Source organism: Malus sylvestris, chromosome 4 (assembly GCF_916048215.2).
Source record: "Malus sylvestris chromosome 4, drMalSylv7.2, whole genome shotgun sequence".
Lineage (NCBI taxonomy): Eukaryota > Viridiplantae > Streptophyta > Magnoliopsida > Rosales > Rosaceae > Malus > Malus sylvestris.
Window position 1 is genome coordinate 393,921 of NC_062263.1, and position 222,627 is coordinate 616,547.

The window sequence follows — 222,627 nt, forward strand, 5'->3', positions numbered from 1 at the left end:
TACTAATAAAGAGATTGGAAACTAATGTAATAAACTTTCATCTTCTATAGGAAAATACAAACAAGTTAAGCATGACCAATTAAGAAAACACCATTTGCAAATACATAAAATTTGTCAATCAGCTCTCAACGAGTAAGAATGTCGATAGACAAATGAACACCTAATGCCTCCTAAAAAAGGCTGTTTTAATCCTCTCACACGCAAGTGTTGTTTCACTATTGCATGAAAACAACCAACACAATATATAATTAAAACCGCGTAGTGCCGGTAATTAAAAAAATGCCTCTTGCGTGACCATGATAAAGGAGACCATGATTTAGTAATGGCACCATCACATTACAAGTAGACTTTATGTTTTTGTATGTACATATTGTGCATCGTTTTGTTTTGAATCAATGTATCAAAACATTCCATCATTTGATCATGATATATAGCTTGAAAAATGTGACATACGCCATACAATTAAACATTAATGCCATTTTAGTTTACATAGTTATCAAACAAATTTCTTGCGCCCTTAAAGATGTCGTGCGTTAGTTGTTTTCAATTTGTTTAGTGAGCCATTTTGACAATTACAATGAAAAAAACTAATGCAAGACATATATAGGGGCGCGTAGTGCACGTGATTGAAAAAAGGTCTCTCGCAAGTGCGTGCGGATAGGATAATCTATATATAAATATATAGTTTTGTGAGATATTAAATTCTTCTTATCTCATTTTTAAATTTCTTAGATATTTTTTTAAAATATAATTTTGTTAGATTAATATTTTCTGCGAAAATGGAAGAGGAGTGGGGTTGGTCACGTCTTTTTTTCTTCTTCATTTTTTCAATAAAAACAATTTTAAGTTTCTGTTTTTTGTTACAATACTATGACTGCGTTTTATTTTGTATTTTCTTATTTTTATTTCTGTGAGATATTAAACGCTCTCACTCTCCTAAAATGGAGGAAGAGTGGCGTTGGTTGATTGGGTTAAATTCTTTTTATCTCATTTTTGTTATAAGAAAATAAATCAGGGATTTCTGCACGTCCCCTTTTTTATCTCTTTATTTTTCGTAATAAAACGAATTATAAATTTTTTCTTTCTGATAAAATTACACTCCTTTTTGAAAACTCACGGCAACCTCTACCCGTTTCTTTCTCCCACGTTGGTTTCATATATATCTATATATAAATATAAAATTTTGTGAGATATCAAATTCTTTTTATCTCATTTTTAAATTTCTTAGATATTTTTTAGATATAATTTTGGTAGATTAATATTTTCTCAGAAAATCGAAGAGGAGTGGAGTTGGTCACGTCTTTTTTTTTTCATTTTTCAATAAAACGAATTATAAATTTTTGTTTTTTTAACAATATTTCTATGAGATATTAGTCCCTCTCTCTCTCTCTCCGAAATTGGAGGAGGAGTGGAGTTGGTCACGTCTTTTCTTTTTCTTTTTTTTCATTTTTTCAATAAAAAACAATTTTAAGTTTCTGTTTTTTCTTACAATACTATTGTAGACATCGAAATTTCGGTAAATAAATGTTGACCGATAAATCAAAGTGTCAACGCTCATGTATTGCATAAATTTTACACGTAGCATGTGACTCAACGAAAATTGAAATGAGTTGGAAAAGTCATCAAATAAGACACGTGTCAACACCTGGCAGAAACGACTTATTTCATCTGGGATATTATATTCAAAATTAGGTCTTGGAAAATTCTATAAATACAAGCCCATTTCATTCATTTGGGAGGAAGTCATATTACACCTTGAAGCTCTGAAGCTCTGAAACTCCGAAGCTCTCAAGCATCCAGCCCCAACAACCTTTGAAGAAAGCACCATCGTTCATCATCCGTTCATCCAAGATCAAGCCCCAACGGCCCTTTGGATCAACAATCATCCACCTTCAAGATCAAGCCCCGACGGCCCTTGAAGAAAGTGGTCTTCGTTCATCGTTCTTCCAAGATCAAGCCCCAACGGCCCTTTGGATAAAAAAACGTCGACAAATCCACACATCCAACCGTTCTTCAAGATTAAGCCCAAAAGCCCCTTGAAGATCTGTTCATCAACCATTCTTCAAGATCAAGCCCAAAAGCCCTTGAAGATCCGCCCAAATCCACCTTCAAAGATCAAGCCCACGGCCCTTTGAAGAAAGTTCCAACTGTTCATCCAAGATCAAGCCTCGACGGCCCTTGGATCAACGAAACACCCACAAATACACACCTTACGGAGATCGAATCAGATGATCAAATTAGAGAGAGATTGTAACCCAAAACTATCAAATACAAATATTTGTTTGTGCACGTTTGTTCTTGTCTCTTTCGTTTCAGGAATTTTCCGTGTTCACAAATTGGCACGCCCAGTGGGACCATCTCTGCCTCTCATCTCTTTCTCCGAAATTCAAGCGCACTTCCAAAATTAATGGCATCAAGGAAGGCTCAAACTGTTCCCGCAACCGGCACAAAGAACGAAAGCGTCCTCGTCGCAACTGGTGTCACTTTGGGCATCAAGACTCGAAGCATGGCAAGAGCTACTTCTGCCGCCTCTTTCACCTCTGCATCAACTCTGCCAAGGGAACAAAAGCACCCAAGGCACGAGCCTTTGATCACCTTAGCCTCACTAAGGGCATCAAGGGGGGAAAGCCCAAGGAAATACTCTGAATCCATGCTCTCTGATGCCGATTCAAGCGACAGTTCAGCCATGCAAGTCATGACCATTGGAGCAACTTCAATCGATGAGCAGCTGGCTCAAATGAATGAAGCAATCGCAAGGCTAACCCGAACTGTGGAAGAAAAAGACTTGCAAATTGCAGCACTAGTCAACCGACTTGAGGCGCAGGACGGCGATAAACCCGACCCAGAGGATGATCCACTAAAGGGAGGAGCTGGCGGAGACGAAGAACCCCCAGTGAAGAAAATCGATGGGAAGCCGGAGCCAGACCAAGCAGCGGCACTCATGGGATCTCTTTCTATCCAGCAGCTGCAGGAGATGATCACCAACACCATCAAGGCACAGTACGAAGGGAGCTCACATACCTCCTTGTTCTACTCAAAGCCCTATTCCAAGAAGATTGATGCCCTAAGGATGCCAAGGGGTTATCAACCACCAAAGTTCATGCAGTTTGATGGAAAAGGAAACCCAAAGCAGCACGTTGCACATTTCGTCGAAACTTGCAACAACGCGGGGACGGAGGGAGACTACCTCGCCAAGCAGTTTGTGCGCTCGCTGAAAGGAAATGCCTTTGAGTGGTACACGGACCTAGAGCCTGAGTCCATCAACAGCTGGGAGCAATTAGAGCGGGAATTCCTCAACCGCTTCTACAGCACCCGCCGCACTGTGAGCATGCTAGAGCTAACGAGCACAAAGCAGTGGAAGGATGAGCCAGTCATTGACTACATCAACAGATGGCGCACTCTAAGCCTCGATTGTAAAGACAGGCTATCGGAAACCTCTTCAATCGAGATGTGCGTCCAAGGCATGCAATGGGGTTTGCAATACATCCTTCAAGGCATTAAACCACGGACCTTTGAGGAATTGGCCACTCGCGCCCATGACATGGAGTTGAGCATCGCCCATCATGGGAAGAAGGAACCGATCGCCAACTACAAAAACGACAAAGCTCTTGAGACAAAGGTGGAAAAGGCTGCATGGAAACCCACCAAGGAAGCGATGACGGTCAACACAGCTCCCGTCAAAATCTCCACACGAGGCAAGGCGATTCAAACCGAAGCTTTTCGTGATCAAGAGATGCGTAGACGCACTTTGAAGGAGCTTGAGGAGAAGATTTATCCATTCCCCGACTCTGATGTGGTTGCCATGTTAGATGACCTGTTGGACAAGAAGGTGATCAGTTTGCCTGAGTGCAGACGGCCGGAAGAGATGAATCGTACTGACAGTCCAAGATACTGTAAATTCCACCGCTTCATCAGTCATCCGACAGAAAAGTGCTTCGTGCTGAAAGATCTCATCATGAAGCTGGCTCAGAAAGGAATCATCGAGCTAGATCTTGACGATGTGGTGAAGTCAAACTATACCACCTTCACTTCTGGCTCTTCCGACTCAAAGTTTTCACCTCAACCGCTGGGGGCATCGTCCAAGACAAGCAAAGTTGAAGGATGGACTCAAGTCACTCCTAAGAAATTGCACAAGAAGCATACGTCTCCTCCACATGTCCGCCAATCGGAAAGGGGGCAAAGCAGCTCTTGTCAACCTTCAAAGCAACATGAACGTGTTGAAGATGATGAAATTTCGACACATAGATCGTCCATCCCCATCACGATGCGTGATTTCTTTCCTGAAGACTTCTTCAATCACTCAGTCAAGGCTCCTTGCTATGAAGATTGCGAGGAACGACTCTCTCAGATCGCTTGACGAACCAATTCTCCTTGCCCGCACAAGTCTAAACTGCATGGCACAAAGCTCCTGGTCTGCAAGAGCCTAAACTGCAAGACACAAAGCTCATCGCCTGCACGAGCCTAAACTGCATGGCACAATGCTTCTGGTCTGCACGAGCATAAAAGGCAACACCAACGCTCCTAGTCTGCACGAGCATAAAAGGCGACAACCCAAAGCTCCTTGCCTGCACGAGCTGAAACTGCACTAAACGCTCCTTGCTTGCACGAGCTGAAACTGCAAACGGCACAAAAAAAAAGAAAATACCAAAAAAAAATAAATGTATGTATTTGAACTACGTTACGACTTGATCTCTTCTTTGGAGGGGTACGTAGGCAGCTCGAATATTCAAAATTTGAGTTCAGTCACACCAAAATAAGGAATAAGGATTTTATTAAAAGTTTTAATGCTATTACAATTTCTTTGTACAAAAAAAAAAGAAAAAAAAGGAAGATACATGTTTTATGTATTTACAAAAAAAAAAAAATATATATATATATATACATATGTTTTATGTATTAAAAAAAAAGAGAAAAAAGGAACATATTCATACATATATATATATATATATATATATATATGGGTATGTATGTCCTCTATCTAGCAGCAATAAGCCCATCAAAAGGAGGTTGTCCAAGCCCAAACCTATTATCTAAATCCAGCTCCAAGAAGAAGAAACCAAAATCCCAGTCCCAGTGCATAAGCAAGCTGCTTGCTCTTCGGCAGATGGTAGGCAACTCCTAGAATCATCAAAAACAGCTTTAGATAAGGGAAAACTTGAAGATGCAGTTGCATTTGACACTAAGGCGCTTGCAAAGCTGGTAGCAGTTTGTGGTCCATACCATCGAATGATAGCCGGAGCTTACAGCCTCCTTGCTGTAGTTTTATATCACACTGGAGACTTTAATCAGGCTACAATTTATCAGCAAAAGGCCTTGGATATCAACGAGAGGGAATTAGGGCTTGACCATCCAGACACCATGAAGAGTTATGGGGATCTTGCTGTGTTCTATTACAGACTTCAACATACGGAGCTGGCTCTCAAGTATGTAAAGAGTGATTTGTATCTTTTGCATCTCACATGTGGACCATCTCAGCCAAACACTGCTGCAACATATATCAATGTGGCTGTGATGGAGGAAGGCCTGGGAAATGTGCATGTTGCCCTCAGATATCTACACAAAGCTTTGAAGTGTAATCAAAGGTTACTTGGCCCAGACCATATTCAGACAGTAGCCAGTTACCACGCTATTGCAATTGCTCTCTCTTTGATGGAAGCTTACCCTTTAAGTGTTCAGCATGAGCAGACAACTTTGCAAATTCTGCGAGCAAAGCTTGGCCCAGATGACTTACGAACACAAGATGCTGCTGCTTGGCTTGAGTACTTTGAGTCCAAGGCTTGCGAACAGCAAGAAGCTGCAAGAAATGGGACTCGAAAGCCTGATGCATCTATTGCCAGCAAGGGCCACTTAAGTGTATCAGATTTGCTTGACTACATTAGTCCCACCAAAGGGAGAGAGGTTGCAGGAAAGAGGAAAAGCTACTTAACAAAGTTGAAGGAAAAATCCACCCAAACTGTCAGCTCAGCTAGTTCCGACGAGTCCGGCGAGGGTCCTCAAAGTCGACACGTCAAGGTCCCAAAAGCTGCTATCTCCAAGCTGCTCCTCTCTCCATCTCTCCAACCTACACCCGCAGCAACATGAACAGCCTCCCTCGCCTGCACAACAACCAGCTCTGCTACGTCGGCGGTGAGACCAAGATTTTCTCCGTCGATCGCAACATCAAGTTCGCCGCCATCATTTCCAAGCTCTCATCCCTCTCCGAGTACAGCGTGGCGTTCAAGTACCAACTCCCCGACGAAGACCTCGACGCCTTGATATCCGTTACCAACGACGACGACTTAGAGCACATGATGCACGAGTACGATCGCCTCTACCAAGCTTCCGCTAGACCCGCCCGCATGAGATTGTTCCTCTTTAATGCGAGCCCCAACGGTGAATTCGGGTCGGATGATGGAAGGTCCAATAAGGATCGGTTCGTCGAGGCTCTTAATTCGGGTCCAACCCAGGCGCCCTACCTGAATTCCAAGCCTCTGGTCCTGGCTGACTCACAAGAAACCGGTGAACTCGCCAAAGCCCAACGCCGTATTCTCTCTCCTCCTCAAGTCGCCGACTTCAACTGAAACTCAAGCCGAGCTTGTGCAAGTGGTGCGAGTAATAGCGGCAGCAGCTAGTGCAACATAAGCGTGAAGTGCAGGTGCAGGCGCCTGATGCCGTCGGGGTTGGCTTTCTTCTTGGGGTGCTTTGTGTTGCTCGAATCAGTCGCCACGGCTTACGTCTGTGTCGACCCGCGACTTTTCCTTCGCACTGATGATCTGAAGAATGACGCCAGCTCTACTCCTCTCGAAGCAGCAGCAAGACGACAGCGCATCGTTCGTGAAGAAAGTCCAGACCCGAACCCGTTCTGGGCACGGATCCTGCCTCTGACGCAGATCAACCAACGTTCCGATGCGTGTCAACCTTTACACAACCACCACAAAAAAAAAAATATAGTACTGCAGAATATGCAAAATCAGAACATGAATTTGGTTTTGTCCACCGACGCGAAGCCACGGCTAAAGTGGACTCCAGAAGCTTCATCAGCGGTTCGTCGAGGCTGTCAACCAGCTCGGAGGGGCAGACAAGGCCACACCAAAGAGTTTGATGAGGATGATGGGAATTCATGGACTCACTTTGTACCACCTAAAGAGCCACCGCCAACCCGACTAACTCCTCATTTTCCAAAGCCTCGGCAGCCTCAGGTTCGACAGCAGCAGCGGCAGATCAAACCTCCGTCACTCACCCATCGACCTCGGACCGACGGGAAGAGGGGGTTCATCGAGGGCACCACCTCCAGGCTCAACTCCAGCTCTCCCAAGTCCTCACCGTCTTCAAGCAACAAGGACGACAGTAGCAGCAGTTCGGCTTCTTCCCCAACGAGCAGCTCCAAGCTCCTCAGCCCTCGCCTTCCTGCTTCTTCCTCCTCCAAGCTGCTCATCTCATTCTGCCCATCTGTCAAGCATCGGCATCAGCAACTTCTTCTAGCACCAGGACCTCCATCGCTGTCATTGCCCCTCAATGGAAGCTCGGGCAGCCCCTCCTCCTTCGTCATCTCTCGAGCTCGGACTGGGTTTTCACCCACAAACCCAGGCTTGCATAGCACCGTATATAAAGAAAAAAAAAAAAAAAAAAATTTATATATATCATGGTGCGGTGTGAGTCTGAGGGTCATCATTTCATTAGTGATGGTGGGTGTAAGCACCACGAAAGGAAAAGAAAGAAAAGGGAAAAGCAAAGGTGGTGCTTCAGGTACCATGTGCAAAGAAAATCAAAAAAAAAAAAAATTATATATATATATATAAAGAAGTAAGTGGATCCTTGGTGGCTAGCACCATGCAAAAAAAAAGGGGGAAAAGGTTTTGGAATGATGAATCAGTCCAGGTGAAAAAATTAATATGTATGCATGTGTGTGTGTGCATAATATATATGTTTACAGCAAAAAAAAAAAAAAAAAAAAAAAAAAAAAGACAAACAAACAAATGCATCGAGAGAAATAAAGTCCGTTTTTATTTATTTTTTCTGAAAATTTTACATAAATTTGCATTATACATACTTAAAAAAAAAAAAAAAAAAATCAAATTAAATTTACAAGAGGGTATCTTCAAGGACGATCAGGTGCCGCCTCACCACTCGGCAGAGCTCCAGAAATGAGAGGCACCGGAGGTTGACTGTTTGAAGCCACACCACTCGGCGAAACTCCAGGAAGAAGAGGAGCCAAAGGTTGATCATTTGGAGCTTCATTACGCGGTACAGCCCCAGAAGACGAAGGCAAATGCTGCTGGAACAAACCCACAAACCGATGATGATCGAGTAAAATCTGACCATCAGATTCCTGCATCTGGTCAATCTTCCTCTTCATGTTTGTCGCATAGCTGTGTGCGAGCTTATGCAACTGTTTATTCTCCTGCTTGAGCCCTCTAATCTCCTGTTTGAGACTCATCACTTCTGCCGCCAACGATTCAACTTGACGGGTTCGAGCAAATAGGCGTTGGGCCATATTAGACACAGAACCTGCACACTGCACACTGAGAGCCAGAGAATCCTTAACAGCCAACTCATCAGACCGTTTGGAAAGTAGTCTGTTATCTCTGGGAGTGACAAGGTTTCGGGCCACCACCGCAGCGGTCATATCATTCTTCACCACCGAATCCCCAACGGTAAGAGGACCAGTAGGGGATATGAAGGATGGGCGCCATATGTTGTCTGGAGAAGGCGGGACTGCCTCTTCACCAAGATTCAAGTCAAAACGACGGTCGGAGGATCCAGACATTTTCAAAGTATTGAAGAAAGAAGAGATCGGACAAATCAAGATCTTAGAAGTGCAAGAAGGGAGTTTTCACAAGCGAAAATTCAAGTGTGCTTTGAAACGAACAGCGTGCCTCTATAAAAAATCAGCACTCGATGGGATTTCAGAGATCGAAGAGGCGAGCTCAGAATTCGAAGAGGCAAGCTCAGAAATCGGAGAAGCATCTTGCTTTTCCAGACGCGTCATCACCCATTACACGCAAACTCAGCTTTGCGGAAATCACGGGTAATTTGTCGAAGCGCCAATCCCAGATATCGAAGAGGCGCCAGTCTTTTTCAGCCGCGTCATCACCTGTCATATGCACACTCAACTTTGCGCAAATCATGGGCAATTTGTCGAAGATTTTTGGTGAAGGAGAAAGCACGTGAAGCCATGCTGATCAATCACGCATTGGTTACTGACACGAGTGAAAGAGCAGTACCTCTACAGGTATTAAGGAACTCCCTATAACTGTCCACCTTCACCCTTCATAGCAAGGGAGACATACAGAACCTTTCTTCATCTCCGAGAATGCCTTCCCAACGAAGCCTCTCGAGTCACTCAGTGTTCCTTATTCCTTGGGGTACCTCAGCAAACAAATGACACCAAAGCAAAAGTATCTCATATCACCAGGGTAGAAAGCAAGAGTATCTCATATCATGCGTTCTCCCTGTCCTTTTCTTTGTCCTTGTTCCTACCTACAAAGACAAGGATAAAGAAAACAATATGCCGGAACTTCCACTCAAACTCGGGTAAGGAACCGACTGCTTGGAACCCTTCCCTGATTGCCTACCTAGGACTGCTCTCGAGTACTCGTTTCCTACTGCTGCTGTACTTCCAAAGAGGCTACCACATCTGCCTGAAGAATAGATAAGGCAAGTGAAAATGATACCTTGCAGCATGTGGAGACAACGTGCAGAAGGAACAAGCAGAGAAGAATGCGGTCTGCACAGTCAACTCAGCAGAAGGAGCCCGAACTGAGGAACTCGAGAAGCTGCCACATCTGCCTGAAGAAACAAGCAGAGAAGAATGCAGCATGCACAGTCAACTCAGCAGAAGGAGTATGAGATGAAGAACTCGAGAAGATGCCGCATCCGCCTGAGGAACAGTTAAAGGAAATGAAAATGATACATTGAAGCATGTGGAAACAAGTGCAACAAAGCACGTGTTGAGTTATCCGCTACTTCTTCAAAATCAAAAGTATCTCATATCATCAGGGTTGCAATCACTCTGGACGGTGAACTCGTTTTGACCCTCAAATTCTTGGGTCGACTTACTAGGCGTTGTGGGCTGTACGTGCTGATTCACCACCCTTGAATCAAATCCTTAAAGATCAAGTCACCAACTGGAAGAAGAGCCCATCAATCCTGAAGATCATACCGTTGACCAAACTGCTCAGGTGTGAATTAGAAAGATTGAACAAAGCAACAAGTCGTCACCTTCACCTCGTGCCTGCTTGCAATATGTTCGAGTCAATTCAAGATCAAGCCTCAACGGCCCTTGAAGAAGTTTCCAGCTAAATTCAAGATCAAGCCTTGACGGCCCTTGAAGAAATCACAAGTCCGATTCAAGATCAAGTGTCTACCACCCTTGAATCAAAACCTAGTTCAAGAATAAGCTGTGGAAAATCAACAATTGGAGGAATCCAGAAAATCCTCCAACCCAGTTCAAGATCAAAGCTGTGGAAAGTCAACAAGCGCAACAAAATACGTGCCGATTCATCCATTACCAAAGCCAAAGATCATCTACCACATGAAGCTCCTTGTGGCCCAATTTCAACTTTCAAGATCAAGCCTCGACGGCCCTCGAAGAAATTTCAAACAAAAGTTCAAGAACAAGCCTCAACGGCCCTTGAAGAAATCTCAAGCCCAATTCAAGATCAAGCCTCAACGGCCCTTGAAGAAATCTCCAGCCCAATTCAAGATCAAGCCTCGACGGCCCTTGGATCGACATCTACAGTAAGGGACTTCAAAACGCATCTCCTACACGTGACAATCACATGTATACGACGTGCTTTGAAGTGGGGGCATTTGTAGACATCGAAATTTCGGTAAATAAATGTTGACCGATAAATCAAAGTGTCAACGCTCATGTATTGCATAAATTTTACACGTAGCATGTGACTCAACGAAAATTGAAATGAGTTGGAAAAGTCATCAAATAAGACACGTGTCAACACCTGGCAGAAACGACTTATTTCATCTGGGATATTATATTCAAAATTAGGTCTTGGAAAATTCTATAAATACAAGCCCATTTCATTCATTTGGGAGGAAGTCATATTACACCTTGAAGCTCTGAAGCTCTGAAACTCCGAAGCTCTCAAGCATCCAGGTTCCCGAAGAATCAAGAAAGCTCTCTTCGTTCTTCGTTCTTCGCCCATCGCTCTTTCAAGATCAAGCCCCAACAACCTTTGAAGAAAGCACCATCGTTCATCATCCGTTCATCCAAGATCAAGCCCCAACGGCCCTTTGGATCAACAATCATCCACCTTCAAGATCAAGCCCCGACGGCCCTTGAAGAAAGTGGTCTTCGTTCATCGTTCTTCCAAGATCAAGCCCCAACGGCCCTTTGGATAAAAAAACGTCGACAAATCCACACATCCAACCGTTCTTCAAGATTAAGCCCAAAAGCCCCTTGAAGATCTGTTCATCAACCATTCTTCAAGATCAAGCCCAAAAGCCCTTGAAGATCCGCCCAAATCCACCTTCAAAGATCAAGCCCACGGCCCTTTGAAGAAAGTTCCAACTGTTCATCCAAGATCAAGCCTCGACGGCCCTTGGATCAACGAAACACCCACAAATACACACCTTACGGAGATCGAATCAGAGGATCAAATTAGAGAGAGATTGTAACCCAAAACTATCAAATACAAATATTTGTTTGTGCACGTTTGTTCTTGTCTCTTTCGTTTCAGGAATTTTCCTTGTTCACAACTATGATTGCGTTTTATTTTGTATTTTCTTATTTTTATTTCTGTGAGATATTAAACACTCTCGCTCTCCTAAAATGGAGGAGGAGTGGTGTTGGTTGGTTGGGTTAAATTCTTTTTATCTCATTTTTTTTATAAGAAAATAAATCAGGGATTTCAGCACATCCCCTTTTTTATCTCTTTTTTTTCCTAATAAAACGAATTATAATTTTTTTTCTTTCTAACAAAATTACCCTTTGGTTTTTATATTTATTTTTTCTGTCTGTTTTTAAAAAAAAATTTGTTTGAGGGGCTTTATAGTCTAATTATTTTTGGTGAAGCCTCAAGACACTAAACTTTCCTTCTGACTCTCTAATAGTAAAGATTAAAGATATTGTTTCTACATAATAAATGTTGTCTCTCTTTTCTAGTCACTTATTGAAATTAATTAAAAACGGAGTCATTTATGCCTGGTTTGATAATTATTTTGGATTTAGTTTTCAGATTTTATTTTTTGTACTTGAGATATGAGAAATGAAAGGTAAAGTGACAGAGAAAAGAAGAAATAAGAAATACTTCGTCCCTTGTATTTTTTCTTTATCATTAAACAACATAAGTAAAACTAAAATAACAAAACGAATTGTAGATATGAATTGAAGTCTTAGTTTTGCAAAACTAACTGTATGTTCAAACATGGAAGAGAAGAGTAGCTAAGCGATTATAAATTTATAATACTTGATCAGGTGAAGCATGGAAGAGTAGCTCCAATATATTTATTAATTTATCCTTACATGCATGGTTCCCTTCGCTGTGTCTTCAATTCATAAATATCATCTATTTGTACTATCTCTCTAATAAAAATAGGATCCACCAACATATATGGATTCCATCTCTATTAATAAAACGATACAAATAAATGATGAAAATAACATTTTTGCAGCAAATATTACTCCAAAGTTTCCCCAAGTCAAAGTAAAAAATCCAAAAACCCAAAGAAATAACCACAAGATATACCGGTGGAAAATTTAGTACAAATACAAAGCAGATAGATAAATAGTTATTGAAACTTCAACTTCAAGCCGTTAAACCCACGCTGTGAAGCACGACGGTCTCCACCGTGAGGCCGGGCCCAAATCCGAAAAGCACACCCCACTCCAGTCCCTCCCCGGTCGTTTTGAGTCCTTTCTCGGCGGACTTCCTCCTGACCTCGTCCAAAATAAAAAGCACACAAGCACTCGACATGTTACCGTAATCCGACAACACTTGCCTTGTTGCTTCTAGTTTCTCCGGCTTCAATGCCAACTTGGCCTCTACTTGGTCCAGAATAGCAGGGCCACCTGGGTGTGCAATCCAGAAGAGTGAGTTCCAGTCCGAAATCCCAATAGGCTTGAAAGCCTCATTAAGGCTCTTTTCGATGTTCTTCGAAATAAGCCCGGGAACATCCTTGAGAAGGTGAAATGTAAGCCCTACTTCACGGAGATGTCCGTCGATAGCCCCATCACTGTCGGGGAGAATGGTTTGTGCCGCCGACACCAATTCAAACAAGGGCTTCTCGACTTCGGGCACTGGATCCGCACCAATGATTACGGCCGCTGCACCGTCGCCAAACAAAGCTTGGCCCACAAGACTATCAAGGTGGGTGTCACTAGGCCCACGGAAGGTAACCGCGGTGATCTCAGAGCACACAACAAGAACACGTGCACCCTTGTTGTTTTCGGCCAAGTCCTTGGCCAAACGGAGGACCGTCCCACCGGCGAAGCACCCTTGCTGGTACATCATGAGGCGCTTGACGGAGGGGCGGAGGCCCAAGAGCTTGGTGAGTTGGTAGTCGGCGCCAGGCATGTCGACACCGCTGGTGGTGCAAAAGACCAAGTGGGTGATTTTGGACTTGGGCTGTCCCCATTCCTTGATGGCTTTGGTGGCAGCCTCTTTGCCAAGTTTTGGGACTTCCACAACCACCATGTCCTGCCTTGCATCAATTGAAGGAGCCATGTACTCGCACACACTTGGGTTCTCTTTTAAAATTTCTTCAGTCAAGTACATATAACGTTTCTTGATCATAGATTTGTCGCCTGAAAATATTTGCATGTATATACAAAATTAATTATGCAACAAATTATAGATCCACAGCTGATGAACTATAAACAAATTGCTATATATATATATATATATTTATTAAAGAAGCCAAAACGCAAGATTAGTAAAATAAGAAAAACGGAGAAGTTAAGGAGTACATACACATGCGCTGGAATTTTTCTTTGAGCTCAACCTTGTGCTCGCTGTTGGTGATACGAAAGTAGTAGTCGGGGTAGGTAGCCTGATCCACACAGTTGGAAGGAGTTGCTGTCCCGATGGCCATGACTGTGGCTGGACCCTCCGCCCGTTGAGCCTTGCGAACTTCCTCGACTGTAACCATTTTTTCTGTATATCCGATCGTCGAGAAAGATCAAAGAGGCTAGTTACAGTTGCAATGGTAAGGTAGAAGTTGAGGGTGTGACAAAATGTTAAGGGAAGCGGTTGTATTTATATGAAAATGGTGAAAGAGGGTAGCTGGGCATCACGTGCCTGACGAATTGTGTTGTTAGAATAGAAAGCCTCACCCTCAACCCACCTACGAGATACAACTGCGAGCGACCAGAGAGGCTCGGCTGCTTCGAGTAGTATTTGTATTAGTATAACGGCGCAGGTGGTAGGTACAGGATCGCAGTTCCTGTGTTCAACTACCAACTTATAGGGCTGCAGAGATATTTTGGTCAATAAATGGGTTTTTTTTAGTCAAAATGGTCTCTGAAATTTATGTAACTTCTCATTTTAGTCCCTAAGATTTGAAATCAATAGAATTGATTCTTAAGTTTGTCCACAATCAATCATTTTAGTCCTTAGGTGAAAAATTATGTTAAATAAGTATCAAAATGACAAAATTAACCTCAATTTAATAAACAATATGCCAAAATGATTTGACAAAATTGAGGATATTTTTGTCATTTTACCCTTATTTTATGGAGATTTTTCATAGAATGACCAAAATAATTGATTGTGGACAAACTCAGGGACCAATTCTATTGATTTCAAATATCAAGGACCAAAGTGAGGAGTTATATGCAAATCTTAAGGATCATTTTGGCTAAAAAGGCCAATAAATGTTAGCAAATTTTGATTTTGTTGCATGTGTTCCAATATTTTACTGAATAAAATATTAGGTTTCTACTCATGCATCGTGGGTTTAAGAACTCTTAACTCCCCAAAATTATTCCCGTAATAGTTTAGGGTTTTTTTTTCGGTTGGTTAAAGAAATAAATGTTAGCAATATTAATATCTCAAAGGTCCAAGAGTGAAAAACATGCCACGCACCAAAGTCGAACACCTATAACACAAAGAAAGTCCGCCCTTTTTTTTTAAATCACAATTAGGACATAAATTCATGTCTATAGGCTAGGGATGGGCAAAAGCTGGTATGATTCGGCATAAACCTCAAGTTGCACATCATGTCAAACCAACGTAACATTTTTTTTTAACGCACCAAACGTAACAATGTAACATAATTGAGCCAATTTAACTCGTTTACAAATTTGTTTTGGTCATTTTTCTTGATGAGCAATTAAACAAATATTCCAAAATATCTTACATGTATGAGAGGAAACTTCATTCTGTAAAATTGAAGATTTGTTGAGGAAATTTTGAAAGATGACATAATTCAAATAATGGTTTAGGATTTTAGCTTTGATTTTTTTTTAATAAAACGATATATATTTACATTAAAGGGTAGAAGAATTTAAACTAAGTTACATATTGGGCTAGCCAAATAAGTTGATTTGAACTTGCCTTCGACGAGAGTTGAGGTGGAGCAAGTGTATTTGAACTTGCCAAATAAGTTGGTTTGAACTTACAAGTAAAGAAGATTTTAGTTTTGATATTAAATAGTTGATAGCAATGTGTGTAGTGGTGGAGCAAGAATTGTAAGGTTCGTTGGGGCCGAAATTTAAATTATTTCTTTAGGTTTTTTATTTTTTATAAATTATTTTTTAAGGTTAAGAGCAATATAATCCTTTGTAATTAGGAATATATCACAATCAATTTTGGTTTGGGTCAATAAGCTTTATTTATTTATTAGCTTTAGGTCAATTAGGCAAACGCATAATTTTTACATGTAGTTTAATATCTTAGTATATAGAGTATTAGGTTTTTACTCATGCGTTCTGGGTTCAAAACTTTTTATCTCCTAAATTATCGTAATAATTTCGAACTCTCCTCCTCCCCTAATAATAGTATATTAAAAATAAAGGCAAACCCATGAATTGATTTCCACACCCTTGTAATTGAGTAAGAAACTTACACTTGTAGATTTATAACTTGTTTACGCAATTGTAATCGGAATCAACATATGAAATTGAATTCCAATTATAAGATACAATAGTGTTCACCAAATTTAGGGAATCCAAAGGTTGGTGGGGCCCACACGAATGTTGGAAGCCAACTCCAAAATGTGGAGGATTTGAACACCTTACATTTAGGTGGTAATCTTGATTCCAGGAGAATCCACTTTTTGTACATATTATACCCTCACATAACCCAACAACAATCTGCACGTTCTTTCTTCTCTGTGCTATTCACACAACTACCGCCTCCACCACTAGCAACCCCCGCTTTCCGCTGTGCCTTCCCCCACCACCTGCTATTAACCCCCGTCGTACCTTCCCCCACACCAACAACCTTCACTTCCCATGCAATTAGTTGTACAAGAAAGTAATGCAGAGAGAGAAAGGACCCTATTCTATGGCTTCCAATCAAAGAAATAATTTGAGATCTCGAGAGAGAGTGTTGCAGTGGGATATGTAGGTTATTTTCTAGTTGTATTCTTCTTTACTTGTAAGTGAATGGTTTTAATTTGATTCTCGCTAAACGCGAATTTGAACCATATTATTACTAGCTTATTGTGAGGTTTAGCTCACTCCACTCACCCATTGATATAGCTAATATCGTTTGCTAATAAAATTATAAACTAATTTATTACAATAGTGACAGTTTAACTCTTCACTTTAACAAACAAATAAAAATAACTATTTAAAATGTTATTAAAAATAAATATAGGAATGAAATAAAACAAAAACAAGGAGATTTTAGTAATCATATTAATTTCTATTTCGATTCAGGTGAATTAGTAAACAATCCACATGAACTCAACTTTATTCTCATTCGGATTCCAAAACATTTAAATAAACAATTTCAACATGAATCCGATTCAGACCTCTCATTATTCCAACTCTTTCTATTGTGATTACGGCTACGTAAATAAGCCATTAATGATCTAAAAGACTAAGTTGCGTGTCATTGAAGCTCAAAATTTACATTGCATTCGTTCTACGAATTCAAATTCAGTATTTGCAATTTCTATTTCATAATATCTAAATTAGTTACAATTAATATTGGTTTGATTAATAAATAGGGAAACTAATGAAAATAAATTTAATACTTTCAATTTTAATAAAAAAAAATATGTAATAATTTTATTTAATGATTAGGACAAAACTCAACATCAAACCAGTTCAATAAAATTGACCCAAACAAATAATTTATCAACCTTCCAGTTTTACCCCAAACGTCTCTTGTCCCGTTTATGTGCACCTGGGTAAGTGAGTTGGTGACGAACTTGTGCCGCCCAACCGGCAAGATTCTATACGGGGTACCTTATCGAACATTGCCAACCCTCATCTAATCGCAATCTTTTACATCACTAAAATGCTTTGTGGGAAACCGCCGGTCCCACCTCATGGCAGACTGTCTCTGCATGCCTCAATTTACGACTTGAAGGGATATGCAGACCCACTGAACATCATTTGATGGGCATATTACAATTATATATATGGAAATCATTTTCTTGATAATCTTCTAATCATAATCGTTCATCGTACATTATACAGTTATAAATTATTTTAAATTTTAAAATTTTAAAATAAATATAAATAGTACCTAACAAAAATTGATCCCACGATGTACGCTGAACGGTTATGATTACGAGATCCCCAGAACCCAAAAAAAAAAAATCCAGCTGTTCACTCCCTAAATCCGCCATGGGGCCTTGCGTGCATGCCGGGGATTTACTTCACATACGAGATTGGTGGGTGCGGGCGTGCCACTACTAGATGCCGCTAGTAGACGGGATTTGAATGATTAAGGTTGCGCATTTTGACTTCAAATCAAGAGATTGTGCCATTTGAGTGGGAGTTGCTCAAATTAAGGTTCTTTGTTTGCTTTAAAAATAAGGACTTTACTTATATGGAGAGATAGAACAATATGTAAATGACAAGGTCGCTTGGAAATATAAATGACAGAGGAAAGTGACTAATATTGTAGATTGCTTGTAATTTATATGACTGAAAATGAGTACATAAAAGCTACAAATTAGATCGATACTACAAGTGAGTAGCAGAGCTAATAAACAAGAAAAGCAAAGGATGCTTGGCTAAAAATAAATGTCTACAAGGAAGCTGATGAGCTAATTTGAGTAGAGTTTTGATTGGTTGTTTTGAGTGTGTCTAATCCTTGTGTTTGTGCTCCTTTATATAGAGGTTTGGAGGAAACCCCCTGTTGAAGACATTGCACCTGCCCAAAAGAAACTTGGGCAGTTTGTATTCAATTGCTTGGGCAGCTTGTATTTCACTTGACAACTTGCATGGAGAAATAATATTAAAAGGGGAACTTGCATTTCCACCACATGTTTTCATCACATGTTTTCCCACTTGTAATAAACTAACAATTAAAAGAAACAAGTTTGCTTCTTTCACATATTCTTGCCCGAAAGCATGCATGGTGACTTTCCATCCACTTGCATGAAAAAGCATGCACTTATCTTGATTAAACAATTCTCTTGGCAAACCTCCACCACCCAAACAAATGGGAGAAACAATATTATAATGTCAAATCCCTCCACTTGCATCTAAATATCTTTCCAAGTTAGTTTTCTTGCATATTAATCCTCCAAATACCATATATATATATATATATATGCCCATTGCTAAGTGATTTATGTCGAGATTCACCTGGGTAGGTTTAGGGTACAAAAATCATTTTATCATCTATATTTGTCCCTTTTTGTGCGGTGGCCATGTTTTTGATAACAGTGATCAGAGAATCAAAGAAAACCAGAAAAACTTAGAGATAGAGAGAAAGAGAATTGTAGATAGAGAGAGAGATCAAAAGATATGAGTTTCGGTGTATTGCATTGAATGAATACCGTTTACAAGATTCTTACACCCTTATTTATCCAAGTACTACCTTATCTCCTAAGCTTTTTTTAATCCAACCAATCTAACTAACTAACTGTCTTTTATAACAGTTTTACACATCAGCACCATTTTAAACATTTTGACCATACTACCCTTCTTATGCTAGTCAATATCCCCCCTCAATCTTAACTTGGGTTACCAAGTTTAAGATTGTAACAATGCTTGACGAATAACGGACCATGCAACCCCTTAGTTAGAATATCGGCAGATTGATCTTCAGTGGGAATGTAGGAGACTGCTAAATCACCTTGTTGCACCTTCTCTCTTACAAAATGGTAATTCGTATCCAAATGCTTAATTCGGGAATGAAACACTGGATTTGCACTTAATGCAATCGCAGACAGATTATCACAGTGTATAACTGGTGGTGATGGCATAAACAACGCCAAATCCTTCAAAACCGCCCTTATCCAAGCTAGATCAGCTGCAGTGTGAGCCAAGGCTTTGTATTCCGCTTCAGTAGAGCTTCGAGAGACAGAACTTTGCTTCTTCGACTGCCAGGAAATAGGATTATTACCAAGGAAAACAAGATAACCGGTCACAGACCTTCGAGTGTTTAAATCTGCAGCCCAATCCGAGTCTGAAAAAGCATTGAGAATCGGGTTTGTAGCTGCTAAATACACAATACCATACTGCGTTGTACCTTTAAGATACCTCAAGATTCTTTTCACAACACCAAGATGAACATCAGTTGGTGCTTTCATAAATTGGCACACAGAATTAACCGCAAAGGCAATATCCGGCCTAGTAAATGTCAGGTATTGGAGAGAACCTACAATACTTCTGTAAAATGTAGGATCAGGCAATGACATGCCTTCAGTGACAAGTAATGAATTGTGTGGCTTACATGGTGTTGTGGCCGGCTTACAAGAGTCCATTCCAGCTTTATGTATCAAATCTGTGATGTATTTCGACTGGTTTACAAATATATCACCATTGGAGTGATATGATATCTGTAGGCCCAAGAAATAGCTGAGTCTTCCCAAATCTTTTAACTCAAACACCTCTGATAATTCATGAATGACTTGTTGAACTTGGACAGACTTAGAACCTGTCAAAATTATATCATCCACATAGAGAAGCAGGATGATGATATCAGCACCATTGTGTTTTACAAACAAACTGGTGTCAGACAATGAAGCATGAAATCCCATAGCACCCAGATAGCTGGTAAACTTAGAGTTCCAGGCTCATGGTGCTTGTTTAAGGCCGTACAATGATTTAACCAGTTTACATACATGAGTAGGATAGGTAGGATCAAAAAAACCCTGAGGTTGTTGCATATAAACCTCCTATTGTAAATCCCCATGTAAGAATGCATTTTTAATGTCTAACTGTTTCATCTCCCAGTGATGCATTGCAGCCATAGCAAGAATGATTCTTACGGTTGTGTGTCTAACAACGGGACTAAACGTCTCTGAATAATCAATTCCATGCTCCTGCGAGAATCCTTGAGCCACCAACCGAGCTTTGTATCTTGATATACTGCCATCAGAGTTCTTTTTTACCTTGTAAACCCATTTACTACCAACCACAGATCGGTTACTAGGATATGGAACTAGCTGCTAGGTACCTTGAGCCCTAAGAGAGTCATATTCTTCCTGCATTGCTTTCTGCCAATGTGGAATACTTGCAGCTTTTCGAAAATTAGAAGGTTCTTTAGTATCAGTTATCTCTGTCACAAATGAATAACCACCAGAAAACACCTCATCTTCTGTAATTTGTAATGTTTTTAATTCTGGAAAAGATGTCAAGTATGCAGCATAATCCTGTCTTTGTATAGTCCCACTCTTCAATCTTGTAACCATGGGATGAGTAGATAATGCATCTGGGGATATGGAATGATTTTCAGAATGTTCACTTAGGTGTGGAGAAATAAGAAGTAATACCTCTAGTTGGGAACTGTGATGGACAGGCAACAAGGGTGATTCTTGACTTCTGAAGTGGAGTGATGATGATGGGAAGTTGATGTTGGAGATGTGCTTGAACTAGATGGATCAGATGCTGCCATATCAGTACTTGGCTGCACACTTGAAACTTGCTGCTGAGAAACAGTATCTGGAACTGAATCTGCTTGTAACTCATAAATAGACACACCACTTGATACTGGTACTGAACTATTAACTGCAGGAATAGGCATTTGAACCATAACCACATCTCCTGTTATCTGCTTAGGCTTTTCAGAATGAATACATCCTCGAGATGGTTCTGTTTTATATGGAAACACTGCTTCATTGTATATGACATGTCGTGACAAAATCAATTTTCTATTGGTCAGATCATAGCATATTGCTCATTTGTATCCCAAAGCATAGCCAAGAAAAACACATAATGAAGATCGAGCTTGAAACTTGTTGACAGTATATGGTCTCAGTAAAGGATAAATGGCAGTGCCAAAGACTTTAAAATTATGAATCTCTGGTGTTTTCCCAAACAAAAGCTGATATGGAGACTTAAACTCTAACGTCTGAGATGGCATTCTGTTAATTAAGAAGACTGCATGAGAGCAAGCATGATACCAGAATATTTGAGGCAAATTTGCTTCTGTCATTAAAGTGATGGCAGTTTCTACCACATGACGATGTCTCCTTTCAGCAATACCATTCTGCTGAGGAGTATAGGGGCAAGAAATCATATGTGAAATACCCTTACTTGCTAGAAACCCCTTAAATTCTTTACTCATATATTCACCTCCTCCATCAGATTGAAAACATTTAATTGAAGTATTAAACTGATTGAACACAAAGGCAGTGAACTTCACAAAAATTGAACAAGCTTCTGATTTATTAATCATGGGAAATATCCACATGAATCTGGAAAATTCATCCACAAATGTAATGTAGTACTTATATCCTTCTACAGATTGTATTTGAGATGGTCCCCATACATCGGAGTGAACTTTCTCAAACAAACACTTAGCTTTATTCTGTCGAACTGGAAATACTTGTCTACACATTTTCCCTTTTACACAAGAAGTACACATATTGGGACAAGAATCTTTACTAATAGTAATATCAGTAGCCTTCAACATTCTAGCCAAAATCTCCTCAGATGGATGTCCTAGCCGTTGATGCCAAATCGCAGTCCTTACTTTCTGACCCAAGAATGCAGCACATCGACTTAACCTTGTAGCAAATGAATTGTCAAAGGTAGTCGCTGGAATCTTGAAGAGTTCCCTATCATCACTCATTCCTTGGTACAAAATCACCCTTGTGGCCTTGTCCTGTATAAAGAAATCCACATCATCACAAATAAACCAACATCCATTATCGTGGCATAGTTTCTTAACATAAAGAAGATTGACAGTGATTTGAGGCACATGCAAAACATTATGCAAAGTTAAAGTATTAGTAGGATTTATAATTGTAGAAGAACCAATATTCTTGACTGCCAAACCTTCACCATTTCCAATTGTTATTGTCTCATCTCCATTGTAAGGATTGACTTGAGAGAGAGCATGAATATTAGAAGTCATATGGTGTGTAGCTTGTCTAGAATCCAAGTATCCCCATTCGAGAACCCATGTCCATTGTTCTGTGGTGCATTCTGTCCAATATGAGCTTGTGCAGTCATTGCAGTCAAGGAAGGAGGTGGTGGATTACCCTGATAAGCAAAATTATTTCGATGATAACACTCCAGTGCAATATGTCCTCTTTTTCCACAAATCTGGCAAGCAATGAACCCTGTATTACCAGTAGCGCTCTGTGATAGCAATTAGCTGCTGTATGTCCTCTCCTAGAACATATTTGACATTCAGGTGAAATACCCGATCTGTAATTTGTATTACCATTCCAGGTATTACTCTTCTGAAAACCACTACTTGAGAGATTGTTTCCATTTCCTGAGAAACTGCTTCCATTCTGTGACTGAAATTTTTTACCATTTCCAGAGAAATTGCCATTAAAACTGCCATTGTTACTTCTGTGACCAAATTGATTCCCATTACCAGAGAAATTTCTTGAACTATTGTTACTTCGATGATCAAAATTACCATTGTTATAATTGCCATTATATTTCCTATTTCCCCCAGAAAAATTGCTTTTCTGTATAAACTTGTCACCATTCCCCACAAAACCAGAACCACCATGAAAAGCATTAGAACGTTCTTCATCATATTCCCTTTGAAACAGATGAGAATTTGAAGTTTCACCAACTTCAAAACTGTTATGATTAGTTTGAAAACCATTGGAACCAGAACCTTCTCCGTGAACATACATCGTTGCCATGGTTGTACTCAAAGACTTCATTCTTGATTCAATATTAGCCTCTGCACCAAGAAGTTGCGCCCTTAAATCTTTATATGATATAGGAGAATCCCGAGCCAATATCACAGTCTTTATCATTTCAAACTCATGAGGTAATCCAGATAGCACATCTATAAGAAAATCATTCTCAGTTATCCTTTCTCCAGCAGACACTAGTTGATCTTTAATTGCTTTAACCTGTAAAAGAAACCTATCCACAGATTCCCCACCTTTTTGAATAGTATGCAATTCACTCTTCAGTTGATTGATTCTAACCATGGAGACAGACGCAAATCGTTCTTGTAAACAAGTCCAAGCCTCACACGCAGTCTTACAACGAATAATGTGCTCCATAACATCATCAGACAATGTAGCAATGAGAAGACTAAGTAACGCTAGATCTTTCTTCACCCAATCTTTATACACCACAGTGACTTCATTAGTAACTCCTGCCTCTGCATCAATAACAAATCTCAGAGGACATGGATCGTCACCCGTGTAATGATCAAAAAGATCGTATCCCCTAAGAACAGACTGAAACTGAAAACTCCATTTAACAAAATTGTCATCCTGAAGCTTTACCGTGAGCATACCAAGCAAACCTTCAATCTTGACATTAGATGCCGCCATTTGAACCAGAAAACAGATAATATGAATACCAAACAACCAAATAAAATGTGTTCTTGAACCCCAACTATACTACCCTTCTTATGAAAACAGCTTCGTAACCGCAATGAATCGTGATCAACCAATGGCTATCGGCCTCTTACGGGATCACACAATGGCTATCGGCCTTTCAATTTGCTAACAATGGCTATCGGCCTTCAAATTCATAGACAAATAACAAACACTCTTCATTTAGAACATAACACAAACAGATGGTGCGCACTGCGAAAACAGAAAGAAAGAACCTGATATGAACGAAACCCTTGACCCTGTTTGCAAAGAATCTCCAAGAAATCTCCAATTCTTTAAACTTCAGCGGAAGAAATGGCACCGAGAACCGTCTTGGCGAGTGATACCATGATAACAGTGATCAGAGAATCAAAGAAAACCAGAAAAACTTAGAGATAGAGAGAAAGAGAATTGTAGATAGAGAGAGATCAAAAGATATGAGTTTCGGTGTATTGCATTGAATGAATACCGTTTACAAGATTCTTACACCCTTATATATCCAAGTACTACCTTATCTCCTAAGCTTTTTTTAATCCAACCAATCTAACTAACTAACTGTCTTTTATAACAGTTTTACACATCAGCACCATTTTAAACATTTTGACCATACTACCCTTCTTATGCTAGTCAATAGTTTTTACCATTAGTAAAAGAAAGTATAAATGAGAAAAAAGACGTAATAGTTTTTAATTTTCCCATCCCAAGTTTTCTATGGATACACGCATAGTGGTGGTTGTTAAATATCTGAATAATATTGTGTCAAAGGCTAATGATTTTATGGAAGACCATGGGGCTAATTTGCACTTTCAGAAGTTTTTATGTTCATGCGGCTTAGCAACCTTCCAATATTGGAGAAAACAATACAGAGAAAATATCTTCTCGGAAACCTATTTGAGAAAGAAAAAGAAATGTCTTCTTGGAAACCCTTAGGCCTCGTTTGTTTGACCTTCTTAGCTAGGACTGGACTAGCTAGGACTAATAACCCATGTTTGGTATAGCAAGGGACTAAGTTAAATGGGATTAGTTCGGACTCGTGCCGACTAAGTCCTTCGCTTGCTGATCTTAGCTAAACCCCTCGAAAACTACGGGATTGCTAATCCCGTCTCCACCACTACCAACATCCCACGAACCTAGTAATCAAAATCTAGCCTTTTTGCCAATTTCCATCATCCAGCGAACCCAACCCCCTATTTGCTTCCCGACGAACCCACAGCCCAAATTTCCCAACAAACAGACAAAAGAACGCTTAACACTTAATCGATATGCAGAAATGGGTTCTCCATTTTCGTCAATTGAACTGGAATTAGACCCATAAAACAGAGATAACGGTCTTCGCCTAAAGAACTTTGGATCCGAAAACGATCTTCGCAATTTGAGATCCCTCTGCCACACCGCAACTCCTACTCCAAGCGCTTCCTTGGAGGCGAAACGAAATGAATACAAGGGGAGAGAGGGGAGAGGGGATAGTGGTACATATGTGAAACAGAAGAAAAAGGAAGGGGGAAGGAGGAGACGGAGGGCGGAGTAAAAAATGGAAAATGATAAAGAGAGAGGCATAGATATCAGAGAAGAAGATGAGTCTAGAAAAAATGGAAAATGATAAAGAAATAATAAAATATTAATTGATATAGATTAAATTTAAAAAATATATATTAATAAATATAGATTAAATAATATAATATTATAATCCTGCTTCTTAGTCCGACACTGCACCAAACGCTTCACTTAGTTAGTACAGCTTAGTCTAGTCTAAGCCAGTCCAGTTTAGTCCTTGAAGTTAGTCCAGTTTAAGACAGTCTGATGCAACAAACGCACCCTAAAGGTTGGCAGAGAAGGAGATTTGAATGGTGGAATGTGCATTAGAATACTTTGAGCTGACTCCAATAACATTCCACCGCTTTAAATTTTTATTAGGTTTTAAAACTAAATCTTCCGTTAGGGCGATGGAAAATTTAATAGTTTAAGAAAGTTAGAAAGGGCGGTGGAACTTAAGGTATGGTATATGCTATATATATGATTCCGTGGATGCAATTTCAATGGTTACGAGACAGGAGATGTGTATATTTGTGTATGTGCTGCTGGCAGCTCCTCATACCTCACAGATGCAGCTGAAGGTCTCCATTATTCCACGTCAGTCAAAGATTCAATAGTTAAGAGGATGAGATGGATGGACCTCGTCAATACAGCATGCAGGGAGGATGTTTGGCCTGTGTTTGGAGGCATGTATACGTCCAATTTTCCTCCCAATCCTCCTCCACCTACTCACCACAACTGGGGTCCACTCCGACCACCAGTCCAAACCCTAAACCTCCAAATCCAGACCCTCCATTCCAGCCCGTCCAAATCCAAGCCCCTCCTCCTCCTCTATTCCACCCCATTTAGAGATGGGCAACGGTTATGAAAGGTGGGTAGTCGTGGTTATTTACCCATAACCGTTTAAGTTTTTACCCGCATAACCGTTTACCCCGTTGGGTGTTTACATAAACAGGTATACTCATACACATAACCGTTTATAAACGGTTAACCATACCCATAACTGCATACCCATTTAACCATAACCGCGTACCCGTTTACCTATTTTTAACCAATTTACTCTTCTTCTTTTTTACCCGTCTACCTATTTTTTTAACAACTTAAAAATTAAAATGAAATTTGTCATAATTTTCTTTTTCTAACAATTAAATACCGTTATAAATACATTTAACATGAACTTTTGTATTAACGACAATATTATTTATGAATATATGCGATGTCTCCCAATTATTTGACGGTCAATCTCTTACAAGAATCATGCATGGTTGTAGGTTAATTAATATTCTTGTATACATACATACATACATACATACATACATACATATATATATATATAAGTACGCATCAGTCGGCTAATAAGCTAATTTGATAAATATTTGAATTTTTATTTAGAAACATATGTTCATTGATCCAAGCCATTTAATTGATTTCTAATTTTTGGGTCAAATATTTAATGAAAACTCGAGGCCAATTAAATATATATACATATATATAGGTACCCATCAGCCAACAATAAAATGTTTCTAAAAGCTCAAGGTAATCATTATCTTGAATTGGCCAAAGCTCCAAAAGACTCTAAAACAAAACTGTCGAATACTCTATGCTTTAGCACATTCAATCTCATATATTAAACATTGGCCCGTTCTATCAACTATATTTTTCTCTCAAGTGAGGTGTATATATATATATATATATATATATATACATATATATATATTATATGGCCCTTTATAACCAAATATGTCTCGGGATACTAAACTTAGCTAGAAACTATTTTTTTTGTAGTTTTACATATATTAAAATAAATGGTTAAATGGGTACCCGTTTCTAAACTTGAGTAATACCCATAACCGCCCATTTAAATTTCACAGGTAAACGGTTATACCCATAACCATTTATTTATCTAAACGGTTACCTATAACCATAACCGTCAAATTTAAATTGGCAGATAACCACGGTTACCCATAACCAATGGGTATTTGTCCATCCCTAACCCCATTCCACACCACCGACGTCGTGATGCGGTTGTAGAAGACGAGGAAAAGCGAGTACTTGAAAAATGCCTTGTCGTCGCCGTATGACACTCTCATGATCTTCTCTTGCAATAAATTGAAGCAAAAGATTCAACATTTCCGCTGTGAAAACGAAGATCGATTCGATGAATTGGAGAAATGCGAGGGAATTAGGGACCTGGAAAACGTCGTAGGTGATGAGCGTGGTCATGATTCCGGCCACCACAAAAACCCTTTTCCACAGCTTGCTCGGTTGTGAGGGTGGTTGGGTGGGGAAGACGATTTCTGGGGCCAGTTTTTTATTTATTTATTATTTTTAAAGGGTAAATATTACAATAATTTTAATGTATAAAAAATTATTTTTTTACCACGTGGCAACCACATCAGCTTTTAACGGATCAATGGATGAAAAATATAACGGATGTATTATATTGAAATAAAATAGTACATGAGGTATGAAAATTAAATGTTTTAAAGATGTTGTATGAGGTTGCAATAGACCTCAAACTTAAGGTGGTAAAGTGTAATTTACCCGGAAAAAAATGTACCCGTATAAGTTTAAAAATGGATTAGAAAAAACAGTATTGACACCTCTCACTATTAGGTTTATCAAGTCACCAACTATGTAAAAGCTTATCTTAGGTTCACTCTAATTAGAAATAATAATAATAATAATAATATCCACAAATACAACTAAAAATATAGGACGTTACACTTGTGGAAATGAAAAATAACTAGCATTAGCTGACTAGCACTTAAAAAAATGTAGGAAGTTAATTTCCATTTTGTATAAATATCCATACTACTAGGATGATAATATTCTTTACTTTATGCTGCACCGGTACTTATGTGTTGAACTTTGCATTATGATAAGATTTCAACCTTGCTCACATGCATACTCTTATTTTAATTACGTAAAATTTTAATTTACTGGTACTTTTCCACATCACGGTCACTTTATGACTTTGTTACCTTCTATGTGTCATTCAACATGCATTGATTGGGGGTGTATTAGTTTTTTTGATAACCAAGGAGATATATTGTTATATCACTAAGTTGGAGTCATTTTTACATAAATTTTTTTGTTGTCAGAATGTAAGACTTTATTAAATTGGAATAAAAATATTTACATCAATATGCCAAAATAATGAAAATCAAACTCAGGACCAACAAATTCTACAAATGAGAGCCGCCATGCCTAGCTGCATATGAGGCCAGAAAGTGTGCTACCCTATTGCTAGCTATCACAATGGGAAAACAAAAAACACAACGGAGCTCATGGATCTAGATAAAGCCCAGATATCATAAACTTTTGGTTCAAATTTGTAGAATTATCAAAGAGACTGGCCAGAGATCCACTTCCAACAATACCAATATTGTCTCTAACTTAGAAATTACCACCTACAAAATCAATCAGTTGTGAGGTTTTATCACAAAAGATTTCGGTATTAGTTGAAGTAATATTAGAATATTTAAACTCTTCTTTTATCAAAGATACGATCGATGTGAGATATTTCAATAAAATTCTAGAGTAAAAAATTGAGCTATTTGTCCAAGTCCCCCACCAAATACAATATTATGTATGCATTATTATTTTGAACAGTTTCCGGTTCCACATTCTTGTATATAAGATTGTTTTCGTGACAAAACTCAACTATCGACAGCAGCTTCTACATTTTAATTAGCTGGATTGCTTCATTATTTCGTTTATGAATCCCATCAATTTTTGAATGAACATAACATAAACTTTCTGTTTGTCCTCAAGTAATGCGGTTTTTGCGATGGAATCCCAAAGCTACCCACAACACCGCACCACACCTTCTTAATCTCTTTCTTAATTTATATATTTGGGACTTTAGTCATCCACTTTTTGCTTCACTCGCCTTCCTCACCCCAAATTAATCGGTCACACCCTTTTTGCAAAACAAATCGTGCCCGTCAGATAAACAACAAGAAGAATTGTGTTAACATGTATCGGGGGATGGTTCTTCTCCTGATCGACTAATTTGGCCCAATACAAAAAATGGCGTTTACTCGGTGAAGTCGGGTTATAATTTTTGTCATAATCCCAGAGCATTGGAACTCAACTTATGCAGGGGTACATCGCAGAGCTCTCACCAAACTGGGGATGCATTTTGGAAGTTGATGTGGAAGATAAAAACTTTACCCAAGATTAAACTCTTTCTGTGGCGTGTGGCTACTAATTGCTTACCTACGATGTTTGCTCTATACAACAGGAGGGCTGCCCCAAACCCGCTCTGCCCTTTATGCAAAGAATTCCCATAATCAATGGAGCATGTCCTTTTCTTGTGTCCTTGGACCATCGGCTTTTGGTTTGCTAGTTCTCTCAATTATCGAATTAACAAATCAAGCATCTTTTAGCTTTAAAGAGAGTTGCGGGCCATATCTCTGATTCCCAATCTTGGGTATATACCACAGCTTCTTTTATATGTTGGAAAATTTAGAAAACAATGTGTAATTGCACCTTTAATTGTTTAGTTCCTTCACCGAAATATACCGCTGATAAGGTCTCGCGAGATGCTTTGGACTATTAAAGCAAATGCTAGTTCTGTGGGATATGGGATTCCTCCACCTCGAATCTTAAATTCTCATCTCCAGCCTTGGGAACCCCCCCAAAGCAAATGCTAGTTCTGTGGGATATGGGATTCCTCCACCTCGAATCTTAAATTCTCATCTCCAGCCTTGGGAACCCCCCCCCAAATTGGAGTCACGAAGGCTAATTTTGATGGTGCTTGGTGAAGCGAAAACTTTCAGTCTGGTTTGGCTGTTATCTTCCGATCTTCAAGCGAATCTATTGTTGTTGGCGCTTCTAGTCCCTACTTATCTTCCTCGCCCCTCCAAAATGAGGCAAAGGCTGCCCTTCTAGCTATCCGCTCATCGATCCACAACAATTTGCAGGATGTGGTCTTCTAATCTGACTCTTTGGAGCTCATCAACAACATCAAGGGTGACTTCAAGAATGGAAACCGGACCATTTATCCCCTACTAATCCAATTCAGAACCTCTCCAATAGTTTTCATTCGATCAACTGGCGATGGATTCCTCGTCAAGCGAATTGCGCAGCCGATTGGGTTGCTTCGCAATGTAAAAGAGGGATGCGCTCTGATGTTTGGGTCTTAAGACCCCCATCCTCTCTGGTTCACATTTTATCCAAAGATGGTCTCCCTTGCCCCCCTTAAACCTTTGGAGGCTGCGTTTGGGAAGGATTGCGGATTGGACCTCAACCTCACTTATGTGTCGTGCTCTGCCTCCTTCCCAGGCTCAGCTTGGGCGAGACCTCTTTTGGTTTTGTATCTCTTTTCCCTTTCCTTTGCCTTGTTTATTTTTTCTCTCCTTGTACTGCCGTATGGCTTTTGGGCTCTGCCCCTAATGAATGGTTCTCTATTGTCCCAAAAAAAAAATTAAATAAATAAACAGCAAGAAGAATATATAAAAAGAAGGATTGAAATTAAGATTCGCAAATTCTGAGTTTACATGTATCACATCCGAGTTTACATGTAACTAACTTTGGGAGCAGTTGAAATTAGTCCATATCAGTGAGTCAATATCATAGTGGTTGCACACTAATATCCCAATATATTTATTTTTTTTTCTTTTGAGTACAACGATATATTTTACCCTAAGGGGAGAAGGAGTTCGGCTAAGACATACAATGACCAACCTAATTTGGTATCGAATTCGTCATTCACGATATTCGAACCTAAGACCTCTTACTTATAAGTGAAAAGAAATATCGTAATACTAAGTGACACTAATGTCCCATTTAACTAACTTATTCCATTGCCACCATATTAGTTTTATATTAAATGCACATCAATATTTGACAGAAAAATTAATTTTTTTTCCTTTTTACGAAAGTTTGACATTACAACAAATTCGTAAATTGATATATGACATTTCAATGTTTAAAAGGTGAGGTATAAGATTGTCATGCGACCCAAAGTTAAGGTGATAAAATTTACTTTACCCAAAAAATAAAGAAAATTTGGCTACGTAGCTAGCTACTAAATTTGTTAGCTAAAGCGATGAAACTTAAGAAGAAATATATCTCACATAAAGAAAGCTGAGATTTCATCATAAAACTAAGTAATATGAGAAGGAGCCAAATTACTTATGAGACATATGCAAGGTCCCTCATTTTCGCAACGTGGAATTGATTATCTCAAAAATCTTCTCACGTGTGATGAATTTTTAAGCTTAGCATGTGAAAAAACACAAATAAGATGATGTGAAGCATATGTGGCCGTTAGGTTGTTATTCATACGAAATACAACCTACTCTATACCATAAAGAAAGTTAAAATTTTATCATAAAATTAAATGACAATATAAAAATTAACTCAATTACTTATAAGTACTTACAAAATCGATTTCCTGTAATGAATAATTGATTGGGAGAATGTTCAGTGGGCAACCATCCACGCCGAACTAAAAAAATGCACGTGCCAGCCGGCCAGTGAAGCCTATTATCCTTTGTCTACTTCTCCAGGTGGTTGTTGGTGATCCCAATGATGGCTGGCATGCATTGGTCAATCACGTGACCCTCATCTACCCCCTTTCCCCTCTTTTCCTTATATAAATACAATCCACTTCAATCAACATTTTGTCACAACCTCTCCTCTAACAACACCACCTATAGTTCTAGCTTTAACTCTCTGTCGTATTTGATCTTTCTCGACGATCGGATATAAAAAAAATGGTGACCGTCGAGGAAGTTCGCAAGGCTCAGAGGGCTGAGGGTCCGGCCACAGTCTTAGCTATTGGGACTGCAACTCCTTCCAATTGTGTAGACCAGGCCACATACCCCGACTACTACTTTCGTATCACCAACAGCGAGCACAAGACTGAGCTCAAAGAAAAATTTCAACGCATGTGTATGTACTACTTAACTTCATCTCCATATATATTCCTTCTGTGAATTAATATATTTTGTTTAGTTTGCAATTTATCTTCTTTTTTTTTCGCTGATTGAGTGCTAAATTACTACAAAATTGTTAGAATTAAGCGAATTCTAAATTGGTACACACACTAACATGATATTCTTCGAAGTGCTTGACAACTTAATTATGCATATCTGTGGGGTATGCTGATTCACTGTTTATATTTTTGGTGAATCGGTATAAGATTGATGGACATTTCATTTTATATTGTAGATTAATTAAAATAACTTTTCTTTTCCAGTGAGGTCAACCAAAACAAGTTTTGACCTCTAGTTAAAAGCAAGAAATTAATGCTGATTGACCCAAATTAATATTAAAAGTATTTCGTCATCTCAAACAAATTACCCCATCTCAAATGCTTTTTGTTTTAGGGAGTGAATTCAACGTGAAGACCAAACTACAACTATCATACAAATATCAAAACTACAACTCGGTAAATGTAAGAAGCAAACTGACCCTTAAAATCAACCAAGAAAAAGTTATACAAGACCTCAAAATAGTTCATCTTCTCTGTAGAGATTGAAGATGATGAATCCAACAATTTTCTATAGCAAACATTCTCCTCGTTGACAAAACCTTAATGCTCAAATCAATAATAGGCCTTTTTTTTAGGAAAATATCAACAACAGGCCTTTTTTTTTTTTTGGAAAACATCAACCATAGGCCTTTGATTCAATATAGAGTGCATATTTTTCAAAACCAGAGGCCTACAATATATAGCCTACTATATATACACCTTCAATCCACTTGCCAGTGGATATGACATTTTTGTTCAATTGCATTATGAGTTCAAACTCTTTCCCTTTCTCTCGATGTAGCTTAGATTAGTAGTATCACTTGTACTAAAAAAAATTGTGTGGTAATTAACTTTTCTTGTGACGTTTATGTAATTTTCAGGTGACAAATCTATGATCAAGAAGCGTTACATGTACTTGACTGAAGAAATTCTAAAAGAAAACCCGACTGTGTGCGAGTACATGGCTCCCTCACTCGATGCTCGGCAGGACATGGTGGTTGTTGAAGTCCCAAGGCTTGGCAAAGAAGCGGCCACCAAGGCAATTAAGGAATGGGGACAACCCAAGTCTAAAATCACCCACTTGGTCTTTTGCACCACCAGCGGTGTCGACATGCCCGGTGCCGACTACCAGCTCACCAAGCTATTGGGCCTCCGCCCGTCCGTCAAGCGCCTCATGATGTACCAACAAGGCTGTTTTGCTGGAGGCACGGTCCTCCGTTTGGCCAAGGACTTGGCCGAAAACAACAAGGGTGCACGTGTTCTTGTTGTGTGCTCTGAGATCACCGCGGTCACCTTCCGAGGGCCTAGTGACACCCACCTTGATAGTCTTGTGGGCCAAGCTTTGTTTGGCGATGGTGCAGCAGCCGTCATCATTGGTGCAGATCCATTGCCCGAAGTCGAGAAACCCTTATTTGAGCTGGTGTCTGCTGCCCAAACCATCCTCCCCGACAGTGATGGGGCTATTGACGGACATCTTCGTGAAGTTGGGCTTACATTTCACCTTCTCAAGGATGTTCCCGGGCTTATTTCGAAGAACATCGAAAAGAGCCTTAATGAGGCCTTCAAGCCTATAGGCATCTCGGACTGGAACTCGCTCTTCTGGATTGCACACCCTGGTGGCCCTGCTATTCTAGACCAAGTAGAGTCCAAGTTGGCACTTAAGCCGGAGAAACTAGAAGCAACAAGGCAAGTGCTGTCTAATTACGGCAACATGTCAAGTGCGTGTGTCTTGTTTATTTTGGACGAGGTGAGGAGGAAATCCACTGAGAAAGGACTCAGAACAACTGGAGAAGGACTGGAGTGGGGCGTGCTCTTCGGATTTGGGCCTGGCCTCACTGTCGAGACCGTTGTGCTTCACAGTGTGGCTGCTTGAAGACATGAAAATCAGCGTTGATTTATCTATCTGCTTCTGCTTCGTATATGTATTGTTTTCACTTTTTTCTGGTTAGAATTTGGCTTTTCGGATATTTTGTTTTTGTTTGAAAAGTGTGTGGGCGTCATGGGGTTAACTTGGTGCAAGGAAGGACCCTTACTTTCATGTTGTTTACTGCAATATCGATGAAAAAATGCCCTAATTGGGCTTGTAACTATCGAGTAAAATATTGATTAATGAATAATACCACTCTTTGATCTCTCGTGTAGTATAATCTCTTATAGCTGCATCTCCATTTCAAATATTGTGGTAGAGCCCTGCCCCTGATTTGGGACACGGGAAGTCTCCATTTCAAACCAAACTTTTTGCTGATGTATCATTTGAACTTGCATTATCAACTGTGAGTGTACATAACTTTTTTATACCCCAACCCAATAAACATGTTTCTACAACTTGTGTAAAGACCTCATCACGATGTTGAGTGGGAACCACCCGAAAATTGATGACTCATTTTTGTAACACCCATTCCTTGTCAATGAAATGTGCGGTAAGACACGTATATCCAAGATTTTAAACAGAAGTCCAAGTTAATTGTGAGACTCACTTGCGAATTTGAAGATTCAAACATCTCCTTCAGTTTTTTTCTTTCCTCTGCATACAATTAAACACAATCTTTTGTAGTTGTTGTACATGACAACAAAGAATTTGGGGTTTGGAGACTAACAATTTAATATATAATTTTAGGGTTTAGAGACCATAAGTATGGGCTGACTAATCAAAGTTTATTATGCTTTAGTTAGGTCTAACCCAAAATCCTTTACGACTCAATTAAGAAATCAATTTGGGAAAAAGATGGTGCAACAGATTGGATTATGGATTTAAGGGGTAATTTATTAAAAAATTATTAGAAATGATGTGGATTTTTGGACTTGGTCCACTTGGGTGTAAAATGAGTATTAATTGATATGGGCCACAATCGGGTTTGGTTAATCAGGTTGGGTTGGGGATGGACAAACAAATGATCAAGCCAACTCAACCCAATCAATGAACGAGTTGAAATTGGGTTGGGTTTGGGGCGGGTTATAACTAAAAAAGACTCGCTTGTTCGGGTTTAAAGTCGGGTTGGACATAGGCGGGTTCGAATTGGCCCAATCCAAGTTGCACCCCTACTTGCCATACACATTTGAAGTTGTAGTGACTATTAACCGTTACCTAATTGAAATTTAGTCAGGGGAGGCTAAAATATCTCTGTGAGCCTTCCTAACCCCAAAAAATGGTGGATAACCATGACTTTCCACCAGTTGTCCCCCTTTTTTATTTAAAAATAATAATTAAAATTTAGTCATAATTGATTTGATGAAATTGTATGATTATGTGAGATTTGAAACTATGCTAGCATGACATTTTAGCTAATTAAAATTTAGTTCTAATTGGTTTGATGAAACTTTATGCCTATGTGAGATTGGAAGTAATAAATTGTTTGCTAGCATAAGATTTTAGTTAATTGCAACTTAGTCGTAATTGGTTTGATGAATTTCTTTCGAAAACTTATCTTTTCTATGTTGAAATTTTTTATTGATATGTTGGAATAGGCTTCCCTCCATTAAACCAAACCAAACCAAACTGAACCAAACTGTTTATTGTTGATTAATTTTGTATATTGTTAGTGTGAAACCGAATCAAACTTAACAGTGTCTGCTCATATGAATCAAATATCAACCGTTACCTAAGTCACATAATGAGCTACTCATAATACTTTAGTATTAAACTTGCCATTAATAATTCGATCAAATATACATCATCATGTCTATTAGTCCATATTTGATTCGGTTACACATCGTGATTACACTTTCGACCCTTAAAATAAAAGACAAGTTTCAACAGGTCCATCGAACATCCCTTAAAGGAGCCAGGCAAAATACGTCTTTCATCGTTGGGTTGATGACGACTAGGGTGTTTTCAGAAGGATCAAATCAGAAAAAAAACGTTTTTAATTTTCTTTCCAAAATTTCAGAATTGGATTAGATCATAATTTTTAAGTTCAGATTTTTTGGCATATTCCGAAATTTCCTAAGTAATCTTAGAATTTTCGGAATATAATTTAGGAATTCATATAATTTATATACTTCTTAACATTTTCTAACTTTTTCATACTTCTTAATATTTTGGGTTTGGTTCTACGTTGTTGCTTGCCCTCTCCAACGGGCTCCCCCATAACCCAATTGCCTGCATGGCTGGAGCAAGCACTTTAAATAGAATTACTTTACTTTAACTAAAATAAAAACATTTTGCAATAAAATCTCACACCTAACATTGAGCATGAATTGGACAGGTGGTAAGTGTGACAGTATCAATGTTATTGGAAGGGCGCCGGTCGACCTGAAATTTAAGACACCGGGTTAAACCCAACGGTGGAACTGCTCTCATCCGTTTCTGTCCGTCCCCTTCGACTTAGAGGAGAAAAGCTGATTCGCTTCAGTTGGCGCTCCCCAGCCCCCGGGATTCCCTGAAATTCAATCGATTGTTGCTTCTGCACTTCTGATCGCAAACCCCAAATCCCTAATCCCTAATCCAAATCAGAATGGGAAGCAAAAGCAAAAGCAAGAGAAGGAAGCAATTGGAGGACTCAACCGACGACGATTCATATTCATCGCCTTCCTCAAGCTCCGCGGAATCCGAGCGCTCTTCGAAAAGGCACCGTCGCAGAAAAGACGACGGTGGTTCGAGAAGAGAGAAGGAACGGAGAGAGAAACGGAGAAGCAAGCGAGAGACGAAGAGAAGGAAATCAAAGAAGAAGAAGAGGGCTTATGGGGTTGATGACGGCGATGAGTCCGGTTCTGGGAGGAGTGCTGACGATTCAGAGCCAGGCCGGAGTCGGCTCGATCCGCAACCCGTTTTACGAGAATTGTTCATCGAATTTCCCAATGTTGGGAATGATTTGAAACAGGTACCACCAAATAATTTTGTTCAGAATCAGAATTGTTGGATTAGAATTCATCTATCAAATGAAACTCTGAAGATTTGATTAATTACAGACAACACCAAACTTTTCCCGCCATGAAACTGATGATAATTTCATTTACTTTTTGTTGTTGTTTAGCTATGTGATTAAGTTTGAATATTAACTAGAAAATTTCCAATCTTTTCCAGCCATGACATTCTGCTGAATGTCAGTTATTTTGGGTTCGGTTCTTTGGTGTTGCTTGTTAACTGATTTTTCGGTTTTGTGTAAAAACATGCTTATGTTTGTTGGATGGTCGTTTGGACTATCTTATTCAAATCTGTTAGTAAATAACAAAATATAGTGTACAATGATTCTTCTCGTAAACAGTGGTACAGTGGGCAAGCACTTGGCATATGAACACTACTTCTATTTAGTTGTTTCGTACTAACTGATTAATTATATGGTTGTTTATGTTCTACTTTATAGTCGACTTTGCAATGTGAGCACTAACAAGGTTCTTTATATTTTTCCACCTCTTGTTTGTAGTGATGAATGTTACTGATTACATTTATTTGATATAGCTTTTAGAAATGATTGATTGTGGACAAGCAGTTGACATCAAGGGAATATCTGAAAGATCTTTGATTAAGCATCTGAAGAAGTTGTTCCATTCGTTAGACCTCAAAGAAAATAATGGGGTCTTTTTGTTGCCTTCAAATGTTCGTCCCACTTTGGAGGTTGTTGGGCTTATGATTCAAAAGTCTTTAGAACCTAAAACTGGACAGAATGAGGTGCATCCAGAACAACCAGATGAGGAATACAATCAAGTGGTTGATGAAAATAAAACGACGGTACGATGCATGGATGATGTTGATGCTGGTCCTAAAAGAAGGTAGTAACTCCGTTTTCACTCTTTATAGGTCTGTCATTGCTTGTTATTTTGATTTAAAAAATCACAAGTGCGAGTTAATGTTTTAGTCCAGTTAACGAGAATCAACCAACTTGTATTAGTTTTTAAATTTTCATAGCCTATTTTTGTGCACTGCTTTATCAACGTGTTCCATAGAAAACCCATTGCGGTAATTTGTTTCCCTTTGCTAATAGCACTTTATTTGATTGAGGTGCTCTATGTAAATGGCCAATAATGAAAGGTAAGAATCTATATGCCTAATTTCATGTTTTTGGGACAAAGGCAAGGATGATAATGGTGACAACAATGATGAAGAGTGCAGAACTTGAGCTGTAAGCCAAGTTGAACCTCAGAAGGCAAAAAACTCTCCTCTTTTATAAACATGTGAATATCTAAATGTCAGAAGGTAAAACAGTCCAGGATAATTCACTAAATTGGGTGTAAGAAACTTTGCTTAGGTTGTGGGCTACTATGATATGCTAGAGGATCTCTTTTCTTATTGGGAATATGTAATTTTTCGTGAGAAACAGCCCCATAATTTGGGTTCTTCTTGAAAGTAATATATTGGTAAAAGTTTTTAATGTAACCATACTTCTATCTTTAGTTTTACATATTGCATCAGGTACTGATGGGCTTGATATATGTTGATCGAATATCTAATGACACTTATGTATTGCTTAAGAAAAGAACCTTGATTTGTTATTTTTTGGTTGATTGCTTGCATTACATTTTAGGACAATTGGCCCTGCAATGCCATCAGCTGAGTTACTTGCAGCAGCAGCCAAATTGACGGAGGCACAGGCTGAGCTCAGGTATTTTATTTGACAGATTATTCAGCTGGCAAATTATTTTGACACAACTTTGCAATTACTCTAGTCTTGTTTATTTTGAATTACAGTTATAATTTGGGTTACCTGTTGACGTGGTGGTGGATTATAGTATTTTCTCATTGTGACTGCTTGAAATGTTGTGGTTTTTATTACATATGTACAGAGAAGCTGAGTTGGAAGAAGATTCTGAATATTTTATAGGACCTCCACCACCTGCCGTGGTTGCTGAAACTGAATCAGCTAATGAAGCTGAGCGGTTTGAAGAGGTATGGTTGTCTTACCTCGCTGACACTTTAACAAAATTAATAAGGAGATTGTATTTGCCTTAGGTTGAGTGAGTTGATGTTAAATCATTACATTCATCTCTTCTTAGCCTTCAGTATTGTCCTTCATTTTTTCATGTGCTTTTACACATGAGTGTACATGTATAGGCACATGAAATGAAACTGACAGATGTATATTATGCATGGGAAGAGTTTTGATCTTTAAACAAGTAGTTAATGAGTTGTTGCGAGGGTTACGAAATGAACTTGAGTGAATATGCACCATAACCATATTTCAAAAGGAAATCTCAGTATTTTCCCTTAGATGCTAGATTACATTGTGCTTTAAGGTTTTGGAAGAGATTTTGTATTTAAAATCATGTCTCAAAGGGTGTTTGCTGTAAAATCAGTCCATGTGAGAGTCTTTGGACTGTACTTTTTATTTACATCAAGCATGTAGAAGCATTTATTTGTAGTCTTTATAGTGTATCTTTTTCCTTTTTCTGTTCTTATATTATCTGAACTCATCGACTAACATGTAACCAATCAGGTCACAAGGATCATGGATGCTGAGGATGATAGTCTATATGATATTTTAGGAGCGAACAACAATATGTCTGCTGAGAATATTAAGAAAAGGTATAACAACTCATATTTGTCTTCCATATTGTTGATGTAATAACAATTCGATGTGCTTGGTGAACCCTATTTTATACTTGAACTCATCTCTGTTCTTAAAAATATATCTGTAACTGAATCTACATTTGGTATTTGATATGCTCTCAGTATTATCCAGCTTCTTATAATGAAAATGTGGAAATAGTTTGAATAAACTTTTTAACAAGTGTATAGAAAAAAATTTGTCATCGTTTATGAAGGCTGGTCATATAGGGTCATTCACATCTTTATAGCGTTATGCTTGTTGTATTAATCTTACCTGTTTTACATGGTTGTGAACTTCTGAGCTTATGCAATTTGTTATGTTGCCTTTGATTCTTATTTATTAATACACTAATTCATCCTGACCTTCAGGTACTGGAAGATGTCTCTTTTGGTGCATCCTGATAAATGCTCACATCCTCAAGCTCACCAAGCATTTGTTAAGTTGAATAAAGCTTTTAAGGAACTACAAGATCCAGATAAGGTGAGTTTTTTTAACAGACATTATATGGACGAGGTATATCTATGTTTTGGATGATCACTGTGACTGATTAGTTCATTGGTTTGAATCTACAAGTTTTGTTTTAGTTCCTTTTCTTAATTTCTGTATTTCTTCTGTATGGTAGAATGCCAAGAAAGGTGTGGCCTGGATTCAGGCGGATAAAGTTTCTCTTCTAAAATTCCCTTTTTTCCTTTTTAGAACATATTTCTGCAGATTAGACTAAAAAAACTACATTTACCTATTAAAAGACAACCAGAAGAATTCAAAGGGACAGATCGATGCTGGCTTTGCTAATATTTCTGAACCCAGACAATATTGGCCTCACTCAAGATACTGCTCAATCAGACAAAAGAAAAAAGAAAACTAGAATAATTCTCAATCCAATTGGTTGTCCCTGCTTTAGTTAGCTTTTTTTCTCCCATTGAATAATAATGAATATCTAAAACATTTGTACCCTAAGCTATTTTAAGTGGTTTATATGACTATATTTGTTAAATGTTGAGTACAAGTCTTTCTTTGCTCAAATTGCCCATTTTTAGGGTCAGCAGCCTGATGAGTCTCTCCAACAATTTGGAATGCAGAAATATTCTGCACAATTACATTGTTCTAGGAAGATGAAAAATTATTCAACCCCTAAGTGTTGCTGTCAATACTGGTTTAGCCATGATGTTAAAAGTAAATTATCATTTAGGAAATGCATTGTATTTGATTTGTAAAACGTGGAGGTAGGCTCCATTGTCTTTTATTATAATGACGGTGAAAACTCCCTTCCAGGTATACATGTAAATATTTTTATTATTCTTCCATTTTATTCATCATTCATTATGAGGTTTTATTCTAACATTTTCTACAGCCAGAAATCAATTTGAATGAAATGTTGAAAATGATTTGGTCAAAAAGCATTGTATATGATATGATATTGCAAGCAAGGCCTATTAGTTAGTATCTCGGTGAATAATTAGCTTATTTTCTATCTATCATTCCTCTAAATCAGAGAGGTGTTTATACAAGTAGAAATCACATTAAGGAAAAAAAGGACGTGATCCACCTAATTATACAACTTACTCCTCTCACATAATCAAAACCTAATTACTGGTTTTAAAATATATAATCAATGCCTGATTGAGTTAAATGATCCTATTCTAGGAAGTTTGATGTGTGGTATGATTGATTTTTATTTGGCACTCTTTTAAACTTTAAGTTTAATGTTGGCTTTTGGTTTTTTTTTTTTTCCCACATTGTCTGTTTGTTGTAGCGTAAAGTGCTGGATGACAAGATTAAACTCAAGGAGGAACATGAAAAATTTAAGGTATGAATTTTCACGAGACCATTGGATCTAGCTATAATCTGAAAAAGCACCTCTAACTTTGTATCTTTTGCTTCCCTCTAGGTTGAGTTGAAAGCTATGCGTGAGGCAGCACAATGGAGAAGGTTACAAGGTTAGCTAGTTTTTGTTTTTTTCCTCTGATATGGAGGTTTTCATCTCTATTTGTCGTCCAAATTCTCTTTTCATGAGCTTCCTTCCTCATTTCCACCCTCCCTTAGTGTGTTACTGCATAATACAAGAGGAGGTTGTTGGTAAAAGACAAATGTTATGTTTTTCATGTTGGAAAAAGATTTGTTACAGGGAAGCTTAGCTGAACGAGTAAATGAACTGTAGGATAGATTCAGAGTACCGTCTGATGTGTTCTTATCTTCTTATTCAAGAAAACCCAGTTGCCTATTTTAGTGAAAATTTCTTTTGATTTCCTGCTTGTGTGTGAAGCATGGGTTGACCTGGAGTGATTCCATGGCACCTCCAGTGTGATGCCAAAGGCTGGTGCGGTTCTGGAATTTTCTTAATCTGTTGGAGTGACTTCAATGCACCTTTGGTGCGATACCCAAGGCTGGAGCAAGCCCGGGCTTCTCTTCTTCTCTCCAGCTGTTGTCCTCAATCACTCCATCTGATTTCGTGCGAGCCAGTAGAGTAAATAAGGATAGAAATAGCCTTTTTGTGGAATTTGGACAACTTTAAGACTAGGAAACAAAATTTCCACAGAGTTTTCTCCCAGGAAAACATCCTCCCATAACATAATTATGTCCCCATTTCCAACAAGTTGACAACACCCAAAAATGAAGCTTTACCTTGGGATTTGCATCTTTCCATGGACTTCTACTTGAGTGTCTCAAGACTCCCTATGATTCTTTTACATATTTATATATTTGGAGTGTAATAATTTATTCTACATGCCCTATGTTTATCGTGGATATGCTAATACACAGAATTTACATGTCTAATTTATGGGATAACCTTTCTTAAGTTCTATTGTTTAGAAGTAAATTTTGATACTTCCTTTAATCTGGACTTTGGAGTACAAAAATATTACTGATACCGACATTTGTATCCTTGCATGAATCTTCTTCCCGTTCTTGGTTAAAACACTTGTTAAATTACACTTTGATCTAATTGAAGAAAGTTTTTGGCAGGAATATCCATGGAGGGTGATGATGAACTCCTAGCAGACATGGATGTTAAAGTAGCACCAAAAAGAGATGAGTGGATGACAACGCTGCCACCTGAAAAAAAAGTAAGTGCTTGTTCATTTTTGTTATCCTGTTGTATCAATTCCCTTTTCTATTCCAAAAGTTTCCGAAATTGAGTTCTCCTTGTGGATTGTGACTATGATATTTACTGTATTCTCTCTTCTCTACATCGAAGCATATTCTAAACTCTTAGCAATGATGAAAATACAGGGAAAATTCGTAGTCGCAATTTTCGTATGATTTATAATTTTACTAAATTACAACAAAAGGTGAACTCCCTTATTTGGTTGGTTGCATGTGCCTTCAACGCAAATCTGATACATAGGCATGTGTTAGATGATATTATTGGGACAATTTGGACATGGTCCAAACACACCATGACATGAGATGGGTCATTGTGCAAATTGTTGGTAGCAAGGAGAGCATATAAAAAATGTACTGTATTGTATATGATAATACCCAAAGCGCTTGTTTTAAAATTACCCACCGTAGTTAAACACTTTCGCAGATCTTATTATCTGTGGTCCAAAACCTAGAACTGCACTGTGTTGTACTTGTTACAAAGCTATTAATGCCTATTCTTTCTTTCTTTTTTGCATTTTTTGTCAGCATGGTGTTGTGAGCATGCAATCAACAAGATTCAACAAGAGCACGAAAGAAGGACGTGGTGATACTAGTGCATGGACTGATACCCCTTCAGACAGAGCCCAAAAAGCTAAGATGGGGTATGTACACATGATTTGATTGCTTTGCACTTGCTTAAAATAAATATTACATGTACATGAACATTTCTTTAACACGATTATGTTACCATTGCAGTTACTTAGAAGCGTATAATCAGGCTGCAGCACTTGCTTCGAATGAGGAGGAAAAGAAAAGGCAGGGTTCAGATGCCGATTTGGTGGACAAATACAACAAAGCAAAACGATCAAAATCATTGGTACAAAAGCACAAAGAGGAGACTGCAAGCCGTTCGAAAAGAAAATCCAAGCAACAGTCACAACAGGCAGAGGAAGAATGGGTGGGGAAACATCCGTGGAAACCTTGGGATCGCGAGAAGGATTTGGCAGGTGGGAGGCAAAATGTAAAGTTGGATTCAGAAAACATGACTCAAGTTTTATCGTCTCGGTTTTCATCTGGCTCGTACGAGAGGAACTTCCTTTAGACATGAATGGATTAGTTGTATTGTTGCATAATCAAGCAACGCATTGATGATGGGATAACAAATATGCACTCAGATAGTATCTAGTCGTGTGTGTTGCTTTACATTTTACATTAAGTGAAGTTGGAGGGTTGCGAGAATTGGTTACCCGAGTTCTTGGCCCAATACTTTTGACTTGTCCAAACGTACCAATTCTCCTCCCACTTCTCTCGATTGTTGGAGGCATTTGCAAAGTGCTTTTAGCATTTCTGGCTGGAGGATATCTTGTTAATAGTAATGTCCAAAATCTGCTTCAAGTGGTTGCATAAAACATATTCAGAAGAAAGGAGGACTATGCAAAGGACACTCTCCCTAAGACATTTAGAATCCTTTCCTTTAGCCTCTAAGACATTTAGAATTTGCTGGTTGTTTTACCTTTATTTACGTATTTACAATATTTCTTACTTATCGTCTTTACATTCAATGATATTTTGAAACTGATGGTTAATACGATTTACATTAAATGAAGTTGGGGTACATTTGGTGAAGTTCTAGGATTGACAAGCTGACAGCGAAGGCTTCCTACCAAGTAATTGTAATATCTAAAGTTAATTTTTTTAGTACAACAGTCTAGTGGTATTTCTCTTCATTTGTTAGTGAGAGGTCTTTAGGTTTGATTCTCGTCAAATGCGAATTTGAACCACATTATTGCTAGCACATTGTGAGGCTAAGCTTATCTCTCCCTTTTAATATAGATAATATCGTTTGTTAAAAAAAAAAAAAATTGAATGATTAAACAATTTTCGATTCGAGTATTTTTTTTATTTTATAGAATGACCTTCAAATAAAAATTGAGATATCAAACGATCCAAATTATAAAATTTCTACGATGAGACGTATTATTTGGTGACGGGGGGATTGAGCTTATCCTAAAATTCTCCAAAATTTATTTGAAACTTTGAGAGTGAATCCTCCCACGGCCGCCCCACCCACCCAGTATGAGTGGGGTAGCAATAAATAAAAATTGTGAAAAAACCTGCCACGTCTCTACTCTCCGCTACCCGACGGCACGCACGTGATACATAAAGTTAGGGGGGCAGCATTAGCTTTCCTTTCATCCATGATTGCATTCCCTAAACCCTGTTTGAAAACTCCGGGTCCCAATCCCCTTCCTAAACCCAAACGCCCAAACGCCCAGACCAACCTCCACACTCCACACTCCACAGCCATGATGCAAGCCAATCTCCTCACTCCATCTCCACGCCCCGCCACCGCCGCCACCTCCACGGCCTTCAAGTCCCTACCCCGACCACCTCATGGGCCCCGCCACCACCGGCCCCCATTCTCCGTCAGAGCCTCCATTTCCGAGGCCGCCCAATCGTCGCCCTCCATCACCGTCGACTCACCCCCGCCCCCGGCCCCGAAGCAGCACCAAAAGCTCAACAAGTACAGCTCCCGCATCACGGAGCCCAAGTCCCAGGGTGGGTCCCAGGCCATTCTCCACGGCGTGGGGCTCTCCGAGGAGGATTTGAGCAAGCCCCAGATCGGCATATCGTCGGTCTGGTACGAAGGGAACACCTGCAATATGCACTTGCTAGGCCTCTCGGAGGCTGTGAAAGAAGGGGTCCGAGAGGCCGGCATGGTGGGGTTCCGCTTCAACACGGTCGGGGTCAGCGATGCAATCTCCATGGGCACCAGAGGAATGTGCTACAGCTTGCAGTCTCGAGACTTGATTGCCGATAGCATTGAGACTGTTATGGGCGCTCAGTGGTACGACGGCAACATCTCCATTCCTGGTTGTGACAAAAATGTGAGTCCTTTTTTTTCAAATTTACTAAATTTCTGATTGTTATTGTGGATGGAAATGTGGGTTCTGTGCTTCTTAGTCTCAGAGCATTTGTAAAGTTATGTTTTCGATTTCAATTAGCAAGGATTGTCTTTTTGGACACTAGAGATGCGGTATCTTAAGAGTTCAAGTGTCTTATAGGCACCCGTAAACGTCCCATGATTCTTTCAACTACTTTCAGTTTTATTTTCTGAAAAGATCGTCTTATGCTCACACTTCTTGCAGATGCCGGGTACAATTATGGCGATGGGAAGGCTCAACCGACCAAGTATTATGATTTATGGTGGAACTATTAAGGTTTGAGTTCTCTATTTGATTGATTTACTGAAAGTACGAGTTATGTATTAATTCTTGTTTCGTATATGATTAGCGTTCTATTTTTCATATATTATTTGATTCGAGATCAAGTTCTCAATGATTTTTCTGTATCTTTATTTAGGATTGATCTTGCATGAGATAACAGGTTTATTAGGGAAAGCTGTATCATTTGCTTGAGCATGTTTTTCCTCCATAGTCAACGGTTTTTGCATATAAATAGGATTTTCTTCTTTTCTCGATATCATAAGCTGTATATAAATTAAGCTCGTGTTCTGGATTAAATTTCTGAATCTATGTACCTTCTGGATCTGTACATACACTTTGTATGTGTTGCTACGAAATAATTTCTCTTATTATTGGAGTCCGTGGCACTAACCCACAATAACTTGGAATATATTATAACTTCTTTACTATACTATTATCTGATGATTGATGTTGTGTGATTCTACATCATAGTTGCTCTCAAATTAATCTGCTTGTTGTATATATTCTTTACAATAGAAAAATATGCGGGCTATCAGTCATAATATTTGTTTTATTTATCTTTCTTTTGTCTTTCTTGCAGCCAGGGCACTTCCAAGGCAATACTTATGATATAATATCTGCATTTCAGGTATGCCTTCTAATTTGAGGTTTGAATACTAATGTCAGAGCTGCCTACTTTTGGTTCTGCGTATAAAGATGTGTCCTGTTAACTTTTTATTTATTTATTTTTTTGTATATCGTAAATATGGTCTTGTTTTCTTTTTGATTTTGTTTCTTTGGTATAAGAAATGGTGTGTGTTTTGGCCCTTTCCATTTCCTTTGTGAAGCCATCAGTGAATGTGACAAAGTTGAAGAAAATTTCTCGTTTATTCCATTAGATGCTTGAAGGGCCACATTCTGTGTCTTCCACAGTATTTTAACATGTAGAAGTTGATTTCTTTGGTTTTAGCATTTCATTTTGGTAAGCTTGTTTCCAAGACCAGTAATGTAGTGCGACATGCAAGTCAGTTAATCGACTAAATCACCAAAAATTGTCTAGATTCTAAGTTTTGTTTGCATTTGGTACAAATGGCTGTTCTTTCAATGTTCTCATTAATAATATTGCTAGTATCCATGTTAAGATTCATGAAGGTTTATTGGAGAGGGATAGTCACACAAAATATGGTAGGGCAAAGCCTTCCGTGTTGGGAATGTTTTTTGGTTATCCGAATAAATAAACTCCATCCCTGAATGGGAGGCTGTGGAGAGCTTTCAGGGCGGTTTTTTGTTCAACTGCATGTTTAGCATCCCTGAATGGGAATGTCTTTGTTTCCATGAATAGAAAAGGATGATCTGGCAACTGCTTGCTGATGTGCGTAAAGTAAACTTCTTTACGCTGTTGCTGTAGAATATGCACTTGTTTGAATGAAGAGTACTTTCTACCTCTTTACCCTGAATATAGAAATTTTGAACTTATTCTTGCTGTTGTGATTTTAGATTCAAAGTCATGGCGTGGAATGTCAACCCAAACTTCAGTTTTTTTTTGTCAATAATTGCTTATGTAAATGCTGTTTGCCTTTAACATAAAAAGCTGTTTCAGAACATAAATTGTTATGTTCTCAATGTGGCGAAGTCAAAAATTATTCTTAACAGATTTTTTTTAATACTTTTTACTGATATCGTAGTGTTATGGAGAATATGTAAGTGGATCCATAAGCGATGAGCAACGAAAGAATGTTGTCCTTAACTCTTGCCCTGGGGCTGGAGCTTGTGGTGGGATGTATACTGCTAATACGATGGCTTCTGCCATTGAAGCTATGGGAATGTCTATTCCTTACAGGTAGAGATGCCTTCAGAACAGAATTTAATTTAATATAATTTCTGTAAGCAATCAAATTCTTATTTTTGCCTTTGTTGTTTTTCACCCCTTCTCTAAAAGCTCTTCTACGCCTGCTGAAGATCCATTGAAACTGGATGAGTGCCGATTGGCTGGGAAATACCTCTTGGAATTACTGAAAATGGATTTGAAACCTCGAGATATTATTACTCCAAAGTCACTACATAATGCAATGGTTATTGTTATGGCATTAGGGGGGTCAACCAATGCTGTTCTGCACTTGATTGCTATTGCAAGGTGAGAAGCCAGATTCTCCAGGATGCTAATAATTGTCTTGCATGAAAATATCAACTGACAAGACTCTTGGCAGGTCTGTTGGTTTGGAATTAAATCTGGATGATTTCCAGAAGGTTAGCGATAAGGTTCCATTTCTTGCAGATCTTAAGCCTAGTGGCAAGTATGTCATGGAGGATGTACACAAGGTATCCTTTCTTGCACTCAATGTAACAATTGGTGGCATATTTTATGTGTATATGCCATTTGTTTAGGTACATTTGGTACTTATTTCTCTTGACGAGCAAGGTAATGGTTTTCTTTAATAGATTGGAGGAACACCAGCAGTCATTCGGTACCTTTTGGAGAACGGGTTGTTACATGGGGATTGTATGACTGGTATGCATGTTCAGAATCTTCATATTGTTTGCATCTTTGGAATTAATAGTTTAAGTTGTAATGCTTATAACATTAACATAAGGACATCCATTCTGTAGTCACCGGAAGGACAGTGGCTGAGAATGCAGAAAGTTTCCTTCCTTTGGCTAATGGACAGGTAAGATAGCTCTCCTCACAAATTAACTTTGTTTTCTGTTGAATCATGTGTTTGAATGAAGACCAACATCTAACATGGTTGCCTCATGCCTTTCTTTATATTCTTAAATTTTATCTTTTCTTCTTACTCATTCAGGATATAATAAGGCCCTTGGGAAACCCTATCAAGAAAACAGGCCATCTGCAAATATTATATGGAAATCTTGCACCAGAGGGTTCTGTAGCAAAAATTACAGGAAAAGAGGGGCTATATTTCTCTGGTGCTGTTTTCTGTTATTTGTTTAGTAATTTGTTTTTCTGTTCTTTTTTAATTTAAAATCCCCTTAACTGCTGAGTTCTTTATTAAAAATACTCCAGGTCCTGCACTTGTCTTTGAAGGTGAGGAGTCAATGGTTGCAGCTATCTCAGAGGATCCTATGAGTTTTAAGGTTGATTATTGTTTCATGATTGCACTTGTCTATGGAAATAATTTGTTCACAACCTTCCAATAGAAAATTCTGGTCTTTGATAAAACAAAAATTCTACATTACCGTAGTGCTTGACAATCTTAGTGAGGTTTTCTGTTTGAATTCTAGGCATATTACTTTCAGCATCATTGTGTTCTACTAATTAAATTGAATTTGAATGTCGAAAAGGAATATCTAAGTTCTTGTATTGTATTTATTGTCCTTCAGGGGAAAGTAGTTGTTATTAGAGGAGAGGGGCCAAAGGGAGGACCAGGCATGCCGGAAATGTTAACACCAACCAGTGCAATAATGGGTGCAGGACTGGGAAAGGTACAGCTGTTCAAAATCTATTTTCTGGTTGTACTTGCTTTAGTTATCCAACTGTAATGATTTTGCTTCACACTGTTTGTTAGTAGTGTTTTAAATAAAGCTAATGATTATGTTTTATAAGCAATTAATCCCAGCATGACCCCTTCAAGTTCAAGCTACATTGCACTGCTTTAGTTGGTATGTAGCTATTGTTTCCTAGTAGATGTTTCAATGGATATTGCTTTTCGGTCTTGCAGGAGGTTGCTTTATTGACAGATGGTAGGTTTTCAGGCGGTTCGCATGGATTTGTTGTTGGCCACATATGTCCTGAAGCACAGGTGTTTTTAACTTTCCATTAATGTCATTTGATTTTAGCTTTTACATCTTGATAGGTTGTGTCTATCTGTGTGTGTATTCCTTTGATTGCATTTTTCCGCGAGCTTCATGTTACTGGATCTACATGAAAACTTTGGGTACTTTGATCGGTACTTAATGTCAAATAGTTCTTGAAAATGAAAATTTAGTCATCCGTTCCACCAAGAAAATGAAAAACTAATGTGTTACAGCAATCAAGATTATTTGCAACAGGCAGAAAATTTATACATCTTAGACACAAGAAAGGGAAATGAACTCATGGAATGCATTGTGAATTATTTTCAGGAAGGTGGTCCTATTGGATTAATTGAGAATGGGGACATCATCAATGTTGATGTTGCAAACAAGAGAATAGATGTCCAGTTAACCGATCAAGAGATGGACAGGCGAAGGAAGAACTATATTCCATCGCCATACAAGGCTAACCGTGGAATTTTGTACAAGGTATGTGAGAATCTTGTTCTGCAACCATCCTTCCCGTGTTATGATTGTTATATTAATAGAAATTTATCATCTTCTTTACGTGCAGTACATCAAGAACGTGCAGCCGGCTTCAAAGGGATGCGTGACTGATGAGTAACGGTGAAGAATATCCGTAGACGGGGGTATAGAGAGTGTGGTAGCAAGCTCAAATTGGCAAACCCCCTTAGGATGTGTGCAATTGGGTGTAGCTTATGGCGGCTCTTGTAGGATATTATGTCCGGTCGGCTTTGTACTGCTTCTATCTTATGTCGTATGTTTGTGCGTGCCAATTTTGCTGGTTCAAGGTTTTTCAAGTTATCCTCTAGTTTTTCAGTTTTTATTTCTGTCTGCTATCTCCAACAGAATTTTATCGGCTAATAATCAACTTTTAATCTCAATTCGTACCTTTTACACATCTTGTTTAATTTTGGCCGTATGTTCTGTTTGATTTATTTGATTAGATGACCATAAATAGAGGTGTGTGAGTAGCCAAGTAATCATTTCATACAAGTTCATTGAAATATTCTTTTTAATAACAAAATAATAATTAACCTTTTAGAAAAAAATATTAAATACAAAATAAAATAGCCAATTAGCATGCGCGTAAGTGATAATGGTAAGGGTGCTCTGTGAGAGAAATTGGTGAGAGAGAGAGATGAGTTTGACCAAAATTTCATCTAGAGAGTATCAAAAGGAAAGTGGTGAAGTAAAAAAATTAAGGGACTGTTTGGTATTCTATCAAAAAAAAAAATTATCATTTCTCAAAACATGTCTTAAGAACATCTCTTAAAAATAATTTTCTTTTAGACTCAAAAATTTATTTGGTATAAAATTTGAAATTATTTTTAGATCTTAAATTTAAACTGGACAAAAACTCCATAGAGAATGCGGGAGAGGGAGAAAGAGGAGAGAGGATGAAGTAAAAAAATAAAGGATCAGAGAAGGAGAAGAGAGAGAGGAGAGATGATCAGAGGATATAAAGAGGAGGAGGATAAAGAAAGAAGAGAAAAAGAGAAATAACGAAGAGAGTGGATAAGAGGGAGAGAGGAGGAGAGTAAAAAAACAGAGGAGGAGAGAAAGAAGAAAAAAGGGAGAGAGATCCAGAGTGAGAGGAGAGGGGAGAGAGAGAACAAATAAAATGAGTGAGCTTTAAGTTTAAAAACTCTAAAAACTCAATTTTATTTTTAAAGAATATATATATATATATATTTATTTTTTTTAAGTTAGTCTTGAGTTTATTTTTTGAAAATAATCCTATTAAACAAGTTTTTAAGGTGTAAAACCTGAAAAGCGTTTGTTAAAATTCAAGAGTTCCGAACATGTCCTTTTTTTTTTTTTAAGGCAAAAGTGAATCAAAATGATAAAAAAAAAAAAAAAGTCATTTGTCCACAAATATTTTAGTATATAGCTTAGTCCGACACCGTACCAAGTAATTCATTATTCCTATCATGTTCAATCCAAACAAAATCAGTGCAACTTAGTCCATTAAGTTAGTCTAATCCGAAATTGTATGTCCTAACAAACGGGGCTAAAAGATTGAGTGCATTCTAATATTTGGGCCACCGCATCTCAAAAGGCCCGCCAGGTCGACCCACAGTTTACGGGAGAACCTTAAAACCGACCCGACCCATTTTCATTGCACAGGGGAAAGAGGGCTGATGGTTCGGTTCATCTCCCAACAGAGACCGAGATTTTTTTGGTCAATCAACAGAGAGAGAGAGAGATTGGCCACGACTGCATGAGTCCATCTTCCTCTCTTCCTTCTTCTCTTCAAAATCTGGGCTTCTCTTTCGGATTTGAATCCACGACAACGAAAACTTCAGGTTTTTTTTTTCTTAATTTTTATTTTGTTTTAATTTAATTTTTGTTTTCAGCTCCTGAATTCTAAGTTCTTTCTGCCTGATCTGTTTCTACTTTTCCCATTAATTCACATCGTGGTTGGTTTCCATCTGATTGCAATTTTGTATCTAAATTGAGAAACTTGATGTTAAATTAGGTATTAATTATGATTTATTGTTAATATTATGTCTTTTTTTTTTAATTTTTTAATTCTTAATTTTCTCCCATGTTAACTGATTGGGGCTAGATCAATTTGTCTTTCTTAAAGTTCAATGCTTTATGTTTATTTCATAGAATTTGGTACTGTTTTATTTGCTTTCATCTTTATTGATTTATGATTAATTTATAATTTGTTATTTCTAGTATCATGAAATGTGTATTAGTAGTTATTTTGATGTTGGTTAACAGTTGTTCTGAATTTCGTTGTCTACATATAAATGAGACTTGTGTGTTAACTCTAGATGATCTATTTCATTGGGCACCAGTTAAACCGGTATGACAATGAATTAAGCATTTCATTCTCATAGAGAATGTAGATTTGTTATATGAAAGATTAGAAATGCATTATTCCGTGTACTTTTTTATTTGATCACTCTTTGAAGTTTTGAGCCTTTAACAGAATCTTCAGAATCTTCTTTTTCGTGTTAATGCCAGCCCCTTTGGGATTGTAGGCATGTAGAGGGATTGGGAGGCACTTTTAACTCTCATAGTTATTAAACTGCATTCCTTGGTAAAGGTCGGTTTGATCCTAACCATGGAATATTACAAGCTGGGCCATGAATCCATTCCTAATTTACTTTTGAAGAGCTATTGGCTTCGCCTAATTTTAACTATCTTGAATTTTCAAGTTCATACTTCATAGAGGCCTCTCACAACTTTTACAAAGATATCAAATTTATAGGATCCAGCTTCTCTCCATTTGCAGTACCTAATGGCAGGGCAAGTTAAATCTGAACAATAAAATTCACCACCGGGGCCTGATACAGTGGTGCCCTCACCTTGGAAAATCTGGATTCAGCAACTGACCCTTCCATTTGCATGGAAAAGGAGATGAGTCTTTTGACTCTTTTCAAGCGTCATACGGTTCTCCATTAACAGGAGAATATAGTTACCTTTTCCTTTCATGAAACCTGTCACTTCTGCCACATAATCTTCAATGACCACATTGTTCTATGTCTTGGGCCATTACCTATTGTTGTCTTGTTGTAGTTTCCTTCTTCGATATTTTGGAGTATGTAACAATTCTCTTCCAATCAAATTTAATATCAGTTGTCTGAGTCCTTTTAAAATAATTCCAATCAATAACGTGTTCATTATGTAATTCTGGATCTGTAGTGTACTGCATAAAGAGAAAAATGTTGATACTGTGCTGCGTAACTTGTCATATAAATGGCACTTCTCCACCCACTATTCCTAATAGTTATTGAAAATAAAGAAAAGGAAAAAGGAAACGATATTTTTTACTTCTGTTCTAGTTCTAGTAGGTGCTCAAATGCTGTGTTTCTTACAGAAAATGTATCTACAAGCAGCTGGTTAACTTTTTTTTTCCTATGATTCTTAGTAATGTTTTTTTTATGCGTACTTTCAATTTATTTATAGCATTTACAGACAATAATTCTTGTACCAGTAGCAGTTGCTGACTTATTTGATTTTTTAATTATTTTAAACTTGGTGCAGATTATGGAAGACATGGACATCGATCAGGTAGTGGAGGTACCTGACACACCTGATAGATTAGCTTCCAGACACATTCTTGGCAGAGAATCTGTTGGTAAAGTCAGTAATTCATCATTTGTTCGTGACTTGAGTAATCCAAACCTTGTGGATGAAAAATATGTCAATGGGCCAAAAATCAGGGATAATGGGCATAGTAAAAGACTAGTTATACGTCCTCCGAGAAATCTTAGCAATCTTGACAGTAAGAGTTGCAGTAACTCTAATGTTGACAATTCATCTGCTTCCAATAATACTCCCATTTTCCGGAGAGGTACAGTGAGCAAAAGCTCCAGTCGTGAAGCCAAATATTGTACGGGAACTGATAATGTGGACAAAGGAAAGCCTATGAGAATCAAAATTTCTTCCAAACCATCTGCTTGCCAAGGAAATACTCACTTTTCTGATATAGCCAAACAGAATGGTTACACTCAATTACCTGAAAAGGATTTTCCACTTGGTGAATCAGACGACCTTGTAGCCGAAGACAAAAGAAAAGGGCAAGTAGTATCAGACGGCAACTCTTCGGTAAATTGCATTCCAAGTCATTCGGAGGGATCCAGAAATAATTTCAAGGGGAAGGAAAAAATAGATGATAGTGCATTTAATGGTCTGGGTTTAGCTTTGGCTCTTGGCAAAGGAGTTGATCCATCCCTTGATCCTCAACATAGGCAACAAAATCATGTGCCTCTTCATTCTGTTAACCTTCCGAGAGTCAGTGGCCAAAAAAGGTTGGTACGGAATGGGTGTATTTCCCCCCATAATATAGCAACAAGGACTAAACAGTTAGCTGAAAAGCCTAACCATAGTTCCAAGGATATCGAACAGAGTCATTCAGGGAATGTGGATTCCAATGGTTCACCATATGTCGTAGACATAAGTGACATAGTTTCTGAAGACAATAATAGTGAAAGAGTGAAAGGGAAAGGGAAAGGTGTAATAATTCATTCTTCTGAACCAAAGGAGAATAATGCAAGAATTATTCGGACATCTGGCAGGTATTTTGTTTATAAAGCTATTTTCCTGGTTAGATACTCTTTTAAGTAAATGTTCTGGTTATCACTTTCTTAATGAGTAAGATTTATATTTCAATACCTGGTTTAAATAAGGCTGAAGAATTTAAAGGGTTGCTGGTTTACTATTTAAGAGTGATATAAGGGGTTTGCTTCTCAGATTGTCATAACCTTGGCCTTCTGTTATTTTGTTAGTTTTGAAAAACTGCAGTCAACCACACTGGAGCTAAATTCTATATTTGTGTGTGTGTGTTTATCTACATGCGTGTGTGTGTGTTTGTCTACATGTGTGTGTGCGCACGCATGTACATTGGCTTTGGTTGCGAGATCCTACAACCGAAACTTTCTAAACATATGTATATATATGTCTATGTATTTGTATACAAATTTCTAAGTTTGTGATGTGGCAAACCATATTTCATTATCATTTTCTTCCTTTAATAGTTTTGGGCAATGATCACCAAAACCGCAGAAACTCGACAAAAATAACCAGATGTGTCTCCAGCCGACTACGTTAAGAATTTCTTTTTTCCTGCTCGATTGTTGTTGCCAACAGTGTTATTAGCGGCTTATGCTTATTGTTTGTTTTTACCAATTCCTTGCGACCTTATGGCATGATATTTTTATTTTTTTGCAGCAGTCTTGTGAATGATAATAAAGAAGCTAATGGACTCAGTGATCTTGGTGGCGATTTCAATGGTGGCTGGAGAACTACACGTAATCGTTCAAGGCAAATAGATCATTTCTTGCCTTATTCAACCGAGCATTTTCCCAGGAGAACCAATGGAGTTGGAAACTTTATCAACCAACATCAAAATAGGGTAGATAGGAGGGATATCAGGAGTCGAGGAAATCAAAGGACTGAAGGTTTTGTAGAAGATCTAAATGCAACTCAAACAGCTTCAGGGCATGTGTCTGAGCTAGGCTGGATTGCTGGGCCATCTCATGCAGCAGAGACAGTTATTAAAAGGCACAAGAAACGGGGATTAAGTTCTGGAAGTCATGCTGAATGCTCTTCACCGGTGTCTGTTGACTCGGATATTGTCTTTCTTGGGTCATCGGAGGCATCAGAAAGTTTAAAATCATCTAGGATCCAGAGACCTCAGTTTCAGGGGGCGTCAACTCGAGTTATTGAAGTTGATGATTTGTCACCTGCTGCAGGGCACTCTGTCGCTCAGGGTATCAATTCCATGAATGACGATTGTGATGCAAGGGCAAGACAACTAGAAGCTGATGAGATGTTGGCTCGTGAACTACAAGAACAATTATACCATGAGGTGCCCATTGCTGGAGGTGGCGAGGTCAGTGCTTTGTTGTGGACCAGGTTGTGTTTGTGTGTTTTGTATATTTGTGCATGTGGACATTCTGATGCTTGTCTTTTACCAAGTATTTTGTATCTGTTCACATTGTAGCAGGTTGATGAACATCTAGCATGGGCACTGCAGCAGCAGGAGGAGAATACTTTAAATACTTATTCTAGAGGAAGTGACAGTTCATCACATCGTGTGAGGGAGCCTCTTTATTCTCTGTAGTCTGTTGATAGCATGGTTTACAAATTATAAGTGCATTTATGGTGACTTCCACATGATTATTTAGAACTATTCTGATACACATGGTTGTAGGAATGATATCATATCACAGAGATGAACAGATCATTTCTGCTGTGCCAGAGGCCTGGGCTTCTGTCCCTAGAACTGAAAAAAGAAGTTATTATTTCTTGTTCATGCAAGCATTCTGAAATTCGGTCATTGGACAAGTGGTTGCATATGTCGTCGTTTGATCTTAATTGACTTTTTTTTTTTTTATTAATTTCCTGTTTTAAAACCAATGCCTTTGTGCCTTTGAAAATGGACATTTATTTCTCTATGACTGACTATGATTTATGCTGTTTGGTAGCGGTATTTTGTATTAATTTTTTTTTCTTATGTTATGTAGAGAGGCTCAGCAATCTTGCATTCAAACAGACAACCCCTGCCAGAATCTTTACAGAACCATTCCAATAGGAGAGGAACCCGGGCTCGAGACTCTTCCAGCATGGCACAGTTGAGGACTCGCTTTCGCAACCAGTCTAGAGTACCAACTAGAGGAAGAAGTCGGCGATTTCCTTCCGACATGGATCTAGAAATGGTAATTCTTTTTATCCCTTTTATTTCTTAGAGCCTGTTTGAAAAAGATCAAAAAGAGAGGAGAGGAGATAAGGAGGAGGAACGAAAGAATTTAAAGGAGAGAAGAGAAACAATAACACACAATTGTTTATAAATAAGGCTAAAAACAATTTTAATGTTTTGTCGTTTCTGGTTTTATCTATTCCCTTCCGCGTTTCTTCACTTCTCTTTTTCTCATCTGTAACTCTCCTCATTCTTGTTATTTGGGAACCAAGAAGAAAGATGTTATGAAACGGATCCTTACTGCCTGTTTCTTGCTTGCTGTGTTTGATGATTAAATATCCCTTGACGAAAATGGAACCTCTGATTGTCTACTTTTGTTCGTTTTGATCGGATGATCAAATTTCTCTTCAAGGGATTGAGTTTTTCTTTTGAATTTTTTGAAGTGTCATGCGCCCTTACACTGGGTCTTTGTTCTAATGTCCCTTTAACTTTGAAACAATCAATGTCCCCCTGAAATTTAGGTTGTCCTAAACAATGCCCTTCACTAGCTTAAGCCGTCACAGGAGCATGTACGGGTCACATGAAATGACAAGTCATACCAGAAAGTTATTGAATAACAAGCAGGTAGCATGTGTGAAAATTTTTCACTCTCTGCAGCCACCCAACCTCAACCTTCTTCTAACCCATCACCACCATACTTCCCCATCTTGACTCGCCCCAACCCCCTCCCCAACTTTTTTCCTCCACCACACATCGCTACAACTTCCCCTGCACCCTCTCTTGTTTTTTTTTCTTTCGTTAAACTAATTTATGCTATTTGATGCAGACATTTAATGTATTAGAAGCTTTAGAGGCTGCTGTTGAGGACTTTAGTGATGTGGGACTGAATGCTCGCATGCTTCGAGTTCAGAGGGATTTCAATGAGTAAGAGTTTTTTTCTATTTAACCATTTATGTCTTGCTTATTCTCATCTGAGCCTTGTATCATGCTAGACTTTAAAATGATACTTCTTTTATCAAACGGCTTCTTACATTAAGATTTTGGGCATGGTTAATTATTTTTAAAATCTCAATTCAAATACCAGTTAACTTTTGCATCTTCATTTTTTTTTTCAGCAATGACTACGAGATGTTATTGGCTCTTGATGAGAACAATCATCAGCATGCCGGTGCAACAGCACATCAAATTAATAATTTGCCACAATCTACAGTTCAGGTAGGTGGAGTGGAAGTTGAACAATTATTGAAAATAGTAACCTATTTACTTCTAAGCTTCTTGTGGCGGGCGATATTCCCAGCCATCATATCTGCATGTTTACCTGCTGTGAAGTAATTGTTTGTGGTTTCTTTGTTGCACAGAGTGACGCCTCTGAGGAAACTTGTGCAATTTGTCTGGAAACCCCAACCATTGGAGAAACAGTTCGCCATCTACCTTGCTTGCACAGATTTCACAAAGATGTAAGCACTCCAAATTCTTGTTTAATTAGCTTTCTCCAAGCAAATGAAGCCATCGATTATCTTACTCTTGTTTTTGTTGGTTTCCCTTCTTTCTCTCTCTCTCTCTCTCTCTCTCTCTCTCTCTCTCTCCTCCCATCTGTTTCTCGTTTCATTTTCAGTGCATTGATCCATGGCTTGGTAGAAGGACTTCATGCCCAGTTTGTAAGTGTTCCGTCACCTAGGTTGCACCGCGACTCACCATTCAGGGTAGCTTGTGACAACAGCATCTTAATTATGTTCGTGGGGTCAAGGCAGTCGTAGGTTCATTTTTGGTTTTCTTCTTAAGGATGTTCTTAACAACTTGTTCAGGTGGTAACATCTGGTCTTCTGCTCATACCATAGAAGAAAGCTCAACTATACCTGTGTAGCTCGATACTCGAGTGATTAATTTAATTTCCAGGCCTGATTAGATCCGGTTTTTTGTATTTAACGTCGATGCGGCTATCAGCATAAGTTCCGATGCATAAGAGTACGAATCCAACCTCATTACTGGATCGATGCTCATTTGCGTTGGGAATGCCCTGATTATTTGGATAGGATACAGGTACGCATTAAGGGTAATTTTGGTTTTGGCGAGCATTGTCCGATCTGCGCTTCCGATAGCGCCCGGCAAGAAAATTTGATAAAATGCTTGAGTTACTCAATTTTTGAGAAAGATGCAATGTTGAGTTTTTGCAAGATCTTTGGCTTCGCGGTTAAAATTTCACAAACCACGCTCGGATAAAACTTCGACAGTAGAGGCAAAGTGAGGAGTGTCAAGGGGTTAACTAACAAAATTTGAGTTCCAAGGGATTACGTTCGACTCGAGTTGAGTTTCTAAAAGAAAAGAAGCAAATACGGGGTCGGGAAAAGTCAAGGTTTTGTGTTCGAATCTCCTTTCTCGTTGCTTAGTGTTAATTATCTATTATTTGTCAAAGAGAGCACTCGGAGATAACCCCAAAGCAGAGTGGCAGTCCTTTCGACTTCCACGCAGCTTCATCTCGTGCAATGCAATGATCAAATGAGGTCTCTCACAAACCTTTGCTCAAGTTGTGTCAGCAAATTCAAATTCATGTTCTAAAATTAAAATTAATTTAGCATATTCAAACTTGATAGTTTGAAACCATAATTTTGACTCACGTTATTACCAAATGTCATCGCATTCTTTTGAAACAAACGAAAGCAAGGAGAAGATTACAACGACATAAAACACCTCGAGGCTCGACTGCCTTATATTGCTCGGCTACACATTCCTTTTTCCTCCGAAAGAATGATTAGCAACAGTAATCACTATCCTCGACCGTCTTAAAGCAAAGAAAATCCAGCAGCATCACAGTTGCTGCTAGTAAAACATGAGATACACACGCGCCTCCCTTATCTTCTCCACTGTAGGTCATGCGACGAAATCCATCTTCATCCACTGCAGACATCAATGCAACTGCAACCATTGCAACATTAATCCGAACAACTTTATTTGTAATTTGGGAACAAGTTAGCTGGATGATATCATAAAACAAACAATGCGTTGCAGTGCTACTCACCACTTGCAGGTATCCTCCACCGAATACAATCAACATCAAATTCTCTGGGTGTCGTATCAGTGAGAACATGGTATCTGCAGTCACAAACACCGGGAAGGCCATAAAACTGCGTGACAACCCCTTCATCTTATGACTAGTTAGTCAAATGAAAGAAATGAGCTTGGCGTTGGCTTTTGCTGCAACAATCACATTTTCCTTATTGTATGCAGATGTCATATTACACAATTTCCAAATTAGGTGAAGGTGTCTTATATCCACTCGTGGAAAGGATGTAAAACATATTTGATGCAGAAAAGTTGTTACTGGTAGTCTGGTATATGATCTTCCACAATTTCCAAACGTCTATATTGCGTGGTTGTGGTTCGCAATCCTCCCAAAACCTGCTGAAAATATATCAAAACCATAGATGAAAAAACTACGACAACAATCGTATTCCATTGTAGCAATACGAATCAAGATGACTAAAGCACAGAGGAAATGACAACTAACTTCGTCTCTTGGCCATGTCATGTCAGGCATCCCGGACTTATCCGTAAGCTGAAGCGTCTGCGCAATAACATTCATAGAGACTCAAACTAGAACAGTGTGTATCCATTGAATGCACAGGACATAAACATAATTTGATTAGATACCATTCTTACCTTGTATATTCTACCATTACAAGGGTCTAAGAGACCAATGGGCTTTGAAAATCCTGGTTTCCTGCAAGCATAAATGGAAGGGGAAACAATCTTGCCCCACTGCAGCAGTACAAATCAAGATGGTTAAAGCACTAGTGAATTGACAACTAACTACCACCTCATTTCAAGAGTTATGTCACACCTCGTAGCAGCACCGAGTGACAAGGAAGAAAAACGTATCTAATTCACTAGCACTGAGTGACGAGGAAGAAAACGTATCTCACTCACTCATGTTCTTACTCGTGACAGATCAGTGTGTATCAAGTGAAGAAATCCATCATCATCCTTATTTTCCTCATCAACTGCAGACATCAAGCCACCTTTGACAGTGGAAGAATTGGAGTTATCAAGTGTTTCTACGTCCTCGGAGGAGCAGTTCTACTTTCTTTTTTTATTTGAAATAATAGGAGTCTCTCCATAAATGGGGGTAAGGCTAGCCGACATTCACCTCTCCCAGACCCTGCTTAAAGCGGGAGCCTTGTGCACTGGGTACGACCTTTAATAGGAGTACAAAATAACTCTCACTATTTTCTTCTCCCTGTCTCTAAGCTCGATATAGCTAATTGATATTTTTCTTCTCTATTCCCCTTCGTCTTTCTTTCCTCTCCTCTTCCCATGTCTTCTTCTCTCTTACTTTGGACGATTGTTTTACAGGCGTGCCTTTTAACCTAATAAACCTACCCAGACACTTTCTTTGACAAGTTCGTAACAGCATGAGTGATCCACTCAAACCAAATAATAAATGGAAAACGCGTGACCATTCATATGTACAAGGAGGCTTTTTTGCCTTGTTGAGAGGGGTTAGGCAAATCATACCCCACCATTATCTTAGTCAAAAGTAAATGTTTCACTCCGCAACAACATGAATTATATAATTAATTAATTATTGAGCAAACTTATATAATTATAAGCCTTACCTATTTGCCTAATCTTTTGAGGGACAAATTTTTTGAACAAGGCAAAATGGGCAGGCAAACCGCCACGTTAGCCGTCAATGTACAAATTTGCCTTACAATTTTTCAATGCTCCAACAAATTTCACCTTTCCGTTCCTACTTCTATTATATCACTCTGCTGTTTGCTTTGGAAGGGAATTGTAAGGCGGTGAATGAAAAATCCAACGTTATCCTTTCCTTGCAAAAATTCTCACTTCCCCTCAATTGATATTTTGGAGACGTTTTCATTCACTATTGTGCCATTATAATTTCACGTAATATTTTCATTTCATGCTGATCTACTCGAGTTACGAATTTTTGTAATTTATATGTCCGCCATAAATAAAGCGATATTTAACTCTCTATACACGTGACTCAAACTTTAGACATTACATAATAACATAAAAAGGATGAATGCGTTCACCATCACACTTTAAATACATAAGAATATTTGCTTCACTATGATTTCTCAGTATGTCAAACATTATTAAGAGGAATTGCAGAGACAAACTCTGAACATAAGATAAACAACAGCACAGATCGAGCACAAGGAGGAGATCCCGATAGAGTTCGCATCTCATGACCTATTAGAGTAAATAACCCCATATTAAAATGCAGCAACCTTATTGCAACGCTTCATTATAATTTGCGTTCTCAACCCTACATTATTGACAGGAGCGTGACGATGTTCGATAGATATTCCTTCTACCTAGCATCCTTGGACAAAAGATGAATGTGGGATTCAACTTTGCGCGCATTACACAGTCCGTCGACAGAGTCCCCCCTTTCGAAAACAGCTGCTGCCCCCATCCCTGTGCCTGCATTTTCCAAATAACAGCCATTGTTAATACTTGAAACGGGCAATAATATCAATGCTCCCGCACACAAAAGAGAAGGGGAAGAATTATTTACCTATGCACATTGATATCACTCCAAAGCGGCAGTCCTTTCCACGTCGCTTCATCTCGTGCAATAAAGTGGCAACAGCGCGAGCACCTGCAATGGTCATACGAGGTCTCAGTACACTCCACAAACTTTTGCTCAAGTAAATAGATTTCTGCTAAGAAATTCAGATTTCGTATTCTGAAAATACAATTTTAATAAACAGTTTAATTCATGAATTATGGCACATTCAATATTTTTATTAATATGTAGACTTCAAAATTCCAATCCGGACAAATTTAACAGACAATTTAATCTGTTAGCAAACCGAAACCATTATGTTTATCTTTTACAGATACGAACGCTATACTGAAAGCTACGGAGAGGCAATAGGGAAATCTAATCGAAAACAATCCAGAACCTACAAGATCAAAGAAGAGGTAGAAACTAAATATATAGGGTTTAAGCATGGAGCAGCTTCCCATTTAATTGAAATAAAACTCTGGCTACTAGTGTAAGAGTAAGGGTGCCAAATTACAGTTTCAGAAATAGTTGCTAGAGAAAATTGGGAATTTATGTAAAATATTCAACCCTTCAGGATCCAGTAACCTATAACAATACTGGAAGAAACTAAAACACAATGCAGTGAGCCATACAAAGTGGAATATTAAGTATGTACCTGTTGCACCAAGTGGATGCCCAATGGCAAGTGCACCTCCATTAACATTGATCTTTTCTGGATCAAGGCCCAACTTGTTACGGCAATAGAGATATTGGGATGCAAAGGCCTGCACAGAGGGGCATTTTTTATGTCAATTTATACTTGCAATGCCTAAAATCAGATGCAGAGATTCTACACTGATTAATACCTCATTTATCTCAAAAAGATCAATATCATCAAGCTCTAAACCAGCAGCCTTGACTGCAGCTGGAATTGCAACAGCTGGGCCAACACCCATGATGGCTGGATCCACACCAACAGCAGAAAAACTCCTGCAGAATAAAAACAGGGCAAAGTTATAAACTTTCAAAATAGTGCCAGCTCATTTAGATTAGCTTGGGAGGCAAAATAAGTCTTTTCAGAAACTACAATATAATTTTAGAGGAAGTGAGATCCCAATTCAATAGCCAACCCTCAAGTTCTGAAATCCTTTTCATATGCTTTTAAGTGAATAGAAACTGATTAGCTGTGAGCCTGTGAATTACAAAGACTTATGTAACATAGAACCAAGTGCCATTTTGGTTTATCCCAGAAAAAGTTGCTTGATTGAAAACCAAGGTTCACAGCTTTAGTAGATATAAAGTAGCAAATCCAATAAGCATGCTGATAGAAATAAACTAGCAAACCCCAAAGGTACAGAAAAATATGCTGGGTATTGAGTCCTACAAGGATAGACACTTCTGAGCCTGCTTGTTGAAAAAGTAACGGAACATTGGACTCCCCAAATCTTAATTTCACCAGAGGCCGAAATTGCAGGTCAAACAAAAAAAGGGGAGCCCCTACTGTCCAATAGATGCACGACTTCAACGAGAAGCATACCTGAATACACCCAGAATCGGCAATCCTTTTTGCTCAGCTACGCTTCTCTTCATCAAGAGAACAGCTCCAGCACCATCACTAACTTGACTAGAGTTACCTAAAAAGGGTACACCAAATGATGATATTGAATAATGCGATGATACTTTTTAAATAAATTGATTTATCATTTGTCAGAAGGTACCAGCAGTGGTGCTCCCATCTTTCTTAAATACAGGCTTCAACTTCGCCAGGTCTGCCAATGTTGTGTTCCGAATCCCATCATCAACAGAAATTGTAACAGGTTTCTCCTCACCAGATTTTGGGTCGACAATCTATTGTAATCACTCAAATCAGTGCCACATAAAGACCATGCATGCCCTTGCACAAATGCATGCAAACATAAATAGCCAAAACTGTACATTACCTTGGTTGCCACAGGAATAATTTCGTCTTTAAATTTACCAGTAGCAGTAGCAGCAGCTGCCTTCCTATGAGAATCAACCTAAAACAAGTATTTTGAAAAATCAATAAACATTGACAAAGCAAAGTAAAATACACCAAACAGAAAGATTTATTCAACTTACCGCAGCCTGATCTTGCTCCTTCCGTGAAACTCCAAATCGATGAGCAACATTTTCTGAGGTGATTCCCATAGGAAGAAGGCAATTCTGGGCTTGTTCAAACATCTTCACCTGACCATAATGCAAATTTATGAATCTTACAATCCTGTTAAAGACATCAATTGTGCAAGGAACTATTTTCTAAAAGGGAAATAAAGGACAGAAAAGAATGTACAGGGGAGAGAGAGAGAGAGAGAGAGAGAGAGGCTACTTTAGGGTTAACTGATCCTTCCCATGCCATTGGATTTGCAGTCATAGATTCCAACCCAGCTCCAATTCCTGCATCATAATCCGAGAAAAGGTAAACTAAAGATAAGGATACTTGTCTGAAGTGAATTGATCCTGTGATAATTACAAAGAAAAACCTTGACAAAGACTAACCAATATCATAAAATCCTGCCCTTATAGACGCAGCTACATCAGCAACGGCCTGGAGCCCAGATGAACATTGTCTGTTCACGGTTCTAATTGGCACAGTCTCTGCACATTATAGCCATCATGCGCACGAGTAACAATTAACAAACAGTTGAGATACTTAAGGATCATTACATTTGCTTTCAGGGTATACATACCAGGGAAGCCAGCATAAAAGGCAGCCATTCTGCACTCACTAGCTCTTTGAGATCCTGGAGCCAACACTGTACCCACAACAATATCTCCAATTTCACTTGGGTTCACATTGGTCCTTTCTACAACTGCCTACAGCAAGAAATTGTTGTCCCAGTAAGAAAAAAAATATACTTCTTTCTATCAATTCAAGATAACAATAGTTCATGGAATAATACTTGTTCCTATCAAACTTCACCAGAAACAAAAACAAGAAAGCAAAAACGAAGATAATGGTAATAACAAACCTTCAAAACAGGTGCAAGAAGATCATCAGCATGAGTATCCTTGAAGCCGCCGCGTTTCGCCTTGCAAATCGGAGTCCGATAAGCTCTGCAAGCCAAAAATGCTCAGAATTGTCACCCAAAAACATCTCAAAAATCTCTACGAATCGATACACATACAAAATTGAACCTGATCGAGGAGCATCAGGTCATATCATTTGGGAAAATAAACAACTTACGCAACAATCACCACATCATCTCCGAACACGTGTGTCCTCGCATATGCAGCGCTGTCCCCAGCCGCACATGCCGATGCCTGATATCAAAAATACGCAAAACAAATCTCCCAAAAATTAATAAACCACCAATTATTCCAGTAGTCTGTCGGAGGATGAAATTTGAATCCGAAATCGGTTTTATCAAATTACAGAGCTGGAATTCGATCGAATTCAAATCAAATCAAATTAAGGTTGAATCGAACTTTGGGGATGACGAAGAGGAGAAAGAGAGAGGCTTACGGAGAGAGAGGAAGAAGAGTCGACGGAGGGAGGGCGGAGGTGGTCGAGCAGAACACGCTGCCTGTTGATCGCTTTCTCCATTTTTGGTGCTTCTGCGCCTTTGTGTCTGGTGTGAAGCTCGAAAACTGAGTGAGATGGTCAGACAAGCAAGCAAATGAAGGGCCGCGTCTGTTTGGTATTTATACAAGTGATAAATGCCGGTCCTCGGCCTGGGCGGTTCAGATCTGTCTCGGCCAATGCATAGATGATTCGGTTTTCTAACAATTATCAGATTTTGTTAAATTTTCAGGTGTGACGTACAAGCTCTGCAAGTGTTTCACTTCCACCCTTCCCTTCCGCGCGTGCTTTTGCATTTTATATTTATATATTTTTTTATTTATTTATTTATTTCTTTATTTAAACCTTTTGTTTCTTACGCGCTTTGGACGGGCGTGGGCTTTTATTTTGCAATATGAAAGCGAAACTATGGGAATGCGTGCCCGCTTGTAAAATGGAAGATAAAGACGGGGATATTCTTTTTATCCTTCTGGAAAACAGTGCTATCACAAACTAACAGCTCAACATTATTAGGGTATAAGGTTATCACCAACCGAATGATGGCAGATAACTCGTTTTAGCCTGGATCTTTAATAAATTAATATTTTAATGCACAGTGCATGGTCATATTTATTATCATCGCCAACCGAGGGTCAAAGGATCATAGGGCTCGTTTTCGCTCTATCATAAAAAATCATCTTCAATCGAGGGTCAAATGGCCATAAGGTCAAACATAATTTATTATTTAAATTTAAAAACTACAACAACTTAAATTTAAGGGTAAATCTCAGTTTACTACCCTCAAGTTTCGTGGTTTTCAACATTTTGTACATGAAGTTTTTTTCGTCTTAGAGTCATATCTAAAGTGTTAATTTGTTGACAGTCTAATACATCTGTTAGTTTGGCTGTTAAGTTTCCCGTTAACTGATGATGTGGCGCCCATGTGGACAATAATTGGGCACCACATGGAAATTCCAAAAAGAAAGAAAATGGTCATCTTTTACCTCTCCCGTCCTTCCCTTCCTCCCTTATCCCTCCATTCTCTTCTCTACACCAACCCACCAAATCCCAAGTTCCTTCCAAACCCTCGCCACCGAGTCATTTCCCTCACTCAACTTGCCTACTTCACGGCCACCATCTCCGCCATCAACGACATCTCATCCTTTGCTTCCAAATCATGGACCCACCTCCACAGCGGTGTTGTAGTTCCTGAAATTTTCTCTGCCTTCCCGTCTCTTTTCTTCCCTTCTTCTTTCTTTTTCATTTTGATTTTCCTTTTCCATTTCCGTTTTCTTTCATCTCGAAAGAAACCCCAATTTTTCTGGGTTCCCAAAAGAAACCCAATATTAGTTTATTTGAAAAAAAAATTCTTTTAACTTTATAGTTTTCTAGAAAATTGGGAGGATTTGGGTCTCCTCCACCTACTTCAAGTTTGCATTTTCTAGGTTTTTCTTCTGGGTTCACAAAGAGAAGATCCATACTTGAAAATACCAAAATTCTTGAATCGATTCCAACCAAAGCCCTTTTGGATCAAAACCTAATAGATTTGTACCTTTAGAATTTGAAAAATATAACCCTAAATTGTTGAACCCACTCTCCAAATCGCCCGAATAATCAAGGAGGACTGCCTGAATTTGCAAAGGTTAGAAGCAACGACTTGGATTTTTCTCACTTCTGTGCGAGGAAGAGAATGAAAAAAAAAAAAAAAAAAAAAAAAAACAAGAATCTCGGAGGAACCACCAAAACCTCCAAACCATCCGTCCGTCCCTCGCCCCCCCTTCTTTTCCCTCCCTTCTTCTCCCTCCCTTCTCTCCTTTGCACAAACCCACCAAATCCTAAGTTCCTTCCAAACCCTCGCCGCCGAGTCCCTTCCCTTCACTAAGCTTACCACTTCGTGGCCACCATCTCCGCCATCGACAACCGGCGTTTTTCCTAACCTTGTGGTTAAATGCTCCAGCATGCACACCCATGGTTAATGGCTTTGAAAGCTGGTACTAGATACGATGGTGAGGAGATCATGAAATTGTTATCCCAAAAGGTCTTATGGCTACGGTGTGTTTTAGATCTTAGGGTTAGTTTTTCTAATTTTTTATTTTTTATTTTTTAAGTTTATTAATTTTTACATTTTTAATATTTATGTGGGTCCCTATGACACGTGATGCCTAGTCACTATCCCCGTGAGTGCCACGTCATCAGTTAATGGCTGATTTAACAACAAACTTAATGGATGTATGAAAGTGTCCTAAAATTATGACTTTATGTACCACTCTGGAATAAAAAAACTTCAAGTATTAAATGTTGAAAACCAAGAAACTTCGGAGTAGTAAACTGAGATTAATCCTAAATTTAAAAACTACAACTTATATTTAAAAACTACAACTAAAATTAAAAAAAAAAAACTACAACTTATATGTAAAAACTACAACTAAATTTTAAAAAAATAAGGGAAGTATTATTGGCACTCCAAAAATCTCATTCTACACTTTGAACAAGTGTATTTTTCTTTCCTAATATAAAAAGTTTGGAGTGTAGAATGAGATTTTTAGAGTGCTAATAACAATTCCAAAAAATAAACAACTTAAATTTAAAAAATACAACAACTTAAATTTAAAGTCCATAATCAACATCATCTTCATCATCCACCATCGTAGGAGTATAATCGGAGGTAAACAACTGCCGCGGGCTATAATTTCCCTCTAATTGTTTTTATCAAAATAGGCCTTACTCATTTGACTATAATCTGAAGTGTTCCTTTGCATATTCCTATCATTCATCTGTTCTTGTATTTGTTTGACCCGTTCTTCATGCCTACAGTTCATTTCTTCCGCGGCAAAGGCATTTTGCTCCGCCATTAATTGCAATGAGGCCACCACTTCATGTTGAGCAACGTATGAAGGAATTATTTTGTAAAACATGTTCATTTGAGCAACATCATATAGCATGCAATTAACAATTAAAGGCGGAATCATGCTTGTATGCACTCAAAAACAAAACATGACCATGAAATTCAAAGCCTAGTAGATTGGTGAACCAATAATCAACTCAAAACATAAGTGAGTTGAAATTAATACCTTTGTAGATTCCTCTTTGCATAAGCAAAGGCTAATCACCCAAAGAGATAGGGGCCTTCATTCCTTGCTTCTTAGATCCATGGATTTGGATGGAAGAATAGGTTCTCCAAGTTCCCAAAATTGAGAACCTCTAATTCTCGACACCAAGGTTCGATTGTAGAAGAAATGAGTGACCTTGGAGTAGTAGGATTGCTAGATGTACCCTCCAAGGTGTTGGCCTATTTAGAGAGAAAATGGAGAGACAATTCTCACCAATTTTCCCCCAAAATAAACCCTTAATCTTTCCTTAATGAATTTTAGTTATAAAGTCATTTATATAGTCACTTCTTTAAGTGACCTAAACAACCAAAACCCTAATTCATTTCATCATGGCTGGCCATTTAGGGATGTTTGGGCTTTTGGGCTTTAATGAATCTTTATTCATTAAATTGTCATACAACTTAAGTTAATGGGCTTGACGTTCGAAGCCCATTGGGCCTTAAGGTCGAAAACTATCCCGAAGTCTTTAACGAACTTTTTCGTTTGATTAATTAACATATTAATTAATCCTTGCCATAAATAAATGATTAAACCATTTAATCATTCTTACTCATCTCCGTTTAATCTCCAATCTCCACCTTACACGGTGTGCGATCCTTTAGGTTCCTTTTAGCGAGGTAGTGGGCGATTAAAACCATTTTACATCGATTGTGAATTGAAACTATTTTCAATTCTCCCTTTAGTGATTATACACGTTTAGGGCTTCCACAAACCATGAGTGACACCTAGCAGCATATCATGGTTACCCAAGCTAATCAGAAGAGGTTAGAGAACCTATTCAGTTCGAGATTACAAATGCAATACGGTCTTTCTCTAATCTAATACTCTTGACCACATTGTTTGGTTTGATAGTTTATTTTCTCATGTCTACTATCCAATGTGTGTCTTGTGCTTATATGAGTACCATGAATGTGATTCGGAACGCATTCCCTAATCTCATTCATACTCTGATCAGAGATTTAAATCATATCATAGAGTATTCTCCCTCAAACGGTTTGAAGGTTAGAGATCCCTTGTTGCGCATTCACTTGTCTCCATAGCTAAGTCACTTGACCCCAACGATGCCGTGGACACCCTCCTGATGGAGCGACTTTGACATAATCAAAGATCAAGGTCTTAACCACAAGACAACTATGATGCCTCAGGTCAAAGGACTACTTTGCATTATCCCAACCATGAGTTCTCATGTGACATGGAATATGAGAACCCTTCGTTGATCGCGTTCAGTGAACTCATTCTCTATTGAGCACCTACCGTACTTGTCTTGATGTCACACACACCAATGATTCGAGACTAATCACTCTCCCTGAGAGAAGACATAGTACGTACTGATCTTAACGGACTGTCAACGCCCAATTGGCAATCCTATGATCAGGAACGTTTAGGATGTGTCTACGAAAGAATGGTCTCATGAATCTAACTTCATTAGATTACATTCTCCCAATCACATATTCCTTGGACTTTATCGTTTAAGCATATAACATTTATATGAGACGGCTCAAACAATAATGTATGCCCTTTATATGTAAAACTAGATTAGTTTAGCATGTGAAATGTCCGTAAAGTATCATCACATGATTGGCTTTAGGGCACATTTCCAACAATCTCCCACTTGCACTAGAGCCAATCAGCTTGGTCATCTTGATGATACCTCTTCTGTAGTCATTTCATAAATGGCTGAATAGTAGGCCTAGGCAGTGGATATCTATATGTGTTATCCACAAAAGCAACCTTGAGAATAACGACGTCACCATTATACATGATTCTCAATCATGTGGTTTAGTCTCTCATTTGTGTTCGGATCTTGATGAGACCTTGATTCCCAGGCTTGAGCTATCGCCCCATTAGTGTCATACACTTTCTGGTTGGAACCGAATAGAGAGTTCATAAATGAACTTTCCCATCCAAACAACATTGTTGTAAACTTCTATATGGCAATATATCTTGCATTCATAATGGAACACACTAAAGTCATTACTTTAATGTTTCCATCCAAATATCTCTTTAGTCATAATAAAGAGATATCTGTTTATCTCTTCATTCATAATGAAGAAACATCCAATGATGGATTAGATTCATAATCTAATACATTTACGCTTCCATTACGTTACTTTGATTCTTCCTCGATCTTTGAGGAATTTATCCTTTAGTATTTCTTAAATACTTAAGGACTCACTTGACAGTAGCCATGGTTCTGATCCTGGGCTTGCACTGATATCATCTTGTACCGTTCTAGGTACAACTCATATCAATGTTTTTCATACAATATGAAATACATAAATCACCTTTCTGCGTATGCATAAAGGATTCAATTTACGCATTATTTCTTTGGGAGTCAAAGGGGCACGTTCCCTTTGAGAAGGGCAACTTGCTAGTCTCACTAGAATCGTCCTTTTTATTGAAGTTTATCATCATATGAGAAACTTCCTAGCATCCATTGTCTATTATTAGGGATTGATATAATCCAATTATATCATGAAATATATCATTATAGATTTCCATCCCATGTATATAGACTATATCTCCCATATACATTCTATCTTCATATAATGTATTAAAGTCATAACTTTAACGAAGAAGTATTCTTTTCATTTCCAAAATTAATATATCATATATATTTAAATTTTTACGAACATGATTAACTCCCACTAATCTTTTGTAAAACTAGTAAACAAAAGATTCATTTACATCTTTATGAGAAATCAAACGATTTGATCCTTTTTCTCATAAAATGCAAATAGCTCCCACTAACTTGCTAAGATCCATGATGGATGGGTCTCTACAACTTACATGTCTTGTGATTTATAGTTTTAGACATATATTATCAAGACTATCTTAATAATGGTTTCGGAAACCCATATTATGTCCAAACATTGAATCACCATTTAGTTGTAGCTAGCAATCTTCGAATTTATTGAAACTAAGACTACATCAAAAATGGTTCCTTTAAAGTCAACCATTTTATTTGATCGTAGTCACCTTAAGCTACCAATTAGCTTTGAAGGTTTCATTATTTCGAGTCAAATGGTACTTTACCATTTCCTTGAGTATATATCGTATATGCACTCAATGTAGTCATAAGGATTTTCATTTTTATTTCTTTCGAATTAAGAGGTGCAACTCTATGACATAGTCATAAAGTTCAAAACCATTCAACTGAGACGGTTTATAAATCCTTATCGACTACCTTGGAGCTTGTGGTATAGGAACTAGGTTGTTATATTTGTTGATTACTTTCTTGTCTCTCAAAGAACCCATTCTTTGAGTTCTATCTCTCGTTCATTTGCTTTTAGGCAAATCACATTGTAGAATTACAATGAACTACCCAACAAAACAACATTTGTTAGTTGGTTTATAGAAGCGATATCAAAAAGTTATTTAAGGATATCCTGCAAGATTGTTATCAAACAAATATTGCTTATTAGCACACAACCCCAAATCTTAACATGCTTAAGATTTGTCTTTCTTTTCAAACTACATCTTATGGAGTTATGAAAATATTGGAAGATCTTCTCATTGACAATCATATTGTTTTAGAAGTATATATCCTATATATGGGTAATAGATAACATCTAACGAACTAAATCTTATTCTAGTTCGTTCTTCTCCTAATGAAGAAATACATTATCTTATGATGCTATTTTCCTTGATATCTTTCAAGGAAACTCATCTAAAGTGTTACCTTTCCTTGGATCAAATCTAAGGAGGTAAATACTTTAGACGTCTTACTCATCAACTTACATTACTTGAATTCTTTGAAACATTTGCAAAGTATTCGGACTTGTGTTTATTCAAAATAAACTATAGTCCAACCGAGAGTAATCTTCGGTGAATGTTATCCAACATGAGTAGTATTATGTTTGTGGACATGTGCCACTAACATCTAAGTGAATTAACCTCAACAACTTTGTGATTCTTTCTTCTTTCCAAAAGAATAAAGATTCGAACATTTCGCCTCTATACAATTTTAACAAGAAGGTATTGGATCCGGATCTAACGATCCAAAGCATCCATCTTTCACCAACTCATAACTTATGTTTTTAGAGGAATCACAACTTAGTTGGGATTAGTCACTTCCTTGCAACCTTTTGGGTTTTAAGCATCATTATTTTCTAAACAGTTAACACTACCATATTATCTCTACTATAGAGATAATTAATTAGATTACCATAATCTAATCATTGATTAATAAAGAACATTGTTTCGTCAAACAAAACATTTATCCATTTCACATAGTGACGGAATTTAGTTCCTTAAAATTGGAATATAAAGACAATCTATGTTTTTCCAATTTCTTTGGTAGTTCATATGAGGAAGTAAGTACCATCTGCTTTCGCAGAGATCTACATTTGATTCACGCTTCGAATGTGAAGTACTTTCTCTTCTCTCATTAATCTTCTACTTCTTATTAGCCACACTTTTACAACGATTGTAAAACATAGTTACTAATACGGAATCATGCATTCAAGTAGAAGAACCAACTGTTTTGAACTATTCAAGAACAATTTACAACACCTTCGAAAGGTGTGTCCTTGACACTTGCAAGACATTTCTTGCAAATACTCCTTCCAATGTCCATCCTTTCATAAAGAAAGTTTGTTCCCTTGGAGTTATTTATCTTCTTTATTTGACTTTCACCTTTGACTACATTAGTCATGGTCCCTAAACTCCCATTATCTCTCTTGAAACCTTTTTCAATTGTGTTATACACATCAAACAATTTTGGAGAGTATGTGGTTATTTTTCACTATATAGTTTACAATAAACTTAGTGAATGATTAGGATAGGGAAACAAAGGTGAAGTCCTTGCCTAGTTTCCGTCTCGTTAAGTGGTTTATCACTTCAACATTCAATGATTCAAAATCATCATAAGTCCATGTTAATGGACTATTTTTGTCAACCAACCATTATGTTCTAAACATAATTACAAACCTTCAAGAGTTGTACAAGGCAACTCTCATTTCTTCATACAACAATTTGTAAGTGAAGAATCATGGCACATAAAGTGTTCATGCCTTTGTGCTTTCTTCTCAAGTTCTTTGTTCATTTAACAAAGAAACAAGCACTAGTGTTTGCATTGACTAAGAGTTGTTCAAAGCAACTCCTATTTCTTCATACAACAAATTGTAATTGAAGAATTATGACATTTAAAAGTGTTGTCCTCTTTATGATAGACCTTTTCTAACATATTCTTCTAATGATACATTATCAATAGTAAGATTGTGAGGAAGAGACTACTTAGATACATATGCAATCCTTTTAAGACATTCTTTGGGATTGTGGTACCTAAGTACGGAAACTAAAACATTCGGTTTTTATTTGTCAAGTGTTGGATAGCGTTTGCAAATATATTGGTAATCAAATACATAACGAATATAAATTGATTGATTTTAAGCCATTTGATTCGGGTCTTTAAATCAAATAGCATCACCCACTATTTTTGGCAAATTCCATACCCCTCATTGGAATTCGAGAGTTTTAGATGAAACTCTTAGTAGGTTATGGGAGGCTCACTATTACCAAGCCCACCTCAGAAGAACTCCATATTGGCTAGCAACAATAATAATGAGAGAGTACGCTTACTCATTTGCAACTAATGCAAGTACCCATCTCGTTTGGCCTCTAGAGAACGATGCCTCAGAAGAACTCCATATTGGCACCATTGCACTTAGTTAAGTCATTCCCACCATGCTAGTTCAAGTAGGGGTTCAAGAATGACCTCAGAAGAACTCCATATTGGCCACACTTGTTGCCTACCTTTCACTTCATCATATGTGTATAGGCTTCTCCTGAATGTAAGCACATACTTTGCAACCCCAGAACTGGACGAATACATTGTACGAGTCACACACGATTGAAGCCTACCACGGTGGAAGGCCACGAAAAAGTGTTCAAAGCACTCTCACGCTTATCAACTTAATAATGATTTGGTTGAGGGTTTTTGGTCTCATCACATATAAACATACATTTTAATCTCTATTAAAACAATTTTGGTCCTATTACAACTATTGGTCCATCTCATTGTTTTAGTTGTACATAATACTCCCACTATGCTTTTAAAACGTTTTTAAAGCAAGAGTATATGATACTACTAACATAAACTTTGCATTCATTTGATGGACTATATAGTTGCCTTAGGGCCTTAGGATGATTATGAACCTTTGTTTAGATTCAACACGAGCCTTGTGTTGAATCTCGGTCTAGGAATGGTGATTGATTTTAGTTACGCGTTTAATCACATTAAGGCGTGTTGTCTTATGGGCGTTGGACCCAATTACTTCATTTTCATGCATATCATATAAAGCAAGAAAGAAGTACTTCAAAGTAAAGGTGAGCTTATGCTCATTACAACATTTGCATATAACAAATTACTTTAAAGTAAAGAAGAGCTTAAGCCCTTTTACAACATTTGATCAAATCAAATTACAACCAAAATCTAATCTACACATTCCCATGGTTCAAACAAATTTGAAACGCCTTTCACATAGCTCAATTATATTAGGCTTAGGTTCATAATCACCCTTTAATTAATTAACACTTTAACTAATTAAATGAATGCAACATTTTCATTTGGTTTTTGTATCCATAAGATTGATTTAAATGGAGCTAAACAAAATGAAAATCCAATTCTCATTTAAAGAGACAAAACAATTTTGTTCTTATCCTATTTGGGTCATCTTGCAATTAACCTCAACTTTTGGGCCATATTGCAAATACAAAAACTTTTGGGGTCACTTTGTATAATACACAAAAGTCACTACTTCATGTAAATACAACTAGAACCCAAACTTTTAATAATGCAAAAACTTCATTAAAGGAACAAAACAATTTGTCCTTTAGCGTTTTTGGACCTAAACGTAAAAACGTAAACTTTTGGGCCAAAGTGCAAATACACAAAAGTATCAAAACTTTATGTAATTGCATAAAAGCCCCAAAAGTACTCCCTTTGAGGGAGTGGCTGGTTTTGGGGAGGGATAAGGTTGGTGTGTGTGTTGATTTGTGAGTTTTGTCAAAAACATGCAAGTGTATGTAAGATAAGTTTATGAAATAATTCAATCACAATTATTTCAATCATCATTTATACAAATATCTAACACTTTAAATACATGATAAATCATTTAAAAACATATCACATATACTTTATGAAATAAATCAAAACTTTGAATCAAAACACCAAACCTTTTTGTTCTTGGCAAGAACATCAAGAACAATGAAGAACATCCATGAAAAACCCAAATTTTTCCATGAACTTTTTCCACCCAAAAACATTCCAAAACCATTCTTACTTAAGGGAAATAACATCTAACCAAACTAGGGTACTTAGGGGTTCCAAAGAACACATTAAAACACTTTTAACAAGTCAAACAAGAACCCAAAAATTCACCCTTTGGATTTGGCCGAATTTTCCCAAAAGCATGGCACCAAATTTTAGCTCCAATATTCATGCTTATATGAACAACATCTACAACATTTGAGATAGCAAATTTTCCAACAAAATTTACTTTCAAAGAAGCAAGAATAAAGCTTGTAACAATTACAACTTTTAAATCACAAACTTATGAACTACAAAACCCAAAAGGATTCACCAACTACTAGACCTAGGCTCTGATACCACTTGAAGGAATTATTTTGTAAAACATGTTCATTTGAGCAACATCATATAGCATGCAATTAACAATTAAAGGCGGAATCATGCTTGTATGCACTCAAAAACAAAACATGACCATGAAATTCAAAGCCTAGTAGATTGGTGAACCAATAATCAACTCAAAACATAAGTGAGTTGAAATTAATACCTTTGTAGATTCCTCTTTGCATAAGCAAAGGCTAATCACCCAAAGAGATAGGGGCCTTCATTCCTTGCTTCTTAGATCCATGGATTTGGATGGAAGAATAGGTTCTCCAAGTTCCCAAAATTGAGAACCTCTAATTCTCGACACCAAGGTTCGATTGTAGAAGAAATGAGTGACCTTGGAGTAGTAGGATTGCTAGATGTACCCTCCAAGGTGTTGGCCTATTTAGAGAGAAAATGGAGAGACAATTCTCACCAATTTTCCCCCAAAATAAACCCTTAATCTTTCCTTAATGAATTTTAGTTATAAAGTCATTTATATAGTCACTTCTTTAAGTGACCTAAACAACCAAAACCCTAATTCATTTCATCATGGCTGGCCATTTAGGGATGTTTGGGCTTTTGGGCTTTAATGAATCTTTATTCATTAAATTGTCATACAACTTAAGTTAATGGGCTTGACGTTCGAAGCCCATTGGGCCTTAAGGTCGAAAACTATCCCGAAGTCTTTAACGAACTTTTTCGTTTGATTAATTAACATATTAATTAATCCTTGCCATAAATAAATGATTAAACCATTTAATCATTCTTACTCATCTCCGTTTAATCTCCAATCTCCACCTTACACGGTGTGCGATCCTTTAGGTTCCTTTTAGCGAGGTAGTGGGCGATTAAAACCATTTTACATCGATTGTGAATTGAAACTATTTTCAATTCTCCCTTTAGTGATTATACACGTTTAGGGCTTCCACAAACCATGAGTGACACCTAGCAGCATATCATGGTTACCCAAGCTAATCAGAAGAGGTTAGAGAACCTATTCAGTTCGAGATTACAAATGCAATACGGTCTTTCTCTAATCTAATACTCTTGACCACATTGTTTGGTTTGATAGTTTATTTTCTCATGTCTACTATCCAATGTGTGTCTTGTGCTTATATGAGTACCATGAATGTGATTCGGAACGCATTCCCTAATCTCATTCATACTCTGATCAGAGATTTAAATCATATCATAGAGTATTCTCCCTCAAACGGTTTGAAGGTTAGAGATCCCTTGTTGCGCATTCACTTGTCTCCATAGCTAAGTCACTTGACCCCAACGATGCCGTGGACACCCTCCTGATGGAGCGACTTTGACATAATCAAAGATCAAGGTCTTAACCACAAGACAACTATGATGCCTCAGGTCAAAGGACTACTTTGCATTATCCCAACCATGAGTTCTCATGTGACATGGAATATGAGAACCCTTCGTTGATCGCGTTCAGTGAACTCATTCTCTATTGAGCACCTACCGTACTTGTCTTGATGTCACACACACCAATGATTCGAGACTAATCACTCTCCCTGAGAGAAGACATAGTACGTACTGATCTTAACGGACTGTCAACGCCCAATTGGCAATCCTATGATCAGGAACGTTTAGGATGTGTCTACGAAAGAATGGTCTCATGAATCTAACTTCATTAGATTACATTCTCCCAATCACATATTCCTTGGACTTTATCGTTTAAGCATATAACATTTATATGAGACGGCTCAAACAATAATGTATGCCCTTTATATGTAAAACTAGATTAGTTTAGCATGTGAAATGTCCGTAAAGTATCATCACATGATTGGCTTTAGGGCACATTTCCAACAACGTAATCATCATTTGCCTTACCCTTTTCCTTCAACCTTCGGGCCTTGTTTCGTCCCATAGCCCTAGGTATGGAACCTTCACCCGAAGACGGATTTTCTACCCTTATTTGTTGAATGATAGGAGATCCATCTTCATCCCCATCTACAGCTGAGGATTGAGTTCCGAACAACATCATAAGACCTACTCTTTGTTAAGGTGGATCTTCAAATAACACCTAGCCTTTACAAATTTCCCAACAACTGTGAAACTGAAAGGGTTTTGAGCTGCCCTCCATATACAATTCCTTCGCTTGGCGTACCTAGAAAATAAAATTACAAAAAGTAAAGGAAATTAATTTATGAAATTAAATGTAATATAATTAAATATTTAAAATAAATTGTGAAAACACTTACTTCGTTGTAGTAATTGGTGCCGCTTTCGTGTCTACTTACGGCCGCTAACATGCTTGATGCCATTTATTCAAACTTGGATGAAGTTGTTTTTTCCATCTTGAAGAACTGCTCTCGTGGTTTCGGGTATTCGGTGGAGTGGTGCCTTCGTAGAACTCATAGTATTTTTTGGACACACGAGTCCAAACACCTTCACTTGTTTGAGAACTTCCCCTCACACTATCTTTCGAGACCTATCTATAAGCCCTGCAAAGAGTTTCATCTTCTTTTCGGGTCCAAGCCCTACCTTTCATTGCAGATGAGGCCATTTGAAAATTATTGAAAAAATTGAAGGAAAGATTATTGGAAGAGGTAAGAAATTATGAGAATTGAAATGGTGAAAATTAGTGAGAAATTGTGTAGGAATACTTAAGTATTTATAGGAAAAAAATGAGAATTTTAAAAAAAAAATTTGGGCAAAAAAAAAATCAAATCCAACGATAATTGACGTCAGCTAGCCGTTGTGTTTAAATTTTGGCCTGGCCCGGGGCTAATTGATTGGCTGGTTTGGGCTTGCCGGTTGGCCCTTTGGCCCTTTTTTGTCCAGTGGGGCCCACAAGCTCTTTGGCCTAGCCCTAGGTTGGAGACGGTTTTCGGGCTATTTTCGGCCCTCTAGCACTCTGGACCATTCGGTTGAAGATGGCCTAAGTACCCTTAAAAAAAAATTTTTAAAAAAGAAACACATGTCGTTTGTGTACTCGTTTTGCTTAAATAGATTTTGAGTATTCAAATTTAATCCAATTTTGTGTGATTTTGTGGAACTCCCCTCTTCTTAGTGTAAAAATATTGATGTATTACAAAAAAAAAAAATTAAATTAAATTTTTTAACTAAAAATAATTTTTGAATTTCAAGTAAAATCGTAGGGTGTTTTTAGAAATTAAACTCAAAATAAATTTTAATTCTCTGTTCGGTTGCTTGCCCTTGAAGAAACTGAACAGAGAGTCTATATAATCTTCATCCAGATATCTGTAGGGTTTAGATACATCAAATTTTTTGGTGTAAACGAATTTAGAAAATTATAAAACTCCCATGTATGAACACATGTTTTCTCCTTTCACCCCCTCAAAATCTTCCAATACTTAATTGAAAATTTGGACGCTCAATTGTTGATGAACGCTAAAACAAAATACACAAGTATCTAGACAAGGTTGCAAGGTGTAACTTTTATAACTTGGCCGACAAGAAATTTGAGTAAAAATGGCGAAAGCCTAGCAGTGATTGAGGACTTCTTGGGTGTTATAGAATAGAAAATAGGATAATGACCGTAAGCTGTAAAAGAAAATTGGTGAGTGAAAAGGAAAGATTGATTTTCTAAGACATAAACTAAATATACCCCAAGCGAAATCCTGGGCAAAGCTGAACTCTGCCTGGGTTTATTGTCATCACTCCATAAACCGAAAACTCATACCGCCCGCATTGTGCTTGTTAGTGAATGAAGCACCAAAAGCTCTTAATTTCATGAGATATGTTGTAGAGATTAAACTTAAATGTTAAGTTGAGGGGTGAAAACTGTGTTCATCATTCATACGGAAGCAAATAAGGGGATAGATTTCAATAGCATTCCAAAAGGAATGCTGATTTACAAGCATCCAAGTATTCCTCCATTACATAACTTAAGCTAAGGATCCATTGCACATGGTGGAGAACATATAGTGATTTAACTACCTAGACAAGGTAAATATATATAAACTATACAACCAATGCGAAATACAAAACCGCCCCCGTCCTAAAATGGCTAGCAAAAGAGGACGGGTATAACCTAGGAAGGTAAAGAACTCCAAGAGTTTGAGCAATTTACCAAGACCTTGAAAGCCGCATGACATCTGAAAAGTTTCCAGATCGAGACATTCCAAAGCGACTTAGGTACACTTGAAACCACGGCAAATAGTTAAATATATCATGAGGGCTATGAGAATGAGGATCCCCACGACAATCAGTTTCATCTTCATGTTCTGAAACCACATCTTTCTTTTCATTTTTGTTCCCTGTGTCCTGAAATCTTGGGCCTGCAACAAGCGAAAAATAAGGGAGGGATAAAGAAACTGAAGCGAGAGCAAGTACAGCACCCTGCAGTGTCTATCTAATCAAATAACCATATCATCTTCCCGCAGCCAAACCTAACAGGGCATGGGTTTCCAGAAGTTAAACTAGCTCAAGCAGTAATGATTCTTGGACTAACCTGGGAGCGAAGATTATCAGTTTTATCCACCAACAGCTCAATCTTCTCTCCGCGATCAAGAACCTGCATAACATATGAATTTCTATGACTAAAAATCAATGACATATTTACCTACTTAATTGTACTGAGAAAAGTCAGAATTAATATTCTCATTGAAGTGTTTACTAGTTATTTCACAATGATTGTTAAAATGAAACAGGAATCGAGTTATACCTATTACAATTTACAAATGCTTTTCAGGAATCAAAATAAAAATCATTCGGATTACTTGAGCACCATTGTACAAAGAAACATTTGTATAAGGTTCAACTATTTATTAATAAAACACTGGAATTACTAAAGCACCATACGCATCATAAGGGAGTTTCTGATATCACGTAAAATCAGAAAAATCAGAAGTTTCTTGATTTTTTTTAATTGCAAGTAAACACTGACATTTGCATGCATGAGAATGATTCCCATTTCGGGTAAGCAAACATATCAGCAGTCAATTTATGGGAAACAAAAATGTAAGAGAAAATAACCAAAACTGAAGTCATTATAGTGTATACTCAAAATTAGTTAGAGATATTGATACGACTGCCACAAATTATCATTTGTCCAACGAAAAATAAAAATTTGTTAAGCAAATGTTTTAGCGACGGGTTTTGCACAACGAACTTTGCTCTATGGACTGTTGCCGGGCAAAATTAGAGATGATGAAAATGTATTTGGTCTGACAAAGTTATTTCGTTTGTAAATGTTCTTTTTTATTTTTTTTATTTGTAGTGTACCATTACTAAAATCATACAGGATAGGCCGCTAGGGATCAGAAAGAAGTGAGCAAAAGTAGGTTATATCGTAGTCGGTCTCAAGTTCTCAACTTCCAAATTACTTATAGAAGAGTTACAAAAATATGCTAAAATAAACAGTAGCAGTTCACTGTACCTTCTCAATATTTTCCATCATAACACCCTTGACCTCAGTAACCTGAGCCTTCACTTTTGCAAGCTTGTTGATCTCTTCAGGGTGATCAACACAGTACTTCATGTGGTCCTTCAGTTTGGGTCTAAAACATCCATACAAGAGTTAGCGTATCATTTGAAAAAACAAAATTTGTTGCCATGAGAACTGAGGACTAAAAAGAAATAAATACCCAAACTCTCTGTTCAGTCCATTGGCAACAGCAGTCGCAGCTTTCCCACCACCATATCTTTTGTTGAAATCATCCTTGATTCTCTCCAGGTAGGCAATTGGAATTTGCCTCCCAGCAGACTCAGCAGCAACTACACAGTAGGCTGTAGTATCCAAAATCAAGAGAGTTTAAAACCCTAATCCGATAATACGTATGGGGATTATGGACCACTTCATAAGCATTCATCTTCGCAGAGTACGATTTTCTTTTGGGTTGAAAGAATTCAAACTAAAGACGGTCTTCAAATACTACTAGCGATCTAGTTATTAGTATATAAAATATAGATAATCAACCACCAGCAACCTTGCCATGCACTCATTCTATAAGATCTGATCAACTGAGTACAGGCAGAGGGAGACCAGCAACCGCCTTTCTCGATTGCTTGAGAAATATAAGAAAGTAAAAGAAAATAAACGACTAGATATTAAATCTCATGACATCTCAAATCCAACAAAACAGAGATCACCAATAACTAGTCCTCAATCATCCTTAATTATCTCCTCCATAAGGAACCAGAAAAAAATACATTTTGAATCGTCAAACCATATCTTTTCACATAATCATTGGCCTTTCTGTATCACCGAAAGTTTCAAAGCATTGCGCATCGCGAAAAACCACGTAATGAAATAATCAAACCCAACAAGTTAGTTCAACCAAACAAGAAATTAACATTAATCAGCGTTTTCAATTTCATAAACGTAAACTTATATAATCCTCCCATTCCAACAACGAACAAACAGAAGAGAAAAAGATATAGATCAGAAGAAAATAAATAAATCAAAGTTGACAAATAACGAATAAATTGGAAGGAGACCGTAAAAATGCACGAGGAAATGAATGCATGGGGACTCACTGAAGCCGTTTTCGACGAGGTAATTGAAGGTGTGGCCATCGCAATTGTAGGTGAACTTGTTGTTGGAGGAAGGAAGCTTCTGGAGGCATTGAGCGGCGATGGTGGTGAAATTTCCAGTGAACTCTGTGTACTCGGCGAGAATCACAGAGCCTCGAGCGACGAAGCTGTAGATCAGAGATTGCTGCCCCATCTCAATCCCAAATTACAGAAGAGAAAGAAGAAAAAAAAACTAACTGTAATCCCAATCAAAATGTGGTTGTACGGAGATTCAGAGAAGAGAGAGACGATGGGATGGAAAGAACGAAAATGCTGAATTTACGCAGGGAGAGAAAGAATGAGCAATGTACCGTATTTTTCTTTTCTTTGAGTTCCTGAATAGAACGACGTCGTAACTTTAGTGATGTAGTTAATTTAAATTTCGCAGTTGCAAAAAAAATAAAAAATATATAGAAAATAGATATTTTATTTGAACCCGTATAACTTCATTTTTTACACTCAACTTACTCTACACCCATATTACTTTTAATTATACTATTAATATCTCTTAAACCCAAATTTATTGCCTAAATTATCCTCTTAAACTCAATTCAATATGTAAATTTATAATTTTTACACCCATTTAATGTTCTCTCCTTCCAAACAGGTATATTGTGTTTCTTTTCAATACGTTGGATGAGTTGTTTGATTTCTCAACTGAAATTAAAGTGAAAAGTGCTTATGAAAAGCCTTACCCTACTGGCTACAAATCCTGAACAAAATCAGATATTCGAACATCATTTTTGGTCTAGTGGAAATGATGTGTTTCGGTATGATTTACTCAACTGAATTTCACCATAAACATCGAAATAAAATTTTTTTTTACACTATTAATGCGTCCTTTCAAAATTTCCAACAGGTCTGTTGTCTTTAGCAAACAATGAACTTGAATTTAACGCCATTCTGTGCACAATTAAGAAAAAATGCGTGATGGTAAGAGTTTGATTATTAGGTGTGAGTTCATAGATAAAATTTAATTTTACTGTTAATTTTATCTTGTACTTGATGGTCATTATACAATACGACAAAAAAGAGAATTCACATTTAAAGTTTAAATTAGGTGTAGAGTGAAGTTATCTATCTATATATATAAAGTGAGAAAGACAAAAAAAGTGAAATATTCAAAATGCCAAAAAATGCCCTTCCCTAGTTAAGAATTCCAGAACAAAACAATTTAATTAACAAGGGTAAAATAATAAAACTAGGTCATTTTGAAAATTTCAAACGAAGCACCCACTATGTGGGTAACTACTTGATAAAATTAATATTACTATATTTGACCATAAAAAATAAAAAAACTAATACATAAACATAATAAATAAATAAAGTCAATTAACACACGCGTAGGCGTGTGCTAAGGGGCTAGTATGGCGGAGAAAAATATGAAAGGTGCATAGACCAAGGCGGGAAGGTCACACAGGACAAAGTTGTGTGGTGGTTGGTTTGTCCTCCGCCTTTTCCTCCGCTTCTCACTGGTAGAGTAGTGGTGTTGTGCCCTCACAAGTATTGTAAAAATAGGAAATTCTGCTTTTTCTTAATTTTCATTTGTGCAAAAATGTTATCTCTACTAATTAATGAAATATTTTTTGTCAATCAAAAGAGGGTGAAAAGACAAATTAGTCTTCTATCACACAAAAAAAAAGATGGACAATAATGTAATTTCACAAGTTCAAATTTTATTGTTTTTTATTGAAGCTTCACCTACAGGTGATGTTAAAATACCTTCAATATTAAAAAAAAATCAAAAACAAAAACCTCTCACCCCCCCCCTCGTTCTCTCTCTCCCTCTCTCCTTCTCATTTTCTAAAAAAATGTGTTCATACACACAAAGTGTGTAGGCAAATGTTAGTATGTTATTATGTTAAACGAAATTTAAGTGGAATTTCACCGAAATTATGTATGAACAAAGATGGGTTGTTTTACTCTCATACTATGGCTAAACGAAATGAGCTACTAATTAAGTAATGTGGTTGGGTTCGGTTTGAGCTAAAATAATTGGTTTGATTTAGGTGGTTTAGCCTAAACTCAATACTCTTCAATTCTCATTATTATACTATGTTTGGATGAAGAAATTTAATATTACTAAGGATTTTAAAACGACAGAAATTGAAACAATGAGATTTTATTTTTTAGAATTTATGAATTTTCTTATTTGGTTAACCTAAAAAAACAATAAAATTGAATACGGAATTTGTTATTTTTAAACTTTCAATAATAGAAATTGGGAAATGACACCTATTTACATGGAATTTAAACTTAGGAATTGGAGGTCCCAAATTCCAAGTTTTTTTTTTCATGCGGAAATTCTAAATTTCTATGTTTATGAATCCAAATAAGGAAATTGGTGCATGTATATTTATATATTATGATTTTATTCAAATTTAAAGCCTATTTCCTTTATTCAAACATAATATTAGTGATTTACATCAACTATTGTACAAAGTTATATATTTTCTTAGTGTTTCATTTTTCAAAAATTTATTGTGTTAGCACATTGTCAAATCTAATAGTCATGTGCACTAAAAGACTACAATTGTACATTTTCCTTTTGGTGAGCAAGGCGGCTATAAGCTCAAAAGTCCTTTTTGATCTTTTAAAATCTGTCTCGCTTAAAAAAAAATCCGTTAAAATCCTCTAAAATCCTAATTGATTACAAAACTAATACTAAGGGGGATGTATTCAATTGAGAATTTGAGAGACTTTAATGGATTTATAAATCCATGGATTTTTATGTAGTTTAATTGATTTGTAGAGATTCCATATAAAATTTTGATTCAATTCCCTCAAAATCTCATAAGAAGATGTGAGATTTGTGGATGCTTAACATACACTACAAAATTTCTCAAATTCCCTTTAATTCATCAACTTTCTCAAATTCTTTAAAATCAATTTCTAATTGAATACACCTGAAATGTTATAAACTTCTTTAAAATCCTAATTGAATACACCCGATTTATAAGGATTTTAATAAATTATCTTAAAATTTTAATTGAATACATCTCAAATTTCAAAGAATCACTTAAAATCCTGATTGAATACCCCTAGATTCATTAAAAGAATTAAAACCCCTCCAAATCCCAATTGAATACACCTTCAATGTCATGCGGAAGGAAGCAACCTCAAAGAAAGAATGACGATCGCTGGCCTTTAAGTTTAACTATCGAGGTGAATAATCATTTCCCTGTTCATCGATTTCTTTGTCATTCGTTTGAACACCTGCATGATCGATGTTGATGCCTCGATCAACATTCATCACTGTCATTCATCCGCGGGGTGTGAACTATTTGCGCCATATATATTACTGCAGGAGGATAAAAGTTATGCGTGCTAATGACTTTTGTCCCTCCCGAAAGAAAAGAAAAGAAAAACATGAATATAAGTAGTAAAGGAGAAGAAAGATAAGAAAAAGAAAGGAAGAGTTGAAAATGTTAAGCATGATCTACAGAATAAAACGCAAAAGAACTCGCAGCATAACTGAATTCAGAACAACATAGGATTTTGTCAAGTCGAAGCAATATTAACATGTATAGTTTTTGAAACATTTACAGAGATTTGTAGGAACAGTTATCTAACACTGCATAAGCCCTCCATCAGTAGCTGTTCTTATAATTACATTTGCAATGGTTGCCAATGCCATGCACCCCAAGTTAGAAAGTTTTTTTTTTTTTTTTTTCGAACCAAAAAATTCTTGATATTAGTTTGTAATTCCTTGATCGTGTTATTGGTATTAGATCTGCACGTTTCCACCACCGAAATTGGCACCATTTGGAGGATTGATTAGTACCCAGAGCAAAGATGTTGTGATTGCAAGCAGCCCTGCCCAGACATAGATGATCGTAGGTATCCTTCCTCTCCTTCCCATCAAGCCTTTCATAAATGGGTACATGTGAACCAACACCCAAAAACTAAAGAATAGTCCTCCGAGTAGCCTATTCCATTGCGGTATCACTGCGTATAAGGTCCTTGAGATTCCAATCACAATTGCAATAATGTTGACAATTATGATTGTGAGAGGCATTAGGAAGAGACTTGTCCATTTGACAACGTAAAGGTCTGCATAAATGTCTTCTTCGTCCTCAGCAGTAGACTTGGTGGTTAAGGTGAAGCTAATTTCGATCCCAGCTACGACTTTGAGGAGACCCTGGATGACAGCTACAAGGTGAGCACTGGTTCCACCGATGACCCAAAACTGCTCGTTACGCCACCATTCCTCAAGACCGATGCCAGACCATCTGACTTCAAGTAGGGAGAGGAGACACAGACAGACAGTGATGGTAAGGAGGTAGACAAGGAAGGCGACATTTAGGCCTGCAACTATGAATTGACCTGTGAAGAGGCAGAGTGCTGGGAGGAAACAGTAAACAACCAGAAAGATTGAGGTGAAGGGATAAATGCCGACATTGAGGTATGCAATGCGCTGTAGAAACTTGAGGCGCCGGCATGCAAGAAATGCATTGTTCCTAGAGTAGAAGATTTCCACAGAACCAGTGGCCCATCGGAGTACCTGGTGCAATCTGTCCGTAAGGTTGATAGGTGCTGTGCCACGGAATGCATCACGCTTTGTGAGACAATACACTGACCGCCATCCACGATTGTGCATTCTGTAACCTGTCACAACATCCTCTGTCACAGATCCGTAGATCCAACCTATTCTGTCTCCCCATTCGGTGTTGTCCTCATACCTGTGTGTGCACGTGCGTATGAGTTCAAACGCCCCCAAACACCAATGAATTAGTAAATCTATTGACTGAATTGCGGTGTTGACTCATGCTGTCTAAAAATGTGCTTCTTTTAGCATGATTTTTTTATGTTACTTACCAGCAGGAAATGACAGCAACTGCTTCGGCAACAGTGGGAGCATCGAGTGGCTGACGTGGTTCAAGCAGCGCGCCAGGAGGGCGGCCATTCTTGACAGACATGTGATCCGCAAGAGGACGTCCTTGAAACTCAGTGACAGCTATGGAATCTGTGAACATTTGTGAATTTCCGAACTTCTTTGGAAGGCCTAAGTCCGGGTGATCTGCCAGAGGTTGTTTTTCTGAGTTCGCTTGGTCTGGATCAGACAGTAACTGTTCCTCCATCTCATGGTAATTTGGAGCTCGGGCCTTGATCGTCCCAAACATTCCTAAATACTCATTTGCCCTCGGCGGGTGGAACCCGTACAGTGCAAAACGCCTGAACATGCACCCAGTTCCAACATACACTGGGCCTTGGAGACCGTCCAGGGCTCTCATATTTCCTGTATATTGATTTACAATTAAATCCAAGAACTTTCATCACTTTCAGTTTCACATTAGCTATCAAATTCAATTAATTAGTCAAAGCGCCCTGATCAAACATATAAAGATTACCATCAAAGAAGACTGTATTATGATTTGCATAACGGTCAGATGGGTCGATCCCTTCAAATCTCTGAGGAAACTGTATGTAGCATATCCGGTCTCCACCACGGTCCATCATGAAGCACATTCCCTCCCTTATAGCTAGAGAGTTATAGATATAATGGTCACAATCCAAATTAAGCATGAATGGACCGTTCGACAATATTGCTGATGCTCGGACCATGGCATTCATGGCTCCTGCCTTCTTGTTGTGGTCGTATCCAGGTCGCTTCTCTCGCGACACATAAACAAACATTGGGATTCGAATGTCCACCCCTGTGAAGTCTAATTTTTTCTCATCGGGAAAACCCATTACAGGATCCATGTCTGGGACCTTACTCATTACCTGTATATATGTTTAGGATTAAAGTTTTGAACGCACTCAAATATGAAACAGATAGAAAAAAAAAAGTCTTACAACATTTGAGATTCAAACTTTTCGGACTTGCTTTAGTGCCTCTAGCATCACTCCTTACGACAACACCAACATATTATTAGCTAGTTAATATGTACATACATATCAATCACCTGTAAGATCCCAGCATGGTCTCCCTTTTTATGATCAGCGCAAGGTTCGAGCCACGTCCCCGGCCAGTGTGTTCCGTCAGCCATCCACGTTGCCTTTGTGATGTTCGTTGCCTCCTCTTCCACTGGCTCTGCTCCACCTCCACCAGCGCTTCTTTCCTTGGTAAGCTTCCTTTCCTTCATGTTCTCTCTGGAGTTATACATTTCACTTCGTTTGCGGATTACATCAGGAAGACCATTGATCCTAACCTTAAATTCATCATATTCTCTCTTGATCCATCTCCGATCCTTGACAAAATCGGGCCGCTTCTTGTTCTTGGTAGGGTCAACTTTGCTGCTAAAGTAACTGTCTGGATTCCTAGGCTCGATATCGTGTTTTCGGCAAAAGGGGACCCAAACCTGCAGTGCACATGTATATATTTAGACGACGTATAGGTACGTGTATAATTCTTCTAGATCTGAATTTTTTTATGTTACAGATCAATTGGTTTGTCTAAGTTCATTATAGTAAGCCAGTTACTTCTTCGACCGAAAAAAAAAAAAAAAAAAAAACCAATTACCTCAGCAAAGTTAACAGCCTCAGCCATGGCCTCAAAGGTGAGAATGGCACCACCATCATCTGAAATGTAAGCCGAAAGCTTTTCCACAGGGTATTGGGCGGCAAAGATAGAGAGGAGGGTATTGGCAGTGACAAGAGGCGGTTCCTTTTCAGGATCGGCGGTGGAGATAAAGACATCAACACCGGGGAGGTCAGACCGCCCAGTAGGGTTGGTTGCGGAAGGTTGCTCAAACTTGTCATGTAGGGCAGCTAAGTCCGTGGCACGATTTATGGGGTTCAGCTTGGGAAGTATGTCTAAAATCCATGAAAATGCAAACCAAATCTCACAGACTATGGAGATTCCCCATAGCCACATTGCATCCGGGTTTGGATTCCTCACTCGCCATATTATAAAAAAAAACAGTACCACCAAACGGATAACCACTAGTAACCTGCATAATGTATACATGTATATATGTTATTGATTGAATGGCCTTTTCTTTTCCTTGCCCTTGTGCTTTGATGAAAATCCTTCTTTCACCATATGAACTTGAAACTGTTGACTTTCTTTTCCTGCTTTTATTTCGTGTCCCAAGTTACTCCATTCTATCCAATTGGTGAAGAAAATTTCTAACTTGGCTGTTGTGGAAGTAGAGCCAAAACAAACAAAATGGCAAGTTTCGAGCAAAATGTTTAGTTCCACATAAGCTAAGTAAACGATTTTCCAACCAGCTTATGGAATGGGTTAACATGGCACGAAACGAAAGCACAAAAAGCCTAATGTAATTGTTAATTAAGAAGCTCACTGGATGTAAATTCTTCTTTTTTGTATCAATAAAATTCTCTCGTACCGCCGAGATTCTAACAAAAAAAGTCAGTACCTGTAAGGGCTAAGAATAGCAGGAGGAACCTTAACCTTCCTGGTGAGTGGTTTCCATGGCTTGTCAATAAAATCCTGCATGCTCATTTCTATTTCCGGACCATACTTGTTCTCTTGCTGATCTGACCAATATGCGTTTCCAATCCCATACGTTCCTTTCGACTCAAACAACCAACGGTTGTGATCAAAGTCCCCAGTTTGGCTTCTCAATAGTATTGATTTGTTATTTGATGATTTCATCACCGACATTCTCCTGTCCATCTTTGCGGCCTCACTGTCGCCACCGCCACCATCACCACCCCCTCGCCTAGTCTCCGCCCCAAACCTTGATGGTCCATATGGCCCTGGACCATCATGCTTGGGATCCGAGGTTGTTCCTGCGCTGGACGACCCACCTGGCTGGTTGTCCGGTGTGGGAGGCATCATCACGGTGTAGTTGATGTAGTCATTTTCGCCTGAGAACTCCCCGCTCATGTCCAAATCATCGTCCCGGGACAAGCTCATCACACGTCCGCTGGACGTTCGGCGAGCAAACTTGACACCCTTCGGTCCTTGGCCGGGAGATGACGATGTTGATTTCTTTGATGAATTTGATGAGGTTGCCATATCTGTATCTCCTGATGATGTCTATGCTTTTCCTAATGTAATTGTGCTAGAAAGCCCTAATGATCGATTATTCCATGCCTAAATAACTAGAACATGTAATTGCGCGTGTTGCTTGTTACGCACGCAAAGATGAGAATTTGGAATTCCGTGTATAAAAAGAGAGGGAGGAGGTGGAAACATGAAATTCTGGGACTCAGGAGGTGGAGCAATTGGGATCGACGTTGAAAGTTCAATCAGCGGTTGAAGGAGAGGCCAAATATGGTAATGGCTGATAAGTTGAATGGTCCGAAATTGCTTCTCTATTTTTAGGTTTGGCTGCAGCGGATCTCACTCCCTTGTTTCAATCTGTCTCAATCATATTTTATCTTCGTAATGGATAGATGGACATTGTTTGAGCTTTGTGAATTGGTGGTTGCAGTTTTGTACGCTACACCAGTAGTGGTACTGAATCAATGTCAATCAAGCTTGCATGTTGGGTTTAAATAAGTTGCAGCAATTTATTTGAATTTTGTTGTCCCAGTTTGTATATAGTCTTATTTCTCGATTTTAATTGAGAGTTTGTAGTTTTAAACCTTTGCAGCAATATCTATATTATTACTACCCGTTATTGATTGATTTCACACGCTCTATAATTAGTTCGAAGTTGGCGTGAATTGACATTTAATTTTGTATTTACACACACGTGTCCAAGGATGAAACCAGAGATTTGTATGGATAAAGATATCCTCAAACAACAAAGTCGTAGATTAACAGGCTAAAGAATTTACTAAACAAAATACTTATATATTAATCCATAAGATTTTTCATACAACATATTACAGTATACTCGACGTGTACTTTTCATGTTTTGAAAGTGTTGCATGGCAACTTCATTACCAATATCATCAAATATCTTTCCCTATAAAAATAATCATGTTATCATTCATCTATTGATCACCCATACGATATCTCGATCGATTCTTCATAAATTCACGGCTAAGAATGCTCTTTCAGCGTTAGCAATTGCAACTGAAAGAGTTAATACTAATGTCACAAATAATTAAACTAGTAATACACCTTCTCAATGGCAGAAACATTTACATTTTTTCCAACAAAAAAAATTAAGTGAGGGCATCCAGCCCCCTGGCCCAAGGTAGCTTCGTCCTTGCTTGTGCCATGTTTGCCAGAATGTCATGTGCTTTGTTTGTAAGTACTATTTGCTTGATCTAGTTTTCGGGATTTCACATTTTAGAGTCTTGATTTGTGCAATTAAGTTTTATTACCTTTTTTTATTGTAACACAATTGTAATCCTATATGTATCTCCTTACGAAGCAGAATACAGAGATCTTGATTCCATATATCATACACCCTTAGGCCTAGGATCAATACCTTCCACAATGAGGCCGCTCTTAGGTACGTCACTACTAGTTTCCCTTAAACTACATTCTACTGTTGCATTATCTCCTCCTCCATTGAAGAATTCGCCCATCTCAATCTCCGTCCACCGGTCTCTTCCACGCCGCCGAGCATTTCGAGGCATATCTTCTAGAGGGTCTAGGATCATGCTATGATCCTCTGCAACTCCTCTTTGTTTGTAAACGATATGCAACGTAATCGGTGTTCCTTCAAACCCCCATTTGGATTCTTCGGGGAGCTTATAGACAAGGTAAGCTAAGCTGTATACGTCGTTCGTGGGGATAACTTTTTCGTCTCTAGGCATCCCTTGATCTCAAGCCACCATACAAGTTTCAGCTCAGCCACTTGGGAGAACCTGTAATGATCCAGAATGTGTTATATACATCATAACTCAATTTGCATAGTCAAATTAGTATTTACGTAACTAATTAATTAAAGTTAAATTACTATGCCCTCGTCGAGGACGACAGGGTTTCGGCATAGTAATCTGAAGGCAAGAAACGCTCCCAAAGGACGTCAGATAGGGCAGCCGATCGGAATGTAGAGCAGACGAGGGACGACCGGCATGCATCTTCAGGGGACGTGAGGGTAAGAAAATGTGAGATGCACTCCCCCGGTAATGACCCTAATCCCGGCATTATGTTTGTTTGTCCTGATTGGAAACTAACAGCTAGCTAGATATACATTTGAATTTTGAACGAATGTAATTTATTCGTCTTTTTTATGTATGTAAAAAATTGCACAATGGCTCATCCGCGTTGCGGTTAATTAGCATTGTGTTTCGCGTTTATTGATTTACAAAAAGGAAGTTACACTTGGCCAATCTAATGCCCTTATGGTCAAATAATAGTTTATCGTACGTTATATAATAATAATCCAGTTATCAAATGAAAACAAATCTTTTAACAAATTAGACATTTTTTTATAGGTAAACTAATGAAAATAATTTTAAAACTTTGAGTTTTAGCGATAAGGACAAAATAAAAGGTAAAGTACATAGTACCAGGATTGATTTTTTTGTGTAAAAATGTGATTATTCGTTAAAATGAATAGTACCGAGAGTTTTTCGTTAAAGTCTTTTTTTTTTATTATTAAACTTTTGGACCTCTCTTCATTGGAGATGGCCAAGAGACATAAGCAGCCTCATTGGGGCATTTTATCAAGCATAACTCATCGATTCCCACCGAGTCTGACTCACCACCCACCAAACATAAAAAATCATGTTGAAACGACATTGGGCCTAATCCGGCCCGGCCACATTACGAGTCCACTTAGAGCAACTCCACCGGTGTGGATAGCCCGATGGACCGGCAAGGATTTAATCCAATTGCCTCCCTATCCCAGCTCCAGCTCATGAGGGCGATTGGATTGAGGTGGGGCCCGAGTGAAAGGCTTGGCTCAAATCGGTGGCCCGAGAGTCTGAGGCCTGTGTGATGCTTGGCTGATGTCAAACACGTTTTAAAATTAATAAAAATGTAAAAAACTAAATAAAAAATCCGAACAAAAATTAAAAATTAAAAAAAATGATTTAATTTTTCTATAAATATGTTATCATTATCTTCCAACTTACACTATAATTTTATATTTTTTCAAATACTTTGTGTTGTAATTTCTTATTTAATAACATGTGGTACAACGAGACCGATTAAAAATCATATCCGAAATTACAAATAAAATTATTTTTTATTTTTTATAAAATACTAGGGTAAAAGACTATTTACTACCCTCATGTTTCGTGGTTTTCAACATTTAGTACATCAAGTTTTTTTCGTCTCAGAGTCATACCTAAAGTATAAATTTTGAGACAGTCTCATACATCCGTTAGTCAAACTATTAAATATGTCATTAATTGTGACGTATCGCCCATGTGGACAATGACTGGGCGCCACGTGTCATCCATGTTTTGTTTTTTTGTTTTTTTTTTCCTTCTTCTTCTTCTTCTTCCTTCTTCTGGGGTTCGGTTCTTTTTTTATTTTTATTCTTCTTCTTCTTCCTCCTCCTTCTTCTTCTTCTGGGTTGCAGGGGTTGGGGTTGGGTTTGGGGGGGGGGGGGGAGGGGGGATGAACTGGGTCCTTTTTTTTCTTCTTCTTCTTCTTCTTCCGAATCTGGGTTGTAGATTCGGTTTTTTTTTCCCTTCTTCCTCCTTCTTCTTCTTCTTCTTCTTCTTCTTCTTATTCTTCTTTTACAGATTCAGTTTTTTTTTTTCTTCTCCTTCCTTCTCCTTCCTTCCCCTTCCTTCTTCTTCCTTCCCCTTCTTCTTCTTCCTCCGAATCTAAGTTGCATATTCGGTTTTTTTTGTTTCTTCTTCTTCCTCCTTTTTCTTCTTCCTCCGAATCTGCAACTTTTTTTGTTTTTTCTTCTTCCTCCTTCTTCCTTCTCCTTCCTCCTTCTTCCTTATCCTTCCTCCTTCTTCCTTCTTCTTCTTCTTCCTCCAAATCTGGGTTGCAGACCTAGATTCGTTTTTTTTTCTTTTTTTTTTCTTCTTCTTCCTCCTTCTTCTTCCTTCTTCTTCTTCTTCTTCCGAATCTGCAACTTTTTTTTTCTTCTTCCTCATTCTTATCCTTCTTCCTTCCCCTTTGTTGACCCTAAAAACTACTAAGCCTACGTGGCGCGCAGGCCGAGTAATCTATGAGTTAACTACGTCATTCGGTTGTGTGCGGGGCATGCCAACTCGTCAGCCGAGCTCGGCCGACGAGTAAAATTTGTTGATGTTGCGTTGGGTCGCGCTACTGACTTCTGCGTCTTGCGATTGCGGCCGAGAAAGGAACACGTCTCGGCCTCTTGGATTCTCGAGCCTGAAGACAAGGCTACTATTCTTATGAAGTTCACGAATCGAATTCGGTTTTCAATGTGCCGAATGTAATAACTGTAACACCTCACTTTGCCGAGAAGGCTGAATGAGATGACCTCGACCAATAAGGATTCAGAAATCCTTCTCGACCGAGACTTGGATAAGTAATCAACCATCCTCGCCGTAGTGTTGTTGATGCCAACGGAAGATGCTGCGAGACCGGCTGATTCTACGGTGACAGAGCTATCTATGCCGACTTAAGATATCACCGGTTGCTTTCACAGTGCTGTTGATGCCAACGGAAGATGTGTCAGCGAAAAGAGAAAATAAAAAATCTCAAAGTTGTTGAGAGAATTCGCGCAGGGCAGTTGTGTGTTGAATTGGAGATCTTTATATCATTACCGCTGCCTCTATTTATAGATTTTGTAATGCCATGCTTCTTTCATCTTTGCAAAACACCAATCTGACCCAAAGATTGGTTATAATATTTAAATGACGTGGATTACTGCCATCCAAATTCCCATGCACCATTATCTGCTCCAATTTGCATCATTATCTTGACTTCAACATTATCCCAAAACCATGCATCCTGACTATTCAAACCTCATCATATTAGAAGCCTAGCTAGGCTAGGCCTAATTTCCTTGCCATATGCATGTTATGGCAGCCATCAATCAAAAAAAAAATATATATATATATATATAATCATATATATATATAGCCGAGTTGCTCTAACCCACACGGTATATTGCTAACAAACCCAAATTAAATCGGACTGTTCCACCTGTCTCTCCGTTGAGATATAATTCGAATCATATTTATTTGGTTTAAGAAGATGCATATAATTCGTATTAAAAGATAATTATGATAAAAACCATAATATTATCCTTTAACAAAAATATCTTCCTTTTTCCATCTGACGGTTGAGAACTATGCTCACTCAACGGCCTTGATTGAACGGGCCGATTGTGTAAAATTGGGTCCAAACACCCTTCTTCATTCTTCTTCCTTCTTCTTCCTTCTCCTTCTTCTTCTTCTTCTTCCTTCGAATTCCGAATCTGCAACTTTTTTTTTTCTTCTTCCTCTTTCTTCTCCTTCTTCCTTCCTCCTTCTTCCTTCCCATTCTTCCTTCTTAATCCTTCTCTTTATTCTTCTTATTCTTCTTCCTTCGAATCTGGGGAAAATGTTGGTTTTTTTTTCTTTCTTCTTCTTCTTTTTCTTCTTCGTCTTCTTCCTTCGAATTTGAGGAAGATGTCAGTTTTTTTTTTCTTCTTCCTCCTACTTCCTTCTCCTTCCTCCTTCTTCCTTCCTCTTCTTCTTCTTCTTCTTCTTCCTTATCTCCCTTCAACCCTTTGAGCGAAATGTGGCAAAAGGAAGAAAAATCCATGGACTAACCCCATCGTCTCCACCCCGTAGGAACTATGAAATCACCCCAAGGAAGCCTTCAGCATCCAGGGGTCGCGGACCGACCGTAGAACCCTGTTCAATAAGTGGACCGCATTAGCTGTCAGTTTTCAGGTTGGGTAGTAAGGGTCGGAGAAGGGCAATCACTCATTCTTAAAACCAGCATTCTTAAAACCAAAGAGTCGGGTGGAAAAGCCTTCTTCCTTCTTCTTCCTTCTCCTTTTTCTTTTTCTTCTTCTTCTTCTTCCTTCGAATATGGGGAAGATGTCGGTTTTCTTCTTCTTCTTCTTCAGTATATGTTCCTTCTCCTTCTTCTTCTTCTTTTGAATATGGGGAAGATGTCAGTTTTTTTTTTTTTCTTCTTCCTCCTTCTTCCTCCTTTTTCCTTCTCCTTCCTCCTTCTTCCTCCTTTTTCCTTCTCCTTCCTCCTTCTTCCTTCCTTCCTCTTCTTCTTCTTCTTCTTCTTCCTTCGAATATGGGGAAGATGTTGGTTTTTTTTTCTTCTTCCTCCTTCTCCTTCTTCCTTCCTCATTGTTCCTTCCCCTTCTTCTCCTTCTTCTTCCTCTCGGGAAGATGAAGGTTTATTTATTTATTTAATATATATATAATTTATTTATTTATTTTATAAATAATTTATTTTTAATTTCCACGTGGGTGACATGTGGCGCCCTAGTCATTGTCTACATGGACGTCACGTCACAGTTAACGGGAGACTTAACAGTTTAACTAACGGATGTATAAGACTGTCCCAAAATTTACACTTTAGGTATGATTCTGAGACGAAAAAAACTTGATGTACTAAATGTTGAAAACCACGAAATATAAGAGTAGTAAACAATCTTTTACCCAAAATACTAATATTTTATTACCTATTATCATAGTTATTTAGTTTAAAAGTGGATATGCAAAATATAATTACGCTTTATTAAAGGCAGTTACCGGTAATTGAATAGTAAGTTGCCTAGGACCTTCCTCACGCTGGAGTTGCTCTTAGGGTTTCAATAGTTGTGGGAGCTGACTTTCTCATGCGCTGCCAGAACAAGAACAAACCATAGAGAACCGATTCCCACCGAGTCCGACTCACCACCCACCAAACACATCAAAAATCTTACATGGCCGATTCAGCTTCTAAATCCCTAGAAGACCAACCTCCAAATCAGTCCTCAAACCCCCAAATGGATACGAAAACCGTAGAAGAAGAAGAGGAGAAGTCCCAGCAAGAAGAAGTGAAATCGGAAAACGCGTCAAAAGCAGAAGGGGAAGCGGCGGCGGAGGATGAGGAAGAGGAGGAGGAGGCGGGAGAGTGTGGGTTCTGCTTGTTCATGAAAGGCGGCGGGTGCAAAGAGAGCTTCACGGCGTGGGAAGAATGCATCGAAGAGGCTGAGAAGAACAAGGAGGATATTGTGGAGAAATGCTTCGAGATCACTTCGGTTTTGAAGGAATGTATGATGGCTCACTCCGATTACTACGAGCCCATACTCAAGGCCGAGAAGGCGGCCGAGGCAGAGGCTGTTAAGGAATTGGAGAAGGAAAAGGCTGCTGAGAGCTCCGAACAACGAAATGCTGCCGTCGCCTCGGAGAATTCCGAGCAGCATTCCGGTTCTAGCGGCAAGCAAGACGCATTGCCCGGTTAGGTGATTGCTGATTGCTAGCATGGTCAGTGATTGAGATTTTTGTTTTTATTGCGGAAATAATTAGTGGCAAACTGGTGTGGCAATTGAGAGGCCTGAAAATCAAACTTATAACACTGTCTGTTATCACAACAATTTTTACTGGATAAAACCAATAACAATCATATTTTCATTCTTGTTGTTTCTTCTGTTGAATTTCTTGCTGTTTGTTATGAATGCAGTGGTCTGTTTTCGTGTGTATGGATTCTGGAGTATTGTTACTTAATTCGCTATTCGCTCTTCGATGACTTGATATATTTAGATGCATACGGAGAATTATCTTATTTCTGGTTATTGCTGATCGTATGGCCTCTAGCTGGATTTGAGAGTACATGAACGGCTATTACGCATGTATAGTAGCAGGGTTTTGTGGTTTAGTCATTTTGGTGCGATTAGTTTGAGCTATCGTACTTACTTATGTGCGCTACGGATACTATTGATTATCAAATGGTTCCCCAGAATGTGGGTTTTTAAGATATCGAGAACATATTGAAGAGGAGTTGTCTTTCAAAAGTGTATCGTAAGTGAGTGTATAGATGTGATGAGTGACATTTTACACCGTGAAACAGTTTATGCAGGCTGTGGTTTGCATAGATTGCATCTTGATACTGGGAAAAATTGTGTCAAGTATGAATCTGTTTTCTTGTCTAATGAGATGGTGAACATTTGGATCGATCATTGCTTCAATGTAAAGCATTAGAATTGTAATGTTAAGTTAAAGGTGATGGGTGAAGGGATTGGTTATGGTACCTACATCTGTTATCCTAGTGCCATAGTGATTAGTGTGTTTGAACATGAATATGATATGTTGTTTGCCTTTTGTTGAGGATGAACGATGAAAATTTAAATGCGAGTCGTCGAGGTTGGTGAGATAATATGGTGCTGCTGCTGCACCCCAACAATTGCTTATAATTTGGTTTGAAGCTGATGGATTGGATATGGTTTTCATCGTTACCAGTCCGACTGCTTGATTCATAGCATGTTCATCTGTTATCTGCGTATCTGTTATCTGCACTCTTCATCTGTACGATCTAGTTTCCGGTACATTTGTCAGATCTTTGAAAGAAGAAGTAATGTGGCATCTGGTGAGGTGTCATTCCTAATGAATCAAAATGGTTTTAAGTTTCTAATACGGTGGTGGGCATGAATTAAAGGGGAGACGACAGAGGAATTATGCACGACTCTCGGTAGAGTTTGCTCATGTAGAAGCATTCCTCCGACGCAACGTATAAAAATATTAAATTCGAATGAAAAATTTATGTTCGTGTAGAAAATGTAAAATCATGACTATCAAGGCTGGGATAGAGCCACTTAACCTACGAGTTAAATAGTATTTTTCTTTATTTGTAAATGATAAGTTTTAAGTTTGATTTTCGTCAAAGAGAATTTGAACCAAATTAGCCAGACTTTTAAAGCCCGGCCCAAGTTGAGTTTTGTTTGAACTCCTTGTAAAATCCACAAATTAAAATTAAAAAGTAAATAATTGCAAAAAGAAGGTTCCGCTGCCGCGAATCGAACCCGGGGAGTCGGTGTTGAGTTTTGTTGAGCTATTCGCTTACGTCAGCGATAAAACCTCTCATTTGGAAGGCCGAAGGCCTACGCAGCTCATTTCTGTAGCGGTGTAGCCCTAACCCAACCCAGTTGAACTAAACTCTCTCGCTCTCTCTCCACCCTCTCTCTCTTTCTCATCACTCCCGCCGTCGCCTCTCTCTTTAGGGCTTTTCATCGGCTGTTGCTTCATTCATATTCTGCCGGTAAGAGTTTGTTTCCAATGGATTTGTGTTGTTTATTTATTCCCTTTGATTGTTTTTGTTGTCATCTGCCTCGAATGGATTCAGTTTCTATTGTTATTTGCAAATTTGTGTTTTGGGTTTTGCTTAATTCGTTTTCTCAACTGAGAAATAGGATTATTTTCGTTTGATTTATCATGTATTATGAGCTCGAAACCAGGTGGATAGAAATTTTCGTGTTAATGATTATATTTTTTTTATTTAATTGGAGTTATTTTCCTGAAATCTTTAGTTTTATGAACTAAATTCAACGCTTCGACTCATGAGAACAAGAAACAATTTTTATTCTGAATCTTATTTTAATTTTTCAGAATTCAGAAATGGGTTTGTTTATACTCTGCATATATATCTGTTCGTGCGAAAAAAAATTCAAACTTTGCCGTGACATAATACTAGCAATCTGGTTCTTATAATTGTTGTTGTTCTTATAATTGTTGTTTTTGTGTTTGCGTTCACCAGCAATGGCCGAGGAAGCAATGGCTGAGGACGCAGGTATGTTTATGGTTCATCAGACTGTTGGGAGCGTACTATGTTGCAAATGCGGTATTCCCATGGCACCAAACGCTGCCAATATGTGTGTCAAGTGTCTGCGCTCTGAAGTTGATATTACGGAAGGTCTGCAGAAGCATGTCACCATTGTTCATTGCCCTGAGTGTGAGTGCTACTTGCAGCCTCCAAGAACTTGGATCAAAGCCCAATTGGAGTCGAAGGAGCTGCTGACCTTCTGCGTTAAGAGACTCAAGAACTTGAATAAAGTTCGGTTGGTGCATGCTGAATTTATTTGGACTGAGCCTCACTCCAAGAGGATCAAGGTTAAGTTGAAAGTTCAGAAGGAGGTCCTTAATGGAGCAATACTTGAACAATCATATATTGTTGAGTATGTTCAGCAAGAGCATATGTGCGAATCCTGTTCAAGGGTTCAGGCCAACCCTGACCAGTGGGTTGCATCTGTGCAACTCCGCCAGCATGTTTCTCACAGGCGCACATTTTTCTATCTGGAGCAGCTGATCCTGAAGCACGGTGCTGCTGCTAGTGCTATAAAGATAAAGCAGATGGAACAAGGTATCGACTTCTTTTTCTCAAACCGAAGTCATGGTGTGAAATTTGTGGAATTTGTGGGCAAAGTTGCTCCAGTAAGGAGTCGCAGTGACAAACAGCTTGTTTCCCATGATTCTAAAAGTAACAATTATAATTATAAGCATACATTCTCTGTTGAAATAAGCCCCATTTGCCGTGAAGATTTGATTTGTCTGCCTCCCAAGGTCAGGTCTAGTTTGGGAAATCTTGGTCCCCTCGTGATTTGCACCAAAGTGACCAATAGTATTGCTTTGCTTGATCCGCTCACCCTGAGGCATTGTTTCTTGGATACTGATCAGTATTGGAGGTATTCCTTCAAGTCTCTGCATACAAGCAGGGAGCTGGTGGAGTATATAGTGCTTGATATGGAGATTATTTCCCCTGAAGTTAATGTTGGTGGCTCAAGATATGCTCTAGCTGATGCACAAGTTGCTCGCGTGTCTGATTTTGGGAAGAATGACACTATTTTCAACATAAAAACACATCTCGGGCATATTTTAAGCCCAGGTGATTATGCTCTTGGTTATGACATGTATGGGGCTAACAGCAATGATGATGAACTAGAGAAATACAGGAGTCTGGTCATTCCAGATGCAATCTTAATAAAGAAGAGCTACGAAGAAAAGCGGCAGAAGAAGCGTGGGAAGCCTCGTCCCTGGAAGCTTAAATCCCTTGGAATGGAGATTGATGATAAAAATAAAACAGATCAAGAAAAGGTGGAGTCGGAGTATGAACAGTTCTTGAAGGATCTGGAGGAGAACCCTGAGATGAGGTTTAACATGTCACTGTACAAGAATGAAGAATACCAGCCGTCAGAGATGGCATCTATGACTGATGGGGAAGATGCACCTTCTGTCCCACTTGAAGAGTTGCTTGATGACCTTAAACTTCGTGACTCCGACCATGACGTTGAAGATGAGGAAGACGATAGTAGCATGCGGGAGTAAATGGTGGTTTAAACTGAATATTAAGTTCGTCACTGGGTACCTTCCTTAGTTTGGTTTTCCTTTAAAATTGTTTTTCGTATGTTTTTTTTTCCTGCTTACAACAGTGGCTGTTTGTTGTACGGAAGAGTTGAGTGGACCCTTATTTGGAGCTAAATATGCTTGTTAGTTTTTATTACAGTAGTGAGAAGTAGGATGAATGCACAAGATACTTCCACTCAAAGGCTTTTGAATTTTTGTCAGGACGATGGCAAACAAAATTTCTATGGTGCTTTGGAGTATTCGACTCTCTGGAGTACTAGTAGTATAGAAAATCTCTTTCTCATGCTCCGGAGCATCCTTCAATTGTCACGTTGTATATCGAACTGATATACAAGTATAAAATCAACTGAAACTTTCTTCTTTAAAAAGATATTTGAAATTAAATGACAATGGCACAAAAGAAGAAAAAGCCCTTTCACAAAAAGCATAAAACTAAGGGTTGGTTTGGTATTGCTGTGCTTTGAAAAAAAACTGCTGTGAGAATAATCGGTTGTGCTGTGAGAATAAGCGACTGTGAAATAAATCAGCAGAATGTTTGGTAAACTTTTTTGTAAAAGTGCTTTTGGAAAGAAAAAAAAGCAGTTTGATAGTGGGTCTTTTTATTAAAGGAGCATTGTAGCTCCGTGTGCTTTGAAAAAAAACCAATTTTTTAAAGCTGCAAATAGCAGCTTCAGCTTTTTCCTTTGATTTCAGCTTATTCTCACAGCAGCTTCCAAAATAAGTCTTTTTTTTCAGTTTACCAAACACCTAAAACTCTCACAGCTTTTTTTCATGGGTGCTTTTTTTTTAAGCACCTCGTTCCCAAACCACCTCTAAAGCAGCTATTACAAAAAGTAGTAATCTAAAGCATGACAATTGACAAAAGAAAAAGAAAAAAGATAGCAGATAGCAGATGACTTGGTAGTAGAGCGTGATGGGTTTCTTCCAAGAACCTGAGACTTGGCATCTGCTCTTCTTTCAGCACGGAGAAGAAAGAAACGCCCCATTTTCGTATTTACCGCTACATACGCCTGAGAAAGGATGGAAAATAAGGTAAATGAAAATCCAAAATCATAAGGAGTAATGTTCGACTTTTCATATTTCTAAAATAAACAATGTGTTTCCAATTTCATAACAAAAGGCTATGGTTTCAAGATTTTACCTATATGAGGGCATTCACTTCATTCTTGTAAGCTTCGGTTATGCTAGTTCAGTCACCTACCCTACCCTAGTACACGGTATGCTACTCATTCATCCTTATTGTCTCGACTGTATCTTGGTTAACAAATTCATCATTTAGATTAAAGATGTAGTTGAGATAATTGATTCGGTAACGGACCGTTTGAGAACCATTTCACTTATTTTGGTTTTCACTTTTTGTACTTCAGAACTAATGAAAACCAAAACACTAAAAACGAAATGGACCCTAAACTTTTGTGCAGGAAATAGAAAACTTTATCATGGCATTGTAAGTGACATTATCATGACCAACCAACCTCTTCATAAATGTTTTAAATGCTGCCCATGATTAAGGGGTTTTCCTTCTGAGATTTTGATCTCAAGGCATGAGTTAGAAAACACTTAAATTAGTATAGAATTCTATAATTCACCCATTGTGCACCTCAAACATTCATATATAATTTAACAACTAAGATACAAATCCTCAACTTAAGTTCTACATGCACACACAAACACACACATGATATAAGTACAGTGCCGGTGCAACAAAGTTACACTTGCAAATTGAATTGTACAATGGTCTCGTGGATGGGACTACTTTTAGAGAAAAAAGAGTACCTGTGGTCTTTCTGAAGTTTGCTCAATATAGCATCCAGGTCCAAGTGCATTCTTAAACTATCCGAAGAAACGTTCTTTATCAAGTGTTGTATTGCTGATGCAGCTTGTTCCTGAATGCAAACAAGGAGATTAAGACCAACAGCTATACTCGTTTCCTACAATTAAATAACTAATGGGGCATTTCAAAAGATAAAAAGAAAAAAGAAAGTCTGGATGGATTTCAAAGTTCAAGAACCAAAGAGTAAAGTTTACAGTAAAGGCAAGAACTAAAGTAATACGAGCAAATAAACATCAAGCATTACTGGCCTAGTAATGTCTCTTCCAAGCATTGCGTATCAATACACAATGGAAGACTGCTCTGAATGGATAACATTGAAACAGCAATGAAAAGTTCCATATTTTATATAGCACGATGTTTCATATATGCTAGATACTTAGAATTCTTATAACCATAGTAAGATTTCTGTTTATCAGCTAAGCTCCATATACTAGGGTAACTTAATAGCTTCTCGGTTCAGAGTCAACCTTTAGGTTAGGTAACTTAATAGCTTCTCGGTTCATAGTAAGGTTTTTGGCCACTTGATTAGTGGCCAAGTGGCCAAAAACCTTTCGGTGCATATAATAAAAAATAAAGGATATAATGATGTGGGAACATCATTATGAGGAGACAAATGATTATGTTTCCTTTTGTTTTGTTGAATTTTCGAAGGCAGAGAATTTGGTTTTTTACTTCCACCCTTTACCTTTGGAGAAGTAGAGAGAGTATCATTTGTTTTTTGGAGAAGCCCAACTTTGCTCAGAGAGCAGAGCATCCGAGCAGAGAAGAAAGGTGTGCTGCATTCCTCATTGGAAGAGAGCACCTCTCTTCAGTTAGTAATCATTCATCAAAGTTGTATTTGTTGTATTAGCTTTGAGCTTCGTATAGAGAGGAAATTATTCACAATATTTCATTCTCTATTTGGTTCTTTGGTGTGTAAGAGCTATTGGTTGTATTGGGGTTTTCGGTTGTGAGATTGCCAACACTTTGTAAACTCCCATTTTGTTGATAGTGGATTATTGGATGAGCTCCTACTGCTCCGAGGACGTACTCCAGTTAAACTGACTGTTGAAGAACCTCGTTAAAATCTTGGTGTCTTTTATATTTTGCTCTTGCATTCCATTTGATATATTTCCTATGAGTTAGCTTGAGTTGGTTCCAATTGGTTTGGTGCTATCCTAGCACAACACTTATTACTTAACTGTGTCTTTCATACTGCCCCTCCAGGCATCCTCTTACACATTTTTCACCCTTTGGTTTATTACTCTATCCATCTTAATTTTGCTATAGGCTTTGGTTCCATATGCAATTCCTGGCAACCCAAATACTTTTCAAGGAGGAAAACAAAAGCAAATCTCTAACTGACCAATATGACCACTCAAAACAAAACATGCCAGGGTAAAACGTAAAACATAACTACAACCATGTTCAAATAAGCACAAGGGAACTTGTCCTATCAAAATTGAAGTAGAGTGACATAGCAAAGACGAGGCACAATTATGTAAAACATTACTGATAAAACCTGAGCAAGTAATCAATCACAAAATAACATAACAGATAGTAAATTCATAAACCCGCACCTTTAATCTTGGAATCGAATGTTGGTCAAGTGCACTAACTAGTGCAGGCACAATCCTCAAATGATGAAGAATCTGCATTGCCTCAATCAGGATTATAGGCAGTTGCATAAAATTAAAAGCTGCACAACAAACTTGGGACTGGGGATCTTGGAATGATTTCAAAATCATGGTCGTAACTTGTTCCAAATAATTTTTCATCAGTACCTGCACTAAAGGAATGGGTTGAGATATATCGATGATTTAAAGGATCGCATATAATGATGAAATAACAGGTACTGGATACCCGAGTTACTAACCACGTGCTAAGTTTACTAACACAAGCTTGTGCACTATAAATAGCTCAGACTAACAGGAGATAATCTAGCTTTATCATTAACAAACCTTAAACCCCAGTCCCAGGGCAAATGCGCAAACCAGAAAATGTATATGGTGTGTATACCATTCCTTCATCTTTTATTGATACGGACACACAATGTTAGTTGACTGAACCATATAAAAAGACAAGTTATGGTTTTTAAGACTGGTTGGTAACTCAGGTAAACCAACTAACCATCATACTTAGATGATCTGCAGTACAGTACCATATCACATAAATATTTCTGAATACCAGTAGGCAAAAATCAAGCAATCAACCAGTCATAGAACTATTACCATCTCCTCTGAGCACTCCTTTGCAATCACCGCTAGCATAGAAATTCCTGCATGGCGCTTCTTCCAATCTGAAGCATCCATGTACTCCAAGAACAACTCAAAAGCTATGGGGGTCATTGTCTTTTCACCTAAGGCGGTTGATATTTTTGTCAGGTATGCAATTCCAAGATCTGTCTTCCCAGCATTCTCAGCCTGCTCGCTTTCCGTGTTGTAACATGCATAGTCATCATTTATACAGAGAAGCAGTTTCATTGGGACTGCCAGCAGTTTAACCAAAGTCTGATGTGGCAGCCCCCTCATTGTAAGTGCCAAATCGCTTGCTTCTACTACGGTCAGCAAGAATTTGTGAACAAACACTTTGGTTCCCTCTGTCACCTGTTCACTGTCTACTATCTTAAGCATATCAAGTACTAGTTCGTTAAGGTAGGGCTTCAAGAGTTGTGGCTCTTCCTTTACCAACATTATTAACTCCTTGAGAGCCCCGCGAGCATAGTCTTCTTTCAAGTGACTTAACAAATTAAACAGTCCAACCATCATCCCCCTCAAAAGATCATGAAACCAATTCCGCCCTAATGAATTCGAAAACAAATGGATCAAACTAACCACAGCACCAAATGTGGCAACCTGAATATCAGCATTTTCCGAATTCAACATACGCAAAAATGCTGAGTGGGTAGGTTCAATGCTAGGAGCTAACGTTTCACAAATAACCGGACGATACACTTTTGGGAAAAAAGAACACACCCACAAAGCAGAAAGCTGAAACCTTTCGGAGTCCGACTGAAAAGACATCAACAAATAGTCAATGAGCTCCGGCCACCCATCGCCAGTCCTAGAAATCTCCACTGCCATTTCAGATGCAATGAGACAGAGAATCCTCAAAATGGGCAATGAGCCCTCTTCATGAAGGCGAACAAGAAATAGATTTTTAAGGTTAATTTGGGCATTCAATGACAACTTCGGCCAAAGGTCACCGAGCACAAACCGGAGAACAAGCGCAGACCTGGTGCGAATCTCTGCGGAAGGCCCGTTCCTAATCACAAAGAAAACCTTGATGAAAAGCAAATCCGGGAAGTGCTTTCTGCAACAATGTAGAAGGCTATAGGCCTGGGATTTTTGGGGCTCTTGAGGGCTGAAGAGATGAGAAAGGAGCGTCTCCATTGGCTGCACATCGTTCGAACTCAGAGTTGCGTAGGCTTGCATTTGCAATTGCTGAGAAAATACCGGCTCCATCGTCGTTCTTCGCTGAATTTGGTTTTCAGGAATCGTCATTTCGAATGTCGGGTTCTGAGGAACTAGAGGATTCGATCGAGAAACCAAAAGTTGGTGGTTGACGGTTCGATTTACTGATGAATAAATGAGTTTTGGGTTGTGAGACTTGAGACACAAGAAAGGTAGAACCAAACCAAAATTTGGGAGGGCACAAGGAAGATAGTCTGCACTGCCCAATGCAAGCTTTTACATTTTTCAAAGGAAATTGCAATGTATAACGAAATAGTTGAATTTTCCAGTTACAAGGTAAATATGCCTTCTGAGCCGGAAATTTTGAGTTTGTTTCTTATTGGGCCAGAAAAAGTTAGAAACTGATAAGGATGAGTTGAATAATTGGGTGCAAGTGCACCGTATCTAACTCTTATGAAGACTCACATCTATTAATCTTGGTCTAGTGTAAAAATAATACAACAAGATTTAAACTTACAAAAGGATGCGAGGTTGATATTATTACTTTTACTTTTGATCTTGTACGTTGTGTTGAGAAACAAACATACTTTAATACATTCGACAACACCTTACATAAATAAAGAAAAAATTTCATCTCCCTGATACTTTTTCACGTAAAACTTTCAATGGTTGTCGTCAATGTCCATATTAATTTGCTTCCTTATACAATCATACATGTGGCATTCGCACTACTTGTCATAACAATATTATTATTTTATGTTAATATTATCGATGTGATTTTAGTAGAAACTGAAAAGCCTCCGCCAAAACTTGAAACCTTGCCGCCAAAACTTCAAAAATAGGGTTTTTAAAGAATATCACTTTCCAAAGCTCCAATGCCGAACTAAGCAGAGGAAGTCCCGAAGAAAGAAGATTAGCATAGAAATGAGGTCAAGGAAAGCTCCGGTGGCATTTAGGGCGGCGGGGCAGCGCTCACTGCCTTCATTATTCTCGTCTTGCTCAAAAACGCCGTAAGGGAAAAATCACCAAACCCAACATTTTTCTCTTTTGTCGATTAAATTGGAGCTGATTTTTGTTAGATACAATTGTTCTGCGTGGAATTAGGGCCAAGGTTGCAGAAGAAAATCCAGATGAAGGCAACAATGTGCCACTTTCGGACTCTTCAGAGAGGAAGCTGCTCCGGACTTCTGCAAAATCCACAACAGTAAAGGTACCCATTTGTTACCTTCTGTTTGGTTGCTGAGAAAATTGTGAGGGAAAGAAAGAGACAAATCAAATACTGGGTTTTATATTTTCTGTCCAGATTTACTGTTTTCTCTGATTATTAGAAGCAAAAGAGGAATCTTGTAGGCTACATTTTACCCAAGTGAATCGTACTTTCGTGAAAAATTGCAACTTTAAGTTGCCAAAGGCAACTAGTTGTATTGTAAATTACTAAATTATGTCGATTGAGAAGCAATTTAGACACTCATATTTGACCCTCTACACACCCCCTCTTAATTTTAACTGGTTGATTCTCCTTTGATTGTTCAATCTAACGCTAAAAAACAAGAGAGGTGTGTTGAAATCATTTCCCTTTTCTCAAATTTAGAGCAGATAACTGAAAGTTTGGAACTTGATTATTTCCTTTTAGGTAGTTCCAGGAGTTGGATGTAGCATGTGGGTCTTTGTTAGATATATAAAACAAAACAAAAAGGATGTGCATTTAGGTTCCTGTTTTGATTTAAGATTTGGGGTTTGAATGAAATTGGTTTAATTCTCAGGAAAGGTTAAGGCCCTTCTCATCTGTATTTGGGTCAAGAGATTTAAGTGAGTCTATGGATGAGCAAGTTGGGGCAAAGAAAGGAGGGGAAGCAGAGAAGAATCATGTTGCTGCTTTAGTGGCTCTCGAACTTTTCAACCATACTGATCTGGGAAAAGGACATTCTGTAGGTCCATCCACTGCTGGTGAAGTTGAAAGTTCTAATGAAGATGTAGTTCAAGAATCGAGAAAAAGGAGGAACCCCTTTGAAGGTTTGCTTTAGTATCTCAACTTTTCTTGGTGCTAGATTATCTTTAGAATGAACTAAGCTTCTCTTGATGATCATTTTTTGGTTTGTCTTCAGAGAGAAATATAATTGAAAACTGAATTGTTTCTTTATGTTGCACTAATCTTGGGGGAAAACTGAAAACCTTATTAAAACAGCCTAACTCAACCAATTCAAAAGACTATTTCTTGTTCAGGACTGGGGCGATGTTTGCTGGATCTTAATACGGTATAAAATTTGGTTGTTTAGTTCTTCATAGAACCAACAAGCACAACAAGCGAGTTTAGTAAGTTTTCCATTTCTTCAGGTGCTAATTCGTATAGTGCATCACATTTCAAGAATGCGATTAATGTTTATGAAATGTGATTGTGCCCAGTACTTCTAAAATAGGTACCAATAGAAAATGATTGCAATGGTAGTTTGCTTGGAGAAGTGTACACATAGGGTGGGGAGTTGTAGAATGAGGTGTAGCCAAGGTGTTAAGAGTAGTACTTCCTTGTCTATATGTACTACAGGAGATGCATATGTATGAGTTATTGGTATAGGTATGCATTGGACTTTCCACCATACGTTGTGCACGTCTGACTCTCAGTTTTATACATTTCTTAATTGCCTCAAATTTTAGTCACAGGGATAAAGTTAAATTGTAGAAATGATCTAGTAGTTTCTCCGTGTTGGTATCTGATTGAGTAGCAATCTGGCAGAACATTCCATGAATGTTTTATCAGTTGATGAGTGCTTTTGTTTCTGCGTAGAAATGTTTGTGGATATTTGCCAACATGCGTTACTTACATCAAGCATGGTTCAGGGGATTTCCATATCATCAGCATGTCTTTTCTTTTCGCATTGGAAGTCTTAGATTCTGGAATCAACTTGGATTTCATATCTTTAACAGACTTTCTGTCTCTCTTTCTGTAACTTTGTCATACTTCTTGAGAAAGGAAAATAAATAAATAAGTGCCACGCAGTGGCCCAGAAATTTGGATTCACGAGAGGGACAAGTTTGTGAGATAAAGTCTCACAAAGTAGAAACATGAAAGATGAGCTGAGGGTCTCAAATTGCAAGTAGAGTTGTAGTTAGCATATACACCACAATATGCATTGCATTGGGTAGTTTGACATCTAGCAGGAAACGTCACTTTTGCAGGCTTTACTCAATCAACTTATGTATTTGGTTATAAATCTGATCCACCTCCCCTCCCCTCCCCACACCTCGTCTTTGTCTTTGAATTAGGTGGCGGTTACAAACCCATTGTAAGAAAGAATTTCACAGTGCTAGGAGGTGATCCAACGCCAAAACCGAACCAGAAAAGGAGAAGGGACGAGAGCTTGATCGTAGGCAAGGAGAAACCAGGGCCTGCTTATAATCACTGTGAGTATGCTGCTACATAATTTGTGAGTCAGAAACAGTTACTTGTTCATGTTTCTTGTGAAGCTCCACAAATTATTTCTTTCTTTTTGGTGGTGATGACAGATGCAAGCGGGCGTGGGTGGTGGGACTGCGACCGGGAGGGGATTGACAACGAAGAAGTAGGACTGAATGAGGTGTGGGAAGGAGTCGGATCTACCACATTGGGAGGAATAGAGTGGCATTGATCTTGAGATTCTTGACTTGATGCTACGAATATTTACTTATTTAGTAGATGACCAGATGTCCTTGTTGTATAATTTAAGATATATCATTAACAATTGAAGATGTCATGTTTACCACTTAAGCTAAAGATCATGTGGGATGCTCTTAAATTATAAGTTTTTTTTTTTTTAACAAACGATATTATCTATACTGAAAGGATAAGATGAATTAGCATCACAATACACTAGTAATAATGTGGCTTTAATTTGCATTTGGCAATAATCGAATATAAGACTTATCATTTATTAGTAAATAAGAATATTACTAGATCGTAACCAAAGTTAAAAGTAAAAAATTGATCAAAACAGTTGGAAAATTCTGGAGATCACAAGAATCCCGTGATCATGATTGTTTATTGTATATCGTGTGGTCAATTTTTTGTTAGGTACTATTTATATTTTAAAAATACGATAAACGATCACGATCACGAAATCCTTGGGCGAGTATCCTTTCCAAAAAGTTGAAAAGTAAAATGGTAAATGTCCGCATTCAAAACTCACCGTGGGCGTTAAGGAAGTAAAAATCTGTTTCCTTTCCGCTCCAAGGGACCGACTCAATTCCTATAGAAAAAGGCGGCTTCGTCCTTGACTCGAAGCCTTGGGAGTAACCAACCAGAGCAATCGATTTTCGAGGGGTAGCCATTAATGGAGGTTGACGAAATGGATTCGCTCTTCGAGGGCATGGTCTTGTTTACCCCTAACAATTCTGGTAATAACAGTCTACCCCAATTGGAGGATTTGGAGAAACACCATCTCCCTGATCACGGTGGTCAAGATCCAGCCCTTCAATCTCACCAAGATGGAGATGCTCCTCCACCTCCGCCACCTCCGCCACCTCCGCCAGAATCATCATCCTCCGAGCCTCTTGACGAGAACCTCTTCTCCGACCTCACAGTCCAATTCCAGACCCTCCCAGACCCAGAAGGTCCACTAACACAGACACACGACGACCTTGTTCAGAATCAAACCCCCGCATCGAAACCAACACCGCCTGCGACAACATCCAGACAGAACTCCTCCACTTCCAGACGGAAAAAGCGAGCCGCTGGCCTCCGCATCGGATACGCCCGCGATTCCTATTCCAGTTCCAGGGCCGATGATCCCGATCTCGACGACGACTCCCTCCCCTACACCTCCACCTCCATCTCCACCACCCCCGTGGTCCCTACTTCCACTCCATCTTCTGACTCCACTCCCCCTCCTCCTCCGCCTGTATCCTTATCAGTATCGGAACCAGAACCAGTACCAGTAGAAGTGGTCGTAAATGACAAAGAAGCCCCTCCCGAGCTCCGGTTGGATCAGAGCAAGGCTCTGATCGCCGACAAGCTCAGTCACGCTCGCCAATTGGCTGCCTCCATCTCCGCCGCAAGGAAGGAATCCATTGCCAAGAGAAGGGCAGCAGCGGACCATCTCAATTTGGCGTCTGTCAATGAAGCCAATCTCGAGAAACAGCTGGAAGAGGCTTGCGAGGCTGAGGATTTCGACACTGCACAAAGGCTCAGTGACAGCCTTGCAGCTGCTCAGAGCCAGAAGCAAGTTCTGTTAGCCGCCCTCAGAGATGCCGAGGCCGAATGTGATGCTGTGGACACCAAAATGCATCAAGTTCTCCAATCCCAAATCACCGCCGAGGAAGAATGTGCTTCTCTGCTTCAACGCTTTGCCACCGTATGTACCTCCTCCTCCACCTTTTGATTATTTGCTTGCAGAAATTAATTGTTTTTAATAGCATAGACTACAAACAAAATGGAGATAATGGAATGAATGGCAATTGTGAAAGTTATGACATTACAATGATGACATGTAGTAATGAGTAATGTGATGATTGTTTGGTTCGATATCACAGGATGCCTCGAATGATGCAGATTTGGTCTTACAAACAGCAGAAGCCCACTCTTCAAAAGAAACAGAAGAATGGCTTTCATCGACTGAAGCCTTGCATGCCAAGAAAATGGAACTGGAGATTGAATCCCATATCATCGATGATGCTGGGATTGTCTTGGACTCTTCCATTGACACTTTGGTGGAGGATGACAAGAGGGAGAAAGAATGTCTCTGTAAGAAAAAGAACGTTCTCATGGACGAACTGGAGAAGCTACTTGCTTTGGTGAAGCAGAAGGAACAAGAGATTGCACAAAATGATCGTGACATCAAACAAGTTGAGGAAAGGATTGATCTTGCTCTTTCTGGCTTCCAGGATATGCAATCTAGCATTCAGGCCAAGTCCAGCAACTTGCAAGCAGCCCTCTCTAGGATAAATGTAGAGAGTGAGGCTCTGTCAACAAAAAAGACGGAAATTGATGCCTTCCTTACTCGGGAACAAGAGAGGGAAGCAAAGTTGAGGGAACTGGCCAGGGCTTCCACAGAGGAAGCGGAGGCATACCAACAAGTTGCTGCTCTTAGAAAAACTCTCATGTCCTCTATTTTGAAGTCCAGGGAAGATAATATCACGCTTGCAAAGACTGAGGAAGAGCTCTCCAAGGATGTTCAAATGCTCCAACAGGATGTTTCTGCCTCAAGAGCTTCACTGCAGGAACTGTCTTCGAAAAAGTCGAGCATTCAGCAAGATATAGCATCCTCTAAGCAGAAAATGATTTTCATAGACAAAAGAATTCCAGAGCTGGAAGCAGAAAAGAAAGTCGCTGCAACTGCAAGAAATTTTAAGGAAGCAGCACGACTTGCTGCCGAGGCTAAGTCATTGAATGCTGAAAAGGAAGGGATACAGAATGACATGGAAAAAGCCATCTTAGAGCTTGAGAAACTCGAGCAAGAGATAAAAGAGACTGTTAACAGATTGCAGGAGACAGAGGGGCATATTCTCTCCAAGGAAAAAGAGCTAGCTACGGCTAGGTTTCAGAGGTTGCTTCTGATATCTGGTATTGCTAAAGCAGAAAGAGAAGCTGCTTTGGAGTTGGGTAACCTTGAAGAAGCTAACCTTCTGCTTGCGGAGGCCGAAGCAGCAGACTCTGAAGCAAATAAGCTTCAACCGTTATACGATCTCAAGGTGGAAGAGGTTGAAAGATTACCAAAGCAGTTCATCTCCGTGGAGCTTATATCTAATCTTGGGTGGAAGCAGTTAGAAGAATTAGCAGCATTAGTGCAACCTTCTCAGGGGTGACAACTTGCAGAGCTAGAGTCGAGGATTGATTTGTTATTGATCTCTGTCGAGATTGGAAATCATAAGTCTACAATGAGTTTGATATGAAAATCTGGAACAAGTTAAGAACTGCGTTCAATTGGGCATTAAAAAAAAGGTAATCCTTCTTCATGTACTATTACAAAAAGAGGTAAATTAGAATAAGAAACTGAAATTTTTAATTTTCTTTTTTCGAATTGAATGTGTTTGAGTGTTTTCTTTGTGGGTTTCTCAAATTATGAATCCCCACCAAACTTATTCTGATGTGGTTCTGGATTCGTTTCTCTTCCTTCATTTTATGCTGCTTGTAAACTGTTGGGAGCCCTTACCCTTTTTTGATAGATAAATGGAGAGGCATTTTGATGTTCTATTTTTTTTTTTTTTTCGTCGATCGCAGACAATGATCAAAGTATGGTATCTTGTAATTTGATGAATACTTATGATAACTTCTTCTGAGATTATCATTTCTCCATCTATCTGTTTTCTCTCCTTTGATGTTGCGATATCCTCGGTTGAATTTTAATGTTATTGGGATTGTGTATTATAGCCTCTAAGGTACGGTTGCTCTGGGCACTCTCACCTGCTACTGCCAGGATTGTGTTGAATTAATGCCAAAATTTTGACCTGTTCTTAATATTAGGAGAAGTATTTTTCCATCGATAAAATGAGGAGTGACTGAGATTAGTTCTGAATCTTCAACTGGAGCACCAGCGCTTGCAAGTGCATTTGTGATTTCTTCAATTTGCTGGAGATATTGAGCAACAGTTGATTCACCTTTAACAAGACTGCGAAGATGAGATCGAAGCTCGTGAATGTGAGATTGAGATGCAGTTGCAAGTCGCGATTCCAATTTCGACCAAAGTTCTCGAGTAGAAGTCACGCCAACCGTGTAAGGAATTAAAGATTCAGAAAGAGTTGAATTAATCTAGATAAGAATGTTTTGATCATTCTCAAACCAAGTGACATAGGCTGGATTGAGAGTGGCATTCTGATTCCCTGACAGATCAAAAAGAAATATGGGAGGCGCTGCCGTCAATGAGACTAGTGAGATTGTAACGACGGAAGAGAGCAAACTAAGCACTCCATGTCAGGTAATTTGTAGTAGTGAGCTTGATTGGAACCATGGATCCAATATTAATGGAAGAAGAAATTGCAGAATTAGGGTTAGGAATTGCATCAGGAAACGGATGAACAGGAGAATCCGATTCCGAAGAAGGAGATGCAGAGGCCACCATAGCTGTCGGTTGAAGAAGAAATCACAATCAAAATCAAGAAATCAATCAATTGATCGAAGAAGATGAAGAAGATTTGGCGGTGCAGAGAGAAGCGGGAAAATTTGATCAAAGAGATGTCGTGAGACTATAGGTGGTTAATACCATATTAGGAAAAGTAATTTTCCATTCATAAAATCAACAACATTACACTTTGGGTATTTATACAAAAGGTGTCACAGTTAGGGATGGGCAAAATACCCTTGGGTTTGGGTAACCGCAGTTACCTGCCCATTTAAAGTTCACGATTATGATTATGGGTAACCGTTTAGACAAATAAACGGTTATGGGTATAACCATTTATCCGTGAAATTTAAATAGGCAGTTATAGGTATTACCTGCGATTATAATGGGTATCCATCAATTAGACGAATAAACGAAAATTATGACAAATTTTTCTTTTGTAATTTTCAAGTTGTTATAAAAAAAAACATGTAGACGGGTGAAAAAATAGGTAAATGAGTAAAAAAAAGATAAACGGGTTCAAAAACGGGTAAATGGTTATGGTTAAATGGGTACACGGTCATGCGGATATGAACATAAACGGTTATGGATAAATAACAATGGTTACCCGTCCATCATAACCATTGTCCATCCTAGCTAAAACTAACTAAGATTTCTTAACCTCCAAGTATTATCTCCTATAGGTGTAATTACATTTTTATCCTTAATACTGAAGGCTTTTCATAATACAAAATGTGGGCCCGACTGCATAGGAAGTCATTGAAATCAATTACAAACTCCTCTGTTCTAACCCCGACCTTCTTTTCTCTCTAGCTAATTCCACATTGACTCCTCTCTCTCTCTCTCTCTCTCTCTCTCTCTCTCTCCATATTTGTAGGAGACTGGAGTCTGGAGTCAACATTATTCAGAACATTGACATATTTTAAGAAGCTCCTTTGGTCCGTTAATAGTTCAGAGGATCTTGCATCAAAACTAAGACTGAGCTATGGAGAACTCCGAAGAGACGGTTGTGAGGTTGGTTTATATAATTCCTTGTTTTCTTATGTCGAACAACAGGACTTGGAAGCTATTGGTCCAACGGTATTTCTCTTCCCAATGTTGTAAGAAGTTCGAGTCTACCATCTTAGTCTGGTGGAACCTCTACCAACTTGGAAGCAATGGCCGTTTTCATGTTTCTTCTTTCTGACGGCTGCAATGTTTATGCTATTTCCCTTGTGTCATTTTCAGTATTGCCGAACACTGTACAGCGGAGGCCACGATGAGGAAACTGTTCCTTGTGATATGGAAGAGGATATTTATAATATCATGCGTCTTTGCTCTCTTCCTAGATCCTTTATTCTTGTACATTCCTATCATCAATGAGGATGTCAAGTGTCTCGAGTTGGACAAGAAGTTGAAGAATACAGCTCTTGTTTTGAGATCATTCACAGATCTCTTTTACATAGCGAACGTTATTATTCAAATTTATTTTGAACCTAAAGCTCGGCCATTTAGGGTGATGGGGAAGTCCTATTGCAGTACGATAGTTTTGACCAAAGGAGCGATATTAGTTGAGGACGCTCTGGATTTGGCCAAGTGGATTTGGCGATCACACATCCTAATCGACATTCTAGCCCTTCTTCCCATTCCACAGGTACAATGAGACGCCTTTGCTTTTCTAACCTCTCTGTCTGTTAACGTGTAAGGAGGATTGGATTCTGACATGTTAGGATGTCAATTTTACTATAAATGCATAAGATATTTGCTTTTATAGGCGTATAGAACTGTATATTACTGCTAGACCAGGATTCAGCTGATTACATGTGATATATTTCTTTTTAGGAGAGGTCAATACCCTAATTGATTCATCTCTTCGCAGTGTTGGAAGAGGTTCCAAGTTTGAATCCCTGACCCCCTCCCTCAACTCAAGTGATAACAAAAACATTATTTACACAATGACGAGATATATAACTCTTTGCTTAAGCCCTTGTATTGTGTGTAGGTACTAATTTTCATTTTCTTCACAAACATGAGAGGCTTCAGGTCAAGGATGGTTCTAAACTCTCTTGTTCTATTTCAATATGTGCTGCGGGTTCTTCGCATCTACTTATCGTGTAAACAGCTTGAGAATCATGTTCAGTCTGTCTTCAAATTCTTTACGTTCATCCTTGCAAGTCATGTAAGTTCCAATCTCCTCTTTATTTACTTAATGTAGTTACTCTATTAAAACGTTTGTCCTGCAAGTCATCCATGAATGATAAACATACATGATGAAAAATGAAGTTGCTCGTAGTTTGCATCAATGAATTGTATTTCAAATTTAATGATGTATATACATTAATCGCAAGTGTTAGATGAGGCAATGCCACCTATATCTGTCTATTTAACGGGTTCTGATTGCATTATCATGAGCAATGAGTCACTGCCTAACTGTGACATTCTAATGTTGCGTGGTATGGTGCTCTCAGATCTTCCAAAATTTAACAGCCTTGTTTTCTTTTTACTTCTTTGGCTTTCAAAATCTGATTGCATTCTTCATTAATACGTTGTGAAGCTTTTATTTCGTGAAAACTTAATAAACGTACTTTCGTCCCCTTTAAACCAGTTACATTAATTCAGAATTTTCTCTAAATCCAATCATTATCATTAACTAATTTATTGGTCCTTTATAGGTATTTGGTGCCCTTTGGTACTTTTTCTCCATTCAACGAGTAACAGATTGCTGGCAATTTGCATGTCGGAGTACAAATGGGTGTGAAGCTAGTTCTTTTGACTGCAACGATCATCCGTTTAGAAATATCACACTTGTAAATAGTTTATGTCCCATAAATCCACCTAATGCAACACTCTTCGATTTTGGTATATTTCTTGATGCTCTACAATCTGTTATGTTGAGATCAAGCGATTTTCCACAAAAGTTCTTGCACTGTTTCTGGTGGGGTCTGCGAAATCTTAGGTATGTAATTGCATATAGAAGGCTCAACTATTTCATCTTGCATATTGAACTATTGGGTGGGGGTGAACAATTTCACAATCAACTTTGCTGTTGAAGTATTGTGCATTTGTTCATTCATGCTAAAATGATTATATGCAACTGTCGTTCTCTCGATGTTGGTCAGAATTTTATTTCTTCATATAGAGATGAGATCTTAACTAATGCTTTTGACATAAAGAAACGGCTGTAGATCGAGTTTCTTATTCGAGCTCATACTTGAGATAATGCGACTTCATTTCATCTTTGCAGTTCTTTTGGCCAAAATCTCCAGACTAGTACCTATGCATGGGAAGACCTCTTTGCAATTTTCATCTCAATAATTGGCATGCTTCTCTTCTTAATATATCTCAATGGAATTATGCAGGTTGGTTTTTAGTCCGTCTCCATAAAACAATAATCTTGAATGGTTGCTACGCATGTTCACTGCTTTTTTTGTTACGAAAACAATATTAACTTGCTAATCAGTACTGAATCTACTCAATCGGGTGACTGTAAAGCTTTCTCCGTTGTTCATCACGACCTAAAGTTTTGTCATGCATTCTCAGAATTTAATGAATTGATCGATCACCTAGCTACTTGTTCTGGTATACAGACATATATGCTGTTGTCAACTGAAAGATCAAAGGAGCAAAGGAAGTTGATGAAAATGGAGAGGAAGAGAGGCCCAGCGATAGCATCATGGTTACATAACAACGACATCCCGTTGAACATGAATAAGATGATCATGTCATGTGCACTACGGGAACTTGATGCGAACAAGGATGTCAATGTCGAGAACATCCTCTCTGTTGGTCTTCCCTTAGAATGTCTCAAACTCATCAAACGCCATCTCTGCTTGGCTACGCTGAAAAAGGTAAGTTTTTCTTTCCATCAAGAAAGATTCTTCGCAAAAAAGCTTTGATCATATTCATCCTAGTATATTGAGTTTTTCTACACTCTGGTTAACCACCCATTTTAAAACGCAGATATGCAGTCGATATTATTGATAGTTTAGATACTTTGACCTTACAGATATGGATATAATGTACATTAATGATGCCTTGTTAGATTTATTATCTCTTATTCTAACCTTAGGTGCCAGTGCTTCAAGCCATGGATGACGAAGTGTTGAGAAAAGTTTGTGACGGTTATCTCAAGCCAATGATCTATAACGAGAACAAGTACATTATTCGGGAGATGGAACCAATTGAGAAGATGCTCTTCATCACGCAAGGCACGGTGCGCATCTACAACACTAGCAACATTGGTGGAAGTGGTTTCTCAAGGACTAGCTGCCTTGTGAGAGGTGATTTTCACGGGGAAGAACTTCTAAATTGGGCATTGTATAACGTTAATGTTGCCTCCTCTTCCGATGACCTGCCCATCTCCACTAGAATTGTTAAGTGCAGCACAAAAGTTGAAGGGTTTACCCTCATGGCCAACGACTTGAGAAGTCTCGTCTCTGAATTTTGGACCAATGACATCGACAACCCTCTATCTGTGTCGAGCACCCGCTAGGTTGCGAAATCAATATGCTAAGACTTTTGTGGCATATTGATTTCGTAGTACACCCCGTCTTGCACTGAATACTGTCTTCCCAGGTGCATCCACAATGTATAGAGATTTTTCAATGTGATCAGAACATGAGATGACATACCAATTTACAAATTGTGTGATACATGTATCATCTGTATTCTCGTCATCATAAAAAAATTTCTCCACAATGTTGGAGGTAGATTCGGATAAAATTCTATGATACAAATTTACTGCCACCATTACATCTCGGGCCGTTAATAAAGCTGTATGAAAAAGGTTTGGTACATTAACTTGTTTTCGTTTGTAAATTTCATAGTAACGGTAAACCCGTTTCATACGATCTGTTTGTCAATCCTTCCGTTAAATACTGACATGAAACCTCCTTCGCCTTCGTCGACCCCGATCCTCCTAGTTACCCCTAAACCTTCCCCGTCAATCACTTCATCGTCGTCTTCCTCCTTTCCGTCGTGCTCATCGCCGGCCTCTTGCTCGTACATTTTGTCATCCTCATCGCCGGCGCGTGGATGGAGCAAGCAAGAAACAGCCGAGAAATTCGAAGCCTTTCCCGCCATTTTCTCCCCTTTTTTCTTTGCCTTCAGTACTTCTCAGCCTCTAAGAAAAACAAGATCAAATATTCAGACCAGTGATTTGGGTGAGGGGTGGGTTCACGAATCGTACGGACGACGACGACGGGGAAGGAGAGTGGGCGTACATGGAGAGGGTGATGGGTAGTGGTGAGCGGGAAGGGGAGGAGCGCGGAGGTGGAGATGGAGGAAGAGAGAGCGGGAGTTGCAGAGAGGTGAGGGGGAAGGAAGGTTATCTGGGTGTGGGTATTTTTTTTTTTTATTTTAAATTTAAATTTTTAATATTTAATTAATTTTTTAATTTAGTTAGAATTGAAAATGGATCTGTATCAAGTCACGTCAGTATTTAACAGAAGAATTGATAAAAAATATAACGTTGCAATAAATTTGAAGATAAGTTATGATATTAAAATATTTTAAAGATGATGTATGAAACTGTGGTTAACCCAATAGTTAAGGTAATTTTATGTAATTTTTTTTTTAACAAATGATATTATCTATACTAAAACAATAAGGTAAAAAGTAAAATATCTTATTTATATAAGTAAAAAAAATATCACTATTACGTGACCGAATGATAATTATTATTAACTCAATTATTTGGTAGGGTCGTTAAGCTGTGACTGACTGTACTCCCATGCAAATTACGGGTCCAATCAGCAGGAGAAGGACTACTAATCCACCGACCCACCGTCATCAATATTTTATTTTTGGTATGGACCCCTCATCCGACTTATTTGAAAAAATTATTCGACCAGAAGCAAACAATTGTCATGTTAAAAAATTAAACATGCGAGATATACATAAAATACAGAAGAATATATGAATGGATCAGGTTGCACCAGCAGGCAACCGCCTGATAAAAAAAATAACCAACAGCAATCAACATGCCACTAAATAAAACAAGCACATCAATCAATTCTGTTAAATGTTAATCATAATTTAGGCGTAATAGATTTTTCAAATGAAAAACCAAGACTACAAACGTGAATTTGTGACTTAGAATAAATGTTTCTCATAAGGGAATAGTAATTTATTCAATCCTAATTTATTCTTATGAAACGTTTAAGAACAAGAAGATTAAATCGGATATATCAACAAATTTCCACGTAGTCCAAAGAAAAAAAAGATCAAATTTCATCTCTATCGCTACATATATGCCACTAACTGTGCAATATGTGTACCAATCAATTTTAAGTGCAATATGTCCCACACTACCACAATCCGGCTTTACTTTTATTTTTCTGCGTTTATTTTTCAATTTTAACCATCATACTTTTCTACGCATTTAGAATTTTAGAGTTGTTGTCACTTCTACAACAATTATATTCCATTTTATTTTTCAAGTGTCAAGCAAACAGCTTGTATTCTTTCTACTGCCAAAGAAACATATTTAGTTCACCCCCAATACCTTACAAATTTGTAGCAAATCATGCAAATTGATCACTTATTTTTCTAGGTTATTAAAGTGTGACTTGTATAATCTTTCTGATCATAATATGTTTGCTTTCAATGCTCAAAACAATCAGTGTCATATTTCTTTTCTATTATGATTTTTTCACTCTCCTTATCATTAACCTTAGTAGTCTTTTATAAAGAAGTTAAATACACAGTTTTATATTATATATACATGTGTCATCCACGTCAGTTAACAACGTGTTGAATAATGCATTTCATATCTGAAACTCGATACAATAAATACCTAATTGCATCGAGATCATCTGTTATAAAACTCAAAATATGCAAAGCTGTGTAAATGATTAAGTTAACCAATACAAGCGTTGTAGACTTGACTCTAAAAATCTTGATACAAAGCAAGCAAAAGATAATTGACAATAAAAGTAAAAGGTGATGTTGGGTTGTTCCTTTGATTATGGCCCTCTAGAAGACTGGTACCATGATGCTGGTAGTTCGACATTGACTGACTAAAATGCCAGTTACCCATTTGATCAGACCATTCTTGGTGAGTCCTAGCACACCTTCCATGACTCTTTTACGCTCTAATAGAATATGCACCTCCTTATTTTTGGGATCAGATCCTCTCCTGAGTTAAGGGTGAGGATTCTTCTGAGCAAGTATATCAGGCCGTTTAAATTTTATTCAACGATTACAATTATTATAATATTTAGAGAAGCCCTCTATTTGTAGCCGTTGGATAAAATTTGAACGGTCCGATGAACTTACTTACAAAGGTCCTCACCATTAGCTCAAGAGAGAAGATGAGAGGATCCTGATCCTTATTTTTTGCAAAGACAAAGTCCACCTTGTATTATTTTATTATTATTGTTCTCGTTGTTGTTTGTTCCACTTGTACTTTTCAAAAACGACATTAATGTTTTCTTCAGTAGGAAAATTACGCAAGTTCGTTACGTAGAGATAAAACGTACGAGAAAATAAGACAACTTTAATAGAAAAAAAGTCGAAACTTTCAATTTGAGTGCAAAAAAGCGATAACCATACTTTTACAATATAATTATGAGAGCTATATTCCAATAACAAATTTGAGATTGATAGCTACTTATTAGAAGAGATGTGAAGTGTTTTAGAATTCGTTTGAATGTGCTTTTAAAATAATTAAAAATGTTTTTAGTGAAAATATTTAGACTCAATCTTTAGTAAAAGTGTAAGTAAATCTTGTAAAAGCACTTAAATGTTTCCTGGAAAAAGCACATAGTTGGTTGCTTCTTGCAGAAAACACTTCAATTGCTTTTGAAACCCAAGAATATTTTCTCTAAGAGCGCTTTCAGTTATTTTAAAAACAGATCCAAACAAATGCTTATGACTATTTCTATTCTAATTTAACAAAAAAAAAAAGTTCTATCATGTCATGGTGGGCGGATTATGAAAATCTGAATCAGAATAGCAACAACAAATAAATAAATAAAAAATGATTTCTTTTCTTTTACTTGCACTTTCTAGTATTTCTTCGTTGTTGGTTTTCAATTGCTGTAAATTTCGGGTAGCAAATTGGAATAAAAGCTACGAAAGCTTTCGACTTTTCACGCACGCGCTCTTTCTTCCACAAGTCGTAAAGAAACGGCAGGACAGGAGAGAGAGAGAGAGAGAGAGACAGGCAGATTCTCTGCCCTCCTACTTCCCGTGTCTACCTCCGAGAGAGAGAGAGAGAGCGAGCTCCACCTGTCGATCTGGGACACGGAGTCGTAAACACCAGGCATTTGGAGTTTCTGAGTTGACAGACGGCCGACCTGCTCTCCACGACAAACCCACCCCCACCCCCACCCTCCCTCGAATCCCTTTCCAATCCAATCCAATCCAATCAACCATCAATTTGCCTCTTTCTTTTAATTGGGTTTCCGAATCGCGAAAAGTGTTTGGATTCTGGGTTTCCGATTCGGTGGACGTCCACCTCCAGCTCCGGCCTGCCTCTGCCTCTGGGTTTTCATTCAAATTTAAGATCTTTTGGGTCTGAAACAATAAAAAACTTTCAGCTTGCTTGGCTGTTGGTGTAAGCTTGGATAAGATTCCGGTCGGCGGTCGGTGTCGTTGTTTGGAGGCGAAGGAAGGTTTCGCTTTGGGGCTTCCCTTATATCAAATTTGGGAGGCTTTGGCTTTGATTCATTAGGAGTTGAGTTGATACCTGCTGCTGAGAATTAGTCAACATGGTTAGTGGGCATTTGTTCCATTGTAGAAAGAATTCATGGCCGCCTGAGGAGTATATCAGTAAAAACACTTTGCACCTGGTTGGTTATTCCCTCTCTCCTGTCTCTCTCTCTCTATTTGTTTGTGTTATTGATTTGGGTTGTGTTTGGTTGCTGAGAAAATGTAAGAGGTGGCAAGAAAACAAGCAAATATGGGTTCCTTAACTTCCTTTAACTCTAGAATTTACTTAGTAAAGTCAGAGATCATAGCTATATGTTTGGTTTCAATGATGATAGTCAAATTCAAGTGCCTTTCAATCCTAAACCCTGTTGTCTAATATATGCAATGCAATTTATTTGGTGATTTCATTTGCATATTCTTCAAAAGTTTTTGAACTTCGAAGGAATTGGAGTAAGCAGTGGGAATTTTAATTAGCTATGGAAAAAATTATTTGTTAACGTAGTTTAATCAAATAGCTCGTCTTGCAGATCGAGTGAATCAAAATCCGTGCCATGTTAAAACTTAAAGTTCTGCGGTTTATCAAGTGTTAGTTCTACACATGCTTAACCTGTAGGATTTCCTACTAAAATTCATGCTTAATTTGAATGGTTTTTATCTTTTGTTTTCTGGTTTTCTATATTGTGAGAACATGACATGCCTGGAATCCTACATCTGTATCGTTATTCGATATTTTGTGTCTTAATTCGACATTTGTGTCAGTTACCGTTGGTGGATTTCGGGTTATTAGTTGCTAATCTGTTGTATCTACTCCATGAACCCTTATTCAAAAAATAAACAATTCTCGCCTTCTCTGTGAATTTTGTTTAGCATATTTTTTACTGTCTTAGCAAGCAAACTGATTTTGGGCTATTATCTTTTGTGGTTCTTGTTGTTTAGTTTATTCAAACTGATTATTTTTCTTGTTACTTTTGTGTAGTTTGATTTTGATAGTGCTGCCCCACCAGAACATGCCTGGAGGAAGAAGTTAAACAGCCAGGCTAATCTTCTCAGAGAATTTAGTGTTACATTTAGGGAAGCGATAAAGATGGTAAGCGGGTTGTTTTCTTTATTGTCGTTGACTAATAAATACGTCCTGTGCATTCTCATGTTTGGAGCTTTTCTATTTTCACCCAATTTCCAGTATCCCCTGCACATGTTATCTTTCTCTGACCAGTGTGGAAAATTTTAATACTAGGTTCGGTTAGGTATACGCCTGTGGTCATACATCAGGGAAGAGGCTTCTCACGGAAGGGTAAATTATCTCAATCTTCTAGATATAGAAGTCATTTTCCTTTTTGGTCCTTTACAACTGGTATTTGTATGATTTATACCCACCTGTCAAATGAATGGGTGAAGATATGTCGTTACAAAGGTTGTTGAAACTTGGCCGCAAATTTTTTTATCCATGCAGAAAGCACCTATTGACCCTTTTACTCGAGAAAGTTGCAAGCCATCTGCATCTCAGGGGGTTCCACTTGGAGGGATGGGGTATGTTGCGAATGAATAGGTTACCTGAGTTCTATGGACTATTATCTTTGTTAATCTAATAGCGGGCAATTATCTACATGTATTACAGAAGTGGCAGCATATCTAGAGGTTTTAGAGGCGAGTTCAGGCAATGGCAAATCATTCCTGGTATCTGCAAAGGTTCTCCTGTCATGGCCAATCAGTTCTCTGTAAAATCTCTACCCTTGATCTTATATAGTTGTAATTTAATGTTGTTCTTTGCTTCTTCGTAACATATTTGCTACGCATGTGTTGATATTGTAAGTTTCGTTTATATTATACATTGACCTCAGGCTAGCCTGATTACATTACCATCATCATTTATGTCATTTATGTAGATTTTACCACTATCATTGCTTCTGGGTTTAAAATTTGCTCAGTTTCCACACTATCTATATCAAAATTGGCACCCGCATCACTTTTGATATTGTCGCTTGAACCCACCTTATTACCATTGTTGCAACCTGCAACAATCACCACAGATATGGGTTCTATCACCATAGTTACCACCTCATGTTCAGTATATGCAAATCCAACCAAATCCAAACTGTTCCCTGTCATTGTATTTGGCAAGACCATCCTCAACTCCACAACCACATACACTGTAGTATCCATTTTTTTCTTAATATTAACATACTTAGAGCTTGTTTTAATTATGAACTGAAGCCAATACTTACAATTGAGTTCAAAAGGTTTCTGGGTTTAAAATTTGAAGTGCTAGAGATTCAGTATTCAGTGCTTAATCATCACCCTAGTAATTGCATGTGAATTAGGTAGTCTATTTGTTTTCTTCCCTCTAGGAGTGGACATTTTCATGGGTTAACTGCCCACACCGACCAACCCAACCAATAAAATTCAGATTGGGTTGGTTCTACACTTTCAAAACTTAATATCAGGTCGTAACCCGCCCACCAGATGGAGAAGTTTGAAACCGGTTTGCAACACTATATACCAGTTGAAACTCCACCCACCCACGTCATGTTTAATAAAAGGGTTTACTGTATGCATGACTTCATTTGATTTGCTATTACTAACTCTAGAAACATGTTCTGGCCCTTTTAACATCTCTGGACCATTTGACATTTGAAACCCTTCACCTTCTAAATCCTTCTATTTTTGTTCTCTTTATCTGTTGCCACCACTGCTAAATTGCAAAGCCCCACTCTGGAATTTTGTTGCTGCTCCAAGCTTCTGAGCATCCAAATTCAGCCACAACCACTCCCTCTAACTCCCTCACACACTTCTCTTTGGTATATCTCAGTCAGTCCCTCCTCGCAGTTGTGAAACCCGATAAACCCGCTTAGCCCAACCCACAAACGATTGGTCTGGCTGTGTCGGGCATCCAATTTTATTGGCTTGCACCGGTTTCCTAGAATCACCAACCCGGTTTCCTTAGATTGGCCAATGGATTGGTGCATAACCCAAGCCAACCCGTCTGTTGTCCACCCCTACTTCCATCGATTTGTTTAGTTGGTTATGTGGTCTTCCTGCAATCCCAATTGTTTACGGTTCTGGTGGAGGCACATTGCACATCAATCCAAAATCTAGAATAAAATCTCTTGTCAGCGAAAATCAGACTTTTGTTTTCTGCCTGTAAGTTTACTTGTCATGTTATAGTGTCTCAAGACCATATGGAGAATTGGAGATTGTGATGTTGCTATATGGCTAGAAAGAGGACATCTTTGTAATACATTCAAGAGCAGTGGACAAGGAAACTTCAATTTACGTGCTCATGGTTGTTACTGAAATGTAGTTCATACAAACATTTGATAAGGTGGTCTTGAATTTAATACAAAATGAAAGTTTGGACGATGTGTTGATGGTGTTGTGAAAATCAATGCACAATATATACCGGACAAATTAGTTGTTTAAAGGATGATGAAGTGAAGCGGTTTGAAAATTATGAAAGGATATGCGTTTAAGGCTTGATGGCATCTCAAAACTTTAGAATCTTTGGGATGCTGTCTAACTATGTACAGTTCAGTTTGGCTGCTCTTTGCAACTCCAATCTGTTCCTGACACTGTATTTAGCTGAGGAATGTTTATGCATGATTTTGTATAATGTACAGGAGAAGTGAATATTAATATTTTATTAGTTGTTTCTAGAGATAGAGCTCATTTCTTTTGTCCTATTTACTTTTTGTAATGTTGTAATTCTGACTCAGAGATTTATGTGATATTGCAGATTTTTGTATCTAGAGAAGGAACGAATAAAAATTATGCATCAGTCTTGGCCCCCGGTCATCATGAAGGATTAGGGTAAGAGGGTAGTCGTTAAGTTAAGAAACCATCTTCTGTAATAATTACAATTTCTTACCATCGAATGATGAATTTATCCTACCTATACAATTCTTCATGCTTTTTACCTTTGTTGACTGCAAGTCAAGACCAAGCTTGTGGGACCATATGTAATATTGTGTCTTCCTTTTATGGCATCAAGGGGAATCTAAGAAGTCTAATTGGCAAATGTTCCTTTGGTACCAGGTCTAGTGGTCTGCTGTGACACTTCTTCAGGAACATTATAAGTATCAAAATTTATAGGGAATAAGAAATTATTGAAGCATCAACGAACAATAGACTTTATTGTTACATGAGGCAATATTTCATTTTAACTGGACTATCGTCAGAGTGTAGCTAGTTTGTATTATCAGAGGGTGTCTCATTTGTATTAATGCATATCACTTTTGAGTTTTGTTGATGGCTACGAGGAATTTGATGAATAGTGCATGAACTTGGTTTAACTATTTTTGTAGCTCTAAATTTACCTATAGTATTTGAAATGTCCTAATTATTGACATCTTGATTTAATTCGACTGTTTTCACAGAAAAGCTGATGATGAGGGTATATCATCATGGGGATGGAACCTGGGTGGCCAGCATTCAACATACCATGCACTATTTCCAAGGGCATGGACCATATATGATGGTATCATTCTTCTTTCTTTCCTTTTAGCCATTGATCACGTAATTTGCCCTCTAAGCTGCTGTTTCAATTTGGGTTGTATTATTTTCATTTTAGGTGAACCTGACCCAGAATTGAAAATTTCTTGTCGGCAAATATCACCATTCATCCCTCATAATTATAGAGAAAGTAGTCTTCCTACAGCCGTTTTTGTTTACACGGTAGGCTCATTCAACTTGATACCAGATATGTACAGATGAAAAAGTTCATTGTTCCATGAGCTCTTTCTGTATTAGACAAGTGTTAATATAAGGATCTTACACAAGAATTTCAGTATAATTTTCTATGATATGATTTGTTTATAAGAGTCTTCTTTCTGATACAGTTGGTGAACACTGGAAAAGAAAGAGCAAAAGTCAGCCTCCTATTTACATGGGCGGTAAGGTTATATTTTTTTATTGGAATAGTTTCCGAGCAATTCAAAGATTCTTGGATATTTAGTAATTATTGCTTTTCTGGGTGTAGAATTCAATTGGAGGAGTCTCACACTTGTCAGGCGATCATGTGAACGAACCATTTATGTGAGTAAATTTGGTGGATGTTGTATGGCTAGTTGCCTACTATACTAGAACCGTGTTTTTAACTTATTCTAACTTACTTCTCTGCTTTGACAGTGGCGAAGATGGAGTCTCTGGTGTACTTCTACATCACAAGCAAGTCACCAAACCTTATTACATTTATTTGACGGTTGGTTTGCAGATTTCTCTGCCGATACACTGTTTTCTAGGCCAAAATGAAGACATAGTGTTCAAACAACCCCAAACAAGTGAAAGAAGTCAACCATTAGGAAAAATAAGATGCTTCTGCTTGACTATGAACTTAAAATCAAAATTCCTTGTAAAAATATCCGGAAATGAAATAAAAAGCACAAATAAAGAAGTATGGACAGATGTCATAGGAGCATATAAGCAGATATATTTAAAGATTTTAGATAGATTGATCGTCTGGTAAGAGTAAAACATATTTACTAATTTATTGGAATTGATATGTTAAATGCTAATTCTTGCCTTTTTGAGTTTCGCGTTCTCCTATTTTTAGTAAGTCTTTTCCAGTCATCAACAATAAGCGCTGTGGAAAATTCATAATTGGTATTTGGGGTCTCCACATTTGTTAACATTGAAAGTGTCTGCTTGTGATCACCTTATTTGATACCTGTTCTTGTTTTTGTTCAACCATATGTTTTCAACTCCTCTTAGTTTGTTCAAAATAATGAGCTTTATATTCTTATCGTTCTTGGTAACCTGATCTGATCTAAAGTATTAGGTTATCACTCTGATTTTGCAAGTTGTTGTCATTCACTATTTTTAAACTTTAACTCGTTACAGTTGATTTTAACTGTTTATAACAACTATGCCTATGTTGCAGGACTGCAAAAGGGAATCCTCCTGTTACATTTGGAATAGCTGCGTGTGAAACTCAAAATGTAAGCGTGAGTGTGTTGCCGTGTTTTGGGTTATCTGAAGGAAGTACCACTACGGCGAAAGAAATGTGGAATAAAATGGTGCAGGTATTAAATCTGTGGTTTGCTTTCTCAATTCTGTGCACCTTGTTGTTTTTGATTGTGTAACATAATGCTAGGTGCGTCATTTTTCTATTTAGCCGAATCAATTTGCTGTCCTATCCAGCAAATGCTGTCATTCAGCAACCTGGTGGATTAAGTTCAAATTTTGAGAATAATTCTACTTGGATTTTGCCATGGTGTTCCTTCCATTGTTTTACAGAGTGAATTTTTTTCCTTTCCTTAACCCCCTTCTCTGTCTTTTCAGGATGGGCAATTTGATCGTGATAATTTCAATTCTGGACCATGCATGTCTTCATCACCTGGAGAAACACTCTGTGCTGCAGTAGCAGCTACTGCTTGGGTGGAACCTCATGGGAAGTGCACCGTTGCATTTGGCCTATCATGGTCATCTCCAAAAGTAAAATTTTTGAAGGGAAGCTCATACCATAGGTAAGCTTATTGTAATTTACACATGAAAAGCTGCTTCAAAATGATGCATATTAAGCAGTACTGTACCTTTATGATTTATAAATGAATGCCTTTAAGAATTGTATTCTAGAGAGCGACTGCAATACTAGTGATGTGCATTTTGGGTTATTTGAATTTGTAATTTTGCTGCAGGAGGTACACAAAATTCTATGGGACCTCTGAAAGGGCAGCTCAGGATTTGGTGCATGATGCGCTGACAAGTATGTATCTCTCTGTCTGTATTGTGACCTTTTCATCAAGGCACTAATCTGTTAATATTCACTAGATTTAGTTTTTGGCATACTTTTTCTTGTTTAACAATGGGTGCAGTATATGTGATGGGTCCTGATCACTTTTGAAATCTGGACAGATTATAAGCGATGGGAAGAAGATATTGAAAGGTGGCAAAGCCCTATCCTCAGGGATGAAACATTACCAGAATGGTAAGAACGGAAGCATTAACTGTGATTGTTCTTTGTTAAATCATAATGTTCCATCAGATAATAAATTGGTTTCCTAAGTTGGTGAATTTGCCTAAAAATACCCTGCAGGAGAATTCTGAGCCTAAGTTTAGAGTAGCGTTGTCAATTCTTAAAAGTTTTGAAAAATAAGTTCACCGGTTCGCATAAAGAACGGCTTACATAAAGAAAGATGTTTGCATGTGTGTGCGCGATATGTGCCCTTTGGTTTGTTATAATGGATAACGCTGTCCACCTCAAACATTGGAGTTGGTTTTGCATCTCATTTCTTTAGAGATCATGATGTTAGATACCTTCCTTATTATTCTCAACGAACAGCCCACAACCGTGTCCACTGAAAGCTGTTTTGAGCTCACTCGAATGATTGGTCCAGTTTCAATGGTTTCTGCAAATATTGTAGTCAATGCATCATATATGCTCATTTCCATTACAAATAGAAACTCCCCAACAAATAATCCATTGTGTAAACATGGAGAAGTTACTTTGCTATGTTTACCTGTCAATGATTAGCTATGAACTTGGTTCATCGATCTTGTAGCTAATACTTCACAAAATGTTTGCAGGTACAAGTTCACATTATTCAATGAGCTCTACTTTTTGGTGGCTGGTGGGACAGTTTGGATTGGTATTTATCTAATCCTGATTTCCTTGATATCTCACATCTGGAAATAGCATCTAAGAATGTTTTTCATGTGGACACTAGCTCTAATCCGAATGTGCACTTTTTTGTTAAATATTTCCTTCCCTTTTGGCTAATTTGACCTTAGAAATGAGTTATAACTTTGATTGATTTGTACAGATTCTCCCTTGGCTGCAACAAACATTACAAACAGTCGACACCAATTGACAAATGTTGAAAATACAGATGTTAAGGTTAGTGAAGCTGAAGTAAATAGCAATCACAACGCAGCTGTTGAGCACACTGCAACTGGTTGCCAAAGGAGTGTACATTTGGACCCACAAAATGCCAGTGAAGATGTTGGGAGGTTCCTCTATCTGGAAGGAGTGGAATATATCATGTGGAACACATATGACGTACACTTTTATGCATCATTTGCCCTTCTCGAGCTGTTTCCCAAAATTGAACTTAATATTCAAAGGGACTTTGCAAAAGCCGTCTTATCAGAAGATGGAAGAAAAGTAAAGTTTCTTGCAGAGGGTAACTGGGGAATTCGTAAGGTTAGAGGAGCTGTCCCTCATGATCTGGGAACACACGATCCCTGGAACGAAATGAATGCATATAATATTCATGATACTAGTAAGTGGAAGGATTTGAACCCAAAGTTTGTGCTTCAGGTGTATAGAGATTTTTCTGCAACAGGGGATATGTCATTTGGAGTAGATGTTTGGCCTGCTGTTCGTGCTGCAATGGAGTACATGGAACAATTTGACCGGGACAATGATGGTCTCATTGAAAATGATGGTTTCCCTGATCAGACCTACGATGCTTGGACAGTTCATGGAGTAAGTGCTTACTGTGGGTGCTTGTGGCTAGCTGCACTTCAAGCTGCAGCCGCAATGGCCCTTCAACTAGGCGACAAGGCCTTTGCCGAATGGTGCAAAGCCAAATTTTTAAAGGCAAAACCATCTTTTGAGGAAAAATTGTGGAATGGTTCTTATTTTAATTACGATAGTGGATCAAGTAGTAACAGTAAGTCTATACAAGCAGATCAACTGGCTGGGCAGTGGTATACGGCATCTTCTGGTTTACCTTCACTTTTTGATGATTTTAAAGTCGAAAGCTCTCTGCAGAAAATCTATGATTTCAATGTCATGAAAGTTAAAGGAGGAAAAATGGGTGCCGTAAATGGAATGCATCCCAATGGGAAGGTGGATGAGTCTTGCATGCAGTCACGTGAAATATGGACTGGTGTCACATATGGGGTGGCTGCTCTGATGATTCTTGCTGGAAAGGAGAAAGAGGCTTTCGCTACTGCTGAAGGTATTTTTATTGCCGGCTGGTCTGAAGATGGCTTCGGGTAAGTAGAACTTATACTTACATTATTTAGAGTAACCTATAGACTATTGTTAATGTGATCCAACTCTTTATTCATGTCATGTGCATTGAAAAACTCATGGTTTCTAGTTTTTAAGTTGATTTCTTTTTTTCCTCCGGCAAATTAAGTTATTCAGGCAAACTTGCTCTGCTGTTTGAGTTTTTCATAATCATGTCTGACATGACTTTTGCGGAGGACAAATAATGTCTGACATGACTTTTTGTTGTCATGTTTTAGTATTAACAGAGTTAGTATCTTGATTCTACTACCTACAGATACGCTTTCCAGACGCCCGAAGGATGGACGATGGACGGCCACTTCAGATCTCTAATATACATGAGGCCACTATCTATTTGGGGGATGCAATTCGCGTTGAACATGCCCAAGGCAATTCTCGAGGCTCCTCAGATCAACATAATGGACAGAATACATTTATCGTCTGTCAGTTCACGATCCTCTCACAGCGAAACAGGTGTGAGAAAGATTGCAACCAAGGCAAAGTGCTTTGGAGATTCTGTTTTTAACTGTGCATGCTGATATTGCTGATATTGTAACATGTAACTTGATTGTATCGTCAAACAAGTGTGGTGAAATCTTCGCTTCCTCAAACCCTCTCGATGTCAAGTAATATATAAAGCCGGGAGAGGTTTGGGGGAAGTCTTGAAGAAATAGCCAAATAGGTTATTAAAAAAAAAAAAAAAAAAAAGTTGTTTTCGCACCATGTTCCTGTTCAGGTATCTAATTCTGAGTTAATACAGAAAAATCTTGAGGAGGATGCCTAAGATCCAAGACTTACAGCTTAAGCTTTGGTTCCAGATTTGCCAAAGCTCCACAGAGACTTCCCAATCTATGGCTCAACTGCAATTGGTGGTAATTTACCCTAAGGTTCTATTGTACCCCACGGTGCCTTATGTTCCGGTGTTTTTAGTCGTTAGATTTTGATAATTGTATTTTTTCTATGGATCTAATAACTAAAAATTCCGGAGCATAATGGAAAACTCCGTAATTATTTTACATGAATACAATCTGTGGTAAAATTTGCCACCTTCCTGTTCCTAATCTCTCCTCTACATAAACCATGAGCTCAATTAACTCCGTAATTCTTTAAAATTACGTGTCAAATTGTGACCCTTATACAATTAGTAATAATGACTGTTGAAAAAGGAGCAAAAGATAAATGTCTTAGTGGTCCTCCTCAGGCCTCAATGTCATCACATTTTGGAAGTTAACTGTCCTTGACTCTTGATGCAAGTTGACGATAACAAGAACGATCTATTGAGAAGAACAACTTGTATGGAACGTGTTTATCAATTACCACCAAATGACATTACAATCTAATAATATTATGTCCCGTGAAGAAAAACTTACATATAACAGAGTTTTATTATAAGAAAACAACATAGTAACAGTGAACCTGTTTCATTAAGAATTTTAAGCGGTTTAAAATAGAAATGAGACACCTTCACCACTCATCATTATCCTCATCATATGTCAAAAAGAGTTCCGTTCCATTCCATTCCAAAGAAGAAAATAGAAAAAAGAAGATGGTCTTGTCACTCTTTGTGGGGGTCCAGATTATCTTAGTTGCACTTTTGCGTCCGCACACCTTTTTAGCAAAATGTTCAACTTAACCCATGAGTTTATATCCATCACAAACTATGCTGATAATGTTGCTTGAAACCTAATGTATCGGTTCGTGTTCTGAATACACGAAATTTTTTTAAATGTCAATCCTTTAGTGTACATAAATTAATTTTTTTCGTTAAATGAAATTTAAATAGGAGTAGATAATGTTGATTGTTATTGATGCGATGTAGAAGAAAGCAAGCATGGTTTTGTGGTTTATGGGTTGCGATGAATGTGGACAGGTACCGGGCTCTATTACATTCCATACTTTGACCATTCATAATCCAAATTTTAAGCCTTTTTTTCTCCTAAATCCAAGTATTTAAGAATATTTCGATTAATTTAATCTACAGATTTATTTGGTTAATGTTCACATTAATTTGAGATCTAAAGACCAATAGTATTCAACCTTTAAAATATACACGAAATTGTATTTTGGTCGAAATTCCTAAAATTCAAGGATCGATATGAAAATAGGGTCGAAATGCAAACTTAAACTTATATCGACGAGATATAGAAAAATCAATGAATATCAATAATATTGCTGGAAACCATTAATATTATTGAGGTTTTCGGATTATTTTCGATCATCTGAACCCTTGGATTGGAGATGATGCGAAATCCAAATACCTTTTTCCTTTTTCTTTTGTGTATTATTATTTCTTCAACTTAGATTTGATTGTAGCGGATGATCGGACCACAAAGAAAGACAAGGTCACAACGCATCCACATGCGACTTTGATTCGGAAAATAGATACGTGTCAAACCATCAATTCTTGGTGATCTCTTTTGAATTTTCAACTTGGAGATTGTCTGTCCTCTTGTTACCGTACCATTCTTTATCTTCTCTTATTTGTGTTGTCACGGTTAAGCCAAGTAAACGTTTTATATTTCAATTGTTTTTATCTTATTATCTCTATTAAAAATTAATATAAAATATTAACGTGACTTAATCGTGACCACACAAATAATAATGAATGTGATGGATACAGTAACAGAAGGACAGACAATCTGCCTCCTCCTTTCAACTCGTCTCCCTCACCTTGTTATTTTAAAACGGGAAATGGCTTATACATGCGTCATTTTTCTATTTTTATACACATCTCTTTAATTTTCTTCACTGTTTTTATTTGTTGATTCACATTAATAGCCAAGAATAAATAGGAGTGTGTGAGGTTATAAACAATGTGTAAAAATAGGTAACAAGAGCGTGAAAATCATCTAAATTTAACTGTGGTGATTTTAGCTCAAATAAGAGTATTAACTTACACTATGTTTGGATAAGAAAAATAAATTTGGAATTTGGGTAAAAATCAGAATTTATAAATTGACATGCACCGATTCCCTTGCTTGATTCATAAACATAGAAATTTAGAATTTCCGCGTGGAAAAAAACTTAGAATTTGAGATCTCCAATTTTCAAGTTTAAATTTCATATAAATATGTGTCATTTCTTAATTTCTATGATTGAAAGTTTAAAAATAACAAATTTCATATTCAATTCTAATGTTTTTTTTTTAGGTTTACCAAACAAGAAAATTCATAAATTCTAGAAAATAAAATCCCGAATTTTTAATTCCGTCATTTTAAAATTCCTTAGTAATCTTAATTTTTGTCATCCAAATATAATGTTATATTTCATTTAGTTTTATCACGAATTTGCTATTTTTATACCAAACTATAATAATAAAACTAAATGGATTAAATCACGAAAATTAAGTAATGAACATGTAGTTTGACAAAAAAAATAAAAACATGTAGTTAAGTTGATTATATAAGGCATTTATCATATCCCAAATTTAATTTTCTCTTCCTTCAGTCCAATATAACTTATAAAAAGTCACAGAATTAAAAGTAGGAATATAATCGGACAAAATCTGTTTAAAAAAAAGTCAGACAAAAAATTAAATTTATGTTTATATTTTTTTAGAAAAAAAGGATATTTATAAAAAAAAAAAAGAACTTTTAACAAAAAATTTCGAATACTGCTTATTTTAAAGAAAAAAAATACATTTTTATTTTAAAAAATTAATCCTGACTTTCAACGTGTCATTTTCGTTAGAACTGTTTTCAAACCATTTCTTATTTATAAACCAAGATCCAATTACTTCCTTCCAACTAAACAGCGACGCGATTCCCTCGGACTCTGCAAACAAGAACAATCACCCTCCCATCCCTTCCTCCTACATCGTTGCTTAACTATCTCTCTCCTCTCTCTCTCTCTCTCTCTCTCTCTCTGCCGGTCCGAACCCCAGAAGAAGCCAAGCCACACTAGTCGCATCGCCATCTCCGACTTCACTCCGGTACGATCCATCTCTCCTTTCTTTATTTTCCCCGCGAAATTGTTCTGCTTATTATTATTATTAACCTATGATGATTGTGTATGTTTATATGTATTAGTTTCTGTTCGTTCTTGGTGATGAAAGTTCATGCTTTTCACCGCCTTTTTATTTGGACTTTTGTTAATTTTGCTTTTCATTATCTGGGAATTTTATTGGGTAAGTTGGGTCGTGTTCCTTCAGATTCAAAAAAAAAAAATGTTTCTTTTTATATTGGTTCCTCCACTTTCTCAGCTGCCAAACAGAGTGCTAGCCTTTTCCTCTGTGCAATTCCTTGAAAATATGTATTATTTTTATATTTTTATGATGATGATATTGTGGTTGCTGTAGATTCAGTTGGATTTACTCTGTTATCATGTCGAGGAAGATGCTAATTGATGGTGAGGTGAACCAACCTAATGAACAAGAGGCCCACTACGACTTTGACTTGTTTGTTATTGGGGCCGGAAGCGGTGGTGTCCGTGCTTCCAGATTTTCAGCTAATTTTGGAGCTAAGGTACATTCATGATGCACAACCCAAACAACATTTTCGTCGATTATGTTTTCCCTGTACTTTGCTTGCCTTTTTCTGATAGAGGAGCATATCATGGGTTCATTTCATTTGATTTCATAGGTTGGGATATGCGAGCTTCCATTTCATCCTGTCAGCTCAGAAGTAATTGGAGGAGTGGGTGGAACGTATGTTCATTAGCAAATTCAATGTTTTCTTTGGTGGTCTGCCACATTTCCGCTACTGTTAAAACTTATGAAATTTCAAGTTGCTTATACGGGTTTATGTTTGGACGTTTGGTTTTCAGATGTGTCATTCGTGGTTGTGTTCCCAAAAAGATTTTGGTGTATGGAGCGTCTTTTGGTGGTGAAATTGAGGTGAGAATATGACATATACATGACTATTTATAGTTTATGTTAAATAGTCTGGTGAATCCGTAACTCAAGCATCTAGGAGGATCTTAGAAGCTGATTTCTTGTGAATTAGCAAGAAGACAAAAACAAACAGAAACAATTTAGTTGACACTCAAACAAATTGATCTGCATAATCTATCGCAATGCGAGGTCTATAGCATCTGCAGTGTGTGTGCGTATGTTCTTTTTCCTATGTATTTTGGTATTTCCAGTGGAAAACCTGTTTGTCATGCTTGCATTGATATTTATTTCTTCTTATTAATAAAGAATTAATAAAAGACATGGCCTAATGAATTTATTGGTTTTGTAATTGCAGGATGCCAGGAATTATGGCTGGGAAGTGAATGAGAAAGTTGATTTCAACTGGAAGAAACTTTTGCAGAAGAAGGTTGGTTAGGATAGAGTTTGAGTTGTAAATTCACCGTACCTAATGCCATGTGATTGAAATATCATTTTATCTGAAATATTTAGATGTGTGTTGCCTTGCAAAATTATTACTGATATGCCAATTGTGAACTTCTACTTGCTTGGCCTAATTGTTCTAAAACCCCACATAAAAAGAAAAAAAAAGTGTTAAATATGTATTGGCTTTGGGTTTTATTTTACAATTCTTTACTTGGTGTTTGCAATCCGGAAACATTTTCCCCCAGTTCATTTAAAATACCTTTTATTATTCATTAACTGGTGATTACAACTTGAAATTAACGTGTATTTGTCTTCTTTTATAGACGGATGAAATAGTTCGATTAAATGGAATATACAAGCGCCTATTGTCGAATTCTGGGGTTAAATTCTTTGAAGGAGAGGGCAAGATAGTTGGTCCTAATGATGTCGAGGTGACACAGTTGGATGGCACTAAATTGAGCTATTCTGCGAAACACATATTGATTGCAACTGGCAGCAGGGCTCAACGACCTGCTATTCCTGGTCAGGTAGATTTTCTGCACACTGGGATTCGAAATGATATGCTAAATGTTTAGTTGGTACTTTATTACACTTTTTTTTTGCACCAGGTGCTTTATGAAATTATGCAGTTATTTTTTTTTTTAAAGGAAAATTGATTGATCATCAAAGTGATAGTTTGTCTTTGATTTCTTTATTCATTGCAAATAAAACGTAACAATTGAAAGAAACTGAAGGAGAGTCCTTTATATTTGAAGTACAGCCAAACAAGCTTTTTGTCAATCCATTTAAGATTAATAGAGCTGGTGTTTATAGTATTCAACTGTCCTTCATTTACAACTCCACAGGCAGTATTGCCTGAGTTTGATTAAATGCTTAAGAATGGTTGGTGCAATTCTATTATGTGCCGCTTATGTAGTTACCATGTTTTCTTCTATTGTTCTAATTTATATTAATTGACATTTATAGGAATTGGGTATATCATCTGATGAAGCATTGAGTTTGGAGGAATTACCTAAACGTGCTGTGGTGCTCGGGGGAGGGTTTGTCTTAGTCTCTTCCTTTGTGTTTGTTTGATTTTATCAGCTTAGCAAGCTCATGATTTTTTCCATTATCCTCTCTTCATATTAGGTACATTGCTGTTGAGTTTGCTTCAATATGGCGTGGGATGGGTGCTTCTGTGGATCTATTCTTCAGAAAGGAACTTCCATTGAGGTTGTTATTTGGACGCTATTGCTCTTTCCATTTATGAACTGTTAGGCTCTTTGATCTTTATGGTTGAGTTAGTGGGATGGAAAATTTTTCTGTCTATTATTTAATATTTGTTAAGAGTGTCCCACACTAAGGTATTGATTGTGTGCTGAGTTGGATATTTAACAATTTGGGATTTTTTTTTTTACCGCAAGGTAGATATTTTTATTGTGCTCGAATTTTGAATAAATCAAGTGGGATGACTCCGAAATTAGGATATAGACAATGAACTGTACATTCTTTGTTAATGAGTTTTTTTGGACCATTAATCATCAATTTCCTAGTCGGTGCACCATTGTTACTACCAAAGAGTTTTATATCTTGCATGATTTACGGAACCTAATGCTCTTTTTTTTTTTTTTTTTTTTTTGAAAAGAAAATTTGGCTTGTTTCCTTATTATTCGTGCCTCTTACGGAGCTTCCTGATCGAAAGAGATTTAAATTTAGTTTTTGATTATGCTCCACTTACCTTGCATTTGATAGCCAGAAGTTGTATCCTTTTCATGTATGAGAAGTCTATTGCATTCTCAATATATCTGGCAATTCTTTTGCAGAGGTTTTGATGATGAATTGAGGGCAGTGGTTGCACGGAATCTGGAAGGAAGGGGTATTGATCTACACCCGCAGACAAATTTGACAGAGGTATTCAGTCTCATAGGAAGTGTGGATTGAACCTTTTTTGCTATCCTTGCTTTTGTAGTTTATACGTTTTAACTTCTGTTTGATCTTTGCTTCTCATTGTAATGAATTATTTCTGTGAATTCAGCTAGTAAAAACAGAGGATGGCATAAAAGTTCGCACAGATCATGGGGAAGAGCTGATAGCAGATGTTGTACTGTTTGCCACTGGTAACTACATACTTGTTTGGTTGAATTTCTTATAGTGGACCTCGAAGTTAATGTTACTTGCTAATCTAAAAACATTTAAACTATGCACAAAAATAAATGAAAAACCATGAGCTCATACTTATTACTGATGTTAGCAATAAAAGATTTCATATTTTAGCATAGGTTGGTGGATGATACATTTCTAATGTAGGTTAATGGAAACATTTTCCTCTTCAACTAATGTCAATAAGAAAACTTTTCCTCTCCAAGAATCCAACTCAAGTCAATATCACTTGTTAAAGTTTCTCTTCATTGAAATTGATTGACCCAATGGTCCCAATCCTAATATTGAAATGCACGAGTCTATGTCAGAGGTTAGATCATGGTTGCACAGAAATTACGATTTGTTCGAAACATTTAGGGGGGTGTATTCAATTAGGATTTTGAGGGATTTTAATTCTTTTAATGAATCTAAGGGTATTCAATCAGGAATTTAAGTGATTCTTTGAAATTCAATGTGTATTCAATCAAGATTTTAAGATAGTTTATGAAAATCCTTAGAAATTGTATTCAATTAGAATTTTAAAGAAGTTTATAACATTCCAGGTGTATTCAATTAGAATTTGATTTTAAAGAATTTGAGAAAGTTGAGGAATTAGAGGGAATTGGAGAGATTTCGTAGTGTATTTTGAGCATCCACAAATCTCACCTCCCCCCAAGAGATTTCGAGGGAATTGAATCAAAATTTTACATGGAATCTCTACAAATCAATTAAACTCCATAAAAATCCATTAAAATCTCTCAAATTCTCAATTGAATACACCCTCCTTATTTTCACTTGCATTTTAATTTATTTTTCAATTTTAATGTGAAAGATACACCAACATTGATGCACTTCGAATTTCACCTTATTGCATGTCCTGAGTTTAAATGATTATAATAATTCCGACTGTTGCACTATAACGTTTATCCAGACATTTTGGGAATTTAATGTGATTCATACGTATAATGGTCTGTTCACTTGTAGTATAAACTTGCGTTTTTTTCTCATAACTTGGAGCATTTTAGGGGTGAACATCATAATGATATCTTTGTAGTTATGGTTTTACCTTAGTTTCCTGCATAGAGATGATTTTATCTTGATATAAATGACAGGTCGGTCTCCCAATACAAAGAGGTTGAATTTGGCAGCTGTAGGCGTGGAAGTTGATAAAACAGGAGCTATAAAGGTTTCTAGCTTCGTTTTTTGCGTTTTGTGCTTATTATCATTTGATATTTTCATGTGTTTCAACTTTTGAAATGGATTTTTTTGTGCCTGAGTTTTTAGTATTTTCTAGACATTTGAAGTTATTGCGAATCCGGTGGTAGTTTCTCCTGTTAATTTGTAGTTGCGAATGTGAGAGTTCAATATTTAGTTTGAGTCCCCCTGCCCTTTTACTGTTTGAGAAGGTAAATGGCTTTGCTTGCACATTTTCGGGTTTCAACTTTTGAAATGGATTTTTTTGTGCCTGAGTTTTTAGTATTTTCTAGACATTTGAAGTTATTGCAAATCCGGTGGTAGCATCTCCTGTTAATTTGTAGTTGCAAATGTGAGAGTTCAATATTTAGTTTGAGTCCCCCTGCCCTTTTACTGTTTGAGAAGGTAAATGGCTTTGCTTGCACATTTTCGGGTTCCCTAATTACTGTTTGGGTGTTCAGTAATATCTCAATTATCTGTCGTATTGTGTCCCCCTGCCTTTGTGGTCATCAATGCAACCATCAAAGGTCGACCCCGTAGCAGATTGACCAGTTCAACGCATACACTTGATATGCAGCTGGGGTTTGGAATCATAACTTCTATTTTCAGGTCCCATCCTGGTCAATTTTAGGTGTGTGCCCTGTAATTAAGTGATGAGACTGGTTTATTGACTTTGGTAAATATGTACGAAGTACAAGCTGGGGTTGCATATGTTATGCCACCGATGACCTATCATATAGAGCCCTTTCTTTTGGGTGGTCTCCGTTAAAGGATGGAGCCAGGGATATATATTTCCTATTTTGTGGAAAATATTGAAACCAAATAAAGCCTTTTCTTTTAGTTAAAAAACAGTATAGGTTTACAAAGTTGACTTTTGTTATACTAATTCATCTTACCTTGTTTGTCCGTTTCTCTTTTCCTACAGTTATTTTTCGTTTGTCTGATCCTTTGTCCTAATTTGATATTCCATGCTGGCATGATAGATTGCACTTGATGTTAACAGGAATAGTTAACTTTTTACTCTTCAAGCAATAATAACATATAGGTCTCTGCTGTCTTTTCTCTTCCAGGTGGATGAGTATTCACGTACCAATGTACCTAGCATCTGGGCTGTTGGCGATGTTACAAACCGTGTAAACCTTACCCCTGTGGCTCTAATGGAGGGAACATGCTTCGCAGTATGTATTTACTTTATCCACTTTCCTTTAACTTTATCAATAATATTTTCCCCATAGATTCTTTTGCTATCTCAACAAGCTGATGATTTGATGCTGTTATTCATTTACTTATGTTCCGTACAGAAAACAGTTTTTGGTGGGGAACCTAGCAAACCAGATTACCGCGATATACCCTGTGCAGTGTTTTGGTAATAATTTTTTCTTTTAATAAATGGGCCTTCCTTTGTTTATTTAATAGGTGACTATTTTTTATATTGGGGCTGGTCCTGATAGATACGTTTCATACTTCTGTTTGGTGGTTTGCAGCATACCACCTCTTTCCGTTGTGGGCCTTACTGAAGAGCAGGCAATAGAACAAGCCAAGGGTGATATATTGGTTTTCACATCAACTTTCAACCCAATGAAGAACACTGTATCTGGGTACGTATGTCATTATGAGGTCTTGCTCTAAATTAAGTTCATGGTCTAGCAATCATATGCTATCTTTGGATCATAGCATGTCTCCACATCTTTGGATCAATATGAGAGGTCACTTATCAGTTGCACAATTATATAGGAAAATTTCTGATTTCATTCATCGTCTGGTTATAAGCTATATTGTTAACCTTGAACCTCTAGTTACTCATTATGAGCAAAATTTGTAGTCTTCCCTCGGTGTTTTAAGCACGAACTCATAGTGTTCTCATAATTCTTATGTAGACGACAAGAAAAGACAATTATGAAGCTTATTGTTGACGCTGAGACGGATAAAGTTATTGGGGCATCCATGTGTGGGCCAGATGCAGCTGAGATTATGCAGGTATATATTCTGTTACTTGTACAACCTGTAAATATGAAATGATCTGTTCTGTGTTGTTAAATTTAACAGTTTTGAGATGAACCATGCTCTATGATTGCCCAAGATTTCCATGTTTTTACTACCTAAGTAATGGAATAATTTGACTACCAAGTCCTTGAGTGTGTGTGTGTGAGTGTGCGCGCGTGTGGTACTTGAGTATCATTTCTGGGATAGTAGGCTTCTTTGAGTTTGATCTGACAAAGTATTTTCATACCAAGGCTTCGACATGTTTAGGAGATGAGGATGAGTCCGGTAACAATCTTAAGATAAGAATAAAAATTCAAAGTTGTACAGCCTCTGGAAGAGCATGTTTAAAATTGATTTTCAAGTAAGGTGTATGGTCATGTGGAGGAGATCTTAGTTAATGTCACAGGAAAGCTAAAACTAATTAGCTGATAGGAAGCTTTAACGTGTTGGTGAGGTTTTCTGTAACTCGAACTTATAGTGCTTCTAAACGCGGTCTATAGTACGTTTGATCTCCTTTTAATTTTACCATCTGTTTTGGGTGCTTAAACAGGGAATTGCTATTGCATTGAAGTGCGGAGCAACTAAGGCACAATTTGACAGTACGGTAAGTTGTGTATTTAGAGCTGGGGACGATTCAATTTCTGAGCTATACTTTTACTGAAAATGCTTTTCCTTTCATTCATTGTGCAGGTGGGAATTCACCCTTCCTCAGCAGAGGAGTTTGTGACAATGCGTTCAGCGACAAGGCGTATTGCTGCAGGTACCAAACCAAAGACAAATCTGTAGGATGCGAACAACAGACGGAAAGAATAGTATACAAGGTCTGGAGGAGACTGTGTTTTGCTCTTACCAGAGGAAACCTAGGTATATTTGGGAAATGGAAATCGGTTGAATTTTGTCAGAATAAAAGCTTCTTCGAACTCATATCTGATTAGGGCCGTATAGGTTTTCTGATGATTTATGAAGATACAAAATTGTTGTATTCATACACATACACTGCTTCGATCCAACATTTGATATCTATGATTTTGTTGCTGTGTTTTACATCCTCAGCTGCGTTAGTTGATATTCGATATTGTTTAATTGATTGCGCGTTGGATTCTGTTTCGCCTTTTCGACGAGGAATAGGATTCTGTACTTTGTAAGGGGTCCATTATAAGGAAAACTAATGAACAGTACCGAAAGTGTTTCGTTAAAAGTAAACAATACCGGTAGTGTTTCGTTAAAACGCGATTGATTTTGTTTCTCCTATTCGACTAGAAATAGGATTCTGTACTTGTAAGGGGTTTTATTATAGCTTAAACAAACCATCTACGCCAACGCATAAAACGACACGAAATATGAACATAATCTGCACTCTTGTAGGACGATATGGGAGAATAAAGCACAGATTTTGTATGCAAAAGCAAAATACATTACCACTGAACAACCAAATACATGCACTATAGCATAAAACTGCACATGTATCCAATTACACAAGTATATATTTCTTGCCTAAGCTACTGGTGTCCCGTCACATACGTCGCAAATCGTATACCCGAGACCTTCACAATATGGACACTTTGCTCCCTCCTCCACCCAATCCAAGAACTGCTATCATTCAACCCAATAATTACAAGTTAATCTTGGATAATTCTGGGAAAGTAAGAGAGAAAAATAATAATTAACGTAAATCATCTCACCTGTTCTTCGATGTTTGGCTCGCCTGTTCCGTCACATTCTGCACAAGTAAGAACTGCTTCAGTTACTAAGAGCCATCTCAGTGTTCAACATTATATTTGGAAATCAAATCACAGAAAGATATAAACACGCATACGAACAAGGGTTGAATTTAGTGAGAAGGACAGAGGGGGAGTACCTGTACACAATAAGCGACCCTCCCCTCGGCAAGTAAGGCACCTTGTTGAGGCACCAGCCGTCTTGCTATCACTACCTTTTTTCTTGTTGGTGATAAGTCTAGAAGAATCTTCCCAGCGGTTCTCTCCTAGAAGAAAAACTCGATGGTGGGATACCTCTACTTCTGTACCGTCTTCTTCTTTCACTACTGTTTGCTGGACCTCTGTAATTTCTGTTGCAGAAGTAACTGCGGCTCCATTTGCATCTTCCTACGCAACAGAACCCACTCAACCATTACAAGAACCACAATGTGTTTAAGGCAATGTTAGTGTCATGTCAAGTTTATTTCTTTGTTAACTACTCGTCTCGTGAAGTGGAACTACAAAACCTCGTGTCTGTGCAAGCAGAATAGAGTCAGATATTTAGGTCCGCTTCATTAAGTACTAGTGCTTCTTCATTGGTACTCGAAGGCTCAATTCACTTCAAGTTGGAACTATAAGACGAGTTTTTGGTTCCTCATCGAGCAAACTATTATTTTTCATCCAAGTGAGGAATGCAGGTGATGATTTTCCAAACCAATTATGTTAGTTCTAAGCATGCTTAGAGAGTACGATATATTGGTACTGAAACTTAAACATTAGTTTCTTCCTTTTAGTAAAGACTTAAGCGGTTTGTCCGGTAACTAATATATGAATGCTGCTAGCCTAGAACCTCATGGTTCCAACATACCTTTGGAGTAGTCGCCCTTTTGTCATCTGCAACCTCAATTGTTGGATCCGCAAATAATAGTTCAAGAAGTTCTGCAGTCACTATTCCGTCTTGAGGAATGTCTAAGGAGGCCTGTCGAACAAGTTATTACAAGTTCAGTAACCTACATAACACCTTCCACTGCCATTATTTTGTTTAACGTTATGCAGTCGCGTACAACGAAATCTGAAACTTACTTGCCAAGTTTTGACAGCGCGTTCTGTTCCGGTTGAGAAGCTGGAAAACTCCATGTCTTCCTCACCCGAGTAAAAACCGAGTTTTAGCAATGCTTCCTGTCATCAACAATTCAAATCACTCGAATATCGGAACATTTCTGAATGCAGAATAAGAAGGACAAAACCCAATTGAAAAATGTTGATACATTTTGGTTAAACAGAAGGAATCGTAGAATCCGAAAAATAAAAACTCGCCTTTCAAAAGCAGACCTGCATTGCTCGGACTTCTTCACCTTCCAGTCCCTTCCGCAAAGCACTTCTGCTCCTCGTCGTCGTCTTCTTCTCCACCTGCTTCACTTCCGAAACCGCAACCACCTCCTTCTCCTGAATCTCCTCAATTTCCTGATGATCCAACTCCAGGGCTTTGGAACTCGACCCTGTCTCCGCTATCAGATTCTTCTCCTTTAGCATCTGCAGCAAACCGGCGACGCCGGCTATGGTGTCGGAGTCCGACACCACCGAAGCCCCTCCTCCCAGTCCTCCCTGGCGCTTCAGAGCCTGGATTTTGAGCTTGAGCTCCGCAATTTCACGGAGGAGCGCGTCGCGGTCGCGCGCCCAGCGCTGTTCCTCCCGGAGCCACCTCTGCTCCTCGCGGAGCCATCGCTGCTCTTCGCGGAGCCACCGGGACTCTTCGGTTTCGTCGTGGGAAGAATTTGAAGAGAAGCAGATGGTGTTGGGGGGTTTTAAGGATTTGAAGGAGAGGGAAAGTGGGGAGAGAGTGTAGTAGTGGTAGCGCCTGGGGAGGAAAGGAGGAGGAGGAGGAGGAGGAGGGTGAAGAAAGAGAACGAGTGAGGAAGCTGCAGACATCTGTGAGAAATCACAGGCGAAAATTGAAATGCAGAAGAAGAAGAAGATATGAGTGAAAGCAGTGATATGTATTTGAGTGGATATCAATCAAGTGGCTAACCCAACCGTCACCATTTGGCAACCGCCACTTCCAACCGTTGGAGCGCTTTTTTGTTCACCATGCTAAATCGATTATTATAAATTTCGAGGCTTGTCTAGTAAAAGTATAATAATCGATTTAGCATTTGTTTTATGAAATTATAAAGCGTGTGAAATTTTTTACTTTGGTTGTTAAAATTGAAGGAGACCGGAAGAGAGTGAGAGAACGTGGGAGTGAGGAAATAGGGAGAGATGTTGTTTATTTATTTATTTTTTAACATGTAGATGAGGTTTTAAAAAAAAATTTGTTTTATGAAATTACGTTACCGTCTTTATTTTTATTTTTTAGTGATGGAAGACAAAAAAAAAAATTTCACCCTCTTTGTTTTGACAACCAAGGTTTCATTAATGTAGTTTTAGATAAAATAGATTAAATCAAGTTTATTCAAAGGTAATGAATTTAGTGATGATAAAAAAAAACACTTTAGAGTGGTGAGCAAAAATATGTTTTTTTTTTCTCTCACTATTATACAGTTTAATTGATTTCTATTTTTAAAATACTCTCACTTACCTCAATGTGATAGTTCGAACGCTCCCTCTTTCTTAATAATAATACATTTTTCTACAAATAGTGAAAGCGTAACACCAAAAAAGTGCATCTATTGCAATGTATACAGTGCATCTATTGCAATGTATAAGATTGAACTTATGTTCTTAATGGATACCAGAGTCTTTATACGTGGAGTGGTATGGGGATGGGCAAAATACCCATAGATTTAGGTAATTGCGGTTATCTGCCTATTTAAAGGTGACAGTTACAGTCATGGTAACCGTTTAGACGAATAAACAATTATGAGTATAACCGTTTATCCGTGAAATTTAAATAGACAGTTATGGGTATTATCCACGATTATAACAGGTATCCATTTACCTATTTAATTTAATATATGTAAAATTTGAAATAAAAAAAATTAAAAACTCTCAACTCAGTCATTTTCTCTCTCCGTCTCTACATAATTCAATGCAAAAACTTGGCCCTGTCAAACAATCAACAAAAGAAACTCAAACTTCGAAAACAAGTGGTTAAGAACCCACTGGGCATTACATCGAACACCTGGGGGGCACCCTAATCGGAGCAGATTTTCTTCAACTTATCAGCCGCAGATTCGTCCACAGAGTACTGCAATCGCAGGAAATCCCAATTGGGTTCAACAGAAACACATACAAAAATGTCCAAAACCAATAAATATTCCAAATTTGTGTTTTTAGCGATAGTAATTACGACGTTGTACCTTATTTAGGACCCAGAGGGAATGATTGTAGGCCCTGAGGAAGAGATCGTGGAGGGCTTTGTCGTCGTTGGCCTCGACCTCTCTGTAATTGACGAAGTTCTCGCGGGCGTACTTGGCGTAGTAAGGTTGAGAGTCCTTTGGCAACCTCCTCACCAATCTCAGAACCTCCCCGTAGATTTTCAATGCTTTCTTCATATCTCGACTCCCAGCACCGTCGATCAGCGATCACAGCATCAGAACCTCCACGAATAAAAAGGGCTTTTACATGTCTTCACAAACGGGCCTCTGTTTATTGCGCAACAGACATATTGGAGTTGGTATGGGCCGTACCAAGCAGTTATTTCTAATGGGGCACTATATGCACCCAACCCAATTTAATATAACGGTGTTCAATTATCAGAAATAAAAAATTATGACAAATTTTTCTTTTGTAATTTTCAAGTTGTTAAAAAAAACATGTAGATGGGTGAAAAAATGGGTAAATTAGTAAAAAAAAATATAAACGGGTGAAAAAATGGGTAAACGGGTAAATGATTATGGTTATGGTTAAATGGGTATACGGTTAACCGTTTATAAAGAGTTATGGGTACAACTATTTATGCATATACCCAACAGGTAATCGGTTATGCGGGTATGAACATAAACGTTTATGGGTAAATAACGGCGGTTATCCGCCCGCCATAACCGTTGTCCATCCACCGTGTGCTTGATTGCAGTGTACATTTGACGGTTCACCTATATGAATGTGGAAGTGAGGCTGCTTCCTATGACAGCTTAGGCAGGTTCTCTAGGAGCACTCATGATAATTTAGCTTGGGCAGGTTCTGTTGACACATTTTCTCATTATTTATCACCATGTACTAATTTTACATGGTGATAAATAATAATTGTCTAAGGACTGGATGATGATGATGCTACCAGTATTACCCAAATCAATATTACAAATGTTAAAAGTGGGAAGGCGTACCCTGAAATGCAAGGCAAATTGTCAAAGGACTGGTTGATGATGAAGAAAGGATTGAATTATTTGCCTTGTTCAAAACTCGGAAGATAGAATTTAATACACCAAATACATATATCAGAGAATCTCCTCTACAACCCTCTAATCCAGATAATAATTGACTGAACATGCCATGAATCTTCTTGCTCATACACTTAGTACCTAAACCATGCTTTACAAAAAACAACCCTGTATCGAACAATCAACTTTTCCATAAAGGTAAAGGTAAATACCCAATTTATGCCAACCGCGCGTAAACGAGCGAGCATCTGATAGGGGCTTGAAAAACCTGGAACCATTTTCAATATCATCAAACAACAGCATCCCAATAACATTAATCAAGGATGCATACAAGAACACAATTACTTAAACACGCATCAGAAAAGGTTTAGCGGCAACCTGGGCCTCAAACATTGATCACGTAGCTGCCTGCCATGCTCAGTCCAGCTTGACGTTAGAGTAGAGTAACGTATCCCTGGTGACTGGCATATTCAGAAGGAAGCACACCTATATAAAGAAAAGATGCAAAACAGGTAAATATCCTTCCAACCACCAAACAGGTAAACACATTATTGACCCACACGATCAGTCTAAAATATAATTTAACAATCATTAGATGATTCACTTTAGTACATTCAAGAAAAACATCCGATAAAAAGCGGTTCAAGTAGAACTAGGTTCATTGTTTCATCCTTAAGTTTGTCATGTCCTGGCCAAAGTCCAGCAAAGCATCAGATGTTATGGCCAATGGGTTTTGTTCATGGTTTTTTCTCCTTTTTCGTTTTCAGCTGAGACTCTGATCTTTAAGGACAAGTGAAACTTACCCCCAAAAGAGTTGAAATGATAAGAATAATTCCTGTGATCCAAGCAAGTGTACGCCTAACCAATAGCACTTGCACAATTTTTGTATTATTCAGGCCTTCTTTTTCAGCCAACAAACGAGCATATGATGGACTAGTATACATCACATTCAACATCTTTCCCGACTCCACAGGTGCAACTCCATTGAAAAGGATAGCTCCAACAATTTGACCTGCAAAATTGTTAATTTAACATTATTTCTAAAGATGACGACGTAAATTTTCAAATGAACCATTGAATGAAGAAAATATATATTCATAAAAGTACCAAATATATGGCAGATATACACATAAAATTGGCAACGATGTTTCTAGAAACAACAATTGCTTTAAAAAACGAGAATTAACTAATAAAGTTTAAAACCAAAATGATCACCTTTGTACGCATTTTCAAGTGACTCAAATATCTTGGACAGTGTAGCAAGTAGTAGCTCCACTCCATGTTGAGCTGCTCCATCAGTTCCATACTGCTCTTGCAAAACCTATCATAAGGTTTTGAAGTTTTTTTATTAAGCTATGGAACTCGATGCAGACACACAATAAGAATAAACAAAAGAACACACAGTCAAGAAAGTGCATGCATATGATTTGACTGCGTGTGCACAATTAATATATGCACATATACCAAATATATGAAACTTATGCAATGCAGTGTCGATACTATATTTTGATATACTCTTTTCTTCTTAAGGAGAAAAAAAAAATATTTTATTGAATATGTATCAACTAATCAAAGTGATAAACACCCTAAACATATACATATGTACACGCAGCAAAGACACTTTTTGTTGGTTATTACTTTGCCACAACTCAGAGCACATACAGCTTTGAAATTCTTAACAGTTACATTAGTACCCTAACTTAAATATAGATTATATCAAGCTTTAATTCTACCAGCAAGCATATTTGCTGACATCCATTTTAAACTTTGAAGTCATCCAAAAAAGGAAGAAAACAACACCTTGATTCCATCAAAACGGCCTGTTAATAACTCAGCTGGGCTATGGATGTTGTGTGACAAATCTTGATGGATCTCTGTTGCCCTTTTAAAGTTGCGGATCAGAGACAGAAGGCTAGTTGTGAATATCCTATCTGATTCCTGTAAACATATACAATGCAGGCCTTCCAATATAAGCCACCATTTTACAACATGTATATAATGCATATCAAACAAATGAGCATGTTATAGTGAATCTCAGAAAACCTTTGACATATGAAGCTTCAAGTTGTCGCCATTGGCCAAAGGGATGCTCAACTCTCCATTTAGTGGTTCTAATGTATCAACAACATATGAACCACTCATCCAAGCTGCCTAAAGAAGACAAAAATCTTAACATTAAAGTTAAAGCAAAAACTCAAATTCATTTTCATGTATACGAGAATAAAAAACATGGCATGTTGAATAGATGAACATAAAAAAACAAAACATGATATAGAATATCTTCAAGCCAGACTCACAAAATCTCCAATCTCCTTGTCAGTATAATCTGTTGATTGTTCATCCAAAGAAAACACAGAAACTTCACCTTCATCTGCAACAACACATATAATGAACAAAATTTACATAATTCTAAATGAGGAATAGACTAATAGTAATGTCCTTGCACTAGTTTCACAAGTTACTCGTTTTGAAAGGTAATATACCTGGAAGCTCGATGTCAGCTTTGCTTGAGCCAAGGTCAATCTTGGAACTATAGGCACTGCTGAACATGGCATTGTCTTTGACTACAAGAGCATGATCTGCATGTATTTTGACATACATGTTTATAATAAGTGCACAAAGTAATATAATAATGGTAAAATTGTCATAAGTTAGCATGCATTTTACTATTTTAGAGACAAAGTTATATACCATCAATTCCTCCGACTTCAAGCGCAACAACAGCACGAGGCCTATTGAATGGATTAGGCATGAGAACCTCATTCAACTATCACAAAGCAACAACAAAATATGATAAATTAGACATTGGGGTAACATGATGGGGGTAACTAGAGAAAATAACTTCACATTACTTATTATCCACAACACCTTAGCTGAACCAGCAGCTGAGAGTGCGGAAGATGGTGCAAATCCAAGCAAAACTGACACGGCTGCACTGACTTCTGAGAGCAACATTGAGTCGGGCTGAGAAAGCAAAAGGCAAGTAGTATTAGCAGATAAACGAAGAAAAATCTGCAAGTATTCAATATCTAGATAAAACAACTGAAAAAAAATATCCCTTGCAGTACCAAAATCAAATATAACAAAATGAGGTATGCTTAAAATTCCGCCAAAATAATCCCAGGAATCCCCTTTGGGGGAAACAAGAAATATATTGGCACGATCAAATTTCTAACAATTTCAAGTTCAATTAGACTGAATTTAATATGTGAAGTTGTGAACTTCACGTAATTAAACTGAATTGGGGAATTCTGAATCAACAAGCAATTGCAGGAATTACCTTGACGACATCGTTTGAGGAAGGGTTACGAAGAAAATGATGAGTGGAGCTGTCGATGAAGAAGACAGAGGCAGTACCGTCAGCCTGATTCAAAATCGAACAAAACGGTAATCAGATCGGCGACCTATCATTATCACATAGATATATACACACCCACAGATATATATATAGAGAGAGAGACGAACCTTAACGTTGGAGGAGATAAACGAAGCAATGGCGAGTATGTAGAAGCAGATGGTGCGTGTGAGTAAATCCATGGGAGAGAGGATCTGATCTGTGGCCCTGCTACTTGGAATGAGGTAGGAGGGGCGAACTGATTTGTCCTTTCGATTTCAAGAAAGGAAGAAGCCGCGAGCGACGTCGTATCAGTCCATATTCTGTTTTTTTTTTCTTTTTCTTTTTTTCTTTTTTTGTCAGATAGTTTGGAACTAAAACCTAAATCATTAGGAGTATTTATGTGAGCAAATGCTAGTCTATGACTATAAACTTACTATTCACGAAGAGCGAGGAAGAGTTTCTCTTCAAGTTATCAATGAATCATGAATTTTGTATTAATGGTCGTAATTGTTCATATTCTTACTCGCGCACTGTGTAAAAATTATTTATGCAAAAAATCAATAAAATATAAGATCGTCTTCGAACTATATAAAAACATATGGATGAAGGAATCCAGTAAAAGAATTATAAACCGTTTATCTATTTGCTACAATTAATTTATTAAACGATCTTATTTTAATTGAATTTTTGTAAAGATGATTTTTACAGAATGATTTATAATATGAACTATTCTGATTATAAATAGAATGTTCCGTGAATTGGTATAAAGTATCTTAAAAGAGTCAAGCCTTTCTCTTTCAAAAATATCATTATGTCATTTTTTCTTTTCTTTTTTAAGTTACGCCCTTATGATGAATATTGAATGAAAACACTACGACTTACGGGCATAAGCTTTGTTTGACACCAACGTGAACAAATAATCAAAATTTCATAGGGAAAACGGCAATGCTACGAGTATCACGCAAATCAATATTACAAGTGTTAAAAGTGGGAAGGCGTACCCTGAAATGGAGAGAGGATCCCTAAGATCCTCCAATCATATCCGTTCATCATACATCGCGTGGGTCAATTTTATCAGATACTGTTTATATTCAATTTTAAATAAAAAAATTTACAATAATTTCCGACCATAATGTATGATGAATGGATGTCATTAAAAGATCGTCCTGAAATGCAAGGCAATAGTCGAAGGACTGGACGATGATGAAGAAAAGATTGAATTATTTGCTTTATTCAAAACTTAAAAGATAGAATTTAATACACCAAATACATATATCATAAAGAATCTCCTCTGTAACTAATCCACATAATAATTGACTTAACATACCATGAATCTTCTTACTTATACACCTAGCGCCTAAACCATGCTTTACATTACCCTGTATCGAACAATCAACTTTTCCATAAAGGTAAATACCCAATTCATGTCAACCGTGCGTGAATGAGTGAGCGTCTGATGGGCTCGAAAAACCTGAACCATGTTCAATATCATCGATCAACAGAATCCCAATAATATTAATCAAGGATTCATACAAGAATGCAATTACGTAAAACACATCAGAAAAGGTTTAGCGGCAACCTGGGCCTGAAACATTGACCAAGTAGCTGCCTGCCATGCTCAGTCCAGCTTGACGTTAGAGTAGAGTAACGTATCCCTCGTGACTGGCATATTCAGAAGGAAGCATACCTACATAAAGAACAGACACAAAACAGGTAAACATCCTTCTAATCACAAAACAGGTAAACATGTCATTGACCCACATGATCAATCAAAAAAATATATCTAACAATCGTTAGATGATTCACTTTTGTACATCCAAGAAAAACATCCGATAAAAAGTGGTTCAAGTAGAATTAGTTTCATTGTTTCATCCTTAAGTTTGTAATGTCCCGTCCAAAGTCAAGCAAAGCATCAGACAAAAAGTGGTTCATGGCCGATGGGTTTTGTTCATGGTTTATTCTCCTTTTTCGTTTTCAGCTGCGACTATTATCTTTAATGACAAGCGAAACTTACCCCCAAAAGAGTTGAAATGATAAGAATAATTCCTGTGATCCAAGCAAGTGTACGCCTAACCAATAACACTTGCACAATTTTTGTGTTATTCAGGCCTTCTTTTTCAGCCAACAAACGAGCAGATGATCGACAAGTATACATCACATTCAACATCTTTCCCGACTCCACAGGTGCAACTCCATTGAAGAGGATAGCTCCAACAATTTGACCTGCAAAATTGTTAATTTAACATTATTTCTGAAGATGACGACGATGAAAAATTTCAAATGAACTATTAAATGAAGAAAATATATATTCATAAAAGTACCAAATATATGGCAGATATACACATAAAATTGGCAACGATCATTCTCAAAACAATAATTGCCTTAAAAGAACGAGAATTAACTCATAAAGTTTAAAACCAAAATGATCACCTTTGTATGCATTTTCAAGTGAATCAAATATCTTGGACAGTGTAGCAAGCAGTAGCTCCACTCCATGTTGAGCAGCTCCATCAGTTCCATACTGCTCTTGCAAACCCTATCATAAGATTTTGAATTTTTTTATTAAGCTATGGAACTCGATACAGACACACAATAAGAATAAACAAAAGAACACACAGACAAGAAAGTGCATGCATATGATTTGGCTGCGTGTGCACGATTATACATGCACATAAACCAAATATATGAAACTTATGCAATGCAGTTTCGATACTATATTTTGATATACTTTTTTCTTCTTAAGGAGAAAACAAATATTTTATTGAAAATGTATCAACTAATCAAAGTGAAGAAGCAGCCTACAAAGAAAACAAACAGAACCGGTAAACTGCTATGTGTGAAAAACATAAAATGCCCAAACGTATCTTTAATTAGAACGACAAAACATCCCACAAGCTAACCAAAATGAACTTTAACACTGCGGCCTTCCAATTCACATGAATAACAGAATAGTATATCCCAAATCCAGAGGGAGACAAAGCACACAATGATGCCCAAAAGCAAATTCCACCCTACATACCCTCCACTGGCACAATCTAAAAGAAAAATACTGTACTTTGTTTAATCCACACAACCCACAACATAGTACAGTTAAATACAAAAAGCTTATTTCCTGGACCAGGATTGAAAGAAGATTTTTAGATCTAGTTTGTCCTTGTTTCTAACCACAATTTTCTTTTCTCACTTTTAAACGAGTAGCTGGATTGGAATTTTCCCTAATCCCTAATCACTTTTAAACGAGTAACTAATCTGTAAACTGAAATTACAGCATTACACCAATACTCCTCGTATTTTAACACCTAAAATTAAAGGACCCCCTTGTTTCGGTAAAAACATTGCAAATAAAATTGACCGTTATACAATAAAATAGTTCTGTTGTATTTTTGTGTCCGTAGTGGTGATAAGGGAGCTGGATGCTTTAATTCTACCAGCAAACATATTTGCAGACGTTCATTTTAAACTTTGAAGTCATCCCAAAAAGGAAGAAAACAACACCTTGATTCCATCAAAACGGCCTGTTAATAACTCAGCTGGGCTATGGATGTTGTGTGACAAATCTTGATGGATCTCTGTTGCCCTTTTAAAGTTGCGGATCAGAGACAGAAGGCTAGTTGTGAATATCCTATCTGATTCCTGTAAACGTATACAATGCAAGCCTTCCAATATAAGCCACCAGCTTTTAAACATGTATAGAATGCATATCAAAACAAAAGAACATGTTATAGTGAATCTCAGAAAACCTTTGACATATGAAGCTTCAAGTTGTCGCCATTGGCCAAAGGGATGCTCAACTCTCCATTTAGTGGTTCTAATGTATCAACAACATATGAACCACTCATCCAAGCTGCCTAAAGAAGACAAAAATCTTAACATTAAAGTTAAAGCGAAAACTCAAGTTCATTTCATGTATACAAGAATATAAAACCAGGCACGTGGAATAGATGAACATCAAAAACGAAACAAGATATAGAATATCTTCAAGCCAGACTCACAAAATCTCCAATGTCTTTGTCAGTATAATCTGTGGATTGTTCATCCAAAGAAAACACAGAAACTTCACCCTCATCTGCAACAACACGTATAATGAACAAAATTTACATAATTCTAAACGAGGAATAGACTAATAGTAATGTCCTTGCACTAGTTTCACAAATTACTCATTTAGAAAGGTAATATACCTGGAAGCTCGATGTCAGCTTTGCTTGAGCGAAGGTCAATCTTGGAACTATATGCATTGCTGAACATGACATTGTCTTTGACTACAAGAGCATGATCTGCATGTATTTTGACATACATGTTTATAATAAGTGCACAAAGTAATATAGTAATGGTAAAAGTGTCATACGTAAACATGCATTTTTTACTATTTTAGAGACAAAGTTATATACCACCAATTCCTCCGACTTCAAGCGCAACAACAGCACGAGGCCTATTGAATGGATTAGGCACGAGAATCTCATTCAACTTCCGCAAGGCAACAACAAAATATGATAAATTAGACCTCTGAGTAACACGATGGGGGTAACTAGAGAAAATAACTTCACATTACTTATTATCCACAACACCTTAGCTGAACCAGCAGCTGAGAGCGTGGAAGGTGGTGCAAATCCAAGCAAGACTGACACGGCTGCACTGACTTCTGAGAGCAACATTGAGTCGGGCTGCGAAAGCAAAAGGCAAGTAGTATTAGCAAATAAACAAAGAAAAATCTTCACGTATTCAATATCTAGATGAAACAACTGAAAAAATACCCTTGCAGTACCAAAATCAAATATAACAAAATGAGGTATGCTTAAAATTCCGCCAAAAAATATCCCAGGAATCTCTTTTGGGGGGGGGGGGGGGGCAAACGAGAAATATATTGACACGATCAAATTTCTAAAAATTTCAAGTTCAATTAGACTGAAATTAATATGTGAAGTTGCGAACTTTATATAATTAAATTGAATTGGGGAATACTGAATCAAGAGGCAATTGCTGGAATTACCTTGACAACATCGTTTGAGGAAGGGTTACGAAGAAATTGATGAGTGGAGCTATCGATGAAGAAGACGGAGGCAGTTCCGTCAGCCTGATTCAAAAACGAACGAAACGGTAATCAGATCGGCGACCTACCATTGTCACGTATATATAGATACACAGAGACATATATATATAATATAGTGAAAGCGAGAGAGAGAGGCGAACCTTAGCATTAGAGGAGATAAACGAAGCAATTGTGAGTATGTAGAAGCAGATTGTGCGTGCTAGTAAATCCATGGCGCAGAGAGGATCTGACCTGTGGCTCTGCTACTTGGATTGAGGAAGGAGGGGCGAACCGATTTGTCCTGGTTATTTATTTACAAAATCCTTTTTTATTTCAAGAAAGAAGCGGGGAGCGACGTCGTATCAGGCTATATTCTTTTTTCTCTCTTTTTTTTTTTTTTTTTTTTTGTCTGATGGTTTGGGACTAAAACCCAAACATTACTATTCACGAAGAGTGAGGAGGAAGTTTCTCTTCAGGATATCAAATGAATCACGAATTTTGTACTAATAATTGTAATTTTTCATATTACTACTCACGCACTCTGTAAAAATAATTTATGCAAAAAAAATTAATAAAATATAAGATTGTGGTCTTAGAACTATATAAAAATTTATAGAGGAATCCAACAAAAAAAATTATAAATCGTTGATATATTTGCTACAATTAATTGATTAAACGATCTTATTTTTAATTGAATTTTTACAAAAATGATCTTTACATAATTATTTATAATATGAACGATTCTGATTATAAATACGAAATTCTGTAAATTAGTAACAAAATATCGAGAAACTTCACTTAAATCTTAAAGACTCAAGCCTTCTCTTTCGAAAAATACCATTTATGTCCAATTTTTTTCAAGCAATGCCCTTATTTCATTAAATAACGTTTTAATCATTAGGGGAATGTATATCAAACTACTAAATAAAATATTAAAGAGTAATGCTAGAAAAATTAAATTTGGAAACTAAAATTGTAAACTAAATAATGTATCACCAATAGAAATGAGCACGTCTATCAATACTTAAGTAATAAACTAATCATCAACTTCCATGTTATTTAGTTTCCAAAATTTCATCTCCAAATTGAGTCATTACTCATATATTAAAACATTAAAATTCTTACAACCCCACTTTTCTTATCTACAACTCCTCACAATTGCTCAACCTATGCATCCTATGCATAGCATGTGAGCAATTGCTAGGTTATGATTAAAGAATTTGCATGTATATGTATTTGCTATGAATGACTTGCAATGAATGTGTATTATGTATTTACTAAGGCCTTCTAAAATGGAGTCTGATTCCATATTGGAATCAAACTTTTACAGCGGGCTAGAAAATTTGAATTCTACGAAAGTGATTCTAATTTTTGAGTTCAGTATTGAACTTGTGTGTTTGATTCCTATATAATAAATGGCCAACTTCCAAGTAATGAAAAGGTGGTTGATACATGGTATGACATTACCTAGAACATGAAGCTATATGATAACTAATGGGAATTGTTTGATTCATATTCATTCTTTCCCATCCCCGTACAAAAGCAAGCAAACGCATGTATATAAAGCGAGAAAGCAAAAACAGTGCAACGTTGTTCTACTAATAAAAAGATGGTTATTTTTACCAAAAAATAAAAATAAAAAGATGGTTAAGACTAAAATGCACCTTTAGTTAATTAAGAGCATCTCCAATTATGTTTTTTAATTTTTTAGTTAAATTTTAGATAAAAATACTAGAAAGCTATTTTAGGACTTCCCTTATTTAGTGCTATTATTTATGACTATCTATACACCTATTTTTATTTCTCACACATTTCATGCGAAATTATCACAGAGATAAGCAGAAAGCTCACTTTTAACAACACAGATATTATCCCCCAATTTGTTAATTAGCACCTACATAATTCGTTAGGTGTGGAGTTTTTATTACAAAATATTTCGGTATTAGTTAAACTAGGATTAAGATATTTAAACTCTTGATACGGTCGATTTAGGATATTTGAACATTTCTTTCAATTTTCAGCCGTCAGATCGAATGAATTAAATCAATCATCCAAAATTAACAAGAATCTGTAAAAGATTTAATTAAATGTATAAATAGCACTATCCAATTTATATTGCTTGTTTAGTAAAAGCTGGTTGTAGAGGGGTTGTATATAATAAATGTGCCTTAGCTTTATATGTAGTCAATTTAATTTGTACACAAAACCATCATCACTTCACACTACCATTAAGGGCAATGTGTTGGACAATCATACAAATTTCAGGGAAACATACAACTACATACAATTGTAAGAATAGTTCAGTTGGCTAAAAATACTAGTTTTTGTCTCTACATTCAAATTTGAATTCTACTTCTCATCATTTAATTTAAAATTAAATTAGATTATTGCTTGAAAAAAATAAACCGCTATGAACGTCATCGCCCCTTAATTAATAGTCTATGTAAAGTACTGAAAATATATTTGAAATATGATATGGTGAGGATATATTAGAAGTTGACAGTGCTTTCCCTTGCATGGAGAGTGTTTGCATGACAAAGCCAATACTATAGCATGTAAGATTGAACGTCTCTATAGCTAACTAGCTAATAACCACAATAAGCTTCATGGTGATGACGAGAAGGAAATAACAAGAACAATACCGAAGCTGGAAATAATTAAGAACCTCCTATTAACACATTATATTATGTAGCTTCCAAAATCTCAATTCATCATTGCAGTAGGTAGATGCAACATAAACTCATGGTCATATGTATCCTTGCACTCTTTAGTGGCCACCGCCAGCTCCAAATCCAGATCCACCCCCGGCACCACCACCAAAACCACCTCCTCCACCAAAACCACCACCTCCACCACCGCCTAGTCCACCTCCAACTCCTCCGCCTTTCCCAAACCCTCCTCCAGAACCACCACCAACACCACCACCACCCCCAAACCCACCTCCACCACCAGCACCGCCTCCAAGACCTCCGCCAGCACCAGCACCACCGCCAAAACCTCGACCTGCACCACCACCCGCTCCACCACCGCCGCCAATACCACCACCTCCTCCAAGACCACCACCTCCGCCAGCTCCACCTCCGGCACCAAATCCACCACCAGCTCCCGCTCCTCCACCACCACCAAGTCCACCTCCATGTCCAATGCCTCCACCTAGACCACCACCTCCTCCTGCACCCCCTCCACCGCCTAAGCCACCCCCAGCACCACCACCAAGCCCACCTCCGTGTCCTATACCTCCACCTAGACCACCCCCATGTCCAATGCCTCCTCCTAGACCACCACCTCCTCCTCCGCCTAAGCCACCCCCAGCACCACCACCAAGCCCACCTTTATGTCCTATACCTCCACCTAGACCACCTCCATGTCCAATACCTCCTCCTAGACCACCACCATGTCCAATGCCTCCACCTAGACCACCGCCACCTCCTGCCCCCCCACCTAATCCCCCACCACCTCCTAAGCCACCTCCTGCACCCCCACCTAATCCCCCACCACCTCCTAAGCCACCTCCTGCACCACCACCACCTCCTAAGCCACCTCCTGCACCTCCGCCAAGCCCACCACCACCTCCAAGACCTCCACCTCCACCTAAACCTCCCCCACCGCCAATGCCTCCACCAAGTCCACCGCCACCAAACCTTCCATGCCCAAGACCTCCTCTCTTAAAGAAATGCGGGCGGGGACGCGGAAAAAGGTGCTTATCATCCTTAACACTCTTACTGCTAGGGCTAGCATGGCCATCAGCCACAACCAAATCACTCACAAGGAAAGCAAATAATAAGAAAGCAAGCACCACAACACAACCTGAAACACGATGAACCCTCATCACGACGTCGCCAAAAGAAACAAACAAATGAAACACTTGAAGAAAAAGAACCAGCTAGATGTGCACAAGCAAAATGAAAGCATATGAATATATAGCAGTAGTGAAACTGAAACATGAGAAAGACGCTCTGATAAAGAGGCTAAAGCCACCCACCTGTGAGCTGTGACGCTTGGATGGAGTAAATTGGGCTCAACTGCATTGGCCAGGTAATTTATTAGGCCAACTGTCCTCCCCCTCCAACTCCAACACGCCCAGACATCAAGTCCCGACTCCCCCTTGCTTAATAGGGTTTTGACTCAGCTGCCTTCTTTTCAACCATATATATAAACCCTAATTTATTTTTCTTTTCAATTTTTTTTCTGTTCTGAGAATGATAGTAGATATATCCATGCACTGTATAGAGGAGATCACGAACTATAATACTAAAAAATTATGATGGATTGGATTTGGAGGTCAACTTTGATAAATAATGTTGGGTTGCCAAGTTTCCAATTTCCAAACTTGCCATCCCGGCAGCAAGTTGCAACTTGATCGATGGATTAACCAATGTGATTTCATTTGGACCAAAAAAAGCTAATGCGATTTCATTTAATGGGGGCTTTCTGCTGCCATCAATAGACCAACCAAACAACGTCCCGCCACCATTATATCTTCATATACACAGTTCCCTCTCTCTCTCTCTCTCTCTCTCTCTCTCTCTCTCTCTCTCTCTCTATTATATAATTTGTGGTTCTCATGAAATGTATCACACAAATGATTTATAATTGTTTTTTGGGTAATTTCGTGAGTTCATTAACATACATACATACATACATACATACATACATATATATATATATATACATGACTAACATTGCAGGCTGGAGTGCTTTTGGGCGCCGATTAAAATCTAGGGTTTATATGTCTCTGAAGATGACCAAACTGCCTTCGCTCTAGTTCAATTACTAAAGTAGACATGCATAGACTTCGTTATTAAAAACGTAAGTACACTTATATACACTTCTAAAATTGGACATACATATCTAATATTAGAAACTTCTTCATCCTATCATCCATCGTATTCCAAAAAAGAACAAAATTTAACACATATCGTTTATACTTAATTTGTGGCGCGCGAGGTTATATATGTTTCTAATTTGCATTTTTATTGTCAAATAATAAAAATTATTTTAGATTCGAATGGAAGCATTAATTTACATTGGATGCTAATGTGTTAAACAACGATATAGGCTCAAACTGGTTCCATCTATGAAGACAACCCTTAGTGTTACAAAAGAAATCACCCTGGTGGCAAGAGTTCATCCGTATTCAAGCTTCTGCGTTTACGACCAACAATACCCCATTGAGTCCTACCAAATGGAAGATGCCTCCCTCTAGTCGTCTGAAAATCAACTTCGATGGGGCTTGGTGCAAGGATTCTCTAGTGGGATGTTTGGGTGTTATCGTTAGGGACGATAGGGTAATTTTGTTGCTGCGTCCTGCATGAACTTCCAGGATGTATTTTCTATATTGTAGGCAGAAGCTATGGCAACAAGGGCATGTTCAGTTTGGACGTACTCGAGGGGTTTCAGAAATTTTTTATTAGAAGAAGACTCTCTTCAGATTATGACGACTCTTTGTGATACCTCCACTAATATGTCATCAACAATTGGGCAGTTAGTATAAGACACAAAGATTATTCTCGGTGTGATCACTAAAGATTTATGCACCCATGTCCATCGCCTAACACGGTTGCTCATAGACTTGCTAGGTTTGGTTTGAATGTTGGCAGCCAATGCGAGTGGTTTGCCCAACCTCCTAGTTTTATCATTGACCTCCTTGTTGAGGACTCTATGTAACTGGACTACGTACTTTGGTTGAGACTTCTTTTGGTCTTTTCTTGAGTGAATACAACACTATCGCTTTTATCAACAAAAAAAAAAGGTCAATTTGTGTACTGTTGTGTCTGGTTACAAATCACGGGGAGTAAACACAAATACTACTAACTTCAACTATTGTCTAAGCCATTTTATGTCAAATACAATAGTAGTCATTCCATCACATAATCAATTTGGATATCAACTTTAATCATGTCAATGAGAGTTTTTGAATCTTGACTCCACTTCAAATGTTTCTAATTACATTTTATGTAATATTCAATTTGTTTTTTGAGTATATCTCGTTCAATTGTTTTAAGGATGAAATTTTTGTCGAATTATCGTATTAACAGAATCACTAGTCGTACCATATTAAATTTGTGCCAAAAATTTGTACCAATTAGTGATGATATAAATTAACAACACTTCTATGAATGGTTAAATTCACAATCTCACAGCAACGTGGACGCCACTGTTATGGCAAGGTCCCAAATCAAGCTATCAAAGCCTTGAGACTACGAGAACTATCAACAATGCGACGTGACATAAAAAAAGACAGAGTTTCAACCTCGACTATCCCAAATAGTGGCGAAATTATGAAATTGGTGCCAAGTCGATGTTGGAAGAGCTAGTTGCTCAAATATTGTATACCCTCCAAGAACCCAAAAAAAATAGATAATGTTGATGCACAAAATCAGTGAGTACTTTGGTACAACAGAAAGTGTTAAGTTTGTGACATTCGCTAGATTGCTCCAGTCATTAGTATGGATAAGTATGTAAATGAATAGAGATAGGGAAGCAAACACAAGATGTACATAGTTCACCCAGATTGGCTACATCCACGGAGTATAGGAGTTCTCATTAATTGTGAAGGGTTTACATAAGTACATAGGTTCAAGCTCTCCTTTAGTGAGTACTAGTGAATGATTTAATATAAATGACATTATGAAATATTATGAGAGAATGATCTCTATTTATAGAAGAGAGTTTCTAGTTTCATTCTGACATTGACACATGTCGTGTTGTGATTGGCTTCTGATGTTAACACGTGTCGCGCTATGATTGCCTTCTGATGTCGACACATGTCGCGCTGTGATTGGCCTCCTGGTTGGAGGGAAACTCTTCTGGGTCCTTGACAGTATAACGTTGACCGGTGCTCAGTAGTTTCGGGATTGGTCAAGTATGGTACAAACAGTGCTCCCCTAAGTTCCAGAGTGAGGGAAACTCCTCGGTTGGGGATTTGCAAGATCCAAGCCATTAAGTAATCACGAAACTTCTAAGTATTGAAGTGTGGTATCATTTTCACTTGCCTTATCTGTCTCATATGTAGATGTGGCATCTTCTTTGGAAGTATTTTCCTCCATCCAGGGGTGGTATCTTTAACCGATGAAGATGCACAAGGTAATGTATAAATTTCACTTGAAGCTTACTTGTAGTTTCGGGCTTGGTCAAGTGCGATACAAACCCTATAGTAGGAGCCCCCCAAGTCGCCGAATTAGGAGATTTGCCGAATGAGGTAACAGACAAGGTAAGCAATCAGACTTCCAAGCAAGCAACCTGGATCGAAGGTTCGACTTTGGCTTCCGGTTGATTGTTCTCCTTCTCCTTGTGTCGTAAACAACAACAAGGATAAGAAAAAGCAAATGGAGAAGAGATGATATGAGATACTTTTGATTTTGAAGAAGTAACTTTCCACATGTTTATTCTTGAAATGGGCTGGAAGGTTTTCTGGTTTCCTCCAGAGTGTAAGGCCGTCTCAAGAATTTAAGGGTCAAAACAAGTCCATCAAATCTAGAGTACGTTCGACCCTAATGATATGTGATACTTTTGCTGTCGACAAAGTAGTGGGTGTGGTATGGCGAAGCTTTGCTCTTTGGTGATGGTGTCAGCAAAAGATTGTTGAAGCTTCTCGAGTTCTTCGGATAGGGCAGCAATGTTGGGTTTGGATTTGATTTAGACTCCTCTGTCTAGGTTGTGTGGTTCTGCAGGAAGGGCATCGTGCTGTAGTTTTGTTCCAGCTCATCATTGATCTTTCTGCTTCAATCTCTTACAACATTTGTCCCCGATGCAGGAATGAAATGCAACCTTTGCATTTAAATGGTCATTCAGAGCACTACTTCTTAACAACTCATCCATGCGTGGCAGCTTCAGTGTAAAGCGTCAATATCGTATCAACTGTTCTGAAGTATTTGCCGAAGGACTTCGTGACCTTGACAACAGTTGAGGATGAGTACTCGACAACCATGTAAAGATTCCGGGCAATCAGTTCCAGATCAAAAGTTTGATTTCAAGTTCCGACTGATTGCGTTTTTTCTCCCTGTTACCTTTCCACCCCAACCAACACATCCCACTATTAGCAACACCACCACACCTCTCCCGCAACCACCACTGCTATCGTCGCGCCCACTCCTACTACCATGTCAATTTGTCATTGTATACAATTTTATCACTTTTACATTAAATTTGACTAAACGTTTTTGCGCTACTTTTCATACTTAGAGAACTTTTAAAATTCAGTTAACCAAATACTCATCGACTTTATTTTAAAGTATTATTCTTAAAATATAGCAAAATCAGTTTTTTTTTTAAAGTACAACAATCTCAAACTCCAAACTCGCCCTAAATCGTGCATATGGCCAAGAGACTGAAGATGTACATGATTCTCTCTCAATCATCGCTTTGATATCCATCACACCTACTAACTTGAGTTGAGTTTCTATATTTTGCAGAGAGAATTTTTTTTTTTTTTTAAATAGAAGCAATATTACATAAGAAATCAAACCCAATTTTGAGTAATATACCATTTTGAAAACACTCCTAAAATAATCATGTGAACACGAAAATTTCCTGAAACGAAAGAGACAAGAACAACGTGCACAAACAAAATATTTGTATTTGATGATTTTGGGTTACAATCTCTCTCTATTTGATCCTCTGATTCAATCTCCGTAAGGTGTTGATTTGTGGATGTGCGATTGATCCAAAGGGCAGTTGGGCTTGATCTAAGGATGAACGTTCTTCAAGGGCCGTGGACTTGATCTTGAAGGTGGATTTGTGCGGATCTTCAAAGGGGCTTTTGGGCTTGATCTTTGAAGAACAGTGATGAACGGATCTCCAAGGGCTTTTGGGCTTGATCTTGAAGAACAGTGATGAACGGATCTTCAAGGGCTTTTGGGCTTGATCTTGAAGAGCGGTTGGACGTGTGGATTTGTCGACGTTGTTGATCCAAAGGGCCGTTGGGGCTTGATCTTGGATGAACGGATGATGAACGATGGTGCTTTCTTCAAAGGCCGTCGGGGCTTGATCTTGAAGGTGGATGATTGTTGATCCAAGGGCCGTCGGGGCTTGATCTTGGAAGAACGATGAACGAAGAACGAAGAACGCTTTCTTCAAGGGCCGTCGGGGCTTGATCTTGAAGGTGGATGATTGTTGATCCAAGGGTCGTCGAGGCTTGATCTTGGAAGAACGATGAACGAAGAACGAAGAAGGCTTTCTTGATTCTTCGGGAACCTGGATGCTTGAGAGCTTCGGAGTTTCAGAGCTTCAGAGCTTCAGAATTTTGCCTAATGATTTTGGTCCCCTTAAATGAATGAAATAGGCTTGTATTTATAGAATTTTCCAAGGTCTAATTTCGAATATAATATTCCAGATGAAATAAGTCGTTTCTGCCAGGTGTTGACACGTGTCCTATTTGATGACTTTTCCAACTCATTTCAATTTTCGTTGAGTCACACGCTACGTGTAAAATTTATGTAATACATGAGCGTTGACACTTTGATTTATTGGTCAACATTTATTTACCGAAATTTCGATGTCTACAAATGCCCCCACTTCAAGGCACGTCGTATACATGTGCTTGTCACGTGTAGGAGATGTGTTTTGAAGTCCCTTATTGTAGATGTCGATCCAAGGGCTGTCGAGGCTTGATCTTGAATTGGGCTGGAGATTTCTTCAAGGGCCGTTGAGGCTTGTTCTTGAACTTTTGTTTGAAATTTCTTCAAGGGCCGTCGAGGCTTGATCTTGAAGGTTGAAATTGGACCACAAGGAGCCTCATGTGGTAGATGATCTTTGGCTTTGGTAGTGGGTGAATCGGCACATATTTTGTTGCGCTTGTTGACTTTCCACAGCTTTGATCTTGAACTGGGTTGGAGGATTTTCTGGATTCCTCCAATTGTTGATTTTCCACAGCTTATTCTTGAACTAGGTTTTGATTCAAGGGTGGTAGACACTTAATCTTGAATCAGACTTGTGATTTCCTCAAGGGCTGTCGAGGCTTGATCTTGAATTTGGCTGGAAACTTCTTCAAAGGCCACTGAGGCTTGATTCTTGAAGGTTAAGTCGAACACATGACAAGGCATGAGGTGAAGGTGACGACTTGTTGCTTTGTTCAATCTTTCTAATTCACACCCGAGCAGTTTGGTCAACGGTATGATATTCAAGATTGATAGGCTCTTCTTCCAGTTGGTGACTTGATCTTTAAGGATTTGATTCAAGGGTGGTGAATCGGCACATGCAGCCCACACCGCCTAGTAAGTCGACCCAAGAATTTGAGGGTCAAAACGAGTTCTTCATCTCAGACTCTTTCTGCCGAGTTGACTGTGAATGCTGCATTCTTCTTTGCTTGTTTCTTCAGGCAGATATGGCAGCTTCTCGGGTTCTTCAGCTCGGACTCCTTCTGCTGAGTTGACTGTGCAAACTGCATTCTTCTCTGCTTGTTCCTTCTGCACCTTGTCTCCACATGCTGCAAGGTATCATTTTCACTTTCCTTATCTGTTCTCCAGGCAGATGTGGCAGCTTCTTTGGAAGTACAGCAGCAGTGGGAAATGAGTACTCGAGAGCAGTGCTAGGTAGGCAATCAGGGAAGGGCTCCAAGCAGTCGGTTCCTTACCCGAGTTTGAGTGGAGGTTCCAGCATATTGTTTTCCTTATCCTTGTCTTTGTAGGTAAGAACAAGGACAAAGGAAAGGACATGGAGAACGCATGATATGAGATACTTTTGCTTTCTACCCCGGTGATATGAGATACTTTTGCTCTGGTGTCATTTGTTTGCTGAGGTACCCCAAGGAATAAGGAACACTGAGTGACTCGAGAGGCTTCGTTGGGAAGGCATTCTCGGAGATGAAGAAAGGTTCCGTATGTCTCCCTTGCTATGGAGGGTGAAGGTGGACAGTTATAGGGAGTTCCTTAATACCTGTAGAGGTACTGTTCTTTCACTCGTGTCGGCAACCAATGCGTGATTGGTCTATATGGCTTCACGTGCTTCCTTCTTTATCAGAAATCTTCGACAAACTGTCCGTAATTTCCGCCAAGCTGCGTGTGCATGTGACAGGTGTTGACGCGGCTGAAAAGACTGGCGCTTATTCGATAACTGGGATCGGCGCTTCGACAAATTACCCGTGATTTCCGCAAAGCTGAGTTTGCGTGTGATGGGTGCTGACGTGTCTGGAAAAGACTGGCGTCTCTTCGATATCTGGGATCGGCACTTCGACAAATTGCCCGTGATTTTCGCAAAGCTGAGCTTGCGTGTGACGGGTGCCGACGCGTCTGGAAAAGCAAGATGCTTCTCCGATTTCTGAGCTTGCCTCTTCGATTTTTGAATGGCCTCTTCGAATTCTGAGCTCGCCTCTTCGATCTCTGAAATCCCGTCGAATGTTGATTTTTTATAGAGGCACGCTGTTCGTTTCAAAGCACACTTGAATTTTACTTGTGAAAACTCCCTTCTTGCACTTCTAAGATCTTGATTCGTCCGACCTCTTCTTCCTTCAACACTTTGAAAATGTCTGGACCCTCCGACCGTCGTTTTGATTTGAACCTTGGTGAAGAGGTAGTCCCGTCTTCTCCAGATAACATATGGCGATCATCCTTCATATCCCCTACTGGTCCTCTTACTGTTGGGGATTCGGTGATGAAGAATGATATGACCGCTGCGGTGGTGGCCCGGAACCTTGTCACTCCCAAAGATAACAGACTACTTTCCAGGCGGTCTGATGAGTTGGCTGTTAAGGAGTCCCTGGCTCTTAGTGTGCAGTGTGCGGGTTCTGTGTCCAACATGGCCCAACGCCTATTTGCTCGAACCCGTCAAGTTGAATCGTTGGCGGCTGAAGTGATGAGTCTCAAACAGGAGATCAGATGGCTCAAGCATGAGAATAAACAGTTGCACAAGCTTGCACATAACTATGCCACAAACATGAAGAGGAAAATTGACCAGATGCAGGAATCTGATGGTCAGATTTTACTTGATCATCGGAGGTTTGTGGGTTTGTTCCAGCAGCATTTACCTTCGTCTTCTGGGGCTGTACCGACTGCTGAGGCTTCAAACAGCCAACCTCCGACGCCTTCTCTTCCTGGAGCTCTGCCGAGTTGTGAGGCGCCACCTGATCGTCCTTGAATATCCCCTGTTGTAAATTTGATTTGATTTGATTTTTTTTTTTTTAAGGTATGCATAATGCAAATTTGTGTAAAATTTCCAGAAAAAAAATAAATAAAAAGGACTTTATTTCTCTCGATGCATTTTTTTTTTTTTTTGCTATATACATACATATATTATGTACATACACACCACATTATCATAACTTCATTTTCTTTTCTTTTCTTTTCTCTTTTTTTTTTTTTTTTTTTTTATTTTTAATAAATAAATATATATATTTTTTTTCTTTCTTTTTCTGCACATGGTGCCAGACGCACCATGAAACCCTTTTTTTTTTATTTTTTTTAAATTCCTTCTTTCTTCTTTTTTTTTCACGTGTAGCTGATCCACCACTTTTTTTTCCCGTGCTGGATGCACCATATACATATATATACATATATATATATATATATATTTTATTATTATTTTTTATTTATATATTTTTTTCTTTTCAGAATGGTGCTCATGCCATTCTCCTTTTTTCACGTGGTGCCAGCACCGTAAGATTCCATTTTCACGTGGTGACAGCAGAATGGTGCCAGACGCACCGTATTTTTTTATTTTTTATTTTTTATTTATTTTTTTTTCTTGTATAAATTTCGGTGATCTTCACTGCACTACCGTAGCATGTTCACTAATGGTTGACTTTAGCGGCGGGGAGGGCGGTGCCTTTGGTGATGTTCCAGACGACGCCGAGTTGAGCACTGCTTTTGAAGGTCTCACAGAGGCAGGAAGCGTCGGCTTTGAGCACAGTCTTGAGGCCATTGCAGCAAGTCTCTGCCAGCTTCGTGTCCGTGTTCCCATTCGACACAAATGACAAGCAGTCCGCCATGTTCAAGATCAGGCTCGAGCAGTCCACCGCAGGAACCGGCGCCGCGCAGTCCCCAAGTCCAAACGACAGCACCGCCATCACCATCACCACAGTGCTCATCCAAACCCTCGTTGCTGCTCCCATTTTTTTTGTTTTTTGTTTTTTTTTGTGGGATTGTGATAACTCAAGAAGGAATGACGGCACCAAGTAGGAAGTGGGTTGGTGAGACAACAGACTTCGCGGAGAGATTATTGCAGTCGTGTTCGCCATTGCAGATGACTCCAGGCCAGGTGCAGATCGAAACAGACTCATTCCATTGGACCCGGTTCGCGTGTGGGGTGTGGGTGTGCGGACGAGTCGGTCGAGCTCGCGGAGAGCAGAGATGTCGAGATTGAGGCGTCGGGTGAGGAGTTTGTTTGGTTTGCTCCGTGCACAAAAGCTGCTGCAAGGGATTCCTGCGCTTCGCCGCCTCGTCGCTGAAGTTCTCCGACGGAGGCAGGCCCAGCTCGTCGTCCGAAGCTTCTAGCAGGTATCCAAGGTCGGGATTTGACTCGCCGGACTCTGACGTCAGGTCAACCACCGGCACCGAAGCTGGATCGGTCTCCGACTCTTGCTCCGTATCCGATGCCGGACGTGGCGACGACTGACAAGAATTTGTTGCGGCAGCTATCTCTTCCTCGAAGCTCTCATGACGGAGTCGAGGTCCTGAGTCGTGGGATCGACGTCCGAGTCGTCGAGAAAGAACCCAGAAGGTCTTCCCTGAGCCGCTTCACCTCGGCCGAGTCGTCCGAGTTGTCTTGGACCCACTTCTTGTTCTTTGAGGTGTGGTCCTCCATGTTTGAAATAATACCAATCGCAAGAGAGAGATGAGAGTTTTTCAGATGAAGCGTGGGGATGTCGTGCTCTCTCTGGGAGAAACCATGGAGATTTGGGCATGGTCCTTGCTGTTGCAGGCGGAAGGGAGGAAGAGACCCGTGCTTGATGGGCTTCAAGAGCCTGACGGCGATGTCTAAACTATTGTTGGCCCAAAAAAAACATTGTTGTGGTGGATTGGGGCAGCAGAGGTATGGTGCAGGATCTCTTTGGGCTTCGATAAGGGCCTGGGCTGCACGGGCTTGGATCCGCGCGCTGTGGGCTGAGAATGGAACTTATATATATATATATATATTTTTTTTTTTTATTATTATTATTATTATTATTTTTTTTTTTTTTTGAAGAAACTGTTTCATTCATTTTTTTTTTTTTAAATAGTACACATTATGACATATGTATTTACTTATTTAACATAACACATTCTAACATATGTATTTACTTATTTAACATAACACATTCTAACATATGTATTTACTTATTTAACATTTATTTATTTATTTTACTAACACATTATGACATATGTATTTACTTATTTAACATAACACATTCTAACATATGTATTTACTTATTTAACATTTATTTATTTATTTTACTAACACATTATGACATATGTATTTACTTATTTAACATAACACATTCTATCATATGTATTTACTTATCTAACATAACACACACATATATACATATATATATATATCTGCCTTTCAGCGCGTCACTTTTACCGTGTGGGGTTGTGCAAGAGACTGCAGCGGGGATTTGCTATGTAGCGCTCGAGGCAGAATGTAAGGTGGCAAGCTTCATGATCGGCTAGTCGTTTGACGGCGGTCATTGAAGTATCTTCGTCGATTGAAGCATGGTGGCCAGAGTGACGAAGCTGGTGTTGACGGCTTTGCTACTTGCCCTTGCCGCTTGGAGCTTGAGGCAGAATGTAAAGCGTCGAGCTTCATGACCAGCTAGTCGTTTGACGGCGGTTATTGAAGTTTCTTCGTCATTTGAAGCATGGTGGCCAGAGTGACGAAGCTGGTGTTGACGGCCTTGCTACTTGCCCTTGCCCCTAGCTTGAGGCAGAATGTAAAGCGTCGAGCTTCATGACCGGCTAGTCGTTTGATGGCGGTTATTGAAGTTTCTTCGTCATTTGAAGCATGGTGGCCAGAGTGACGAAGCTGGTGTTGACGGCCTTGCTACTTGCCCTTGCCGCTTAGAGCTTGAGGCAGAATGTAAAACGTCGAGCTTCATGACCGGCTAGTCGTTTGACGGCGGTCATTGAAGTTTCTTCGTCGTTTGAAGCGTGGTGGCCAGAATGCACTGTTGTTGCTGCTTGAAGCTCGTTCCAGTACGTCACTTTTACCGTGTGGGGTTATGCAAAAGACTGCAGCGAGTTTATGCTGTGTAGTGCCTTTTGTTGCAACTTTCCTCGGAGGTGCCGTCGCTGTGCACACCGACCATGCCGCCTGCCAACTCATTCCTTTAAAGAAATAAAGTATCCGTATTTTGGATTTGCTCTTTATTCTTCAAAGTGTTTGTGTATTTATTGATGATGTGACTGTACTTGAAGTTTTGAAGTTTCAAGTTGCCTACGTACCCTCGGTTGAGAAGGGATTAAGTCATGACGTAGTTCAAATACAATTTTTTTTCTATTTTTTTTTTGTTTGCAGTTTCAGCTCGTGCAGACCAGGAGCGTTGTGCCATGCAGTTTAGGCTCGTGCAGGCGAGGAGCTTTGGTTCGTGCAGTTTAGGCTCGTGCGAACAAGGAGCAGGAATTTGTTGCCTTTCAGGGGTAGTAGCGCTTCAAGAATCTGCCGTTGATAGGGTCGATCTTCAAGCCGTCCTCCACCATGATTAAGTAGGCGCCATTGGTGTAGACTTCTTGTAGTACGTATGGTCCATCCCATTTTGACGTGAACTTGCTCTTTGTCTTTTGAGTTGTGATGATAGGCCTACGCAATGAAAGGACGAGATCTCCCATTTGAAAAGACCGAGGGAGAACTTTCTTGTTGAAGGCTTTAGAAAGTCGAGCTTGATAACACTCCAGGTGTTGCTGGGCTTCGAGTCTTTTCTCATCCAGTGCCTCCAGTTCTTGAAGACGCAACTTTGCATTCTCTTCGTCAGTCAAGCCTTCTTGTATAGCCATCCTTAGCGAGGGGATTTGACTTTCGAATGGTAGGATAGCTTCTACACCATATACAAGAGAATAAGGTGTGGCTTGGGTAGGCGTTCTATATGTTGTCCTGTATGCCCATAGGGCTTCGCCTATTCTTTCATGCCAGTCTTTCTTTGTTCTACCGATTACCTTCTTCAGGAGGTTGCACAATGTCTTGTTGAACGCTTCTGCAAGACCGTTGGCCGGAGTATGATACATGGAGGATTTGCGCTGCTTGAACTTGTATTTCTCGCAGAGCTCGTCCATGAGTCGGTTTGAGAACTGCTTTCCGTTGTCGGTGACGATGTAGCGAGGCACCCCGTATCGATGGATGATATGTCCCTTGATGAAACAGACGACAGTTTCCTTCTTGACACGCCCATATCGATAGATCAAGCCCAACGGCCCTTTGGATCAATCGCACATCCACAAATCAACACCTTACAGAGATTGAATCAGAGGATCAAATAGAGAGAGATTGTAACCCAAAATCATCAAATACAAATATTTTGTTTGTGCACGTTGTTCTTGTCTCTTTCGTTTCAGGAATTTTTCGTGTTCACAAATTGGCACGCCCAGTGGGACCATCTCTGCCTCTCATCTCTTTCTCCGAAATTCAAGCGCACTTCGAAAATTAATGGCATCAAGGAAGGCTCAAACTGTTCCCGCAACCGGCGCAAAGAACAAGAGCGTCCTCGTCGCAAGTGGTGTCACTTTGGGCATCACGATTCGAAGCATGGCAAGAGCTACTTCTGCCACCTCTTTCACCTCTGCATCAACTCTGCCAAAGGGACGAGAGTACCCCAGGCGCGAGCCTATGATCACCTTAGCCTCACTAAGGGCACCAATGGGGGAAAGACCAAGGGAATACTCCGAATCCATGCTCTCCGATGACGATTCAAGCGGCAGTTCAGCCATGCAAGTCATGACCGCTGGAACAACTTTAGTCGAGGAACAGCTTGCTCAAATGAATGAAGCAATCGCAAGACTAACTCGAACTGTGGAAGAAAAAGACTTGCAAATCGCGGCATTAGTCAACCGACTGAAGGCGCAGGACAGCGAGAAACCCGACCCAGAGGATGATCCACTAAAGGGAGGAGCTGGCGGAGACGAAGAACCCCCGGTGAAGAAAATCGATGGGAAGCCGAAACCAGACCAAGCAGCGGCACTCATGGGATCTCTTTCTATCCAGCAGCTGCAAGAGATGATCACCAACACCATCAAGGCACAGTACGAAGGGAGCTCATATACCTCCGGGTTGTACTCAAAGCCGTATTCAAAGAAGATCGACGCCCTAAGGATGCCGAGGGGTTATCAACCACCAAAGTTCATGCAATTTGATGGAAAGGGAAACCTGAAACAGCACGTTGCCCACTTCGTTGAAACTTGCAACAACGCAGGAACCGAAGGGGACTACCTCGCCAAGCAGTTTGTGCGCTCGCTGAAAGGAAACGCCTTTGAGTGGTACACGGATCTGGAGCCTGAGTCTATCAACAGTTGGGAGCAATTGGAGCGGGAATTCCTCAATCGCTTCTACAGCACCCGCCGCACTGTGAGCATGCTAGAGCTAACAAGCACAAAGCAGTGGAAGGACGAGCCAGTCATGGACTACATCAACCGATGGCGTAATCTAAGCCTCGACTGTAAGGACAGACTCTCCGAGATTTCTTCAATCGAAATGTGCATCCAGGGCATGCAATGGGGTTTACAATACATCCTTCAAGGTATCAAACCACGAACTTTTGAAGAATTAGCCACCCGTGCCCACGACATGGAGTTGAGCATCGCCCACCATGGAAAGAATGAGCCAATCACCGATTTCAAAAGGGATAAGGTGTTCACTTCAAGAGCAGACAATCATGGGAAAAAGCCCGCCAAGGAAGCTTTTACCACCAATACCACCCCTATCAAGACCTCGTCTGTGCCCGTCAAAATCTCTTTCAATAAAGCAAGGGAGACGAAAAAAGGTGAGCCTTCCCACACCCAAGATAGGTACAAAAACACCTTGAGGGAATTGGAGCAGAAGGTATACCCTTTTCCGGACTCCGACATGGACGCAATGCTGGACGACCTGCTGGAGAAGAAGGTGATTGAGTTACCCGAATGCAAACGCCCTGAAGAAATGAATCGCATCAATGATCCCAAGTACTGCAAGAACCATCGTATCGTGGGTCATCATGTGGGCAAATGTTTCATCCTAAAAGAACTCATCATGAAGTTGGCACAACAAGGACGGATTGAGCTCGACCTAGAAGACACAGCTGCAACGCACACCACTACGGTCGTGTTCGGATCCTTTGATCCCGTGCTTCTTCAAGAAATGCTGGACCATGCTCGGCAATACTCAAACCACACTGCACATTCTGCACCACCGTCACTGGGGGCAAGCAACCAGGACGCACCTACTGACGATGACAAAGGATGGACATTGGTGACCTATAAGAGGACGAGGAAACCAAAACCGCAAGCTATAAAGCAAAAGGGGGAACAAGGGAGAAAACACCGCCGTCGCGGCAATAGGAAGCCTCAGAGAAACATAAGAGCTGCTAAGCCAATATATGCTGGGGAACCTGCGGAGCAAAAGCCACGCATTCCCGTCTCATTGCACGAGTACTTCCCGGAGGACTTCTTCCAACATTGCACTATCACCGCATGTCACATGGTCGAAGTAGAAATGGAAGAACCTTCAAAGGGCAAAATTGTCGCCGCTGAGGGAGAAAATACTCTGACACCTGAAGAAGGTCTGCCAGTACACTTTAGCATCGAGGAAGCGCTACAATTACCAAAGAAGATACGAAGGGCATTGGCAACGGTTTTAGCGAGTCCAAACGACCACGAAGTGCAAGAAAGCAAGAACGAAGGCTTGAGGCCTCGGCCACACGAGTGTGCCACATGCTGTGCCACCGATGACACAATCCACTTCGCCGACGAAGACTTGTTGCTAGGATCCAAGCCTCACAACCGACCTCTCTTGGTCTCTGGGTACGTAAGGGAGCATAAAGTCAGCCGCATACTTGTGGACGGCGGGTCAGCCATAAATATCATGCCAAAGTCAACAATGACCGCAATCGGCATCAAGGTGGATGAACTATCCCTAAACCGTCTACTAATCCAAGGTTTTAACCAGGGAGGACAAAGAGCGATGGGCATGATCCGAGTGGAGATGACCATTGGTGAACTCAAGTCAAGCGTGATGTTCCACGTGATTGATGCAAGAACTTCCTACGGTCTGCTCTTAGGAAGGCCTTGGATCCATGCGAACGGAGTGGTACCGTCCACCCTTCACCAATGTTTAAAATTTTACCAAGAACGAGTGAAGGTGATCTATGGCGACACCAAGCCATTCACCGAAGCCGAATCACATTTCGCAGACGCCAAGTTCTACATGAATGAAGACACGGTGCCCGAAACTCTTCCAAGAGAGATTAAATCCATGAGCAAAACAACACCTAAAAAACAGGAGTGGCAAGCTATGCCCAAGAAGCAAGAAGAAGAAGCTATGCCATCTTCAAGCAAAAACGACGATGAGCTTTCTAAACCTGCAACAACCAGAGGAAGTAGGACGGCCTCAAATGGACCAAGCATACCCGTCTTCCGATACATCCCGACGTCGAGAAGAAAGAATGGTCAATCCCCGTTTGAAACTGCAGCGAGCAAAGCCGATGCACAGCGGCACATAGATAATGTAAAGTTGCTCAAAACGAATGCAGTCTTGCCTCTGACCCAGCTAGGCGACACCAAGGTTGCAAAACCATCACAGGGCTTCATAAAAGGCCTGCCAAAAGGGGTAGAACCAAGCTTTCTCCCAACCAAAAGGACCGAAGAAGGTTTTGATCCAAACGCCTACAAACTTATGTCGAAAGCTGGGTATAACTTCACCTCCTCTGCAAATTTGGGAAAGAATGATTTGAACACCGTCAAAGACAACGAACGTGATCTCACTAAAACTCAGAAGAAGTTAGAGAAGCATGGTTACGGGGTTAGCAACAACAAAGCTGGGCTTGGCTTCACACCAAATGCACCGGTGAAGATCTCCAGCAAGGCAAAAAATGCTAGCGCTCAACACATCAGCGTACACATTATACAAGATAAAGAGGAGCCTCAACCTGCCCCCCGGACATCAGTATTCGATAGAATGAATTGTTCAAAGCCCAGAGTTTCGGCACCTAAACTCATTGGCGGTCAAAACAAAACTTCCGTCTTCAAAAGGCTTAACACGTCAGTATCTCGAGGCTCTGTTTTCGAAAGGTTATCAACACCTAAAAAGCAAAGCAATACGACTAGCTTTCCTCCACGACAGTCAGTTATGGAAAGACTTGGAGAAGCCAAAGAGCCTTCCAAAAGGAGAAAGACGACACCAGAAGTAGAAGAGATCGATCGCCTGGCAGAAAAGGATGGCGTTCGAAGTTCCATTCCTTCAAGAATGAAGCGCCAAGCAATATTGGAGGTTGACACAGTTGGATCACTGAAAGTGAAAAGGCGCACCATCATTCACACTGGACAATCTTCATGCCAACTAGCTCGGGAGGTTAACACCGAAGAAGAAAGCTCAAGACGTCTTCCACATCACAATCCAAGAAGGTGAAGAAGATGAAAGCCTCGAAGAAGATGTCATTGCAGCACCGTCACAACTCGAAGATGGGGGGCAAGCCACAGTTGACGATCTCAAAGAACTCAACTTAGGCACAAGTGAGGAACCGAAGCCTATCTTCGTAAGAGCATTACTAAGTACAGGCAAGATAGAGAAGTATTACCAGATGCTATTAGAGTTCAAGAACGTCTTTGCTTGGACCTACAAGGAAATGCCCGGCCTCGACCCTATCATTGCTGTGCATCATCTTGCAGTCAAGCCTGGAACGCGACCAGTAAAGCAAACTCAAAGACGCTATCGATCCGAGCTCATCCCACAAATCGAGGCCGAGATTGACAAGTTGATCGAAGCAGGCTTCATTCGAGAGGTGCAATACCCCAGGTGGATCTCCAACATCGTCATAGTCCTTAAGAAATCTGGACAAATACGTGTTTGCGTGGACTTTCGAGACCTCAATAATGCTTGCCCGAAGGATGACTTCCCATTGCCAATCATTGAGATCATGGTGGACGCAACCACTGGCCATGAGGCACTATCATTCATGGATGGCTCTTCTGGATACAATCAAATTCGCATGGCTCTTGAAGATGAGGAACTAACAGCCTTCCGCACTCCAAAAGGTATTTACTGCTACAAGGTGATGCCCTTTGGTCTGAAGAATGCTGGAGCTACATATCAACGCGCAATGCAGAAGATCTTCAATGACATGCTACATAAGAATGTAGAATGCTATGTAGACGATGTGGTGGTCAAGACAAAGAAAAGATCAAATCACTTGAAGGATTTGCGAGTAGTGTTCGAAAGGTTGCGAAAATACAACCTCAAGATGAACCCCTTAAAGTGTGCATTTGGCGTTACATCTGGAAAGTTCCTTGGCTTCATCGTCAAGCATCGTGGCCTTTGAAGAAGTTTCCAGCCAAATTCAAGATCAAGCCTCGATGGCCCTTGAGGAAATCACAAGTCTGATTCAAGATTAAGTGTCTACCACCCTTGAATCAAAACCTAGTTCAAGAATAAGCTGTGGAAAATCAACAATTGGAGGAATCCAGAAAATCCTCCAACCCAGTTCAAGATCAAAGCTGTGGAAAGTCAACAAGCGCAACAAAATATGTGCTGATTCACCCACTACCAAAGCCAAAGATCATCTACCACATGAGGCTCCTTGTGGTCCAATTTCAACCTTCAAGATCAAGCCTCGACGGCCCTTGAAGAAATTTCAAACAAAAGTTCAAGAACAAGCCTCAACGGCCCTTGAAGAAATCTCCAGCCCAATTCAAGATCAAGCCTCGACAGCCCTTGGATCGACATCTACAGTAAGGGACTTCAAAACACATCTCCTACACGTGACAAGCACATGTATACGACGTGCCTTGAAGTGGGGGCATTTGTAGACATCGAAATTTCGATAAATAAATGTTGACCAATAAATCAAAGTGTCAACGCTCATGTATTACATAAATTTTACACGTAGCGTGTGACTCAACGAAAATTGAAATGAGTTGGAAAAGTCATCAAATAGGACACGTGTCAACACCTGGCAGAAACGACTTATTTCATCTGGAATATTATATTCGAAATTAGACCTTGGAAAATTCTATAAATACAAGCCTATTTCATTCATTTAAAGGAACCAATTCATATTACACCTTGAAGCTCTGAAGCTCTGAAACTCCGAAGCTCTCAAGCATCCAGGTTCCCGAAGAATCAAGAAAGCCTTCTTCGTTCTTCGTTCATCGTTCTTCCAAGATCAAGCCCCGACGGCCCTTGAAGAAAGTGTTCTTCGTTCATCGTTCTTCCAAGATCAAGCCCCAACGGCCCTTTGGATCAACAATCATCCACCAATTCAAGATCAAGCCCCGACGGCCCTTGAAGAAAGTGTTCTTCGTTCTTCGTTCATCGTTCTTCCAAGATCAAGCCCCGACGGCCCTTGAAGAAAGCACCATCGTTCATCATCCGTTCATCCAAGATCAAGCCCCAACGGCCCTTTGGATCAACAACGTCGACAAATCCACAAATCCAACCGTTCTTCAAGATCAAGCCCAAAACTCCTTGAAGATCCGTTCATCACTGTTCTTCAAGATCAAGCCCAAAAGCCCTTAGAGATCCGTTCATCACTGTTATTCAAAGATCAAGCCCAAAAGCCCCTTTGAAGATCCGCTCAAATCCACCTTCAAGATCAAGTCCACGGCCCTTGAAGAACGTTCATCCTTAGATCAAGCCCAACGGCCCTTTGGATCAATCACACATCGACAAATACACACCTTACGGAGATCGAATCAGAGGATCAAAATAGAGAGAGATTGTAACCCAAAATCATCAAATACTTAATATTTGTTTGTGCGCGTTGTTCTTGTCTCTTTCGTTTCAGGAATTTTCCGTGTTCACAAATCACAAGAAGAAATAAACCACCAAAATTTTGAATAAATACTCATGACTACTCGTATTGGCGAGATATATTTCAATGCACTAGAAACATGACCCAATACATCAAGAATTATAATACAATTTTAATTTAAACTATTTTTTTTTTTTGAGTTTCTAGCCAATTGTCCTCCTATATCAAAACATAAAGGGGCTTTGGGCTCCAAGGCTGAGGTTTGGGAAAGGAAGCTAATAAGAAGCTCAGCTTCGATAAAATACGTCTTTTTCTTGGGTCAAAGGTTTGGGTTACGTTCAAAGCGCCTGGATTTACTTTACAGCGTAAAACTCAAAACTCCAAAACTCCCATGTATGTATATCTACGATCCTCCTCCTACGTCTGTACTGTCGCTTCCATTTCTCCAATCCCAAGAAGTGAACAGTTATAAATTACCTGAATTTCTGCAATCCAAGTCCGTACGAGTCTCTGAAAAAGTTCCCAGTCTTCCACCAGCAATACAAGCTTGATCGACGACGATCGTCGTCGTCGTCCTCTTCTAACAGCCTCTGATCCGAGGGTTTCGTTCTTCTTAGGTTAGCCTCTATCAATGCAACTTACGAATTGCACTTCCAATTCCACAATCTCGCCAATTAATTTTCATTTTCTGAAACATTAAATTTGAAATTTTTTTTCTCTCCTTTTAATGCTATGGATTATGGAAAGTTTGGATTTTGATTGAAATTTTGAATTGGGTTTTCTTCGTTTTGGGCAGTTGGGTTGAGTTCGACCAGAACAATGGCGCAGAGTAGTTGGGAAGCAGATAAGATGTACATACTGTAATTGTTTATGCTTTAATTGTGCTTTTGTTTATGGGGTTTTGCTGAATTTGGCTAATTTGCTATATATATATGCTGTATAGGCTTGATGTATACATATATGATTATTTAGTGAAGAAAGAATTACATGCCACTGCTAAGTCTTTCATGACCGAAGGGAAGGTTGCACCCGATCCAGTAGGTAATGGATACTAAACAATAGCAGAGAATAGCTGTTAATTACTTTGATATCAAGTTTTCGTGCTTAGTGAGTAGGAAATGCTCGGTCCTTGTTCAGTGTGTAATGTGTTATTACATATAATGCGCAGCCATTGATGCTCCCGGGGGCTTTCTTTTTGAATGGTGGTCTGTCTTTTGGGACATTTTTATTGCGAGGACAAACGATAAACATTCTGAGGCTGCTGCAGCGTATATAGAGGTTACTGTTTCAATTTTGATGTTATAGGTGTGGCTGCTACGTTAATATTGCCCTACTTATGAAAGAGTTTCGGCTGACCTCTTTATGCCCTCCTATGTTGCCAATGTGCAGGTACAACAAAGTAAAGCAAAAGAGCAGCAACAGCTGCAAATGCAGCAGTTGCATCTAATGCGTCAAGCTCAGATGCAACGGAGAGATCCTAATCATCCTCCCCTTGGTGGTCCACTAAATTCAATTAGTTCTGAAGGGATGCTCGGGCAATCTACTGCTAGTGCACTGGCGGCAAAAATGTACGAGGACCGCTTGAAACACCCCAATCCAATTGAGTCAGAGACATCCCAACCACTCCTTGATGCCAGAGTTGCCCTTCTAAGATCAACGAACCATCCTGGGTGAGCAACCGGAAGATCATATTTTAACAGTTTTCTGATATCTGGTTGTTTTGGTAATTTACTTTTCTTGCTAACTTGCTGAAACAGTCAGATGGTTCAAGGAAACCCTGGAAGTGTTAATGCAGCATTACAACAAATCCAGGCTCGAAGTCAACAGGCCACAGTAACTACATATACGACCCAGTTGCACTGTTCTTCCCATTCTCTCTCCTTCTTATTTTAGTAAAGTTGTGGTTCTTCTTTGTCTGTAGGACATAAAGAGGGAGGTTAACATGGGCACTGCTCAGAGATCTTTGCCTATGGATTCTTCAATTTATGGGCAGGGAATGGTTCAGTCAAAACCTGGATTAGGAAATGCAGGTATGATTTCCTGATCCTTAAAAGGATGTAAGAATTTGAAGAAATATAGAACTTCAAAATGTCTTCCAGACATGAAAGAGGATTACAGGCATCTTAACTTTTTTTTACGTTTGAAATATAATTTCAGATTTTTTTAATATTTGGACCTTTCTTTTTTAGATATGTCTCTCGTATACCTGAAAATGCAATTATTTTTTATTTATTTCATATATTGTTATGTCAAAGCTAAACGTAGTGATGATAAACATCAAGTTATGCTCACTGTGTTTACAGTTGTTGACCATGCCTGCCGCACCAATGTAAAAAATAAAAAAGTTTCAATTGCTTCTTGTGTAAAATTTTAAGTGAATGCACCTAGAGTGCCAGATGTTTGGTGCCATGTACTCGCAGTGAATATTGGGCTTAGCACCTTATTTTGGCATGCCTTGTTGCTCAAATAATTACCAAAAAAACAGTGGGATTTCAAGGAGGTTGACTATTCAACGAGAGTGGGCATCATGATTTTATTTATGTCAAATTAGGTTACTAAGCAACATGCTTGCAAAATGTCTAAGAAGTCTTAGGTTTTGAGTTTTCTTATGCCATGTTTAATTATTTTTAAGGAATTTTCCAATTATTCACAAAAAAAAAAAATTATATTCTTTGCTTTCTGTGGAATGAAGGATTGAACCCAGGAGTTGGTGGTCTTCCATTGAAGGGGTGGCCTTTAACTGTGAGTTGTATTCTTGCATTTCATGTGTCCTAGTGATGTTTAAATATGACTGGTCCAACATTTTTAACTGAGGCATGTGCCAATTTGTACAGGGAATTGATCAAATGAGGCCTGGTTTAGGTGGTCAAGTTCAAAAGCCTTTCCTGCAAGGTGCAACTCAGTTTCAGGTTCTCTCACCGCAACAACAACAGCTTTTGGCACAGGCTCAGGGACAAGGAAATGGTGGTAGCTCATCAATTTATGGAGATATGAGGGGATTTTCTAGGGGAAATTTAAATACAAAAGATACCCAACAAATGACAAATAATGGCTCCATAGGTTCTCCTATGCAGTCAAATTCATCAAAGGTAAGAGGTCTTTCACAAAATACCAAGATTAGTTCTCCTTGATTATAAATGCCATATCTGCAATCAATATTGAAAAGAAAACAGTCCACAAAACATTTGGTTCCACAGTAAATACTGCATGCTAGAGAGAGATGTATGTGAAATTTCTTTTACTGATATTTGAAATAGGGTGAAGAGGATATGATGAATATTTGGGTGAAATGCGCAAGTTGCCTACGGGCTTTAAAGACTTGACGCCATTAGTCTTCTCATGTTAGCACTTTCTTGACCATAAATGCCAAGCTTTAGCAGTAACAAATAGAAAGTTTAGGTGAAATCTTTCTAATTACATGGCTCATGACCACATTTTTTGACTCAAAATGATAGTTCCCCAATACGAACTGGCAGCATTGGACATGAATGATAATTAGTCCCTAGGACTCATATACATGTCCTAGGTTCGATTTCTAGAGATAGCAAAAATGTTTTTTTTTCCCCTCATACTGTTGAGGTTTCCTTTAAAAAAAAAAGTTAGAATTAACGAGGGTCGAGAGTTCCTCTTCTTCTTTTGATTATGTTTCCACTTAAAAAGAAAGATGATATGAAAATTCCAATAGCCTTAGAGGAGCAAGGAGATTGTGTTTTAAGAGCGTTTGCATCTTTGTACATATAACTAAAGTTGATTTTTCTTCTTGTCCCAGTGTTAGATTGACTGTTTCTATATGGTTAGTACTATCAGCCAAATATGTGGGGATTTTAAGATCCTAACTATTATAAAGGAAGTAGTGGGTTTTGACTCGCACTTGCCATCTTGGGTCAGTTTTATACTTTTTTTTTAACACAAGTTATAGTTTGATAACTACCTGTGTTTTTTCATACTTTTTAAGTAGACACAGTGGTGACATTTCCCTTAACTTGTGTTTCAATCAGATGAACATGTCACAGATGCAACACTCCTCATCTCAACAACAGGATCCTTTGCAGTCTCAGCAAGTACAGCAGGTTGTGCTTCCTTTTGTTGATATGATGATATCAAGTCCTTTTTTTAACCATTCACTGCAATACCTAAATATTTTATAGCGTTATGTGTTTGATTATTAATTCCATCTGAGCTTTTCTATTGAACTCCTTGGGAACTAGTAGCGTAGTTGATAATATGCACACACTGTGCTGTGCTCATATGTATGTTTAAGCAATGACTAATGGCTGTTTATCATGCAATAGAATAACCGCAAAAGGAAAGGACCTTCATCCTCAGGACAGCCTGCTAACAGTACTGGTACAGGAAATACAATTGGTCCTTCGCCCAATTCTCAACCATCAACTCCATCCACCCATACCCCTGGAGACGGAGTTGCTATGACTACTAATTTGCCAAATTCGAGCAGTGTTCCAAAAAGTATGATGATGTACGGTGCAGATGGAACAGGTGGCCTTGCATCATCCACAAACCAGCTGGTATGTAATGTTTACATAGTTAACCTTTGTCATCTACAAATAGGATGGGCAATCTGGATGCTTAAGTCTCCATAACCCATGATGTTACTCACAAGTAAAATTTTTAGAATCCAAAAAGCAATAGTCTTTACCGTTAATATTTAATAGGAACAAGCAATTACCCTGTAATTTCATACCTTTTCAATAGTATCTTGTCTGAAAATCATGTGTACAGGATTGAACATGGATTCTTCAAATTTGATGTTCCTATTATTTGATTGTGTTTATGACTGCGCCATGTTTCATTGGGTGTTGAAGGTGTTGTGTGGATTAGTGCCTTTCAAGACACATTTTTTGTAATAAGCTGAGGTCTTGAATTGTATATCCAAAAGTGTGCTATACTTTGCGTTTCACTAAAAACTTTGTTGTCCAGACTCTAGAATCCTGCATATCCATTTTGTTCTCCATGTATAACCATCTATACCCTTAATGCACTTGTGTCCATTCTAGCATATCTGCTGACTTATGCTGAACTACCACTGTGAATCAGATTTTCCCAAGTAACTCTAAAAGGCCTGCTAATGTTTGAATTGCAGGAAGACATTGAACAATTTGGGGATGTTGGCTCTTTAGAAGATAATGTGGAATCATTCTTGTCACATGATGATGGAGATGGTAGGGATTTATTTGGCACATTGAAACGGAACCCTGCACATTCTGCAGAAGCTTCAAAGGGTAAACGATGATTCGCACTTTGAACAGTGTCCTTTTTTAATTTTTTATTTGGAAAAGTCTACATTGATATCAGAGTCGAAGATACATGAGTAGTCTGATGCAGTATCCAAACAAGTAATGGTATTAGCTTAAAAGCCAAGCCATCATCACTGCTTTTGCAGTATCATACCCTTCTGTCTCCGCAGATTCTCCTTGTCCCCTTGCTGCCAAGACCCAAGACTGTTTGATATCATAGTCGAAGATACATGTAATATCATGCCTTTACATGGACAATCTTGCTAATCTAAATTCATTGCAAACAAGATTTTCTCTATTCAGGCCAGTGTTAAACAGTTGATTGATCTAAATGACTGCAGAAGTGACACTTTGCTTTATATTCAGGTTTTTCCTTCAGTGAAGTTGGTTCAATACGTAAAAGTAATACCAAAGTTGTCTGTTGCCACTTCTCTTCAGATGGAAAATTGCTAGCCAGTGCTGGCCATGACAAGAAGGTATAAATCTCTGGGAAATGAATTACATGCTATAAAGGAATTGCTTTACATGCTCTAAACATACTGCTTTAAAAATGAGTCCTTTTTTTTTCGTCTTTTTTGTTTTCTTGCTGGTTATGTTTCCATTTATATAGTTTTTAAATAGGACATGACTTAAGGCACTTATAATTGCAAAGAGCTTTTATATATGTGAATTAGTTGTTTTTGATGCCACCCTTATATATTATAATGTTTCAAAAAGTGTTTATTCACTAATGCATCCCACAAATGATACAGTTACTAGTTACTACTGACCTGTATTATTTGTCAAAAACAAAGCATATGTACTGATTGTTACACTCCATATTTGGGATAACAATTAAGGTTAACCCTAATTTTATCCATGCCTGCAGTGCCCTTTTTTTATTTTATTTATTTATGGCAAGAGACCATTTTATGAGGAAGTACTGATACTAGAATCGCCTGAACCCTGAAGATGTCTTTACCATAATGTTTGATTGGCTTTGGTATATGTGCACTGCCACTGGCTCTGAATGATTAAGGGATTCTCCAAAATGACCTTTTTCCACTTCCACACAGTATTTCCGAATGGAGACAAGGCATTTTTCTTTTGTTTACTTGTAAGATTTTTGTGATAGTGGCTTATGGGGAAAATTCTGATATATGGAAACACAAATCCTTCCAAATCTTACCAAAATAGTCAGTTATCGGTTTGAAAAATGGTGTAATACAATTGACTTTTCAAGTTCCCATGAGGTCCTGGTCCTGCTCAGGTGGCGTTGGGGTGGTATGGTAGAACCTACCTACAGGTCCTGCTGTTGACAATATCAAAATTGTTTTAGGAACTTCTTTATCTGATAATTGTTAACTTGTCACAGAATTGGTTTTAGATTGATGTAATTTTGAGATGAGGTCTTAAACTGTTACTTTGGAATTCAGTATATTAGGAGAGACTTAAATTGATTGAAACAACTAAATGAGTCACGTAATCCAAATTTCATATTATTAAGTAAATAATGCTGTGAATGCTTATCTTCTTTTTCCATGTCATTAGGTTGTTGTTTGGAATATGGAAACTCTACAAACTGAATTCACACCAGAGGAGCATGGCCTGATAATTACAGATGTTCGATTTAGACCAAATTCATCTCAGATGGCAACTTCTTCATTTGACACAACTGTGCGACTTTGGGATGCTGCTGAAGTAAATTCTTTGCTCTTGCATTGCCTTTTTCTTTCCACTGTTGTCAAATGCATTTTCCAAAATAATTTTTTTGGCTCCCTTTCCTGGTTTTTTGTTTTGTTTTTCTTCGGTTTCTGAATAGTGGGTTCACTGTTGCAGCCAAACTATTGTTTACAGACATATGCTGGGCATACCTCACATGTAACATCACTTGATTTCCACCCTAAGAAGAATGACCTTTTCTGCTCTTGTGATGCCAACAATGAGATTCGCTATTGGAATATCAATAATCAGTATGCTAGCACTCGCGTTTCTAAGGCTAGTATTGTGGGGCTCTCTTTAATTTTGTGAAGCTCGTGATTAACATTTGTTTATTTTCTGTACTCAATAGCAATCAGTCAATTATGCAGGGAGGTTCAGCACAGGTGAGATTCCAACCGAGAATTGGACAGTTGCTGGCTGCAGCATCCGGGAATGTTGTATCTATATTTGATGCTGAGACCGACAGGCAGACACATTCATTGCCGGTATCATTGGCCGTTTTTATTTCACCAAAACTTGAAAGTTTCATTTCATCAGCTTTGTAAAACCAATCACCTCAAAAGTACGGTATTTTGATATGTTACTAATCGGAGAGCAAAATATTTGAATCTCAGGGCCACTCCACGGAGGTACACTCTCTTTGCTGGGATACAAATGGAGAGTATTTAGCATCTGCCAGTCAAGAGTCTGTCAGAGTGTGGTCATTATCCTCTGGAGAGTGCATTCATGAGCTCAGTTCTAGTGGAAACATGTTCCATTCTATTGTATTCCATCCAAGCTACTCGACTCTCTTGGTTATTGGAGGATACCAGGTGAATTTTGCTTTGTTTTGATGATGTGAAATGAAATTTTGGATTGTGCGTTAGTTTGGTAAGTTGAAATATTTTGGAAGATAAATCTTCTCAGAACTGGCTGTCAAAACAAACTAAAAAGACTAGTTAACTTGGGTAGGTTTGGCCAGAGCTATATTGCATCAAACCATCACATAATTAATACAATTTCGTTGTGATTTATCGCCTGAAATCTATTTAAAAGACTCTGGAACTACCGTATCCTCTTTCAAAACGTAAATTTTGTGGGAACATCTATCTGTTCCTGTAAATTAATTATTTTTCTTTGATGTTGTAGAATGCTAATGCTGTTTTATTTTTTAAACTTAAATGCTTGCAGTCATTTGAGCTCTGGAACATGTCTGAGAACAAGTGTATGACAATTCAGGCACATGAGTGTGTAATATCAGCTTTGGCACAGTCACCGGTTACAGGAATGGTCGCCTCCGCCAGTTTCGACAAGTCCGTTAAAATCTGGAAGTAACGTTGGCCATTTTTCGCTGCAAATCCCTAGTTTCAGGTCTGCTGCCCCTTTCATATCAACTTAAGAAGTTGGAATCAAACTTAAGACACAGGATCCATCATGTATTTATTTAGATTTGACATTTTTTTTTAAATTATTTCTCTCCGTTTTAAAACCTATTTTTATACATGTACTACTACTAAGGTGCTTGTTAAAGTTTTAACTTTGTCAAAAGAGACAAGGTTATAAATATTACCCCAAATTCAACTTCGAAGGCTTTTGCTTTGATTGGTTTAGTTGGTGATGCTGTGAGTCATGATGCTGTTTTAGTTGGAATTATTGGCACAAGTTAGTAATTGAAAAAACTCATGTATTGTTACCCCGAGTTCAAACCCCCCTTCCCGCAGTTCAGATTAGCTTAAAGTAGATTATCGCTCGCATGTAAAATGTAGAATCAACGGCATAGTCATACATCCTTGATATCCAGTTTCCCATCATACACACTTGACAATTGAGGTACTTGGTCGGTGTATCTGGTCACAAACCTCTCCAAGAACTTAATTTCTGCAGGCAACAACACATAAGCCAAACTCAAATCTTCATCTACCAACCCTTTCATCAACAAAACTTTCACAACCAAACACCTCGGAATAATTCTCTTCTCCAAACTGAAACACAACACCACCGGGCACGTCGCGATCAATCTCGAAGACCATCCCATCTTGTTCACCAAGAAATCCATAACCTGCATTATCTTCTTCTCCGACAGAATCATACACTGCGGGTTCTTCCTGAAAGCAGACGCCACATCGTCCTCGGACCAACCCCAACTCCGCCTGTAAATTTCGCGATTTCGATTCCATATGGACCTGCTACTCTTCCCGCACAATGCTCTCATTGCCGTCACAAAAGTCGATTTCTTTGGATCAAATCCCATTTCCTTAACCTCACCGACAAGTGCACCAAACTGTTCATGCTTGCACATCAAGACGTGAGTGTTGTGAGCCAGCAGCAGAGTAATGCAGGACTGCGGCATCCCCAATTCCCTCAAAAGCCCGATATTCGGCACCACTTTCTTGGAGTGGTTTTCCAGGAAAATCCACGACTGGCGCTTCAAAACCGCGATCACATTTTCCCGGGAAATCAAACTCCTGAGAAAAGTATAAGATGGTATGATCTGATTCTCCAAGCTTCTCGACAGAAGGTGAGGATTAAAAGACAGAACTCTCCCAAGATCTTCCCTCGAAACTCCGAGAGAGCTGAAGAACTGGAGCTTGGGCAAAAGGGTATTCTCGGGATCGGCTAAAAGAATAGCAGGGCGTGACCTGACGAGCTTCGAAATCTGGGTTGCAGAGAGGCCGTGGCTGCTAAGAAGGGCCAGGACAGAGTCTGCTCCATGCGGGGATTGCAATTCCACCTTGCTGGACAATGAAATTGCATCTTCTGGGGACAATCCACATGAATTTATGAGGTAGGTGGCTGTGAAATCGTGTTTGTTTGCTGCTGAAATTTCTGAGGTGATGGATCTACGGATTACCAGATTTTGAAGAGAAACGCAGGAGGGTTTTCGATCTCCGACGACAAATCTTTGGGCTGTGGAAGCAAATGTATAAGAAAATATTGAGCCGCCCAATCTGAGGCGGGTGTTGAATCTGTAGAGAGATAGCATCGTCACCATGTTAGCTGCTGGTGTGGTGCAATTGCCATCGCATAATTATATTAACTATTACAAAATAATTAAAATTGATTTTAGTTTTCATCTTATTGGCCGTCAATGAAACACGTGTATTAAAAAATTAAATCAAAGGCATTCGACTCTATTTTAGTTTACGGTAAAAATAGACAGCTAAAAAGCAAGAAGTAAAATGACTCAGCTGTCACGTCATATATAACATCTCCCTTGGAGAACAATTTCATGTCTTTTAATCCTAGTTGGCTCATCTCCCTTAGAGTACGATTTGATGTCTTTTAATCCTAGTTCACGTATTTGATATATCCTTTGAAGATAGTTTTATGAATGAAATTATACTTCAAATGGTTAAGAAAGAACGTTTATTTTTGCATTGAACCATGTAACCACGTCTCATCTAAGTTCACCCAAAGTTCAAACTAAATGTGAAACCGTAAATCCCTAATTTTTATCGTAACCAAAAAAAAAAACCTAGAATATATCATTCGTCTACTTTATCGTTCACCTTCATCACCAATCAATCTCAAAGTTGAAGGAAGTGAAAAAAAGAAACAAAACAGGCAAAAAGCAAACAAAAATAAACAAAACTTGGTAATTGGAAGACTAAGCGCTTACTTGTTTTTGCTAGATATTAACAATCATGTCATGCAAAATGATTGCTTGCTGCTACCGGCCGGCTGCCTGCGAGTGGCTAAGAATAGCTTCTAAATTTTTGAACACTCTGCTACAACGGATCGATAAAAGTTATATCCAAATGTCGTCGAAGACATTACTCTCCGGATCGAGCTTACCGATATAAATAAGCACATCGGATGCTTCAGTGCATGATTACTTCATTCCAGAAGCAGAAGCGCTTTATCAAATGTCACAAACCGAAGCTTGCGATGTTGCCGATTCCCAGCGCCTAGTTTGTATTATGCGAGAGATTATTCAATGTGCTTCGATCGCGATGCCGTACGTCATATGGTCTTATATAAGTTGAGATTTTTTTTTTTTTTGAGTGTTTCTCTACTTGTATAATGACATATAACGTATGTGCTCGTGTTTTGATCACACTAAAAAATCTCTCTTATGATGCAACATAAGGTCATTAATGACATGACATGGGTGTCTTCAGCTTGAAAGCAATGAAATGCCTTAGATCCATGACGCAAGGCCTAGCTACTATAGTTTGAAAAGTGATCCTACAACTTTACTCCACACACAATTTAAATTCTAATTGTGAATTGTCATTTTTATTCTGTTAAATAGTTACATAAAGTACAAGATAAAATTAACAATGAAATTAATTAAAATTTCTCGATAAACTCACACCCAATAATAAATTATAAAACCTTTTATTGTAATGTGAACCGATAAATTTTGGGTTTTTAAGTAATTAGGTAGTGTTATTCACACACCTATTTTTACTTCTCTCACACTCATCTCAATTTTTAGCCAAGATCGAATGAATTAAAGAAGACTAATAGCCAAAAATTAATAAGAAGGTGCGAGAGGTAAAAATGAGTGTGTCAATAACATTTTTTTTTTAACTAATTGAGTAGTTTCAAATCTTTTGATGCAAGTATAAGCTTGTCGAAGTTAGAAGTTTGGTATTGTCGAAGTTAGAAGTTTGGTAGTATGGTGGCAAAGAGAAAGGGATTGATCAAGATGAGTACTTTTCATGAGAACTTTTGGATTCGATTTACTTTTGCCTTTCCTTTGCTAATTTGCATATAGGGTTTTTGATATTCTAAAATACTTTATTGACAAATGTATCAACTAATCAAAGTGAAGAAGCAGCCTACAAAGAAAACTAACAGAACCGGTAAACTGCTATGTATGAAAAACATAAAATGCCCAAACGTATCTTTAATTAGAACGACAAAACATCCCACAAGCTAACCAAAATGAACTTTAACACTGTGGCCTTCCAATTCACATGAATAACAGAATAGTATATCCCAAATCCAGAGGGAGTCAAAGCACACAATGATGCCCAAAAGCAAATTCCACCCTACATACCCTCCACTGGCACAATCTAAAAGAAAAATACTGTACTTTGTTTAATCCACACAACCCACAACATAGTACAGTTAAATACAAAAAGCTTATTTCCGGGACCAGGATTGAAAGAAGATTTTTAGATCTAGTTTGTCCTTGTTTCTAACCACAATTTTCTTTTCTCACTTTTAAACGAGTAGCTGGATTGGAATTTTCCCTAATCCCTAATCACTTTTAAACGAGTAACTAATCTGTAAACTGAAATTACAGTATTACACCAATACTCCTCGCATTTTAACACCTCCAATTAAAGGACCTACTTGTTTCGGTAAAAACATTGCAAATAAAATTGACCGTTATACAATAAAATAGTTCTGTTGTATTTTTGTGTCCGTAGTGATGAGAAGGGAGCTGGATGCTTTAATTCTACCAGCAAACATATTTGCTGACGTTCATTTTAAACTTTGAAGTCATCCCAAAAAGGAAGAAAACAACACCTTGATTCCATCAAAACGGCCTGTTAATAACTCAGCTGGGCTATGGATGTTGTGTGACAAATCTTGATGGATCTCTGTTGCCCTTTTAAAGTTGCGGATCAGAGACAGAAGGCTAGTTGTGAATATCCTATCTGATTCCTGTAAACGTATACGATGCAAGCCTTCCAATATAAGCCACCAGCTTTACAACATGTACAGAATGCATATCAAAACAAAAGAACAAGTTATAGTGAATCTCAGAAAACCTTTGACATATGAAGCTTCAAGTTGTCGCCATTGGCCAAAGGGATGCTCAACTCTCCATTTAGTGGTTCTAATGTTTCAACAACATATGAACCACTCATCCAAGCTGCCTAAAGAAGACAAAAATCTTAACATTAAAATTAAAGCGAAAACTCAAGTTCATTTCATGTATACAAGAATAAAAAACCAGGCATGTGGAATAGATGAACATCAAAAACGAAACAAGATATAGAATATCTTCAAGCCAGACTCACAAAATCTCCAATGTCTTTGTCAGTATAATCTGTGGATTGTTCATCCAAAGAAAACACAGAAACTTCACCCTCATCTGCAACAACACGTATAATGAACAAAATTTACATAATTCTAAACGAGGAATAGACTAATAGTAATGTCCAAATTACTCATTTAGAAAGGTAATATACCTGGAAGCTCGATGTCAGCTTTGCTTGAGCGAAGGTCAATCTTGGAACTATAGGCATTGCTGAACATGACATTGTCTTTGACTACAAGAGCATGATCTGCATGTATTTTGACATACATGTTTATAATAAGTGCACAAAGTAATATAGTAATGGTAAAAGTGTCATAAGTAAACATGCATTTTACTATTTTAGAGACAAAGTTATATACCACCAATTCCTCCAACTTCAAGTGCAACAACAGCTCGAGGCCTATTGAATGGATTGGGCACGAGAACCTCATTCAACTACCACAAAGCAACAACAAAATATGATAAATTAGACCTTTGAGTACAACGATGGGGGTAACTAGAGAAAATAACTTCACATTACTCATTATCCACAACACCTTAGCTGAACCAGCAGCTGAGAGCGTGGAAGGTGGTGCAAATCCTAGCAAGACTGACACGGCTGCACTGATTTCTGAGAGCAACATTGAGTCGGTCTGCGAAAGCAAAAGGCAAGTAGTATTAGCAGATAAACGAAGAAAAATCTGCAAGTATTCATATCTAGATGAAACAACTGAAAAAATACCCTTGCAGTACCAAAATCAAATATAACAAAATGAGGTATGCTTAAAATTCCGCCAAAATAATCCCAGGAATCCCTTTTGTGGGGGCAAACGAGAAATATATTGACACGATCAAATTTCTAACAATTTCAAGTTCAATTAGACTGAATTTAATATGTGAAGTTGTGAACTTTATATAATTAAATTGAATTGGGGAATACTGAATCAAGAAGCAAATGCTGGAATTACCTTGACAACATCGTTTGAGGAAGGGTTACGAAGAAAATGATGAGTGGAGCTATCGATGAAGAAGACGGAGGCAGCACCGTCAGCCTGATTCAAAAACGAACGAAACGGTAATCAGATCGGCGACCTACCATTGTCCCGTATATATAGATACACAGAGACATATATATATATAGTGAAAGCGAGAGAGAGAGGCGAACCTTAGCATTAGAGGAGATAAACGAAGCAATTGTGAGTATGTAGAAGCAGATTGTGCGTGCTAGTAAATCCATGGCGCAGAGAGGATCTGACCTGTGGCTCTGCTACTTGGATTGAGGAAGGAGGGGCGAACCGATTTGTCCTGGTTATTTATTTACAAAATCCTTTTTTATTTCAAGAAAGAAGCGGCGAGCGACGTCGTATCAGGCTATATTCTTTTTTCTCTGTTTTTTTTTTTTTTTTTTTTTTTTCTGTCTGATGGTTTGGGACTAAAACCCAAACATTACTATTCACGAAGAGTGAGGAGGAAGTTTCTCTTCAGGATATCACATGAATCACGAATTTTGTTCTAATAATTGTAATTTTTCATTTTACTACTCACGCACACTTTGTATAAATAATTTATGCAAAAAAATTAATAAAATATAAGATTGTGGTCTTAGAACTATATAAAAACTTATAGAGGAATCCAACAAAAAAAATTATAAACCGTTGATATATTTGCTACAATTAATTGATTAAACGATCTTATTTTTAATTGAATTTTTACAAAAATAATCTTTACATAATTATTTGTAATATGAACGATTCTGATTATAAACACAAAATTCTGTAAATTAGTAACAAAGTATTGAGAAACTTCACTTCAATCTTAAAGACTCAAGCCTTTCTCTTTCAAAAAATACCATTTATGTCCAATTTTTTTCAAGCTATGCCCTTATTTTATTAAGTAACGTTTTAATCATTAGGGGTATGTATATCAAACTACTAAATAAAATATTAAAGAGTAATCCTAGAAAGATTAAATTTGGAAACTAAAATTGTAAACTAAATGATGTGTCACTAATATAAATGAGCACGTCTATCAACGTTTAAGTAATAAACCAATCATCAACTTCCATGTCATTTAGTTTCCAAAATTTCGTCTCCAAATTGAGTCATTACTCAAATATTAAAACATTAAAATTCTTACAACCCCACTTTTCTTATCTACAACTCCTCACAATTGCTCAACCTAGGCATCCTATGCATAGCATGTGAGCAATTGCTAGGTTATGATTAGAGAATTTGCATGTATATGTATTTGCTAGGAATGACTTGCAATGAATGTGTATTATGTGTTTACTAAGGCCTCCTAAAATGGAGTCTGATTCCATATTTATAGGAATCAAACTTTTACAGCGGGCTAGAACATTTGAGTTCTACTAAAGTGATTCTAATTTTTTAGTTCAGTATTGAACTTGTGAGTTTGATTCCTATATAATAAATAGCCAACTTCTAAGTAATGAAAAGGTCGTTGATACATGGTACGACATTACCTAGAACATGAAGCTATATATAAGTTAACTAATGGAAATTGTTTGATTCATATTCATTCTTTCGCATCCTCATACGAAAGCAAGTAAACACATGTATATAAAGCGAGAAAGCAAAAACAGTGCAACGTTGTTCTATTAATAAAAAGATGGTTAAGACTAAAATGCACCTTTAGTTAATTAAGAGCATCTCCAATTATGTTTTTTAATTTTTTTAGTTAAATTTTAGATAAAAATACTAGAAAGCTATTTTAGGACTTCCCTTATTTAGTGCTATTATTTATGATTATCTATATGTTACATCCCACATCGCCGAGGGGAGTGGATCATGTAAGCCTTATATGTATATTCACATCTCTACCTAACACGAGGCATTTTGAGAGCTCACTGGCTTCGTGTTAGGTAGAGATGGGAATATACATATAAAGCTTATTTATCCACTCCCCTAGGCGATGTGAGATGTAACATATACACCTATTTTTATTTCTCACACATTCCCTGCGAAATTATCACAAAGATAAGCAAAAGACCCACTTTCAACAACGCATATATTGTCCCCCAATTTGTTAATTAGCACCTACATAATCCGTTAGGTGTGGAGTTTTTATTACAAAATGATGCGGTATTAGTTGGACTAGGATTAAGATATTTAAACTCTTGATATGGTTGATTTAGGATATTTCAACATCCTTTTCAATTTTCAACCGTCGGATCAAATGAATTAAATCAATCATCCAAAATTAACAAGAATCTGTAAAAGATTTAATTAAATGTATAAATAGCACTATCTAATTTATATTGCTTGTTTAGTAAAAGCTGGTTGTAGAGCGGTTGTATATAATCAATGTGCCTTACCTTTATACGTAGTTAATTTAATTTGTATACAAAACCATCATCACTTCACACTACCATTAAGGGCAATGTGTTGGACAATCATACAAATTTGAGGGAAACATACAACCACATACAATTATAAGAATAGTTCAGTTGGCTAGAAATACTAGTTTTTGTCTCTACATTCAAATTTGAATTCTACTTCTCATCATTTAATTTAAAATTAAATTAGATTATTGCTCGAAAAAAATAAACCGTTATGAACGTCATCGCCCCTTAATTAATAGTCTATGAAAAGTACTGAAAATATATTTGAAATATGATATGGTGAGGATATATTAGAAGTTGACAGTGCTTTCCCTTGCATGGAGAGTGTTTGCATGACAAAGCCAATACTATAGCATGTAAGATTGAAAGCCAATACTATAGCATGGACAGTGCTTTCCCTTGCATGGAGAGTGTGCTAGCTAATAACCACAATAAGCTTCATGGTGATGACGAGAAGGAAATAACAAGAACAATACCGAAGCTGGAAATAATTAAGAACCTCCTATTAACACATTATATTATATAGCTTCTAAATCTCAATTCATCATTGCAGTAGGTAGATGCAACATAAACTCATGGTCATATGTATCCTTTCACTCTTTAGTGGCCACCGCCAGCTCCAAATCCAGATCCACCCCCGGCACCACCACCAAAACCACCTCCTCCACCAAAACCACCACCTGCACCACCGCCTAGTCCACCTCCAACTCCTCCGCCTTTCCCAAACCCTCCACCAGCTCCAAACCCTCCTCCAGAACCACCACCAACACCACCACCACCCCCAAACCCACCTCCACCACCAGCACCGCCTCCAAGACCTCCACCTGCACCACCGCCAAAACCTCCACCTGCACCACCACCCGCTCCACCACCGCCGCCAAGACCACCACCTCCTCCAAGACCACCACCTCCGCCAGCTCCACCTCCGGCACCAAATCCACCACCAGCTCCCGCTCCTCCACCACCACCAAGTCCACCTCCACCACCTAGACCACCTCCATGTCCAATGCCTCCGCCTAGACCACCACCTCCTCCTGCGCCCCCTCCACCGCCTAAGCCACCCCCAGCACCACCACCAAGCCCACCTCCGTGTCCTATACCTCCACCTAGACCACCCCCATGTCCAATGCCTCCTCCTAGACCACCACCTCCTCCTCCGCCTAAGCCACCCCCAGCACCACCACCAAGCCCACCTTTATGTCCTATACCTCCACCTAGACCACCTCCATGTCCAATACCTCCTCCTAGACCACCACCATGTCCAATACCTCCTCCTAGACCACCACCATGTCCAATGCCTCCACCTAGACCACCGCCACCTCCTGCCCCGCCACCCAATCCCCCACCACCTCCTAAGCCACCTCCTGCACCCCCACCTAATCCCCCACCACCTCCTAAGCCACCTCCTGCACCACCACCTAGACCACCACCACCTCCTAAGCCACCTCCTGCACCTCCGCCAAGCCCACCACCACCTCCAAGACCTCCACCTCCACCTAAACCTCCCCCACCGCCAATGCCTCCACCAAGTCCACCGCCACCAAACCTTCCATGCCCAAGACCTCCTCTCTTAAAGAAATGCGGGCGGGGACGCGGAAAAAGGTGCTTATCATCCTTAACACTCTTACTGCTAGGGCTAGCATGGCCATCAGCCACAACCAAATCACTCACAAGGAAAGCAAATAATAAGAAAGCAAGCACCACAACACAACCTGAAACACGATGAACCCTCATCACGACGTCGCCAAAAGAAACAAACAAATGAAACACTTGAAGAAAAAGAACCGGCTAGATGTGCACAAGCAAAATGAAAGCATATGAATATATAGCAGTAGTGAAACTGAAACATGAGAAAGACGCTCTGATAAAGAGGCTAAAGTCACCCACCTGTGAGCTGTGACGCTTGGATGGAGTAAATTGGGCTCAACTGCATTGGCCAGGTAATTTATTAGGCCAACTGTCCTCCCCCTCCAACTCCAACACGCCCAGACATCAAGTCCCGACTCCCCCTTGCTTAATAGGGTTTTGACTCAGCTGCCTTCTTTTCAACCATATATATAAACCCTAATTTATTTTTCTTTTAAATTTTTTTTCTGTTCTGAGAATGATAGTAGATATATCCATGCACTGTATAGAGGAGATCACGAACTATAATACTAAAAAATTATGATGGATTGGATTTGGAGGTGAACTTTGATAAATAATGTTGGGTTGCCAAGTTTCCAATTTCCAAACTTGCCATCCCGGCAGCAAGTTGCAACTTGATCGATCGATTAACCAATGTGATTTCATTTGGACCAAAAAAAGCTAATGCGATTTCATTTAATGGGGGCTTTCTGCTGCCATCAATAGACCAACCAAACAACGTCCCGCCACCATTATATCTTCATATACACAGTTCCCTCTCTCTCTCTCTCTCTCTCTCTCTCTCTCTCTCTCTCTCTCTCTCTCTCTCTCTCTCTCTCTCTCTCTATTATATAATTTGTGGTTCTCATGAAATGTACACAAATGATTTATAATTGTTTTTTTGGTAATTTCGTGAGTTCATTAACATACATACATACATACATACATACATATATATATATGACTAATCTTGCAGGCTGGAGTGCTTTTGGGCGCCGATTAAAATATAGGGTTTATATGATGATATCAAGTCCTTTTTTTAACCATTCACTGCAATACCTAAATATTTTATAGCGTTATGTGTTTGATTATTAATTCCATCTGAGCTTTTCTATTGAACTCCTTGGGAACTAGTAGCGTAGTTGATAATATGCACACACTGTGCTGTGCTCATATGTATGTTTAAGCAATGACTAATGGCTGTTTATCATGCAATAGAATAACCGCAAAAGGAAAGGACCTTCATCCTCAGGACAGCCTGCTAACAGTACTGGTACAGGAAATACAATTGGTCCTTCGCCCAATTCTCAACCATCAACTCCATCCACCCATACCCCTGGAGACGGAGTTGCTATGACTACTAATTTGCCAAATTCGAGCAGTGTTCCAAAAAGTATGATGATGTACGGTGCAGATGGAACAGGTGGCCTTGCATCATCCACAAACCAGCTGGTATGTAATGTTTACATAGTTAACCTTTGTCATCTACAAATAGGATGGGCAATCTGGATGCTTAAGTCTCCATAACCCATGATGTTACTCACAAGTAAAATTTTTAGAATCCAAAAAGCAATAGTCTTTACCGTTAATATTTAATAGGAACAAGCAATTACCCTGTAATTTCATACCTTTTCAATAGTATCTTGTCTGAAAATCATGTGTACAGGATTGAACATGGATTCTTCAAATTTGATGTTCCTATTATTTGATTGTGTTTATGACTGCGCCATGTTTCATTGGGTGTTGAAGGTGTTGTGTGGATTAGTGCCTTTCAAGACACATTTTTTGTAATAAGCTGAGGTCTTGAATTGTATATCCAAAAGTGTGCTATACTTTGCGTTTCACTAAAAACTTTGTTGTCCAGACTCTAGAATCCTGCATATCCATTTTGTTCTCCATGTATAACCATCTATACCCTTAATGCACTTGTGTCCATTCTAGCATATCTGCTGACTTATGCTGAACTACCACTGTGAATCAGATTTTCCCAAGTAACTCTAAAAGGCCTGCTAATGTTTGAATTGCAGGAAGACATTGAACAATTTGGGGATGTTGGCTCTTTAGAAGATAATGTGGAATCATTCTTGTCACATGATGATGGAGATGGTAGGGATTTATTTGGCACATTGAAACGGAACCCTGCACATTCTGCAGAAGCTTCAAAGGGTAAACGATGATTCGCACTTTGAACAGTGTCCTTTTTTAATTTTTTATTTGGAAAAGTCTACATTGATATCAGAGTCGAAGATACATGAGTAGTCTGATGCAGTATCCAAACAAGTAATGGTATTAGCTTAAAAGCCAAGCCATCATCACTGCTTTTGCAGTATCATACCCTTCTGTCTCCGCAGATTCTCCTTGTCCCCTTGCTGCCAAGACCCAAGACTGTTTGATATCATAGTCGAAGATACATGTAATATCATGCCTGTACATGGACAATCTTGCTAATCTAAATTCATTGCAAACAAGATTTTCTCTATTCAGGCCAGTGTTAAACAGTTGATTGATCTAAATGACTGCAGAAGTGACACTTTGCTTTATATTCAGGTTTTTCCTTCAGTGAAGTTGGTTCAATACGTAAAAGTAATACCAAAGTTGTCTGTTGCCACTTCTCTTCAGATGGAAAATTGCTAGCCAGTGCTGGCCATGACAAGAAGGTATAAATCTCTGGGAAATGAATTACGTGCTATAAAGGAATTGCTTTACATGCTCTAAACATACTGCTTTAAAAATGAGTCCTTTTTTTTTTGTCTTTTTTGTTTTCTTGCTGGTTATGTTTCCATTTATATAGTTATTAAATAGGACATGACTTAAGGCACTTATAATTGCAAAGAGCTTTTATTTATGTGAATTAGTTGTTTTTTATGCCACCCTTATATATTATAATGTTTCAAAAAGTGTTTATTCACTAATGCATCCCACAAATGATACAGTTACTAGTTACTACTGACCTGTATTATTTGTCAAAAACAAAGCATATGTACTGATTGTTACACTCCATATTTGGGATAACAATTAAGGTTAACCCTAATTTTATCCATGCCTGCAGTGCCCTTTTTTTATTTTATTTATTTATGGCAAGAGACCATTTTATGAGGAAGTACTGATACTAGAATCGCCTGAACCCTGAAGATGTCTTTACCATAATGTTTGATTGGCTTTGGTATATGTGCACTGCCACTGGCTCTGAATGATTAAGGGATTCTCCAAAATGACCTTTTTCCACTTCCACACAGTATTTCCGAATGGAGACAAGGCATTTTTCTTTTGTTTACTTGTAAGATTTTTGTGATAGTGGCTTATGGGGAAAATTCTGATATATGGAAACACAAATCCTTCCAAATCTTACCAAAATAGTCAGTTATCGGTTTGAAAAATGGTGTAATACAATTGACTTTTCAAGTTCCCATGAGGTCCTGGTCCTGCTCAGGTGGCGTTGGGGTGGTATGGTAGAACCTACCTACAGGTCCTGCTGTTGACAATATCAAAATTGTTTTAGGAACTTCTTTATCTGATAATTGTTAACTTGTCACAGAATTGGTTTTAGATTGATGTAATTTTGAGATGAGGTCTTAAACTGTTACTTTGGAATTCAGTATATTAGGAGAGACTTAAATTGATTCTGGTCGTACCCAGTGCACAAGGCTCCCGCTTTACGCAGGGTCTGGGAGAGGTGAATGTCGGCTAGCCTTACCCCCATTTATGGAGAGGCTGCTCCCAAGTCTCGAACCCGAGACCTACCGCTCATGGGCAAAGGCACTTGCCATCGCACCAAGTGCGACCTCTAGAGACTTAAATTGATTGAAACAACTAAATGAGTCACGTAATCCAAATTTCATATTATTAAGTAAATAATGCTGTGAATGCTTATCTTCTTTTTCCATGTCATTAGGTTGTTGTTTGGAATATGGAAACTCTACAAACTGAATTCACACCAGAGGAGCATGGCCTGATAATTACAGATGTTCGATTTAGACCAAATTCATCTCAGTTGGCAACTTCTTCATTTGACACAACTGTGCGACTTTGGGATGCTGCTGAAGTAAATTCTTTGCTCTTGCATTGCCTTTTTCTTTCCACTGTTGTCAAATGCATTTTCCAAAATAATTTTTTTGGCTCCCTTTCCTGGTTTTTTGTTTTGTTTTTCTTCGGTTTCTGAACAGTGGGTTCACTGTTGCAGCCAAACTATTGTTTACAGACATATGCTGGGCATACCTCACATGTAACATCACTTGATTTCCACCCTAAGAAGAATGACCTTTTCTGCTCTTGTGATGCCAACAATGAGATTCGCTATTGGAATATCAATCAGTATGCTAGCACTCGCGTTTCTAAGGCTAGTATTGTGGGGGCTCTCTTTAATTTTGTGAAGCTCGTGATTAACATTTGTTTATTTTCTGTACTCAATAGCAATCAGTCAATTATGCAGGGAGGTTCAGCACAGGTGAGATTCCAACCGAGAATTGGACAGTTGCTGGTTGCAGCATCCGGGAATGTTGTATCTATATTTGATGCTGAGACCGACAGGCAGACACATTCATTGCCGGTATCATTGGCCGTTTTTATTTCACCAAAACTTGAAAGTTTCATTTCATCAGCTTTGTAAAACCAATCACCTCAAAAGTACGGTATTTTGATATGTTACTAATCGGAGAGCAAAATATTTGAATCTCAGGGCCACTCCACGGAGGTACACTCTCTTTGCTGGGATACAAATGGAGAGTATTTAGCATCTGCCAGTCAAGAGTCTGTCAGAGTGTGGTCATTATCCTCTGGAGAGTGCATTCATGAGCTCAGTTCTAGTGGAAACATGTTCCATTCTATTGTATTCCATCCAAGCTACTCGACTCTCTTGGTTATTGGAGGATACCAGGTGAATTTTGCTTTGTTTTGATGATGTGAAATGAAATTTTGGATTGTGCGTTAGTTTGGTAAGTTGAAATATTTTGGAAGATAAATCTTCTCAGAACTGGCTGTCAAAACAAACTAAAAAGACTAGTTAACTTGGGTAGGTTTGGCCAGAGCTATATTGCATCAAACCATCACATAATTAATACAATTTCGTTGTGATTTATCGCCTGAAATCTATTTAAAAGACTCTGGAACTACCGTATCCTCTTTCAAAACGTAAATTTTGTGGGAACATCTATCTGTTCCTGTAAATTAATTATTTTTCTTTGATGTTGTAGAATGCTAATGCTGTTTTATTTTTTAAACTTAAATGCTTGCAGTCATTTGAGCTCTGGAACATGTCTGAGAACAAGTGTATGACAATTCAGGCACATGAGTGTGTAATATCAGCTTTGGCACAGTCACCGGTTACAGGAATGGTCGCCTCCGCCAGTTTCGACAAGTCCGTTAAAATCTGGAAGTAACGTTGGCCATTTTTCGCTGCAAATCCCTAGTTTCAGGTCTGCTGCCCCTTTCATATCAACTTAAGAAGTTGGAATCAAACTTAAGACACAGGATCCATCATGTATTTATTTAGATTTGACATTTTTTTTTAAATTATTTCTCTCCGTTTTAAAACCTATTTTTATACATGTACTACTACTAAGGTGCTTGTTAAAGTTTTAACTTTGTCAAAAGAGACAAGGTTATAAATATTACCCCAAATTCAACTTCGAAGGCTTTTGCTTTGATTGGTTTAGTTGGTGATGCTGTGAGTCATGATGCTGTTTTAGTTGGAATTATTGGCACAAGTTAGTAATTGAAAAAACTCATGTATTGTTACCCCGAGTTCAAACCCCCCTTCCCGCAGTTCAGATTAGCTTAAAGTAGATTATCGCTCGCATGTAAAATGTAGAATCAACGGCATAGTCATACATCCTTGATATCCAGTTTCCCATCATACACACTTGACAATTGAGGTACTTGGTCGGTGTATCTGGTCACAAACCTCTCCAAGAACTTAATTTCTGCAGGCAACAACACATAAGCCAAACTCAAATCTTCATCTACCAACCCTTTCATCAACAAAACTTTCACAACCAAACACCTCGGAATAATTCTCTTCTCCAAACTGAAACACAACACCACCGGGCACGTCGCGATCAATCTCGAAGACCATCCCATCTTGTTCACCAAGAAATCCATAACCTGCATTATCTTCTTCTCCGACAGAATCATACACTGCGGGTTCTTCCTGAAAGCAGACGCCACATCGTCCTCGGACCAACCCCAACTCCGCCTGTAAATTTCGCGATTTCGATTCCATATGGACCTGCTACTCTTCCCGCACAATGCTCTCATTGCCGTCACAAAAGTCGATTTCTTTGGATCAAATCCCATTTCCTTAACCTCACCGACAAGTGCACCAAACTGTTCATGCTTGCACATCAAGACGTGAGTGTTGTGAGCCAGCAGCAGAGTAATGCAGGACTGCGGCATCCCCAATTCCCTCAAAAGCCCGATATTCGGCACCACTTTCTTGGAGTGGTTTTCCAGGAAAATCCACGACTGGCGCTTCAAAACCGCGATCACATTTTCCCGGGAAATCAAACTCCTGATAAAAGTATAAGATGGTATGATCTGATTCTCCAAGCTTCTCGACAGAAGGTGAGGATTAAAAGACAGAACTCTCCCAAGATCTTCCCTCGAAACTCCGAGAGAGCTGAAGAACTGGAGCTTGGGCAAAAGGGTATTCTCGGGATCGGCTAAAAGAATAGCAGGGCGTGACCTGACGAGCTTCGAAATCTGGGTTGCAGAGAGGCCATGGCTGCTAAGAAGGGCCAGGACAGAGTCTGCTCCATGCGGGGATTGCAATTCCACCTTGCTGGACAATGAAATTGCATCTTCTGGGGACAATCCACATGAATTTATGAGGTAGGTGGCTGTGAAATCGTGTTTGTTTGCTGCTGAAATTTCTGAGGTGATGGATCTGCGGATTACCAGATTTTGAAGAGAAACGCAGGAGGGTTTTCGATCTCCGACGACAAATCTTTGGGCTGTGGAAGCAAATGTATAAGAAAATATTGAGCCGCCCAATCTGAGGCGGGTGTTGAATCTGTAGAGAGATAGCATCGTCACCATGTTAGCTGCTGGTGTGGTGCAATTGCCATCGCATAATTATATTAACTATTACAAAATAATTAAAATTGATTTTAGTTTTCATCTTATTGGCTGTCAATGAAACACGTGTATTAAAAAATTAAATCAAAGGCATTCGACTCTATTTTTGTTTACGGTAAAAATAGACAGCTAAAAAGCAAGAAGTAAAATGACTCAGCTGTCACGTCATATATAACATCTCCCTTAGAGAACAATTTCATGTCTTTTAATCCTAGTTGGCTCATCTCCCTTAAAGTACAATTTAATGTCTTTTAATCCTAGTTCACGTATTTGATATATCCTTTGAAGATAGTCTTATGAATGAAATTATACTTCAAATGGTTAAGAAAGAACGTTTATTTTTGCATTGAACCATGTAACCACGTCTCATCTAAGTTCATCCAAAGTTCAAACTAAATGTGAAACCGCAAATCCCTAATTTTTATCGTAACCAAAAAAAAAAACCTAGAATATATCATTCGTCTACTTTATCGTTCACCTTCATCCAGTGGCGAAGCCACGTGAGGACGAGGAGTGGCGACCGCCCCTCCACTCGCCGGAAAACACAGCTGAAGCCGAGGTTTCGCCCCTCCCCTCACCGGAAAACCCAGCCCCTCCATCTCTGTTTTGGCACCGGTGAACTGGTTTTGCTGCTGCGTGCAGCAGCACTGGGTTCTTTTTTTTCCTTTTAAATTAATAAAAAATTTAAAATCTGGCCCGCATGTCCCAAAGTTAGGCCCCTCCATGTCTCATGTCTGTTTCAAATTAGTGCCCCTCCACGTGAAACTTTCAATGTTTGAAAAAAACCAAAAAAATATATATGTATTGGGGGGACCGCGTGGCATGTCCCCCATTCCTTCACTTAGTCAGCCCGCGTGTCATGCTTTACCATTCCAAATTTCTCCCTTCCCCAATCAGAGAGAGAGAGTGCAAAGCTTCTCCCAAAATCTCAGCAGCCTGAGCTTGCAGCCAACGCCCAACCCCAACGGAACGGAAAATAAATCCCCATTGGCTTATTTCCGTTGGCTTTTTGCTGCTAACACTAGCCACTCCAGCCGCTAAGCCGACTTCTAGCCTTCAATTTCAAAAGTAAATTTTTTAATTCCTAAATTTATAATCCCTAACCCTAATTAATTATTTAATACGAATTTTGTTTAATTAGTATAGAATCATATGGTAATGCACTAATATAGTTATTGATTATTGATTATTGATATGATTCTATGATTATTGATTGATATGAAATTATGAAATTATTTTTTAGGGTGAAAATTAAAATTTGAATTTTTGATTAGTTGTATTCATATGATTAGTTGAATGAATTTTTTATTTATTTAATAATTTATATGCTTATTGGTATTGATTAATTGAATTGTTGGTTGGGTTATTATGCATATTAGTATAGTCTACTCTAGGATTAAGAGTCTAAGATTTTTTTTTCTTTCCATTTTACAGTTACGTAATGAAACGGTACTATAAGAAACAATGCTTAAATCCTCCTTCAAACATTTCGGGTAGTCCTTCTCCTTCAAATATTCCAAGTAGTCATCCTCCTCCTCCTTCAAATATAAGAAGTCCTCCTTTGAATATTCTGAGTAGTTCACAACAAAGTGAGCCCACTGAGTTGGATGAGATATTGGCTAATCTTCATGCATACCCTGGATATAGACGTCGAATGCTTCGCCACTGGAGTATAGACGTCGAATGCTTCGCCCCTCCCCCCGCCAATTCCTGGCTTCGCCACTGCCTTCATCACCAATCAATCTCAAAGTTGAAGGAAGTGAAAAAAAGAAACAAAACAAGCAAAAAGCAAACAAAAATAAACAAAACTTGGTAATTGGAAGACTAAGCGCTTACTTGTTTTTGCTAGATATTAACAATCATGTCATGCAAAATGATTGCTTGCTGCTACCGGCCGGCTGCCTGCGAGTGGCTAAGAATAGCTTCTAAATTTTTGAACACTCTGCTACATCGGATCGATAAAAGTTATATCCAAATGTCGTCGAAGACATTACTCTCCGGATCGAGCTTACCGATATAAATAAGCACATCGGATGCTTCAGTGCATGATTACTTCATTCCAGAAGCAGAAGCGCTTGATCAAATGTCACAAACCGCAGCTTGCGATGTTGCCGATTCCCAGCGCCTAGTTTGTATTATGCGAGAGATTATTCAATGTGCTTCGATCGCGATGCCGTACGTCATATGGTCTTATATAAGTTGAGATTTTTTTTTTTGAGTGTTTCTCTACTTGTATAATGACATATAACGTATGTGCTCGTGTTTTGATCACACTAAAAAATCTCTCTTACGATGCAACATAAGGTCATTAATGACATGACATGGGTGTCTTCAGCTTGAAAGCAATGAAATGCCTTAGATCCATGACGCAAGGCCATGTCACCAGAAATTCGGATGTTGCCTAGCTACTATAGTTTGAAAAGTGATCCTACAACTTTACTCCACACACAATTTAAATTCTAATTGTGAATTGTCTTTTTTATTCTATTAAATAGTTACATAAAGTACAAGATAAAATTAACAATGAAATTAATTAAAATTTCTCGATAAACCCACACCCAATAATAAATTATAAAACCTTTTATTGTAATGTGAACCGATAAATTTTGGGTTTTTAAGTAATTAGGTAGTGTTATTCACACACTTATTTTTACTTCTCTCACACTCATCTCAATTTTTAGCCAATATCGAATGAATTAAAGAAGACTAATAGCCAAAAATTAATAAGAATGTGCGAGAGGTAAAAATGAGTGTATCAATAACATTTTTCTTTTAACTAATTGAGTAGTTTCAAATCTTTTGATGCAAGTATAAGCTTGTCGAAGTTAGAAGTTTGGTATTGTCGAAGTTAGAAGTTTGGTAGTATGGTGGCAAAGAGAAAGGGATTGATCAAGATGAGTACTTTTCATGAGAACTTTTGGATTCGATTTACTTTTGCCTTTCCTTTGCTAATTTGCATATAGGGTTTTTGATATTCTAAAATACTTTGGCTCAAATGTTTATTATTTTTCGTATCTTGAATGAAATGGTCTTTTTAAAACTACCTTATTATTTTAAATGCGATTTCGATTTCAATTTCATTTTCGATTTTGATTTTTTTTTTTTGAACAAACGATATTATTTAGACTAAAAGGAAGGAGGTAGGCTGTGATTCAAATTTGTTTTTGACGAGAATGAAACCTAATACCTCTTACTTACAAGTGAAGAGGAATACTATTAGACCGTAGTATTAAGTGACGATTTATATTTCTATTAATGATGAAGAATTGAAAGGAATGACAACAAACCTGTTGGATGGAAAGAACGAATACTCTAATTTTTGGAATTTTTTTTATTTTTAAAAGGGTGTAAAGATAAATTTTAATATTGAATTGGGTTTCTAAGTGTAGTTTAGGTAATAAATTTGAGCATGTGGTTCAATATCCTAGTGGATAGGATATTGAATTTCTACCCATGTATTCCGTGTTCGAAACTCCCTCTCTCCTAACTTATTGTAATAGTTTTGAATCATTCCCCCTCCCCTTAATAATAATAAAATTAAGGATAAATATCAGTTTACTACTATCAAGTTTCGTGGTTTTCAATATTTAGTACATGAAGTTTTTTTCATCCTAGAATCATACCTAAAGTATTAATTTTGGAATAGTCTCATGAAAATAAAAAATTATAAAAATTAATTATAAAAAATAAAAATAAAACCCTTCGTCTTCCCCACCATCCATCCTCTCCACCCCTGGCCCACCCGAGCAACCCCTTCTTCCATCACCAACCTCGTACCACTCATCCTCTCCTCCCGCTGCAACATCTCCTCCGTCGGCAGAAGCCTAAACCCCAAAAAATCCAATCCCAGACTAGCTATTGGGCAACGAGTTGACTCGGGCGTGTCGACACAGCAGCGAGTACAAGGTGAATGTTCCTCCTTCGTCATCGTCGTTTGCTTTGAGCACAATAAACACGTACTTGAGCAGGGGGATGAGGGTGAGAGTCCAGAATACGAAGTCCAGAACAAAAACACGAAATGCCAAAAGACGGCGGTGCCTTCCTTCTACTCAGTAGTCACTTCTGAAAAAAAAAATATTAGAATATCTGGCTTTAAGCTTCTCTCTGAGAGCAGAGGGGGGAGCGATCACATTGCCATTTCTGAATCAAACCACCTAAAATTTAGAAAAAAAAGCTGAGAAAATGAAACGATCGAGTAAGTTCGTGTGAGAATTGTAAGCAAACCCCTTTCATAAATTAAACTTAACAATGACTGATAGTCTGATATTGGTTAAGGTAGATAGTCGAACTAATATGCTCGCTACTTTGCTCTTCAAGTTTGAATGGATCAGAATTCTCTTTGTAGAAAAAGAACTATACGAACCAAATATTTTACAAACTTTAGAAGAAACAAAAATAAAGAAGAATAAATTCTTATTTTCCTTTTCTGGGAAGAGCCAAATGTTTCAGTATTTGTTAATTGTTAATATTTGTTGTGACCTTTGAGTGAATTCCAAGTTTAGTAGTTACTTCTGGAATATAATTTGTCTAGTTTTTGGCCACCACCAAACATGAATTTTGACTTCTCTCCAACCCAGATTCTCCAACCTCTCCGTAGCAGACAGCACCACGACCAGCCGCGGAAGAGCCCGGCGGCGTGAGGCGGGAGTTACTGAGAAAGCAGAGAGGGATGGCTTGGAGGAGAGAGAGAGAGGGGGGCGGGGCGTCGGAAAAATGGGGAGCGGATTTGGGACGCTGATGTGGCCATAGTCGGGTCGGGCCGGCGGTGATGCTAGAGAGGGACGAATGAGCCTCCTCCTCTATCGTCCATGGTAATCATCTAGTACACCATAACCTTAATCCATAATCCGCAATCAGATCAATCACCACATGTCATAGGACTTTTTTCTCTCTCGCTCTCGTCGGAAAATTGAGCGTACAGAAAATGTGGCGTGAACCGGCACTGGACCGCCGATGGAAGAAGGAGGAGGAGCTTCTGGTTCTTCACTGGTGAAAGACGAAGGAGCTTGATCGGAGACGGAAGTGAAGAAGTGGAGCGAAAGAGACAGAGGCGGGGGCGGAGAGGGAAGAGAGAGAGAGAGAGAAAGAGAGAAAGAAGTGGTTCAAGGAAGAAAATATCGGTAATATCGGAAATATCGGTAGTCCTAAAACACAGAAATATCGATGGAAATATCAGGATAATATCGATATCGATAAAAATTACATGGAAACCACGGAAATTGTAAGAAAAACTTGGAAATTTTTATTGAAACTTTGCAGGATGTTTATTTAGTCAATTATCTATTAGTTTATCATAAAAAAATTGGAAGGAAATGCATTGCATGATGGATTTAACATTATCAAGTTGATTATATAGCGAGCTGGCAAACATTATGAGTGTAGAAAATATGTAGTAATTAATGAAAAAAGTTTAAACACACCATAATCATTTATATATAATGAATTAGTACAATATTTTACACTTTATACATTGTACCATTCCTAAAAGATGTAAAAGTTGAATTATTTACCATGCTTTTCTTTTCTCACACCGTCACACACCACCTACACACACACGCCACCGACACACACACACACACACACACACACACACAGGGATCACACACGCCACCACACACGCACACCACACACGCACACACGACTTGTCTCTGGATCCTTCTCTCTTCTCCCTCTCCCTTCTCCCACAAACACACACACACAGATCGACAGATCTCTCGAATTCTCGATCCTTCTCTCTTCTCCCTTCTCCCATACACACGCACAGAGACCTTTCTCGATCATTCTTCCACATGGCATTCTCCTCCTACTTCGCCTTCCTCCTCGTCCGCGTATTCCGCCTCGTCGGCGAACCCAGGAACTCTGAGTTCTCTTGATCCTTCTCCGCCTTCCTCACCGATCCCACCGATAACAACCCCACCTCTGTCGTTGACTCCAGCGACGACCACCATGACCCCCAATCGCCCCCAAACCCCAACCTCAACCTCCACAACAACCACCCATTCTCCTCCTCCCTCCGGAGACTGCCCCGCCGGCGCCGCGCTCGCCCCCGTCTCTGTTCCACGTCTGTTTCAACCCAAGACCACGCCTGCTTCGCCGTGGGGACAGACCACGAGTTGTGGATCTACAACTGCGAGCTCGATCCGTTCTGGAGTTGTGGATCTACGTTTGCTTCAACCCAAGAGCTGCTTCAATCCGTTCTGCGAGCTCTTTCGCCGTAACTTCGACAACGGCGGGGGAATCGGTGTCGTTGAGGCGCAGATCTTGGGTTTGAGCATGGATTGCAGAGAGATCTGGGCAACTGGGGGGACGACGCAGCCTCGGCTGCCTTTCCGACGACGGATCCACGATGACTTTTTCGATAAAATCGAAAATATCGCGATATTTTGACGATAATGAGACGGATATGTGGGAAAATATCGGAGCCTCTGAAAAACGATAATATCGGCGAAATATCGCCGATATTATCGATATTTAATACCATGTTCATGAGTAATGTTTTTTATACCACATTTCTATATAGCATCTGATATGTACAGCTACATTATTTGAATTAATCAGATTTTTAAATTTAGTTCATTATTTAATAAACTAATAATTAAGAAAAACTAGTTAATTAAATGATGATTGTGGTATACGAGGAGTCTTCTCCTTCATTTCCTTGGATTTTGCAAATTTTTCAAATGATGTGGCTATATACATCAAATGTCACGTAAGGTGGTATAAAAATATGGTATGAATAGTATTACTCATGGTTCTTGGAGGAATAAGAGAGAATCTTGAGAGGAAAGCTAAGGTTTATGGAAGATCTGGGAGTCAGATTCCATCGCAGAGTCAGTTAACAATCAAGAGGTGGGGGAAGAAGCCTGGGATTGGATTGGGTTTATTTAATGAATTATGTTAATTTAAAAAAAAATTGAATTTTTAATTTTCATGTGAATCCCTTAATGACACATGACATCCAGTCATTATCCACATGAGCGCAACATCATTAGTTAATTGAAGACTTAACAGTCAGACTAACAGATTTATGAGACTGTCTCAAAATTAACACTTTAGGTATGACTTTGAGACAAAAAAAACTTCATGTACTAAATGTTGAAAACCACGAAACTTGAGAATAGTAAACTGATATTTACCCTAAAATTAAAAAAAAGTAATAAATTTTGAGTTTAGAGATATATTGATAGTTTAATAAAAATAATATGGATGTAGATATTAAGTTTTTTTTTCATTTTTTGGACAAATGACAGAATGAGATTATATGAATTCAAATGAGTAAACTGTCGATTTGCCCCCTGAACTATCACCCAACTTTCGATTTGCCCCCTGAACTTTTTAATTGAAAAATGAAGGACTTAAACTAATTTTTTTGGCCGATTTGCCCCCTGATGTTAATTTTTCATTCATTCCATCCAAATTTCTGTTAAATGGAAGCATATGCACAACATGTGTGAGTAGTTCGGTCACTTCATTCTTTAAAATAATTGAAAACCTTAGATTTCTAAAATATAAACCTATGCAAATATGTGTGATTCTATAGTTTTTCTGTCTAAAGGTCTAGTGAAATGACGCTTTTGTCCACAAATGAGAGTTACGTGGTTTGCACATGATAAGAGTTAACGTTAATTTGGATGAAATTTATGAAAAACTAACGGTAGGGGGGAAATTGACCAAAAAAATTAGTTTAAGTCCTTAATTTTCCAATTAAAAAGTTCAGGGGGCAAATCGAAAGTTGAGTGATAGTTCATGGGGCAAATCGACAGTTTACTCAATTCAAATGCAATTTAACTGTGTCAAAATTATAGCCCTGCACTATTTCTTTAAAAATTATATTTTTAGTGTGCTATACTTAGAAAATAAATAAATAAAGGAACTAAACTGAGGACAGCTATTTGAGATGGCCTCAGACGGAACGTATAAATTTTAAAACGTCGGTGCAACATAAGATGGAAAATCAAAACTTTAAGAACTTGAAGGGCTTAAATGCAATATGATGATGACGAGGCACCCCCCCCTTAACCGCCATTGAGACTTCTGTCAAAATATTGTTCGGCTCTCTCTCTCTCTCTCTGTTTCTCTCTCTCTCTCTCTCGGACTCTGAGATTTTATTCGAAATGGAAGACGATAAAACCCTAATCAAACAACAGCAACAAGAACCACAGGGGGAGCTCCAAGACGAGGAATTTCGAAAAGAGTTTGAATGCTGCATTTGCCTGTCAGTTCCTTTTTCCTTTTAAATCTATTTTTCTTGAATTACTGCAATTTCATAATTTATTTGTTTATTTCACTGATATAGGTGTTCAATTTACATTTAGGTCGCTTGAAATTTCATTTATTTATTTTTTTAAATTTTATAATTAGTTGCTGGTAATTTTTGTTTGATGATTTAGCACTTTATGAATATTTTGGTGTTTGAAGAATTATGGCCAGCTGCATGTATTTTGGTGTATTTCGTACGGAAAAGGATCCATGCCGGATCATTTTTCTGGGGATCCCATTATCGTAACCGTTCATCGATGAACGAATATCGAGCGGTAAGAAATCATTTAAAATTTAAAATTAAATATAAATAGTGCCTAACGAAAACGATATACGGTCACGGTCACGATCATGGATTCCCGGGATCCCAGGAAAAGGATCCGGCGAGGATCCTTTTCGATTTCGTACAACTCTTCAGAAAAAACAGTTAAAAAACTTGCTGAACAATGAGAAGAAACTAATAAATTTATTTCGAAAGGACCCTTCGAAATCGAAAGAGTAATAGCTATGGCTCAATATGATTGTGCTAATGTTGTTTTGCATGATTCTGTTTACAGTTGAGTTTAACTTTTTATTCTTTGGTTTTTTCGTGATGCATCCCTAAAGGCGATTTCCTTTACTTTGCAGGGATCTTCTTTACAAGCCAGTTGTATTAGGTGATAAATTGCGCCGTTAAACAACATTTTGAATTATATGTTTGCTTCCCTCTTTTATGACCTGATGATGTTTGCAGGTTGTGGCCACATTTCGTGTTTCTGGTGTGTCTTTAAGACCATGAGTGCTTTTCATGAGTCTTATTGTCCCGTTTGTCGGCACCCATTTAATCATTTTCCAAGTATCTGTCAGTTGATGCATTTCTTGCTCCAGAAGTTGTATCCTGAATCATATGAGAGAAGGGGAAAACAAGTGGAAGGTGTGCTTTACTGAATTTCTTAGCACTTTGTATGATTTACTATGCTTACTACTTGGCTATTTCTACTTGTAGACTCACTTTGGCATTATGTTTCCTTGTTAAATAATTTACTGTCTTTTCTTCCTTGGTTGTTCCAGAAGAAGAAAAGGAAGTTGGTTATTTCTCACCTCAATTTGATAATCCACTATCTGGGTCACATCGTATTGAGGAGTCAAATATTCTGGGCAATGTTCACTCAAAGAACTTGGAAAGTTGTTATTCTGGGGTAGTACAATCTTCCTCACTTGTAAATACTTCAGGAACTATGTTAGATTATGAAGTTAATATTACAAGCCCTGCAACATCTCCAAAGAAAGTTGAAGCTACTGGAAATGCAGCCATCCAAGAGGAGGACTGTACGCGTGATATTGATATTGGAAATGGAACTCACCAGAAGGTTTCTGTTTCTGATCTGCTGTGTGCTGCATGCGAGAACCTGCTCTTTCAACCTGTTGTTCTCAATTGCGGTCATGGTAACTATATCATTTAACTGTGTGTTGAAGTCAGAATTATGCTGATGTCAATATACACTAATTTAGACTTTCTTTTGTGCAGTATTTTGTGAGTCCTGTATCAACATTCCAGCTGATGGAATTTCTAGGTGTCAGATTTGTCAAAGCATGCATCCAAAGGGATTCCCTAGTGTTTGTAAAATTTTAGAGCATTTCTTGGAGGAGCAATACCCTGAAGTTTATTTGCAACGACGAGTAACTTCAATAAAACGTATGTTATCTTAAGAACTTCTATGATGTTGGTCCTGTAATCTGTTCTATATTTTCCAATATCAGTATCATTATCTAGATTTGGAGCATTGTCTCAGAAATTGGTTTCGTAACAAAACCGGACTGTTCTGAGCTATATAATTGGAAGCTTAAGTAAATTGTCAAATATCTTCTTTAACATTCGGAGTTCAGATCGAAGATCATTCTTTTTTTTCATTTTCTCCTAAAACCAAATTTCTGATGCTAAAATATCACTTAAGTTTTTAGATTCTTCTTTATATCAGACATCTTACTTTAGTTTTATCTCTAAATGATACGAAATAGAGAGAAACATCAATTTGGAAGCTCGTTTAGATTCAGGGTTTGGATTCAATATTTTATGTTGCACTTCAACTGTGTTACAGATATAATTAGTCACACTGCTGATATTTTCAAGTACGTTGGACACTAGACATTCCACATTGGATGAATGCCCTAAAGGAATGCTTACCGATTAGTAGATTCAGTACTACTGATGTTTCCAATACTCCTTCCTTTTCCTGCATTTCTTATTTTCGTCTTGTTTCTGGTGCTCATATGAGATTAACTTGATTTCACATCCAGTGCGTGATCATCAACGTGCTGGCCAGTCATCGTCGACACTTTCTGATGATTACTTATCTTGCTGTGCTGGGCAGAAAGTTCATTACGGAGTTGGTTGTGATTGCTGTGGGGTAATGTCCTTTGTCCTAATCTAATTCGTATCAACTTTAAATTTAAGAATAATGGCCAGGGGCTTGGTTTAACTTGCTCTAAAAAGTCAATGGATCAAACCTAGATTTGTAGGCCCCAAGAGATTTTTCTAGCAATTACCCAATACTGTAGGAGATAAGTGTGGGGGATATCACGTGTTCGGGGGATATCATGTGTTGTGGTTCATTTTTATGAAACACGCCACTTGTCCGTGCACTGCAAAATCCCATAAAGTTTCTCTCTACCAATTTTTCATCAATATCGAATTATGTATTTGATATTTCTGGAATAAGAGTGGTTACCCTATGGATATAAGTTATAACAGGGACATTTTTGAGAAGCCGGCTAACCAGCCGAAATTTTGGAATGATTTTTTTTTTTTATAATCAAATTAATAATTTACTACGGATCCAACTTTATTGTTTTGATTTCATTTATTAGATTCACTGGACTAGTTTCACCTGTGTCCACAGTTCTACTTACCACATATGCACTCCTTCTGTAAGCATACGGGGTGAATTCTTTTAGACATTCAAATGAGTACCAGAGTATGGGACGCAGGTGGAACCATATGAGTTGATAAAGTGTTCGGAAAAGAATAATTTGGTAATAAAATAACGGGAAGTGCCCCAGCAAATCGTAGTAAGAAGTGCCATGTTATTCCTTGTCGTTTGACTTGTACAGCACTATGCTCTTCTTTGCAGATATGTCCAATTATTGGGGAGAGGTACAGATGCAAAGACTGCGTGGAGAAAATAGGTTTTGACCTATGTGGAGCATGCAACAATGCGCCTTTTAATATTACCGGCCGATTTAATCAGCAACATAAACCAGAACACAAGCTTGAGCTTGTACCTCCAGGTGTTCTCTATCGGATTGATGACGATGGTGCCCTGTTTCAGGAAGACCTAGGAATCGTCACTGCTGCTCCCATTCCAGAAGATCCAGAAAATGGCCCTAGCGATGTGCAAAATGTTTCTCCTGCTTTTGTATTCTCAGCTGATAGCTCAGTAGATCCACATGATGATTTGGATGGCAGTGCTTTATCAGACTCAATGCAAGAATGACAAGGTACCAACCAGCCTACAATCTGCTCATATTCAAATTCCTGTCAAATACATTTACCCGAAAACAACAAATCATGTGTCAAGGTTTTTATGGTTTGATTTGTTGAATGAGAATTCCCTGATTTGAAATTGTTTCCGCATGTTAATAATATATATTTTACCGCTAAATTCAGCACAGAAACGCTCTGATTAAAATTTGATAGAAATAATTCTCTTTGCTTTTCGTAACAATGCATTGATCCACTCCCATCTTCTTGAAGGCTATGCTTTGCCACTGAGAATTGGTTTTCATGGTTTTTTATTTTGGCCACCGTTGTTGTTCATGTGCTTTCTTGTGGTGAGTCACCCTGATTTTGAAATACTAGTAACTCATACCTCCCTTGCTGCTATGTAGTAGGTAGTAGGGTCTTTGGTTTTGCTGTTTGTATGGGGGACGAGAGATTGAGAAATGGTGTGTGGAGGGTCAATTGAGAAATCGATGTGTGGAACAAAAATTGTGAAAGTGAAAATAACTTAAAATCGTTTTTTGTTTTCATTTTGTGCACTGTTTCATATACATTTGCTCTACATCCCTCCCACCATTCTTCGTACTGGTTTGGTATTGAGTTTCTTTTATAAAAAGTGGGTATCAAAAAAAGCTGAGCTCAAAAAGGTGTATGGTAAACACTTAAAAACAGCTTGTTTTCACAGTTTTGGGTGAAAAAAAGCTGAAATGTGAAGCAGCAAAAATAAGCTTATTCTCACAGCATAGCAGAAGCAGTTTTTTTTTAAAGCACAGCAATATTAAATCAGCCCCTGCACCCTTCCATCTCTCCTAAATTTTCTCCTCTCGCTGACCCAAAAAGTGAAAAGTAAAAAGTAAAACAAAAACCAAATGCACCCTTTCCCTGGGTTTGCACGTGTGTGAAAAGTGCTGATGTCTAAGTTAGTCCATGACACAAGATATGCTGAACTAAGATTAAGAAATGAAGGTAGAGCTCGAGGATGTTTCATTTTTTGTGTGGAATAAAAGCAATAAATTATAAAGTGGCGATATCTTATCTTTTGTTTCTCGAGTGAGTTATGCAATATGTTCTTAAACCCTCAATGAGCTTGGAATAAATTGAAATGTTAAGGAGATTTTAAAAGTGAGATTTTTCGTAGATTCTTCATCATCTCATGTTTTTTGCCTAATGTTTATAACATTAGAATCACAATTGTACTAAAAACATGAAGGGACATAAAGTTGGTGGAAAGTCTTTACTTTTGAGAGCATTTCTCAAATTTTCCTCTGAAATCTTTTTTCTTGCGTTTTTTTTTCCTTGCTCTGCTCTAATCATTGGGTTTGTGACTGATTCTGTTTAATGTCGTGACGTAAATGGTATCATCTCATTTGTTTTGTTTTGTATGATAATATGCAATTGGGTCTGCAAAAAGAGGTTTATATACATGTGAGTTGGGATTAGTGGAAGATTCCAAGGAGCACGTGACTGTTCACGTGTGGGTTGTACAATCAGTAACCCTTGATTATGCAAGAAAATTCATGGGATTTGTGAGTAGCATTATTGGCTGTTGAGGAATTGACGTTTTTGGTTTTAGGTAATATTATGTATGTTATGAACCGTTTTCTTGTTTGATAAATATAAATAATTAAATTTTCTCTAATTTAACCGGTTAATTGTAAAAATAACCTTTAAATGACGATTAATAATTAAATTATTAGTTTAACTTTAATCAATATACTTATTTGTTATTAATAACACGTTATTTAATTTATATATTTAAGGCATTTTATATTAACACCCCACAAAATGTTGAATGTACCTCACATTAAAATTTAATATTAATAACTTATTTACCCTACTATGCAATTACAATTTTGACCTTATTAGGTTTAAAAAAAAATAAAAATTTTCTAATTACATCCCAAATCACTTTTAACGTAATATTTATCTACTTCAACTATCAAAACCCCTCACACCCTCCATTGTTGAATAAAACCCTAAGCAATGAAACTACAGACATGTTGATTGAGAAAAATTATTTTTGACCGGAACATGAAATCGGTGTTTCGAAAGCTTTACATAAGGTAAGACTTCATATTTTTCTTTGTTTTAGTGATTTCGACGACATCGATAATTATTTAATCTCACTCAATTTAATAATTCAAGAATTAGCACTTATGAATCTCATAATTCAAAAACCATGGCATGCGAACTGATCGCAGATTGAATCAATGACATTCATAAGGTGCTTTCTTGCACTATTCTAAGATGCTTTCTTGCAAGTCGACTTGGTTCGACCAAAATATGCACAAGAAAATGGAAACAACATGGTAACTTTGAAATCATTATTATTGTTATTGAAAAACGTTCAAATGAACCTAAACATTTTTTTTCAAATCCTTCAATTTGAAATCATTTGGCAAACTAACATTCAGATGGCTTGAAATCATTCAGCAAAATTAAAAATGAGTGTTACAAGATTTGAGAAATGTGGGGGTGTAGTAGAAAATGTAAGGTGTATATTAAGAATGTGGGGTGTAAGGGTATTATGGGAAAGGAAGTGAGGTGTATTAACATAATTCTTAATTAAAAAAGTAAATGTAAGATGTATTAAGTATGTGAGGTTTATTCAACAACTTGTGAGGTGTTAATATAATTAGCCATATTTAATTTACATAGCACCAGGCAATGCTTACTTATTAGGAGCCTGCGGCAGTGGAGGCTTTCCCAACGCTGTCATGTGAGATACGGCTATCATTATCATTGGCTGCTTTTATATTCGCACGTTTGGGTTTGTACGGCCCGCTGCTGAAAACGAGGTGATAAAATAAAACTTGTGATATCATATTGTATATCACTTAACTAAGAAATTAAAATAAAACTATGGCAATTTATTGAGAGAGGATTTTAATTTTTTTTAGCTTCTCATGTACCTCTTTTTCGACTGAGGCTCTAGTACACAGACTCTGGTTGGCTAGAGTAGTTTGCTATTCTTTTTGCACTCAATTTTTAATTTTAATTTTAACTTAGTTTTAATGAATTAGTGTAAATTATCTTATTGTTTAAGCATTTTTTTGTGCACATCTTAATGATTTGTTAGATTACATGTTTTTAAAACTCCAACGTATAATATAAATATATATGTAGTTTCCACGTTTAATACACGTTATTTCACACATTTTCAATAATACATAACATATTCACGTATTCTGTGTTTGTATCATATTATTAACAAATATTAAAAATTAAACAAGGCCAATTTTTTAGAAAAGTTGTCGAAGTATACACATACGTATTTTTCACGTACTATACATGTTCTGTATTTTACCAACTATAGTTGTAATGAAAGATTTTGATTTTTGTGTCGTTAGATCGAGAAAGCCTAAGTGCAGGTCATTCAGTTCTTAAGAAACTCTCTACAGTGTCGACTAGAGGTAGCAACTTGTGTCATTGCATATGGCCCCCAACTTTTGACTGATATATGGTAAGATTAATTAACTTTACGGTTTGATTACTTTATTTCTTGATTAGGTTGAGAGAATGGAGTAAGAGATAAAGAGATTAAGGAAAGAATATGTGGATTTGCTATTTCAAATTTTTAATATCATTTGTTGATAAAGATCTGCCATTGAATTTAGTGTTTTACTATATTATTCATCATTTTCTTTTGTAGGAAGGAAAGATTATTATTTTTTAAATATTAAAATCGAAAGAAAAAAAAAACCCCTATATGAATCAAATCTCATATCATGAAAGAGAGGAAAAAGTTGAAAATCGAGTGCGTGAACAAACAATCTAACTATGATTATATTACTTTATCAATTGAAAACAAATAAACACTACATAATTGCGATGAAGACTACATAACTCCAAGATATTACATCTTGACAAACTTATATCCAGCTAAATTACAAAACACCGTATTTATAAAGAATTAAACCTAATCTTAATATCCAAATCCTTTACTTACAAGAAAACATTAAGACACTAATACTAAAACACCTTTAAACTAGTGTAGATAATATTGTTTGTTCATGTATTTCTCTTCATTTATAAATGAGAGGTCTTAGGTTCGATTCTCGCCAAATGCGAATTTGAACCACATTATTACCAGTCCATCGTGAGGCTTAGCCTACTCCCCCACCCTTGGGTTAAAACCATAAATTTTTAACCCAGAAACAGTTTTTCTTCCTCGACCCTTTTAGGTTAAATTTTTAGCCCGATATTGTTAAAGAATTAATTTAGGATATTTTTTTCTTAAAGTAATTTTTTTTTAAGAAAAAAATTACGTAGTCTATTCTAATTTAATTTTATGAACATTTTAACCTAAAAATATTTAGATTCCGATAAATAATAAAAAATCACTAAAACCGATATCATGAAACTCGTGGAACACTATGAAAGAATATGAAACACATAAAATAATTTTTTTAATTACCTTAGCTATTGGATTTAAATTTAGACCGTCAGATCTTTCTTTTTTTACCATTAGATTTGATCATATTAGATCATAGCCGTTAGATTCAATGAATTTACAAATACAAAACTAAAAAAAATACACATATATGGTGGGCTAGCCCCACTAACCCAGGAGAAATCCTGGATGACACATCCTGACCGGAGTCGAGACATGTTGGCCGTCACTCTCACGTGACGGCCAACGTCTCGACTCCGGTCGGGGTGTGTCTAGCCACCTTCTCGCTTAACTTCGGAGTTCCGACGGAACCCGAAACCAGTGAGCTCCCAAAAGGCCTCGAGCTAGGTAGGGATGAGAATATACATATAAGGCTTACATGATCCATTCCCCCACGGTTTTGTTTTTGGAAACTCACTGGCTTTGGGTTCTGTCGGAACTTCGAAGTTAAGTGAGAAGGTGGCTAGAGCACTCCCATGATGGGTGATCCACTGGGAAGT

The 222,627-nt window shown here is 38.3% G+C and overlaps 29 protein-coding genes, 1 long non-coding RNA gene and 1 pseudogene across 62 annotated transcripts; 15 read left to right on the plus strand and 16 right to left on the minus strand.

Annotated features, from left to right (window-relative positions):
- The first annotated feature begins 6,077 nt into the window (after positions 1-6,077).
- On the plus strand, positions 6,078-6,560 carry LOC126619642 (uncharacterized). Its single transcript, XM_050288059.1, has one exon. It carries the CDS (start codon positions 6,078-6,080, stop codon positions 6,558-6,560), a length of 483 nt encoding a protein of 160 aa, XP_050144016.1.
- Positions 6,561-12,416: 5,856 nt separating this feature from the next.
- Positions 12,417-14,296, minus strand: LOC126619846 (polyketide synthase 5). Its single transcript, XM_050288262.1, has 2 exons — positions 13,911-14,296; positions 12,417-13,744 (listed from the first exon to the last, which is right to left on the minus strand). Exons 1-2 carry the CDS (start codon positions 14,086-14,088, stop codon positions 12,747-12,749), a joined length of 1,176 nt encoding a protein of 391 aa, XP_050144219.1. The 5' UTR covers positions 14,089-14,296; the 3' UTR covers positions 12,417-12,746.
- Positions 14,297-32,034: 17,738 nt separating this feature from the next.
- LOC126619848 (polyketide synthase 1) lies at positions 32,035-34,527 on the plus strand. Its single transcript, XM_050288265.1, has 2 exons — positions 32,035-32,313; positions 33,277-34,527. Exons 1-2 carry the CDS (start codon positions 32,136-32,138, stop codon positions 34,266-34,268), a joined length of 1,170 nt encoding a protein of 389 aa, XP_050144222.1. The 5' UTR covers positions 32,035-32,135; the 3' UTR covers positions 34,269-34,527.
- Positions 34,528-36,560: 2,033 nt separating this feature from the next.
- Positions 36,561-44,202, plus strand: LOC126618489 (uncharacterized). Its single transcript, XM_050286572.1, has 11 exons — positions 36,561-37,215; positions 37,794-38,104; positions 38,857-38,934; positions 39,116-39,218; positions 39,766-39,854; positions 40,248-40,359; positions 41,633-41,686; positions 41,768-41,816; positions 42,844-42,944; positions 43,510-43,625; positions 43,720-44,202. Exons 1-11 carry the CDS (start codon positions 36,850-36,852, stop codon positions 44,063-44,065), a joined length of 1,725 nt encoding a protein of 574 aa, XP_050142529.1. The 5' UTR covers positions 36,561-36,849; the 3' UTR covers positions 44,066-44,202.
- Positions 44,203-45,153: 951 nt separating this feature from the next.
- LOC126618488 (dihydroxy-acid dehydratase, chloroplastic) lies at positions 45,154-50,839 on the plus strand. Its single transcript, XM_050286571.1, has 14 exons — positions 45,154-45,851; positions 46,113-46,184; positions 46,771-46,818; positions 47,855-48,009; positions 48,109-48,303; positions 48,377-48,488; positions 48,609-48,678; positions 48,777-48,835; positions 48,971-49,094; positions 49,192-49,262; positions 49,509-49,610; positions 49,847-49,927; positions 50,250-50,408; positions 50,494-50,839. The coding sequence occupies exons 1-14, from the start codon at positions 45,162-45,164 to the stop codon at positions 50,542-50,544; spliced, it is 1,989 nt and encodes a 662-aa protein (XP_050142528.1). The 5' UTR covers positions 45,154-45,161; the 3' UTR covers positions 50,545-50,839.
- A 1,228-nt stretch (positions 50,840-52,067) lies between these two features.
- Positions 52,068-59,004, plus strand: LOC126619240 (uncharacterized). 3 transcript variants are annotated; one of them, XM_050287538.1, is made up of 9 exons: positions 52,068-52,249; positions 53,943-54,976; positions 55,629-56,292; positions 56,404-56,496; positions 56,927-57,118; positions 57,926-58,023; positions 58,215-58,314; positions 58,458-58,556; positions 58,715-59,004. In XM_050287538.1, the coding sequence occupies exons 2-9, from the start codon at positions 53,946-53,948 to the stop codon at positions 58,775-58,777; spliced, it is 2,340 nt and encodes a 779-aa protein (XP_050143495.1). In that variant the 5' UTR covers positions 52,068-52,249; positions 53,943-53,945; the 3' UTR covers positions 58,778-59,004. The 3 variants fall into 3 exon arrangements, with proteins under 3 accessions (XP_050143495.1, XP_050143497.1, XP_050143496.1); XM_050287540.1 differs by having other exon boundaries at positions 55,632-56,292; XM_050287539.1 differs by having other exon boundaries at positions 52,069-52,249; positions 56,407-56,496.
- A 645-nt stretch (positions 59,005-59,649) lies between these two features.
- On the minus strand, positions 59,650-61,536 carry LOC126619241 (uncharacterized). Of its 7 annotated transcripts, XM_050287544.1 has the most exons (7): positions 61,307-61,515; positions 60,938-61,208; positions 60,757-60,855; positions 60,605-60,661; positions 60,419-60,498; positions 60,116-60,189; positions 59,650-60,012 (listed from the first exon to the last, which is right to left on the minus strand). In XM_050287544.1, exons 4-7 carry the CDS (start codon positions 60,632-60,634, stop codon positions 59,849-59,851), a joined length of 348 nt encoding a protein of 115 aa, XP_050143501.1. In that variant the 5' UTR covers positions 60,635-60,661; positions 60,757-60,855; positions 60,938-61,208; positions 61,307-61,515; the 3' UTR covers positions 59,650-59,848. The 7 variants fall into 7 exon arrangements, 5 of the variants coding, with proteins under 5 accessions (XP_050143501.1, XP_050143502.1, XP_050143500.1 ...); XM_050287545.1 differs by having other exon boundaries at positions 60,419-60,495; positions 60,757-61,208; positions 61,307-61,520; XM_050287543.1 differs by having other exon boundaries at positions 60,757-61,208; positions 61,307-61,516.
- A 564-nt stretch (positions 61,537-62,100) lies between these two features.
- LOC126619160 (3-ketoacyl-CoA thiolase 2, peroxisomal) lies at positions 62,101-66,362 on the minus strand. The gene is made up of 14 exons (XM_050287443.1): positions 66,099-66,362; positions 65,820-65,896; positions 65,605-65,689; positions 65,323-65,449; positions 65,132-65,230; positions 64,962-65,029; positions 64,715-64,822; positions 64,555-64,632; positions 64,333-64,462; positions 64,152-64,248; positions 63,481-63,604; positions 63,291-63,399; positions 62,642-62,725; positions 62,101-62,547 (listed from the first exon to the last, which is right to left on the minus strand). Exons 1-14 carry the CDS (start codon positions 66,177-66,179, stop codon positions 62,435-62,437), a joined length of 1,380 nt encoding a protein of 459 aa, XP_050143400.1. The 5' UTR covers positions 66,180-66,362; the 3' UTR covers positions 62,101-62,434.
- Positions 66,363-80,637: 14,275 nt separating this feature from the next.
- Positions 80,638-83,627, minus strand: LOC126618820 (putative vesicle-associated membrane protein 726). Its single transcript, XM_050286996.1, has 5 exons — positions 83,319-83,627; positions 82,427-82,568; positions 82,219-82,339; positions 81,292-81,354; positions 80,638-81,118 (listed from the first exon to the last, which is right to left on the minus strand). The coding sequence occupies exons 1-5, from the start codon at positions 83,506-83,508 to the stop codon at positions 80,972-80,974; spliced, it is 663 nt and encodes a 220-aa protein (XP_050142953.1). The 5' UTR covers positions 83,509-83,627; the 3' UTR covers positions 80,638-80,971.
- A 3,174-nt stretch (positions 83,628-86,801) lies between these two features.
- LOC126618817 (cellulose synthase-like protein D1) lies at positions 86,802-91,517 on the minus strand. The gene is made up of 6 exons (XM_050286991.1): positions 90,680-91,517; positions 89,821-90,250; positions 89,264-89,659; positions 88,706-89,081; positions 88,173-88,593; positions 86,802-88,036 (listed from the first exon to the last, which is right to left on the minus strand). Exons 1-6 carry the CDS (start codon positions 91,282-91,284, stop codon positions 87,082-87,084), a joined length of 3,183 nt encoding a protein of 1,060 aa, XP_050142948.1. The 5' UTR covers positions 91,285-91,517; the 3' UTR covers positions 86,802-87,081.
- A 720-nt stretch (positions 91,518-92,237) lies between these two features.
- LOC126619643 (F-box protein PP2-B7-like) lies at positions 92,238-93,349 on the minus strand. The gene is made up of 3 exons (XM_050288061.1): positions 93,128-93,349; positions 93,036-93,070; positions 92,238-92,986 (listed from the first exon to the last, which is right to left on the minus strand). The coding sequence occupies exons 1-3, from the start codon at positions 93,316-93,318 to the stop codon at positions 92,625-92,627; spliced, it is 588 nt and encodes a 195-aa protein (XP_050144018.1). The 5' UTR covers positions 93,319-93,349; the 3' UTR covers positions 92,238-92,624.
- Positions 93,350-97,831: 4,482 nt separating this feature from the next.
- LOC126618821 (uncharacterized) lies at positions 97,832-98,678 on the plus strand. The gene has a single exon (XM_050286997.1). It carries the CDS (start codon positions 97,988-97,990, stop codon positions 98,507-98,509), a length of 522 nt encoding a protein of 173 aa, XP_050142954.1. The 5' UTR covers positions 97,832-97,987; the 3' UTR covers positions 98,510-98,678.
- Positions 98,679-100,132: 1,454 nt separating this feature from the next.
- LOC126618819 (uncharacterized) lies at positions 100,133-102,531 on the plus strand. Its single transcript, XM_050286995.1, has 2 exons — positions 100,133-100,299; positions 100,795-102,531. The coding sequence occupies exon 2, from the start codon at positions 100,797-100,799 to the stop codon at positions 102,357-102,359; it is 1,563 nt and encodes a 520-aa protein (XP_050142952.1). The 5' UTR covers positions 100,133-100,299; positions 100,795-100,796; the 3' UTR covers positions 102,360-102,531.
- A 228-nt stretch (positions 102,532-102,759) lies between these two features.
- LOC126618818 (uncharacterized) lies at positions 102,760-108,035 on the minus strand. 2 transcript variants are annotated; one of them, XM_050286993.1, is made up of 4 exons: positions 106,443-108,032; positions 105,792-105,995; positions 104,175-104,284; positions 102,760-103,408 (listed from the first exon to the last, which is right to left on the minus strand). In XM_050286993.1, exons 1-4 carry the CDS (start codon positions 107,712-107,714, stop codon positions 103,399-103,401), a joined length of 1,596 nt encoding a protein of 531 aa, XP_050142950.1. In that variant the 5' UTR covers positions 107,715-108,032; the 3' UTR covers positions 102,760-103,398. The 2 variants fall into 2 exon arrangements, with proteins under 2 accessions (XP_050142950.1, XP_050142951.1); XM_050286994.1 differs by lacking the exon at positions 102,760-103,408 and having other exon boundaries at positions 104,187-104,268; positions 106,443-108,035.
- A 440-nt stretch (positions 108,036-108,475) lies between these two features.
- On the plus strand, positions 108,476-111,366 carry LOC126617958 (uncharacterized). The gene is made up of 5 exons (XM_050286036.1): positions 108,476-108,634; positions 108,729-108,834; positions 109,388-109,637; positions 110,886-111,023; positions 111,126-111,366. The coding sequence occupies exons 1-5, from the start codon at positions 108,549-108,551 to the stop codon at positions 111,245-111,247; spliced, it is 702 nt and encodes a 233-aa protein (XP_050141993.1). The 5' UTR covers positions 108,476-108,548; the 3' UTR covers positions 111,248-111,366.
- Positions 111,367-111,817: 451 nt separating this feature from the next.
- On the plus strand, positions 111,818-114,888 carry LOC126619093 (putative WEB family protein At1g65010, chloroplastic). The gene is made up of 2 exons (XM_050287367.1): positions 111,818-112,948; positions 113,127-114,888. Exons 1-2 carry the CDS (start codon positions 111,929-111,931, stop codon positions 114,396-114,398), a joined length of 2,292 nt encoding a protein of 763 aa, XP_050143324.1. The 5' UTR covers positions 111,818-111,928; the 3' UTR covers positions 114,399-114,888.
- A 1,591-nt stretch (positions 114,889-116,479) lies between these two features.
- LOC126619094 (cyclic nucleotide-gated ion channel 1-like) lies at positions 116,480-120,431 on the plus strand. The gene is made up of 7 exons (XM_050287368.1): positions 116,480-116,665; positions 116,879-117,284; positions 117,633-117,809; positions 118,303-118,586; positions 118,875-118,989; positions 119,218-119,478; positions 119,700-120,431. The coding sequence occupies exons 1-7, from the start codon at positions 116,637-116,639 to the stop codon at positions 120,120-120,122; spliced, it is 1,695 nt and encodes a 564-aa protein (XP_050143325.1). The 5' UTR covers positions 116,480-116,636; the 3' UTR covers positions 120,123-120,431.
- Positions 120,432-123,703: 3,272 nt separating this feature from the next.
- Positions 123,704-134,296, plus strand: LOC126618882 (uncharacterized). 2 transcript variants are annotated; one of them, XM_050287092.1, is made up of 19 exons: positions 123,704-124,425; positions 125,262-125,372; positions 125,520-125,576; positions 125,736-125,812; positions 125,901-126,000; positions 128,016-128,089; positions 128,656-128,756; positions 128,850-128,953; positions 129,118-129,171; positions 129,258-129,313; positions 129,407-129,445; positions 130,158-130,299; positions 130,559-130,743; positions 130,915-130,982; positions 131,132-131,204; positions 131,804-131,865; positions 132,040-133,219; positions 133,513-133,709; positions 133,996-134,296. In XM_050287092.1, exons 1-19 carry the CDS (start codon positions 124,345-124,347, stop codon positions 134,004-134,006), a joined length of 2,772 nt encoding a protein of 923 aa, XP_050143049.1. In that variant the 5' UTR covers positions 123,704-124,344; the 3' UTR covers positions 134,007-134,296. The 2 variants fall into 2 exon arrangements, with proteins under 2 accessions (XP_050143049.1, XP_050143048.1); XM_050287091.1 differs by having other exon boundaries at positions 133,513-134,296.
- Positions 134,297-136,961: 2,665 nt separating this feature from the next.
- On the plus strand, positions 136,962-144,849 carry LOC126618822 (glutathione reductase, cytosolic). Of its 2 annotated transcripts, none has more exons than XM_050286998.1 (17): positions 136,962-137,166; positions 137,533-137,698; positions 137,816-137,880; positions 138,000-138,069; positions 138,422-138,493; positions 138,834-139,037; positions 139,477-139,550; positions 139,639-139,722; positions 140,313-140,400; positions 140,525-140,606; positions 141,741-141,814; positions 142,893-143,000; positions 143,124-143,188; positions 143,307-143,420; positions 143,700-143,799; positions 144,356-144,409; positions 144,496-144,849. In XM_050286998.1, exons 2-17 carry the CDS (start codon positions 137,558-137,560, stop codon positions 144,589-144,591), a joined length of 1,491 nt encoding a protein of 496 aa, XP_050142955.1. In that variant the 5' UTR covers positions 136,962-137,166; positions 137,533-137,557; the 3' UTR covers positions 144,592-144,849. The 2 variants fall into 2 exon arrangements, with proteins under 2 accessions (XP_050142955.1, XP_050142956.1); XM_050286999.1 differs by having other exon boundaries at positions 137,539-137,698.
- Positions 144,850-145,196: 347 nt separating this feature from the next.
- Positions 145,197-147,566, minus strand: LOC126618823 (protein disulfide isomerase pTAC5, chloroplastic). 4 transcript variants are annotated; one of them, XM_050287001.1, is made up of 6 exons: positions 146,835-147,566; positions 146,586-146,681; positions 146,371-146,481; positions 145,664-145,910; positions 145,488-145,540; positions 145,197-145,398 (listed from the first exon to the last, which is right to left on the minus strand). In XM_050287001.1, exons 1-6 carry the CDS (start codon positions 147,429-147,431, stop codon positions 145,300-145,302), a joined length of 1,203 nt encoding a protein of 400 aa, XP_050142958.1. In that variant the 5' UTR covers positions 147,432-147,566; the 3' UTR covers positions 145,197-145,299. The 4 variants fall into 4 exon arrangements, with proteins under 4 accessions (XP_050142958.1, XP_050142959.1, XP_050142960.1 ...); XM_050287002.1 differs by having other exon boundaries at positions 145,197-145,395; positions 146,835-147,565; XM_050287003.1 differs by having other exon boundaries at positions 145,488-145,525; positions 146,835-147,564.
- An 853-nt stretch (positions 147,567-148,419) lies between these two features.
- LOC126618066 (LYR motif-containing protein At3g19508-like) lies at positions 148,420-149,167 on the minus strand. Its single transcript, XM_050286163.1, has 2 exons — positions 148,802-149,167; positions 148,420-148,689 (listed from the first exon to the last, which is right to left on the minus strand). Exons 1-2 carry the CDS (start codon positions 148,994-148,996, stop codon positions 148,636-148,638), a joined length of 249 nt encoding a protein of 82 aa, XP_050142120.1. The 5' UTR covers positions 148,997-149,167; the 3' UTR covers positions 148,420-148,635.
- A 633-nt stretch (positions 149,168-149,800) lies between these two features.
- LOC126618056 (uncharacterized) lies at positions 149,801-195,214 on the minus strand. 5 transcript variants are annotated; one of them, XM_050286150.1, is made up of 13 exons: positions 195,196-195,214; positions 153,287-153,375; positions 153,102-153,185; positions 152,690-152,785; positions 152,513-152,588; positions 152,305-152,400; positions 152,119-152,192; positions 151,865-151,972; positions 151,622-151,759; positions 151,037-151,142; positions 150,625-150,833; positions 150,200-150,307; positions 149,801-150,089 (listed from the first exon to the last, which is right to left on the minus strand). In XM_050286150.1, exons 2-12 carry the CDS (start codon positions 153,356-153,358, stop codon positions 150,239-150,241), a joined length of 1,128 nt encoding a protein of 375 aa, XP_050142107.1. In that variant the 5' UTR covers positions 153,359-153,375; positions 195,196-195,214; the 3' UTR covers positions 149,801-150,089; positions 150,200-150,238. The 5 variants fall into 5 exon arrangements, with proteins under 5 accessions (XP_050142107.1, XP_050142106.1, XP_050142108.1 ...); XM_050286149.1 differs by lacking the exon at positions 195,196-195,214 and adding an exon at positions 158,437-158,455; XM_050286151.1 differs by lacking the exons at positions 153,287-153,375; positions 195,196-195,214 and adding an exon at positions 158,346-158,488.
- Positions 149,871-154,615, plus strand: LOC126618067 (uncharacterized). Its single transcript, XR_007621641.1, has 2 exons — positions 149,871-150,019; positions 154,568-154,615. It is a non-coding gene; the product is annotated as an uncharacterized LOC126618067 (long non-coding RNA).
- Positions 160,645-162,122, minus strand: LOC126618057 (glycine-rich cell wall structural protein 1-like). The gene has a single exon (XM_050286152.1). It carries the CDS (start codon positions 162,011-162,013, stop codon positions 160,952-160,954), a length of 1,062 nt encoding a protein of 353 aa, XP_050142109.1. The 5' UTR covers positions 162,014-162,122; the 3' UTR covers positions 160,645-160,951.
- LOC126618055 (glycine-rich cell wall structural protein-like) lies at positions 160,645-199,127 on the minus strand. Its single transcript, XM_050286145.1, has 2 exons — positions 197,800-199,127; positions 160,645-160,849 (listed from the first exon to the last, which is right to left on the minus strand). The coding sequence occupies exon 1, from the start codon at positions 199,032-199,034 to the stop codon at positions 197,901-197,903; it is 1,134 nt and encodes a 377-aa protein (XP_050142102.1). The 5' UTR covers positions 199,035-199,127; the 3' UTR covers positions 160,645-160,849; positions 197,800-197,900.
- LOC126619644 (non-specific lipid transfer protein GPI-anchored 31-like) lies at positions 170,909-171,229 on the minus strand. The gene has a single exon (XM_050288062.1). It carries the CDS (start codon positions 171,227-171,229, stop codon positions 170,909-170,911), a length of 321 nt encoding a protein of 106 aa, XP_050144019.1.
- On the minus strand, positions 171,270-171,921 carry LOC126619646 (uncharacterized; annotated as a pseudogene).
- On the plus strand, positions 181,348-204,554 carry LOC126618046 (transcriptional corepressor LEUNIG_HOMOLOG-like). 12 transcript variants are annotated; one of them, XM_050286121.1, is made up of 18 exons: positions 181,348-181,641; positions 181,821-181,884; positions 181,968-182,065; positions 182,193-182,302; positions 182,414-182,694; positions 182,782-182,857; positions 182,946-183,054; positions 183,717-183,766; positions 183,859-184,113; positions 185,023-185,094; positions 185,317-185,550; positions 186,126-186,264; positions 186,646-186,755; positions 187,810-187,959; positions 188,098-188,260; positions 203,360-203,472; positions 203,602-203,799; positions 204,158-204,554. In XM_050286121.1, the coding sequence occupies exons 2-18, from the start codon at positions 181,844-181,846 to the stop codon at positions 204,299-204,301; spliced, it is 2,343 nt and encodes a 780-aa protein (XP_050142078.1). In that variant the 5' UTR covers positions 181,348-181,641; positions 181,821-181,843; the 3' UTR covers positions 204,302-204,554. The 12 variants fall into 12 exon arrangements, with proteins under 12 accessions (XP_050142078.1, XP_050142076.1, XP_050142075.1 ...); XM_050286119.1 differs by lacking the exons at positions 203,360-203,472; positions 203,602-203,799 and adding exons at positions 188,353-188,465; positions 188,595-188,792 and having other exon boundaries at positions 181,349-181,641; XM_050286118.1 differs by lacking the exon at positions 203,360-203,472 and adding an exon at positions 188,353-188,465 and having other exon boundaries at positions 181,349-181,641.
- LOC126618053 (transcription termination factor MTERF6, chloroplastic/mitochondrial-like) lies at positions 189,687-191,016 on the minus strand. The gene has a single exon (XM_050286143.1). It carries the CDS (start codon positions 190,949-190,951, stop codon positions 189,740-189,742), a length of 1,212 nt encoding a protein of 403 aa, XP_050142100.1. The 5' UTR covers positions 190,952-191,016; the 3' UTR covers positions 189,687-189,739.
- Positions 204,555-204,693: 139 nt separating the features above from the next.
- Positions 204,694-206,022, minus strand: LOC126618054 (transcription termination factor MTERF6, chloroplastic/mitochondrial-like). The gene has a single exon (XM_050286144.1). It carries the CDS (start codon positions 205,956-205,958, stop codon positions 204,747-204,749), a length of 1,212 nt encoding a protein of 403 aa, XP_050142101.1. The 5' UTR covers positions 205,959-206,022; the 3' UTR covers positions 204,694-204,746.
- Positions 206,023-214,016: 7,994 nt separating this feature from the next.
- On the plus strand, positions 214,017-221,346 carry LOC126618051 (E3 ubiquitin-protein ligase PRT1-like). Of its 4 annotated transcripts, XR_007621639.1 has the most exons (9): positions 214,017-214,212; positions 214,884-214,912; positions 214,990-215,169; positions 215,307-215,681; positions 215,764-215,931; positions 216,534-216,643; positions 217,367-217,733; positions 221,085-221,147; positions 221,245-221,346. XR_007621639.1 is itself a non-coding variant. In XM_050286141.1 (8 exons), the coding sequence occupies exons 1-7, from the start codon at positions 214,112-214,114 to the stop codon at positions 217,727-217,729; spliced, it is 1,326 nt and encodes a 441-aa protein (XP_050142098.1). In that variant the 5' UTR covers positions 214,017-214,111; the 3' UTR covers positions 217,730-217,733; positions 221,085-221,346. The 4 variants fall into 4 exon arrangements, 3 of the variants coding, with proteins under 3 accessions (XP_050142098.1, XP_050142099.1, XP_050142097.1); XM_050286141.1 differs by having other exon boundaries at positions 221,085-221,346; XM_050286142.1 differs by lacking the exons at positions 221,085-221,147; positions 221,245-221,346 and adding an exon at positions 220,417-220,742.
- The last annotated feature ends 1,281 nt before the right edge of the window (positions 221,347-222,627 follow it).

What these genes read in the sequence shown, in the direction of transcription:
- LOC126618489 (XM_050286572.1), top strand. Translation starts at nt 36,850, where the DNA reads ATGGGAAGCAAAAGCAAAAGCAAGAGAAGGAAGCAATTGGAGGACTCA. An exon ending in TTGGGAATGATTTGAAACAG is followed by an intron (nt 37,216 to 37,793) that starts GTACCACCAAAT and finishes TATTTGATATAG; the next exon opens with CTTTTAGAAATGATTGATTG. An exon ending in AGGAACATGAAAAATTTAAG is followed by an intron (nt 41,687 to 41,767) that starts GTATGAATTTTC and finishes GCTTCCCTCTAG; the next exon opens with GTTGAGTTGAAAGCTATGCG.
- LOC126618819 (XM_050286995.1), top strand. Translation starts at nt 100,797, where the DNA reads ATGGCCGAGGAAGCAATGGCTGAGGACGCAGGTATGTTTATGGTTCAT.
- LOC126618818 (XM_050286993.1), bottom strand. Translation starts at nt 107,714, where the DNA reads ATGACGATTCCTGAAAACCAAATTCAGCGAAGAACGACGATGGAGCCG. An exon ending in AGGAGTGCTCAGAGGAGATG is followed by an intron (nt 105,996 to 106,442) that starts GTAATAGTTCTA and finishes CCTTTAGTGCAG; the next exon opens with GTACTGATGAAAAATTATTT. An exon ending in ATTCGATTCCAAGATTAAAG is followed by an intron (nt 104,285 to 105,791) that starts GTGCGGGTTTAT and finishes GTTTGCATTCAG; the next exon opens with GAACAAGCTGCATCAGCAAT.
- LOC126619644 (XM_050288062.1), bottom strand. Translation starts at nt 171,229, where the DNA reads ATGGGAGCAGCAACGAGGGTTTGGATGAGCACTGTGGTGATGGTGATG.
- LOC126618046 (XM_050286121.1), top strand. Translation starts at nt 181,844, where the DNA reads ATGGCGCAGAGTAGTTGGGAAGCAGATAAGATGTACATACT. An exon ending in TTCTGCAGAAGCTTCAAAGG is followed by an intron (nt 186,265 to 186,645) that starts GTAAACGATGAT and finishes CTTTATATTCAG; the next exon opens with GTTTTTCCTTCAGTGAAGTT. An exon ending in TGGTTATTGGAGGATACCAG is followed by an intron (nt 203,800 to 204,157) that starts GTGAATTTTGCT and finishes AAATGCTTGCAG; the next exon opens with TCATTTGAGCTCTGGAACAT.
- LOC126619848 (XM_050288265.1), top strand. Translation starts at nt 32,136, where the DNA reads ATGGTGACCGTCGAGGAAGTTCGCAAGGCTCAGAGGGCTGAGGGTCCG. An exon ending in AGAAAAATTTCAACGCATGT is followed by an intron (nt 32,314 to 33,276) that starts GTATGTACTACT and finishes TGTAATTTTCAG; the next exon opens with GTGACAAATCTATGATCAAG.
- LOC126618066 (XM_050286163.1), bottom strand. Translation starts at nt 148,996, where the DNA reads ATGAAGAAAGCATTGAAAATCTACGGGGAGGTTCTGAGATTGGTGAGG. An exon ending in CCCTCTGGGTCCTAAATAAG is followed by an intron (nt 148,690 to 148,801) that starts GTACAACGTCGT and finishes CTGCGATTGCAG; the next exon opens with TACTCTGTGGACGAATCTGC.
- LOC126619846 (XM_050288262.1), bottom strand. Translation starts at nt 14,088, where the DNA reads ATGGTTACAGTCGAGGAAGTTCGCAAGGCTCAACGGGCGGAGGGTCCA. An exon ending in AGAAAAATTCCAGCGCATGT is followed by an intron (nt 13,745 to 13,910) that starts GTATGTACTCCT and finishes AAATATTTTCAG; the next exon opens with GCGACAAATCTATGATCAAG.
- LOC126618054 (XM_050286144.1), bottom strand. Translation starts at nt 205,958, where the DNA reads ATGGTGACGATGCTATCTCTCTACAGATTCAACACCCGCCTCAGATTG.
- LOC126619240 (XM_050287538.1), top strand. Translation starts at nt 53,946, where the DNA reads ATGGAAGACATGGACATCGATCAGGTAGTGGAGGTACCTGACACACCT. An exon ending in CCGACATGGATCTAGAAATG is followed by an intron (nt 57,119 to 57,925) that starts GTAATTCTTTTT and finishes TATTTGATGCAG; the next exon opens with ACATTTAATGTATTAGAAGC. An exon ending in TGCCACAATCTACAGTTCAG is followed by an intron (nt 58,315 to 58,457) that starts GTAGGTGGAGTG and finishes TTTGTTGCACAG; the next exon opens with AGTGACGCCTCTGAGGAAAC.
- LOC126618820 (XM_050286996.1), bottom strand. Translation starts at nt 83,508, where the DNA reads ATGGGGCAGCAATCTCTGATCTACAGCTTCGTCGCTCGAGGCTCTGTG. An exon ending in CCTCGTCGAAAACGGCTTCA is followed by an intron (nt 82,569 to 83,318) that starts GTGAGTCCCCAT and finishes TGGATACTACAG; the next exon opens with CCTACTGTGTAGTTGCTGCT. An exon ending in CTGATAATCTTCGCTCCCAG is followed by an intron (nt 81,119 to 81,291) that starts GTTAGTCCAAGA and finishes CGCTTGTTGCAG; the next exon opens with GCCCAAGATTTCAGGACACA.
- LOC126618821 (XM_050286997.1), top strand. Translation starts at nt 97,988, where the DNA reads ATGGCCGATTCAGCTTCTAAATCCCTAGAAGACCAACCTCCAAATCAG.
- LOC126619160 (XM_050287443.1), bottom strand. Translation starts at nt 66,179, where the DNA reads ATGGAGAAAGCGATCAACAGGCAGCGTGTTCTGCTCGACCACCTCCGC. An exon ending in AGATGGGAGCACCACTGCTG is followed by an intron (nt 64,249 to 64,332) that starts GTACCTTCTGAC and finishes TACCCTTTTTAG; the next exon opens with GTAACTCTAGTCAAGTTAGT. An exon ending in GCATCCACTTGGTGCAACAG is followed by an intron (nt 62,726 to 63,290) that starts GTACATACTTAA and finishes TGACCATTGCAG; the next exon opens with GTGCTCGCGCTGTTGCCACT.
- LOC126618822 (XM_050286998.1), top strand. Translation starts at nt 137,558, where the DNA reads ATGTCGAGGAAGATGCTAATTGATGGTGAGGTGAACCAACCTAATGAA. An exon ending in CAGCTAATTTTGGAGCTAAG is followed by an intron (nt 137,699 to 137,815) that starts GTACATTCATGA and finishes TTGATTTCATAG; the next exon opens with GTTGGGATATGCGAGCTTCC. An exon ending in CGCAGACAAATTTGACAGAG is followed by an intron (nt 140,401 to 140,524) that starts GTATTCAGTCTC and finishes CTGTGAATTCAG; the next exon opens with CTAGTAAAAACAGAGGATGG.
- LOC126619094 (XM_050287368.1), top strand. Translation starts at nt 116,637, where the DNA reads ATGGAGAACTCCGAAGAGACGGTTGTGAG. An exon ending in CCCTTCTTCCCATTCCACAG is followed by an intron (nt 117,285 to 117,632) that starts GTACAATGAGAC and finishes TATTGTGTGTAG; the next exon opens with GTACTAATTTTCATTTTCTT. An exon ending in CGTTCATCCTTGCAAGTCAT is followed by an intron (nt 117,810 to 118,302) that starts GTAAGTTCCAAT and finishes GGTCCTTTATAG; the next exon opens with GTATTTGGTGCCCTTTGGTA.
- LOC126617958 (XM_050286036.1), top strand. Translation starts at nt 108,549, where the DNA reads ATGAGGTCAAGGAAAGCTCCGGTGGCATTTAGGGCGGCGGGGCAGCGC. An exon ending in AAGGAGGAACCCCTTTGAAG is followed by an intron (nt 109,638 to 110,885) that starts GTTTGCTTTAGT and finishes TCTTTGAATTAG; the next exon opens with GTGGCGGTTACAAACCCATT. An exon ending in AGGGCCTGCTTATAATCACT is followed by an intron (nt 111,024 to 111,125) that starts GTGAGTATGCTG and finishes TGGTGATGACAG; the next exon opens with ATGCAAGCGGGCGTGGGTGG.
- LOC126619643 (XM_050288061.1), bottom strand. Translation starts at nt 93,318, where the DNA reads ATGCCGGGATTAGGGTCATTACCGGGGGAGTGCATCTCACATTTTCTT. An exon ending in TCGTCCTCGACGAGGGCATA is followed by an intron (nt 93,071 to 93,127) that starts GTAATTTAACTT and finishes ATGCAAATTGAG; the next exon opens with TTATGATGTATATAACACAT. An exon ending in CACATTCTGGATCATTACAG is followed by an intron (nt 92,987 to 93,035) that starts GTTCTCCCAAGT and finishes CTTGAGATCAAG; the next exon opens with GGATGCCTAGAGACGAAAAA.
- LOC126618817 (XM_050286991.1), bottom strand. Translation starts at nt 91,284, where the DNA reads ATGGCAACCTCATCAAATTCATCAAAGAAATCAACATCGTCATCTCCC. An exon ending in AGGCTGTTAACTTTGCTGAG is followed by an intron (nt 89,660 to 89,820) that starts GTAATTGGTTTT and finishes TGTGCACTGCAG; the next exon opens with GTTTGGGTCCCCTTTTGCCG. An exon ending in GTTGCTGTCATTTCCTGCTG is followed by an intron (nt 88,037 to 88,172) that starts GTAAGTAACATA and finishes GTGCACACACAG; the next exon opens with GTATGAGGACAACACCGAAT.
- LOC126618823 (XM_050287001.1), bottom strand. Translation starts at nt 147,431, where the DNA reads ATGTCTGCAGCTTCCTCACTCGTTCTCTTTCTTCACCCTCCTCCTCCT. An exon ending in AAAGGGCGACTACTCCAAAG is followed by an intron (nt 145,911 to 146,370) that starts GTATGTTGGAAC and finishes TCTGTTGCGTAG; the next exon opens with GAAGATGCAAATGGAGCCGC. An exon ending in GGGTCGCTTATTGTGTACAG is followed by an intron (nt 145,541 to 145,663) that starts GTACTCCCCCTC and finishes TAACTGAAGCAG; the next exon opens with TTCTTACTTGTGCAGAATGT.
- LOC126619642 (XM_050288059.1), top strand. Translation starts at nt 6,078, where the DNA reads ATGAACAGCCTCCCTCGCCTGCACAACAACCAGCTCTGCTACGTCGGC.
- LOC126618053 (XM_050286143.1), bottom strand. Translation starts at nt 190,951, where the DNA reads ATGGTGACGATGCTATCTCTCTACAGATTCAACACCCGCCTCAGATTG.
- LOC126618056 (XM_050286150.1), bottom strand. Translation starts at nt 153,358, where the DNA reads ATGGATTTACTCACACGCACCATCTGCTTCTACATACTCGCCATTGCT. An exon ending in TGAAGTCGGAGGAATTGATG is followed by an intron (nt 152,401 to 152,512) that starts GTATATAACTTT and finishes AAATACATGCAG; the next exon opens with ATCATGCTCTTGTAGTCAAA. An exon ending in AGCTGACATCGAGCTTCCAG is followed by an intron (nt 152,193 to 152,304) that starts GTATATTACCTT and finishes GTGTTGTTGCAG; the next exon opens with ATGAAGGTGAAGTTTCTGTG.
- LOC126618882 (XM_050287091.1), top strand. Translation starts at nt 124,345, where the DNA reads ATGGTTAGTGGGCATTTGTTCCATTGTAGAAAGAATTCATGGCCGCCT. An exon ending in TTAGGGAAGCGATAAAGATG is followed by an intron (nt 125,373 to 125,519) that starts GTAAGCGGGTTG and finishes TTTTAATACTAG; the next exon opens with GTTCGGTTAGGTATACGCCT. An exon ending in CATGTGAACGAACCATTTAT is followed by an intron (nt 129,314 to 129,406) that starts GTGAGTAAATTT and finishes CTGCTTTGACAG; the next exon opens with TGGCGAAGATGGAGTCTCTG.
- LOC126619093 (XM_050287367.1), top strand. Translation starts at nt 111,929, where the DNA reads ATGGAGGTTGACGAAATGGATTCGCTCTTCGAGGGCATGGTCTTGTTT. An exon ending in TGCTTCAACGCTTTGCCACC is followed by an intron (nt 112,949 to 113,126) that starts GTATGTACCTCC and finishes TCGATATCACAG; the next exon opens with GATGCCTCGAATGATGCAGA.
- LOC126619241 (XM_050287541.1), bottom strand. Translation starts at nt 60,679, where the DNA reads ATGAATGTTATTGCGCAGACGCTTCAGCTTACGGATAAGTCCGGGATG. An exon ending in TGACATGGCCAAGAGACGAA is followed by an intron (nt 60,499 to 60,604) that starts GTTAGTTGTCAT and finishes ATATATTTTCAG; the next exon opens with CAGGTTTTGGGAGGATTGCG. An exon ending in GATCATATACCAGACTACCA is followed by an intron (nt 60,190 to 60,418) that starts GTAACAACTTTT and finishes TTGTGACTGCAG; the next exon opens with ATACCATGTTCTCACTGATA.
- LOC126618055 (XM_050286145.1), bottom strand. Translation starts at nt 199,034, where the DNA reads ATGAGGGTTCATCGTGTTTCAGGTTGTGTTGTGGTGCTTGCTTTCTTA.
- LOC126618488 (XM_050286571.1), top strand. Translation starts at nt 45,162, where the DNA reads ATGATTGCATTCCCTAAACCCTGTTTGAAAACTCCGGGTCCCAATCCC. An exon ending in TCATGGAGGATGTACACAAG is followed by an intron (nt 48,489 to 48,608) that starts GTATCCTTTCTT and finishes TTTCTTTAATAG; the next exon opens with ATTGGAGGAACACCAGCAGT. An exon ending in ACATGGGGATTGTATGACTG is followed by an intron (nt 48,679 to 48,776) that starts GTATGCATGTTC and finishes TCCATTCTGTAG; the next exon opens with TCACCGGAAGGACAGTGGCT.
- LOC126618057 (XM_050286152.1), bottom strand. Translation starts at nt 162,013, where the DNA reads ATGAGGGTTCATCGTGTTTCAGGTTGTGTTGTGGTGCTTGCTTTCTTA.
- LOC126618051 (XM_050286141.1), top strand. Translation starts at nt 214,112, where the DNA reads ATGGAAGACGATAAAACCCTAATCAAACAACAGCAACAAGAACCACAG. An exon ending in TGTTCTCAATTGCGGTCATG is followed by an intron (nt 215,682 to 215,763) that starts GTAACTATATCA and finishes TCTTTTGTGCAG; the next exon opens with TATTTTGTGAGTCCTGTATC. An exon ending in TTGGTTGTGATTGCTGTGGG is followed by an intron (nt 216,644 to 217,366) that starts GTAATGTCCTTT and finishes TCTTCTTTGCAG; the next exon opens with ATATGTCCAATTATTGGGGA.